The sequence below is a fragment of the Danio aesculapii genome, chromosome 16 (assembly GCF_903798145.1).
Source record: "Danio aesculapii chromosome 16, fDanAes4.1, whole genome shotgun sequence".
Lineage (NCBI taxonomy): Eukaryota > Metazoa > Chordata > Actinopteri > Cypriniformes > Danionidae > Danio > Danio aesculapii.
The window spans coordinates 47,211,087-47,499,444 of NC_079450.1; the positions used below are offsets into that span (position 1 = coordinate 47,211,087).

General features: G+C 36.4%; 8 protein-coding genes and 1 long non-coding RNA gene across 10 annotated transcripts in view; 8 read left to right on the plus strand and 1 right to left on the minus strand.

Moving 5' to 3' along the window:
• The window catches only part of macc1 (MET transcriptional regulator MACC1), a 5,189-nt gene extending 2,105 nt beyond the window's left edge, over positions 1–3,084 (plus strand). Inside the window, exons 3-5 of the mRNA XM_056475962.1 lie at positions 1–1,689; positions 1,765–1,953; positions 2,052–3,084. The exon at positions 1–1,689 is cut by the window's left edge and continues 362 nt beyond it. Of these exons, the coding sequence (XP_056331937.1) occupies positions 1–1,689; positions 1,765–1,953; positions 2,052–2,255 (2,082 nt within the window). The 3' untranslated portion in view covers positions 2,256–3,084. The remainder of the gene's footprint in view (positions 1,690–1,764; positions 1,954–2,051) is intronic.
• A 20,538-nt stretch (positions 3,085–23,622) lies between these two features.
• tmem196b (transmembrane protein 196b) lies at positions 23,623–29,219 on the plus strand. Its single transcript, XM_056476080.1, has 3 exons — positions 23,623–23,787; positions 25,781–25,837; positions 28,805–29,219. Exons 1-3 carry the CDS (start codon positions 23,623–23,625, stop codon positions 29,087–29,089), a joined length of 507 nt encoding a protein of 168 aa, XP_056332055.1. The 3' UTR covers positions 29,090–29,219.
• Positions 29,220–70,032: 40,813 nt separating this feature from the next.
• Positions 70,033–106,975, plus strand: c4b (complement 4B (Chido blood group)). Its single transcript, XM_056474965.1, has 41 exons — positions 70,033–70,180; positions 74,803–74,989; positions 75,170–75,341; positions 75,623–75,696; positions 77,158–77,246; positions 77,359–77,441; positions 77,549–77,636; positions 77,761–77,878; positions 78,413–78,542; positions 78,724–78,836; positions 79,026–79,187; positions 79,566–79,727; positions 80,266–80,451; positions 80,572–80,739; positions 80,826–80,958; positions 83,082–83,153; positions 83,572–83,781; positions 84,097–84,208; positions 84,888–84,958; positions 85,039–85,178; positions 85,961–86,176; positions 86,300–86,351; positions 86,520–86,609; positions 86,706–86,912; positions 90,027–90,102; positions 90,424–90,616; positions 90,717–90,818; positions 96,601–96,763; positions 96,868–97,082; positions 97,173–97,331; positions 98,399–98,458; positions 101,636–101,726; positions 101,848–102,019; positions 102,100–102,190; positions 104,414–104,488; positions 104,572–104,674; positions 104,943–105,032; positions 105,168–105,260; positions 105,406–105,489; positions 106,416–106,548; positions 106,681–106,975. Exons 1-41 carry the CDS (start codon positions 70,104–70,106, stop codon positions 106,820–106,822), a joined length of 5,154 nt encoding a protein of 1,717 aa, XP_056330940.1. The 5' UTR covers positions 70,033–70,103; the 3' UTR covers positions 106,823–106,975.
• A 10,134-nt stretch (positions 106,976–117,109) lies between these two features.
• tnxba (tenascin XBa) lies at positions 117,110–136,667 on the plus strand. The gene is made up of 15 exons (XM_056475733.1): positions 117,110–117,216; positions 118,159–122,119; positions 123,933–124,136; positions 124,692–125,741; positions 126,167–126,289; positions 126,809–126,952; positions 128,329–128,448; positions 129,080–129,235; positions 130,878–131,002; positions 131,080–131,212; positions 131,315–131,466; positions 133,085–133,181; positions 133,331–133,492; positions 133,568–133,731; positions 136,155–136,667. Exons 2-15 carry the CDS (start codon positions 118,270–118,272, stop codon positions 136,269–136,271), a joined length of 6,597 nt encoding a protein of 2,198 aa, XP_056331708.1. The 5' UTR covers positions 117,110–117,216; positions 118,159–118,269; the 3' UTR covers positions 136,272–136,667.
• A 1,564-nt stretch (positions 136,668–138,231) lies between these two features.
• Positions 138,232–157,689, plus strand: LOC130243406 (steroid 21-hydroxylase). Its single transcript, XM_056475568.1, has 12 exons — positions 138,232–138,369; positions 139,402–139,593; positions 148,148–148,237; positions 148,324–148,478; positions 150,543–150,638; positions 150,728–150,838; positions 150,942–151,028; positions 151,111–151,194; positions 152,383–152,496; positions 154,383–154,549; positions 156,229–156,332; positions 156,438–157,689. The coding sequence occupies exons 1-12, from the start codon at positions 138,246–138,248 to the stop codon at positions 156,680–156,682; spliced, it is 1,569 nt and encodes a 522-aa protein (XP_056331543.1). The 5' UTR covers positions 138,232–138,245; the 3' UTR covers positions 156,683–157,689.
• Positions 157,690–159,601: 1,912 nt separating this feature from the next.
• Positions 159,602–166,961, plus strand: LOC130243321 (uncharacterized). The gene is made up of 3 exons (XR_008839131.1): positions 159,602–159,801; positions 160,282–160,375; positions 165,156–166,961. It is a non-coding gene; the product is annotated as an uncharacterized LOC130243321 (long non-coding RNA).
• A 12,497-nt stretch (positions 166,962–179,458) lies between these two features.
• si:ch211-257p13.3 (kinesin-like protein KIFC3) lies at positions 179,459–221,893 on the plus strand. The gene is made up of 20 exons (XM_056475424.1): positions 179,459–179,697; positions 179,810–179,996; positions 180,614–180,710; positions 180,823–180,986; positions 186,201–186,453; positions 199,033–199,205; positions 202,240–202,305; positions 202,433–202,570; positions 205,410–205,607; positions 207,411–207,584; positions 207,713–207,860; positions 209,754–209,884; positions 210,000–210,111; positions 210,189–210,370; positions 211,717–211,821; positions 211,945–212,075; positions 213,486–213,606; positions 213,692–213,821; positions 214,583–214,812; positions 219,700–221,893. The coding sequence occupies exons 2-20, from the start codon at positions 179,892–179,894 to the stop codon at positions 219,829–219,831; spliced, it is 2,790 nt and encodes a 929-aa protein (XP_056331399.1). The 5' UTR covers positions 179,459–179,697; positions 179,810–179,891; the 3' UTR covers positions 219,832–221,893.
• Positions 221,894–222,175: 282 nt separating this feature from the next.
• Positions 222,176–237,697, minus strand: ccdc12 (coiled-coil domain containing 12). Its single transcript, XM_056475425.1, has 7 exons — positions 237,560–237,697; positions 236,670–236,743; positions 226,231–226,310; positions 226,001–226,062; positions 225,393–225,427; positions 225,194–225,270; positions 222,176–222,477 (listed from the first exon to the last, which is right to left on the minus strand). Exons 1-7 carry the CDS (start codon positions 237,641–237,643, stop codon positions 222,398–222,400), a joined length of 492 nt encoding a protein of 163 aa, XP_056331400.1. The 5' UTR covers positions 237,644–237,697; the 3' UTR covers positions 222,176–222,397.
• A 9,407-nt stretch (positions 237,698–247,104) lies between these two features.
• Positions 247,105–288,358, plus strand: part of nbeal2 (neurobeachin-like 2) — a 173,153-nt gene continuing 131,899 nt past the window's right edge. For both annotated transcript variants that reach the window (XM_056474718.1, XM_056474719.1), the window contains exon 1: positions 247,105–247,543. In XM_056474718.1, coding sequence (XP_056330693.1) covers positions 247,493–247,543 — 51 coding nt within the window. In that variant the 5' untranslated portion in view covers positions 247,105–247,492. The remainder of the gene's footprint in view (positions 247,544–288,358) is intronic.

A 288,358-nucleotide genomic window follows, 5' to 3' on the forward strand; every position in this document is an offset into this window, starting at 1 on the left:
TCTAAAGAATCCTTCTTGAATCCTGATTTTGAGTGGTTGAAGAATGACCGGGAAGCTTATAAAATGGCTTGGTTGAGTCATAGGCAACTAACCAGGTCCTGTTTGGACCTGAGCCTAATGAAGCAAAGTCCTGGATGGGCCCAGACTCAGGCCACAGACATTCAAATCTTCTGCAAGATTGACCACAACGGAGGCTCTGTGCAGTTGCCAGAATCTGACATCACTGCTCATGTTCCCCATGGACATGTCCCACCAGGTGAGGTCCAGGATATTGCCCTGAAAGTTCACCTTGATCCTCCTCCTGGAATAAACAACAACTACACCACAACTCTGAGTCCTCTTTTAGAGGTCAACCTTAGTAACCGCAATATTTCAGGGGGCATTTCAGTAGAGATGAGAATGGCTGCTAAAGTAAAAAATGACCCTACAAGCCATGTCTTGACTTCATTCATGGGTCTAGTCTCTCAAAGAAAAGAGGGACCTTATCAGAAGATAAAAGACTGTTACATATACAACGACATGTTACAGATGAAACTATTTGATTTAAAGCCACACATGTATGTTATAACTGCTGCAGAGGCCACTGTTTTGGAGTCACCTGCAGTGTCAGTATGGGATTACTTGGATCGCCAAATCACAGTGGCCGTCTATGGTCCCAAGCACATTCACCCTTCACTCAAAGTGGTGCTGGTAATCATGAGCCATAATAATATTGCCCCCAGGCTCCCTTTCTCTGACATTCAAAGGGGTAACAGGAACCTGCCCCCTGTTGTCTTAGAGCTTTGGGGAACGCATCAATTTAATCCACAAGGTCTAAAGGATCTTCACATTGTTTCTAGAGTGTTGGATTCAAACTTTGAAGTGAAACCAGAGGATCAGAATAAAGAGATTAAGCAGAAACAGCTTGAAGCTGGAAAAGTCCTTCATCTGCCATTGGATGTGGTTAAGGTGGATGGAGGTGAAATGAGTGCCTTCAAACTCAGCATTGAAGTGAAAGATTCAAACAGCCTCACTTTGGGAGACTTCTATGTTGCGTCTCCTGAGGCTGCTCCTTTGAGGTCAGAAAAGTACAACCACCGACGGGTAGATTGGCAGAGGGAAGCAAGTCGTTCCTCCCCAATCCCTGAGGAATCAGTTCCAGAAATCTTTAGTCAGAAGTTTCAAGACAGACCTGTAGATTTACATTGGTATGGGGTAGCAATGAAATCGGTTCTCAGACAACCCAGAGTGGAATATCTTCTGGAGTACTTTAAAGGTGATACAATTGCTTTGCTTTCAAAGGAAACTGTTAGATCTGTAGGTCACATGAAGGTTAAGGAATGGTACATTGGTTTTCTTCGAGGAAGAGTTGGCTTGGTACACTGCAAGAACCTGAAAATCATAACCAAGGACCAAGTCATCGACTTTACTGGAATACATCTCACCACACCAGTGCTCTTGGACAATATGACAGTTCCTTTTAAAAAACTCACTTACATGTACTCTGCTATTCAGACCCTGGTCACAGAGCATGTCAAAAGCTGGAGAAATTTTGCTGAGGCTCTTGGTTACTCTGAGGTCTCGGTTGATGCCATCTCAAGGAGGCACGCTGAAACAGAAGCAGAAAAAGTGGCCTGTGTTTTAGAAAAGCTCAAGGAAGACTGTCATGCAGAGAAGAACAAGAAAAAGTTCCAGCATGAACTTATCATTGTACGTATTTTTTATTCTGATATGCAATTTTGTGATAAACAAGTGTTTTATCAATTTTATATATTCTCTCCACAGGGTCTGTTAAAGATGGACGCTCAAGGGCTAGTAGCTCATCTCATCCAGGATATAGTGATTTTGTCCACAGCTGTTGAGCTGGGAGTGCGATGGCGGGAACTTGCTGAGCGACTTGGGAAGATCTCCAGTGCCCAAATAGCTGTTTATGAGGCACCACACAGAGGGAAAAATGGAGAAGTTAGCACTCAGGTGAGCCAAAATCATATGGTGTTCATCAACTGCACAGAATGGGATCTTGCCCAGTCATGGTCACAGCATTTATCATCTCATTTTATTTTGTTTAATAGTCAATGTGGAAGCCTGCATATGACTTCCTGTTTGCCTGGAGTAAGCGGTACGGGGACGGCTACAGGGATATGATCCAGGACCTTCACCTGGCATTGGATAAAATGAAAAGCCCAGTGACCAAGCAGTGGAGACAGATTACTGGAGCTCTCATCACTATTAACTCCATGGAGGTACTACGAGCATGTGCCTTCAACAGGGGTTAGTGGATGACTCTTGGAGCACCTACATTAACTAAGGTAAACCTGCTGAGTTTATGCTTTTAGCTGTGCCATAATTTTAGACAGCGATGTATCTTATAATGTTGGCATCTACCATTGATAGCATCCCTTCTAACTGTTCCTTTGTTACTGTGTACCTGTCTGTGTATTGTATTTTATAAACACTGCTGGTTAGTGCTGAATTCACTGTGACAATGAAATTGCAAGAAACTTGTTTGATTCTAAAAAGACTCGGAGACCTTTATTCAATATTAATGCTTATAAGGATTGTTGGTGGAAAAAGAAATGGGAAGTTTAATTGTGATAAAGATTAGATCTGAAAAACATTTTCATTCGGGATGTACTGCATATAGATAATCAGATTTCTTCTGCTTAATCATATTTAAATGAACTGCAAGTGTGTGTTTCAGTATGTTTTAATATTTGAAGCTGTATGTGGAACGTCCGATATAAGTGTTACATGAATGTTTGCCCTCTTGGAATGTGACTCGTTTTGAATTGTCTCTGTGTACTAATATTTGTACAATACCAAGATGTACCACTATACTAGGTTTACCATCTAATGTTATATCTCTGTTATACTCCAGTATAGTACATGATACTGGTAAATTTTATTTATCTATTTTTGTATTTTTTTGTTTTTCTAGTTGTCATTTTAAATATACTAACTACAGTGTTTAAGGGCCCTTACAATTGCAGAATGTGTTAGAACCGTCTTTTAAATTTTGTATTGCTGTATTTTTTAATGCTAATACACCTTTAAGAGTTGTTAATAAAAATATAACCATTTATGTTATGCAGGAGCTCTATCATAATTGGCAAAAATAATAATAATAAACATGTTTTTACTGATTTTAATGTCATTTCTTTTCTTTAGTAAGTATTGTTTTTGTAGTTTGATTAAATGGGCAATACACAGACAAATCGATCGTTTAGGTTTGTAAAAATGTACAGCAGCCAGTATGTATTTGCCATGCATTCTGGGTAAGTTAGCAATGTGCAGCTCGGCTTCAAATCTGTCACGTCCTTTTGCCGATTTAAAAATGATGACATTATTTGGACACCAATGGGTTCTCGACCTCATTTACAGTACATGGTGATGAGACTCATTAGCCTTTATGCTGGACTCTCTAAACTATTTAAAAGGTACGGTCCGTTGCTCAGGCACAGCTCTTAGCTCTTTAAAGTCCCAACCTTTCCTAACACGTTAGCATGCTGGAATGTCCTTCACCTCTTTTTACCATACATTATCTGTTACTTATTTAACTTGTGTGTTTACCTAGGCCCTGTCCTGCTAAGAGTTTCATTGTTTAGCTTCACCCTCTGAGAGTTCTGTTCAGCTGAGCTGTATTGCCCGTATACCAAGGTGTGATTACAGAACAAATAAAACCCCTATGACTTTCTTCTGTGGAACAGAAATGACTTTAAATGTCATGCAATGGAGCTCAGTGTGCTTCAATGTTGTTTTGATGCATAAAAATTCTCTTTGTGTATGCAAAAAACATTAATTTCTTAATTTTGTTCTGCAGAAGAAAGGAATTAATACAAGTTTGGATCAACATGGAGCATAATGATTGACAGTATTTTCATTTTTGGATGGACTATCCCTGTCTTTGATTTATGAATGGTCAATTAGAAACCATCTCACATGTCTTACTAAATTTAACGTGATATGATATCCAAAACTCTGAATTTAATTGAGCGGTCTTTTGCTCTGCTGCCCGCAGGGGCTGTTAGCGTGTGATTTTTTTTTTTTTTTTTTTTTTTTTTTTAGATAACACTGACTCAATTCAAGCCTCAGCATGCGATAAGGAGGGACTGTCACTCTCTGATTGGTTACCAAGAGAGAAGTTTGCAAACTGAAGGCCAAATTAAAGTCCAAGTAGCAGTGACCCAAATAAAAGACAGAGGTTTCTTGATGTTCTGTGCATAAATGTTCAACTATCTTTGCCCTAGCCCTATTTTATGACATTTTAAAGGTTCCTCGTTATTGATTTGGAGGTCTACACCAATTGGTTAATGCGCATGCATCTATGGTCAGTTTCTCAGAATGTATATGTCTATTTACCTCATTTCTCAAGGAGACATTAAAATTTGTTGATTCTAAACCCCTCCTTTCCAAAAACGTACTTTGCTCCCATTGGTCTTTCAGTCCAGTTGCTGGTCTACTGCTTGCAGTGTGTGTCAGAAAACAATTGACCAAAATTATATCCGAAGGCTTCCCCAATCATTAGTGATCACTGTAGGACTGAAACGATGGCGTCGGTTTTACCTCACCAATTTGAGCTCTCAACTAATGATGAAACATTAGAAGAACCAGTGGATCAACTCGATCCTCCATCAAAGGCAGGACTTGCCAAGGATGTTTCAGATTGGTGAGTTTAGAGACTATTAACCAATCGTGCACCTTTCTTACAAATGCAATAGCCAATCAGATTTTTAAATTAGTGTGAGCTCCCTGACTAAAACTGTAGTGACAAATCTTTCAAGAAAATGTATCGCAAATCTCTCTTGAATCGTATGTGAGCTTAGTTTTTAACAGATGGTGATCTAGGCTAGTTTTTAACTTTACAGTAGAATGCTTACAAGGAAGAATGCTTCGGCGTTTGTAAAAAAAAAAAAAAAAATTGCATCCTTGTTTCCTTTCTTGCATTCCCTCTGGATTCAAAGGAAGTAGACAAGGAAAAGATGCGGAGAAATTGAATCGAGTAAATTTAAATCCTTGCTGCTTCAGCATCAACCTGAAATCTAAGACTTCAAAGCATCATCATTTAATGAATACTGTACACTGCTGAATTTGCCTGCACATCAGGATTCTTGAATATTAGCAATATTATAATAGTTTCAACCTCCAAAAAACACATTTGTCTGTATTATTTTATTTTTTCTTATTATTATTTTTAACAGTGAATTACTAACAGTTATTAACAGCTTTTACTTTGTACTGAAATGTATGTTCAAAATGAAAGGATCAGTAAAAACATCTCATTTAAAATAACTTAATGCTTAACATTCATTTTAATGTGTTTGAATTTCCTGCTGTAGCAAGCGATTTACTGCCGCAGATATGAACGGGAGAAGAGTTTACATTGTCAATATAACACTTCCGCAGGGGGTCAACCTCATGACACTTTATAATTAAATTTAAATAACTTTAGTCATGATTATTTTAGGTTCAAGTGGCACTGGTAAGGAAATGGATGAAAGCAGAGTACAGCTGTTTGTAAAGCATACAGTGCCATCTGTTAAAAACTAATCTTAGAATCGACACGAGAGAATAACGATGCATTTCTAAAATAGCAGATTTGATTACTCGAACTACCTCAAACAGATCTGATGACAGAAATCGCTGAATACATTTTTAATCAGTTCAGAAACAATTCTTCCCTTTAGCAAATAGTAACTTTTCTTTAATACTTTTGCTGACTTTTACAAACAGCTTCATACTGTGTGAAAGGAAATGCAAAATGGTAAGGTTAAAAAAAAGCAAAATAAGGGCACTTTTAAATTACACTGAAACCACAACAGTGTTTCATATTTAGCTGAATAATAAACAAACATGCTTAGTTCGCATATTCAGTAACTGTCATTTAACATCTCATTATTTGTCATACCAGAAGGTTTATGGGTTTAATTCAGATTTAGATTCAAATCCTATTTGGATCATTTTGAGATGTAACATAAATTATTTGCGTTTGATTTTGTTCACTCTTGCTAGAACTCCATGGGAATTGTAAAAGAGTTATTATATTCAATGGCATAAGTGTAAAATATATATATTTATTTATTTTGCTGTACTGAAAAAACATGCAGTGGTGCAGTGGGTAGAGCTGTCACCTTACAGCAAGAAGGTCGCTGGTTCGAGCCTTAGCTGGGTCAGTTGGCATTTCTGTGTGGAATTTGCATGTTCTCCCCGTGTTCGTGTGGGTTTTCTCCAGGTGCTACGATTTCCCCCACAAGACCAAAGACATGCGCTATAGGTGAATTGGGTAAGCTAAAATGTCTGTAGTGTATAAGTGAATGGGAGTATGGGTGTTTCCAAGTGATGGGTTGCAGCTGGAAGGGCATCCGAGCATAAAACATATGCAGGATAAGTTGACGATTAATTCTGTTGTGGCGACCTCTGATTAATAAAGTGACTAAGCTGAAAATGAATGACTGAATGAAGAAACATGCCTTGACATAAGGGGTATTGCACAAAAGTACAGTAAGATAAGGGACTAAAGCTGGGAAGTTTGATGCTATATCCTGGCTGAATATAGCCTTGATTCAGTCGCATGAAAGCAGACTAGATTAAGTTACTATGGAGATTTATTTTTTGCTAATTGTATTAGCAATTATTTTATATATGTTCATATGTATCCAGATTTTAATATAGGGGAGATTTAGATAAGTGAGAAAAAATAGATGAATGATAGCATAGATGAGTGCAGCCCCTTTAATAAATAATATTTTTATCAGTTTCTCAGTGAATATAGACAAATTTTGGTGCATTTAAACCAAACTGTTATATTAAACAGCTATATTCATTACATTAAGACTTTGTTCACCTAACATCTTTAGGTATAGAAAGATAATGCATTTAAACTCAAATGAGATATTGCAAAAAATAGAAAGTGTCATCAATTTTATATTTTTTTATGTTATGTTTATATATATATATATATATATATATATATATATATATATATATATATATATATATATATATATATATATATATATATATATATATATATATATATATATAATTTTTTTACTTGTTTTTTGGATAAAACATCATATAATATATTAAATAGACTCAATTTTAAATAAAAATATATATATAAATGTTGAAGATTAAATAAACTTGATAAAACTAAACAGATAAAGTTGATCTGTCATATTGGGTAGGTGTTTGCAATAATCTTGACGATGAATTCATTAGTATCAAGAATGTCCACTGGTCACATTGAAGACAAAGTGAACGATTTAATTTGTTAAAACATCTCACCTCATATGATTCTGTTAATTCTCTGAATGAAAGGAATGGGAGTTCTCAGATTGATGTACGAAAGAGGCATTTTTCAACCGGCTACCTTATTGGCTCACATCAATTTTTATCAACATGTGCATCATTGATCAACATCAGGCTTGACATAGCGGCTCATTCTGGATTAGCAAACGTGCAATGGCCTAAGCCAGGAGGATCCAAGTAAACTACAGTGGCAGTTGGTCAAATATTTGTAACCTAGCCTATAATAAATAATGATTATTGATAAAGCAAGTAATACAGCAATCAGGTGATGTGCTCCATCAGGCACGATAATCTTAATATCATTTTGTAGTGTGTGCTGTGCCGCCATTTTCTTATCTTAAAGTGTGCTCACGTTTAAGATTTGGAGTAATAACATCGCCATGATGGTCAAAGCATGGTCAAACTAAGTTCTTTCAGTATTAAATGTCAATCTTGCATACACATCACATTAGCCTGCAGTGAAACAAATTAGACAGACTTTGAAAATGGTTACATTGTGCATGCTGAGTGAATAAAAAAGCCCTTTCCGTTATGAACGGATGAGATGTGTTTGATTAGCTTTTATTAACCACAACTTGTCCGGTGTTGTTTTAACAAATGCCATTACAATTTGTGTTTCATTTATTAATTTGTTTGCATATTTTGAGATTTTTTTTTTCATATTCTACATAAAACTAAAGGATATAGAAATTGGGCAACACTGTGACACAGTGGGTAGCACATTCACCTCACAGCAAGATGGTCGCTGGTTCGAGCCTCAGCTGGGTCAGTTGGCGTTTCTGTGTGGAGTTTGCATGTTCTCCCCATGTTTGCTTGCGTTTCCTCCGGGTGCTCCAGTTTCCCCCACAAGTTCAAAGAAATGCGGTACAGGTGAATTGGGTAAGCTAAATTGTCCGGAGTGTATGGTGGTTTCCCAGGGATGGGTTCCAGCTGGAAGGGCATCTGCTGCGTAAAACATACGCTGGATAAGTTGCCGGTTCATTCCACTGTGGCGATCCCAGATTAAGCCGAAAAGAAAATGAATGATTTAGTTTCTCAATAAATGTACTCTTTTTTTAACTTTAATGTTGATTTTCAACAATATTACTTTAGCAGATCTACTAAAACAGTGGGAGGCCTGGTTAATGGTTGAAAGGCTGTGGATAAAAGGATTGCTTTTAGATCAAATGCAATGGAAAAATGAAAAAGGGGGTAAAAAAGTTCCTGTTTCATGCCAAAACATCATTAACTGCTCTCTGAGTTTTTGGTGAGAAGCTTTAGCTGTTGTTTTCATACTGTATGGTGTTACGTCATGTCTGGTATGTGAGAAATTGTGCGTTTTACCTCACAAAGCAGCTAAGAAATCCTCAAGGACTGGTTTGTTCCATTCAGCTAACAGTTCACCTTTGGCATCTATTGAGCAATAGAGGAAAGCCAAGTCAGCTTTGAGAATTAGGCCATTACCTACAGTACAATGAAATGAGGTAGACAAATCTTTTTACTGAGTTTTTTCTCTATAGTTAGATGCTTGCTTTTTCATTATTTAGACCATTAATTGCTAATTTGAACATTATTTTGCAAGCACAAGTCATTTTATTATGTACAGTGCATGTGGAAAGTATTTATAGCACATCATTTTTTATGTTGCAGCCTTATTCCAAAATGGATTAAATTAATTTATTTCCTCAAAATTCTACACCCAATACCCCATAATGACAATGTGAAAAAGATCTCTCATTTCAGATCTCTCCAGAGATGTTCAATAGGATTTAGGTCTGGGCTCTGGCTGGGCCACTCAAGGACATTCACCGAGTTGTTGTGAATATTCAGTTGTTGATATTCATATTCAGGTGTATGCCTTTGCAAATCACGTCCAATCAACTGGATTTATGACAGGTGAACTCCAATTAAGCTGCTGAAACATCTCAAGAATGATCAGTGGAAACAGAACGTACTTGAGCTCAATTTAGAGCTTTACGGAAAGGCTGTGAATACTTGGAAAAACCTGTGATTTTTTTTTTCAGGTTTTTTATTTTTAATAAATTTGCAACAATTTCAAAAAAAAATATTTTTTTCATATTGTCATTATTGGGTTTTGTGTTTAGAACTTTGAGGAAATAAATTAATTTAATCCATTTTGGAATAAGGCTGTAACAAAAAAAAAAGTTAAAAAGTGAAGCACTATGAATGCTTTCGTATAGTCTGTATATGGCTTTAAGAATAAGAACGTTGAAAATAAGCATAATGCCTAAAACCTACTTGCCATCCAAAAATAACCCTCTTATGTAATCTACAGATTTTTTTTTCCTATTGACAAAACATTTGCAGGGATTTTGGGTTTGTCTTGAATTATAATATCTTTTGTAGTAAGACTAAACAGTGCATTCCAAATGGAATATCTTGCCTCCTGAAGAGCACTTTGGAGTGAAAAAATCCTGGTTGCCATATTGAAATGTTCAAAACTGGCCTCCTCGAAGGGCCCTTTGGAATAAAGGATTTTGAAACATACAACTGATGGACATTACAGGCCATGATCCTTTGAGCGGTGAAGTTGTTTGTTGTCATACACTGCACTTGACAAAATGCAGGAATGAGGAATAGGGATAACAGTGTAACTGTTTTTTCATACATCAAAATGATACTCTGAGACTATGGTAGAAATCTAACATACTTTTTCTACTAGTGGTAATTGGTGGCTAAAGTGTTACTGACTTCAGGAGTTCCCAGATCTTTTATCATACACTGTGGTAGTTTCCCCTTTTGGTTGAAGCCAGTGAAATGTCAACCGTGTCTGATACAGCACTTCAATACACTAGCCAGTTTGACAATTTATGATTCATAAATTATATGATTGGGTAAAAATAATGAAGCAGACATCTTACTAAAGTCATTTTTGGTCCCCCGTAATTTAACTTTAAATCTCAAGATAAAATTCTGTCTTATCGGTCGGTCGGTCGGTTTATCTCTATCCTGCTAAGATTGTCACGCCTCAGCAGAAATTCATCCTACAGTGGAGGCTTATAAGGGTTATATAAGGTTTAGGGTTATATAGTGTATATAGATTAGATAACACTAGCTGATCGTTTTATGTACTGTAAGCCTTTCCACTACTCTTCAATATTTATTATTAAACATTAAAGCTATATTTGGAAATTATATTGAAAGAAATGCTGCTAAATTGATATTTGTATCTGCAAACAAGGATTGAATATTGTAAAGCTCAAGCCCAAAGCTATTCGGGGACTCTGATTCAGATCTGGGTCTGATTAATCATAAATGTATTTATGTCTAAGCTGTGTCTTTGCTAATCTAATTATTTGGCCTAGTAAATATATTGAATGGCTAGTAACTTGTAATTTTAGTAACCAAATTGGCCAATTGGAGTGAAAATGTTTAATTTCAAACCCTGGTGGGAGCAAAGAGAAAAGGAAAACTGCTTTGTGTGTCTTTAAATTCACTTATTGAACTTATTCTTTCTCATAAGTACAGGCACAGCCATTGGAACCTTATTGGCTCGAGACTTCTGGTCTTATTTGCTTGCATTGATTTTTAGCCATAAAAAACAGCTTATTATAATGATTAGTGCTGTAAGCTAGTATTTTGTATTACAATATTGTTTTTACATACATAGTCATAAAAGTATAAAAATCTACTAGTTTATAGAGCAAGTATGACCATTTACTGCCGTTTCTTATTCTTAGTCATTTCGCCCATTGACAAATGAACATTAAGTCTTAAAAGAATTGCAGAAAAGAGCTTACTAACATTTTACAGAATAAGATGAATATTTGGGACTGATGAACGCTTCATTCTGATTGGCCGAGGAACACTCTAAGGCAGTGATGAGCAATGTCATTCCTAGAAAGGCACCGTCCTGCAGAGTTTAGTTTGAACTCTTATCAAACACACCTGCCCTGTAGCCTTTAGTGTTCTTGAAGACATGTGATTGTTCAAGTTTGTTTGATTATGGTTTGAGCAAAACTCTGCAGTACAATGGCCCTCAAGGCCTGAAGTTGCCCATCCCAGTTGTAGGCAATTATTTTCAGGGAACCACACAGCTAAAGTAGTTCCAAGCAGGTCTTGATCACATTACAATTCCATTTTACTATACGATGAAAGATTTCAGTTATTTCACAGCCAACAATTCAAAACCAAAAATCTCAACAAAACTAAGGCTTTGGATGAGATTGCTTAAGAAACTAGTACTACACATGGGTCTTGTCAGTTTATACTGTTAATACAGTATATAGTTTTGTAAGTACATAGATAAGTAAGTAGAGCACTGCACGGCTGTCACATTAGCATTAAAGCAAGTTGAGCTGTCCAATACACACAGTACATCAAAAACAGAAGTTCACGTAATATTGCAATATTGATATATGAAACCCACCGTCTGGTGATGTCTGTGCGGTCCAGACTTCAGGCTGTAATTGACTGCAAAGGATTTGCAAGCAAGTATTAAAAAGTGAAATTATTCTATCCAATTCATTTTGGACCCTTAACAAGTGGGAGGCACATATTCAAACTGTTATAATTCCTACACTGTTCACCTGATTTGGACGTAAATACACTCAAATTAAAGCTGACAGTCTGCAGTTAAAGCACATCTTGTTTGTTTCATTTCAAATTGATTGTGTTGGTGTATAGAGCCAAAGTGTTAGAATTGTGTCGATGTGCAAATATTTATAGACCTAACTGTATGAGCTGTTTTACTGCATATGTAGCCTAAATTCTGCATGCGTTCCTTATCTAGTTGATCACACACACTACAAATATAATAACAGAGTGATACAAGAAGATTCCAATACAAATACAAATGCATTGCTAAATTTAGTTTAGGCAAGATGTGCTGCATGTCTTCCCGGTTTAGTACTTGTAGGGCACATAGTGTTATAGTGACAGCACACGTTAATGAGAAAAAACAAGGGTAATGACCGGAAAGCATACTGGCTTCACACTTCAGGGGCACGAACAGAGCAAGCAGCAGGCTTCACTGCACTGTTTCAACAACAAGTGACCTTCACTGTACTGCACTTACTGTTTGTTCCCCTAAAGTGCAGTAAGCAGGTCACTAATAACAAAATAAAACATTTTTTTATATAGACATTTAAGATAAAGCTATTTGTCTGCAAGAGCATAAAGGTCACAGAGACATCACTTTTCTCTTCATCTTATCTCATCAATCTCACTTACCAGAATACTGAAACAGTAAGCATTTGTTTTGTTTTTTCATGTTTAAAAGAGGTCAAGACATTTTGGCTAAAACAAGGGTAAATTTAGGCTGTAAGTAAAAATCTAATAATAATATAACAATAGTCCAAAAAATAGACAGGACAAATAAATAATAAATGATTAAAGTCTATTTTTTTGGACAATGGTAATACGTCTATTAGATTTTCACTGTCAGCCCAAGTTAGTTTTCCCAAATATGTTTATGTTTAGATGTATATTAGATGTCTTTTATAAACATAAAATTGCCTGGTATGCTCCACCTGGTTCTAGTGTCTTTTAAAACAGTAAAGTATCAACTTCCAGTTAACTCAGCAAGGAAACTTGAATAAAACTTATATTTGGCTTTCCTCTGACAACAAATGACTTGCCTGTTTATTCCAGCTCAGAATCTCAATTGTCCGCTGCCGCATCTCTTTCATTGAGGTGCCATGTAAAGGCTTTGAGTTATATTTTACATATTCAGACTGTTTGCTTTTGTGCCGCTCTTTTGTCATTCCATTTACATGTTTTGCCCAGATATACTGCCAATAAACATAATTTTTTTCCCTTTGTGCCTCTATGAGACAGTGGTCACAATTGATCTGCAATAATTTGCAGGCCAGGTAGATTTTGGAACTGTTTGGAAGCATTAAAAGTGCCCAAAAAAGATGTTTAAAATCTTTACACACGATGACCCAGAGAGGGTATAGATGTATGTCACTGATAAGAAGGTGACAGATATTTACTGCATGATGGCCAAAATGGCCTTAAACACCCAGCAAGCACAAGACGACAACATGAGGTCAGATTGATGTTGTATCCCAAAGTTGTGGGGAGGTTGCATTTTGTACAGAAATAAAAATCAAGTTGATGCCAAAACCCAGCGCCAGGCCGACCTCAGTGTCCAACGTCCAACCTAAAATCAACCAAATATCTATGTTTAAAGAGCCCCTATTTTGCATTAAAAAAGAGTCATATTTTGGTTTTGGGGGTCTCCAACAACAGGCTGATATGTTTGCAAGGTCAAAAAATACTTTCATTGTCTTATAATATGCATTTATTTTTACCTAATTATCCCAGCGACTCCCATATGATTCGTTCAGCGATTCATTTGTTCCCAAACCCTTCCTAAGCACAAAGCTAATCTGCGCTGATTGGACTGATGACCCAGTCTATTAACCCTAACCCCAAGTAATAACAATGACACACATTCAGTATTAATCCACACAGTGGCAAAAGTTAAACTGTTTTGAAAACTGACTGTGCCGCGCGTGTGTATGAACAGCTGATGGTGGCCATAGCAAAGACAAACGGCAGAGGATCACGAGTTCAGAAATGCATTTAAATCGGTAAAGGAAGAAGCAGGCATCACAATTTTAACGTAGTTTTGGACGCGATATGTTAACAGGCTCATAAAGATTTAACCTGAGAGATGCAGTACAAGCACTGATCTATAATAGATATGTGATTACAAGCCACGCGGGGTGATTACAGCTTATAACTCACAATTTAACAAATATTTTGCAAACTAAACAAACGAGACAACAATTTTAATGAGACTCACATGTTATGATCCGGAAGAAGAAGAAACAGGTCCATTTAAACTGTAAAGTTTCTGACAAAATCTCTGTCAAAGTCTGACAAAGTCCCATAGTCTCTGCTGCTCCTTCAATAGCAAACAGCTGGCGAATGCCACGTTGCAGCATAGGTTATTGTATCAATCATCAGAAAAATGACAGGAACAAACACATTAACCCTTTATTCCCCGCAGCCGAATCTCCATCTGTCAGTGATCGTCATCTTCGCGCATGATCAGTTCCATGATCCCCCGCGCCTCCGCTAGTGTCTGAAGTGAAAGCACGTTCACATTTTACCAGTATTGGAACTACATATTTGGTTATGTACTGTGTCGACGTCGATGCAATTAAACAAAAGATCCGAACCCAACTCAATTCGTTTATTCCATTCTGAGTCTACTATTTCTTTAAAGAATCAATAGTTTTAAACACAGCGCACTTTCAGATTTAAACCTGGATGTTTTTATTCACTCTGTACCCATAATAGAGGCTCTTTAATGATGTTACAGCTTGATGTTGTGTGGACTTTGGTTGCCATACCTGACGAATAAAAGTCAGTATTTGACGTCAATATGTTGGTTGAAAATGTTGGCTCAACGTTGAATTTTGGTCACTTTCTAACACGACCTAAAATCAACCAAATATCAACATCTTTTGATGTCGTTATTGGACATCAAAATAATGTTGTCATTAGACGCTCGTCCGTCTAGAATTATAAAGTTCTATCTGACATTTTTGTCAAAATTTAGTTATTGACATATTCTTGTTAAATTACAATTTATTTACATTATGGGATGTTATTTTGTATAAGTTGTTTACATTTTATTAAAAATACTTTTTATTAAAAAAAACAAATGTTACACACACGTTGTTTGCTATATGGATTGCAAAAACTTTGAAGCTCAATATCTCAAAATCATTCAGAACGCAGATAGAACCTTATAATTCCAAGGTGACGCGTTGCCTAAATCTAAGCTAATATTAACGTCTTATGACGTTGTGTGTCTGCAGGGCAATAACTAAATGCACTACAGAATGTTGTTATGTTATGTTATGTTATGTTATGTTATGTTATGTTATGTTATGTTATGTTATGTTGTTATGTTACACACATCCACAAATTGCACATAAATGCATCGACCATTCACAGTGTAATACTCACAACTCACTACTCTTGAGAACTTTTGAAAGGGTTTTTTACTCATACTTTGAGTAATATTTACAACTGATACTTTTACTCTACTTGCAATACATTTTTAATCAAGTACTGGTACTTTAACTTACTGTAAGTATGATTTTACAGTAATCTTTCCAACATTGGTTGTCAGTGAGTAACGGTGACAATATATATATATATATATATATATATATATATATATATATATATATATATATATATATATATATATATATATATATATATATATATTAAACAAGTATGCTTAACATTGAACAATAGAATATAAAAAAAAAAAAAAAAAAAAAATTATGTGATATACATAAGGAATGAAGAGTTCCAGTATTTCAAAATACTACTCAGGATTGCATACACATTTTGCTAAACTTTATATACAGTTGAAGTCAAAATTATTAGCCCCCCTTTGAATTTTTTTCTTTTTTAAATATTTCCCAAATGATGATTAACAGAGCAAAGAAATGTCTGATAATATTTTTTCTTCTGGAGAAAGTCTTATTTATTTTATTTCAGATAGAATAAAAGCAGTTTTAATTTAAAAAAAAAAAACATAGTAAGGTCAAAATTATCAGCCCCTTTAAGCTAATTTTTTTCGATAGTCTACAGAACAAACCCCTGTTATACAATACGTTGCCTAATTATCCTAACCTGACTAGTTAACCTAATTAACCTAGTTAAGCCTTTAAATGTCACTTTAAGCTGTACAGAAGTGTCTTGAAAAATATCTAGTCAAATATTATTTTCTGTCATCATGGCAAAGATAAAATAAATCAGTTATTAGAAATGAGTTATTAAAACTATTATGTTTAAAAATGTACTGAAAAAAATGTTCTCTACATTAAACAGAAATTGGGGAAAAACTAAACCGGGGGGGTGTTGGGGGGTTGGTGTCTGATAATTCAGGGGGGCTAATAATTCTGACTTCAACTATATATATTAAAAATGTAACGCTTGATTGTTTGCCTTTAAATTACAGTTAAATGTTGAACACATTTCTGAAGGTTTCCGGCAAGAAATACTGCAGATCTCAGAGAGTGAGTGAGAAGTGCCTGGAGGAAGAGCAGCACATAGCAAGCACACTTGCCACTATCACAGCTCCTTTTTTCATGAGCGCTGAGGCACATCAACATGAGATAAATGCGATGTGACTGCTATTGTTGCAGGACTCTTTTCCCGGTTCACATGCAGAGGGTGGCAGAGCAGTGTCACACTCACTGAGGGGATTCTGAACACATCAGCGAAGATTGTGGGCCATGTATCTGGAGTTTACGTAATGACAAAAGATAAAAATAGATCTCTTTTACCCCCTCACTGAACTATTTCAGAGCCACAGCCATCATAATACATTTGTTAAACTACATTTATAGTATATTTGTCAGATAGAAATGGGGTGGGGATGGCAACTCCAGCAGTTGTGTTGTCATTTAAAGACTAAAAAGGTAAAGTTTAATAAAAGGTTACTGAGTTTTGACTTTTGCAAACAGCTAAAAGCACCAAATGTTGGAAGAGAAGTCAGGACAAATATATTTTAACAATGTTAAATAAAGGGCTATGGTTAAATCCAGTCAATATTAAAGTAATAGTTCACCCAAAACTGAAAATTTCGTCATCATTTACTCATTCTTCACTTGTTCCAAACCTGTTTGAGATATTTTTATTCTATTGAACACAAAATAATAAGAAATTTTAAAGAAAGCTGTAAGTGCGGTTCATTTATAAACTAATTTCGTGAGGATCACGTGCTTATGATCAACATGGCTGGCACCTCATTAGCTCTGTAATCTGCCCTATTAGATGATTACGGAGGCATTATAAATAACCAGAGTTTTTCACTCCACGTATCCTTGTCTCGAAGCTTCCCGCCTTCCACCCCCCCCCCCCTACTTCCCACCCTTTTTTCTATAGGGCAACATGGTGGCCCAGTGGCTAGCACTGTTACCTCACAGCAAGAACGCCGTTGGTCCAACCTCCTATCGGAGTTTCTGTGCGGAGTTTGCATGTTCTCCCCGTGTTTGTGTGGGTTTCCCCTGGGTTCCCTGGTTTCCTCCCACCGTCCAAAAACATGCACCATAGCCAATCGACTAAACCAAATTATCACTAAAGACAACTTTAGTTTACACTTCTCACACGGCGACAAACAGGGGAGAAGGAGACCTATCTGAGCTCGAACTTCCCTTTTGCCTTTCTAACGGGAGGGAGCCCCAGGCTCGAGGACATTAGGAGCTCAGATCTCTCTCCCGGGACAGCATGTCAATAACGCTTTATTTATTATCAGCTAGATGTGAACTTTTAAAAAAACAGTAATCATTGACTTCTTCAGTATGTTGTGTAAATTTTCAGTTTTGGGTGAAATATCCCGTTAAGATTGACTTTGTTGACTGGCCTAAACAAATCTATATTACTTCTTTATGAGGTGAAGGACCATTTATGGTAACTTCATTGTCATGGATTACAATATTACATTATTATTACAAGTCTTGTAATAACCCGGAGCACATTCAATTTTGGAATGGTATAGGGAGAAGCCCCTCAGAAAGACACCAAGCATCTTTCATGTGCAAAGGATCATGGGGACCCTGTGTCCATCAGTTATACCAGTTTGGATTGCACTGCCAATGAATATTTCATTGAGTCCCCAATCAAGACAGCTATAAAGACAAAGTCCATTTTTGGTCACCCACAATAAAATGTTGAAAAAAGTTAAATTGCATGTTTAAAGTCACAAGTAACAAGTGTAACATACACTTTTTCCTCAGAGATTTCCTCAGAAATTTTCCTCAGAGATTATGTTCCATACTGACATGACAGCATCACGCAGTTGCTGCAGGTTTATCAACTGCACATCCATGATGCGAATCTCCTGTTCCACCACATCCCAAAGGTGCTCTATTGGATTGACATCTGGTAACTGTGAAGGCCATTTGAGTACAGTGAACTCATTGTCATGTTCAAGAAACCAGTCTGAGATGATTCACGCTTTATGACATAGCACATTATCCTGCTTGAAGTAGCCATCAGAAGATGGGTACACTGTGGTCATAAAGAGATGGACATGGTCAGCAACAATACTCAGGTAGGCTGTGGCGTTGACACGATGCTCAATTGGTACTAATGGGCCTAAAGTGTGCCAAGAAATCTCCCACACATTACACCACCGCCACCAGTTTGAACCATTGATACAAGGCATTGTGGAATCATGCTTTAATGTTGTTGACGCCAAATTCTAACCCTACCATCTGAATGTTGCAGCAGAAATTGAGACTCATCACGCCAGGCAACATTTTTCCAATCTTCTATTGTCCAATTTTGGTGAGCCTGTGTGAATTGTAGCCTCAGTTTCCTGTTCTTAGCTGACAGGAGTGGCACACGGTGTGGTCTTCTGCTGCTGTAGCCATCCACCTCAAGGTTTAACGTGATGTGCTTTCAGAGATGCTCTTCTGCATACCTCAGTTATCAGCTCGAACCAGTCTGGCCATTCTCCTCTGACCTCTGGCATCAACTAGGCATTTGCACCCACAGAACTGCCTCTCACTGGATATTTTCTCTTTTTCGGGCCATTCTCTGTAAACCCCAGAGATGGTTGTGCGTGAAAATCCTAGTAGATCAGCAGTTTCTGAAATACTCAGTCCAGCCTGTCTTGCACCAACAATCATGCCACGTTCAAAGTCACTTAAATCACCTTTCTTCCCCATTCTGATGCTTGATTTCAGCTGCAGCAGATCGTCTTGACCATGTCTACATGCCTAAATGCATTAAGTCGCGGTCATGTGATTGACTGATTAGAAATTTGCGTTAACGAGCAGTTGGAGAGGTGCACCTAATGAATACATGCATTCCACATATTTAATGTATCTAAACATATTTTTTAAATATTTTAACGTGATTGTTTATGTGAAGTTCATGATTTTTTGGGAAAGATCTCAATTAGATTAGGAAATCTATAAGGGTCTGTTTGAAAATTCAGTTAGCTCAAGTTCAGTCTGATCAAAATAAGAGTTTACATTGAGGCTTTTCAATCTGATTGGGTTATCGGTCTGATTACTTATATTCTTTGGTTAGATGTAAAATTAAGGATTTAGAGAAGGGGTGACTAACCCTGTTCATGGAGATCTACCTTCCTGCAGATTTCAGTTTCAACCCATATCAAACACACCTGCCTGTAATTATCAAGTGCTGTTCCCATCCTAATCGGTTTGTGTGCGTTTGATCAGAGTTTGAGCTGAACTCTGCAGGAAAGTGGATATCCAAGAACAGGGTTGAGCAACCCTGATTTAGAGCTTTCAAGATCAAAGTAAGACTTCTAAATGACACACTCACTCACTGGGGTCAATGAATGCATCAGCATGCTCATTTGCATTTCCTGACAGCAGCAGGAAGATCTCAAGAAATATTCATGTTGCAAGTTGCATACTAGAACCTCTTCTTAGTCCACTTATGTTACTAACTTATTTTACATTATTATACTTATGTTACTGGCTTATTTGTCACACAAAATGGCAGATAACAAAGCTATCATGGCACTATGATTGGTCAGGTCACTACCTGTTGTTTTGTTTGCTGTGTGGTGTTCTTTACTCAGACAGAATAATATGCAGCTTTACATGTTATCAACGGTGATATAGTCATCCTTTTTGCTGTCTTATATCTGACACCTCATTGTTCCATCTCCATTATCACAAAACACACAATGAAAACTCAGCTTCAATCACAGAATCCTCCATCCCAGCTGTTGATTTTATTTTATGCAGTGCTTGATGTCACTGTCGTCTGGCTTATGTATTATATGATTAATAAAGGGACTAAGCTGAAAAGAAAATGAATATATGTATGTAAATGAATAAAATATAAATGCATATATTGCACTCTGAAATGCCATTTGAATGAAACATACAGTACATGCTCCCTTAAAACTGAAATCATGGTACAATTTAACATGGAGTGTCTTAAGTGAAAAAAAGAAAAATATAAAATGTGCAGTGGGGTGGGGCATGAGAACCGGGTATCGAGAGAAACACTGCCTTTAAAGCAACACTTCATAACATTTTTGCTCACTGCTCCACCCTGTGGTTGATAAGTGCAATTATCTGCTACCTGTGTCCTGAAAACTGTCCTTGAATAAGCATCCCAGTGGGGAGGGCAATACACAAGATTTTATTGACTATAATCTGATGGAACCAGTGAATGCAGAAACCTGTTTGCAAACCAGTTGGTACAGTAGCCCGTGTTACACATCATTTACTAAAAAGTTATAAGGACGTAATGTAAAATATTTCTACTTTAATAAACATTCAGACTTAAAGTAGATTGTGAGACTGTTATACTGATTCGTATTCGGGCTTGTGTCTGATCACTCTTACTTTACCTGCATTGGATTTGATATTAAACCATTTCGTCTTATAGTTAGCTCTTGGCTAACTCCACCCAGGCTAAGAGTAAACTATGGCTTCATCCAAAAGCTTTGGCTTGTGACTTGTTACCTCACTGCCCTATATAAGACAGTGACTCTAAAAACAGTTTTACTGTACAAAGGCACCTTGTAAAACTGATTTCAGACAGACTTCAGAGTACACATTACGCTTTAATCATGTACAACTAAATAGAAAGACATCTGGTGATAATTCCAGAGATATTTGCTAACTTAAACAATAACTTCTTACTAGAAGTGCCATCAAAAGTGGAACATGCTGGCTTTATCGGTGCTTCGAGATGCCAATGTTTATTTTTTCACTTTTCACTTTTTTTCTCTATGTTTTCAAAGATGAAATACACAGGACTCTGGGATATCAAAGACTTCATTTGATAGGATTGTGTAGGGGAGCACGGGGCATGAACGTGAGGTAAAATGTAACAGAGTTTTAAGGTATTTGTCTTCCTGCCAATTATTGAAAAATGAGAAACAGAAAAAATGAGAAAATTGAGAAACACTGGAGAAACTATTTTTGCAGCATAAAATATATTTTTTTTCATACTCTATATTTTTTTTCTGTGAAAGTCTGTACGTAAAATCTTATATTGTTGTGATTAAATGTTTCTAGGCTAAAAGATGGAACCATTTTGAAAGATGTAAAAGCACACAGTGACTGCCAGCCGGTTTTAAGGGAAATCAAGGCACAGCGAGGTTAGTTGTAACAGGATGTTACAAATAAGCCACACACTGTTGTCCAATTAAACTAACAAATTTTTTTAGAATTTTGCATGGTTTCCGCCACATTCATTCTTCCGTGGAGGGGCGCCACACCAAAACTCATCCCACCATGGCTACATTACAGCTTCTCATTCAAATCACTCAGTCGTTGTTTTTTTAAATAGCGGGTTATAATCGCACCAAAATGTATTAAAAGGTTAGTGAATTTTAACAGCACAAACTTTTATATAATTGTAGTACTGCTGTGCGCTATTTGTTTAACCCTTTAAGGTGACATGCTGACTGACTGACTGACTTACAGGTGCATGATACATGACTCTAGCAAACACGACGTAGCTTTCAGTTAAGATGAACACAGTTTATATAAATATACTTTATTTATAGATAAAGGTCTATGGTTTTGCTTGCAATGACTTTATCTTGCTAGACTTTATGGCTGTTTACTTTACTTAAAGACGCATTAACACTGCTCTGTAGGTCTATTGGAGACATTCATAAATAATCCTAGCAAATGTAATAAATGTTGGAGACATACCCATTTCATAAATGCACTAAATCGCACTTCAGCAGCTTTTATTTGAGAGCGCGCAGGAACATCTGCACTTGAGCAGCATATATTTGAGTGCGTGCAATAAGTTTTGTGCATGAACAGAGGAAATTGGCACGCAAGCACAGATCCCCATAAATGTAATCTTGACTTGTAATACTGCACTCACGACATTTGTGATTGAAATAACGCCATTGGTAGATGATGGATCTGTGTAAAAGGCTGCCGCCACAGCTAGAAAAAATCATAGAGGAAACACTGTTTTGAGTGCAATGTTCAGAACTTTTTACATTAAAAAAATGTTTTTTAATAGAAAATATTTTTTCATAGAAACAAAATACATTTTTATTGCTAATAATGCAAATAAATACATTGTATAATAATGCATAATAATGCAAATGAATCCAAATGTGTTTATCCAATAAATAAATAAATAAATAAATAAATAAATAAATAAATAATTAAATAAATAAATAAACATGCTGTGCCATGTAGAATAAAACAAATTGAGATAAGTACTGAAAAATACTATTTCAAATAAAGTGAATTAAAGCCTTTAAGTCCAAGTATGAGTCATTTGATTTTGAGTATCTACCGAAATCCGATCCGATACTTCTATAATACATAAAAAAAAAATAAAGAGCGAAGAAACTGATCCAGGATGTTCCTTTTTATCATTCATTCGTTCATTTTCTTTTCGATTTATTCATTTTCTTTATTAATCTGGGGTCACCACAGCAGAATGGACTGCCAACTGCCATCCAGCATATGTTTTATGCAGCGGATGCTCTTCAAGCTGCAACCCATCAATGGGAAACACCCATACACTCTCATTCACACACATACACTATGGACAATTTAGCTTACCAAATTCACCTGTACCGCATGTCTTTGGACTTGTGGGGGAAACCGGAGCAGATAGATAGATAGATAGATAGATAGATAGATAGATAGATAGATAGATAGATAGATAGATAGATAGATAGATAGATAGATAGATAGATAGATAGATAGATAGATAGATAGATAGATGGATGGATGGATGGATGGATGGATGGGTGGGTGGGTGGGTGGGTGGATGGATGGATGGATGGGTGAATGCATATATATATATATATATATATATATATATATATATATATATATATATATATATATATATATATATATATATATATATATATATATATATATATTCCAGTCCTAGTCAGGAAATAACGTCCGATTCCGATCGAATCTGAAACCACGTGATCGGGCCCGAGAACACTATTTTGTGTATATTGCATATATTTGTTGTTTGATTTTGGCATCTGAGCATTTGGAGCCAGTGATTAATACATTAACACTCCTTGTATTAAAATGCTTGCATTGATAATACATAGATTACTAAAGGCAGCATAGGTTTGTGTGTTAAAGGTTAGCTAGTCATGTGACCTGTATAACCACATCACAAACTGTCCTACTGCTTGTACAGTAAGTGGAATCAGAGAAACAAGCATTCGTGTGCAATGAGGAGCAGGAGCAGACTCATTTCTGCATTTGCTTCTAGCGGTTGCATTTGATATAATTCACAACAATGGATGCTGGAATGTGGGGATCTGTAATATATGGTTGGCGAAGTGAGAGAGGGATTTTCTCTCTGTGACTCTTTCTCAGTGTGAGGAATGATGCCCGCAAGAGCATGTGCACTAAGCGATCGCTTGTTTGGAGTTTGCTGGTCCTCTCTGTGTTTCATATGGGACTCGGGGTGTCCTGCGTCTCTCTGGGTGTGATTGGGGTCACACAAACCCTGTGGCAGCAGAAAAGCCAACACTCCTTCTCTACACCCATATGGAGCGGCGCTTGTGTAAGTAAGAGAGACTTCACGTTTCTTCTGCATGATATTTGTATACTGACTGCATTAATGTGTATTATATGTATTTGGCTATATGGCAAAATCAACAATATGTAAAATGCATTCAAAATGGAGAATTCTTATTTGCTGTGCTGAATTTACACTGTGTATTAAAGTGATGCTTATCATCTATATCAAATCTGAAATCAGTATTGTTATGGGAATTTTTTATAGGATAAGAAGTTTGGAGAATGGATGGAAAGATAGTGTTATTCAACCCTTTGCACTTAATAATTATGTCATGTTATATAGGACAGTAGGTTTGATAAATAAATGGCTTCCTATTTTGCTGTTATTGCTTTTTTGTTATACAGTTGATTAAATTATTTCTTTCCAATTTATGCACTTATTGTTAATCAATTATCTTAATTTGGTTAATAAGTTATAATCATACACATTACTCAAAATAACTAGAACAAAACTTAAAACTTATTAAGTTTTTTTAACGCATTTTTAGGTTTTATGCATTTTAATATAATGTTTTCTCTGTGATACGGTTTATAAATGTATTATATTATATTATATTATATTATATTATATTATATTATATTATATTATATTATATTATATTATATTATATTATATTATATTATATTATATTATAGGACAGTAGGTTTGAAGAATGTATGGTTTAATATTATTATATTATTGCTTGTCAATGTGAAACATTTAATGAAATGATTTATTTTCAATTTGTTCAATTACTGTGAATCAATTATTCAATTATAAAATTTTACATAACCTCTGTCTTAAATTATGTCTTATTTATTATGTCATTTCTGTCAAATACTTTGTTTAAATTATTACTGTTTCTTATTTTGGTTAATCAACTATAATCATGCACATTGCTCAAAATATTTAGTACAAAACGTAAAGTTTTTTACGCATTTTTATGTTTTATGCATTTTAATATTATGGTACTATTGCTTTTCTCTGTGATACGGTTAAAGAAATGATTTCTTTTCAATTTGTTCAATTACTGTTTGTCAATTATTCAGTTATATTATTTTACATAACCTCTGTCTTAAATCTAAATGTTTTATATAATATTTCTGACAAATTCTTTGTTTCAATTAATACTGTTTCGATTTGGTTAATCAATTATAATCATATATTATTAGAATTTTTAGTACAAAACTTAATACATTTTTAAAAACAAATGTATTAACAATTGAAGAATGAACGGTTTAATTTGTATTATTGCTTTTCAATGTGAAACATTTAATGGAATTATTTATTTTCAATTTGTTCAATTACTGTTAATCAATTATTGATTTTTTTTTTTCATATTAAATCTGTCAAATAAATTGTTTAAGCTATTACTGTTTATTAATTTGGTCAATCAATTATAATTACACATATTACTTGTAAAATTATAAGTACAAAACTTATTCATACAATAATTTTTTTGTTAAATGTTTTAACATTTGTATATTATATTATATTATATTATATTATATTATATTATATTATATTATATTATATTATATTATATTATATTATATTACAATAGGTTCGAAGAACCAATGGTTTAATAATATGGTATTATTATTTTTTTCTGTGATAGAGCTGATGAAATGATTTCTTTTCAATTGGTTCAATTACTGTAAATAAATTTTATTACATTATTTCTGTCAAATACTTTGTTTAAAATATTACTGTTTATTAATTTGATAAATCAACACTTACATTAATCATACATATTACTTTTAAAATTATTAGTTCAAAAATAATTTTGTTCAATTGATTAAAATTATATTATATTATATTATATTATATTATATTATATTATATTATATTATATTATATTATATTATATTATATTATATATTTTTTCTAAACAGTATTATTAGGGTAATTTTGACCTTCACAATGTCCAATATGCAAGTTCAATTTTAAAAATTGTTCTTTAATTTAGCTCCAGTGACAGATCTCTGCTTTTCAGTTTCTAGTCTGTGGACTAAGTGGGATCCTGTGTGCGAAGAAGAGAACTGGACTGACTGTAAGACATTATACTTACACAAAGCCCAGCAACACAAACCCTTCTTATCTAATCTACACGCATGTTTACAGAGATAACAGCCACTGTAAGCCACTGACACCAGCTTGTAAACATTTACAACAATCCCTGCTTTATCACCCCTGTGTGTAATTAGAAATGGTTTTATGTAGTTAACAACTGTGTGTAATTATGGTTATCTCACACACACACTGTATAGCCAAACAGTGGAAGTGAATTCAATTAAATATTGAGTTAATTTCACTTAAATATTAAAAACAAAACCATTGTATTTAAATTATTATAATTATTTAAAATAAGTTGCTTGAACTCAAAAAGTAATTCTATTAGGGTGAACTTAAATTCTGTTGGAAAACAATGTTTATTTTGCATGCTTACATACTCTCTGAAAGGTTTGTTTTGGCAATCTTCAATCAAACCTGACCATTTTCTTCTGCGTTTGGAGTGGCGGTGGTTCTCTGTCAACGTTAATTTGATGGCTTCAGTGACAATATTCTAAACCACGCCCCTCTTAGTTAGTTTGCCATGACTGAATGATGTGCAAGATTTCTAGTTACCAGAAACTAGGAACAAAATGCTTTTCACACTAACATTAAAATACCAAACATAACATTATTTTCATGACAGAAAAATAAAGCAAAAATTCAAGTGTGAAAACTCATTGAGTTATTTGTAGTGCAACCAATGTTATTTTATGTATTATGACTCATTTAATTTCCTCCCTGAGCAAGACCTACATCTCATAATTTGAAACCCAGTCATCACGTGGAAAAAAAGATTGATAGTCCATAATTCAAACTACATGCATACAAGTTAATCAAAATATTATATTTCATTGTTGCACATGCTTTTTATAACAAACACTTAAAGAGCCCCTATTATGGGTTGTTGAAAATGAACTTCCATGCAGTGTGTAACATGGCTCTAAGTGAAGTGAAATATCCAGCTAAGGCTTAAATCTGAAAGTGCACCATGTTTAAAACTGTTGATTCATTTATAAAAGAGTCGACTCACAGTGGTATAAATGAATCGTCGCGGTAACAAATCTTTAGCCGTGTAACAAACACAGTAGAAATAAAAAGAGGAAGATGAATACTGTAGCAGATCCCAGTTTAATCATGTCGCGAAGATGCTGTGCTCTGAAGTGTGAGGGAAAGTTAGTGTTATTTTCCCTACCCAAAGATGAAGCTGTGAACAGTTAGTGGTTGAAGTTTAATTTCACAGTTTATGAATCAGTTCCTTCCTCCATTTCACAAGTCTAAGTAACTTAAGTATAATTAAAATGGTTGCCTCCTTGTTTTCTATAGCTTGCAAATTATGTATTTAATTGTGTTTTGTTACTTGTAACCGCTTGTATTGTCCTGTGATACTCTTTATATTCTCATATCGCGTCTAAAACCACATTGAAAACGTGACGTGTGCTGCATTGTTTACGGATTTAAATGTATTTGTGAGCTCGCAATCCTCTGCCGTTTGTCATTGCTATGGCCACCGTCAGCTGTTCCTTCACACGTGCGGCGGTCAAGTTTCTAAAAAGTTCAGCTTTTGCCACTGTGTGGATTAATACTGAACGTGTGTCACTGTTTTTAACTCTTGGTTAAGAATAGAGCAATATGCTGATGTTAAACTGCATTGCTTTAATTCACTCTTGCATTGGGCTCACACATACACTCTGCACTCTGACTACCTCAAAATTGTTTATAAGCCATTGTGGGTGATTCTCTCTGTCTCACGCTGAACGCAGTCGACCAATCGCAACAGACTGGGTCATCGGACCAATCAGCGCAGATTAGCATCGAGCTAAGGAGGGGTTTGGGAACAATTGAATCCCTGAACGAATCATAAAGGAGTCGTTGAGATAATTAGGTAAAAATAAATGCATATTATAAGACAATGAAAGTATTTTTGATCTTGCAAACATATCAGCCTGTTGTTGGAGACCCCCAAAACCAAAATATGACTCTTTTTTAATGCATAATAGGGGCTCTTTAATTATAAAGATTAGAGTTGGATGACATTTTGCAATCAAATTGCAATTACAATTACAATAAATTACAATCAATTAAATTACTGTCATGATCACCAGCGATCGAGTTGCTGCAGATCACTTAAGGACTACAAATCCGCCATTTATGGACTACAAGACCCAGTCATACAACACACAACAACACACACAACCTGTTCCAGATCAAGACTGATTACAATCTCACAGCTGAAGCTGCTCAAGGACTGATTAATGCACTACATAAGGAGCACAAACACTGGGGCTGAGTCTTGTCTACAGTTTTAGTGACACTACAACGCGGTTTCCTTTGTCTTGTTTTGCCGTGTTTTGATCCTTGCCTTATTTATCTGTGTATTCCTGTCTGCTGCCTGCCTTGTGACCATCTGCCTGTTATTTTGATTACGACTCTCCATTGCCCTCATACATCTGTTTGCCCTTGTGTTGAGCATTGCTTACCTGACCTCGCTAATAAACCTGCATGTGGATCCACACCTCTGTTGTCAGTGACACATCCCTGGTTACAATTACAATAGAGACTCACAAATTGTTGTGGTAAAATTAGGTTAAAGTAAGAAATTAAGTTCTACACTGCAAAAAAAATGCTTTTCTTACTTAGTTTTTTTAGTCTTGTTTCTAGTCCCAATATCTAAAAACTTAAAGATTTTCAAGCGAAAAAAAAAAAAAAGGTTTGTTTTAAGAAATAATATGCCAAAATGAAGTGAATTTTTCCTTAAAAGAAGCAAAATAATTTGCCAATATTGTGAAAAAATACTTTTTTTGGATAAGATTATTTTGGTTTACCCAATTGTCAGATTATTTAGCTTATTTTCAGGAAAAAACTCACTTAATTTTGACATTATTTTCTTAAACAAGTCAGTTTTCCCATATGTTTTGATTTAAACATATTTTATAGTGTACCTGTTCTGTCCTACCTCGTTTCACAGATGATCCTGTTTTCTGCCTGTTGCATCTGTGGGCTTATCGGAGGGATTCTCAATGTCCAGTTTGTGAGGGCGATGATGAAACGGGCAAGCAGCCTGCACTCTTTTCATCTAGCCTTCATCTGCCTGGACAGCCTGGGCATCCTGGGCTGCACCATCTCCACCTGGCTGACCTGCAGACTCGCCAGCTCTGAACAGAAAAGACTGTTTCTGGAAAGAGATTTGTCCTTGCATCATTCTGTGGAGATGGGAGAGAAGGTGAAGGCGGCGTGTGTGGGAACTCTTTAAAGACTGTGAAATCTCTTTTGTTTTTATTAAAACTTGAAACATGTTGATTTGCTTTGTAGATATAAAGCACAGTTATTTGTCCAGAAGGGCTTTATATCAGCATTATTTAAGCTATAGAAAAATAAAAAAGTTTAAAGTAGGTGGATCCAAACTCAGTCCTAGGGTCGGTGTTCTTCATTTTTTAGTTCCAATGCCAATTAAACAAATCTGAACCATCAAGCTCTTTAAAGTTGGAGCTAAACTATGTATAACACTGCCCTTGCATGATAGATTTTGGGTACTTCTGGTTTAAAGGATTTGTTTTGTGCATAAATAAAAAAATTTATAAAATGTTTTGTAGCATCTATGGAGAGTGATGGTCAGAAATACTATTACTTAAATCTGACATATTATGTAAGTGATAAAGTAAATCCAAGAGATTTATTACAGAGCTGTCTTGCAAATACTTGCTTATGATTGGTCCGTCACAACATTTTAAGGGGCCGATCACACCGAACGCAATTTTTGCATTGAGAGGAGCCTTTTTTAAATGATTCACTAACAGCGACGAGCGTTGTGTGTGCTACTTATGCACCCTGCGTGCCTCGCGTTTTTGCCATTGCCCGCCTAGCGCTCGCAGTTGAAAAAAAAAAATCAACTCTGAGCGAAAAAAGTGTGTTTCATCAGTTGTCTCTTTTTCATTCTCCAATCGGGGCGGAGTTTCTGTTGAGCTGCCTGCAGTGTTTGTGTTGTCAAGACAACTAATGTTGCCGAGACTTTTGAAGATGGAGGAGAGACTAGTGGTTGCCGTTTAGAGTTATCCGGAGCTGTTTGACTACAAATTTTGAATACCAATATATTATTAAAATTTTTTATCATATTAATATCAACAGCAACACTTGCACACAATACACAGCTGATTCCGTCATTGCCTAGCGACCGCACTTCTCTTTTTTCTTGTTAACAAAAAGACATTGAGGTGTCTATGTCTATATATTATGTCGAATAAAGCAGACTCATCCGGGAACTTCAAATCACCTTGACTGACTATACTTACATCCACATTCATTTGTAGTTCCTCGCTGAGCCTGGTTATTTAGCAGTTGTTATCTCGAAATAACATGCATTGGAAGACAGTTATGTAAAAATTATATTATATTATATTATATTATATTATATTATATTATATTATATTATATTATATTATATTATATTATATTATATTATTCATTTTCTTTTCGGGTTAGCCACTTTATTAATCTGGGGTCGCCACAGCGGAATGAACGGCCAACTTATCCAGCACATGTTTTACGCAGCAGATGCCCTTCCATCTGCAACCCATCACTGGGAAACATTCACACACACTCATTCACACACATAAACTACAGACAATTTAGCCTACTCAATTCAAAATGTTTGGAGAATGGATGATGGATATTGTTTATTTTTCGTTTATTTATTTAAATATATATTTTGCAGTTATATTTATGTATACTTAATTTATTACGTTATCAATGCTCAGTTATTGTTCGTCAGTTATTTAATTATGCCATTGCACATGGTCTATGTTGAATATCTATCTTGGTGGTTTGCTGACATTACTCTGGATATTGTGGCTCTTGATACATTATGAAGACTTGCTGTCTTAGTCACAGATGTGAGACGCACACCAACAATATATCCTCTTTTGAACTCTGATATGTCATCATATGACAATGTTGTGCATTGCAATATTTTTAGCAAAACTGTGCTGTTACTCTGCAAATCAAAACTCTACACTCTGCTCTTTCTGGTGGTATGTAAAATCAATGAAGACTGGCCACCAGCTGCTCAAATTTAGACATGAAACCTCCAACACTAAATTGGTCAGTGTTTCAATGTAATTGTCCAACCACTGTACTTTTGCAATCCATATTAATTGTGTTTTGAAACCATGAATATCATTTCCACCACGCTGCCCACATGTGGTAAATGTAAATTTCTACAGTTTATTGTTAAAAACTTAGAGACAGCTTCACTGATTAGCTTTGAATTAATACTAGCCTTTTCATGTATACAAAATACACTGATCTACCTTAATTTTGTTTGGTTTTTAAAAACACCTTTGAAGGTACAGCATGTTTGGAAATGACATATTTCCTTATCAAGCAATATTTACCTTGATTTTTCTTCATGTGTTGTTGATGAAAATTTTAATTCCCACCATCTTGAACAAGTGCTCTGATGTCACTATTCATTTTCATAGAAACCACCAAAATAATCTTTCACACAAACTTTCACAAAACAGTGTTATGGTGGAAATGACACTTATACTGTGCGACAGCTATATTTTGTATAAAAAATAATATTGATAATAATCTCACATTAATAACTATTAAATATTTCAATTATTTCACTAGTGCTTCATTAAGATACAATAATAGATACCAGATAAAATCTTTTAAAATGTTATTTTCATTGTTTCATAAAACTCTGGGTTTTGCGACAACGCGAAAACATTGATTTTGACACCTAAAAGGAAGTTGAATAATATGAAAAAAATTGAATAGAAAGCTAGTAATTTTTTTAAAGTAAGTTTTATTGTTGGTTTAACAAAGAAAAAGGAATTTGATAAAAAATTTATATATTTCTGGATATATGATCAAAGGACTTAAAAGTGTCCAGTTAAAGAATTACCCATATGTGTGTTTGGGTGTTTCCTAGTACTGGTTTGCAGCTGGAAGGGCATCCGCTGTGTTAATTATGCTGAATAAGTTGGCGGTTCATTCCGCTGTGGTGACCCCTGATGAATAAAGGGACTAAGCCAAAGGAAAATGAATGAATTATTCTAGTCTTTTCTTTTAGGTCTTTGGAAATTAGTAAAACACCACATCATTACTGTTTCAGACACATTCTCTTTTTGGAATAAATGTAAATGCACTTACTGAGTAATTAGAAATTTTATATATTTACACTTTTACATACCTTTCTAGTATTAATTATTAATTGCTAATATTAATTGCATTAATTGTATTTATTTATTGTTAAAATGAGATACCAATAAGTTGTATGACATTTTTGTTTTATTTTCGTGCTTAAAGAATTAGTTCCCATATGATACAGAGCCCATATGACTTGTCAGTCGTATCCAATCTGGGGTATATTTAAACATTTCTTGACTTCAACACACCAAAATAAGTCAAATAAGCATATTCATGATTTAAATATGTACCTCACACGACTCCAGAGAGTAAATAAAGGTCTTAGTGAATAAAAGCATTTTTAAGAACGATATATCCTTATTTAAAACTTTAAAAACAGTTTTGTTTTCTCTGGCTTGTCAGGAATTTCCATTGAATATGCTTCACGCAGCAGAAGCAGTTCACTGTCATAAACCATCAGATCTGTATCCAGTTCTCCTCAAAGACTGTTGTAAATTCTGTTTCAACAATCAGGATGTGTCCAAAGCACCTCTCAGAAACGCTAACCCGGGATTTTTTGCTCTGTTATTATATAATCAAAGTCAAACAGCAAACGTATATGAAAGACAAAAACTGAACTCACGAATGACTATTTGCAATGTTATGAATTCATAGTTCAACAGCGACATCTGCTGGTGAACAGAGTCAGCACTAGAATGGTTCCTCAGGAGAAAGCAATCTTGGAACGAGGACAGACATTTACAGAAATATACAGGCAGTTCGAGTTATATAATGACTTATGTCTAACATTTTCTTCACATGACGACTGCGTATCAAATGTGGGTTTGACAACTTCCATTAAAAAACAACAACAACGAAATAAATCACTTCAATACACAGGTAGGCTTAATGTTTGCCCCGTGCTTTATTTTTTATTCGTTATGAAAGTGGAATTACTTGATATTTCAACGTGACATCCGTATCACACTTAAACTTGTGGCCAGAGCTCTTTTTAGTTTGAACACTGTTTTGTTCCTCCAAATTATTTTCTCTTTGTATTTCCTACCGTGGGCTACAGTAGGCTAATATTCAATTATCGCAACAATGTGTTTTTAGTTGTGCGAGTTATTCATCATTTGCTGAGGTAATTAACCACGCTCACTGTAGGCTACCTTCTTTTAAAATACCTACTTGTTTTATTTATTTTTATTTTATTTAATTTTTTTTTTAAATAAAATACTCCCACATATTATTTAAATCATCAAGGGGCAAAGGAAAAATGTGGATATGATGAGACCTCAGTGCAGTTGTTCACAGTTGAGGCTGAAGAAACTTGCATACTGTAGTTGAAATAACAAAGACAAATTAAAAACACTGAGGGCCGCTTTGGTCACCTATAATCTGAAACACCTCAAATTCACCGTCTTCAGTTATGCATTAAGGTTGAGTCTCCAACATCTAAGCTGCAACACTGAAAACCACAAAGCAATGAAGACAAAAGAAAAAAGCACATGCCTGCCTATAGCGAGAAAGGAAACCTCACCTCATTTGTGATCTTTAACGATGCATTTGAGAAGGTTTGCTCTCTGTTCAGATGCAATACTCAAGAACACTAAGCAGCAGAGGAAGTTGAGACAAAAGAAACCTTAGAGAGTACCAGTGGCTGCTTGGCTTGTGCTCACTGTGTCAAAAGGAAACCTGCAGAATCCCATTACTTTGCTAAAGCTTTTGCACTTGAAGAACCTATGTCTGTTAGGTCCAAAAAGCACCCCTTAACGTAAATGGATTAAGCTAGCAAACTTGAACGCTACAAAAATAAACATTTAGATTTCATGCACACTTTACCAGGAAGCTGTAACACCCACAGGCTGCGGACTAACTGCAGTTGCACTCTCAGACAATAAAGGATTTTAACATCTAAACCTTCCAACCCTGCCTTTAACCCTACCAGTCACAGTAAAGTAACTTGCTCTATTGAGTGCATGTGTCTAAAGGTGTATTACTCAATTGCAGTGGTTGAGAACACCAATTCGCCACAGGAAGCAGCAGTACCTTATGGCTCTGTGAAGGAATAAGCAGTTTAAAAGTGAAATCAGATAAAATTTTCTTAATTATTTTGTGTTTAGTTATAGGTTTCTGAAAGAGAGTTGAAAAGAAAACATGCAGCTAGTTTTTATTTATTTTTTTAGAAAATGAATTTGTGCTATAATTGACCTTTTTAAAAAGAATTTTGGTTATAAATAACCAGCTGATTCTTCAAATGAACCCACCTACAAAAAAAAAAACGTCCTCCTCTTTTTATAAACTGGTAGCAAAGTGGCTTATGATGGTGCCTTTCCTTTCTCTGAATTTTAATAAAGTAATCTTGACATCTAATCTGTTCTGTGTTCAGATAAAAAGCTAAAATATGTCCTTACAGAAAATCCCACCTTCAGAAGACCCTGCAGAGAAATTGATTAGTTTTATATATGAAGGGAATGTCCCAGAAAGCATGGGGCAAAAACTTGCTTGTGCGTGAAAAACATTTCTCGTCAGACTGCTTTAAGACCTTGGGCAATATGAAGTTTGGCTCACATCAAAATTGATTTTAAAGTATGTTGTTGTACCTGCAGCTGTAAAAATTGTATATGTAATAATTTATATAATTTGAAAAAATAATTTGTGTTTTGTTTAATTTGTTTAATTTGATCAAACACCAGCTTCAGTTTACTTGTGTTTAGAATCAGATTGGATTGTCATCCTTCATGTGAAGAGCTGTGTTTGTTAGTATGATGCTGTGGTGCTCATACGGACCAACTGACCATTTGTTAATACACCAATAACCCCTTTTCAGCCTGATCTCACAAGGAGACATAACTATTCTGTGTTTTGTCAGTTTAGTGGCTAATTCAGAAAATTCGTGAGTTTAGTCGTACAAAAATGTAAAATTTTAAAAAGGAGGCCCAGTACAATCTCATATTTTTTCATTATAATGTGGAAACAGCTTCAAATGCTTCTTTATGTCAGTCGTACAGACAAAATTATGTTATTAAAATTAATTATCAGCAGAAGCTTGAGACTTGGTTATGCAATCTGGGTGAGATCTGCTGGTTTATCTGCTTTTCTAAAACGGATCACTATTCTGGATCATTTGCAGCATTTAAAGATCATTAGCATTGATTTATTTACACTACCACTGAGAAATTTAACCAAAGTAAGTTATAGACTTTTCTTTAAGACCATAATGCAAGGGTGTCCAACTCAGCCTCCCAGGTGAAAAAGGTGTTCTTGAGTACACTAAATATATACAGAAAAACAATTAAGTGCATTGTAAGTATTTTTTTTTCTAAATGAAGTAAAATAAATATACACTATAAATATACTAATTAAAAGTACACTTTTACTTAGGTAGTACTTAAGTGAAACTGTGAAAGTATACTAAATACCACTGATATTTAAATAGATTTTTAGTATATAGCAACAAAGTGTACTACTTGAAAAATATGTTATAAATGTATTTCTTAAAAGTATAATCTGAATGCATTTGAAAAATAGTTCAAAGTTAGTACACTTTTGCATAGTTATTAAAAGTATAAATTAAATTGACCTTTTTAAAAATATATTTAAATAGAATTTTTAGTATATATAAATAAAATGTACTACTTCAAAAATATATTATAAGTGTAATTCTTAAAAGTATAATTTGAATGCTATAAAAAAGTTAAAAGTTAGTACAATTTTACATAGTTATTGTAAGTTATTGTGAGTATAAATTAAACTGAACTTTTAAAAAATATATTTAAATATAATTTGTAGTGTTGAAAATAAAGTGTACTACCTCAAAATATATTATAAGTGTAATAATTAAAAGTGTAATTTGAATGCTATAATTTATTTTAAAGTGGATTCAATTATTGGTGGGGACATTTCTATGGTCGGTGGATATTGGAGGGGATGAATCCCCTCCGACCACCCTAATCTATGCCCCTGGTTCAACTGATCTTTGGGATTTTTACACTGTTTCTGATTGTCCACTTTTAGGATTGTTCTATTAAGTAACTTTGCAGCCATGTCAAATAAATACATAAAAAAAAAAAAAAAAACAAGGTATGTTGCTTTTATTATTATTATTTACCTCAACAGGTAAAAAAAAGTTATTGGAAAGTTATTTAGAGTTTATGCAAATTCTACATACATTTTATGAACTATCAGCAATATGTCAATAGCATGTACCATTTTAACTGTGTAGCACTCTCTTCACTTGACACAGGAAGAGGGCTCTGGGTTCCCAGAGTAACTCTGTGAACTGGCAATTAGACAAATGACCAAAATGAAATTTAGTAAAACAGATCCTTTAATTCACATTTAAACCAGTTGTAATATATTGTTTAATTGAACGTAAATTGAGAGAAAAAAACTAATTAAATGGGATAAAAATTAAATAAATACCAAAATCACACCCAGTAGCTATAAATGTCTCTTATCTAACATGACAAGCATACAAAAAGAATAAAATAAAAATATATTTCTTCAAAAACATATGACTGTGCCTGTCTTCTTTCAATATAGAAAATGCACTAGTTCCTGTTTATCTAACCAAACTTCTGTCTCGCTACAATCCAACTCGCTCTTTAAGATCTCAAAACTCAGGGTTTCTGGTAGTACCTAGAATAGCAAAGTTGAGTAATGGAAGTTGAGCCTTCTCATTTATAGCTCCTAAACTCTGGAATAGCCTTCCTGATAACGTCCGAGGCTCAGACACACTCTCCCAATTCAAAACTAGATTAAAGACCTATCTGTTTAGTAAAGCATACACTCAGTGCACCACTTAGCGGGTTTCCACACAGGTTTCAGCATCTTGTTTATATACACTATGAACAGCAGCTACGCTAATTATTCTCTTTATTCTCCATTTCCACCTGAGGATACTCTTCCCGAGGCCCTCAGACTATGCAGAGTCACTGATTCGATCCAAGACCAATGACGAGATGATGCCAAGGTTTCCATATCCTGGACCAGGCTGTATCCTGAGCAGCTACTGTGGTGGTCATGGAGGAGTGGAGAATATGAGACTGATTCCTGTGATGCTCCAGGGACAAGACGAGTCTTCGCTGAGGCTAGCTTCCAGCCTTCACCGCTGAGACTGCAGCTCTGCACAAAACGTTTGGCCAGCGGAGAAATTGAAATGGTCGTGCCCAACTGAGTCTGGTTTCTCTCATGGTTTTTTTTCTTCACTTTCGCCAATTAGGGAAGTTTTTTTCCCTCTCCGCTGTCGCCACTGGCTTGCATGGTTTTGGATCTGTAGAGCTGCGCATTGTTGGATTTGCTCTTCAGTGTTTGGACTCTCAGTAGTGATTTTTTAACCTCACAGAACTGAGCTAAACTGAACTGAACTTAAACACTGAAAACTGAACTACACTGGTCCAATTTACTATGACCTTTTATGTGAAGCTGCTTTGACACAATCTACATTGTATAAGCGCTATACAAATAAAGGTGAATTGAATTGAACTTTATAGCGATACAATTTGTTTCTGAAATATCAAAATGAATAAAACAGACCATTTATGAGTATAAACAAAATAGCTTTGCAGAAAGTTCTAAAACAATAATAAATGGTTGTCCTTACAACCGAAACAAACCAAGAACCATTTAATTGCACTTATTAAAGTGCAAAATGTTCACCAATCTTTCCTTAATACTGAACAGTCAGAGACAAACGGTTTATTCCCTCTATTCAATATCACACAGCGTTCATTCAAAAGTAATACTGTTCACTGGGCCGAGACTCAATGTGTGTAAAACAAGGAAAAAATTTAAATTAACTTAACAAACACCCCTCGTTGTTGGCCTGCACGATGCTTGGGAGTGTTGTGGCACAAATCAAATGCCACTTCACTCTAACGAGTAAATACAAAGTACTCACAAATCAAAACGATTCTTCTGCTTGATCTAGATGATCCGCGAGACGCCGACAGCTCGAGCAGATGAAGCAACAGATGCAAACTCGTCCAACGCAGTCAGCAAAAGCAACGATTGTCTTGAAACCAATGTTTTTCTAGATGATACGATGATGCGTTTCTTTAAGCTCCTCTCTTCCTTTCGCTTTCACCTGTCACTCCAGTCCTGTCACTCAGGCATGTCCCTCAGTCAATCAGATTTCAAGCATTTCACAGGTTAAACATCAAGTTAGATAGACATAAGAGGAGCACATTTTAATATGTCCATTTCATCTAAACTATACAAAATTTAAATGACTTTATTTAAAGGGCACCTAGGTTACCCCTTTTTCAGATTTAATATGAGTCTTTTGTGTCTCCAGAAGGTGTGTGTAAAGTTTCAACTCAAAACACCCATCAGATTTTTTATTATACCTTTTATAAGATTCTATTTTATAGATTTTTGCACCAGAAGGCTGTTTTGTTGTACTGCACCTTTAAGGCTAGTCCTCCCCGCCTACCATTTCTACGTGCCTTTCAACGTGCGTTAATCTCCTCCCTCGGCTGCGTCAGACAACAAACAGACATAAAGGAAGCAGATCTCACATAGCATTTGTGAGAAATACTACAGTAAGAACTTAACCAATTGGTATTTGATGCATTTGTTGTGTTAAGATGAGTCAACTTAACAATGAGTCGCACACAATGTCGTTCACACGCACACACACAGATACACACACACACACAGAGCAGCAGACACACACACACACACACACAGACAGACAGACAGACAGAGCGCGCGTTAAGCTTTGCACTCTTTTTGCACGCAAATCTGACAGGCTACAGGTTAATCTCCACTGCTGTTTGAATATCTGTTATGTTAATGTACAAAATAAACCTGATATACCGTCCACAAACCGAGATTGAAGCATCTTCTTTTATAATTGTTCTGACACGCGGCTGTGCTGATGAAGTAAAGCTTAAGTAAATCGCTGTAATTCATTACAAACATGCACTGTTTTAAAACATTTTAAACTTGTAAAACTCACTCTTGATCACATTTGATGATGATTGATTATCCTAGCAAACTGAACAGACCTTTTATTCCCGGTTGCTTTTTGCTCATCCTCTCTTGTTGATATGATTATACACGGGACTACCGGGACATGTTAAAATGCGCAGCTGTCAATCAATTCAGTGGGCGGGGGGACCGCACTCCTACGCAAAGTTGCGGTCGGTCTGAAAACCGATCCAATTGGTCCACAATTTTATGTTGTTAAATTGAAAAAAAAAAGCACAGGGTGTGTTTATATCACCCCAATATGACGGTCTACACACTATACCTGCATATATGTCTGTCCAAACAGCTTGAAAAGTAGATTTTTCACCATAGGTGTCCTATTAAAGGACAAAAAATACATAAAATCCTTAAAATAAAACAAAATAAATCCAGTATTTGACACTTAGAGTAATGTTTAATTTTCCTGGGTTACACCCTCCCCTCCCCAAAGGTCTGGATGTCCCCATCAGACTTCAAACCTGTATCTCACACACATAATCTTTAGGAGATTAGTAAATTAGGTCACCCTAGTAAAATACCAAGTAATAAAACTCAAAAGTTACTCACTGATAAGTTATTTGAATTATCATACCCCTGTGTACTATTGGTATTGGTTGATCTGTTGGCCTTCCAGGTTTATCATAGCTAAGGTGGATGACAGGCTTTACTTTCCTCTGTGTTCTACGTTTACCAGTAGAGTACTTTTCTTCATCCATGGCACTAGAGAGTCTCCCTCCTCTAGTCCTGGGTCCACCCCAGGGTCATGGACAGACAAAGGATTCCCTGATATTTCTTCCTGTATCAACTCATATTGTCTTTCATCCTCCCTGGGTATGTCATGAACCAGGATGTCATCAGTCTGAACTGCCTCTTTTTGCACCGGTAGGTTATTACCAGGTTTAGACTTTAGTTTTACCAGGTTTAGTCTTTCCCTCAACTCTGATTGCTAAAAGTTAACTTGAGGTAAGGTACAATAATTCTTATCCTCAGATTCAGAGTCCCCAACCTCACAACTGGTTGGTCCACTCTCTACCTTACTATTTTCTTTTGACCTTGCCAATTTTCCAACCCCAGACGCTCGTGTCACTGGCTTTGAAGTCTTAGCTGGTGCCTGATTCACTACTGGCAACCTCACCATATAACCAACTCGTAGAAGATGGTCATGGTGCATGGTCTTTACAATTCCTGAACGTGTTCTGGTTTTACCCGATACACAGGTAAGTTGTGCAGTTTCCCTATCACCTGGTAAGGGGAAGGATTCCACCGGTCTTTTAGTTTGTGTTTACCCGTGACTCCTAGATTCCGTATCAACGCTCTATCTCCAACCTCAAGAGTTTGATTTCTGACCCTAGCATCATAAAATCTCTTGTTTCTCAGATGGTTCTTTGTAGCAGCTGCAATTGCAAATTTTTATGCACTCCTCAATTCATACTTCATCTGTTCCACATACTGAAGATGTTTTACCTCATCTTCCTTTTGTGAGAATATGCCAAAACACGGATCAATGGGCAACCTCACCTCCCTACCGAACATTAAGAAATAAGGGGGAAACCCAGTGGAGTCATTTTTAGTGCAAATATAAGCATCCAACAGCTGGCTTATATGTTGATTCCACTTTAATTTATTGTCTGGATCGAGGGTTTCCAACATGGACAACAATGTGCAGTTGAATCTTTCAGGTTTTGCAGGATGATAGGGCGACGTTCTTGACTTACGAATACAATCAAAATAAATGCGAGTTGGTAATGCGTAGTGTACAAAAAACTTCTCAAACAGTACTTTTGCGACTGTCAAAGCCTTTTGATCTTTTGTTGTAAAGGCTTGCGAACAATGCGTGAAATGATCTGTGACAATCAACACATTTAAAATTCCCTTGGCATCAGGCTCAATAGACAAAAAGTCTATACAAACCAAATCTAAAGAGCATTTACTCGTTATGTGATGTAATGGAGTAACTTTTGGGGGTAAGGTCTTTCTAACCACACATCTGCCACATGTTTTGACATACTGAGTGATCTCAGAGACCATTCGAGGCCAATAATTAATGAGCTCTTTAATGAGCTCCATGGTACGCTAAGGTCCGACATGACCTATGTCATCATGCATAGCACTTAAGACCACAGATCTGTACTTGGCAGATAAGATTAACTGACATATCTTTTTTCCTGATTTCTGTACCATTCGAAATAATAGTCTATTCTTTTGTTGAATCTTCGGACTCCCTCTGAAGTATAGCAACCTCCGAGTCCTTAGATTTCACATTTGAAAGGGGCATCTCAGTCTCCATCACTTTTATGATAATACCAATAGCAGGGTTGGATCTCTGAGCCTCAATTAAATCACTCTGAGTCAGCTGTTCCAGAGGACCCATTTCAAGATGAGAGGCAAAAGAAAAAATATCAGGGATTGCATCAGGAGGTGCACCCAACTGATCAATACACCTGGGAGAATCATTAGCCTTGACTACACTAACCTGATGACAGAGGACCTTTATACCAGAGGGTGGTATATTCTCCCATTCTTCCTGAGGTTCTTGTGCATTCCAAGATAACAAGTCTGCATCAACATTGTTCTTGCCAGGTTTATACTAAACATTGAAGTCATAGGTACTTAAAGCTGCTAACCACCTGTGGCCAGAAGCATTGAGTTTTGCTGATGTCAACACGTACGTGAGGGGATTATTATTGGTTCTCACTGTAAATTTGGTGCCATATAGATAATCATGAAACTTATCTACTATGGCCCATTTCAAGGCAAGAAACATAAGTTGATGAATAGGATAATTATGCTCAGAGCAACTCAATTTACGGCTCGCAAATGCAACAGGACATAATCCTCCCAAACCATTCAAACTTGCATCTACATGCAGCACATACGGTTTGCTTGGGTCTGCAAATGCTAACACTGGAGCGTTTGTAAGACAGTGTATGATCCTAGTGAAGGACTCATCACAAGTGTGATCCCAATGATTACCAAAAGAATCTGACTCCCTGAAATAATAATCCTTTCCAAGAACACCAATTTTCCCTTTCTTTTGGGCAGGAGGGTAATCTTTTGTCAACTCAGTGAAGGTTCTAACAATAAAGGAATAGTTGGCAATGAAGCGGCCATAATATCCACAGAAACCAACAAATGATCACAAAGACTTGAGATCAGTAGGTTTTTGGCCAATTGAAAACTGCCCTGACCTTCTTGGAATCGGTCGAAATCCCTTCAGCCGACACAATGTGACCCACATATTTTACTTATGCCTAACAAAACTGATACTTCTTAAGTGATAATTTGAGTCCACTCTCCTCCAGTCTCCCCAAAACTTTGAGAAGGTGCTCTTCGTGCTCCTTAAGTGTTCTCCCAAACACAATGAGTTCGTCCAGGTACCGGGACACTACAACAAGTTCATATCTCCTACTGTGGCCTCCATTAATCACTGAAATGTCGCAGGAGCTCCAGATACACCCTGCGGCATTTGCTCAAACTGGAAAAAGCAAAGTGGATAAATGAATGTGTTTTTTTCCTTATCCGCTGACATAGCAAATTGAAAATATCCACTCCTCAGATTAAGAACCATGAACTATTTGCTTCCTGTCAGACAATCAAGAACATCATCGATGGATGTGTATTGATCTGGAATGGTTCTGGAGTTTAACATACAATAATCAATACACATACGAAATCGACCATTTTTCTTTCAAACAATGATGACTGGCGAAGCATAAGGGCTACGGGATTCTTTAATTATGCCTGCCAATAAAAGCATGAAGGTAAATCAGTAGCAAAACTCAAGAGCTTGCAAATCTAAATGTGACAACTTGTGATAATAATATGTATGTGTGTGTGTAGGTTGAAATGTACACTCAAAGTTCTTATGTGAACAGCTGAATCTCTAGATTTGCACACACAGAAAACAATCCAAACACCTGTGTTTTGAATTCGAAGTTGCAGATTAATAGTTGTGTACTTGTAAAATGTCATTCACAAATACAAAATGATAGACACACATGTGTGCTGCAAATTTGATTGCAGCTTTGCTGTACAGCCACAAGTCGGCACTCACAACCTCTCAGAGTTGCCAGTTCAACTACACATCTCTTGCGCTCTGACTTTTGCTACACATTTTGCGCGATTCCTGTAGCAGAACTCATTTGTGCACTCGTAGATGCAGAGGCGCGAACAGCGCTGGGCGAGAGAGGGGCAGGTTGAGGCTAAACCTGTTTTATTGGCCGATGCCTGACCAATGAACAATGCCGGCAGCCAGTAGGACTAGGGTAAAAAAGAACAATTTCTATGATTATTTTATTATTTAGGAGTTTTTAAAGGAGTTCTGGTAGTTCTCTTCTAAAGAAGATTTTTGTTAAATATCATTAATTCTACTGAAATGTATATACCATTAAAAGAGCAGCAAAGTTGGTTTATTGGCTAGAGACAACACCTAGGGTCAACACACAGGGCAGCTCACGTTGTTGGAGGCATCGAGCAATCAGAAGGTAAGTTATTCATTTTAATAATTATCTTGGTTCAATATTGTTAGCTGAGTTAAGTTCTGTAGTTTTTATAGGAAACAGTTATGTATAAAAGTTATGTAAGAGCGGATTTCTGATTTTATATGGTTTTAAAGGTACGATATGAAATATATACTAGATATGATTTAACCCACATGAATTAAGCAGTTGTAATAGTATTTTACAGTATTTAATATTAAGCTTTTGAACCATACTATAATGAGTTGTATTATACTGTTTATTTTGTAGTATTTACAACTTTCTATTAATGAATGCAACAGCACACTGTAGTATTAACTTTCTTGAACTTTAATAAATTGCAATATATGTTTATATATATTCAGTCATTCATTTTCTTTTCGTCTTAGTCCTTTTATTAAACCGGGGTCGCCACAGCGGAATGAACCGCCAACTTATCCAACACGTTTTACGCAGCGGATGCCCTTCCAGTCGCAACCCATCTCTGAGAAACGTTTATATATATATATATATATATATATATATATATATATATATATTAGAGCTGCACAATTAATCGTTAAAAGATCTCGATTCAACCCCCCTCACGATCTTAGTCCAGCATTTATACGATTCAACAACAAATATATTTTCAACACGCAATCACTCACAGCGGGCGTGATGACGCCTGACGTCACATGCGGTTTTGCGCGGGCAGCGACCAGATGTGCTTGTTACCTGCACCAGAACAGTGGATGCGAGCAAAGCGACATTGGAGTTTGAAACAAACATAAGTGTTTTGAATTAATCAGAGGAATGAGTGAGGCAGAGCAATGTACAAGTAAGTCTGTTAACAACCCGGACACTTTAGTACATAAAAAGGGCGCTTATTCCGAAGGGTGGGCTTACTTCGGTTTTAAATCAGATGATGATGCTCAGCAAACCATATACTGCAAGGAATGTTCAGCGATTGTTTCTGCACCAAAGGGCAACACCACAAATTTGTTTAATCACCTAAAACATAATCATTTGCAACAGTATGAAATGGTAAGGAAAAACAAAGTTGCTCAATCTCAAAGTACCTGCTGCCAGAAAAGACAAACGTCAATTCAAGCAACATTATTCAATGCAACATCGTACCCAACAGCCTCCCCCAGACACAAAGAAATAACGGACGCAAACGCATTTTACCAGGCTAAAGATATGGCTCCCGTGACCACTGTTGCAAAACACAGGTTTAAAAAGCTCATCCAAAACCTTGTTAAGCGCTATTGTGTGCCCTCTCGTAATTATTTCTCACACGTTGCAATCCCTGCTCTGTACAACAAATGTGAAACTGTTGAGAAGGAATTGCGAAACGTACACAACTTTGCAGCAACTTCTGATTTATGGACCAGTAGAGCAATGGAACCATACATAAGCATGACGATTAACTTCATTACTGATGATTTTGAGATGAAAAGTCACTGCCTACAAACTGGGTTTTTCCCAGAGGATTACACCGGTAGGATTAAAGGATGCTCTCATAAACTGGAAGTTAGAGGAGGAGAATCTTGTGTGCATCACTACAGACAACGGAACCAACATTGTAAAGGCAACATCCCTAAATGACTGGACACGACTGCAGTGTTATGGCCATAGGCTTCATCTTGCATTAGGTGAGTTCAACAAAGAAAATGAAAAGAGTCTTTTGTAATTCTTTATTAAATTTTATTTTTTAGCCATTTCAAAAAACAGTAGTAAGGCATTTGTACTATTTTTATAATGCTTAAACATGCTACTTTAAAAACATTTAGCACTTTATAATAAGCATCTTATAGTTAATGTAAGAATGTATTTACTAACACGAAAAAAACAATGAAAACATTACAAAATGTATTCATGTTTTTAGCGTTAGTGAATGAAAATGCATTCAAATGTTAACAAGCACAATTTTGAATTTGAATAATGAATTAGTAAATGTTTAACTATTAATAATAATGCTGTACAAATATGGTTCTTACGCAGTAATTTTATTAAACACTTTAACTACCATTGACCTTTATTTTAAAGTGTTGCCAAAAAATACCTTATTCAAAAAAAAAAAAGCTATTAAAACTTAAACTTTGTGTTGAACTATTAATATTGTCATTTTATTCAAGTCTTACTGGGAGTTGAAGAATGCAACAATTTTGGTCTGCATTGTTTTTTTAACTTGAAATTTGACAACATTCTGTCAAATCAAATCAAATTTGATTAACATTCTGAATTAATGAAATGAAAATGTTATGCCACCTAGTGGCATTTTTTTAATAGCAGTCTATCATTAAATTGAACATTTACTGGGTAGATTCAAAATACTTGAATGTGAAACTAACAAAAGTAAGCTACAATATATACTATTTCTCCAGCTAAGTTTAAAAGTTTATGTAGTAAAGTCTATTTATAATTTTGTATCTAATATCTAATCTATCAAATAGCCCCGATACTATTGGATTCTTTATTTACATTACAAAATATATACCATTTACAAATGTGTGTTTAAGACTTCAGACTTGTTAACTGATTTTTTTTTCTTCTTCTAGAGAATGCAATAAAGGACCCACGAATTGAACGTGCTATGGGCTTGTGCAAAAATGTTGTAGCTACACTTGGAAGAAGAGGGATCTTTCTGAGGCACAAAAACAACTCTGTTTACCAGACCACAAGCTCAAGACGGAGTTTTCGACAAGGTGGGGATCTAGGCAGGCTATGGTGAGGAGTGTACTTGAGCAGCAAGCTGCTATCACCCATGTCCTGTCCTCTGACCGGAAGACTAGGCACCTCTTGCTGACATGGCAAGACCTGGAGGTCCTGGGATACCATCTCCAACTCATTTTGAACAAGGAAAAACCCTGGAATATTTTAATTTAAGTAACTAGACATTTGCACTGCAGTTATGTAAATATAAATACTTTGACAAATTAATGTTAAACATTTCCTTTCCAGTGATGTGTAAAAATACTATATTAAACGATTATCAAATTAAAAGTTGTGTGAGTGTGTTTTGTTCAAATCTGTAGTCATCTTGGCAGAAATGGTCATCTTGGCAGAAATGGTCAGCTTCCTCTCGAATGGTCTGAAACATTTTGATGTCTTTGTAGATGAGCTGGATCATCATGTCATTTTAAGCATAAATAACATCTACTCAAGCTATGCAGCTTAACTGAGTTTCTCATCGACCTGCTGATAATGCTAATGATCTCTCCTGTCACTCCATCCTTACAGGAAACAGAGAAATAACCTACTGTATAGTTATTAACGTTCATAGTTAAAGATGGATATAAAGGACACAATGTACACAAACATGTAAACAGATAGACGGATGGACGGATAGATAGAAATTATGCAGATAATTTAAATATAACAAAAACTGGTATGAACTATATATATACATACATACACCTACATATATAGCTTAGCTAACAGCATTGAACCAAGATAATAATTAAAAATAATAACTTACCCTCTGATTGCTTGATGCCTCCAACAACGTGAGCTGCCCTGTGTGTTGACGTACAAAAACGTCCCATCTCATTGGCTGTCTCTCACCAATAAACTGACTTAGCTGCTCTTTTACTGGTATATACATTTCAGTAGAATTAATAATATTTAACAAAAATCTTCTTTAGAAAATAGGCTTTAAAAACCCCGGCATTGTTCATTGGTCAGGCATCGGCAAATAAAACAGCTTTAGCCTAGCCCCGCTGCTCGCGCCTCTGCATCTACGAGTGCAAAAATGAGTTCTGCTACAGGAATCGTACAAAATGTGTAGCAAAAGTCAGAGCGCAAGAGATGTGTAGTTGAACTGGCAAATCTAAGAGGTTGTTAGTGCCGACTTGTGGCTGTACAGCTAAGCTGCAATCAAATTTGCCGCACACACGTGTGTCTATCATTTTGTATTTGTGAATGACATTTTACAAGTACACAACTATTAATCTGTAACTTCGAATTAAAACACAGGTGTTTGGATTGTTGTCTGTGTGTGCAAATTGAAAGATTCAGCTGTTCACAATAGAGCTGTGAGTGTACATTTCAACCTACACACACACACACACACACATTATTATCACAAGTTGTCACATTTAGATTTGCAAGCTCTCGAGTTTTGCTACTGATTTACCTTCATTTAAAAGCTCCTGCAGGTGACGACGAACATCGTCAATGTCAGCAGGAGCAATACACCTAGAGCTCTCTCAGAAGGGCTTAGAGTCACTAAGTCTTATGTTATGTTCTACATTCCTAGTTAACCCCACATCCCATTCATCGACTGAGAAAACACTGGCTCTCTCTGACATTTTTTTATTAGGCGTGCCTTCCATGGTTCTGGGATAGGCAAGTCTCCAAAATTGAGTAGCTGAGGATCTACAAATTTCTGTGGAAATTTTGATGTCAGTGGCACTGTAGCTACTGTAGCTAGTTTCTTTTCGGGAGTCGTTGTGCAACGGTAGTGTAAAGTTCTTCACATCTAAGTTGGAGGGAGTCATGACCAAAGAAGGGACCAGCACACCAGCGAGAAGCTTTCCATCTTCCGTATTCTTCACAACTAGAATTTCCTTGCCTAATGACTGGACTTGTTTTACCTGACAAACGGCATAGCCAGTGCTACGAGGGGGGGATGGATAATGGCCCAGGACCTAACCCCATCACATGTCCTACTGTGTCTTCCTTAGCTAAGGAACCAGTTGGCAAAATCTGTTCACAAGTTTAACACATAAGGTGATATTCTTAGAGATCGAACCCCACCATCATTGTCTAACTCTTCACACTGAGCCAGAAAAGCTCGGAATTTGGGTGTATTGGTACCAAGAATTACTGACACTGGGTCAGGGTTCATTGGATCTAGGCACACAAGCCAAAAGTGAGAGTTTTTCTTTTTTTTCTCCCTCAGGGGTGAAGAATGCTACATCCACAGACACAAACCCTCTATAAGGATAATTGGAATCACTAAGACCCCATAAAGCCAGGTAAGTAAGTGGCTGCATCTGAATGTGAGGAATGTGTTTGTTATACCAACTCTCAAACACAATTGTAGAAGCTTTTCTTTCTGATTCTTTGTCACCTTTACTTTTATGAAGTGCACGGATAAGTTTCTGAATGACTTATGACTGAGACCTACGATTTTGATTGGAATGGGTTTCACTCTCCAGATTTCTCCCTTCTTTTGATGAGGAAGTAGACATTCATTACTTTGACTTGTTCTTGAAGTTGGAGCACCGGTTTCCGTAAAGCTTCAACCTCACTGTCCTGCACCATACTAAACCTGCTTAAAGCTCCATCCAGTTGCTCATTCCCTATTTCTTGCTTTTTAGTCAACTCCCCTAACCGAGAGTGCAAAGCTTTTACGTCTGCTTTTAACTCCTGCATTTCAGTGGGTTGCTTTTTTTTCTCTCTCTAGTCTGAACCTGTCTCAATTCAAGATTTAATTTGCATCTGGAAGCATCATACTCTTCCTTCTCTCTTATCTCATTTAATATCTGCAAATATGTTAGAAGTGTCTCTTTTCTTTCTCGTAGACGGAGGTGTACTAGAGTTAAGTCAGACTCAGACGAGCCTCACACAAGCTGTTCAAGTCTAACCTGGTCCATGCTTTGAGAAGATACACCTCCTCTCTTCACAACTTTTCTGAGAGCTCGTTCTAACCTCTGTACAAAATCTGAAAGTTTTTTACCTTTCTGTTGATGCATAGCCCGAAAGGCAAAATACAGGTCCTCTCCAGACTAAGAGGTCCCAAATGTGTTCTCCAAAGCTTCTAAATACTCTAAAGCATTTGCATCCTTGTTGTTTTTTAACCTCGTGGCCTGTATTATATCCAAAGTGGGTCTTTTCAAGCTTTCAACTATCCTGGCCCCCTTCTCCCGATTTGAACAATTACATTCTTTAACCATCAAATAAGCCTGTGCCAGCCAATGCTCTAAACTCTCTTCTCCAGGTGGGTTAGGAACCATACCAGAAAAGATCAGCAACCGTCTAAATGCATTAATGTCACTGTTTGGCTTCATTGTTTTTTCTAACAAATCTCCCACTGCTCTGATGATGCTATCAGGAGAACTGCTTTCTAAAGGCTCTTTATGGAAAAGGGCCACTACATCAGCCATAGTTTTACCTTCCTTCTGTATTAAGGTTTGTAGTTTGGAAAAAAATGACTGAGATGTACTCACCAAAGGGGTAAGTAGAACAATCTTCTAGGGCCCTTCCCCACCTGCAGATATTATCTCTGGAGGGGTGTGATCAGGATCTAGAAGTTGACTGCACTGACACAACACTAAATTAGAATTCAGCTCTGAGTGAAACTTTTCAGCTCTTACCCACACCCTCCCAAACGCTTTCACTGTCTCACCTGCCCGTTCCATGTCTGCTTCTTCAGTGTCCTTTGGAACATCCCTGATAACTAGAACAGAGCCAGCCCAAGGCATAAGCGAATTGGTTCAAATTTCTTATAACACAGCCATGTACTATGGATCATTGACAGTTGGTACATACACTGCAAAAATGATTTTCTTTGTTCTAGTTTTTGTCTTGTTTCTATTCTAATATCTAAAAATTCTTAAACCAATAAACATTTTATAGACAGATTTTTTGTCAAAATTATGTGGTTTTTTTTTTCATTAAAATAACTCAATAATCTGGCAATTAGGGTTTGTTTTTGGTTTTAAATAAGATTATTTTACTTATCTCATTGGCAGATAAATTTGTTTGTTTTACCGAAAAAAATCACTTAATTTAGAATCATTTCTGAAAACTGAATGTTTTTTTCTAGATTATTTAGTAATATAATACATGCGAATATCTCTAGAAAATGCTTGCTAATTTAATTTGATAGATACATTTTTTAAAGATATTTGAACTCCAAAATACATATTGTTTTCAGTGTTAACATTTATATAAATAAAAAAAAAAGATCTTTATTGTCATTATTTTTGACTGAATAATAATAATAATAATAATAATAATAAGCATGCTATTGTTAGAATTGTTTTTGTGACCGCTTTCTTAGTGAAAAGAGGGTTTTCTATGTTGGAGAAAAGTGTTTTCTTTGTAAACATTTTTGTGAGTTTTCTTCGTGAAAAAAGGTTTTTCTTTGTGAAAGGGTTTTCTTTTCTCTAGTGAAAAAATTTGGATTTTTCTTTGTGAAAACTTTTAGTTTTCTTTGTGAAAAATGTTTTTTTTTTTTAAAGGGGTTTCTCTTTGTGAGGGATTCCATGCAGTTGTGCTCTGCTACTGAAGCCACACCACTATCTGCAGGAACTCATCATGACTTGCCTGTGTTTCTCCCAACTCCTGGAAGAGAAATTTATCAGTTATCAACACAGGTACAAGGAAACTGGGATTATTTTTGTAATTGTCTAAAGCAGGATTAAGTGTCTTAAAAACACTTAATCAAGAAGTTGCAACAACCTCTTCCCAGTTTCAGACAAAATTTAGAACTTTGACCACCAAAATTGACTCCCACCATCAGCATCTTCAAACTGTATTCACTAGTCAGCATGAGCTGGAAGACATTGGACAGTTAATTAAAGCCTTGAAAGTGATGCTGGAGGGTAATCTGATGAAATGTGAACTTGCTTTAACAACTAAATTCAGATTCATGGTGGAGCAACTGCAGCTGAAGGCTTTCACAAGCCGTAAGTCAATGTAACAGCCAAGTAAATGCTCTAATTCATTCCGTCAAAAAGCTTAAGCTTGATGTTGTTAATATCAAACCCTCTGCACAACCAGTGACTGTTTTACATGTGATGACTCAAACACCTTTATTATCCACTGATTCAGAAGGTGACGCTGCTCTCCCTACCACAGAGACTTTACCTTTACACCTACCTCATCCTATACCAATGCCCAAAAGTGATAATTTGAACCTGACCTGTGCCAATTTTGGTAGATCTTCAGACGATGGTGATCCTCTGTCATATCTAAACCGCTGTCATGACTTTCTGGCTGTACATCCCCTTTTGTAGTGTTCTATATGGTACCGCAAGAGACTTGTGGGAAGTTGCCAGATCCAAAATTAAAACCTGGACTGAGTTTGAGACTGCGTTCCTATCAGCATTTCTTGCTGAAGATTACGAAGACGAGTTGGCTGAATGAGTCCGCACCAGAGTCCAAAGGACAAAGTAATCTAGCAGAGACTTCACTTTCTCCTATAGAGCCCTTTGTAAACGATGGAAATCTTCACTGAGAGTGAAGCTGTAAAAATTTGTTTAAAAAACATTAACCCTTACCTTGCCAGTCAACTGTTCAGCCAAAACTGTGGATGAATTGGTAAAACTTGGTCACCAACTTGAGAAAGACCATGCACAGCAGTTACTGTATAAGGAAGAACCTCAAGTAACCCTATAGAACCCAAACCTACCTCAAATCGTCCAGCAGAGAGACCTCCTGTTCAATGCTGGAGATGTAAAGGTCAGCATGCCCAAGGAAACTGTCCACAATATTTTTCTGCTTTTACTCAACACAGCAACCAACCTGTAAAAGATAAAATATACCCACACAGAATCAAAGGGCTGCACCTTCCCACAACAGCATTTCTGTTACAACTCCAATTACAGCAAAACCAAGTCATCCTCCTACCCTTGAGTTTATACCCCAACAACTAATTGTGCCAATCACCATTATAGTTTGGTCTGGAAAACCATAATCGACACTGGAGCCAGCTATGCCCTACTTAATGAAAGTTTGTGGTCAGAACTTGCCTCCCTTGATGTTCTTCATCAATGGCCCCATGGTCCCCTCTACTTGGCTAATGGTGAGGCCGCCATACATTTAGGATGGGCAAAAACAAATGTCATTCTTTACAATATGGTTTTTCCTATTCCTGTTGCTATCCTCCCTTCCACAGCCCTCACTTATTCAGTGGTCCTAGGACTGGATTTCATATTCACCAGTGGGCTACAGATCAATGTGGCTGGCGAAAATTACTCCTTCACATCAACCCCAAACCAAGTGTATCCTTTTCAGCCTGGGCAGGCCAGCATTCCAGAAAAAAAACATACCTTCACCAGAAGGAAAAAGTGCACAGAAAAAAAGTAAGTCAAGCTTATCATTGTTCACCTCAATTCCCCAACCACAAAGACTGTTCCAGTTACCAGATTATAGGGATGACAAGATGCTAATAAAAGCCTTAGTTGATCAATCTCACCTGCATCCAGAAGAAAAGTGCCAGTTACATCATCTACTTCAGCAGAATCCACAAGTCTGTACCTCCCAGCTTGGAAGAACAACTGTTCTCCAGCACTGCCTGTATACTGTCTACCCTCTGCCAATCAGACAACGTCCATACCATCGAACACCAGAGAATCAAGAGATTGTTGAAGAGCAAGTCAAAGAAATGCTGATGAATGGCCTCATAGAACCCTCACACACTGCGTGGGCCTCACCCATTGTCCTCGTCCCCAAAAAAGATGGCAGTATGAGGTTCTGTGTGGACTATTGTAAAGTGAATGCTATGACAGAGAGAGATGCCTACCCCTTACCCAACATCACAGAGATACTGGAATCTCTCTCCGGTGCTGTCAGCTTCTCCACCATTGATCTCAGTAGTGGGTACTGGCAGGTGACTATGGAACCATAAAGTGCATCCAAGACTGCCTTTATTGCTCCCTCTGGCCTTTACCACTTTAAAGTTATGCCCTTTGGACTTAAAAGTGCCCCAGCAACTTTCCAGCGATTAATGGAGTCTGTGCTAGGAGAGTTACGGGGAAAAATGTGTTTTGTGTATATTGACAATATCAATTGCACCGAGCTGGTCTGACAATTAACCTAAAGAAAAGTCAATTCTGCCAACATGAATTTTCATTTCTGGGACATGTGGTGAACACCGAGGGCATCTCTGCTGATTCCACGAAAGTGGAAGCGATAAAATCCTACCCGGTTCCCAAAAACATCAAAGACATTCAAAGATTCCTTGTATTGGCAGGATAATACCATAGGTTCATGTCAAACTTTTCTCAAATTGCAGAGCCTTTGAACTCATTGAAGAAAGAAGGGTGAATTTCTCAATGGACACCTCAATGTCAACACGCATTTGAGAAATTAAAGACTAGTTTCACCTCGCCTCCCATCCTTGGACATCCTGATCTTCGACTCCCCTTTGTGGTTTACACTGATGCCAGTGATTCAGGATTAGGTGCAGTGTTGACACAACGCAAGGCGCAAGGACGGGAGGAAATTATTGCCTATGAAAGTAGAACACTGACCAAACTGGAGGTTAATTATTCAGCTACAGAGAAGGAATGCTTAGCCATACTATGGGCTATCGAAAAGTGGAGACATTTCCTGGAGCCAAAACTCTTCACTATAGTCACCGATCATTCTGCTCTTCAGTGGGTCCTGAATGCCATGAAGACTACCTCCCGTTTAATCCGCTGAGCCCTCCGTCTTCAAAAATTTGACTTTGTGGTTGAGTACAGAAAGGGAAAACGGAATGAAGCACCAGATGCTTTTTCTAGCATTCATCCCCTACCTGGTTGTCATGTGTATTCAGCTTAAAAAGAACCAGCATTTCCCATCTCCTCTGCAGAAATCTTGGAAGAGCATCACAAAGACCCAGATATCATCAAGATATTCTACTATGCATGAGCAGTTTGAGGTAATGGATGACAAGTTATATCATCGTTCCCTGTTGAAAGATGGACACAAACACTACAGGATATATATACCATGCACATCCATTAGGTGGACACTTGGGTATCTTGGGTTGCTTTCTGGCCTGCAATGTGGACATCTGTAAAATTGTATGTGAAAAGGTGTGAGATTTCAAACGCTAAAAAAAGAGAGTAGAAAACCAGCAGGAAAACTTCAACAGACCATTACCACTCGCCCAAATGAAATGTTAGATGTTGACATCATGGGACCTTTCCCTTGCAGCCCTCACAGATCAGAATATCTGTTAGTTTTTGTGGATTATTATTCACGTTGGGTTGAATTATTTCCCATGTGAAATGCCACTGCCCAGACAGTAGCCAAATTCTTCAGAGAAGAAATACTCACCCGGTGGGGAGTACCAGATTACCAGGGAGTATGCGGTGTGCTAGGCAACTTTAAAGTGACTATTGTGTGCGAGGCGTCTCCTGGATCCTTGCTGGAGACAGTGGGGAGCTGGATCCTTTCCTGAAGTCAACGAATAAGTTAGTCTGGTGGAAAGAAGCCTCCCAAAGGGAAACCTATCAAGGGGGGGACCTGTACCAATTGACGCTGATAGGCCGGGTCAAGTCTTTGCATTCATTCTTTCATACACCCACACTGAAAATCTTCAACCACATTGCAACTCCATTTCTCATTCTATCGTGCTCCCTTTAAACAAGCCATAATTTATTATTGAACCGTTTTGTGTTTGTTGTTTGTTTATTTTATTGTTTGTTATACACGGGTTGATTTTGTTTAGAAATCTTTAAAAATGGAGTGATTTCATAGTGGTGTTGTATGGTTTTGTTAAATACATTACTGTTGAGTCAATTTGCAAATACTCTTGAGTGTGTGTGAGTTCTTATTTAAAGAAAATCTTAAATTTTTTTTTTTCTTTTTTGATTATGTAATGGTGGTAATTATTGCTTGCTGTGGCTATCCTGCGTTTATTTTATTAGTTGACAATATAAACTTGTATGGCGCCCAACGGTTATGGTGGTAGGGCGTTGAACTGCGGTGCTGGCGGCCCGAGTTCGTATCCCACGGGGGGCAGATTTAGAAATTAGATTTATTTTCTTTTTTTGCAAGACAAAAACAAGACTTATTTTAGCCAACAAAACCTTTACAAATGGGTCAAGCATACAGATTGTGATGTGCAAATTCTAACTTCGAGAAAAAGGAAAAACTCAGTGAAAGCGCTACACACAGCCAGTCAGCCAAGATGTTCCTACATCAGATCAACCAAAGACTGACTCTATTTGAAGATTAAAGAATCTCACAAGTGTAGTTCAGTCTGCAGTTCTACAGTACTATACACAAGAGCCAAAATGGATACAACACACCTAGTGGAGTGGGCTCTAACACCAAGAGGGGAAAGGAACCCCTCATATCTAGTTGTCTCTTATCTGTTTGAGATATTTTTCCCTCAGGTGTTCTCTGTGGTATTTCCCTCATGTATCATTAAGGAGGATTTGCAAGTTCATCACTTTACCCCTGAAGAGGGTTTTGGGAACCAAAACCACACAGGGTCTGCCAGTGAAAATTTTCAGCATGTCTCACTGACAGAGAAGGCTTGTAAGACCCCCACTGTCTTGACAGAGGTGAGTGCCAGATTTTGTCCTGGCCCAGAAGTCTTCCTTAGGGGAATACACGTAACTGGGGCTGACATCTTGAGTGGAAGGCCAGTTTGGCACAGCTATCAGAACTTGTCTAGAATATTGCATATTGCATAGATATTACAATGTCACTAACTTATTGAAGTACCCCAAAATACTGATCTTCCATGAAAGACAAATGTATGAGAGTATGTGGAGTATCTAAATGGTCTATCAGTTCAGTTGTAATTGTTTTTAAAATTCAGCAATGAACATAGCAAAGAACTGTCTATGTTTATGTCTATGATCTATGTTTAGAAATGTTTAACTGAAATCTCATTCTGCAATTACCAAACATCTCATCAGCAGAAAGAATCAAAAGGCCAGACTAGCCTTTGATGAGGACCATGTTGAATAGACAAAGAGATGATCCAAAGTTCACTTTAGTGATAAAAGCAGGTTTAAATAAATTGGGTTCAAGAGGAAACATTGTGTTCATCATCAAAAAGGGCCTTTTACCATTTGTTGTGCCCTGGTTCCTTCTGCGAGCATTTCACCTGTTTCTAGCTCTTCTACAGGTCCTTGCCCACCTTCACCATTCACAATCTTTCCTCCCTCAGTCTTTTCAGTAATTTAATGAAGGTACAAAGTTGAGCCTTCCTGGAAATGAGAATTCTGTCACATTCATTTTGAGTTTGTTTCATAGACATTTATCTTTTATTTTTTATTTTTTTATTAATTGTTTTCTTTTGTTTTATTTACCCATCAGTTTTTTTAGGCTATTGTTATTAGTTTACATATCACTTTCTTTGAGTTTCTTTGAATCGTCTTGGTGCATTAAATTTGTTCTGAATGAGTTGTTCATTGTACAATATTATTTGTGCCACACACTTACTGTTCTGCTGGTGTGTAAACCTGTTGGAGATTTATTTTACTGTTTTAGTAAACCATTTAGCGCTTCAACCAATTTTGGCATGACTTTCATTTTATTTATTTATTTTGCCTTTACATCATTTCTCAAAATGCATAACCTGTTATCCTGAGATTCTAATTGGTGCCACCAAATTTTCTGTGCAATGTTTACGTAAATAAATGTGTGCTTGTTTAGTTTACAGTGTTATAGTTTATTTAATTATATGACTAATATTTAAGCTCTGTAAAATAAGGGCAGGCTAAATTTAGCAGAAAACCAAGAAATGTAAACATTACAGGTAAAATGTGTTAAGAATAAAAAAAATATTTCAAGAACCAGAGGAATTGTTTATTAAAATGGATCAGTTGAACCGGTGTGCTAGAAAAAAGTGTTGTAAATAGAAGACAATGGCTGTTGCAACTACTGTAGATCCTACTTCATTCATCCAACCATGAAAGATGCATTCACAAGGGTTTTTAACTTTAATCATAAAATTTTTTATATTGTTCTGATCTCTTCTTATTCAGGTCTTCTGCCGGCATTTCCAGCGTCCCTTACAATCCATCCCGCCAGAAGTTTAGTGGCTTTTAAATCCCTTGGTGAAGGGTGCAGTTTGGATTGTGTATAGACGTTTTCATAGAAATCTGATTACTCTTAGACAATGCAAGTTCTCATGGAGGACATATGGGAATGTAAATCAGCGACCAAATGGACCATCCCAAAATTCATTTGCATATTGCCATTGTCCCCTTAGTTGCTCCTTTGGCAGATTCCCCTTGACCCCCAAGCACAAACCTCACAAGTAAGTTGACCTGACCTTAGCATGGCTGACCTCACCTTCACTCCTCCCTAAAAAGAAAGCAGCCTGGACGTGGATTGGTAATTCAGACCACATTCATCTCTACCAAGAACAGCACAATAAACCCTGCGATAATATTTTCACTCCCTTATCAATAAAAGTAGTTAGAGATTTTGGAATTATCAAAATTAAGTAAATAGTGTGTGTAAGTCAGAATTATTAGCCCCCCTGTGAATTTTTTTTTATAATTTTTAAGATTTTTTTTATATTTGCCAAATTATGTTTAACAGAGCAAAGAAATTTTCTTTTTTCTTCTGGAAAAAGTCTTATGTGTTTTATTTCGGCTAGAATAAAAGCAGTTTTTAATTTTTTTATGAACCATTTTAAGGTCAAAAGTATTAGCCCCTTTAAGCTAATTTTATTTCCGATAGTCTACAGAACAAACCATCCTTATACAATAACTTGCCTAATTACTCTTACCTGCCTAGTTAACCTAATTAACCCAGTTAAGCCTTTAAATGTCTCTTTAAGCTGTATAGAAGTGTCTTGAAAAATATCTAGTCAAATATTATTTAGTCATCAATGCAAAGATAAAATAGATCAAATATTAGAAATGAGTTATTAAAACTATTATGTTTAGACATGTGTTGAAAAAACTCTTCATTAAACAGAAATTGGGGGAAAAAATAAACGGGGGCTAATAATTCAGAGTAGGCAAATAATTCTGGCTTCAACTGTATATATATATATATATATATATATATATACATATATATGTATACATACATATATATACACACACATATATATATATATATATATACATATACATATATATATATACATGAAATGTATGGTGTGTTTTATATTTTAACGTAATATTTCTTTATTATGCCTCACTTTATAGCATTTTTAAAATGAATAAAGAGAAATTTTGTTATTACTTTTTAATATTTTCATTTATGCATCAGTTATTAATTTGTTCTTTTTCAATGAAGGTCCCAAAGAATAAAAATACATTTTGGAAATAATAAACAAATATATTTTTATTAATATTGTAATATATTTCTGATGTTTCAATAAGTGCCCTGAAATAATGTATATATGAAAAAGTTTCAGCATTTAAGTTGCCTTTGAATGTATTTATATTACATTGTGTATTGTCTGCTGGGATGCCCGGATGCAGATTTTGACGTTGTTTTTCTTGGGACATTTTGCAAGCCCTGGATCACACATAAATGACACGTAATACCAATATTGTTGGAAACAGATGTCACGAAATCACTCTTGTTAATAGGCATGGACCGTTACACATTAGTGGGTTTTCTGCCGATCTGGGCTTGTCAACTGAAGACCGGTCCATGGATTTTGCACAAACCCTCATCAATATCTTTTCTTGTTGCGCAGTTCAATGTTAATGTCTTGCTGAAGACCCTGTGTTAGCAGCTGCAGGCCCACCGCCCTCTGCTCCTTTCTCACCCTCGTCTCCTCTTGTGTGTTGTCCAGCTGCTGGTGATCCCTGACCTCCTGACCCTCACTCCTGACCTCAGCCAGTCTTTCCCACGACACACCCTTTTGTCTGAAGCCTACTATGGCAACACAGTGGTCAGTGGTAATATATGCGCTATCCTGCTAAAGGAGCATTTCATAAAGGAAGTGATTTGACTTAGCGTCACTAAGCCCAAAGAGTCAACACACACTTAGAGGTACTTAAGGATAAATTAAAGATATGAACAAAAAAAGAAAAATTGCTATTTTTATATATATATTTCAACCTACCAGTACTGATTAGGCATCATTATAATGTTGCTAAGGTCTTTGAGTGGTTATTAGGGCACCGCTAAGTTGGTTCAAATGAACTCATACATGTCTGATGTTTTGGTGCCTAATTATGGTATTGTGTGCTTTATATTAGAATAGATAAAAAATAAAATGTTCGATAGGTTTTTACATGTTAACCTCCCAGTGTTTGATAAGCCATTATTAAGGCATTGCCAAGGTCTTCGTGTGGTTATTAGGGCATTTCTAAGTGCTCCAAAAGAGCTCATATATATAATAATAATAAATGTAAAAAATAAAAGTCTTTTTCTGTTCATTTTATTGTATTCTAGGTTTAGCCTGTGTTCTTAAAAGTTTAAAAAACTAAAATTATGCCTCAGCAACTTCAGATGATTTAATCCAACATGTACTAAGTTGTCTATTACATCAGCTTTGGAAAAATATATGTAAAGGACCACTGCACAATTAGCAGTTTTTCATGATGCATTAAAGGTATATGTTTGGATAAAATTATATCTTTTTTTTATTACAACCTACTGAAAGCAATTCTTCCCCTTTCTTTATAAATATATTTATAGCGTTTTTATTTAGTTTTTTGGGGGACGGGGTATATGGGAAGGTATATACAGGTTTATGTATATACAAAAGTAATACTAATACATGTTAACTTTTGGTGGACTAACCCTGATTTCCAATTACAGCTTTTATGCATCCTGGCATGCTTCCAATCAAGCATTCACACTGTTATTTGCGTCATAATGCCACACCTGGGGACAAAATTCATGAAGTCTGGATTTATTTAATGGCAGGTGACCCTTTTATCTTACATTTCAGAGGTTTCCATTGGAATTCAGGTCTGGAGATTGTGATGGCCATGAAAGAGCCCTGATCTGCTGGTCCTCTGTCTACCTTAATGTGCTAGCTTTGGGGATTAAAGCATTGTCATAAGTTGGAGAAGATTTTCAGACCATAAGCTACCGGTTTGGTATTTTATTTTGGATGTCCCTTTAACACATTTTGTTGATAACATTGCAACTACATGCCAACTAATTCTCATTAGAATATTAGTATACTGTAAGGTCATTCTGTGATATTAGCTAGAGGTACTTTTCTTCTGCATGGTATGCTGTGGTTTGGTTTGGTTTGGTTTGGTTTCAACCCTGGCCTGAGCAAAACCTGTAATAGAGGGATAGTCAGTAACAACAATCAAGTACTCAAGTGGTACAAAGGGACTCAAAGCATGGCAAGAAAATATTCCTCACACCATTAGATCACCACCACCATCCTGTACCTGTAACCAGGGATGTGACACTGACAACAAGGGTGCAGATCCAAATGCAGGTTTATTGGAATGGTCAGGCAAGCAGAGGTCAAACAGGAACAAACAGATGTATATGGGCAATCCAGAGTCGTAGTCATAATAGCAGGCAAGTGGTCAAAATGCAGGCAGCATAAAGGAAGGATCAAACAAAACAAAGCGAAGGTTCACAACACAGAAGGCAAGGCAAGGAAAACGTGTTGTAATGTCACTAAAACAGATAACAAGACTCAGCAACAACTGTGTGTTTGAGAGGTGTATATATAGGTGAGGAGAGGGAATGAGCCGCAGCTGTGAATGTCTAATCAGTGGTGACTTGGATTTGTAGTCCATTATGAGGCAAGATTGTAATTCATGTGAATGTGAATGTTTACGAGCGATCTTTGGTTGTTAGATCACTGGTGATCGTGACAGTACCCCTGATGAAAAGCATGATGACTCCAGCCTGTGCAAACTGTAGACTGTACTTAACACTTTAGGTCAGGTAATAATTTACACTTTTGACTACTGGCTTATTACCTAACATATTCACTGTGTATTAGTACTTATAAAGTATAAGAAAAAGTATGAATAAAGTATAAGAATAAAGTATGATTTAATTCTACATCCCTAATATTACCCAATACCTAAATCCTATCTGCTTCCTTAATATTAATAAGCAGCTAATTAGTAGTTTATTGAGCAAATAGTCTCAGTTAATGGTTTGTTAATAGCACAAACTGTACATTAAAATAAAGTGTTTACTGTTCTTAGCTGATGAGGGTTAACAAGTTTCATCTCCTGCTGAAGCCAATTTGGTTAGAGATGTGACTTCTGTGTGTGGTTATTTGAGTCATGTCCTCATGTCCTTCTATTAACTTAATCTCTGCCAATTGTCTTCTGACTAACATGACATTGTTTGCCTACATAACTGATGCTCAATTAATATTTTTTCATGTTCTTTAAACCATAGAGGTGTTTGTACTTGGAAACTCTGGTAGATAAGCTGTTTCTAAAATAATTTTGCAAATAACCCCATCTGGTAGCAACAACCATGCCACGTAGGTAAAGCCAAGTCACTAAAACCACATTTGTTCCTCATTATGTTGCTCGATTTTATTATAGCAGATCATATTGACAAGGTGCACTTAATAAAGCAGCCAGCAAGAATAAATATATTCAGTATATTTACTGAATATTCAATATTCATTCTTTAGCAGGATAGCGCTCCTTCTCATACTTCAGCCTCCACATCAAAGTTCCTGAAAGCAAAGAAGCTCAAGGTGCTCCAGGATTGGCCAGCCCAAGATGATGGAGGAGGCATTGAAGATTCGTAATTTACATTTTTATCATAAAATACCTCCTCATTCGCTAAATATTTATCTCTCCTACCTGGGGTGAACAATCCCCTAACACACTCTTACAAACAAATCTACTTTTAAACGTTCTGTCTCTCGAGCATCCGCTTGGTGTTTGTAGCTTTAGCCTGCTAGCACCGCTGGTCAGCTAAAGCTACCGACCTCTTTCACTCACTCATTTTCTCACTTTCTGACTTTGCTCTTCACCTTGTACAATGTCGCTTGCGTGTCTGTCCTTGAGTGCAGGAGAGGCATCGATGGAGGCGCTGGAGCTGGAGCTGGAAGCGGTGGAGTCCCAGATTCGCTCGCTGGAGACGAAGCGAGAGGGCATCAGGGCTCTGCTCTTAACCCGTACTCGCTCGTCTGAGGTAAGTGTTCGATACAACGACAATCTCCCAGTTTCATCAACCCCGTGTGCTTCTCTGTCCAGGCCCAGCGCACCGAGGACGCGGTTCGCCCAGGCGTCGTTCACGCCGACACCCGACTACCACGGCCCCTGGGTGCAGCCGCGTAAGGTGCTTACCCGGTCCCGGGGCAGAACGTCTCCTCCTCCGGTGTTCGAGATCCCCACGGAGAACCGCTTCGCCCCTCTCCGCGAGACTGGTCGCGATGTTGCCATCATTGGCGACTCAATCGTGCGCCACGTCCGCTCCACTTCCTCCAAAGGTAACAAAGTACGCACTTTCTGCTTCCCTGGTGCCCGAGTTAAGAATATTTCTGCACAGATACCTACTATCCTGAGCGCTGCCGAGAGCCTCGGTGCCGTCGTCCTCCACGTGGGGACGAACGACACCGGGCTCCGGCAGACGGAGATCCTGAAGAAGGACTTCAGGAGCCTGATCGAGACGGTTCGACGCTCCTCGCCCGCCACGCAGATCATCGTTTCTGGACCGCTTCCTACCTACCGCCGAGGAAATGAAAGGTTCAGTAGACTCTTTGCTCTGAATGAATGGCTATTAACATGGTGTGAAGAACAGAAATTGCTCTTTGCCAATAACTGGAATCTTTTCTGGGAGCGTCCTAGGCTTTTCCGCGCTGACGGGCTGCACCCCAGTCGAGCTGGAGCTGAACTCCTGTCGGACAACATCTCCAGAACACTTCGCTCTATCTGACTAGTAAGTAAAAATTCACAAAATTCGCAATTTAGCCACATAGACTCCTATTCCTCCCACATAAATATCAGTAATGCATACCTAGCTAACCACATAGAGACTGTGTCTGTTCCTCGTATTATTAGATCAAGAAACAAACGTACTGTGTGCTCCAGAAATAATCTATTAAGAATTAAACCAGAAAAAACACTAAAAAGTGAAAATACAAATTTCATGAAGCTTGGTCTCCTAAACATCAGGTCACTAGCACCTAAAGCACTTATCATAAATGAAATAATAACAGATAACAATCTTAATGCACTCTGTCTCACTGAAACCTGGCTGAAACAAAATGACTATATTAGTTTAAATGAGGCAACTCCTCCAGGATTCTTATATAAGCATGAGGCTCGTCAAACTGGTCGTGGTGGTGGAGTCGCGTCAATCTTTAGTGATATTCTTAATGTTAATCAGAGAAACGGACTTATATTTAGCTCCTTTGAAGTACTAGCACTTAATGTTGTCCTTCCAAACACTATGCAAAAACCTTTGTTATCTCTCGCTCTAATCACCATATATAGACCCCCAGGACCCTATGTCAATTTTCTAAAAGAATTTTCTGATTTTATCTCTGACTTACTAGTTAAAACTGATAAAATACTAATTGTAGGAGACTTTAACATCCACATAGATGACGCTAACGACACATTAGGGCTCGCGTTTACGGACTTGCTGGTCTCACTAGGAATAAAGCAAAATGTTATTGGTCCAACCCATCGCCTAAAGCATACATTAGATCTAATTCTGTCTTATGGAATTGAGGTCATTGATGTAGACATTATACCACAAAGTGATGATATTACAGACCACTACCTCTTACTATATAAGCTGTGTTTACCTGAAATTAGCAGATCTGCTCCGATATATCGCCCTAGTAGAACTATTGTTCCATCCACCAAAGATGAATTTATAAATAACTTACCTGATCTTTCTCTACTTCGAAATGCACCCGCAAACGCAAATGGCCTTGATGTAGTAACCAGCAGTATGGATGCCATCTTTACTAGCACTTTAAATACTGTGGCACCCATCAAACTAAAAAAGGCTAGAGAGAATAAAACTACACCGTGGTATAATAGTCAAACCCGCGCTCTCAAAACAGCAACCCGTGCCCTGGAACGTAAATGGAAAAAAACTAATTTAGAAGTTTTTAGAATTGCATACAAAGACAGTATGTCCAGCTATAGGAGGGCTTTAAAATCTGCCAGGGCTGAGCACCTCCGCAAACTGATAGAAAATAATCATAACAATCCTAGATTCTTATTTAACACCATTGCTAAATTAACAAATAATCGGTCATCTTTGGAACAAAACGTTCCACCGCAAATTAGTAGTGATGACTTCATGAATTTTTTCAGTGATAAAATAGAAGGCTTTAGACAGAAAATAGGAGATATTAAACTTTCTGCACCGCCTTATACTTCAGATCCAGTAAACACGTCTCTGAATCTAAATAACCTACAGTGCTTTAAAATCATAAAACAGGAAGAGCTAGACAAAATTATAAATAGCTCTAAATCAGCTACGTGTATATTGGACCCAATTCCAACAAAGTTACTTAAAGAATTGCTACCTGTTATAGGAGAACCTCTTCTTAACATTATCAACTCTTCATTATCTTTAGGCCATGTTCCAAATCCTTACAAGTTAGCTGTTATTAAACCTATTATTAAGAAACCACAACTGGAACCCAGCAACTTAGCTAATTATAGGCCTATTTCAAACCTTCCATTTATATCTAAAATACTAGAAAAAGTTGTTTCTGCTCAATTATGCTCCTTTCTGCAGACCAACAATGTTTTTGAAGTGTTTCAGTCAGGTTTCAGAGCTCATCACAGTACAGAAACTGCATTAGTGAAAATAACCAACGATTTACTCTTAGCTGCTGACCAAGGGTGCATCTCGCTATTAGTTTTACTCGATCTTAGTGCGGCATTTGACACCATTGACCATGGTATCCTTATTAATCGCTTAAAGTCTACAGGTGTCCAGGGACATGCCCTACAATGGTTTAAGTCATACTTATCTGACCGTTACCAGTTTGTGAATATTAATGGACAGCCTTCACAAATCAGCCCAGTAAAATACGGGGTGCCTCAAGGATCAGTTTTAGGCCCTTTGCTGTTTACAATATACATGCTACCCCTGGGAGACATTATTAGAAGACATGGGATCAGCTTTCACTGCTATGCAGATGATACTCAATTATATATTTCAACTAAACCTGACGAGATGTCTGAACTGTCTAAGCTAACTGAGTGTATTAAAGATGTTAAAGACTGGATGACCAACAATTATCTTCTCTTAAACTCAGACAAAACAGAATTATTACTTATTGGGCCTAAATCCTGTACACAGCAGATCTCACAACTCGACCTACAATTAGAGGGATACAAAGTTAGCGTTAGCTCTACTATAAAAGATCTGGGTGTCATATTAGACAGCAATTTAACTTTTAAAAATCATATTTCCCATGTCACAAAAACTGCTTTCTTTCATCTGAGAAATATAGCTAAGTTACGAAGTATGCTATCCATCTCAGATGCAGAAAAGCTAGTCCATGCTTTTATGACTTCTAGGCTGGACTACTGTAATGCACTGTTTGCTGGCTGTCCAGCATCCTCTATTAACAAACTTCAATTAGTACAAAATGCAGCTGCCAGAGTTCTTACCAGGTCTAGAAAATTTGATCACATCACCCCAATTTTATCCTCCTTACACTGGCTGCCTGTTAAGTTTCGTATTGAATTTAAAATATTGCTTCTTACATATAAAGCTTTAAATAATCTAGCTCCTGTTTATCTAACCAATCTTCTGTCTCGCTACAATCCAACTCGCTCTTTAAGGTCTCAAAACTCAGGGCTTCTGGTAGTACCTAGAATAGCAAAGTCGAGTAAAGGAGGTCGAGCCTTCTCATTTATAGCTCCTAAACTCTGGAATAGCCTTCCTGATAACGTCCGAGGCTCAGACACACTCTCCCAATTCAAAACTAGATTAAAGACCTATCTGTTCAGTAAAGCATACACTTGTTGATATACACTGTGAACATCAGCTACGCTAATTATTTTCTTTATTCTCCATTTCCACCTGGGGATGCTCTTCCCGAGGCCCTCAGACTATGCAGAGTCACTGATTCGATCCAAGACCAACGACGAGATGATCCCAAGGTTTTTTATATCCTGGACCTGGCCGAATCCTGAGCAGCTACTGTGATGGTCATGGAGGAGTGGAGAACATGAGACTGATTCCTGTGACGCTCCAGAGACAGACGAGTCTTCGCTGAGGCCAGCTTCCAGCCTCCGCCACTGAGACTACAGCTCTGCACAAAAGTTTGGCCAGCGGAGAAATTAAAATGGTTGTGCCCAACTGAGCCTGGTTTCTCTCAAGGTTTTTTTTCTTCACTTCCGCCTTTGGTGAAGTTTTTTTTCCCTCTCCGCTGTCGCCACTGGCTTGCATGTTTCGGGATCTATAGAGCTGCGCATCGTTGGATTTGCTCTTCAGTATTTGGACTCTCAGTAGTGATTATTAAACCACACTGAACTGAGCTAAACTGAACTGAACTTAAACACTACAAACTGAACTACACTGTTCCTATTTACTGTGACCTTTTATGTGAAGCTGCTTTGACACAATCTACATTGTATAAGCGCTATACAAATAAAGGTGAATTGAATTGAATTGAATATATATATATATATATATATATATATATATATATATATATATATATATATATATATATATATATATATATATATATATATATATGTGTGTGTGTGTGTGTGTGTGTGTGTGTGTGTATGTGTGTGTACATAAAGGATTTAATGTTAAACAAGTGCAAAGTAAAACATTATCAAGTGTTCAATTTATGGTAATTTTATTATATGTATATAAGTTAGTTTATAGTACTCATGACACTATAATGTGGCTACAAACCTTTTAACCAGTGAAGTGACAACTTAAAAAAAAGGTCCAGTTTGCTCTGCATATCATCCAGCAATATTTTATTAGCTAAACTCAATGGCTTGAGACACTCTCTCCAACAGATTGACTATCCGGCAGCATAGTCACACAAGCCAATGCAGTTATTCTTGCATCCATCCACCTGTCATCTATACTTCTTCCTCACTCTTTCTCTCTCTCTCTCTCCGTCTCTCAACCCCCCACATCCCCCAATCCTATGTCACTTTCTCCTTGCATTGTAGTACAAGAGATGTTCTCTTTTCAGGCCTGGTCTCTTAGGCAACCCCACTGCTGCATGTAATGAGATGGATAGAAGGAAAGGCAGAGAAAGATGTGGACACACACAGATACCGACAGAGACAGAACAGGACGCTGACCAAGACGCTCACTGACCACAGAACTCTTGTATGGATTTATCAACTGCATTTGAAGTTCCTGAAGGATGAAAGTGGACAATTCAACTAAAGGTAAGATAGGAAAGATTAACATTGCCATAGGGTTGGCAGTAAATTAAAAATAAAAGCTGGATTTATTTCATGGTTTACCATCAGGGAGATGAAGATGTAGAGTAAACTATTCATTTAGTTGTTTTAAAGAATATTATATTATATTATATTATGTTATTTTAAATTATATTATATTATATTATATTATATTATATTATATTATATTATATTATATTATATTATATTAACATCATATTACCTTTTTATTGATTTTATATGGTTTACGTGTGTGATTTAATCTGTTTCAGAAGGTGTCGTCCTGTTACCTCTGTTTTGGGTTTGATTTTTGTGGTCATTCTCCAGTGTCTTCTGGCAGTCAGAGACTGATTGTCCAAACGCAATTCTTGCGTCTTCCTGATTATTGTGCAGGAGTTGTGGATGGACATCATGCCTCTGGCAGGCCACTCTCAGCAATCTGGATTACAGTCCTAAAAGGAGGGAAAAAGACATTGGAAAAGTATTGGATGTTAGTGAACGCTTGTGAAAATGACATTTTTTGGAATTGGAAAAATTCTTATGGAAATGCTGAGTTGCCTACAGTAGTTCTCCAGCTGGGTATTATGTCATTTTTTAAATGAACCTGAACCCTTTGACTGTTTTCCCACCAGAATTATGATTGCAGATTTAGATTAGTTTAGATTAGTTTAGTTTAGTTTAGTTTAGTTTAGTTTAGTTTAGATTAGTTTAGTTTAGTTTAGTTAAGTTTAGTTTAGTTTAGTTGAAGATAATAACTTTTGCAAAAATGCGTTATTGGTAACACTTTAAAATAATGGTCCATCATTAAATGTTAATTAATGTATTTATGAACAAAAACTATTATTAAAACTATTATTAATACATTTATATTATACATTTATATTTACATTAATATGGTATGTATTTATCTTTATTAATGTCAGTTAATGTTATAATGTTAGTTCATATTAACCCACAGTGCATTAACTAATGTTAAAAAGCACAACTTTAGATTTTAATAAAGAATTAGTTAATGTTGAACTATGATTAATAGATGTTATACAAGATTATTCATACTTAATGTTAGTAAATACATTTACTAATGGACCATTATTTTAAAGTGTGGCCCTGTTATTTAATAAAAGCAAATAGTGACATTAATTATGTGGGGTGATTTTCTCTCTAAATGGGAAAGACAGTTTGTGTAAAATATTTAAAATAGAAGATCAAGAGGATCAAGAAATTCGAAAAAGCAATGCAAGCGACCAGGTCAAGGCACAGCAGGCCCACTGACCAGGCTAATTACATTTAGGGAGAGGGAGGGAGAGAGAGAGAGAGAGAGAGAGAGAGAGAGAGAGAGAGAGAGAGAGAGAGAGAGAGAGAGAGAGAGAGAGAGAGAGAAATTAATTCTCAAGAAGTAGTGAAAAATAAATGAAGTAGTAATACTAATAATCTAGAGATAATAAAATATGAACCAAAAATATTTTATTCATATTTACTCCGGACTGAGTTAATAAGAAGATGAAAGAAACTCATTATGTAAGTTCTACAATAATACTGAATAATGTCCTCTGTGATAAAACCACTAATATCATCTAAAAAATATTAGATGATATAATAAATGTGCAAAATATCAGATATTAAATAAACAATATTTATATTTTTGTTTGTCTGTTTGTTTGTACACTACTGTATGAATAAGCAATTCCATTTGATAGATTGTTTGATTGTGTGTTTTTTTTACACTGTACTAAATGAACTTAAGCAAAGGCTTGATGATCATGTTTACCAGCATAACAGTTTAGACTGATCCAACCATCTTGTGCTTCAAGGAACATGCACATCTTTTCTTCAAGTAAGATTGTCTTTTATTATTATTAGTAGTAGTAGTAGTAGTAGTAGTAGTAGTAGTAATAGTAGTAGTAGTAGTAGTAGTAGTAGTAGTAGTAGTATTACTGAAAATGAAGAGATCAGATGCAAAAGATGTTTTGCATTTTTATCAGGCTCCTGTGTGTGGCTTTTCATTGTATTTAAAACAAAATAACTGATCATAAACATGGGAGGCTGAGAAAAATGCTATTTTTTTAACAAAAAAAAATCAAAAGACAATTAGATGTAGTGCATCTGAAAATATATTTAATTTTTATTTTATTTAAAAAAAAACATTTTTATACAATCGTACTACTAGAACATTGTAGAAAACTATGTAACAAAAATTCATTACAACAAATGTTTTTATATTATTTTAATTGTAATCAGTTTTCAACTGAATATTTTTAGTTTCACAAAGTTGAGATGACTGAAAATGTTCACTTGATTTAAGAATTTTAGGCAAGATTTTTTTTACAGTGTACTACTACTATTACTAATAATAATAATAATAATAATAATAATAATAATAATAATAATAATAATAATAATAATAATAATAATAACAGTTAAATATGACAACTGAATTTAATTTATTTTGAACCATTTTATTGTTTTTTTGTACCACATTCTCAAAATTATTCCTATTCCAACATATTAGAACCAAATTATTGATTTTTTTGCCATATTTGTTTGAGTTTCTTTCAAATCACATGACTTAGGGGAAAGCACTGGTTGTGCAATGACAGCTGAAAAATATGATAACCCCATTAAACCCCAAATAACTCAGTTGCTCTTGTGCAACATTTGCACAGCAGAGCTGAGAGAACAAAATCAGTCTGAAATCATCTGCAAACACAAGACCTAAACGTTCACTATGGAGGAGCGAATTCGTTCTCTTCTCTATCTGCTGCTTTGCATGAGCTGTGCTGTTCAGGGAAATAGCAATCAGAGGTAAGAATTGTACAGTGCAAATAAATATTATCAATGTTGCTGTTGTTACTATTGATAAGTTCATCCAAAAATGAAAATGATAATTTATTCTCCCTCACTTGCTTTTAAACCTTTATGAATTTCTTTGTTGAGGACAAAATAATATATTTTAAAGAATGCTGGTTGCTGGGATCCATCAACTTTCATTGTAGGAAAAATATATATTAAAGTCAATAGGTCCCAGCAACCAGCATTTTTCAAAATATCTGCCTTTGTGTTCAACAGAAAAAAAAGAAACTCAAATAGGTTTTGAACTAGTGAAGGTTGTGTAAATGATGACAGAATATGTATTTTGGGTGAACTATCACTTTAATGTTAGTTAATGTTTTCACTAGCATGAAATAAAAAGGAACGTTACTTGTACAACCTTTATAATAGTCATCATCAAAGTCAAAGTTTCATCATTTTTTATCATTATTTACTAATGTTTTAAATTTAAAATTTAAAGTTTAACATTAGTCAAAAAAGCACTGCAAGTTAACAAGAACTAACATAAAACAATGTTATTGTTTATTATAATAACTTTATTAGTGGTAAATGAATTATATTTAATAATGCTATAACAAAGATAAATAAGTACTGTAATAAATGTTTGTACATTGGTTGTTGATGTTAGTAAATACATGAACTATAACATTAACTAATGAAACTGTATTGTAAAGTGTTACTAGTAATATTTGTAATAATGAATAGGCGGGTGGTTATATTTTTTAGGTAAAACAACACCAAAAAGAAAAAAAATATATTATGACGTAACAAACATATTATTTTAATGGCTCTCTTAATTTTCCCTTCATTTTTATTTTAAAGTCAAATTAATAAAATTAAAATAGATTGAACTGATTTAAAACAGCTTTGAAATTGTTGAAACCTTATTAACTCATTAACTTATTAAGTTAACAAAATCTTTTGTCATGTTTTGTCTTATTTATCATAATATTGTTCAGTGAATAATATTTAGTCCTTCACAATTGACCACGTTCATTTAATTTCACATTCAGATCCAGCTCAAGTTATTCCACGAAATTAAATTATTATTTATGTAGTTTACACTGAAGATAAAATGTCTGGATTAATTAAGCCATACACTATATTCTTCAAAAATTGGAAACATTAATGAATTAAAGAACTCATGTTATTGTTTTAAAATGAGCTAATATTTCTCAACAATTCAGCATTCATTTGAGCAAAAATACAGTAAAAACTGTTTTCATTTTAAATATAGTAGTTTAACATAGGAGTTACATTTAATTTATTCCTGTGATTCAAAGCTAAATTTTCCTTGTTGCTTCAGTGTTACACGATCCTTCAGAAATCATTATAATATGATGATTTGCTGTTCTATTATGATCAGTTATTATTGCCATATAAATCGCTCATCAAAATCATTTAAGGTTGATAAATAAAGCAAGTTAAAGAAATTGGTGAGAGATTTTAATAGAGAACAACCTCTATTAATAGAAAAGACCCTTCCCATTTGCTATATGTTTTTTTCTTCATCTACTTTCATCTGGAAGATGGTCTAAAGTTGCTTTAGCGAAAAAGGCCAAGTACAAGAAGACATTTGTTTCCACTGCTATTGGCCTTTTATGTAGGATCTTAAAATAAAATGTGTATTTCTGAATGTACAGTATTTGTGATTGCAAATTTTTATTTATTGCATTTGTATTGTTGTGTGTGAGCCTCTGACTGAGGACAATTTTTTAACCCCTTTTGCGGATATTGAATAGAAAGTAATTATAATTCTTACAATTATCATTCATTCTTTAATTTTCTTTTCGGCTTAGTCCTTTCATTCATCAGGGGTCACCACAGCTGCAACCCATCACTGGGAAATACCCATACACTCATTCACACACATACACTATGGCCAATTTAGTTTATTCAATTCACCTGTACCGCATGTCTTTGGACTGTAGGGGAAACCGGAGCACCCGAAGGAAACCCACGCAAACATGGGTAGAACATGCAAACTCCACACAGAAATGCCAATTGACCCAGCTGGGGCTCGAACAAGTGAACTCCTTGCTGTGAGGTGATCATGCCACCCACTGTGCCACCGTATCACCCTCTTACAATTATCAATGCTTAAAAAAAACTTTTTTTTCTTGCTTCATAGTATTGTGGACGCTGCGATATATTTTACTTTTAGAATTTTGTCGTTTGAATTGTCTCATGGATTGTGTCTTCAAATTCGGAGCTCCTATTACAAGGGTGCTCAACCCTGTTCCTTGAGATCTACCTTCCTGCAGATTTCAGTTGCAACCCTTATCAAACACACCTGTATGTAATTATCAAGTGCTGTTCAGGTCCTAATTAATTGGTTCAGGTGTATTTGATCAGGGTTGGAGCTGAACTTTGTAGGAAGGTAAGTCTCCAGGAACAGGGTTGAGCACCCCGTCCCATTGGTTCTTGGATTGACGCTCATCACAGCTATTGTCACAGTGCAGGAAAGTATGTGAAATCTTCTGACTCTGCCAGAACTTCATCAGAGGGAAAATCTGATCACAACGGTAAACATGTCAAACCAACGATCAAAGATCATGTTTTTTAGCCTAGGATTTTAGGAATCTTTTAGGATTTCCCAAATTTGTCTCAGATAAAAAAAAAATCATGGCTGAAATCGCACTGTGTGAGCAGTGCTTTAGATGAAATTAGATTAAATAAGCAACTCTACAAACAGCAGCTTTACTTATTACCAACCTGTTTGGATTTATTTCTGCTAGACTCTACAACATTTCATATTAGCTGAAGTCTAGGCTTGAGAACACCGGACGTCCGTCGTGGAGAAAATACAGGTCTGTGCAGGCCACCGGCAGGTGTTAAATAAATGTTCTCCACAATGGTGACATAAAAAAAAAATCCTAATGTTGATTTTTTGCAAAACATAACTAAAACAGTTCATTCTCAGTAAATCTCATGTGGACTTTTGTGGACATCTGACAGAAATAAAACTTTGTTTAAAGTCAGTTGTAGTTTTGTGTTTTTCTACTGTGATTCTGCTTGTTAACAGCAGGTGTTCATTATCAGTGTTCAATAATCACTTTATTAATTGTCTCATTAACTTTAACTTTGCTGCTGAGTAATTTTAACTCACTTTAGAGAGGGCCAAAATACACTCTATTTATATAGAGCTATTTGTATGTTATAAAAAAAAATGGAAATGAAAGCTTTTATAGATGCAAATAAATTTAGCTTAAGTTATCAGAAAAGACTTCTGTCAAATACATAACAACTAATAATTATATTGATCACCAATGTACACAATAATTATCTTGTATGTTGTAAACCCTAATAAGTTGAGACTACTCAAATGATTTAAGGAAAGTGATTCCCTCAGTTCGTTTGAGTAATGGGAAATTGACAACTCAATTAGTCGATTTGACCAAATGTGGTCTCTTCATTAAATTAACTTAAATGTTTAATTTCAGATAACTTAAATGTTTAAGTACAGATCATTTGAAATGGCTAATAGACTAAACTTCCAAATTTTTCAGCTTTTATATTTTTTACTTACTCCCAGGGCTGTTTATATCAAAGTCGATATTTAGCCGCACCATGTTAAAGTTTCGTAACATAAAATTTTTACGAGGTAGGTTGTTAGCCCAATGCTCAACCCCCAAACAGGAGGACCAGGACATACACAGACAATTTAGCTTACCTAGTTTACCTATAGTGAATGTCTTTGGACCTGTGGGGGAAACTCGGGAGAACATGCAAACTCCACACAGAAATGCCAACTGACCCAGCCGAGACTCGAACCAGCAACCTTCTTGCTGTGAGGTGACAGTGCTACCCACTGTGCCACCATGTCGCCCCTGCATGTATATCAATTAAGAAAAAAGGTATATAAGCATTTAAATATCTACTTACTAATTTCACTTTTCTCTTTCGGTAGTGCCTTTGTCCTGCAGAATGAGCAAATGACCACCTTATGTCAAATAACATATCATCACCTTAGAATTATAAGGTTCTATCTGACATTTTGGTCAAAATTTAGTTATTGATATATTCTTATTAAATGACAGCTTATTTATATTATAGGATGTTTTTTATAAGTTATTTACATGTTAAGACTTCTTTAAAAAACAAAAACAAATGTTGCACACATACTGTTATACTTATACATACTGTGCTATATGGATTGCAAAAACTTTGAAGCCCAATACCTCAAAATCATTCAGAACGCAGATAGAACCTTATAATTCCAAGGTGACGATACATTGACCAATCAGTGTGGTTGTCAATGCAGAATTTCAAGTGCAACCAATCATTTTAAACAGAAACATGGTGAATCGTTCAAAGAAATTAAAATGTTAAGTTCAGAGAACTCAAAATATTACTTAAATGTTTTTTGCTGCCTAATGAGTAAGTTAAACACACTTGTTTGACTTGGTATTTTAAGTAATGTCAAGTTAAAATAACTTAATATCTTTAGTAATGACAACAGCTGGGTTTAGAGTGTAGATGTTCAGAATTTTCTAAAATGTGTTGTCAAAAACTAACTATTTTTAACTAAACAAAATGAGTTAAACTAAAAAGTTATTGACACTTTTTTCTTTTTCTTTCCATCTGTGTGCCAGATTCCTAATTACTGCTCCGAGTGTGTTTCATGTTGGTGTAAAAGAACCTATAATGATTCAGGTCGGGGAGGCACTGCTCGGCAAACCGGTGTCCTGTCAGTTAGAAACGGAGACACGCGTTCCCATGTCCATAAAGGAAACCAAAACAATAAACCAAAAAGGAAAGTTTGAGAATATGAATCTTGAGGTAATACATATCTAAGTAAAGAGACACATTACAAGCAAATTAAAACCAAGAGCAGAAGTGTATTTTATCTGTGTGTGTGTGTTTTCAGATTACTTAATGAAAGTGTAGCTGTTACTATATTCCTGATATAAGCATTCACATTCCCATCAGAACTTGTATATTATGTATTTTCTCTTCAAGATATTAGCTAATACAGTTTCAAACCTGAAGTCAATCAATGGAGAGCCTCCCTATCTAAACCTGGCATGTGAGGTTAATGGTCAGAGACAGCAAACGCGTGTTCTGGTCTCCAAACACAATGGCTACATCTTTATTCAGACGGACCAACCCATATACAACCCCACACAGAAAGGTACAATAAACACACTTTTAGTTTTCAACCAACAACTAAAATGTTGTTACCTGAAATATATGATATCCATGAATTGTGGATGACAGTTAATATTAGTTTTGGTTCTTCATTGCATTCACCTCTCTTGGATCGATTTATACCATGCTATAGAGTAACTCTGCATATGGAATTATCTACAAGAGTATGGCAATGATATATTTCATAAGTTTTAATGTAATCTATTATGTAATGAATGTAGCATGTCTTAATTAAGATTGTACTTACTGTGTTTCCTGTTACAGTTCGATTCAGAATCTTCACTCTCGATCACTCCATGCGACCAAAATTGGAGATGTATGTTTATGTCTCTATATTTGTAAGTAATATTTATTTATTTTGCACGAATAACATGCTTTTTGCATCTCACATTAAAGAGCCTCTATTTTGCATTAAAAAGGGTTATACTTTGATTTTGGGGGTCTCTAACAACATGCTGATTTGCGTGCAAGGTCAAAAAACACTTTCATGGTTTTATAATATGCATTTATTTTTACCTATTATCCCAGTGACTCCTATATGATTTGTTCAGCGATTCATTTGTTCCCAAACCCCTCCTTAGCGTGTAGCTAATCTGCCCTGATTGGACCGATGACCCAGTCTATTGCAATTGGTCGACTGAGTTCAGCACTAGACAGAAAGAGATGCCCACCACGGCTACAGTGGCTACAGAGCCCACTGCAGGAATGCAATAAAGCAATGCAGTCAAACACCAGCATATACTCTACTCTTAAACCTAACCCCAAGTAATAACAACGACACACATTCAGTATTAATCCACACAGTGGCAAAAGTTGAACTGTTTTGAAAATTGACTGTGCCACATGTGAGGAACAGTCGATGGTGGCCATAGCAAAGGCAAACAGCAAAGGATCGCCAGTTTAGAAACGCATTTAAATCGTTAAAGGAAGAAGCAGGCATCACGTTTTTAACGTAGTTTTGGACGGGATATGTTAACAGCCCCATAAAGATTTAAACTGAGAGATACAGTACAAGCACTGATCTATAATAGATATGTGATTACAAGCCATCCGGGGCGATTACAACTTATAACTCACAATTAAACACATATTTTGCAAACTACACAAAACGAGGCAACAATTTTAATTACACTTACATGTTATGATCCAGAGGAAGAAGAAACTGGTCCATTTGAACTGTAAAAGTTACTGACAAAGTCCCTGTCAAAGTCTGACAAAGTCCCATAGTCTCTGCTGCTCCTTCAATAGCAGACGGCCGACGAATCCCGCGTTGCAGCATAGGTTATTGTATCAATCATTAGAAAAATGACAGGAACAAACACAGCTCTAGGTTGGCTATACTGAGGTACTGTTATAAAAATGAACTTTAACCCTTTATTCCCCTCAGCCGAATCTCCATCTGTCAGTGATTGTCATCTTCACATCATGATCAGTCCCGTGATCCCCGCACCTCCAATAGTGTGTGGAGGGAAAGCGCGTGCACATTTTACTGGAACTGGAAGTACATATTTGGTGATGTACCGCGTTGTCGTCGATGCGATCAAACAAAAGATCCGAACCGAACTCGATTCGTTTATTCAAATCAGAGTCAACTATTTTGCTAAAGAATCAATAGTTTTAAACAAGGTGGACTTTTAGATTCAAACCTCAGCTGGATGTTTTTAATCATTTAGAGCTGTGTTACACACTGCATGGAAGGTCATTTTCAAAAACCCATAGTAAGGGCTCTTTAAAGGAAAATACATTTTAGTTAATTGAGATACTTGAAATTGGTAAACCTCATCTTCATCTGTCCTTAGAATGCTGATGGGAACAAGGTCAAGAAGTCAAAGTACAGAGTGTTGGATGGCATTCTGTCAAAAGACTACAAAATTCCTGATGTTTCCAAGTACAGTTGATCTCATTTTATAACACAGCAAAAGGAAACTATAATGCTCACTGAAATGTATATTAGCAGACTTTTAAAGAAATTAATTAATATATTTAATTAATCTCTATAGACCTGGTGTGTGGAAGATTACAGCACATTATGAAGGTGATGTGGATAATGCAGCAGTGCGCGAATTCAAAGTCCAGAAGTTTGGTAAGTGAAAAGAAACTACACTAAGACATAAATGTCAGTAAGAATTACTTTACTTGCATAAATTGTATTTCATCTACTGCAATTCAAATACAATGCATTTCTGTAAGTTCTTCCCAGCTTTGGTGTTTCAGTTCACTCAGAGAAAGCCTTTCTGCAAGCAAATGCTAAGACATTAACATTCACTATTCAGGCCTCGTAAGTTCAAATTCAGATTAATGAATGATTTTTTTTTTTTTTAGAATTAGCACTAAAATTGAGAAACTAGATTTAAAACAAAATTGTTTGTTTTTTGTTTTTTTTTGTCTTTGTAAACTGAAAGATATTCATATGGTAAGACCATTGATGGTGGTTTCCACTGTCGGTTTGGGATTAAAAAAGACAAGCCAGAGAATAACCCTGAAACTGAATTCATCAAGGGATTGGAGAAAACTGGATCTGTAAGTAAATAAATAATAATACGTCTGAAAATAAAACACCTATGTGTCTCTAAGCCAAATAACCTCATAACACAAGAGTTTCAGCTTTAATTGCATGTTTTATTGCATATTTAAATGACTTTAATGGAACATTTTTAAACAATGAAGACACTTTTCTAGGTGAAAAGTGTCTTCATTGTTTAAAAATGTTCCATTAAAATCATTTACATACACTATTGACATTTTTCAATTATTTATAAGACCAACACGAAACCAAACGTAAAATGTTTGTGTCATTTTGGGCTCAACTTTATTGAGTACCATTAGGCCTCAGAAAAAAGAAAAATATAGTAATATATTAAACATAAATTATAATTTGTCAAATATATTTGACATATCCTGCATATATTGCACATTTTAAGTGAAATGTGTTTATAAACATGAATTTGAATATAGTGTATGTTGATGAACTATTTTTTGGGTCCAAACAAGCCTTGGATGTGAAAATCGCAGATTATATCTTGTTGATTGCTAATGGTGTTTTCTCTTTGGTAGGTGAAAGAAGGCCTTGCAAAGATAACAGTTAACATTTCAGACATCACCCAAAAACTGGACACAACATTAGAAGAACTGGCTACAGCTCGGACCCAATTCTACATTTCTGCCACAGTGACAGATATTTTAAGTAAACACTCATGCAATCAGTTTTGTCAGTGTTATTTAAACTTTAAGGCACTAAAAGTGCAACAAGTATAACATGAACATACTTTTTATGATCACATTTTATAATGAAAAAGGTAATATTTTTATTGGATATATGAACACAATCAATTCTTCACCTAATATGACTGTACACATCTCAAAAGGTGGTGAGGTACAGGAATCTGAAACCTTCCTTCCTGTTGTTTTGAGTCCGTACAATGTGGATCTGTCTCGGACAAGACTGTTTTACACACCTGCATTTCCTTTACAAGCAGTGGTAAAGAAAACATATATATCTATAATGTTTATAATCACAATACAATGATCATATAATACTGCCAGTCAGAGAGTATTGTAATTCACTACTAATCAATTATTAGAATTCATCAAGGCAGCTTTCACAAATTTGATAATATTTTGCTAATGGTTTCATTCTTTAATGTCAGTTAATTATGTTTTTGTCTAGGTCACAGTCCGTCACCCAAATGGTTCTCCTGCTGAAGGCGTTCAAGTGAAATTAGATGTCTCAAACACTAAAGAAAAGTCTACAATTGTTGCTACTAATAAAGAAGGAATCGCATTTTACAGTTTCAACTTAGAAGGAAAGCCACCTTCAGTTTTAGTGCAGGTTAATACACCCAAATACATAATGCTTGCAAGAAAAAAAACTCACTCCGACGTTGTTCCAAACCTTGAACAAAACCAAAGACATTTTGAAGAATGGTGGTAGATGAAAGCCATTCATTGTTTAATCAATCAATCAATCAATCCATCAATCCTCTTCTTTTGCATTCGAAAACAGAAAGAAGCTCATAAAGGTCTGGGACAACTTGAGGTTGAGTAAATGATGGCAGAAATGCCAGCTGTTGGTTGAAATATCCCTTTAAGCTAGAGCACCGAATTATTGAGTTTGCTGTGTTAATTTCTTTCAAAATTCAAACATACTTTCAAAATTCAAATTCCCTGTTATGTAAGGTGTATTTTCCTGATTGAGTATTTTCTACAGGCAACTGTGGATAATGCCAAGTCAACAAGAAAAGTGCATCCGATGAAATCCACAAGCTTTCTTTATATGAGTGTCACAAATCAGGTCTTATCATCAGGAAACTTTCTGAAAGTCACATTTTACCCCAAAGGTAATCCAGAAGATGGGCAAATATATTATATGGTAAGTACTATATTAAAATGTATCATGAAATTAAAGTGAAGTTATATTAGAAGTTCTAATTAAATATGTTCTATTAAAATATGTTAATTTAAGAAATGTATTGTATCATTTGTATTATTAGGGGCCAAGCAGTAAACCTGCGGAGGCACCTATTGTTTCCGTTAGCATTCCTATTATTATTATTATTATTATTATTATTCCGCTTCTTCTTCCGCCGAATTGGAATGGAAGCCCATATAACCATATTGGGAAAGTTGTGTAATTTGGCACAATGATAGAGGGCAGTGTCAACATGAACCACAGCAAAGCTGAAGTCTCTAACTCAAACTCTCTAGCGCCACCTCTGGTCTTAAATTTCACTTATGTTTATCATTATAACTTTTGAACTGAAAATACTTTGGAAGTCAATGTTTCAAAGTTTCTAACATTTTTGAAAAAAAAATCTTCTTTTGCACTTAACAGAAGAAAGAAAGGTGAGTAATTGATTTTCGTTTGTATGTGTGAACTATCCCTTTAAGAAAAGCATGTGTCTCTTCAGATTGTCAGCAGAGGTATGTTGAGATCAGCAGGCTCTGTTGAATCAAGCTCTGAAGTAAAAAAATCCATCCAAATCAACCCAAACATGACCCCATCCTTCAGATTGATTGCTTTTTACTATGTCAAAGAGGGTGAAATCATCGCTGATTCTGTATGGGTAGACATAGAGGACACTTGTGAGGGAGAGGTAAACAATAAAAAAAAAAACATTTACATTAATTTTAAATGGTCAAAAGGTTACTGTTATTTTTTTCAATAACAAACAAATACTCCACTTTAATATTCTGCTCTCTTACCTCCCATTTAGTTTGAGGTAAAACTGCATCATAAATATGGCAATCATAATTATGAACCTGAAAGCACAGCTGAGCTTGACATTGATGTAGGAAAACAGAATAATGCAAAAGTAGCCTTACAAGTTGTGGACAAAGCCATTTACGCCTTGGGGGCTCAAAACAAACTCACTCAGAAACAGGTGTGTACTTTCATTTTTGTACCAGATAGACAATCGATGTTGGATTTTTTAGAGTTTTTTTATGATTCTTATTTTCCTGTGCAAAGGTGTTTGCCTCTATGAGGTCTTATGATCTGGGGTGTTCTTATGGCGGTGGAGAGAATACAGCAGCTGTTTTTAATGACGCTGGCCTGGCCTTCATCTCTCATTCCACCACAATTCGTTCAATGATGAGAAAAGGTGTGAAATCAGACCAAAATTTTCTTTGGTCAGGGGTGTCCAAACATAGACAGTATCAGAAATCAGCCCCTATACCCTTAAATCCTAATATTTGTGGGAGCAGCCATTTATCGTTGTGAGTGAAACCACAGTTATGGTGGCCGAGAGAGCTTAACGTAACACCTTCATTTTAGCGGTTGAATAAGTGCATCATCCGGGTAATTAAAGTGCACTTATTATTTTTAGAGTTTTGAGTGTGAACACACTACCTGCACTATTTATACTACAAAATGGCATAGAATAGTGCATAAGTATGTGATTTGCAACCCTAAAACTTGACGGGCCCAGCTATTTAGGTTATTAAGGCTAACAAATACTAAAGACACAAGAATTGGCATATTAAAATAAACAAACAAAAAACTCACCTTTCAAAGATCACCTACAACTTCACTGAACAATAAGCTGCATCCCAAATCGCATACTTATGCACTATTCTACGCCATTTTGTAGTATAAATAGTGTAAGTAGTGTGTTCACATTGAAAACTTAAAAAAATGCACTAAACTCTAATAAGTGCACTTTAATTACCAGGATAATGCACTCATTCAGCTGGTAAAATGAAGTGTGGAATGATGGACACTTCTTGCACTCAACGACCACAAGATTGCTCACGTAGTGGAAGGGACAGAGCTATCGGGTGCACATGTTGGATAACTTTATTTATTTTGGATGGTGAAAGCAAAATTCTCCTACAAGAGTGATTATAGCGCCTCCCGATGGTGAATGCGGTTAAACTCATGGCAGGTATCACTTGATAGTTTGCCCTGCTGAAAAATCCATCTTAAAGGAATCCATCTGGCCATTTCCACGCTGGTTTCCAGCCATTTCCAGCCTGGTTTTGGCTGGGCTCCCAGCCTGTCTAGGCTGGTCAAGCTGGTTTTAGCTGGCCATTTTCCAGCCTGACCAGCTAGGAAATGGCTGGAAACTAGCCTGGAAATGGCCAAAACCCCTCTAAAACCAGGTTGGTCAACCAGCTAAAACCAGCCAACAGCCAAATGTGCAGCCAACTAGCCTTTAAGCTGTTTTTTTCAGTAGGGTGGGCATTAATTTTACTGATTTGGCAACTGCCAAACGTCATCAAGGAAACAGTTTGAATTTCCGATTAGTAAAAAAACATTAGTGCTCCATTTGGGACAACACTACCTACATATACTATGCTGCTGAGTGTGTAAGTGCATAAGTATATAGTGCATAGTGTATAGTGTACCATTTGAGATGCAGCTATAGTCATGGCACAGTGGCGTTCGTCACGTTTTTGGGTCTCCTTGAAACATTTTCGTTGTGTTCTGTTCTTTTTGTGTTGTGAGAAAACGCGTTCGTAAAATGTTTGCCTTATGAGAAAATGCAGCACATTTTATTAATTGTTGGCATTTTGTGAAAATGCAGCGTGTCTGTCAAAGGAATGAAGATCTTTTCTTAATTTGCTGGAGATTTTTGTAATTGCACGTGTTTTCTTAAATTGCATTACGTTAAGCTCTCTCGGCCACCTTACACAGTGGATGTTCTGAACTGCATTAATCCCACAATAACAAGCACCACAATACCAGATGTACAACCCATGTACACACAACAGCTATACCCATAATACACAGCGAGAGTTCATGTGCCTAACGAATTTCTACATCTGACCACAAGAGGGCATCCACTGTGTAATCCTACTGTAAGTTTCAAAATAAAATAGTTTAATCACAGTAACATATGTATACATGACGGAAATCAAAATACTTTCATTACTAATAAACATCTAGCTTTATGGGTCTGACCAAGACATGTAATTCATCTGAAGGCTTTATCAATTAGAAAAACACAAACAAAATGGCATCCCTTCCAGTGCACTCCACTCACTCCTTTGAGTAGACTATACTAGTGGTCTAGTGTAGGGAGTAGTGATTGTAGGTTAGTGGGCGATTTCAGATACAGATATCTTGGAGAGGAACTGTTAACCGAGTGTAGAGTTTACCCAAACTTAGTTTAAGGACAGTGTTTGGACTCCCCTGCCCTAGAAAGAAACAAACACTGTGCTTATTGTCTGTGCTTAAAAAAATCTGCAACATTTATATAATATTTTTCTGTTGATCATCTAGGTTTCAGCTGCGAGTCTGGTTTTAGACGCAACAAACGTGATATTGATGTTCAAGCAGAAATGGCTAGAAAAGGTGTAGTATTGTCAGTTGAATATTATATTTTATGTTTTATTTAACAAAATGGCAGTCACTTTGTACTTAGATGCACCCAGGGGTATTACTTCGAAGTTTAAAAAAAAATGGTTCTGTTAAAGTGAAGACAATGAGTGATTACATTAAAAGTTTAATTTTAATTAAAAAAATTTTGCCAAAAATATGCTTGAGTAAAAGTTAAATTATATTTTTTATTTAAACTAAAGTAATTCAAATATTAAAGTAATAATAAAAACAAGGGATGGTAATTAGTTTGAATCTTCTAATGCAAAGTGAAATAAGTAGCATGTCTAAATGGCATGCAAATGTTGGGACAAAAAAATGGATACAAAACAGATACTTTATTTGGTTTTGCTTCACTTGTTGTAAACTTCTGCTTATTTCTTTTGACCTGCAGAGGCTGCGTTTAAGAAAGCAGAATTACAGAAATGCTGTCGCCATGGATTCACCCTGATTCCTATGAAGTTCACTTGCGAGGAACGAGCAAAAAGAGTGAGCAAAACCGAAAGCAAAGACTGTATGGATGCCTTCAGAGAGTGCTGTGAGTTTGCAACAAAGCTGAGAGACAAAAAGAGGAGAGAAGACCTGAGGAAAGGACATGGTAGAAGTGAGTATAACATCATACACACAACACAATTTTCAACTAACTCTGAAATATTGGATTTGTTTTTATCATTTGTTTACATAACATACAATGCTTTTGGCTCTTAAAAACACACAATTGGTGACTCAGACATGTGTGAGTGCCAAAACAATGGTGAAATACACGGCCAATTGTGCACAGATGCCTGTTATCTGTAGCATCTGTACAAAAAATGTCATAAACAAAGATTTTTTTCTTTCTTTTTGTATTATTGTTGTCACTATGAATTTAAAGGAAATCTGTAAATACATTTTAATTTACATAATTTAATTTTCACAGCTGTTATTTCTAATGATGTCGAGGAATTTTTTGACTTTGAAATACAAAACATTCGTCATTATTTCCCTCCAAGCTTTGAGTTTAAACAGATTGATGTGAAAGGAAAGGTTAGGTGAGTAAAGTAACTTTTCGTAATTGTACATTGTTACATGTTCTATTAATCAATACTTGCTTAGTTTATGATTCACAGGTGTTTCTGTTTATTTACACTTTTGAATTTCATTATGGGGACAATATTAATTAAGAAATATGAGTCCCCATGATAAGATATCAATATTATTGCAATTTTGTTTTATACATTGTGATATTGTGCAAGGAAAACTTTGTCAACATCAGTTTTAACTAAATAGAAAAGTTGGTTTGTCGCACATCAATTTTATTGCTATAGTGTAAAATGGAATTTTGAAGCAGACAAACTGACCAACACTTTAATGTAAACAGGTCATAAATGTATGCACTTTTCTGTGATGCTTCCATCTATATTTTACTAACTTGCTGTATGCGGAGGGTGACCCCACTGACCAGAAAAAAAAATTGAGTTCAACACCACCACCTAGTACTAAACTTATTTACATGAAAATCTGAGTAGAGATCAACCTGTACCCTAATGCAGTTCATAAGCATAATTAAATAGAAAACACCAATGAATCACAAAATATGAAAAAACTGTTATTTAACTGCTTTCACAATAAAGGTATTAACTATTGCAATACTTAAGTGCTTAAGATGTGAGAATCTAAGAGAAAATGTGGAATTGCATCATAAAATGTCTTTATTAAATATTCTTTCAGGCACAAAATCCATTTACCCCATTCTATCACAACATGGGAGATCCAAGCTCTCAGCTTATCTCCATCTCATGGTAATTTTTTCCTCTCTCTGCTTTCAAAATGAATTTTAGTCCACAATTTAGCTAAACTTTAGATTTTTTTTCACCTACAGGTTTCTGTGTGGCAGAGCCTGTTGACCTCACTGCATTTAAGCCAGTGTTTATTTCTCTGAGGCTTCCCTATTCAGTCAAACGTTATGAGCAACTGTCTATTGTTGCAGTGATCTTTAATTATGGCAAAATGGAAATGGAGGTTCGTTTAAGATATTTATTTATTTGTTTCTTTTTTTGTTTGCCATCAATAATTCGTTAATTTATTTAAACTCTGAGTGGCCAATTAACTCCATGAAGAACCTGTACAGTGTAAATACGCAACAAAGTTCACACCAAAATAAAATGTAACATGAAATATATAATCACAATTATATTTTTTGTAAAAAAAAATAGTCCTGCACTATGAAAAATTATTTTTTATTTTTTTAAAGAACTGTTCACTTAAAGTTTATATGTCTGTGTGTATGGACAAGAAACTGATTGCAACAAACCATTTAAATTCAAAAACTAATCCTAATAAGTACTGTGAACCTAATCCATTTGAGTAAATGAAGCAATTGAGCACAGTAAAAACGATAAATGAAGAGAAATCGAACCAACTGAGTACTGTAAAACCCTATAAGTTAAGGCAACTCAAATCATTTGAGGAAACCTATTGCAACAAGCCATTTGATTAAAAAAACTAATCTATGAGTATTGTGAACTTACCTAATTTAAGTTGAAGTAATGAGGTATTTAATTAACTCATTACCTTCAACAGAGTTCAAAACTCTTTTCAAATAAATAGAATTAACTTTCAGTAAATTTTGAGTTGACAACACTCATTTCATTTCATAAAGTTAACTGTTTTGCAGTGTACTATATATATATATATATATATTATATATAATATAATTAATTTATAACTCTACTATAAAAATGGCTTGTAGCACATTAGTAGATTATTGATTACCAATACAATCTTCTAAATAATTTTTTCAGCTTGTTGTGCGCATGCGACAAGTGGATGGTCTTTGTTCACCCGGGTCATCAACGTCATCATCTTCTGTCAGATTCAGTCTGAAACCAGCATCTTCTCAAACTGTTACTTTCCCTGCTGTCCCCATGGTAACAGGCGAAATCCCTATCACTATTGCAATTTATGATATTGAAGAAAAAATTGAAGTGGATGCTATTCAAAAGATACTCTTGGTCAAGGTAAGAGGAAGTAGTATGGAGATATACACAACTTTTTCCATATACTTTGTTGTTGTTGAAGTTGTAATGGTGTCATTTCAGTTACTATAATATCACTTATTCTTCTTTTTCTTTATGTCTCAGAACGAGGGAGTGGAAATGAGAGAAGAGCTGACTTATTTGATTAATCTGGATGGTAATGTTCTTGAATCATTGTTTACGTCATTTCAATTCTCATCACAGACACTTGGGTTTTATAAAAATATATTAGCTAATGAAAAAAAAGTGTATCTTGTAAAAGCTCTGACAAAGTTTTTAACATTGTAACTTCACCATGTGTAAAATCTGAACTTTGCTTCATCAGGTAGAAGTGATCGCCGCTTATCTATCGATGGATTTTTCCCAAACAACACTGTTCCTGAAACGGATGTTAATCTATTTGTCAAACTAGAAGGTCCAGAACAACAATGTGTTGTGGTACTTTCAATTTTCAAAGTCTAATTTATACTCAATTAAAAAAACTAATTGAGCTCAAATTTTGTCCGTGCAGAGGAAATATTTGCCCAGTCCACTGCGGTTCCATTACTTTCATCATCCAAAGTAGAAAATCTGATCCGAGAACCTAAAGGCTGTGGAGAGCAGACTATGATCTTTATGTCTCCCACTGCCTTGTCAATCCGTTACCTGGACAAAAGTCAGCGCTGGCTGGAACTAGAAGCAGGATCCAGAGACAAAGCACTGGATTTCATTGAGCAAGGTTTAGTATATCTGTATTTTTTTCACAGTCCACACACTATAAAATCTAACAGTCAAATTTATCAAGTGAAGTGAGTGTATAGTTAACTCAAAATTTACTGGAAGTTAATTCTAATCATTTGAAAAGAGTTTTGAACTCCGTGTTGAAGTTAATGAGTTAAGTGATTAAGTAAGTGTTGATTGAGCATTAATGATGAACACCTGCTGTTAACAAGCAGAATTACTGAAGAGAATTGCAAAACTACAGCTAACTTCAGTCACAGCCTGAAGCTACGGTCACACTGGGCTTTGTGTGTGCGAAATTCTGTCGTACGGCACTGCGAAAAGGGGCGGGATTAAACAAGATGATCAGACGTTTAAAAAAGCGAGCGATTGCTCCATATTTTAAATTTTCTGTCCAGAGAGGTCATGTTTTGATCCTTGATTGGTCTCACGCAGTCAAGTGATGCGATTTCGCAGGTCAGAGTTCACCAAGCTTGAACTTTGCACCGCACCAACTTGCGAAACTTGACGCATGACCCCGCGTTTCCGGTCTGACGCATTCACGTGCGTATGAATGGAAGTCTATGGGAAGAAAAGTCAAGTGTGACCGTAGCTTTAAAAGAAATAAAACACATTCAATCTCTTCTATTTAAATCTCAGCAGAACATCATTAAACAACTCAAGAAACAGTATCAACAGCTTATCTTATAACTAATGTACTTGACTTTGTTTCTGTCAGACGTCTACAAAAGCCTGTTACAAGATTCACTGAAAGTAATCTTGTTAGACGTCACCATTGACGAGAACAGTGGTTGCTTTACTAGTGCTCTTTGACTTCATTTCTCATGTTAGTTTCTCTTTGAATGTTTAATAATATATAACATTTAATATATTATAATGTAATTAATGATTATATGTTGTGGTAAGGGAAAGGAGGAAGAATGTTATGACATTAAATAGCCAAATTGCAGAATCACAATTAAAGTTGCCATATTAAATTAATTTCTAATCAAGTTGATGATGGTATTGGCTGTGAAGTACTGAAAAAAGTAGATGATTGATTTAACTATACTTTAATAAGGGCTTCATAACAAACATACATGAATGTTTTCTTCACATCTGAACTAATTAAAAGACACAGACATCAAGAATCAGAGTATGAGTCTCACATTTCATGCTGCAGTGCTTGCTGGGAGAATCATTCAATACTCATCCATGGCTCCCAGCATGCACTGCAGCAAGACGTGTTTAAGGTGGTTCAGATGTTCAATGCGTTTCAAAGCTCTGCTGGGTTATCTTTTGTAAAACAGCCGACAGTAAAGTGAAAAGCAGAACCACTGCAATATTTATAATATGAAGTCACGACTAACATCAATCATTGAACCACTGGATGATGCCATAATCATATGTAGAACATATAATCTTTTTAATACGCTTACCATAACACACAGCAGGTGTTAACAGCAGGTGTTCATCATTAATGCTCATTCTTTTCAGCTTAGTCCCTTTATTAATCCGGGGTCACCACAGCGGAAAGAACCGCTAACTTATCCAGCACATGTTTTATGCAGCGCATGCCCTTCCAGCTGCAACCCATCTCTGGGAAATCATTAATGCTCAATCAACACTTACTTAATCACTTAATTTACTCATTACTTCAACTTAAATGGATTAAGTTCGCAGTACTCATATAGATTAGTTTTTGAACTCGAGTAGTTTGTAGCAATTGATTTCCTCAAACAATTTGAACTGCCTTAACCTATTGAGATTTTCAGTACTCAGTTAGTTTGAGTTCTCTTCATTTATTTAGTTTTACTGTTCTCAAATTGTTTTGTGTACTCAAATGGATTTAGTTCACTGTAGTCATAAGGATTAGTTTTTGAACTTAAGTGGTTTGTTGCAATTGGTTTCCTCAAATGGTTTGAGTTACCTTAACTTATTGGTTTTTACAGTACACATTTTTGACCAATATTAGAAACTATTACAGAAATAAAATAAGTTTGGCAACACAGTATCGCAATAGGTAGTGCTGTCGTCTCACAGCAAGAAGGTTGCTGGTTCGAGCCCCGGCTGGCGTTTCTCTGTGGAGTTTGCATGTTCTTCCTGCATTTGCGTGGGTTTCCTCTGGTTGCTCCGTTTTCCCCCACAGTCCAAAGACATGTGGTACAGGTGAATTGGGTAGGCTAAATTGTTCGTAGTGTATGTGTGTGAATGAGTGTGTATGGATGTTTCCCAGAGATATGTTCTAGCTGGAAGGGCATCCGCTGCGTAAAACATGTGCTGGATAGGTTGGCGGTTCATTCTGCTGTGGCGACACCAGATTAATAAAGGGACTAAGCCGAAAAAGAAAGTGAATAAATGAATGAAAATGGGTTTGTAATTAAGATAAGAGTTGCAACACAGGTTCACTGAAACCTACTCCCTACATTTTTGAGAAATACATTTTTGACTGCAATTTGTAGGTAAATTGAACACTACACCACTAACGTTTGTTCCTTTTTACACTAATGATATTCACAGGGACATACCATCACTGAGTAAAGGATTGTTTACTGCAGTTCTTTGCACAAAACCAAATAAATCCAACAAAACTACTTAACAGTGTCTATGATTTGTAAATTGTAATTGAATACATTTGCCTCACATTTTTATCTCCATATGTACAACTTTTCTGGCGTAGGCAGTTTGCCCAGTAGCTCACTTTGTATGGTGTTGACCTTGTGATGGAAAGCTTTTATATTTGAGTCCAGTGAAGTACAGTTCCTCAAAGGATGTAAAGGTAATCTATAGGTTTAATATTAGGTCAGTGGTTTGATGGTTGATCTGTATGTCAAACCTGCATTCTCATGGATGTGTACAAACAGGACATATATCTGAAATGTACTATAAAACAAAACATACCATAAGTAAGGTATTTTAGATGTATGACAGTGCCCTCTTGTGGATTCGTCATCTTAAATGTACAACAAAATGTACCCGGAAGCGTATTTTTTCACAAAAATAGTCCCTCACAGCCTTGTTTGCATTTACAAACAAATAAATAAATAAAATAGATGAATGATTACATGCATTAACTCAATTAGATTGTGTCATACTGCTCTAAAAGTTTAATTCTCACTTTTTATTCTCACAGCTTATGAACGAATTTTAACATTTAAAAAGACTGATGGATCCTATGGAGCTTGGATACAAACTCCGACAAGCACCTGGTAAATTTGATGTGGATTTTTGATGGGTTCTGACTCTTTGGGGTCCCCTGACACATTTCTTTCTTTATTTATTTTGGTGGTCTGCACTGTTTGTAGTGGGTTTCTGTATTTGGATGCGCTTTGAGAATCTGCATGCATGTGTCAAATGAATTCATTAATTGTCAATCAGTTTGTTAGTGTCTTTTCTATTTTCATGTGTTTTCTTAACTTGCAGCTCATTTGAGCTCTTTCAGCTATCCTTTTATTCTTTGCCCAATATTTTTTTATATATTTTAAATCTCAAAATATGTAAATGATTATATGGTTTTCAACTTTTCACAGGTTGACTGCACTAGTGGTGAAAGTATTGTCTCTTGTGGCTGAACGACAAATAGAGACTCGTCAACAACATGGAACAACAGAAAGGATGATTTCACAGGAGGACATCCGTCAAGCAGTCACATATTTAATTAAGACACAGAGATCAGATGGATCCTTCACTGATGCTCATCCAGTCTATCACAGAGAAATGCAGGTCTGCATGCCAGCTGACCAAAGAGTTCAAACAAACATGTCAAAATAGTATAAACATGAATTGCATTACATTGTGCTGATATTCAGTATTTCTGTTGTAGGGGGGAATTGGAGGAGTTGAGCAAGATGCTTCTTTAACAGCTTTCATCACGATAGCTCTCTGTCGTTCCGTGCCTTTCTTGGACCAAGAAGAAACTGCTGTGGTAAGAACCAGTGATAAAATTATTTATACCAGCTTCAAAAAGTGTGTGTAGACTTAAACACAGATTAATTCACAGAGCCACAAACAATACATGGAGGAAAAAATGTATTTGCATTAATATTTTACAAAAAATGTCAAAATCAGGACAAAAAGTCTTGGAAACTTTCTAGCTGACAAACTTTGCAGATGTTTATTGTTAAATTAATGAAACAAAATGGCTCAAAGTATGTGTCAGAAAAAAAAAGTCTACTATGGAGTTACTGTAATACATATCAAGAAGGTCTACTCAAATGCAAGGTAATGATTTCATGGAAAAAAATCTTGGCAAAGATAAAATAAATCAGTTATTAGAAATGAGTTATTAAAACTATTATGTTTAGAAACGTGTTGAAAAAAATATTTTCTCCATTAAACAGAAAATGCTTTATATATATATATATATATATATATATATATATATATATATATATATATATATATATATATATATATATATATATATATATATATATATATATATATATATATATATGTGTGCAGATGCAAAAACCGCTAAACGCCACTTCTGCCAAGGGCAATTCTTCAACTACGGGCACTTTTAGCCTTGTGAAGTTGAGTAAAAAGAACTTTTTCAAAAGTAATATAACATAGTCCATAAGTTTAAACAATTTGTCTAGTTTTAAGGTCTGTAAGAGGACAAACTTAGAAATGAAGAGAAATTGTTCATATTTAACATTGTTTCCATCATGAACTGAACAAATGTCATTTCCACCACATCTCAATATACAGCTTTAATTTCAAAATGAAATAAATTATGGCAGTCAAACATTGTCCAAGATCATTTTTGTATGTAGTTTAACCAATCTTTCCACAATATATACAATAATTATACAATTGTCAATTAAATAAATTAGCCCATTAGGACCAAATGCTGAATTGTACACCTGTCACACTCTAAAATGTAGTATTATTTGGTTAAAAATCTTGAATAAAATTCTATGCTGGATAAGCTGGCGGTTTATTCTGCTGTGGCGACCCCAGATAAATAAATGGACTAAGACGAAAAGAAAACGAACGAATGAATAATTCATTAGTATGGTGTAAAACCTCCTTTTGTAGACAATATACCATCAATTCATCTCGGTAATGACAGATACAGGTCCTGCACAGTGGCCAGAAGGATTTTGAGCCATCCTTCTAGCAGAATAGTGTTTAGGTCACCATGTGATGCTGCTGGAGGAAAACATTTCCTGACTCATTTCCCCAAATTGATCAATAATATTTAGTACTGGTGACTGTGCAGGCCATGGGAGATGATCAGCTTCATTTTCATGTTCATCAAACCACTCTGTCACCAGTCTTGCTGTGTGTATTTGTGAATTATTATCTTGATACATGCCACTGCCCTCAGGATGCAATGTTTGAACCACTGGGTACATATAGTACTTAATAACGCTTTGGTAGTCTTTGGCAGTAATGCTCCATCTAGCACCAGTATTGGGTTTAGGGAATGGTATGATATTGCAGCCCAAACCTTTACTGATTCCCCCATGCTTCACTCTGGGCATCAATGCTCTGGGCAGGACGCTTCTTTGGGGCTTCTCCACACCGTAACTCTCCCGGATGTGGGAAAGACAGTAAAGGTGGACTCATCAGAGAACAATACATCTTTCACACTGTCCACAGCCCAAGATTTTTGCTGCTGGCACCATTGAAACAGGTATTTAGCATTGGCACGAGTGAGCAAAGGTTTGGCTATAGCAGTCAGCCATGTATATTGACCCTGTGGAGGTCCTGATGAACAGTTTTTATATTCAATTCTGCTGTGAGTTGGGCTGCTGTGGTTATGTTTTTTGGATACAGTCAGTGTTAGCAACCTGACATCCCTTTCAGAGAGCTTTCTCTTGCATCAATAGTTACTTCTGTTGGATGTGTTTTTTCTTCTTGGTGGTATGCTGACATTACTCTGGATCCTGCGGCTCTTGATGCATTACAAAGACTTGCTGTCTTAGTCACAGATGTGCCAGCAAGACGCACACCAACAATTTATCCTCTTTGGAACTCTGATATGTCAATATATGACATAATGTTGTGTGCATTGCAATATTTTAAGCAAAACTGTGTAGTTAATCTGCTAATTAAACCTTCACACTCTGCTCTTACTGGTGGTATATAAAATCAATGAAGACTGGCCACCAGCTGCTCAAATTTAGCCATGAAACCTCCAACACTAAATTGGGCAGTGGTTCAGTGTCATTGTCTAACCCCTGTACTTTTGCAATCCATATTCAGTGTGTTTTAAAACCATAAATATCATTTCCACCACATGCTGTATGATGGCGGTTGTGAAAATGACATTTCTACAGTTTATTGTGAAAAAATTTAAGATAGCTTCACTGATTAGCTTTAAAAGGATACTAGCATTTCATGTATACAAAATACACTTATTTACCTTAATCATGTTTTTTTTTAAAAAAACACCTTTGAAGGTACAGCATATTTGGAAATGACATAGAATAAATGTATTTCCCTATCAAGCAATATTTAGCTTGATTTTTCTTCATGTGTTGTTGATAATTTAAATTTCCTCCATCTTGAACATGTGCTCAGATGTTACTTTTAATTTTCATAATTTTCAAACCACCAAAATCTTTCACACAAACTTTTTGAAGTGACCTTTCAGGGTTGCTGATACTGTGCGACAGCTATTCTGTATAAAAATGTATATTGATAATAGTCTCACATTATTAACTATAAAATATTTAACATGTTTCCCTAGTGCTTAATTAAAATACATTAATAGTTACCAGATAAATAATATTTTAAAATGTTATTTTCATTGTTGAAGTTTAAAACGCTGGGTGTGCGACAAGGCGAAAACAGTGATTTTGACACCTAAAAGGAGGTTGAATAATAAAAAATATAATAGAAAGCTAGTATTTTTTTAAAAGTAAGTTTTATTATAAGTTTGACAAAGAAAAAGGAATTTGAACAAAATTATATTTTTGGATGTATGATCAAAGGACTTAAAAGTGCCCATAGGTGCAGAATTACCCGATAATGACATTATGTAGATTTGACACAAATAGATTTGCTTGTAATCATCCAAATCCCAGCGTCAGCGCATTTAGAAATAACAGTTTGTTGGCAAAAGCAGCTAAACGCCACTTGCCTTTGACAGCAAAAGTGACATACCCTGAAAACCAATCAGAAGGCGTAAATTGAATCGTATGTTTTTAATGTAGCAGCGCGCTGATACGCCTGCTTTAATGAGGAGACAGTTTTATTCCACTTTCGATTTCGTTTTTTACAAGACGGAGTTTGATCAACTGGATAAGCCTGTCTGACTGTCAGTAAATGGCAAATGAAAACGTCTCTTACCTTAGAACTCTGTGCATTATGGGTAAAAGAAAACACAATGCATTGTCCTAAGTGTGGATTCATAACTCTTTTTTTTTGCGCAGCGACGCTACTTCGAATGAGTCCAATTTACTATACATTAAAGGGCACCTATGGTGAAAAATCTACTTTTCAAGCTGTTTGGACAGACATATGTGTAGATGTAGTGTATAGACCGTCATATTGGGGTGATATAAACACACCCAGTGCTTTTTTTTCAATTTAGCAACATAAAAAACGGTGGACCAATTAGAGCGGTTTTCCGACCAACTGCAACTTGACTTAGGAGTGTGGTCCCCCCACCTACCAAATTGATTGACAGCAGCGCGTATTAACATGTCCCGATAGTCACGTGTATAATCATATCAACAAGACCAGACATGCGAGAAGCAACCGGGAATAAAAGGTCTGTTCAGTTCGCTAGGATCATCAATCATCATCAAATGTGATCAAGAGTGAGTTTCACATGTTTAAAATCTTTTAAAACAGAGCATGTGTGTAATGAATTACAGCGATTTACTTCAGCTTTACTTCATCAACACAGCCACGTGTCAGAACAATTATAAAGGAAGACGCTTCAATCCCGGTTTGTGGACGTTATATCAGGTTTATTTTGTACATTTCCATAACAGATATCCATACAGCAGTGGAGGTTAGCCTGTATCCTGTCACATTTGCCTGCAAAAAGAGTGCAAAGCTAAACGCGCGCTCTGTCTGTCTGTGTGTGTGTGTGTGTGTGTGCGTGCGTGCGTGCGTGTGTGTCATAAACTTTGTAACGACATTGTGTGTGACTCATGGATGCAACTGCACAACAAATACTCGTTGGTTCTTACTGTAGTATTTCTCACAAACGCTACATGAGATCTGCTTCCTTTAAGTCTGTCTGTTGTCTGACGCAGCCGAGGGAGGAGATTAAGGCACGCAGAAAGGCACGTAGAAACGGTGGGCGGGGAGGACTAGCCTTAAAGGTGCTGTACGACAAAACAGCCCCCTAGTGCAAAAATGTATAAAATAGAATCTTGCAAAAAGTATAATGAAAAATCTGATGGGTGATTTGAGCTGAAACTTTACAGACACATTCTGGAGACGCAAAACACTTATATTAAATCTGAAAAAAAGAGCTAACCTAGGTGCCCTTTAACCGTTCTTTTATCCCACATGGATGCTATGAGGATAAACAAGAGATCAGTGAGGTGAGCATGAATGAATGACAGCATCTAAAATTGTCTGAGAGGCATCCCCTTTTTGCCCAGTGGGCACCTTGTGTTTTATTTACTAATTTAAGCTATTTTTTAAAAGATAAAATACAAAATAAAAGATAAAATATAAAATATAACGTGTAAAACTACATTATTTGTATTACTTCATAATACCTATACGTCTATACAATATAGCCTATACGATAAGCTTTTTATATTAATGGACAATGCACAAATATTGATGTTTCACAATGTTTTTACACTACATTATTTGAATCTACCAAGCTTAGCTTACAATGTTTGCAATGTTTACATTGCTCTGCTTGCATTAAATCTAAATCCCAAATATCAGAAATCACAATTATTAAGATTTAATTAATGTCAGTTTTAATGTTTAATGCACTTACTTGACCATATTCGTTTATTCATTTTTCTTCTGCTTTTTCTCTGGATTATCACAGTGCAAAGAATCGACACTTACTTGACAGATTTATATATTTTTTTATTGTAGGTGGTTTGCGTATGAGTTTATGTTCAGTAAAATAATTTCTAATTGCATCTTTAGTGATTTTCAACTAAGTACACTGTCCTGTCCCAATAGGTTAGAGCAGGGGTGGGCAAACTCGGTCCTGGAGGGCCAGTGTCCTGAACAGTTTAGCTCCAACACTAATCAAACACACCTGAACATGCTAATCAGTGTCTTCAAGATCACTAGAAATCTATAAGCAGATGTGTTTGATTAGAGTTGGAGCTAAACTGTGCACGACACCGGCCCTCCAGGACCGAGTTTGCCCACCCCTGGGTTAGAGGTAGAAAATCTACCTTCTTAAAAACTAAAGAATTTTCTGAAGTGACATTTTTAAAAAAGGGGTATTTTATTTACTAGCTTATAACCTAATCATTACATATAAAATGAAACTTCTGAGCCTAATTATAGGAGCCTGATAGAAAATGCTCATTTACAAGTAAAGAGGTCTGATGGATTTTGAGAGTTTTGCATCTATGTATATATATATATATATATATATATATATATATATATATATATATATATATATATATATATATATATATATATAGATATATATAGATATATATAGATATATATAGATATATAGATGCAAAACTCTCAAAATCCAATTATTATTATTATTTTGTTTCAAACTGTCTTTTATTGGTTATTAGAGGCAAAGCATCGTTCGTGCCACCAACTTCCTGCTAAAACGAGTTGATGATCTTAAAAGACCTTATGCATTAGCCATTACAGCATACTGTTTGTCCACCTGCCTCACTGAACGAACTCAAGCACTGTCAGCCTGGAAGAAACTCCAAAGTCTCGGAAAAACAGGTATACCATCACACTGACATTTTGGAAGTGTTGGAGATTTAAATATTTATATCTATTTGTCATTGTTCATTCATTCATTCATTTACATTTATCAATCTGATTAGAGGGAGACTGTCTTGTGTGGCAAGATGATGATGATATGCGACTGGTAAATGAAGGGAAATCTAACCGTGTGCCGCCTAGAGTGGCATTAAAAGTAGAGACCACCGCATATGCTCTCCTGACTGCACTGGCACACAATGACTTAAAAACAGCACAGTCTGCAGTCTGCTTCTTGTCTTCTCAAGAGAACTATGAAGGAGGTTTCAAATCAACACAGGTGAGAATCAATGATGTTTTATTTACTCTAAATCCAATTTTGCAAAGGAAATATGAAATGTCAACACTAAACAATCCAATAACACTTCAGGACACTATCGTAGCTTTGGAAGCTCTCTCAGAGTATGCATTGAGTTTACCAGAAACCCCCATCACCACAATCAATGCACAGTTCACAGTTACCGGGAGGTCTGAGATGGAGAAGATGAATTTGGATAAGAGTGAAAATAAAGTGGAAGCAGAATTAAAAGTAAGTGGTCTGAATTGAAAACTGACTAATACGGTCACATTAGTAATTGCTGCTTTAATGTTTGTGAACCCCACAAGAACAGCCTTCACTGTAAAATATTCAGGGTTCCACACAATTCATTCATGTTGTCCCAAGACAAATTGATTAAGTTAACTTTACATTTTAATAAATTTATGTGGATTGAACATAAAAAAAATTAAGTGGCCCCAAGGAAATTGCAAGAATTTTGTTGTTTTAGCTCATTTTAAATAATTAGTTTGAACAAGCGAAAAAAAATATTCATTTGAGTGTTTGTTGCTGTTTATATAAATTGTAAAAGAAAGAATATATACATATTACAGAAAGAATGTAATATGAGCTATAAACTATCCCTAAAAAAGTCCTGAAAAGATTTGAAATTGTTGGAATTCTTGTCTTATTTGAGTCCCTTAACAACTTACAAACACACACACAAACACACTTGTAAAACTATCTTCATGGTCTCTTCCCTTAGACCTAATGATTTTTATACAGTATATTCTTTACCCGTACTCCAATCCCAACTCTCACAGAAAACAATAAGACAGTCAAAATACTTCATTCTGAGTGATTTATGAGCAAAAAATGTCCCATGAGGTCAAAATTTACTGGTGTTGCTATACTTGTGGGAACATTTGCAATGCATACATACATATGGTTCTTTATATTAGAAAATTCAAGAGGTCTTTTAGATCTTTCATCCTCCAGGTGTCACTGTAAGTTCACATGTTCTTTTCAACAAAGCTGTTTATGAATTGGCTTTATCTGAAAGGTATAGTTCTTCCAAAAATGAATTTTCTGTATTTACTCACCCTACACTTGTTCTACACCAGTTTCAGTTTCTTTCCTCTGTTAAACCCAAAAGATGACATTTTAAAGAATGTTGGAAATTATTTGCCACTGATTTTAAGTTGTAATTTTTAATTTTTTTTTTTACCAGAAAATGGACAGGTAATTTTTAATGGCTCACAGTATTGATGATCCATGATACCATGATGCACTTGTTCGTTTTTGTTCTGTTTATCACGGTATCACCTTTGTCTTTCTAGAGACTAGTGGGTAAGGAAATAAATGTCAAACTATCTGGAAAAGGAAGAGCTAAAATGAAGGTAATGGGTTTATATTAATATTTATGTGTGTGTGTGTATGTGGGGGGGGGGGGGGGTCAGTAGAGCTGGGAAACATTAAATAAAATATATATATATATATATATATATATATATATATATATATATATATATATATATATATATATATATATATATATATATATATATATATATATATATATATATATATAACTTGCTTATCCTTATGTGAATAGTTTTCACTCTTTATTTGGGGGAAATAATTGATTAATATAAAATAAATATTAATGAAATATAAAACCCTTTAAAAAATAATGATTACAGGCCCAAAACAAAATATTGTTAAATAATTTGCAAAATGCAAACAATATACTATCAACCTTGCAACCTTCTCACCATTCTTTAATTAAGGATTCTGCCAAATACTAAAAAAAAAGTATTACAGTAAATAATGTGTTTTGTGAAAGCACAAAATAAGAGATCAAGCATGTTATGAAATTATATGATTGTTATTATGAAATTATAGACTTTTTAATAATTTCAGCTATAGCGTCTCTCCAAGTACCACCATAATGACCAGTATTCAAATACAGTAACGTAGTAGGCCTAATTAAGCAGCTACAGCACAGTTCAAAAACAAGGCAGATGAATTCCTATTATTAACAACATGTATTATTGTCAGCCACTTTAAACATTATAAATAGCTCCACAGTTTAAATGAAAAGTTAATTAAAAATGACACTGTTCTTAAAATAACAAATAAAACTGCTGTACTTTTAAAGTATTAATCTATAGTAACTTGTTCATCAAAACCTGTAAATGTTGCTTAATAAATATAGGCTGTATGTCATACATATATATATATATAAGTTGCATGTACATATGACATTTTTGTATATCTTTGAAATCTAAATATTAACTTGTATTTCAAATATATCATTTGAAATTACATATTTAAATTACATTTACATTTACATTTAGTCATTTAGCAGACGCTTTTATCCAAAGCGACTTACAAATGAGGACAAGGAAGCAATTCACACAACTATAAGAGCAGCAGTGAACAAGTGCTATAGACAAGTTTCAGGTGTGTAAAGTCTACGAAGCAAAGCATTAGTAAATTTTTTTTTTTTTTTTGAGAGAGAGAGAGAGAGAGAGAGAGAGAGAGAGAGAGAGAGGGCACAGTTAGTGGTATAGCCAGAGAGGCAGTTGCAGATTAGGAAGGAAAGTGGAGACTAAACAGTTGCGTTTTTAGTCGTTTCTTGAAGACAGCAAGGGACTCTGCTGTTCTGATGTAGTTAGGGAGTTCATTCCACCAACTGGGCAGATTGAATGTGAGAGTTCGGGAACGTGATTTCTTCCCTCTTTGGGATGGAACAACGAGGCGACGTTCATTCACAGAACGCAAGTTTCTGGAGGGCACATATATCTGCAGAAGTGAGAAATTAGAAATTAGATCTGCTGCTCATCATTTAAGGTATGCCTATGTGTGTCAGAACAGCAAGTGATTAAATGCATAGATACACTGCTTGACCAATTCATAAGTGCTGTATTTCCGTGATTTGGTGCGAATGAGATCACAAGTGAATCGTGAAGTTCGCATTAACCTCGCACCCACCACTGTTTTCAAACAGACTTGGGTACAGTCCGCGGTCCCTCTGTCTGTGCACATGGAGACTAACTTTAATTATATTCTACCTCTAAACTTCAAGCATGGCAAAGTTGCTTGAGTCTATGTTTCGTGTCTTGCGCCATTTAAATCACATCCAAATTAATAAGTCTAAACTGGTAACAAACTAAAGCGAAAGCCACACAAATCAAATAACTTTATATATTGAAAACACATATTATTTTACACAACTAGGAGCACACATTTTAACACATAATAATTATTTTACCAATGATGCAGCGTGGGGAAGTTCATGAGTTTGTAGTAACTGAAATGCCAACACAACAAGACTGGTCTGCCAAAGTGCTTCTCTATCTAATGACTCGATGCACTAAAGAAAACATTCTAAGCACACTGGTGTAATTGTACGCTTCAGGGAACAGCCAATGCTGTCTGATCACATAAGTGTCAGTGTTATCATATGAGTCAAAGGGTTAAAAGTGGGTTCAGTTTGTAGGATTGGGTTTTAAAACCACAGCGGTTCGAACTGTAGTTCTGCCGAATGACTAAAAGGTTATCAGTATTGATGGTAAAAAACTGTACATTCTAGTCAAACCATTCTTCTGCAATCTTATATCAGTAATAATAGCTATAAATGTGGGAGAGCGTTGATATTATGTGATTGTATTGTATTGCAATATGGAACAGTTAAGTGTTGATGTTAAATCAAAAGTAATTCACAAATACTTGATAATGAAATGATTTAATGACAATAAATCTCTATGGTTACAACTGAATTAATTACAAAATAACTGTATAAAATGATCAAATATGAAATGATAAAACATATGATATAAATTGTACCCAGCTTAAATGTAAAATTAAAGTTACCAGAGGTAGAAGGAGAGACACAGGGGGAGGGAGAGAGGGACAAAGAGAGCAGGCCCAGAAGTTAGCCTGATTGCAGTAGAGTCAAAGAAGATTCAGAGGAGGAGAGAAGCAGAGGAGGAAAGCAGACTAGGAAAGACAGGCCAGGAAAAGAAAAGAGACAGAGCAGCGTTTTACCACCTATTTTGTATCTTTCTTGACCATGTGACTAAAGCCCAAATGTTAAGACATTCAAACTGACCAATCAACATGTGACCACATCGTAAAACCCCCAAAGTCCACATACCAGGCCCTGATCTTACCAGTATCTGCCTTTGGAGTCAGTATGGACCTTCTTGAGTCAAAAATACATGTTTTGTCATGTAAACAAACGTATATAATAATTTAGCCTCTTACAAGTTTATTCTTTTATTATTCAGTGATTCCCGCGTACCACAGTTTGAGAACCACTGAGCTATAGGATATATATCGCCATAGTGCACACCCCTTGAACTCAGTACCAAACATTGCATCAGTTAAAACATAACAAGAAAATATGTTTACACTGTTATAGGTTAGTGGGACTTAAATAAACATAAGAGGGACTTCTTTTAAAGACATAAAAAAATGTGACTGACCCCAAAACAACAAAACTGTACTACATGTATATATTTATATAGCTCAATAAAATGAATTTCATGAGGATTATTCTGTTACTGCAGGTGGCAAAGGCTTATTATACTCTCAAGGAAGACACCAACTGTGCTGATTTGTCAATAAATGTGACTGTAGTAGGAAAAGTGGAATACACATGTAAGTCCAGGCACACTTTTTATGTTAATCACTTTGTTAATATTTGCAACTGTACAACAGTTCTGCCTTTTTTTTCTTGTTCTTTTTTGGGGGGGTTTGGGGTGCAAAAATCTGATTTTAGCTGTAGTACAAGAAGATTATAATTACTATGAAGACTATGGGCAGGCCGAAGAGAGAAAGGAGGAGGAAGATCTCCCTCGGTCAGCCATCGAGTGGTTTGATGCTCGCAGCAGACAAAGAAGAGACACTTCAAATAACATGCAAGATGATGTGGTCTATACAGTGTGTGTCAGGTAAAAGAAACACCATTGATAAACATCATTTAAATCACAGTCTGATGGAGGTTATTAACATCATTTGTCTCACCTCACAGTCACACACAGGGGAGGAAGCTGTCTGGAATGGCCATTGCTGATATTACTCTACTTAGTGGTTTTGAGGCAATCAATACAGATCTGGAAAAGGTCAGCCATAACCTTAGCCAATCACGTTTGACATTAAAAGCTTGTTTACACCAAGGACAGTTACTATAACAATAAATATATTGAGAGCTCAAATGTGCAACGTTAAGAAAAAAAATAGATGTAGAAAAACAAATCGAGTAAACATCTTCATCACATTGACAACACATGTACGTGTTAATTCTTATAAACCCTTTTAAAGTTCTTCCAAATGTTATATAACACTTGCAAATACAGAAATGTTCTGCAAATAGGGCCACACTTTATTTTGAAGGTTTGTTTCTTGAATTTAAGTCACATTGCATCTACATGTTAACTAATTCTCATTAGATTATAAGTAGACTCTTGGGTAAAAGAGAATAAAAGTTTTTTATAGTCAGTTAAATGTCTGTTGAAGGAGCATATCAACAGATATTGAGCAGACCATCAAAATAAAGTGTTACTGCAAATAGTGCAGACCACAATGGAAATGTGTCGTGGGACCCCAAAAAGTCACAAACCTGGCTGCTTTAGAGTCAGCTGTGTGTAATGTGAATTTATTGTTTATTTTAATGTCTTGATTGCGTGGTTCCTTGTTGTTTGTATACTTTTGTAATAATAATTTGAGGAATTGCTAAATTAATGTTCAATGAAATGTCATTTTATAAATAACTAAAGAGGAAGCAAACAGATTTGTCACTTTTTAGGATCCCTGAAACATTTCTGTTATGCTATTTGCAGCATGATGTTTCTCAGTTTGTTAATGTTTTTTCTATTTGAATGTTTTCTTAACTTGAGGCGTCTATTCAGCCATCGTATAAATGAAGAGTCCACAACTTTAACAATGCTATAATTCAATCACAACCCATCCTGTTTTGGAGCTCAAACATTAAAGGGTTATGGATTTAATGCATAAATGTTTGGTCACAATTTATTTTGATGGTCCGTTGAATTTAAGTTACACTGTGTCTACATGCCAGCTAATTCTCATTAAGTTATAGTAGGCCCACACGGAATCTGCACATGCAGATATTCCGCAGATTTTTAGCCCATCATTAAATCTGTTTATTTACTTGAGTAAATGTGTGTAAATCTATATTTATTCAGTTTTTAAGGTAATTTCAGTAATATTATTGACTAATATGAAAATGTTCATCTGATTTGTGTACAATGCAGTTTGTAAAGTAATATTTTCTGTCTTTCAGTAGAGATATTAAATGAGAGACTTGCTTTGTTTTTCCAAATAAAGTGAATCTAATTGGATTTGCATTTTAAACATTAAATACAAGTTAAAAAGATATTATTTTTTTATTTCACAAATTAAGGTTTTAGTTATGATACTCCCAAAATAATTCAGCAGAAATCCGCAGATTTTTTTCAAAATTCTCAGCGGAAATAACAAAAAACGTCCGCAGATTCTGTCTAGCCCTAGTTATAAGTAGACTGTTAGGTTGGGGTTATTGTTGGGGTTAGAGTTAGTGTAAATTGACATGTACTTGCAAGTTTCTTATAATCAGTTAAATGACTGCTGAAGGAGCAGAATAAACATACTAAGTAGTCTACTAATACTCAAATGGACCATCAAAATAAAGTGTTACCTAATGTTTTAATAAATAGAGTATTTTTAATAAAATATGATGCATCTGTAATACATTTTAAAGCCTATTTTTGATGTTAATCAGTTACAATAAAGAAAAGTAAAAACAGTTTGCACTAATAAAGTTAATGGATTGCTTTTGTGTCCAAGACTTACGGTCTTTTCACTTAAAGATAAAAATCCATTCATCTCCGAAACACAAATTACTAAGATAATCTAAGTGAAATCTGTAAGCTTCCTCATCCTCAAAAGACAGAAATGGTCCCCAGACACTCAAAGTGCAGAAAGGTACCAAAAACATCCTCAAAACAGTCAATCTGTCTTGAAGTTAGATGACTTTTTTTAAAAATGTCCCCGACATTAGAAAAAATTACAAATTTTCTACTTTCATGACGCCTGTACACACATACTACACAACAGTTGTCTTAGATGACAATTTTGACAAGCTAGTTTTAAGTTATAATAAAAATACAGTTATTCATTTTTATCACCAGGCAGCAGATGACAAAACTGAACCATGTGCTTATGTTATGTTTGTATATGCTGGTATAATAAATATAATTTAAGTGTATAATATTTTTTATTCTTTTGTCCGTTTTGTTTTAACTTCCTCTGTTGTTTCTCCTTTTCCCTGATTTCCTCTGCAACAGCTGAAAGACCTGGTGGACAGATATATTTCTCACTATGAGATCACACGTGGAAGAGTGCTGTTGTATTTCAATGAGGTGACATGAGCACAAAAAAGGCATACAATCATATCTTTGCATGCTGGATAGACTTTGTTAAACCTGTCTCTGTCACCCCTCAGATAGATGGAGGTGAAGCCTGTATTGCATTTGGGGCTAAGCAAAGTGTGCCCATTGGTTTAGTTCAACCTGCGCCTGCTTTGTTTTATGATTACTATGAACCAGGCAAGCTGTTTCTTCATTTCAAGTGAGATGTACCATAACAATATTACTTGTTAATGAGTTGTTAATTTCCCATATTGTATTCAAAATTATATACCAATATAAAGTGCAACTTAAGAAGGTTATGTTGTACAGGGAGGTATATATTCTATTGATATTTACAGTTGTACACTGGAGTACTTCACACTAGCATACTTTTCTTTAAAATGGTACACAATTTTTTGTGGTACACAAAGGTTTTTCTGATTTATCCTTGCCATGCTGTCCACAGACAGGAGATGTTCAGTGTTGTACAGCGCCCCCAAGAGGAGCAAGATGGTTTCCGTCCTGTGCTCAGATGACGTGTGCCAATGTGCAGAACGTAGGTGCTCAATTATCTTTTTACCAACCAAACAAACATAAGTTAGCAATTATACATCACTCTGACAACTGTTAAACATAGAAGGGATTTTTATTTAATGCCATTATAAAAGCCTAATGGTCTCCATCTCACCAGGAGGTTGTTTCACGGAGAAGAAAACCATTGAGATGCAAATCAACAAAACTGACAGATATGATTATGCTTGTTATCATTCAAACACTGACTATGGTTTGTGATTTATATTTATACAAGTAAACACCAATGAAACAAGTACAAAAAAACTGAAGTATATTTAATATAATAGATTAAGTGGAAAAAAACTGTGGCTGATGCAGAACTGATTATTATTTTTCTATATTAATTTTCCCAACAGCATTTGAAGTCACTGTGAATTCAGTAACTGAGGAAAGCAATTTTATATTGTATTCAACATCTGTGAATGTGGTTCTCCGAAACAGTAAGTTCTTTCTTTCTTTCTTTCTTTCTTTCTTTCTTTCTTTCTTTCTTTCTTTCTTTCTTTCTTTCTCTCTCTCTCTCTCTCTCTCTCTCTCTCTCTCTCTCTCTCTCTCTCTCTCTCTCTCTCTCTCTCTCTCTCTCTCTCTCTCTCTCTCTCTCTCTCTCTGTGAAGTTTATTTATAAACTAATTTCAAGAGGATCACGTGCTTACGATTGCTTGGATAGCTGGTCCCGCATTATCCAATTTATGATTCACCATTCAGACGATTCCTAATCGATTAATAATACCTTAAGTTACATATAACAGCCATCATAGTTTTAAAAAATCCCCCCTTCCACCCCTAATCCTCCTCCTTTCCTAGATGGGTTACACGATGGCCCAGTGGTTAGCACTGTTGCCTCACAGCAAGAACGTCACTGGTTCTAGTCCTTACCAAGCCAGTCGATGTTTCTGTGCGGAGTTTACATGTTCTCCCCGTGCTCACGTGGGTTTCCCCAGGGTTCCCCTGTGTCCTCCCATCCAAAAACATGCAACTTAAGTTAATTGACTTATCCAAATTGGCACTATAGACATGCACCTAGTAAGTAATTATCTCTTAAGAGCAATCACTATATGTTCAATAACTACTACAGCAGAGGAGTTCTCGAGATCTACCTGAGCTCAAACTCCCCTCTCGCCTTGCAAACGGGAGGGAGCCCCAGGCTTGAGGATCTTATGAGCTCAGGGCTCTCTCCCGGGACAGCATGCCAAACCAGCTTTATAATCAGTCATGAGCTAAGTGTGAACTCTTGAACACAAACTTTCGATACAGTTATTAGCGATAATGTAAAAAGAATTCTGGAAATAGCTAAAGAAATGACACACTCTGCTGAACTATTTCAATGTACCTGCTGAGATAAATTGAGTGTGTGACCTTTTAACCCCAGCGGGAGACTTGAGTGTGAGTCCAGAAAACACACGAGTGTTTGCCAAGAGAAAGCACTGCAAGGGTGAGCTGAAACAGGGTGGGAGGTACCTCATCATGGGCAATGATGGCCCCACCAAAGACTCAAGTGGAAAGTAAGTGCATTTACATTTATAGGTTTACTCACTTTTAAGTAGTCAACTTTGCCCTTTACGCCAGATAAAACTCTAAAAACGGCTGGATTTTATACAGGATGACTTTAATAGACATTAACTCTTTTTTCCCAGCATGCAGTACCTGCTGGATTCAAAGACATGGGTTGAACAGAAGCTGTCAAAATCAGTATGCCAAGCCTCAGTCAACAGGAAGTACTGCAAAGAACTGAATGACTTTTTGAAAGAGTACCAAGTTGATGGATGCAATCTGTAGGCAGTACTGCAAATTGTAATGTCTACAATATCTCCACATTATTACAGCAGAAATCTACATTTATCTTGAATTGTAAAGCAGCTTGCTGTGGATTTCAATAACACATACTGTTCTGTCTGTCATGATTTCCTCAAATAAATGTGCTTAATAATAGTGTTTTTAAAGTCTATCTTATTACTGACTTTGCATAGTGTAAAGGGTTACTTCACCCAAAAATTACAATTCTGTTAATAATTACTCACCCTCATGTCATTCCAAATTTCCTGGGAGCTTCGTTTACAACAAATTTACACAAATTTAGATATTTTAGATGAAATTCGAGAGCTCTCTGAGCCTGAGATTAAAACTGTCCCAAAACGTTCAAAGTTCAGAAAGGCCACATTCAGCGGTGGTTGGGCTGGGTCTTCTCTCCTATCCCTGGTTGCTTTACTGGCCATTAAAAGAGCAGTCTTCTAATAGAGCAGCATCCACTAAGAGAGGAGCTTTCTCTAAGAGAGCAACACGGTTGGCAAATGTGTCTTTTTAAAGACGTTGTACTGACTGTGCATTTCTAGATGTAGTAGATTCCTGTCACTGGATAACAGTCATGGTCACTCCTATAGCCTCCAGTTCATAATTTGGACTAACTAGATGGGTGCTATGTGGGGCGAAGAAAATAAGTAGCCCTCAGGTCTTTACATTGGCTCCCAGTTACATTCAGAATAGATTTTAAAGTATTACTAGTCTATAAATCACTAAATGGCCTAGGATCACAATACATTACAGATATTCTCACTGAATCCAAACCTAACAGATCCCTCAGATCATTAGGATCAAGTAAATTGGAAATTCCAAGAGTTCATTCAAAGCATGGTAGATCTGCCTTCAGCTATTATGCCCCCCGCTTCTGAATCGACTTCCAGATATGATCAGATATGCTCCAACATCAGGCACATTCAAATCAAGACTTAAAACATATCTGTTTAGCTGTGCCTTTACTGAATGAGCACTGTGCTATGTCTGACAGATCACACTATTATGTATTTCTTTTCTTTTTATTCCTCATACACATTTTAATCTGTTTTTAGTCATTTTAAATTATTTTAATCATTTTTATTTTGTTTCTATTATTCTTGTTTATGTAAAGCACTTTGACCATTACCATTGTGTATGAAATGTGCAATATAAATAAACTTGCCTTGCCCTGCAGTGCCTTACCTTGCATAAATCCCTTAAGACCCTCCATCTTCCCGAAGGTGTATTGATAGCTTGAACAGGCATGGAGAGTGCTTTATTCACCCGGTCCTCAAGCTCTTCCATCACCACAGTCCTCAATGGGTTATGAAGCTATCCCACTGGTGGAGTGAAACATTGTCCACAAACCACCACCACCTGGTGGGGTAAGCTGAAGCTCCCCATACAAAACATGTAGCTTCTTTGTGTCCCACAAGGCCAGCGCTTACAGTGCTGTGGGCTTGGCCACCTCTGGCCTACATGCCATGGACATGTACCACAACCTCCTCCAGGCTCACCTGCTCATACCGTATCATGCTGGGGAGGGTGATGGCAATCTGTGTAGTCCAGGAACACCCCTCTTTTAGCATACTATGGTTGATATACTGGATGTAGACATGGCTCACCTTCTGGACACCCTGTATCCTTGGAGTTCTTGTCAGTAAAAAGGGTGAAAACATTGAAACAGCAGAAAACATTCTAGCAGCAGTCTTAGAAGACTGCTCAGCTGCCGGCATTCCCTGTGCTGGCTGCTCCTTGCTAAAAGCGGCCACCTGTGGCTTCCAAATCTGCTCTACCACCGCAGCTTATTGCCCTGGGTCAGTGTCCGCATTGAGCATATCCACAGGAAGATGATGCCCCTACCTTAGGACACCACTAAGTTCGGTAAATGGACTGTGAAGAGTTCCTGAGATGGGCCTTCCAGAGAAAAAAGGGACTGCTACTTCCCTGCTGGAGGGCTGAGGATTCCATCTGCGACTATTCTGCCGCACAACATCAGACTGCTGGCCAACCGGCATCAGGACTCAAAGTATAAGGTGTGGTTCCCCCTCTCTTTCAGTGTGAGAGATCGAGAATTGCCAGTCTGGAACGTGCTCCAGAGGACAAGCTTCCTTCTCTTGCATCTCCAGAGCTACTCTCTCACTTTCATCTGCTTTCCAAGGGCTGCTCTCCCACCCCGAACTGCCCTACCGCTGGTGCATCAGTGAGAGCATCAGTGGCATCAGTGGCGTGCTCAGCACGCTGTAGACCTGAAGGACACACACTGTCATATCTCAATGTTCAATTGTCAGAGAATCCTCAGTGGTTTGATGTGATTGATAGACAGGCATGGGAGTAAAAGCTTTTTTTTCTCTTTTTTTTTTTTTGCTCTGTGCTTTTCTGATCAAACCTAGAATGAAAACATGTGCTGATCATGATGGACAGCATAGCTGCAGTGTTCTATATAAACCGGAAGTACTGTATACATTCCCCCATGTCACAGCTCACTTGCAATCTGCTCCTCTACAGTCACATGCAGTTGAAATGGCTGCTTGTTATTTGCTTCTCAGGTGAGCTGAGGGCTCACATGGCAGCTCTCGTTCCCAGGAGAATGGAGACTCCACTCCAGTGCAGTCCAGTTGATATGGTCACCCTGTTTCTTCTCCCAAATTCACCCATTGAAAGCCTCCCCAGAGCCTGTGCAAATATGTTTCTTCCAGTGAGCCTACTCGCATAGACCCTGTGCAAGTTAAGGGAGGACAAGGAGCAGATCTTGTTAGTTGCACCACTATGATCCAACTGGACCTCAGTTTTCAAACTCACACCCCCTTTTTCTCCGTTTTGAGTCCAGGTAGTGAACTTGCAAGCACTGCCCACGGAGGAGTCAGGGCTGTCATGTTTGTGTTCTTTATGTGAACCACACTCAGAGTAAGATTCACTAAGCAGCTCTTCATCTGTTATGGTGGTAGGCAAAAGGGAAGTGCTATATGAAAGCAGAGGTTGGCTCAGTGGATTGTGAATACCATAACCTTCATGTGTCGCCTATTCTTGGAGATCTCTCTAACAGACATCTGTAGAGCTGAGGGCTGGGTGACACTTAACACATTTGCGAGTTTCTACAATCTTCAAGTTTATTGGGTTTCCTCCCAATTTCTGAGTAACACTGACCTGCCCGAAGGACTTATATCCATGTCAAAAACATATGCTACACCATTCTCCCTAACCTGGAGATGAGTGCAGCTTATTTTCACTCTGATAGTAAGTTTCCCATCAGACAAACTCTAGAGAGTTCCTACGAGGCCTCCAACACCCAATTCGACACAAGAGTTAGGTGCTTGGTACATTACATTGTGTGGTGTGCCCTCTTGATGAACCCACAATTTGGTGCCAGCAAAGTGTGATCCCTGCTCTGTAATCCCATATGTATCAATCAGCTGCATGGAGTTCCCCTTCTGAGACGTACCCTTGTCTTCTGTACCAGCTAACCATCTTACTCATAAGTAATGTTCCCCCGGTCAGGGCTATCCCATATTACATATTGTCACAGTGTCTCCCCATTTGGGTAAATAATGGCCTCCACAGCGTCCTTCCCTTTGGTACTGGCTTACTTTCCCAATGTAGTGTTATGGCATAACAATCCCTAGCCTACAGTTAGCTAAGTTACATCTGCTAAAGACTACCCCTAAGTTCTAAATATTCCCATATTCTGATAATTAAGGGCCTGAGGACTTTAGAAATTTGTGCCTTTGTTGACATTTCTGCACTCGCGCTATTTTCTTGTCAAACACCAAACATATAATCAGAGTACCGGTCTGAAGCGGAACATCTCAGTTACTGTTGTAACCCTCGTTCCCTTAAGGAGGGAATGGAGATATTGGTGTCTTGTTGCCACAGTGGCTGAATCACCAGCTGAATGCTAGCTGCGCTTGGCTCCTCAGCATTAAAGCCTGGCTTGCTCACCCTTAAGGGGCAGTATCATTCCATTTTTTTGAAAGTAGTACTCATTTTACAACTCCCCTAGAGTTAAACATTTGAGTTTTACTACTTTTGAATGCCAATCTCTGGGTCTGGCAGGAGAACATTTGGCTTAGCATTAATTATTGAATCACATTAGAACATTAGCATCTTGCTTAAAAATGACCAAAGTGTTTTGATCATTTTCCTATTTCAATCTATTCTGCAGTTACATAATGTACTAAGACTGACATAAAATAAAAAGTTATTTTCTAGGCTAACATGGCTAGAATCTACATTCCAACACAATTAGAAAATTATCGGAACTCTTTGGTCAATTTTGAGCGAGATTCACTTTCATGTATGAGTTTCATGCAAGTGCAGTTTTTAAGACTTGAGTTATAGTGGGGTGATTCAGCTTCCCAGCATACGCATATTTATTTTTTTGAAGACTCATTTCACTTGGCAGTTGAGAGTGTGAGAGGGGCTTCTGTGCTCACAGTAAACTCTGTAACATCTGCGAGGACGTCTACAACAGCATACACACTCCAATGAAGAGGAGACTGAAAGGCCAACACGTCACTGAACACGTATGGGCTGCATAAAAAATGTGAAGTGAAAAGCAATTTGTCATCTTGGCTTTTTTGTCAACGCAAAAAAGCCAAGATGCTACTGAAAAAGCTAAATATGTGTCAAGAAAGCTAAGAGTTAAACTGTGATTGCAGTTATAGATTGACAGGTAAAACAAGAAGTAAACATCAAATGTCAAATTAAGGCTCTGGAATCAACAATCAAATACTTTCTGGTTACATTTGCATAATTATTAGACAAAATTGAAAAATATTTGTTTCTTTTTTTGCTATTTTTTTCATTGAGAGATTAAAAAAAAATTATATTAAAAATTCTTACAATGTTAGAGTGAACTGCAGCATACATTTTCATGAATTTATAGTCATGGACAAAGACAAATGGCCAAGATCAAAATTTTCATAAATAATTCAATTCAGTTTAGGTTAGTTTTCATCATAACCTATTATATACCTTAAGAACACTTAGAACATATGGCATGTGTTGCAAATACTTAAAAAAAAATCTCCATTTGTAGTATGAAAAGAAAAAAGTTTAGACAACATTGCAAAAACATCAGAGTTATTAAATAAGGAGATTTTTTCCTATTTTCTTTCCTAAACTTCTCTTACCCCTCAGCGAAATTTGTATCCAATAAATCATAATTGATTTCAAACAGCGTCAATTATGGCAAAAATATTTAGTGAAATTGTAATATAATACCTTCACTTTCTTTTTCTTCACTAAATCTTTTTTATTCTTATTACAAAAACAGTTACTCTCAAGACCTTAAGGAGAAATAATTGTTTTATGTATCTGATGTAATAAATAAAGAAAAATAATAATGTATCAAATCTTCTGCCAGGCTTCTGATGGTGCAAATCTACTGGACACTTCTGTCTCATGAGGCAACATGGAGGAGTGCAATTTCACAATATACACATTCACACTAGAATATATATGTTCAATGGTCACAAAAAATATCCAAAATAGTAATTTTTTAGTTTGAACTGTCTCTTTAAATGACAGATCCAAATGGAATTAAAACAAGTGAAATCCAAACTGACATATCCTTTAATATATTCATTTTCTTTTCGGCTTTGTTCCTTTTTAAACAGGGGTCACCACAGAGGAATGAACCACCAACTTATCCAGAATATGTTTTACGCAGCGGATGCCCTTCCAGCCGCAACTCATCACTGGGAACCACCCATACACTCATGCACACACTCACATACACTACGGGCAATTTAGCTTATTCAGTTCACCTGCACTGGATGTCTTTGGACTTGTGGGGGAAACCGGAGCACCCGGAGGAAACCCACGCCAACACGGGGAGAACATGCAAACTCCACACAGAAATGCCAACTGACCCAGCCGGGGCTCGAATCAGTGACCTTCTTGCTGTGAGGTGAATGTGCTACTCACTGCGCCACCGTGCTGCCTTCCTTTAATATAATAAAAATTAAATAAGGTCAATAGATGTCTAATACAATCTCTAGTGGAAGCCATGAGTGTTTCTGTTCTTATATTCGTGTTTATTAATGCTTGGCAGTCTAAACTTTTGTTTATTATGGTAGTAAAGCTGCTTTGAATCATTTGGGGAAGGGAAGACATAAATAGGGGAGACTGCTAAGAGTTGAGGTGGAGAGAAACAGACCCAGGCTTTATGCTCTCATATTATTCTAATCTCTGAGAGCCGGTCCAACATAAGCAACACGGGGGGATTGGCCATCACATCAATGGGGCTCAGGTCAATGCTAGCCTTGTTTGTGCTGTCACCATTAAATTTCTCGTTATGTTTGAATCAGTAAAAGCTGAACAAATATGCAAAGTCAGAAATGCACATGTTTTGATTTGGAAAAAGCTCAAATGGTTTCCTCTATGGTTAATGCCTCTGAATCTGTTAACATCCCCTTCATTTACTTGTTATGCATATCTTTATTTATTTATTTATTTATTTATTTATTCTTCTATTTCTGCCATGGACTTTTTATACTTATAGATGTTAAAGTATATTAAAGAATTTAGATGACAACAAGATTTGATTCTCACATCCTTGCTAGAAACCCAACTTGGATAGTTCGACCAAAAATATAAATTGAGTCATGTTTTACCCCAGTGTTCTAGTGCACTTGCTTGTGTCACATAGTCCAGCCTGATCTCACGAGAAAACGTAAGTATTTAACATTTTGTCAGTTTAGTGGCTAATTCTGATTTGAGTTGTACGAAATTGTACGATTTTAAAAAGGAGGCATGGCACCTAACCCCACCCCTAAACCCAACCGTTATTGGGGATGAGCAAATCGTACTAAACTGTACCAATTAGATCATACGAATTCATACGAATTAGCCACTAAATCAAAAAGTTACGAATTGCCATGAGATTGTGTTGCATAGTCATATGCTAAGTGGGTAACACTTTACAATAAGGTTTATTAGTTAATGCATTTACTAACATGAACTAATCATGAACAACGCTTGTACAGCATTTATTAATCATAATTGAACATTTACTAATGCATTATTAACATCCAAGTCCATGCTTGTTAACATTAGTTAATGCACCGTGAGTTAACATGAACTAACAATGAACAACTGTATTTTCATTAACTAATGTTAACTAGCATGAACAAATACTGTAGTAAATGTATTGTTCATTGTTTGTTCATGTTAGTAAATGCAATAATAAACATTAACTAATGAACCTTATTGTAAAGTGTGACCGTTAAGGGTTATCTATTTATATTACAAGACTTGATTCTGATTTGTCGTGAGATTCCAAAGTATGTTATTTGAAGATAACCACTGAAAATAATAACATAGGCTCATCTAGATATTTCATAAATATTTAATATTTATATACTTGTCTGTCCAATAATATCCAGCTGCAGACCCGTAGACCCACACACGTTCCAGGCACACACAATAGCACACACGATCTAGGCAAACCATATATTATTACGACGGATGTTAATGTTAATAATGTCTTCTCGGATATCGTCATCAATACACGTTTATATATAGTTAATAAATAGTGTACACAATAAACCATAGTGTATTCTGTTTCACAAATATGGCGATCGAGACTGTGGTTTCTGATCGTGATTTATTATAATAGACTGAACAGTTTTTTATCAGTCATCATAGATGATCAGTCATTTTTCATCTGACAGAGTCAGTATAGCAGATACTCGTTTGTTGGCTTTGCTGACAGTTGTACAGGTTTGATTTATATAATGGATTCATTATAATGAAGGCAATAATAGGAAGAAAATAAAATTGGTGAAAGTGAAAAAAACTGTGTGGGAGAAAAAAAACAAAGTGATAGGAAAAGATATTTTAAAGTTTTTTGCGTTCTCTCGCAAAGATGTTTTCTGTTCCTGTTCACTTCATTCATGTAAACCCTCCCGTTTTTGCAGAAATTCTCCCATATTTTACCATTCTATCCCACTTTCTTTCCGTTAAAGCTGTGCGTCGATTGTTGCCTTTTATATGCAACCTCTGAATCAGTGAATGCATGTATAAGCGCTGACTGACAGACGAGCTCCGTACAATAAACCAATCCCAGATCAGCTTCTGTACACGCCATTTAAATATGGATGATAGTGGGATAGAATGGTACATGAATGAAGTGAACAGGAAGTGTTAGTGGAGATACAGTTTTGCGAGATAACGCAAAACATCTTTGTGAGGGAATGCAAAACCTTTGTGAGGGAACGCAAAAACCTTAGAAATATGTTTTCCTATCACTCACTTTTTTTTTTCTTCCACCAATTTTTTTCCCCACCATCACGTCCCTTCCGGGTCTCTGTACTCTAAATTGTTCACAGTCTAATGAATGGCCATCGCAGCATAGACGGTCTCCATCGCCATATTTGTGAAATTCGAAAAAAGAAAAAATAGAGAAAGATTGATCCGTCATTAACCATATACAGTTCACATCTGCCTAGATCGTGTGTGCTAGATTTTGTGTGCCTGAAACGTGTGTGGATCTGCAGCTGGATATATCTCTGATTGTGACACTGCTGTTATTTTACAGTTTGGTGCCATCTTGTGACTGAATAATATGTAGGTTAGTGTATGCTCCATTCAGCCATTTTCAGTTCTGTCAGCTTTCTGAGCTATCTATCTGATCTTTATATATAAGATATGTAATGGAATATATAATTATCTATTATAGATCAGCCATACCACCATGTTTCTCACAGACATGCTATTAACTCAGAAACTCTGAGGCTAACGAAATGTTTAAGCTTCCCATTAATAATGACTTTGTGGTGACGTTCGTGTGCATTCAATGTGTAAATACGATTTATCGCATATGACTTGAATGCACGATAAATCCTGGTCCCCTCGCTGCATATTTTGCATGTATCATTTGCATGTATTCTCTTGGTTTACATGCCTGATTTAGATAGTCAGCTTCTTATAAGAGCGATCCACAAAAGAACTGTATTCCGATTGACATTTTCCCTACAGATGTTTACTGCTCTCTACTTCCTGGCTCATTTGAAAACAAAGATTTGCATTACACTGTTTTCAGCATCATAGCAGAATACGTTGTGATGTCCATTTCACATGGCACACAAAGAATATACCAACATAACATACAAAATCTGTGTGTGTGTGTGTGTGAGGGGGTCATTACCAGGATTGGACACTGCCACCATTTCTCGTTAATAGCAAAATTACAAGCAAACACAAATATAACCAGAGTGTGTGAAAATATTTTCCACAGAAGTGAATATCTAATGTTCTATACAGTCAAGTGATGGCTCATAAATTCCCAGAAGTGCTTGTAAGTACACATTTGTTTTGTTAGGTGTGGATACAGCTCAATGCTTGGCACCGATTTGACTAAGAGGGTAAGATCAGGTCAGCTTCAGAACGGTGGTCTCTCTGATGTGGGATGGCTTTCGTGTGATATAGATATCCTACAGGAGAGGGCGCTAGTAAGCAGAGGCCACCCATCATGTACCATCACCTGACATGACAGGCTCCCTGTGTTCCACTGAATGATGTATTTAGCTGACGCTGAAACTTTCATCAGGTGCTAAAAGGAAAAGTACAAGCTTCTGTGGAATGTGTGTACATGGAGTTTAAACATTTCTTGAGTATTTAAAAATGAGCGGTAAAGGAAGTAATTAAAAGGTAGGAAAGGATTATTGTGTCAACAATTACTGAGTACTGGGGCTATAAACAGGTTACAAAAATGGAAAATAAATGTATATGTATAGGAAATATTTTATATAAATATGCTGAGTATTTGGTATGTACAGAATTTTTGGGGTTTTTTATTTATAATTTTTTTTCTTTATACACATTGACATAACCAGACTTTATTATCAATCCCATGTTTTTCCCAAAGATATTGTTTACATTAAATTTTTTTCCTTTGAAGTATATCAGTGACTTCTCTTTAGCATAAATAACACTATGCTAAATATATGTAACATCAAAGAAAAAACATAAATGACATCAAAGAAAAAAAGTTCATGTTTTATAAATCAAAATCTGATTCTTACAATTTTTACAAAAGTATGCCAATAATACCATAATATTTGGGTGAACTGTCTCTCTAAGTCAGTTGGAGTGTTAAAGATGTCTCTCTTGAAAGACCTCTAAAGAATTTAACATCAGGAGAGACCAATTTTGGAAAGCACCAATAAAACATTCAGAAGCATTAAGAGAATATGTTCAATGTAAACTGGCAAGGAGGCGGAGTGTGGAAAAACTTTAAGTATGGGGGCATTTGATTGCCCCGAGTCCTCTTGGCTACTGGAGCTCATGTTCACCATTGCTCCTTCTCCATTAATCTCAGTCAGTTACAGGACGTTCTCAATGCTGATGGAAGGAGCTTTTTTCAACACAGAACAGGACAGCAGCTCCAAACAAAGGTGAGAAAAATTCTACTACAAATTATTGTTGTTCAGTTTTTGTCAGGAAGCATTACATTTATTTTAAGCTGGCTGAGCGTTTTGCTTCATAAAGAAACTCAATGTAAGATTACATCAATTTATACATGATTAAAATATCAATGTATAAAAATATATAGTATATGTGTAGTAGAGAGATAAATAGATTGCTTAATAGCTAGACAGCTAGATAGATACACTGAAAAAAATATTCAAAGATGATTCCTTGGATTTACTAAAAAATGTTTATGTTAAGTGGTTGTAAACAATTTATTTGGGCTGAATTTAAATAAACAAATTAAGTTGAACATTATTAAATTTAATTTGTTTGTTTAAATTCAACACAAGAAAATTGTTTGCAACAGTTTTGCATGCAACACTTTTTTCAGTGTAGATAGATAGATAGATAGATAGATAGATAGATAGATAGATAGATAGATAGATAGATAGATAGATAGATAGATAGATAGATAGATAGATAGATAGATAGATAGATAGATAGATAGATAGATAGATAGATGTAACTTCACCTCCGGTTATTACAACATTTTTTAGATGCTTCTGTGGTGAGCATGTGGTGAGTTTTTTTTTTAAACTGGAGACTAGTCCTGGCTGTATTCATTGGCCTAAGCAAAGATTATGTAAGGGTTGAGTGAAAGACATACAGTCCCTGTAAGAGGTGGACAGTGCAGCTCTGTTGCTGTGGTACAGTCCCACTGCTGATAGGGGTTTTGAGGGATTTTTTTTATTCAAAAATGTAGTCTTGAGCCCAGCCCAGCTCATCTCAGCCTGATATATATTTAAAAGGTGTGTAATTTTAAACTTTTGCAAAAACTGAGGAGTAAATCAATTGGTGAATAAACAAGAACTGCAATGCAAAGACAAACTAATGGCAAATTAACTTTTTGTTTGTTTGTTTTTTAGGAATCAAATCCCTTATATCCCAAATACCAGTAGAATAGTTGGGGAAAACAACTTTTAAAATTTGAAATTTGGATTTAGGCTTTACATTATCAGTCCAGATCATTCATTTGTATGAATAAACTGGGCACATCAATCCAGTATAAAATGTTAATCTCATTAGTTTTTCTCATCATCATAAATGTGTCCTTTCTTCAAGGCACACTTAGTGAGAATAAAAATGACACTAGCAAAACCATAGACCATACCATTAGTCATAATATTTCCGAGCTAGTAACTACAACATTAACCACCAAAGTAAAACACCAAACTCATGCTTCTTCCTCAAAAACAAGCAACATCAATCAGACTATTCCATCCACTCCGAAGCCTGTTGTGGATGATGTCCAGAAATCTGTGCCTCTTCTTCAAGATACACTTAGTGCCAAGGAAAACGCTACTTCGAAATTAAGACTGAATGCACATGATGTGCATAAACCCTTAACCAGATTATCAAACACCAGAATAAAAAACCAAACTCAATCTACTTCATCAATAAGTAGCGGCATCAGTCAGACTCTCCCATCTCATACAAAACCTGCTGTAAATGGCAAACTTAATGAGAAGAAACATTCTACTGTAAGGTCAACAGCACACCCAGGTCGTGACATTCCAAAACTGACTCATTCTACGTGGACAAAATCGAGCAGCATTAACCAGACTCTTCCATCCACTAAAAAACTTGTTGCAGATGAAAGTACAATTACCGAGAAGAAAAATTCCACTGTAAAGTCACTTACCCAAACTATTTCTGTTCCAAAGACAGTGACTGACAAGAAAACCAAAAACCATACTCAGTTCACTTTCTCAAAAACTAGCAACATCAATCAACATCAAGACATTGTCCAGAAACATCCACCGTCTCTGCAGGACCCACATAGTCAAAAGAAAAACTCTACCATGAAGTCTCCAACCCAAACTATTAAAGCTGTGACTACTTCATTAGATAGCAAAATTAAGGACCAAACTCAATCTACTTCCTTTACATCTAGCAAAGTGAATCAGACTCTTTCGTCCTCTACAAAGCCGGATATTCATACCAGCCAAAAGCCCATGCAAGGTGTTCAAAACAAAATTAGTGAGAAGACAAATTCTACTAATAAGACAACAGTCAGTAATATTAATATTCAGAAACCAAAAACTTCTTTATTGAAGACCAAACTGAAAGAACAAACTCAATCTACTTCTTCAACAAGTCAAGTAAATCAGACTCTCACAACCTCTACAAAGCCCAAGGTGGACTCCATACACCAACCTGTCCAAAATGTACAAAACACAATTGGTGACAAGACAAATTTGACCACTAAGTCAACAGTCAACACTATTAAAGTTCAGAAAGCAGCTACTAAATCAAACACCAAACTGAAAGTACAAACTCAATCTACTTCTTCAACAACAACTCAGGTAAATCTGACTCTCCCATCATCTACAATGCCTGAGGTGGACTCCACACAGAAACCTGTCCAAAGTGTACAAAACACAATTGGTGGCAAGAAAAATTCTACTACTAAGTCAACAGTCAACACTATTTATGTTCAGAAAGCAGCTACTAAATTAAACACCAAACTGAAAGCACAAACTCAATCTACTTCTTTGATAACAACTCAGGTAAATCTGACTCTCCCATCATCTACAAAGCCTGAGGTGGACTCCACACAGAAACCTGTCCAAAGTGTACAAAACACAATTGGTGACAAGAAAAATTTTACTACTAAGTCAACTGTCAATACTATTAATGTTCAGAAACCAGTAACTTCTTTATTGAAGACAAAACTAAAAGAACAAGCTCAATCTACTCCTTCAACAAGTCAAGTAAATCAGACTCTCACTACCTCTAAAAAGCCTGAGGTGGACTCCATACAGAAACCAGTCCAAAGTGTTCAAAACACAATTGGTGACAAGATAAATTCTACTACTAAGTCAGCAGTCAACACTATTTATGTTCAGAAAGTAGCTACTAAATTAAACACCAAACTGAAAGCACAAACTCAATCTACTTCTTCGACAACAACTCAGGTAAATCTGACTCTCCCATCATCTACAATGCCTGAGGTGGACTCCACACAGAAACCTGTCCAAAGTGTACAAAACACAATTGGTGCCAGGAAAAATTCTACTACTAAGTCAACTGTCAATACTATTAATGTTCAGAAACCAGTAACTTCTTTATTGAAGACAAAACTAAAAGAACAAACTCAATCTACTCCTTCAACAAGTCAAGTAAATCAAACTCTCGCAACCTCTACAAAGCCCGAGGTGGACTCCACACAGAAATCTGTCCAAAGTGTACAAAACACAATTGGTGACAAGACAAATTCTACCACCAAGTCAACAGTCAACACTATTAATGTTCAGAAACCAGTTACTAAATTAAACATCAAACTTAAAGACCAAACTCAGTCTACTTCTTCAACAACTAGCCAAGTAAATCAGACTCTCACAACCTCTACAAAGTCTGAGGTGGACTCCACGCAGAAACCTGTCCAAAGTGTACAAAACACAATTGGTGACAAGAAAAATCATACTACTAAATCAACAGTCAACACTATTAATGTTAAGAAACCAGTAAAGTCTTTATTGAAGACAAAACTGAAAGAACAAAGTCAATCTACTCCTTCAACAAGTCAAGTAAATCAAACTCTCCAAACCTCTACACAATCTGAGGTGGACTCCACACAGAAACCTGTCCAAAGTGTACAAAACACAATCAGTGACAAGAAAAATTCTACTACTAAGTTAACAGACAATCTTATTAATGTTCAGAAACCAGAAGGTACATTATTAAAAAGCAAAATGAAATTCCAAACTCTCTCTAATTCTTCGAAAAACAGCATTATAGATCAAACTCCTCCACTCTCCCCTAAACCTGCTGTAGATGTTGTGCAAAAACCTGTGTCTCCTTCTCCAACAACATTTGGTGAAAAGAAAAACACTACTACCAAGTCAGTGAGCCACAATATTAATGTTAATGCTTCAAAGCCTGAAAACACTGAAGTTCAAACTCATTCAGCTTCTTCAAAACCTACTCGCATTAATCAGACTCTCTCATCCACACCAAAGCCTGCTGTAGATGTTAAGACACCTGGGTCTGCTCTAAAAGACACATTTGGTGCAAAGAAAAATTCCACATCCAAGTCAACAGCTCAAACTATTAGGCATAATGTTCCAACACTAACTACATTGTTAAATGTTAAACTGAAAAAACAGACTCATCCTACTTCTTCAAAAATGAGCCATGTCAATCAGACGCTCCCATTCACCACAAAACTTGTGGATGAAATCACACATAGAATGAAGAAAAATTCCACTGTCAAGGCAAGATTACAAACAATTAATATCAACGCTTCAAAGCCAGTAACTACATCATTACACACCAAAACGATAAACCAAACTCAATCAACATCTTTGAAAATAAGCAACGTCAATCAGACTCCCCCATCTACCGCTAAGCCTGTTGTGGATGAAATCAGCCTTGGCAAGAAAATAAATGTTACTGTCAAGTCAGCTTCTCAATCTATTGTTGTTAATGCATCAAAGCCAATAACTACACCACCAAACACCAAAACGAAAAACCAAACTAAGTCTAGTTCATCAAAAAATAATAGCATTAATCAGGCTGTCACATACACAAACCCAGCGATGGATGGCATACACAATCCAGATATAGACAAACTTGCTGAGGGTTCACCAATTAAAATAGTTATAACCGAGGGTTGCGTTCAGAGGAAGTCTCAGGGAGATGTAGGTAACATAACTAAAATACGAGAAACAGAGCTTAGTTTGAGTCCTGGATCTCCTCTGGTTATGACTCATCGAATTAACCTGGTACAAGGAACCTGCACTGGAGGCTGTGAGACGGACATGGCTGCACTGAGGGAAAGAATTGAGCTTCTTGAAAAGGAGATGTCAGCTATTAAACAAATGTGTAAGTACAAGCATAAATGATTTTTTTTTTGATGCCAGCAAAATATGTAAACGGCCAGTGAGCAATGCATTTTTTAAAGGTGCAATATGTAAGTTTGACACCCAGTGGTTGAACTAGGTATTGCACTCTTGGTTCAAAACACACGCAAGCGCAGGTTGCCAAGCCTAAAGGCCAATTTAAGGCTGATACAAGTCATGTTCTAAATAGCAACAGCACGCAATAGAAGGAATATTTTACATATAAAAGAGTTTTTGTTAAAACCAAAACCTAAAATTTGTATTTTTAGAAATGGCTTCTATTTTTTGCAGCTGACAATGATCACCTCAGGTACACCTCATGTGCTTTATTCAGGTTAAATGCTAATATTGTGAGTTTGAATGGCATTTTACTAGACATTTATTGCCATCTACTGAAAGCAGCAGCATAGTTCTCCTCAGATTTTGAAAATAAAATAAATTAATTAAAATTAAACTTAAAAACTGTGCAAGCCAACACATATCATTGTTTAATATGTACTAATTAGATTAGAAACCTTACCATTTTTGATAGAATGCAGTAAGTGCACTATTCTGTGCTTCTAAATGTCTGTATTTAAATTTCTGTCGTGTTTTGTCTGGTGCAAACAGCCAAATTGCTTATCACTGCAAATCTCATCATGTAGCGTGTTGTTAGGACACAGGGTGACAATGTAACCTGCTCACCTGATGTGTATGTTCATAATATTTATATTATTTGCTAATTAATAACCACCTCATGTAGAACTCTGAATCTGCATCTCATTTCGGAGTCTGCTACTTTGGGAGACTTCCAGACTGAATGAATGAAATATGCTGTTTCCATCAAGGCTGAAATTTAATTGGCTAAACTGGCATTGGGCAGGTTAAAGGTACCAAAGACAGACGCACATTTTCAAAGCAGAATATCTGACTTTAGCATTGTTTTTCAGATAAACAAGAATGTTCACATAGCATGTTTCCTAAATATCTGCAAACATATGATATTTTTATGCTATAGAAGAGTCAAAAACTTACATACAACACCTTTAAAACAAAAATGCACTAATGTAAATAGCAACTTACTCACTTACCCCAATTTGATGATTTGCTACAAGACTGTTGTAATGCTTAGTCTGATAGCTGTGACTTGTGTTTGTCAAGATAAAAAATTATGAGAATTTACTTACTCCACCTTTATTGGAAATGTTAAAAAATATTATAAATCAACAATGTGTTATGACAATGTACAGTTGAGGTCAGAATTATTAGCCTTCCTTTAATTTTTTTTTTCTTTTTTAAATATTTCTTAAATGATGTTTAACAGAGCAAGGAAATTTTCACAGTATGTCTGATAATATTTTTTCTTCTGGAGAAAGTCTTATTTGTTTTATTTTAGATAGAATAAAAGCAGTTTTTAATAAAAAAAATCATTTTAAGGTAAAAATTATTAGCCCCTTTAAGCTATATATTTTTTTATAGTCTACAGAACAAACCATCATTATACAATAACTTGCCTAATTACCCTATCCTGCCTAGTTAACCTAATTAAACTAGTTAAGCCTTAAATGTCACTTTAAGCTGAATAGAAGTGTCTTAAAAATATCTAGTAAAATATTATTGGCAAAGATAAAAGAAATCAGTTCTTAGAAATGAGTTATTAAAACTATTATCTTTTAGAAACGTGTTGAAAAAAATCTTCTCTCCGTTAAACAGAAATTTGGGAAAAAATAAACAGGGGGGCTAATAATTCAGGTGGGTTTCAACTGTATATACATTAGAACTGAATGAACTGGTAATTTCGCTGTATCTGTCTTCAGGTGTTCCGTGCTCAGGACAGCAGTGCCCTAAAGACTGTAGTGGCCAGGGCAAGTGTGAAGAAGGAAAGTGTGTTTGTTTCCAGGGCTTTAGTGGCCCAGACTGCAGTGGTAAAGCATGCCCCTCTAACTGCAACAAAAAAGGGAAGTGTGTGAAGGGAAAGTGTGTGTGCCAGACTGGCTATACAGGCATAGGCTGCAGTAAAGGTAAGTCCGCATTATACACATATAAGAATCCATCACATTTTCATTTCACAGTTAAAAGTTTGGAAATTGTGTTGATGTTGTATATTTCACGAATAGAAAATGAAAGGGGGAAATTTAACTCATATTCATGCAACAGTTTTTCACACAATGAAAAACAATTGCTAACCGAGACAGTCAAACCTACCTCCAAAACCACAGGAAATTGCTATAAATACAGTCAATGTGATCAGTCTCAGTGTGAGGAAACAACAGAATGTTGTATATACTGTATGTTAAACAGCTTTTTCATGATGTTTTGTTGTTGTTGTTGTTGTTGTTGTTGTTTTTAAAGTTGTATAGCTTAACAGTTCATGGTTCCATACTATTTTAATTGTAAGGAAAAGAGAAAGATGTACGTAGATACAACGATAAACATAATTGATGCTGTAATATTTCATTTGACATGGAGGAAAGGAAATCATAATTTTGTAATCATAGGATGGTGTGATACATTTTAATTACAGGTTGAACTATTCATTTAAGAATGTAAGTCTCACTTTAAATGGTTTTTCTTAGCTATTGACGAGAAGATCACAGTAACCGTTGAAACTGTGACTATGAAGATGTCCAGTGCCATGCCAGACACTAAAATTGTGAAGACAAGGCCAGACAAGGCAATTTTGGTGAAAGAGACAGTTACAAAGGTCACGAAGAAGCACACTACAGCCAAGCCAACAGGAAAGCCAAGTCCCACCGTCTCCACAGATAAAGTCCTGTCCCATCCCACAGAGAAAGACAAGATAATTAAGACCATTGTGCAACAGTCCGAAGGCATGAAACTTCAAGAACAAACAAAGGGTAAAACAAAAGTCATAAAGTTGGGTTCAGACAAGCAAGCACAAACTGATCTAAGCAACAAGAACCATAATGCTAAAGATGAGCCTACCTATCAGAATGTGACTCAAAGATCTGTAAAGAAGAGTAACGGAACTTCCAAAATTCTGGATAATTTGTTTAAAGGATCAATGAATGTAACTCAGTCCAAGACAAAGATCACTACAAGAACTGCAGGAGATCAAGGGGGAGAAAGCAAGACCAATGTTGTCTCTACTGAAAAAGACAAGAAGTTGTTTTATGGCAATGTAACAAAAGTTCAAGCTGAAAAGAAGTCTGATAAGCATGAAATTGATGCAAGTGTTGAATCCAAAACTCATATGAAGCATTTCAATAAAACTAGCAGCAGATTATCTGTCATTGGGTCAGTTGAGGTTCATAACATCACTTCTACTGGCTTCATTATGTCTTGGGAAGCACCTCGAGACAAGTTCAAGAACTTCACTGTCACAAGAAGGGAAATCAAAGCAGGAAATGAAGATTCTGAGAAAATCCATGAAGCAGTAGAAAATGTAACAGATGCTGAAAGGCCTGGATCCAACAGAACCTTGACTAAAATACACAGTAGCAAATCTGAAGGAAACACCGTGAAAAAGTTTTCGCAAATTCTAGCTGGTACAGCTCGATCGTATCATTTCAAAGGCCTTCAACCTCAAACTCAGTACTCAATTTCCTTGTTTGGCTCTGGTCCTGGCATGCGATCCAAGATTCACCGCATTACATTATCCACAGGTAGGTTCCCATAATTCCTGCTTTGGTTTACACCAATTTATTCCAGCAAAGAGCATTTACTCTCTAGTGGTGCATTGGCAGTATTTGAGCATGCTCCAACCTCTCATGAATGCATGGAATAAAGTACCTTAAACATTTAAAATATTGATGTTGGCAAGACTTGCTTACTCTATTTAAGTCATAAATTCGAGGCACAAGTATAAAACGGTCTTTGAATATCTTTGACTCTGGTCTTTGAATTTTGAATTTCCAGTGCTAAAATTAATGATGTGTGCTGTGTATTGGTGAATGGTGATGCTTAACGTTAAATAATTTTAGAAGTAAATGCACCAATTCATTACTAGGGTAATATGGTATATTTATATGAGAATATAAACGTTTCAGAACTCTAAAATATATCATTGCTATTTTTCACCCTTTTTTAGGCCCTGAGCCGCCCACTGACCTGGTGTTCAGCAACATAACAGAGACTTCCTTTTCACTGTCCTGGGCAAAACCTAAAAGCATCGTAGCAGAATTTAAAGTCAAATACATCAACACTGTGACTGGTACTGTAAATCTATTTAAATGAATCATTTTCATAAGATGGTGATAACACGTTTAACAGTCATGAGTTTCAAATCTTTGAAAGTTTTGATATTTGCATTTAAAATATATGTACATTTACAAAGCTATAGTTTGTATTATACCATATTTGCTTTAAACTACAAATAAACTAGTTAAAGCTTATGTGAGGGGTTTCTAATGGATGGGACAGTAAATTTGACATTGTTCTCTCTTCTGGCTGCCAAAATTCTCTCTATTTAATTTTCTCTATTTCTTTTTCTTTTTCTGAAAGTCATTATGACATTATTGTGGAGTTTTTCTTCAGTTATTTGAGCAAGTTGGAATGCAAAAAAATATTTGTAATATTCTACCATTCACTGCACTCTTCCCACTTATGATGACTTCCGCTGCTGAGAAACTGAAAAATGTTTTATGGGTGTATTATACAATCAATATACGTGAGTACACTCATGCAGATATGTCACAATGTCATTTTAAAATGCCTTATCATTTCCCTGCAGGCGAAAGTGGCTCCATGTCTGTTGACTCCCAGCTGTCTCATGTTCTCCTGTCTAAGCTCGCTGCTGGCACCACTTATGACATTACTGTGAGCTCAGTCCTGGAGACACTCGAGAGCGAGCCAGTCATAGCTTCAATCACCACAGGTTTGTATAATAATGAATCAAAGAGCTACAAACAGAAACATTACAAAATTTTATTTGATACAAAACATCCTGAAAGTAAAGTTGAACAATAAGACAAAGGTACAAGATTGTGTACTTAATTACTTAATATGGAAAGAATTTCACAGCTTGAGTCAATGTATTAATTAGCACAACAGTCAAAAAACTGCTGGATGTGAGATGTTATTACCTTATATGATAATAAATAATGGTACATTGGGATATAGAAGGTACTTGTATTTCATTCTTTTCACATTTCATGTTGCAGCCTTGTGTTAATCAGCTTTAAATGATTTATTATATCTCAGCAATCTACACTGCATGTATACACAGCATATAATGACTAAGCAAAAATTACATTCATGAGAACTATTTGTTAAAAGGGAAAGACTAAAATAATTGCATTTCATAAGTATTCATTTACTGTACTTGAAGGGTTAGTTCACCCAAAAAAAAATCATTAGGATTCTGTTATTAATTACCCTCATGTAGGGCACATAAAAGTTTTTGGATCTTTGTATGATTACAGTGGAACTATGGAATGTTTTTTGGGGATTATTGTGTCCTGTGACTGTTTCTGTCTATAGAGTATGAGGGAGCTCTCTGATTCATTTAAAATAATTTAAGTTGTGTTCTGAATGAAATGTCAAAACAAAATTAATAACAAAATCCTATTTTTTGGTGAACTAATTATTTAAATTACCACTTATTTAAAGCACCATTAAATAAACTTTGTATGTCTGCATTTGAGGGTTTTCTGCCCTTATTCTCTGTAGATACACATATATCAGGTTGGATGGGGATTGTTGCAAATGGATGATTTTGGACTTCTCCAGAGATAATTGACTAGGTCCAAGTTTGACCAATGGCTGGTCCACTAGAGGACGTTAGAGCTGTCCCTATTCCACTCTTGCTTAGTGTGATTGTCCTGCTAAACTATGCACTTTCAGCCAGTCTGAATTTCATTCACCTTTCCTTCTTCCCTGCCACTATGCCTTATATTTTAGACTGTATTATGCAGGTGTTGAACAGGGCCTTGTTTGACTCATGAACCTTCATCGGGCTAGAGAATCCTGTTCTTCTTTGCTTAATGTTCATGACAAGGTTTTAATATTTTTACTAAGGAAAAGCTTGAGTATGGCCACAGATCTGTAATGTTGCACTGATTTTTGTCCTTCTATAAGTTGTGCTGATTGCTCAGATTGGCCAGGAGACAAGCTATAAGAAGAGTTCTAGTTTTTTCAAATGTCTTTCGTCTATCCAAATTGAAGATAAAGAAACATCTTTGATGATTTTCATTATGCAAACTATTTGTTTTACACTTACTGATTACTATTTCATTTTTCTCTTAATCCTAGTGCCAGATTCTCCTACTGAACTAAAGGTAGTGAACATCACAGACACTAAAGCTTTGTTGGTATGGAAACCGTCTAAATCAAAAGTGGACAGCTATATCCTAAGTTATGGGACTACAAAGTGTAAGTGAAGTTGAACGTTTTCTTAAATTCTCAACTGAACTGTCCAACATAGGATCATTCTGAAAACTTAGCCCATATACGTTTCTGGAGACGCTAATTCTGTAATATTTCTGTAATAATTCTGTAGTATTGCTGCATTTCATTTTTTAAATGATTGTTACAGGGCGGTATGACGCCATTCCTTTTCGCGCTTACCAGCTGACCGCTTACCTCCGTATGGACAGCTTTTTATACTTAGCCCACCATGTACGTCGGCGGACTCGAGACGCAGAGAGAGGAGAGGAGTTGACCACGACGACAGGGTTTGAGTCAATCAATAAAATTGGTTGGGTTTAGGGAAGGAGGAGTGTGGGTCACTCGACCGGCTAGTCAAAGAGTCAGTTAACAGCGGTCTCTGGTGGATTTACGCGAGAACAGCAGGCGCGATTGGCATTTGCGAGAGAAATTCGAGATCTCAAAAAGCGCACACAGCAGCCTCTCATGGATTCATGAAAACAAAAATCTTCAAAAAAACATACCCCCTGGACTGTCTTCAGAAATGTATATAGAGGTACGTTTTCAGAATGAGCCTGGGTTGGAACTGTCTTGACTTATTAAATCTGCTTTTCTTTTCTTTTTTCTTGCTTTCTAGCTCCCAATGTAACTATTACAGTTACTTTATCGGGCAGTTCTGTGGAGCACCAGCTTAGAGCACTTCAAAGATCTTCTTTATACATGGTGAAAATGACAAGTCAAGTCAACAGGCTCCAGAGTAGCTCGGTCTCTACAGCTTTCACAACAGGAAGTGGTGAGTAAACAGTCATGGTGGTATGTAAAAGCATTTTATTGGTACACTTTAAAAATAAGTATTCATTAGTTAGTGTATTTGCTAACATGAACGAACAATGAACAATTCTTGTACAGCATTGAAGAATCCTAAATAACATTAGTTAAGGCACTGTATGTTAACTAGTACTAACAGTGAGTCATTTTATTTTCATTAGCTAACATTAACAAGGATGAATACTGTAATAATGGTATTGCTCATTATGTTTAAGTTAGTAAATACATTGACTAATATTATTACGGCTGTCAGGAGTAGGTGATTCTGATTGGTTATTTTCAAGGTTAGACATTCCAAAGTATGTTATTACATATAACAACCTCTGAAACTAATAGCAGGTTCCTTCCAGAACTTTGAATCATCTTGACCATCAGTGAATACATTCACATCGATATACATACATACATACATGCTTGTCTGTCACACCACAGTTTTAAACTGTTTGGTGCCATCTTGTGAGTGAATAATATGTAGGTTATCGTATGCTCCATTCAGCCATTTCTGTTGTTTAACGTAACAATGTTTATTGTCAAATTTGTACATTTTATGGCAATTATTAATTCATTAATTCATTTTTTTTCAGCTTAGTCCCTTTATTAATCCGGGGTCGCCACAGTAGAATGAACCACCAACTTATCCAGCATAAGTTTTTACGCAGCGGATGCCCTTCCAGCCGCAACCCATCACTGGGAAACATCCATACACAATCACACACACACACACATACACACACACACACACACACACACACACACACACACTCATACACTACGGTTAATTTTAGCTTACCCAATTCACCTGGATCACATGTCTTTGGACTGTGGGGGAAACCGGAGCACTCGGAGGAAACCCATGTGAACACAGGGAGAACATGCAAACTCCACACAGAAATGTCCACTAAAAGTGTAAAGTGGCCACTAAATGGCCAATATTAAAATCTAATGTAATTTTGTTAATAGTATTGGAAACTATTAACTAATAATCTATTAACTCTATTGTTTCAAAACCTAAAAATTACATGCAATAAAAATTTGAAATCGTCGTCACAGTGGCACAGTAGGTAGCACAATCGCCTCACAGCAAGAAGGTTGCTGGTTGGGTCAGTTGGCATTTCTGTGTGGAGTTTGTATGTTCTCCCTTTGTTCGTGTGGGTATCCTCTGTGTGATCCAGTTTCTCCTACAAGTCCAAAGACATGCGGTACAGGTGAATTGGGTAGGCTAAATTGTCCGTAGTGTATGTGTGTGAGTGAGTGTGTATGAGTGTTTCCCAGTGATGGGTTGCGGCTGGAAGAGTATCCGCTGCATTAAACAAATGCTGGATAAGTTGGTTGTTTATTCACTGTGGCGACCCATGATTAATAAAGGGACTAAGCTGAAAAGAAAATGAATGAATGAATGAATGAATGAATGAATGAATGAATGAATGAATGAATGAATGAATGAATGAATGAATGAAAATGCCAAAGCATTCTATTCTGATATATTACAAAACTTTGCAAAATCACCTGATATCTATAGTTTTACACATTGATTAAGAAGTCAAAACAGATTTTTTGTCAAAGAAAGTCCTCCTGTCCACCATTCCATGCATGTATTTTTTTTCCAGGGGTGAAGCTTCAGGTTGTGACTCCTGATGAGGTGACCTTTCACTCAGCTGTGATTTCATGGAAGGCTCCCCGTGTAGCTTTCAAAAGCTATAGGCTCACATACCAGCTCAGCGAGGAAGTCAAGGTGAATACATCAGTAACACCTGAGACAAATTTAGCAGCCTTCCCACAGCTTACCGGACCCCTGTTTTGAATTAACAGGAGCTGATTTTAAATCCATCTGTGACTCATTATGAGCTGACTGGACTGGCGGCTTTCTCAAACTATACTCTGAAAATAGACGGAGAAAGAGATGGGCAGTACATCAGTTTTGTCTCTTCTGACTTTACAACTGGTATGTAAAGTTGCTTTTTCAACTTTTTCAACTACTTTAACTCCAGGTCTGACGGTGTTGTATTTTTCAGAGATTTAACTTTCTTTCCTCTTCCCACTGTAGCCCAGCTTCCACACCCATATCCCACAGACTGCTCAGAGGTGCAGATCAATGGGATGAAGGAGTCAGGAGAGGCTGAGATCTACCCTGAAGGGAGGAATGGAGAGCCAGTCAGGGTGTACTGTGACATGGAGACAGATGGAGGAGGCTGGACAGTAAGAAACAAAAGCCTGGATTGCGCAATTTAAAAAAATGGTGCTAAATTAGGTGGCTCATCATTGGGGAACCACTTAAAGTTTTGCACACCTATATCTTTAAAGATGGTGCTATGCATCATCTTAACCATCACAAATAACCACTAAAGTACCATTACTGATACTGTATAGCACTGAAATTGTTTCCTCTATAGCCGTGTTAAATAGCATATCAACTACCACAAAGAACCGCTGAAGAAACATTTTTTTTGTAATTTAGTCATTGCTCTCCAGATTAAATTTACATTGGAGCATGTATTAAATGTCTGGATCCTTTAAAATGCCAAAAGTGTTTTCATTCATTCATTCATTTGTTTTGTTTTGGTCCCTTTATTAATCTGGGGTTGCCACAATGGAATAAACCGCCCTAAAGTGTTTTTATTAACTATTTAAATGCAGGTTTATTATAGGGTACAGTGTCTCATTTAGACCTACTTTTTTATAGTACACTAAATTATATACAATATAATAAAAATGGTACTAAATAGCACTAGAAGTGGTTCCTTCGAAGAACTGAAGAACTAATACTGGTACTATATAGCACTTAATGTGGTTCTCCTATATGATTATGAGCCAAAGTACCAAATTGCAACTGAGTAGCATCTCAACCACTATAAAATAATTGTGGAAGAACCCATTTTTGTGTGTATTTTATTTAAAGTGAGAGAGCTGCTGTGGAAAAAAATATATACTTATTATCTAACACTGGTTGATTTCTAATTGCTGCAATAGCGTCAAACTCTCCTGATATTTTTAAATCAATTACAAAAGAATAAAATAAAGCTTATTTCTTTTGGTACTTTGAGCAGATTACCATACAATAGGGTATATGCTGAAGTATGCAGAAGGAATTTAAATTTTTTAGTAACCTGGGTCAAGTGCTTCTGGAGAATTGTGTGCCATTGCAAAATCACCAAGTTTAAGGTCTGTTTTCTTTAAAAATTAACACTCTTCACTGCCCCATTCCTATATGATTTTAAGTGGGTCTCAGAATGTACATGAAACACTGCATTAAATTACATTTTTCTGTGCCATGTCTTTAAAATATTACAATTTATTTTACCCCAAATATTTTTAATTGAGTTTCTGTGCTCGCCTGCTGATCCTGACAGCTTGTGCATGTAAACGGCATTTTATCTGTTTTTACGCTTGAACAACTAAATGAATGCTAAAGTCTATTTAACTGATTCTATTTTAATTACATTACAACATCGATGCTGTAAAAGAAACTGTATAAAATTTTTAAAGTCACATTAATCGTTCACCGGAAGTTTATCGGTATGGGAAGAAACACTAGCTCTGCATATACCCTATTGTGTCCTCTTCATGCTCTCAGTTGTTTCCAATGTTTTGATTACTGAGTTTATTTACCAATTCCACTATAAAGTGACTGTCACACAATATATTTATATAATTTTTACCAAAAAATGTAATCGTTTTAATATGTTGATTTAAATGAGAAGAGTCACATAAGTTTGTACGTATATCATGTCTATGTAAAAATGTTTTTGTGACATATCATGTACATGTGTATTACATGTTCAGATGGATTTGAGTAAGACTTGTTTTGCAAATTCAGGTTTTCCAGAGAAGAATGGATGGATCCACCGATTTCTTTAGGAGCTGGAGAGACTATAGTAAAGGCTTTGGTCTCCTAAGCGGAGAATTCTGGCTTGGTGAGATTCTCCACTGAGATTGTATTTTATTTTTTAAAAACACAACACTAATTTTTTTTTTTTAAATACCCGAGGTAGTCTCACCTAAAAAGATATCAGCTTAACTCCTTGAGCATTTAATTAAATTACACCTCTTCCCCTCTCCTCAGGAAATGATGTCCTTCACACTCTCACCAATCTTGCAGCAATGAGCTTGCGGATTGACCTGCGTTCAGGAAATGACACAGCCTTTGCTCATTATGCAAACTTCAGCATTAGCTCGGAGGCTAATCACTATGCAATTGACCTGTCTGGATACTCTGGCACTGCTGGTAAGAGAGAAAAAAAATCTAAAGTTTTAGGAAAAACTGTTTTTAAGATTTTTATAAGATGTTGTCTTTTTCTAGGTGATTCCATGAAATATCACAAAGGCCGGCCATTCTCTACGAGAGACAAAGACCCAGACAAGCTTAGCATCCACTGCGCTAAGGCCTACATGGGAGGATGGTGGTATAAAAACTGCTACAAGGCTAATCTCAACGGCCTCTACGCCTCTTACTCAGACAACAAGGTACTGCAGCAGCAAACTGGAGCATTTCTGTAGCTTGAACATGGAAGTGTGACTTTTCAGACACACATTTCCCATGACCACTTAACTTCAAAATGAAAATCAAAAGCATCTGCTAAATGACTAAAGGTAAAAGTCATTTATCTTAGATTTAGAACAATAATAATGGCCCAATTTTGGCATCATCCAACCTTCACAGAAAAACCATGTGAGCTTAATTTGTGCAGTCATGTAAAATACACATGTGAAGTTTCTAAAACACATGTTAAATGTGTGATTTGGGAATTTTTTTATGTAAAACCCAATATCTGTTTTATGTGACTCATGTGTAATTTCACACGCAAAGCTTATTTATATTGTTTTTAAGGGATTTGACTGTTGTTGTGATTTGAACAATGGGTGGAAGGATGCAAAAATTAGTCACTTTATTAAACTCATCTTTATTTCTAGAGCGCTTTTTACAATGTATATTATTTCAAAGCTTTCCCAGTGATGGGTTGCAGCTGGAAGGGCATCCGCTGCGTAAAACATATGCTGGATAAGTTTCCGGTTCATTCCGCTGTGGCGACCCCAGATTAAAAAAGGGACTAAGCCAAAAAGAAAGTGAATGAATTATGTCAAAGCACATACTGTACATGAACATACTGTAAATGAAGTAAAGACAATATTTCAAATCGTTAAATTAAAAAACTGCTTTCAGTTCAGTTTAGTATAAATGTCACTGCTGTAGATCAGTTCACTTTAATTCAGATCAGTATAATGCAAATGTCACTGCTGAAGGCCGATCCACCAAAGAGCAACCCCACCAGTTTATCTCATAGAGTGTGTCATAGAAAATGACAACCAACATCCCAATTGAAAGAAGCAAGTTTAATTTTTTATTAATTTTTTTTTATATCTGTGATGCTGACCACTAGAAGCTCAGAAGTTCTACTATACACATCATTCTGCATGATGAAACGAAAGAGAGATATTGGTGATGCTAAGGGGAATTATTCAGTTGAGGTTTGTGAAGCATATCGTATGTGATGGGTTTTTCTGACAACAGGACGTTGTGCAGTATATCTACACAATTGTTTCTGAAAGTCAAAACAAAAATTTAGGAGTCAAAATCACATAATCTGACAAGAGTTTCCTTATTTTCAAAACTACCAAATAGGTTGTTTGTGCAAGCATTTTTTTATTTAAAATAATGACAGTGCATGTGTTGTCATAAAATTGCATATGACTGGTGTAACCAATGAAAATTTGGCACATGATTTAGACTTCATTCTCCATTAAAGACGAAAACCTCTTAGCGTCCACTGTGCTGAGGCATACATGGGAGGATGGTGGTATAAAAACTGCTAAAAGAGAAATCTCCAAGCCTCTTATTACACTTACATTTATTCAATTAGCAGATGCTTTTGTCCAAAGTGACTTACAATTGAGGAGGCATTCAGCAAATCAATAAGAAGAGGTAATACACACAATCAGTGCTTATTATACAAAGAAACTCTTAGTGCTCAGAGAATTAAGTGCTAGAGAGAAGAATGTTTCTACAGGTGGTTTGTCAAACCCACTCACCTGTGTGAAGCACATTTGTATGCACAAGTTATTTTCATTATGTTGTTGTTTTCTAAGAGATATGGAGGGATTGTAAGAAAGTGTGTTGTGCAAATGTGCAAAAACTGGTGCAAGTGTCGGTTAAAGTATCAGACAAATGAAAGAGTGTGTTTTATACAGGTGGTTTGTCAAACCTACTCACCTTTGTGAGGCACACATTTTGATCATGCATAAATGATCTGTGATTGAAACGATGATTGTTGTGCTACTATGACACAATGCTCTACCATTTGAGCTACATAAATCACACATTTTAGCATTGATGAAATCACATATTTGATTTATGGCTTACAGATTAGAGAACTAATTAGAAACTCTCTTACTGTATATGTCATATTTCAGGTCACAAACAACCTATATAGTCCTACAACATAAGTTGAAGGATATGGGGAATCTGACAAACTGACTATCATCTCAGTGTAAAAATATCCAACACAATCAAACTTTTTGATTTAGTGGCTAATTCGTATAAATTGGTACAATCTCATTCATACAATTCAGTACGATTTGCTCATCCCACAATAACGGTTCAGATTAGGTGTCATGCGTCCTTTTTAAAATCGTACATTTTCATACGACTGAATTAGCCACTAAACTGACAAAACCTGAGATCAGGCTGAAATATCATGTAGTCTGAATGGCCACTGTCCTTGCTTTAGGACACAGTTACCTAGAAGCTTCTAGTGCACTTGTAACTGTCTTTGTTTGAGCCAAAGTCTTCAGGACAATGACCCTCCAGTATAGAATCTGCACACCCCCGGTATGGGTGGAGTCTCAAGTTGTCCACCAATTTTTCATTTTTGTTTCGTCTTGTTTTTCAGGGAGTAGTGTGGATTGACTGGAAAGGCAAAGATGCATCCCTGCCATTTGCTGAAATGAAGCTTCGACCTTCCAATTTTAGTCAAACAACCTCAACAACTCCAACAGCCCAAGGTTAAACCTGCAGAGTGAATAATGCACAAAGTGCAAATACACTGTACAAACTTCTACACTGCTACTTCATTGTATATAAGTTGACAACATGCATACAGTTTTTAAATAACTTTATTGTGTAGCTTTGCAAATCGCATTCTTCACCATATAACACTTCAAGTTTCTTAGAAATGTTATGTAGACTTATGCATGTGTCAATGTTCTTGTGTTCAATTATCTATCACTGATCTTACCATTCCTCCTACTGAAATAACTGCACTGTTTTGGTCTGTTGTTACTTTTTTGGATACTTCATGTTATTTCACGTCTCTTTATATTACTATTACTCCTGTCTACTAATTTGTTTTACTTTTATTGTTTCAAGATGTGTAGAGAAAATGAATAAAACAATGTAGTAATCAGTCCTTGGTTCACAAAATGAGTATTTGCTTTCTATTATTATTATTATTATTATCATTAGTAGTAGTAGAAGTAGTGGAAGAAGTAGTAATAGTATTACATAATAAAAAAATGTTGGGTGTTTTAACCCAATGTTTGATCAAACCCAACAGTTAAAAAAAAAGTATAATTAAAATTTAATGGAAAACGTAATCCAATGTTGGGATTAGCAGCACTGAGTTGCTAGTTAAAAATTAGATGCATTTAGTACCCAGCATTTTTATTTTTTTTTTTTGAGTGTATTAATTTGCCATATTTATTATGTATGTGTGCTGTTATTAATATGATTTCTATAATATACTGTAATATTATACAGCCCAAAATAATTTTGCATAAACAGAAGTGATATCTTTTTTAATGATTCAAATAACTTGTGTGTAAATGTCAAAAAATAAAATGACAAAATATGAGTTCAATAATGTTATGCTATCATTTAGGTTAACAGCTTATGTAAAACTGAAACCATGTACTTTCTCTGGCCAAATGATAATAGTAAATTTATATTTTAAATTATTACAAACTTCTTGTTGTTAAATGGGTAAAACGTAGTTGTTTAAAAATGCTGGCAAAGCATCCATTTTTTTAACTATGGTATTTTAATAAGTCATAAGATGATTACATTTTAATATTCTTGACAAAAATAATAATGGTAAAAAAAATATTTATTAGTTTATTTTTATTTATTCATTCATTCATTCATTTTCTTTTCGGCTTAGTGCCTTTATTAATCCGGGGTCGCCACAGCGGAATGAACCACCAACTTATCCAGCACGTTTTTACGCAGCGGATGCCCTTCCAGCCGCAACCCATCTCTGGGAAATAGTTTATTTTTATTTAAATCTTTATGCTTAAAATCTACTCTTTGCTTTGTCAAACATCTGTATAAAGATTCAACAGATCAGCACAATTGAACCATGAGTGAATTATCACACTGAAACTTCTGTTTACAGGCAAATTCTCTTCCAAATGTCTACGTAGAGCTAAAATGCCAGCTGAAGCAGACTGGTTAAACAGTAACTCCATTCCTGTCACAGGGCTGAAGGATTAAGACTGTGGTTTGGCTATAGACTAGATTCCGCCATACCTGACACTATACTTCTTTGACTGGCTTTGCCGGGTGGTAGCTGTATTTCTCTATATTCCTGAGCTAATGCTGAATCACTGCTTTATTTCCAATGAATGAGGTCTTTCCATCCAACGGCTTGTGGCAATATATCAGCATGGAGCTCGGCAGTAAAGGTTATACAATAGCACTCACAGTAACTTAGTGTTAGGCTCCACTAAATATATATACGCACTTTCTTTTTTGACTAAATAGAATCTTTGTTGGTCAAATGGTGATTTGGTATCCTGTAATGTCATTCATCAAATCGTGATGTTAGTGGTTCATACTTCTTGGTTTGAGAGTAACATTGAGATAAAGGTCAAGAAAATATTTACCTATCCTTGATGAGAAGATTCATGAAGGTGGAAGATGATAAAAGGGGTCAGAATAAAAGAAAGGCATTCAGAAAGCTTTAGCTTCAGAAAGAACCAACGGCATGTATTTCTCTGTGGTCAGTGTTGTGCTATTGCTGTTCATTTTGTGGATGCTTGTGGTCCAGTTTTGTGGACAGAGCAACAGACGAACTGATGGCGATGCCAAAGAAAACAACAAACCAGAAGGTAGGAGGTTTGATTTTACCGAGAGCTGTGGGGGCATATAGATTGAAGAATAGTTTCATTGATAACAACAGTTCTGCTTTGTTTTAATGGAACACTCCACTTTTTTCTTTTGCAACTCCAGTTTGAATACATTTAGCCAATCTCCTGGAACCCTTTTAGCTTAGCATGAATCATTGAATCACACCATTAGACCATTAGCATCTTGCTCAAGAAATACCAAGGAGTTTTGTAAAGCTTGACTCAGTTGTAGTTTTGTAGTTCACTGTGCACTAAGACCAACAGAATATAAGCATTTTCTATTTTCAAGGTCGCCATGGCTAGGAACTATACTCTCATTCTAGCTTAATAAATTCCTGCACCATGGCTTCAGCAAATGCTATTATGTAGCACTGTTTTCTGCAACCATGAAATGGAAGCAAAGTTTCTTTATTATTACGACAGAATGAAAGTATAATCCCAAATAACACACGCACGTCACAGAGACATCTTTGAAAAATCGTAACATCTGCTAAACATCGCATTCGATTGAACATTTTTATTTGTTAATTAGCCATCTTCTTTACCTCTATACGCCGTCTATATGATGAATCTTGGACTCCTGAAATTACTGAGGCATGAAAGCAAACAGGTAAACAGACGCGACCATTGCAGCTTGAATAAGAATGAGGAACTCATTGTACTGTCAGAGATGGGTCGACACATGCTAGCCATATCTGCCTAGAAAATAGCAACTCATTTTCCATTGGTTTTAAAACATAATGTATAAAGTCAAATAGTCAAACTTTAAAATATGAAAATTATTGAAACTCTTTTTAAAGTATTTTTGAGTGAGATGCTAATGGTTTAATCTGATTCAATGATTTATGCTAAGCTAATTTAAAAAAAAGGGCTGCTGAAAGACCCGGTGATCAGATAAATAGATTTAAAAAATGGTAAAACAAGTCTTGTGGACTAAACGAGCCTATTTACAAAAAACAAACAAACAAAAAAAGAGTGTTGTTTTAATATGTGTTTCTTTTCAATGCCCTATAGCTGCTTTTCCCAAACTCTTGCATTCACTCTATAAGCTCTTCTTTAGTACTGTTTCTCCTACTATTTCTGGTCCTCGCTCTCTCCCTTTGCTGGGAAACATGCTGGATCTCGCTCAAGATCATCTGCCCATCCACTTCACTGCATTGGCACAACGCTATGGAAATATCTATCGGCTCAACTGTGGCAGCACAAGTAAATTTCTTTTTTTATTCCAAATCTATTTCAGAAAAAGTCAAATCGCAAATGGTCGGTACATGTAGAATTAAGAATTAATGTTCACTGAAAACACTCTTAAAATAAAAGTTTTTGTTGTGATGCCAAAGAACCATTTCTTGCTTCCTCAAATAACCTTTTATTAAACAGTTCTTTACAGAACACATCTTCCTTTGAAGAGCATTTTAAAAATCTAAAGAATCTTTTTTCACTATGAAGAACCTTTTAGGAATGGAAACATTCTTTGGTTGCTCTTTATGGAAGTTCTTTATAAAATCTTCAATGTCAATATATTATAAGAGTCAATCAATCAATAGACACACACCTTTTATAAATTTGTACACACATTTGCATTATCCATAAAGGATCAATTTCAGCATCTTTATATGTGCAATAGCACCTAGAGTATATTAAATAGTAAAAAACTATACCTCTTTACATCTTAAAGAACTAATATGTACTTTAGAGGTACCAATGTGCACCTTTTAAGGCACAAATATACTTGAACATTTAAAAATTAGATGCATTTAGCAATTACATTTAATATTATTATATATTTTTATTCTTTTACTTTTTTATATGTTTGCATGAATGTATGTATGTACCTTTGTGTACTATATTAAAACAATTTAAAATTAAAACAATTATGTTGGTTTTATTTGTAGTTTTTTTTAAGTTTGCAATTTCACAGTCCTTGTCACCTGTTGATTAAGTTTTGTTTGTAGCTGTTTTTAGGCGATCAAAAGTGAAAGCAACAAGGCACTTGGGAGTAATTTACATGGCACTCTTTTTATTTAAAACACAAAACGTTGATCCATTTGACTTTTTTATTGACATGAAAGTGAGGTTTTAAGGGGTTGTAAAACATTTAAAAGTACATGTTTTTTTGAAAACAGTAGAATCAATGTCTACATGTAAATTACAAATATAATTTTTTGTACATTTTTTGTACATTTGTCACTTTTGTACATTTCTCACATCTCAGTAAATGCATTTCCCAAAACAACTCGTACAAATTACAAAACACCATGGAGTACTGCAAAAGCCAGTCTCTTGCTCAAAATCCTTAGTTCATCTCTCAGAAATACAATTCTGTGTCAATGAACATATCAGTGCCATCAAAATGACAAGTCCTTGTGTCATTGTGTGCGCATAAGACAGTCAAATTACTTTGTCATGCTGTCAATATAACAGTGTACTATGGAGAGGGGGTTCTGTTTTTTGTTGTTGTTGTTGTTTTGCTCTTTGTACTGTAAGTTTTTGACAGATCATGTCATCATGATAAAAAAAGGAAAAGACAGCAATGCATAACACAAAAAAACAAGAAACAAAAGTAGAAATGTGAACATAGGGCAATCTGCTTTGAGATGCACCTTCATTAGAAAAAGTCAAGATTCACCTGGGGAACAAAGTACCAATTTTACACAGGAACTATCTAATAGAAATGTATAGAAAAATGCATTATGACAAAATATTATGACAACTTCTTAAGCCATTTTGCATGTGTGTGTGTGTGGGGGGGGGGGGGGGGGGGGGGGGGGGGGACTATTGAACAGATGAACAGAGACCAAAATAATACACGTTGACCAACATGACATAAGCAACTGATAATGTAGGAAACAGCAGAGAACTGCACATAATCATTTGCATGGATGAACCAAAGCATTTGCATCTTGTTCAAAGGAATGAGAAACTGCATTTCTGATATGCACAAGTGACATGATGTGAAGATTGAACAGGAAGTTTTGAGAATTTCAATCCTAATCTGAGAACTGTACGAAAGTGACTTACATGAAATGTAAATTAACTTAGGTAGGCTACTTGGGTACAGGGGCGTAATTTGTTGGTAGTATACCGAGGAATGCTTAGATAGTGAATATTGTCATCATTATTTAAAAAAATTATAAATAAATAAATAAATAAATAAATAAATAAATAAATAAATAAATAAATAAATAAAACATCTTACGGAAAGGATGAAATAAAGGATAAGCATGCTCTTAATCATTCTTCATAATCTGATTCGTAGCTATACATGCAATAAACTTATATTGCGCCGACAAGAACAAGCTCTAAAATGTAAAGTCTAAAGCGAGAGGAGTTATTGATATTAATGTTAGTTGTTAATATGATCGTAAACACTGCGTTGTATAATTAACGCCGTCATTGTGTCGTGTCTGCGATTTTTTTTTTCTCGTTGAAGAACAGAAAATTCATGTTATCGCCGTCTTCCCAGCCAGGTTTTCATGCACAGTTTCCGTTTTTGTTTCTTCTCAAACAATAAAGTTTCGCTATAGCAGGCCCGGCGGCAGGATATCATAAATGAGGGCGCAAGGGCGATGTTTTTATATGACGTGCTAAAATTGAAAAATGAAATTTACATGAAGAGCTTTATTAGTGAAAAGCTGCCGAGCGCAACGAAATGGGTTATAAGCTATATTTGCTATTATGTGCTGAAATACTTAACACTTTTCTTAAGACCACAGAATAATATGCACCATCTAAATGTCATATAGCCAATAAGGAAAAATTAACATGTTTCAGGTCTCTCCAGTGCATTTGGACTGAATATTTGACTGTCTTACTGGATGTCTCCAGTAACTAACAAACATAGAGGCACAAGCAGACTGTAGAATTCATTCATTAATTCTTTCTTTTATTTATTTATTGTCAACCAAATATATATATAAATTAATATGTGTGTGTGTGTGTGTGTGTGTGTGTGTGTGTGTGTGTGTGTGTGTGTGTGTGTGTGTGTGTGTGTGTGTGTGTGTGTGTGTGTGTGTGTGTGTGATGGCAGCAGACTGAAGAAGTTGTGCATTGGGTGGGTGGCATCTGCTGTTATGCAGAGGGCTCTACGGGTAAGACGTGTGCTGTAAATGTCCTGAAGGGAGGGGAGAGAGACACCAACGATCTTCTCAGCTGTTCTCACTATGCATTGAAGTGTTTTCCTGCAGAAAATCCAAGGTTCCATACCACACAGTGATGCAGCTGGTCAGGATGCTCTCAATAGTGCCTCTGTAGAAGGTGTACATGATTGGGGCTGGTGCTCTTGCTCTTTTGAGTGGCAGCCTGTTTGAACATATCCCAGTCTGTGGTATTGAAGCAGTCTTGTAAAGCCTCTGAAGAACCTTCTGGCCACACTTGTATCTCCTTGCAAACCGGTTTGGTGACTTTAACTATCGGTCTGTAAGCAGGCATTAGCATGACAGTTAAGTGGTCCACCAAGGTGGGGGAGGGGGAAGGCTTTGTAAGCTCCTCTCTGTGTGGTGTAAACAAAGTCCATTGTGTTATTGCCCCGTGTTGGAAAGTCTATGTGTTGTTGTATTTTTGGAAACACACTCTTTAGGTCTGCATGGTTAAAGTCCCCTGCCAGGATGAGAAAAGCATCGGGGTGGGCTGTCTGCTGCTCACTAATGTGCAGTTTCCGAAAACACAAAAGCACAACAGTCCTTTACAGTCCTATGTGATGAACGAAGTAGACGGATGTAGTCCAGTTTGTTGTCTAGCGAGCGTACGTTCGCTAGAATGATGGAGGGGATTGCGGGTTTGTGGGGGTTAGCCGCTAGCCTTGTTCGGATACCCCCGCGCTTACCCCTCTTCTGCTTCCTCTCGCGCCGCTTGAAGCGCCTCCATTGTGGGCGAGGTGGTGAGGTGGGGGTCGGAGGATGGGTACGCATCCGGAGCAAGCCGAAATCTTGCAGCTCATCAGTGTCCGCGGAGTTTAACTTGTGAAGTTTGTTTCTACAGATGTCGAGCAGAAATGTTCGACTATATGCTCGCTTAAGGACAGATAAACGTGACGTTGACGCACAATAACACGGCGACGTACAAGACGAGGAACACAAAAACACATTAATAACATATTAATAAATAATACCAAGTTTTAACACATCTGCTACATTCCAGTGGAGCCTCCGTTGCGCTCTACCACAGCTGGCAAAACTTTCTGAAGGTGGTTTAAGCACCAAATAAGTGTTTTAAATTATGTTAGTCTCCTTATTTCTTTCCGTTTTATTTTAAATATTATAAATGTTTAAAGTTTTAGGTAAAGACGTCAAAATATGCCCACACATGCAAGCTAAACTAGATCATATCTGAGTCATCATGCTTTATTACCCAACCAAAATCAGCGAGGAAAAAATAAATGTTTTAAATTAAATTATATTTAAATGTTAAATTAAATAAAAAAATTAATTTAAAATTTAAATGCCATTTAAAAATAGCCATTTCTAAAATTAATGTGTTACTTACTTACATTTTTAGGCATTAGCCAAACAGAAAGCCTGTCTACGGTAAATCCACACGCACTAAATAGCCTACCTTTTTCTTTTATAACACTGTAAACATAACTTCGCAGGTCGATCATCTTCAAACGCAAAAGGCATTTTTAAGTGTCCTAACTTGACTGCTGCTGTAGAATGGGATGTTTTTTTACATAACTTTAAACGTGTGCTTTAGCTATGTCAAAATGAAAGCAAATTTTTTAAGGGCTCTGCGTTTTGTCAATTGTATAGCTTTAATAATAATAATAATAATAATAATGGATATAACAAATTATAATATTATAGTATAGACATTTTTACTAGGCTACATTAATATTAATCCCTAACTGAAAAACGAATGTGAAAATGACTGGCAGCTGTGCTAAAATTAATATAATGGCAAATTTCTTCTGCGTTTTTTTCCCTTTATAGCTCAATAGTTTTATTCAAAGAATATAGTTCTCTCTTCAACTTTCAGGTTTGAGGTGGGGGAAGAAATGGCAGAGGCAATTCAAATGTACCATCTCTAAATTAAAAAAGGCCACTTACGTGGCATCTGTGTGTAAAGATTATTACCTTATTTTTATTTTATTATTATTATTTATTTATTCATTCATTCATTCGTCATTCATTTTCTTTTTGGCTTAGTCCCTTTATTAGTCTGTAATTGCCACAGCGGAATGAACCGTCAACTTATCCAGCATATGTTTTACGCAGAGGATGCCAGGAGGGCCAGCTGGGGCTTCGGGACGGAGTGAAAGGAGAGGCAGGACTTTGCCCCGAGTCTGGGAAAGATGGCTTGCCGTCATTACACTAGTTTTCCGATGGCACACGAGTTACATGCGCCAAACACATGAACAAATAAATTAATAAATAAGGGAAAGAAAACATCTAGCCTTATAGGCTGAGTTCTTTTTGATTATAATCGCCGTTAAGTTTCCATTTTAAATGTAAGGCTGTTGCAAAAAATAATAAAATTGCTTAAAATAATACAATTTTAATTTATAAGTGACTTTGCTGCGTCCCCCTTGATGTTTCAATAACGCATAATAATCTACACCATATTAAAGACACTTAAATAGACATGATTTCGGCCTCACTGATGCCCATTAACTCCTGACAGACAAGCTTTTGGTTATGAGAAGGGGGAAGGGGTCTCCACTATTAAGTGTTTTTCACAAACATGAATACACAAAATCCAAAACTCCTATAGGACGGATGGCGTAACAAAACCTATGCGTTTAAAAACGAAACCGCATTAAATATGGGGCCTTATGAAAATGAATGTTTCTATCTTTTGAACGGTGACGGCATAATATCATGGAATTACTTTCAATAGCAAAATAATAGACATCTCAAGGAAGAACGGACAAAAGAAAGTCTCGCTTCTATCGCTCTTTAAAAGTTTTGGTTTGGGTCATTTTAAATGCTCAGTCTCGTTATGAACTGATCTTCATTTCTCTGTGTTGGTGGAATAAAGCAGGCGAGTCAGCCGCACCAATTTATGAGCAGACAGAGCAGGATTCTCATGATGACCACCGGCGCAATTCCGCTCTTTGTTATGAGCCGTAGTTTCAGTGTAAACTTAGTAAAGGTGAGTTTCTTTGGCGATGATGTGTACAGTGTTAGATTTTATATTTAGCGGACATTTGCGCTGAACACGCGGTGAATGCAACGCATCAAGATTCGTGCACCTTCTCCGAAAACCCTCGATTGATCTCAGCTGGCGGATCAACATTTACCTCATGTCATGATCGCTGTCATCTGCGCCATTATTATTATTATAACTTTAGGGGAGGTTTGCAAACCTGTGCACTTTTCACTCTTCAGCCGTTTGTATTTCCTGCAGTAACAAAAGCTCCCTGTTCATTATATTCAGACACACAAATGCTCCCAAATATATTATGAGGGCGCATAGATTAAATTTCGGGCGCTCATGCGACCAAAATGGTTGCAATTTCGAGCCCTGTAGTATAAGGACATGTATTCAGACCACAACTGAACGTTTGAAGAAAATTGAATGCCTTATTATTTAGAATTAGCTATTATTGATGTAAATGCAGCCGTTCAAGGCGCATAATTGATTTATTACGGTATTGACGGTATTAGAAAATCCATGTCGTGGCGCAATGTCACACCGGTGATGACTATGACACCGGTGTACCGCCCACCCCTACTACCTGTTATTTAAAATATCTATATTACGCTCCAAGCATTCGCCAAAAAGAAAATATTTCTAAGTAAAAACACAAAACATAGCTGAATAGAGTGTTGCCTGCTTTAGAGGATGGGTTAGTAATTATATTATAACTGGTTATGTTCAGGTCAATGAAATAATACCTTTAATAAATAAAATATGTTCGTAAGAACGTGGTGGGCCAGTGATTCCGTCGCTGTCATCAGTGGTTTAATGAGCTCAGGAGAATTCTGCTTTGCATTTTTCTATGCATTACTAACATCACTAAACCAGACATTTGTTTTATAAGTTAACCAAATATTCGCAGAGATTCAGCAGTTTTTTTTCTGACGCGTTTGCCAGTCATGCCAGTCAGTGAAAAAAAAGTAACCGTGGCCCTGTTTGCAGGTATTAATATTCGTTTTTTCGTCAATCTGATGCAATTTTTATTATTTATACAGGACGTTAAAATGCAATTAAAAGTTTCAAATCAATTAAACTCAATTTATAAAAAGGCTAGCCTATTTTATGCATTAAATATAACTAATTTCCTTTATTTCTGATTAGACCATGCATTTTAGACTATTTTACAATTGTAATATGTGCATATGCTTTTTTTTTTTTAAATAACATTCGTTTAACAAATATTTTAGCACATCGAAAGTAATTAAGTGACCTGTTTTTTTTTTTTTATTAAAACCTTTATGCAAAAGGATCAGAGGATAAATTATCGTAGGATAAACGTATCTTATGGAAAAACACCAATTGACGGGCTCTGCTTTCGGTTTTAAAAGAATCAAGCAGCTTTAAAAAATATAATTTGCTGAAGAGAAATGACAGGAAAAAAAGAAAGAAAAAGATAAAATATATAGGGACTGTTAAAAGAACATTTTTCTTTAATATATTCTTTCGACTCCGAAACATCAGCTAAGAAAGATTATGATGAATGACGGAGTTTCTCTATTGCCTGCTTCAGCAGTTGTCCCGGTCCCGCTGGTTATGAACGAGGAGGCGGAGAGAATGCGCTGTTTAGTTTCGGCTTGATATATTTAAATAAAAACTAACACCGAACTGCTTTTAACGCTCAAAAAGTTAAACTAAAATGCACAATTCTTGTTGGTTGCACCCGCGGGATGCACAATGAACCAAACGCGGCATTATTTTAATTCTATATTCGTGAAGAATGAGCCATGAGATTGAGATTTTTGAAGGTGCTCTCTAGCGGCGAAGTTCCTGGCAGAGTAGCGAGTGAAAAAATGTGCATAAAGAAATTGGACAGGAGGATTAACATTTTAAATTATATAACAAGCATCATATTCTTTCTAATCCTCGCCCAGTTTTAATACAAGTTGTGTTTTTTTAATATTTGTGGCTGGGAAGTTTATTAAGAATATATTTATAATTATATATAATTAAATAAATACATAATTATATATATATATATATATATATATATATATAGAGAGAGAGAGAGAGAGAGAGAGAGAGAGGAGAGAGAGAGAGAGAGAGAGAGAGAGAGCTGCTGTAAAGGCTATTTCTTTCCGTTCGCATCCCGTCCCTTTGCGCCCCCTGGCGGCTTTTTCACAAACTGCGGTCTTATACTAAAAACAGAGCAGCATTTATTTCAAACGGCGGCGGTATAAGCCACGGCGGTAATAGCCACTTTGAACTCTCACCTACTGTAAAACTGTAAGAAAACACCCCTTGGTGTTTTTACAACTACTTTTCCATAAAATCAGGTCAGGTCAAGTTTGTAGGACACTTTACCCAGATTACATTTGTTTTGTCTTACATTAATATATATATATATATATATATATATATATATATATATATATATATATATATATATATATATATATATATATATATATATATATAATTTTTTTTTTCATTCATTTTCTTTTCAGCTTAGTCCCTAAGATATATCTTCATATCCGTTCTCTTTTTTTTTAGACTATACTTACTAAAGTTTTTTGAGCATTAAGTTTTACTGTTAAATTTTGTATGTTCTTTAAAAAGAATCATTTTATTATTACACATTTTCATTTATTCATGTCATTTACTGTTTTGTTTGTCTGCTTGTTTGTAGCTATGGTGGTATTAAACAACAGTGAAATTATCCGTGAGGCTCTTGTTAAGAAATGGTCTGACTTTGCTGGGAGGCCTCATTCATACACCGGTATTTCCAACTGGCCCAGTCATTATTTTCAAGAATGCCTATATTACTATATATCATTATATCTGTTTCTTGTTCCTCAATCCTAGGTGATATCGTGTCTAGTGGAGGACGAACCATTTCTTTGGGAGATTTCAGTGAGGAATGGAAAGCTCATAGACGTGTGACCCACAGTGCTCTGCAGCGCTGCACCACTGACTCCTTGCACTCTGTCATAGAAAAGCAAGCACAACATCTCTGTCAGGTAAAGGACACACACTGACACACACAGATACATCCTTCATTGTGACAGACATTGATTGATGTCCAGGTCACAGGCTCAAGGACAGTAGAAAGAAAATAAATAAAGAGAGAACGGGAACAAGGGTATTTAAGCATGATTATAGTCAATCAAAAATAAAAACAATAAACAGTTCAAATAAAATGCTAAAGAGTACACTTGTTTTATTTCAGCTAAAAGTTAACTACTGAATAAATAAAAATACTAAATAAAACAAAATAAAAAAACAAACATATTAATAACCAATGCTATCTCACAGCAATTCATAACCTTTTGATTTTATGGCTAATTCGTATAAATTCGTACAATATCATTTATACAATTTAGTATGGTTTGCTTATCCCCCAAAGTTGGGTTTAGGGGTGTGTGCCATGCCTCCTTTTAAAAATTGTACATTTTCATATGACTGAACTTCATATGACTGAGTTTATTTATGAACTAATTTACGATCGCATGCTTATGATTGTTCATGACTGGTCCCTCATTAGCTAACGCTTGATTCACGAATCAGACGATTCCTAACTCACTATAAATAAAGCTATGGTCACACTAGGCTTTGCATGTGCGAAATTCTCTTGTACGGTGCTGCAAAAAGGGGCGGGATTAAACAAGATGATTAGACATTAAAAAAGCGATTGCACCATGTTTTAAATTTCTGTCCAGAGAGGTCCTGTTTTGATCCTCGATTGGTCTCACACAGTCAAGTGATGCGATTTCGCAGGTCAGAGTTCACCAAGCTTGAACTGTGCACCGCAGCAACATGCGAAACTTGACACATGACCTTGCGTTTCCGGTCTGACGCATTCGCGTGCATATGAATGGAAGTCTATGGGAGGAAAAGCCCAGTGTGACCGCAGCTTGACCAGAGTTTATCTCACACAGTAAAAAAATGCACGGTTCCACACAATTCATTCATGGTGTCCCAACACAAATTGATTGAGTTATCTAAACACTTTTACAAATTTATGTGGATTTAACATAAAAAATTAATGAAATTCCCAATGAAATCTCAAGAATTGTGTTGTTTCAGCTCATTTTAAATAAGTAGTGTCTTGAAGAATCTCCCTCTCCCACCTCTACTCCCTCTCCTTTCTAGATGGGCAACACGGCAGTGCAGTGATTAGCACTGTTGCCTCACAGCAAGAATGTCTCTGGCAAAAGTCATTACTAAACCAGTTGACATTTCTGTGCGGAGTTTGCTCGTTCTCCTCGTGCTGGCATGGGTTTTCCCTGGGGTCTCTTTCCTCCCACAGTCTAAAAAACATGCAACCTAGTAAATTGAACATATGAAATTGGCATCATAGTCAAGCTCTTAGCAAGCCAGATATCTCCTTAGCCATCTTATATTTGCCTTTAGCCAGAAATAAATCGGGGGAGTTCATTGAGATCTACCTGAGCTCAAACTCCCCTCTCGCCCTGCTTACGGGAGGGAGCCCAGGGCTCGAGGATCTTATAAGTTCAGGGCTTTCTCTTGGGACAGCATGCTAAACAAGCTTATTACCAATCTTCAGCTAAGTGTGAACTCTTGAAACTGACAAAATGTAAAATACTTACTTATTTCCTTGTGAGATCAGGCTGTAATAAGTAATTTTAATTATTTAAAGCAATGATGAATTTTAATTATTTAAAGCAATAGCCTAGTGGTTAGCGCGTCGACATATGGTGCAGTAGCACGTCAGGGCGTTGCGAGTTCGAATCCTGGCTCGACGACATTTCCCTACCCTACCCCCCTCTCTCTCTCTCCAACTTCGCTTCCTGTCTAAATACTGTCCTATCTAATAATGGCCAAAAATAAATCTTTAAATAGAAATTCATTTATAGAAAATAGAACACACAAATGTATGAAACTATAGATAGATAGATAGACAGACAGACAGACAGACAGACAGATAGATAGATAGATAGATAGAGACTAATTAAACAAACACATTAACTAAATGAACAAACAAATGATCAAATGAAATAAAGAATAACAGATTGAAAGACAGGCAGACAGACCAATAGTTTTTGCTTTCTGCTTTTAAACAGGTGTTACGAGACTACAATGAAAAGGCTGTGGATTTATCTGAGGATTTTACTGTGGCTTCGAGTAATGTCATCACAACACTGACCTTCAGCAAAGCTGTAAAACTTTTAAAGCTATTCACCACAATAAACTCAAAAGTGTTCCCAGTTTTACTCGTTGTCAGACTTCCAATGTCTTATTGTGACAGTATGATAAAAGTTCAGCGGAGCTGCAGAAGCTGCAGGAGTGTCTGAATAAAATTGTTTCTCTCTGGGGTTCACCCTGGATCTCAGCCCTGGACTCCTTCCCTCTGCTCCGGGTAACATGTTTGATTTTATCTAGTATTTAGAATACTTTTGATCCATACATTGTGGATGTATTATATTTGTACCCACCTTTTTTTTTAAATGGATACTTTACAGAAATTTCCCAACCCCCCATTCTCTCATCTAATGAAGGAGGTGGCCAGACGCGATGAGCTAATAGGGAAACACATAGAGGAGTTTAAGGTAAGACAAATAGTGCAAATAATAAGCACAGAGAGTTGTCTAAAACTTTCAAGTAGCATCTAATCAAGTAACATGTGTGCAGAAAAGTGAGCATAAAGAAGGTGGCACACTGACTTCTTCACTCCTGAAGTGTCTTGAACCACAACAAGGGGCAGCCAATCACACGGTGAGCAGTGGAACCTTTGTTTGGATATAACAACTTTTTGACTAAAGTTTCCAAAAGTAGAGACCCAAAATGCTATAAAACAGAAATAAATTAATACTTACATAGCAAAATATCTCTGGCCCTGTTCTGGCCCACACAATCAGCTTTTGCTTGGCCCACATGCCGCAGTGTATTATGGTACATGACTGGACCAAGTCTGGCTTCCAGACAAAGGCCAAACGTGGACCATATCTGGGCCAAATCTCAGCCAAGTTAATACCATAACTGAGCCAGAACTGGGCCAGATAGGTTGGTGTGTCAAAACTGCAATGAAATTGATAAACCCATGAATCATTGCACTTTAGGCATGCTATGGGCATGCTTTTTCTCAAAGCGACCTGATTGGTAGAATTTTCTTTTCTTTATTTGAAAATAATCAAAAATTATTTTAAATGTGGGTCAAGGTAGGTCAAACTTACATGGCCCAAATATCAGTTATTAATATCTAGGACAAATGCATTTTACATCTGGCCCAAATATTGTGTGCCGCCTTAAAGACGGTGCCAACTCTGCCAAACCAGGTCCATGTTTGGCCAACATGCTGTATGCCAGTGCCGAATGAATGCCTGCTGTGCCAGATTAATGCCAAATCTGCGCCAGAATTCTTTGCTACCTAGGTTAGCATATATTAGTCCATGGAGGCACAGTGGCTCAGTGGTTAGCACTGTCGCCTCACAGCAAAAAGGTCACTGGTTCAAGTTCCACACATTTCTGTATGGAGTTTGCATGTTCTCCCCTTTTTGGTGTGGGTTTCCTCCGGGTGGATTGAATTATTTACACTGTGGCGACCTCTGATGAATCAGAGACTAAGCCGAAGGTATATGAATAAATGAAATCCAGTCCTTTCAAAGAGTCAATCAGGAACAAGTTCCCCATCAAGATTTCATTTATGCTCAGAGGTGTATTCCAGAAAGCAAGTTTAACTTACCTTCACATTAATCCTGAACTCTGCATACTCTGTTCTGCTTTACTGAAGAATTTTTGATGTGATGGTGCTGTGATTCTTGTGGTCTCTGTCAAAAACGATACGTTACCTTAAGAAAAAAGATATTGACTTACATACCGATGGTCACCTGTTCATAAACTCAGAATGTGGTATTAGGCAAAAATCGAATCCATAAAGCGTTTGTGCTGTTGTTTTCTATACAGACTCTGACAGACACTCATGTGCACATGACCACGGTGGATCTGCTAATTGGAGGGACAGAAACTATTGCTGCTTTGCTTAACTGGACTGTGGCCTTCCTTTTACACAGGCCAGAGGTAACTTTATATATTCCTATAATACATATATTCCTATAATAAATAGGTACCATCTACAAGCAAGGATGTCCAGACTTAGTCCTGGAGGGTCAGCATCCTGCAGAGTTATAGTTGCTAAAAGGCCTGTCCCTAAGTGTTTGCAGAGTTGCAATGGCTACAATGTACAGTATTTGTGTCTGTTGAGGCTACATTTTAGGTTTTGACAAGCTGTAAAAATTTCATGCTGCACAAAACTGCTCCTCTGGGGTTGATCACATTAAATGCGTTTTTTGCAGTTAGAGATGCCATTTTTAATGTTTTTCTAATGGCTGTGAGCTACTTATGTTTCCTGCGTGTCTTGTTTTATAACCCCCTGTTGCGTCTCGTGTTTGCTGTTGCACTGTGTGTGCCTGCAATTGAAAAACAAAGTCAACTTTGAGCAAAAAAGTGCTATGTCAGTCGCGTCTTTTTTCATTGTCCAATCAAAAGAATGCAGAAGTGGGGTTTCCGTTGAGGTGACAGCAGTGTTTGTGTTGCCAATACGACTTCTGAGACTTTTAAAGATGGAGGAGAGACTAGTGGTGCTGTTTTGAGTTATTCAGAGCTGTATGAGTCAAATTGTTTTAATGGTTGTCTAGCAACATAAAAATTGCAGCTCACTTTTTTCTTGTCAACAAAAGAAGGCAGTGTGGTGCGCCTCGTGTTCTCAGAACAGGAAAGCGCATTCGGTGTAATCAGCTCCTTACTCTTTCTGTTTTCAAAATAAGAGTAACACATGCATGGAAGGCATGATACAAGCTTGGATAAACTTAAAAATTAGTGGGAAATTCATCACCTTAGAATTATAAGGTTCTATCCGCGTTCTGAATGATTTTGAGATATTGAGCTTCAAAGTTTTTGCATTTTATAGCAAACAGTATGTGTGTAGTTTTTTTTAAATAAAAAGACTTAAAATGTAAAAAACTTATTTAAAAAAAAAACATCCCATAATGTAAATAAGTTTTCATTTAATAAGAATATGTCAAACACTTTTTGATAAAAATGTCAGATAGAACCTTCTAAGGTGACGAATTGTCATTGTAATCTCACAAGGAAATGTTGTGACCAATCAAACGCTTCCAGGGCATGTATAACAGGTTAATGATTCAGTGTAAAAATCACATTTGTTGTTTTTATCTGATTGGCCTGTTCTTCATGGAACATTGTGTCTGTGATCCATAATCAAACTAATTTGCACATGAACGGCTTTACTGGAGCAGTCAGTTTGCTTAGTAACTCACCTCTTACGGTGTTGTACTTGGGATGTGGAGCAGACCTGGTTTGAATCAGGTGAAGCATGGTTCCAAAAGCCAGATAAAAAAGCAATTTTTGCAAAAAATAAAAATAAAAAAGGTTAGGAAAAAAATTTAATCCTGGGCATATTTTTACAATGAGTCTGGTTTTGAATATCCAGATTTTCCTTATATGGCCTCTTAAATGCATACCATGCTGAGCTTCACACCAGACTTGAACCTGACAAAGTCAAAGCAGCATTACATCACAAAAGTGTGCAAGAAAGGTTACGAATTTTTTTTTCCAGGTTCTGCTGGTTGCAAGTCCTGAATTTTAATGACAATTTAAGCCAATTGTAATTGTTTGTTTTGATTCAATTTCAAATTCCACCAACCATTGCAGAGCCTGGGGCACCAGAGTAAGTGCTCCAGCTTGGATTCCCCTGGTCCAAGGCTGTGAATTCTTAGGGGGACATTAGGCTAGGATGATATGTTCCTGATTATCTTGGTTCAACTGTGTTTTAGACTAATTTTAAATAAACTATGAAAAGAATTAGACACCCTGAATTAAAAAATCTATGTACAAACATTCAGCTCAAACTAAGCTTATTACATTCCCATTCTCTCGTCATTCAGGTTCAGGATAGAGTGTATGAGGAGCTGTGCTGTGTGCTGGATGTGCGATACCCTCAGTACAGTGACCGACACAAACTGCCATATCTGTGTGCTCTGATCAGTGAGATGTTACGACTGCGACCTGTAGCTCCCCTCGCTGTGCCACACAGAGCCATACGAAACAGCAGGTGAGCATCAAGTGAAATTACAGTGCTCTGATTACTCATAATTGGAATCAGTTAAGCTCATCATTGTTAAAGTTAAAAGTGGAATAATAACACCTATTTGAGAGTTTGTAAATCCAACAATTCATTTTGGTTTTCATCTTTATACTGAAAATGATTCAAATGTTTGGAGTACATATTAGATTTAAAAAAGATTTACTTTTCAAGATAACTAATTAATCTATTCAACCAGTGTTTTCCAATCTCTCAAACACTTAGGCCCAATCTCAATTCAATTTATTTCCCTACACCTTTCCTTTGAAAGGGGTATGGATGAAAATATTTCCCTAATAAGACCCTGCTACTATATCCCCACATGTCATCCAATGTCATCACTAGCTTATTCGTCATATGAGATGTCCTCTGCGGTTATCATTCCAAAAGGTACAAATATGTTTAACAGATAACAAAGCATTGTTTTTTAAGCTCAAAAACCTATGAGTGGAAGGACTAGGGGTTAGAAATTCGGTTTAGCAAAAGTATTTGTTTAACACATTTATCCCCAATTCTTCTATAGTTTTGTTGTCACTTGGTAACATGTGGGAGGAAATTTGATCACTTCATAGAGGGTTCAAACTTGGAGCTCAAGCTGAGCTTTGGGTTTTAAGTCAAGTTTGTTGTCAAGATTTATCGCCATTACATTGTAATTTATAAGACCAGCTCATAATATAGTATCAGTATATATATATATATATATATATATATATATATATATATATATATACAAAACGCGTTAAATTATTCTTTAAAATTGTATTCCTTTGTAATTGTAATTATTTTAAAATGATCTTGAGTAATACAATTAACTTGCTAAATATATTTTGTAAAACAAATATTTGCTTCTCTGAATTGATTCATATAGAGCTGTTGAATTTATTTACAGTATTTAAGGAAAGTATGTTGTAAGTAACTATGATTAAATTACCTGAAAATTAAAATTATTCCCTTACTTTTTTATATTGGAAAAGTAATATAATTAGTGCAGTTACTTTGTAGGGTGACACAGTGGCAAAGTAGGTAATGCTGTCGCCTGACAGCAAGAGGGTCGCAGGTTTGAGCCTCGACTTGGTCAGTTGGCATTTCTGTGTAGTTTGCATGTTCTCCCTGCATTCGCATGGGTTTCCTCCAGGTGCTCCGGTTTCCCCCACATATCCGTATAGGTGAATTGGGTAAGCTAAAACTGTCCATAGTACTGAATGAGAGTGTATGGGTGTTTCCCAGTTAGGGGTTGCAGCTGGAAGGGCATCCACTGCGTAAAACATAGGCAGGATAAGTTGGTGGTTCATACCACTGTGGCGACCTCAGATTATTAAAGGGACTAAGCCGAAAAGAAAATGAATGAATGAATGAATGAGTTACTTTGTAACTAATTACACCCAATACTGGTTTCAATCTAATAAAAATGTCAATGCTTTTCAACATCAAGAATCATTAGAGCAAAGATCAGTCTCCCATAATGCAATTCAAAAGCATGAATTAACTTAACAAAAACAATGAATCATAAATTATGCAGAGTGGTTAATTAATCATTGTTGTTGTTGTTGTTGTTGTTTACATAGTTTTTTTCTTCTGCTTTTTATGCATGATGTCTCAACATTGAAGCCTAACTACATTGCTCTGTAAATTTACAAATTTCTGTTTAGCATTGCAGGGCATTTCATTGCCAAGAATACAATAATCATCCCCAATCTGTATGGTGCTCACCATGATCCAGAAGTCTGGGATGATCCATATAGCTTTAAACCAGGTAGGCCTACAAAACATGTTGTCTGACTTTCAGTTTGGTTGTTTACATGTTGTTCGCATGCAAACAGTGCTCATTAACTGCGACAGTCAATCTGGTTTATTGCAGAACGCTTTTTGGAAGGTGGTGGCGGGTCCCTTCGTTCTCTGATAGCATTTGGAGGAGGTGCCCGACTTTGTTTGGGAGAGGCGGTAGCCAAAATGGAGATGTTTCTCTTCACTGCGTACCTCCTGCGAGAGTTCAAGTTCCTGCCTGCCAGTAAAGAAGATCCACTGCCTGAACTGCGAGGTGTCGCCAGCGTGGTTCTTAAAATTAAACCATATACAGTTATAGCACACCCCAGAGAACAGTAGATGCTTATGAGGAGAGAGTTGCAGTAATTGCTGATTTCACCACTCTAATGTCAATTCATTTTTTTCAATGGGTTGTTGGTTAAATGTCTGGCTAGGTTTATGGATAATATTAGTTCAACATTTATTCTACAGCATAAAATACATCAGTTGCATGTACAGTAACTCACCATTTTTCAATGCAGTCTCATGGCATATCTTAACTTTTTTTGTATTCATATCTCATTTATAGATTTAATACAATTCATGTATTCATGTATTCATTAAAGGTGGGGTTTAGGGGTGCAACTCCTAGTGAAATTGTTTGAATTTGTATGATTTAGCCACTTTCTAATATAAATACAAAAATTTATTTAGTTTCCATCTGAGATTGAGCTGTTTTTTTCATGTGTCTTGAAAAAGGCAGTTTCTAACAAGCAGCTACATGAGACTACAGAAGTTAAAAACGGGCAAGTAATCTACTCGTGAGTTTACTTTTAAGACTTTAACTGTTGTTTATACTCATAATCTTGCAACATATTCAAACTCAGACTTTAGAAGGTTTTGAATGGAGATTGAAAATGTCAGAAATGCTGGCCATGTTGAAGTTATGGTGTAGTTCATTTATAGCTCAAATGTAGCGCTTTACTTTGGCTCTTGAGCAAGCTTCAAAATTGACATACTAGTTGTGTTCATAAACTTAAAATATTGGTTATAAAGTCAATGAACAAATATAATTTGTATTAAGGGAATTCTTGGGTGTTGTTAACATCCGAACTGGCACATAAAAATGGGTCATCCTTGTGGCATATGGCTAAAAACACTGTGCTGCTTTTGTAATAGACAGAGACCATCATAATTTAGGATTTTTGGGGGTAAATTAACAACAAGTTATTGTACTGGTCTACAATTCACAGATGTTGTTTTATTGTCTGTACCAAGCATTTAATTTTCAGAGAAAATGCTAACTTTTAAAATTTGACTATTGGTTAATATGTTTAGCTAGACTGTGATTTATATATTAAAGATATTCTCTGAGTGATTTTCTTTGTGGTGGGGGGGGGGGGGGGGGGGGGGGGGGGGCTGAATTGTTAAAACTTCAGTATTTAACTTTTTCCTCTCTATTAAATTCTTTGTTTGAAATGTTTTTCATTCATTCATTCATTCATTTTTCCTTTGGCTTAATCCCTTTATTTATCATGGGTCGCCACAGCGGAAGGAACCGCCCACTGATCCAGCATATGTTTTATGCAGCAGATGCCCTTCCAGCCGAAACATCCATACAGTCTTGCATTCACACACATACACTACGGCCAATTTAGCTTATTCTATTCACTTATAGCGCATAACTATGGACTGTGGGGGAAACCGGAGCACCTGGAGGAAACCCACCCGGAGGAGCACAGGCTCCTCATAAAATACCAACTGAAAACTCCACACAGAAATACCAACTGATCCAGCCAGGGCTCGAACCAGCAACCTTCTTGTTGTGATATGACAGTGCTAACCTCTGAGCCACTGTTCCACCAAAATGTTTTTGAATTTCAAAAGATTTTCCATTTCATTTACTTGAGAAGTTATTAACATACCTGACACTTTAGTTCTGACTGAATGATTTCTTAAAAATAAATATCAAATGAGAATAAAAAAATAAAACATGAAATATCTTCCCCATCTGAATCAAACTGACTGTGGTGCTAACGTACAAAAATCACATTATAGCTGCCAAGACTGCACAGTCGAGACCTCTTACAATTTGATTGAAAATATTATAATTTGCAAATTGTCCTCAACAGGGTCCACTGACAAGAAAAAAAAAATCACACGGCTTATTCGTCCAGTTAAAAACCTGCATGCAGAGATCTGTAAAAATAAAATCAAATCTTATATGTCCACTGGCACATAGCAAATATTGGCAGAATACAAAATATGCAGAACACAAATATGCACCAATTATAAAAATCTAATTCTGGTAGCGTTTAATACTCAGTGACCATACAATCATACATTCCTGCAATACCAAGAGCTAAGCAATGAGAGCAAGCCCTATTGCCATATGATCCAGAACTTCAGTCCTGATGTTTTTAGTCCAGGACAACATTGTAAAAATGCCACTGCATGACATTGTGAAATTTTGAGTTCACAATTGAAAATTATAGGTGATAAATGCATATTTTTACTTAGTTGGTCAAGATACGTTATTGAAAAATATAGTAAAAAATGTCTTGAATATGGTCTTTATGCTCTTCTGTTTTATAGCACTACTGTTATGCTAAGTGATTCAATTCTAATTGCTTCTACTTGTGAATCTGATATTGTAAAAGCTAATTAGATGAGTTTAAATTACTGTCTTCCCTACAGAAAAAACAGCTTAAACCAGCCTAGGCTGGTTAGCTGGTTTTAGCTGGTTGACCAGCCTGGTTTAAGAGGGGTTTTGGCCATTTCCAGGCTGGTTTCCAGCCATTTAAAGCCTGTTCTTAGCTGGTCAGGCTGGAAAATGACCAGCTAAAACCAGCTATGTCCAGCTTAAACCAGGCTGGTCAAGCTGGTTTTAGCTGGATTTAGCTGGTCATTTTCCAGCCTGACCAGCTAAGACCAGGCTGGAAATGGCTAAAATCCCTCTAAAACCAGGCTGGTCAACCAGCTAAAACCAGCCAACCAGCCTAAGCTGGTTTAAGCTGGATTTTTCAGCAGGGAATTGTTACTGGTCTTCAATTTGTTGTTTAACAATACTGTCAGTTTTTACTTAAGCAATAAACGCACAACATATTTGACATAGCACTTATGCTAGGAAACTAAGAGAAAGAGAGATTTTTATATAAGTATAATAGCAAGTGTACATCATTTTAGTTTATCGAAATATTGGTCACCACACTCTGGAACCATTGGTGCTGTTCCTTTCTCGTCCTCTAGAGGGCAGAACACACTCCACCACCGGCTAAACGCAGAGCTGCACACACTTCCTGTGCTCGCCCGAGTTGTTGATAAACAGCAGCGAGCATATGAGAAAAACAGTTTCTGGCATTTTGTCTTTGAACAGACTGACTGACACTTTTATTTATCTCCTAAACCAGTAGTGTGACGATCCGTAGTCTGCCATGTCTCTGCAATTACACGCTGAACAATGAGACTTCTCTACTCAGGTAGGGTGTGACAGTCAGTCCTGTCCGCTACAGTTATCTTAGTTCAGCTTCCAGACATAAACTAGTAGATTAGTTTTACTGGCAAGTTTGTTGCAATAATTGCAGACCTATTTTATTCTTTCATTGTAATTTCTTGCTTTGTATTTTAGTAACACTTATGCATTAGTTAATATATTTAATAGCATGTTTAAACAATGAACAATATATTATTGGAGTATTAATTCATCATTCTCAGTGTTAGTTCATGGAAATAAAGGTGTTATTGTTAGTTCTTGCATAAACTAAAGTTAACAAGCACAACTTTTCATTTTAGCAATGCATTATAATTCATGCCATAGAAGTATTGTTCTTCAATAAGTAGTACTGATAGTACTAAATATCCTTTTTGTAAAGTGTGGCCTGCATGGTTAATATTATTTATGACATATAAATGTAAATGCACTTTTTTTACTGATTCAACAATCTGTTTTATGTATTTAGGGCACTGATGGATTTTGTAAAAGTGTTTGCTACAGCTGTGACACACATCATTTTGTCTGTCTCATCACTTCATGCTGCTTATTGGCTGTTCAAGGTAAATATTATTTCAATATCTTTAATGCATTACAAAGAGCACGGAACAGCAAAAGAAACAAAACAGGGGGAAACTCAAGAAAGGAAAGGTCTGTTTTGAGCAAAGATTTTGCTTAAGAATTTAACACTATATGGAAAGTTTACCCAAAACTGAAACTTGTCATCATTTGCTCAACATTCTCTTGTCTTAAACCTTTTTGAGTTTCTTTTTTTCTGTTGAAAACAAAATAAGTTATTTTAAAAAATTCTGGAAACCTGTAACATTGAGTATGTTTATATGGACTCCAGTAATCCGATTTTAATACGATTTAGACAGTATTCTGATTAAGAGTCTACTGTGTAAACAGCGATTTTTAAATAATTTTATCAGATTAAAGGTCGTAATCGAACTAAACGGAAATCAAATTAAGACATGTGGAGTGTGTCGATTTTAGTCGCATTATTGAAGTGCAGTACAGACATGTAAACACCTTAAACTATTACTATGATGTAGGGTTTTTCGCTGCATTTAGTGACAGGAAATTTCGTACACACTGGGGTTGCAACGATCCCGATACTTGGATCGGATATCGGTTCAATATATTTTTATGGATCGGGTATCGGCCAGCTGGTACCAATCCAAATCCGATCTTGCGCATGCGCTATATTCCGTGCCATTTATAAGCCAACAAAAGCCATGAAGGTAGACTACTATTAGAAAGTTGTCATGTAGGCCTACTATATCCTAAATGTTCTGAAGCCGTTCTATAGTTTAATGTGAAGCACAGATGAATATTCAAGTACTGAAATTCATGTTCAATTCAGCGCTTCCCGCTGCCACGTCTGTCAGTCATTCTCCATTCATTCACAATTCAAACTGCGTGCCGCATTAATGACAACACGAAAAAATTTCTCCAAGACTATTTATTCCAGTTAATATACGGCACTGATTTCTTCCCTTTCTGCTGCTCAGTTTTGAAAAAGTCCGCAGATACCGGAGGGCTGCGCGCTGTGTCTCAGTGATGCATCGAGCGCATCATTCACACACTGGCTGTGCAGAAGCGACATGCGCCGCTCCATAAAATTATTTTGTAATATTAAAAGTTTCTGTTCTCTCATCCTTCCGACTGAGTTTATTCTTGCGAGGGGAATACTTTCAGTGCTGCGAATAGTTTGTAAAGCCTGGCTCATTGTGGCCAAAGTAGTTGATTAAATTAATAAAAAGTCAAACTGACAGGCACAATATGGATTGTCAGTAACAGAAAATTATTTAGGCCAATATAGGCTACTCTGAGACTGTGAATCTTTCACAGTAATTTTATTTATATTAATATTTTATTTAACAGACCAGTTTCTGTTTTCAAAGAAAGATTTTAATATTAAAAAAAGGAAACAAGCTTGACCACAACAGATCTTATCAATGTCGTAATGAATGCTCAAATAATGTAGCCTAGTTTACAGCAAGCATCATGTTTTTAGTTAGATTGTGTCGTCTGTCATTTACAGTAGGCCTATTGTCTTTTATTTTTACTAAAGAAGATATATTATTTGAGTTTATCACCAGAACTATAGAAACTGTGCCTTAAAAAAAAAAAAGGCACAGTATCAGGGTTAGATCTGTATCGGTCTATACTCAGAATTTTGGTATTGGATCGGTTCGATAAAATGGTATCGGTGCATCCCTAGTAAACACATGGCTGTTTGACACTATTCTTTGCACCTACTGAGTCAGCAAAGGACCACAGACACCTGCATCATGAAATGCTGAGGTTTGCTGAGGTTTTTGTTTTCCCATACTGCGTGCTGTATCAAATTCCATTCTAACAACACTCTTCCAGCGGTTCATACTCGCATCCAATATCTTGTCAGGAGGGGCATGCATGAAATGTTGCTGAATGTAAGTGAAAGTGCCAAACTGCAGTTAAAGTCGATAAAAATTAAAAATTAAACTCTGGAGGAAACGTGGATGGCGAGGTAACGCAGTGGTGTAAATCAAATTATGTGCTAAAACATGTAAAGTGGGATCATGAAAGGAACATTCAAAAAGCAAGTAATGTAAACACCTTGATCATATTATTGTCTTATTCAGATAAAGGCAAATAATTTGATTGCTGATGTCCATGTAAACGTAGTCATTGACTCCCATAGTTTGTTTTTCCTATGATGGAAGTCAGTGGTTACAAGTTTGTAACGTTTTTCAGAATCTTCTTTTGTGTAAAAGGAATCTCACAAAGGTTTAAAACCACTTGAAGGAGAGTAAATGGTGATTAAAGTTTTATTTTTGGGTGAATTATCACTTTTACTGTCACCTCATTTGTTGAGTTCACAGTTATTGAATATGAGATATGCATATGATGTACAGTTTGTTTAAATAAGTTCAGGTTTAAAATGTAGTAGTTAAAATGTAGTATCATTATTATTGTATATGTATTGAAAAACCTGTGGTTACAATGAAGGGGTTAATTCTCCATCATAGTGTTGCAGCAGGAGCTGTTTTGGCTCGTTTTGCTGTATAGCATTATGGGTAATGTAGTCTTTTACTACAGATTACACAATTTAAAAAATCTATTTTATCAATTTTAGAAATATAAATTTTAAAAAAGAAAAACTTTGAAAACATGCTTTGAAATAGGGCTGCACGATTAATCGAAAAAAGATCGCAATCTCAATTCGACCCTCCACACGATTCCATGATTTAGCCAATTATATTTTCAAGAACAGACAGAAGCATAATGGCAGTCGCACAAGTCTTCACATTGTTTTATATACATTGCTCGGCTACATGGCCACCTCCAAATGGTATTTAAAGTTTCACATACTATATTTATAAGACGTAATTCACCCAAAAATGTCATTTCTGTCTTAATGTTATGATGTATTCACGGCGGCGAAATCGCACATGAGCTGACGCAGTTTGTTTAACACCGAGAGGATGCGCGCGTACCCTTGAATGATGACTTTAGTGAACAGAACCTGCATATGCTGTGAATAACAGGTAATAAAGTTGTAAATAATGTTCAGTTTGTGGCACAGAGCGAGCGTTTGAGAGCCACACGGGAAGTATGATATGCGTGTGTGTTTTTTTTCCTCAGTGTGACGACAGTCATGACATGAGCCGCACTCTGCAGTAAAATTGAAACCGGTGCGCAAGTCATTTACATGATCAAATCACATTTTAGAGTTATGATTATGGCAAGCATTTGATATGTTTTTTTTTTTTCTTTCTTAGCGAACACAAAGTGTTGTGCATGCAAATTAGGGGTGTAACAATATAACAACCCGAACCAAAATATGGCGATACACCACCATATTGTTGTTTACTCAGGTATCCTGACTGTACTAAAAATGTGATGGCAAAGTTAATGAAGAAAAAGTTTAGTTGTTCTTGTTATTAAGTGAATCTTTTGTTCCTTAGCATTGCTGTTAAGATGACATCAACCCTAACCCCACAACAAACAGAAACCGAACCGAGCCATGGCTCCAAAACCGTGAACCGAACAGAATCGTGCCTTTGGTGTATCGTTACACCCCAAATGCAAATAAATGTTTACTCAGTATGACTACTCTAGCCTATATAACATTGAATATAATGAAACAGGGAATCTGATGATGACAGATATTCTCGTTTTACCAATGATAAAAATGGTCTAATAATGTTGTCAATGACAAATGACAAGAATATGTCTGAAACATAATAATTCAACTTTAGAATTATGAGTAGTTGTATTCTGATTTAATCACTTTACTGTGAATAAAAAACCAGGACATTTTTAAAGTCATTTAAAGTCCACTATTCAAAGCCTAAACAAAATTTAGCATTTTAACCAACAGTAGACTTACACACAGGCCTACTATTATTATTGTTTTTTTTACCATATGTTTGAGAATTAACCAACCCAGGCTCATTCTGAGAACGTAGTCCCGTGGACGTTTCTGGAGACCACGAAATACGTCCCGGGGGGTACGTATTTTTGCAGTTTTTGTTTTCACGAATCCGCGAGAGGCCACTGTATGCGCTTTTTCCCGCGCCGTTCTTGCGTAAACCCGCTAGAGGCCGCTGTCGAACGACCTTCCGCCTGTCTGCCTGGATGACAAAATGATTGACCGTGCGACCGGCCAATCAGCTGACCCACCCTCCTCCGTCCCTAAACCCAACCAACGACGATTCACAAAAGCAGTCCAGAAAAAGAAAAGCCCTCGTCTAATTTTTACCACGTTTTCGGATTTTGACCACATTCTCACCCTGTGACAAACTTGTTTGCTTAATTTTTTGGATTTTGTTTTTGTTTTCTTACCCGATTTCTGGAACCGCTCTTCCCCGGACTCGAACTCGGTCGTCGTCGTGGTCAGCCCCTCTTTGCGCCTCGAGTCCGCCAAAGTACACGAAGAGCTAACCGGACAAACTGGTTGCAGTGGGAAAGCCCTCCACACGGAGGCGAGTGGCCGGCCGGCAAGCGCCGAAAGGAACGGCGTCACACCGCCGCATCGTTCGCTTAAAAAAATGAAATGCAGCCGTACGTACCCCTGGCTATATATTTCGCAGTCTCCAGAAATGTCCACGGGACTATGTTTTCAGAATGAGCCTGGGTTGGAATTAACAACAACAACAACAATAATAATAATAATAATAGGCTACTCATATTAACCTTTATTTTACATCTACAGAATCATGAGAAAATTGTGATCTTGATTTTATGCAAAAATAAATCATTTTCATATCAGCCCTACTTTAAAATAACAGCACCATGAATTTAAAAAGAGCACTACTCCATAGTAAGATTTAAGATGTTTTCTATTTGCAGAACCACAGAGCATCCTCATTGGGCTTCATCCTGATTGGCTGTTCCTCCATTCTTTCATTCTTTTCTCCCAGTAACCATAACATCACGAATGATCTGGAATGGGCAGGTGAATCACTTGGACCTGTGTTTTTTACATTTGACCTTCTGTGGCTTAGTGACGACCACATCACAGCCCGCATCCTCCTGATTGGCTCCAGTTTTTTCATAATACTGTCCGATTGGCTGTCGTCAGATGGATTGGTCATTATGTCCCGCTGCCTGGCCTTCTCTACGCTTTCCTGTTCGCTGACAGTGTGTGCTTTTGCCGAAAATGTTGCAGGGGCAGTGGGAAGTGTTGCCCTCAGTCTCCCTTTATTAGTTTCCCCAAGGAGCAAATCTGGAGCTTTGGGTTTCCTTATGTTGCCTACAGAAGGACTCCTCAGAGGGATGCTTAATGTCATAATGGCATTAGGTTGCTGGACTACCAGGAAAGCCCTTAATAAATTTCTGATTGATTTGAAAAGCTGGGACTGACTTGGGAGGGAAGCAACGATTTCCAAAGTCAACCATTTCTTCATTGTTCTCATGTTATTAGCATATATACACACTGCTAATGTGATATTGTTGTATGTAAAGGCCTTCTGTCATAAGCTAATGTTGCAGTACTGTATGTTTCACTACACAAAGTAGAGTTTGCTTGAAATCCATTACAGTGACACTAAAGGCTTGTAAAAACCCTTAGCAATGAATAAATAGTTCAGCATCATGAACAATACAGCCCTTTGTAAAGAAAGAATGGGACTCTGTTTAAACCAGGGTTGTCATGACTTCATATTATAATCAGGTTGCCCATGGCAAATTTACATACTGCTTTAAATTCAATCATTTCTCTAAATGTCAAATTGCAACATAACCCTGTTTATGCAGTTTTGGATTGATGGTTCATAAAAATAAATACATCTTGGGTACACTCTTAAAAATAAAGGTTCTTTATTGGTATTTATATTTCGATGGAAAATCTTTAACATTCAAGAAAGATTTCCATTGCATAAAAAGGTTATTTTTAGGGAATGTTATTTTTGATACAAAACTAAACCATTTTTGTATCAAAAATAACATTCCCTATAAAGAACCTTTTTTGTTACGTTTCTGTTACGTTTTGTCGTTACGTTTCTGTTACGTTTCGAACACAGGTATGCAACAGAATGTTAGTGGTGTTTGTGAGTCCCCATGAGGCAAACTCTAAAAAGATTTATTCAGTAATTAAGGGAGGGTTTCAAGAGAGACTTCAAAAAGTTCTCTAACTCATAGAAAGGGGGAACTAAATAATCTATCAAAGAAAAGAAAAGAAAAGAAAAAATACATCAAAATACCCTCACTCTCTTACTAACATAAACAGGAGAAAAAACTATTACAAAAAGAAAAATGGCACCCCCTCTCTACTAACCCGATCCCAAATTAACAAAACAGAGTCAATAACAAAGTAGTATTGAAACATCAAAAGTAATCTCTTAAGCAAAAGAGTTTCTGAAGCAAAATCGACATAAGATTGACAACAGCATTAACAGAAGTTAAACTAATTAAAGCTTCTAGTCAACAGATAATGCTTTAAAGGATCAAAAATGTAAAGCCTCACAAAAGAGCCTCCGCACACACAAAACACACTGTTCTAGTAGAGACAATATTTCTAGTCAATATTTTGACAAATTTGACATTTTATATACAGTATGTCAAATCCAAATGTATTTTGCATGTTATATATCATGCCATAGGTCAGCTTTTCGAAATGGGGATGTGCAGTGAGAAATACTTTTGTTAACTTAACTTTTTTTTTTTTTTTACTTACGTCATGATTGAATGAATAAAACTTTAGTTTTGTCTGTACTGTTCCCTCTACACTTGTGTATAAACAACAATGAAACTTGTATCGTAAATTATAAACAAATTTTAATGATTGTTAAAGATTGTTTATTGAAATTGTGCGTGTGCGTGTGTGTGTGTGTGTGTGTGTGCGTGCGTGTGCGTGTGATCAAAAGTTGTGTGTGATCAAAAGTTGTTCCTGTAGTATTTGTATCATAAAAGGATTATGTGAACCAATGATCCTGCAAATGCAAGACTTCTCCAAACGAATGAACACAACATGCAATGTTTTGAACACTGCATGTTGTAGTGACTGTTTAGAGTTTTGTGGCTAGAGCCTTACAAATTGATATCAGGGTTCTGAAGTTTGTGGCAAAACAATAAAAAAAAAAAACTGGAAATGACCTAACCACTAGAACACCCTAGGTCTAGCAAACACCTAGCTTTTAGCAACCAATCAGAAACCTCTAGCAAACTCATAGTCCCGATAGCAACCATCCAGAACATTCCAGATGACAACTGTGCTGTATCTAAAATCATCTCTATGCCCTCATTGACTATTCCCTTCAGCACGTCCTGATATTACAGAGTTCTAAGTGTTCCAGGGTAAACAAGGGTGAAGCTTATGATGCAATGTTTCAACCAATCGATACAATGTTTCAACCAATGAGATGTGCGTGCGTGCGGTAGCTGGTCATGTGATGCGACAGTGCAAATTTAGGTGCCAGTTTTTGAGTCCCATCCTAACCGCATCATCGCGATTTGTGAAGGTTAGTTAATTTCCTCAGTATTTGCATGTAAGACTGTTCATTACTCAACGTAGGATATTGGTTGTAATCAGTGCCGCCGCTCTCTATTGGCCTGTTTCCACTGATTGGTACGGTTCGGTTTGGTACGCTTTTATGGCCGTTTCCACTGTCAAAAAGCGTACAGAACCGAACTGTACTGTACCACTTTTTCGGCACCCTTTCGAAAGGGTACCAAACACGAGAAAGGGTACCAAAAGGCGGAGCCACACGCGCAGCTGAACGCTATTGGTTTACAGAGATACGTCATTCGCTTGCGCAACAAGCCAGAATGAAACAAAAAACCCGCCATGTTTGAAATACACAGCCGAGAGATTACAGCAGAATTAGAAATACATATAATAACGAGCCATGGTCGATCTGGGCTCAAACAAACCTTGTCGTCGTCTGGATGAACAGCCACAAAGCCAAGAAGAAGAGCAGATTTACCCTGTGCCCCGTAGTTTTTTATGAGCCAGTCTGAGGCGCGAGCGGTTTTGCTTTCTTGCTAGCGCACGTCTAACATTATATCTGAATAACAAACTTTTTGAGCTGATGATAATAACCTGCGCTTGATTATTGACGTGCTTTTAAACCCCGATCCTGTCAGACACTGACAAACGCAAGAGTGAAGCGTGAAGAAACAAAGGAGAAGCCGGAAAAAAAGGAGCACATTATTTTTCAGCAAACATGAACAAAATGCCATTATTAACTAACTTATTATCTTCACATTTTGGACTAATATGAACTGGGAATGATGGAATTACTCTCTAACAGAGGCTACATGTTCTGCTGAAGATTACAGACACAGATGAGAGGTTTTCACTGACTGTGGGCTATATTTTGTGTTGTTTTGAACCTAAATACGGACGAAATTTCTGTTGTGTGTGTTCTTCTGTAGTTGGTAACATATCCGAGACTGTAAGGAGCTGTATGTGTATATATGTGTTCATTTATTTAGTTATTTACTATAATTGCAGATGTTACAGTAGGCTGTTTCGCATTGTCATTGATCTGCAGTTATAATCAACTCATGTTCATAGAAAAAATAGTAATAAACATTTCTACACAAGTATTTATGTGTATAAAGCATCTGTTTTGTGAGAAGTGCTTCTCATATGATATGTAAGTGACTCGTACAGCTTTATTGTAGACATTTCCTCGAGTGAGAATGACGTAGACTGAAACTTTGTCATACACCACGCCCACCAAAAGGGTACCCTTTTGCCTGATAAAGGTTACCCGTAACAAACCGAACCGCATCGTAATAGTTAAACAAGGCAGTTTGTTCACGTTTGCTGAAAAATAATGTGCTCCTTTTTTTCCGACTTCTCCCTTTTTTTCTCCCATTTTTTTCCGTGTTTGTCAGTGTCTGACAGGATCGGGTTTCAAAAGCACGTCAATAATCAAGCGCAGGTTATTATCATCAGCTCAAGAAGTTTGTTATTTCAGATACAGACGCGCGGCGAACGCAAGCAAGAAAGAGAAAGCGCTCGCGACTCAGACTGGCTCTTAAAAAACTACGGGGCACAGGGTAAATCTGCTCTTCTTCTTGGCTTTGTGGCTGTTCATCATGACAACGACAATGTTTGTTTGAGCCCAGGTCAACCATGGCTCGTTATTATATGTATAAATAATTCCGCTGTAATGTCTCGGCTTGTCGGCTGTGTATTTCAACCATGGCGGGTTTTTTGTTTTCATTCTGGCTTGTTGTGTAAGCGAATGACGCCTCTCTGTAAACCAATAGCGTTCAGCTGCACGTCTAGCTCCGCCTTTTGGTACCCTTTCTCGTGTTTGGTACCCTTTCGAAAGGATGCCAAAATAAGTGGTACGGTACGGTTTGGTTCGGTACGCCTTTTGACAGTGCAAAGACAGAGAACATACGCGATCAAGGCAGGCAGGGTCATACACAGGATAGCAGTCATGAAATTCACTTGGTGAATGTCCAATGGTGAGGGTCAGCCTCCGGGTGGACCAGTTTAAGCAGGGATACATGGAAGGAAGGAGATATACAGTAGTTAGCAGAAAGCTTTAACTGGTAAGTCACTTCATTGATTTGTTTAATGATCTTAAACGAACCCACATACCTTGGACTGAGTATCCTGCTGGGTAGCCGTAGCTTGACGTCCCTCGTAGAGAGCCAGACCCGCTCTCCTGGTTGGTAGGGAGGGTGTGAACAATGTCGGCAATTGGCCTGGAACTCTTGTGTTCTTACAGCCTGCTGAAGACGAACATGGGCACTGTCCCACACCCTCTCACTACGCCGAAACCATTCATCGACCGCTGGGACTGCTCACCAGACCACGGGAACAATGGAGGCTGAAATCCTAAGACGCACTAAAAGGGGGTAAGTTCTGATGAGTGAGTTAATGAGTTTTGTGCATATTCAGCCCATGGGAGAAACTCAGACCAGCGATGTTGTTCTCTGCTGCAGTAAGTCATGAGGTATCGACCTATTTCTTGGAGTGTTCATTTTAACTCTAAGGTAGTTAAATTTACTATCTAAAATTTGCAGCGTACTTTTTACTCATAGTTTGAGTAATATTTACAACAGATACTTTTACTCTCCTTGCACTACATTTCTAGGCAAGTAAATTTGCACGATTTAGAAAAATGATCTACAACAACAAGAATGGTGGTATATCCTTGTGACAGAGGTAAATCCCCGATGCCATAGTTTTGTTCCGCTGGTGATCATTTCCGTGAATAGTACGCACACGGATGGAGGATTCAGGGTTCACCAGGCCACTGAGAGAGGATGGCACCAACTCCGGCATCAGCCGTGTCGACTTTAACAATGAAGGGCTGTGTGGGATCCGGATGACAGAGGACAGGTGCAGTAGTGAACACTCCCTTAAGGTGTTCGAAGGCTTGGCATGCTTCAGGGGTCCAGGCAAGCGACCGCCATCTATAATACTATAGTTCTTGATGAACCGTCGGTAAAAGTTGGCGAACCCCAGAAATCTCTTTCAGTGTCTTCGGTTCTCTTCCATGCTGACGCCCTCAGCAAAGATCATGTACCCAAGGAAGAAGATCGAGGGTTGGTGGACCTCACATTTTTCGGCTTTCAAAAAGAGATGGTTCTCTTTGAGACGCTGGAGGATTTTTTGGACATGAGATTGGTGTTCTGCTAGATTACAGGAGTAAATTAGGATGTCATCAATGTAAATTATGGCAAAACGATGGAGGAAGTCTCTGAAGATCTCATTTATAAAACTTTGAAATATGAAGGGACTGTTAGCTAGGCCACATTGATGTAATCTTCCATCGCCTCGTGCGCAGGACGGGATAGGGGATAAATCCTACCATGCATAATTTGGCGTTAGGCAGCAGGTCGATACTACAATTCCAGGGCCAATGTGGGGGTAGTTGTGTGGCTCGTTCCTTGCTGAAAACCTCGAGGTAGGGTGTGTAGATGGATGGAATTGAGGTTTTTGAAGAATGAGGTGAGTCCTCTATGGTGGTGGAGTAAACAGAAAGAAAGGGCCGATGCAGAGGGTGAACAGCAGGGCCTTTGGTGGTACATGCTGTATTCAATTCTAGGATATCACCGGTGCTCCAATTTATGTTGGGCTGATATTCTGCTAGCCACGGCCTGCCTAGAATGACATCAACATTGGCTCGGGAAAGAATGAGTAGGATTAATTTTTCTTGATGATGATGAGGGGACTGAATGATGACTTCTTTGGTATGCCGTGAGATTTTGCCATTGCCCAATGTTGAGTCCTGAATGATAGTTATTTTGTATTGAGTTTCATTACGTACTGTAGGGATACGATCTTGGGCGATGAAATTTGAAGAGATTAAGTTACCAGCCGCTCCAGGATCCACCAGGACATGTATGGGGATGATATGAGAATTCACGAGCTTGTATATGTGGTATATGGGACACAGATGGAGTTAGAGTGACTTTACTCACCATCGTCGCGAGGAGGGAGAGTTCTGATATCCAGGTCCGGTTGGGCCAGGGGGCGCAACTAGCAAGACCTGCTCCTCGTCCTCTCTGACCTTGCACAGAAACTGCGCGAGTAGGCTCACTGGGGGAAACGCATACTTATGCATGCCCCGAGACTCGGGGTGGAGTCACCATTCACCCGGGGACAGAGCTGCCGTGAGAGCCCGTTGGCCGCGCGGTTGAGCCCATCTGGGGTGTGAATAGCAAGCAGCGACTTCAGCCACGTATGACTCCAGAGGAGCAGACGGCGAGCGAACTGAGACATGGGGCAGGAGCGTATACCCCAAATACGGATGGCATACGCTACCGCAGCTGTGCTGTCCATCCTGACCAGCAGGTGTTGCCCCCTCAGCACCGGTAAAAAGCGGCGCAGAGCGAGAAACACTGCCAACAGCTCTAGGCAGTTGATATGCCAATGCAGCTGGGTTCCCCTCCACAGGCACGCAGCAGCATGCCCGCTACGCTCGGCCCCCCAACCCGTACTGGAGGCATCTGCCGAAACGACAACATGCCTGGACACCCGACCTAGGGGCACACTGGCCCGTAGGAAGGAGGGGTCCTTCCAGGGGGTGAGGGTGCGGCGACACAGCACAGTGACAATCACTCGGTGTGTGCCCGCATGCCATGCGCGTCTGGGGACCCGATCGTGATGCCAACGCTTTAGTGGTCTCATATGAAGCAATCCGAGCGGCGTGGCCGCAGCTGCGGATGCCATATGCCCCAGGAGCCTCTGAAAAGATTTCAGGGGGACCACCTTTTTTCTGTCGAACTCTCTCAGACAGTTCAGCATTAACTTGGCATGGTGATCGAGACCAGCTCCAACCCAAGAAAGCAGATGCTCTGCACGGGGGCGAGCTTGCTCTATTCTTGGTTGACCTGAAACCCCAATGGGCGGAGTTGCCGGAGCACCTTGTCTCTGTGCATAATCAATTGCTCCCGGGAGTGGGCTAAAATCAGCCAGTCATCGAGATAAATGAGCATGCGGATGCCCGCGAGCCGAAGGGGCTTGGGGGCACCCTCCATGAGCTTGGTGAAAACCCGCGGAGACAGAGAAAGCCCGAAGGGGAGGACCCGTACTGCCATGCTCGACCTTACAACGCAAACCGCAGTTTTGTGGCGTGGAAGTATGGAGACATGGAATACGTGTCCTTCAGGTCTATTGCTGCAAACCAATCCCAAGGACGAATGCATCGGGTGATGCGCATCTGCGTAAGCATTCTGAAGCGCAGCCTGTGAATCAGAATCAGAATCAGTTTTATTGCCATGTGTGCTTCACACACACAAGGAATTTGTTTTGGCTACAGAAGCTTCCAGTGTACATAAAGTGACAAGTGACAACACAAAATAAATATGAAAAAAAAAAAGATAAACATTAAACAGATGCGGTTAGTCAAGAAACCTGGATGTTGAGTTGTATGTACAGATTGTTATAAATATACAGGTTATAAGGTGCTGTGTACAAGTGCGAATGTAGAAGGTATTGCATTGTATATTGATATAAGGTGCTGTGTACAAGTGCGTATGAGAAAGTATTGCACATATTTATTGCACAGTAGGGGAATATTTTACTGTTCATAAGGTAGACAGCCTGAGGAAAGAAACTTTTCCTGTGTCTGGCTGTTTTTGTGCTTGGTGCTCTGAAACGCCGACCAGACGTTAACAGTTCGAACAGGTAGTGTGCTGGGTGTGAGGGGTCCAGAGTGATGGTGGTGCCCAGGAACCTGAATGACTCTACTGCAGCCACAGTGCTGTTCATGATGGTGAGTGGGGGGAGTGCAGGGGGGTTTCTCCTGAAGTCCACTATCATCTCCACTGTTTTAAACGTGTTCAGCTCCAGGTTGTTTTATCTGCACCATAACGCCAGCCGCTCCACCTCCTGTCTGTATGCAGACTCGTCACCGTTCTGGATGAGGCCGATAACAGTAGTGTCGTCTGCAAACTTAATGAGTTTGATGGAGGGGTCTTTTGCAGTGCAGTCGTTGGTGTACAGGGAGAAGAGCAGTGGGGAGAGAACACATCCCTGGGGGGCACCAGTGCTGATGGTGCGGCTGTCGGATGTGATTTTGCCCATTCTGACTAGCTGCTGTCTATCTGTCAGAAAGCTGGTGATCCATTGACAGACAGAGCTAGGAACAGAGAGCTGGGCCAGTTTGTACTCAAGCAGTGATGGGACGATGGTGTTAAAGGCAGAACTGAAGTCTACAAACAGAATCCTTGCGTAGTTCCCTGGATTGTCTAGATGTTGTAGGGTATAATGCAGTCCCATGTTGACTGCATCATCCACAGACCAGTTTGCTCTATAGGCGAACTGCAGGGGGTCCAGCAGGGGTCCAGTGATGTCCTTCAGATATGCTAGCACCAGTCTTTCGAATGACTTCATGGCCCCAGATGTTAAGGCCACAGGTCTGTAGTCATTGAGTCCTGTGATCTTTGGCTTCTTCGGGATTGGGATGATAGTGGAGCGCTTAAAGCAGGATGGAACTTTGCGCTGTTCCAGTGATCTATTGAAGATATGTAAGAAAATGGGAGTCAGCTGGTCAGCGCAGGTTCTCAGACAGGCTGGTGAGACACCATCTGGCCCTGGTGCTTTCCTTCTCTTCTGTTTACTGAAGATCTGACGCACATTATCCTCACTGATCTGAAGTGCAGGGGGGGAGAGGAAGATGGCTGGAGGTGTTGATGGTTGTGTAGGGAGATGGTCTGGGCTGTGTTGATGTGGTATTGATGGCCGTGTAGGGAGATGGTCCAGGCTGTGTTGATGTGGTGTTGATGGCTGTGTAGGGAGATGGTCCAGCCTGTGTTGATGTGGTGTTGATGGCTGTGTAGGGAGATGGTCCAGGCGGGTGTGAGGTGTCTGGTCAAAGGTGTCAAATCTACAGTAGAACATATTCAGCTCGTTTGCAATATGTTTATTGCTGTCGATACTGGGGGACGGTGTCTTGTTATTAGTGAAATCTTTTAAGCCTCTCCACACTGATGCAGGGTCGTTAGCTGAAAACTGGTTTTGCAGCTTTTTGGCATAGCTTTTCTTAGCCACACCAATCTCCTTTGTCAATGTGTTCCTGGCCTGATTGTACAAGATCTTGTCACCACTCCTGTAAGCATCCTCGTTGGCCTGACAAAGGTGTCTGAGTTTTGGTGTGAACCATGGTTTATCATTGTTAAATGACAAGTAGGTCCTGGTAGGGATGCATAACTCCTCACAGAAACTGATGTATGATGTTACAGTCTCTGTGAGCTCGTCCAGATCTGTGGCTGCAGCTTCAAAAACATTCCAGTCAGTGCATTCAAAACAGGCTTGTAAGACCTGCTCTGTGTCGTTGGTCCATCTCTTGACTCCTTAATACTGGCTTCGTAGTTTTAAGTTTTTGCCTGTAAGTTGGTATAAGATGAACCAGGCAGTGATCGGAGAGTCCTAGAGCTGCTCTGGCGACGGAGTGATATGCATCCTTTATTGTGGTGTAGCAATGGTCCAAAATGTTATTTCCTCTGGTGGGGCATGTAATGTGCTGTTTGAATTTAGGCAACTCATGTGTGAGTTTTGCCTGATTAAAGTCCCCAAGTATGATAAAAACAGAGTCCGGGTGTTGTTCTGTCTCTGTGATCAGATCAGCCAGCTGTTGCAGCGCAGTACTCACGTGTGCTTGCGGTGGAATGTAAACACAGACGAGAATGAACGAGGAAAACTCTCTTGGTGAATAAAACGGCTTACAGTTAATGAAAAGCACTTCCACATCAGGACAGCACATCTTCTTTAACACAGTTACATCCGTACACCACCTTCTGTTGATGTAAAAGCATGTCCCACCACCACGCGTTTTGCCCGTTGACTCCATATCGCGATCTGCTCTGTACAGCTGAAAGTCCGGTAGGTTTAATGCACTGTCCGGAATGGCTTCGTTTAGCCAGGTTTCCGTAAATCACAGGACAGCAGAGTTGTTAAAGTTCTTGTTTTTGCATGTGAGCAGAAGTAGTTCGTCCATTTTGTTAGGAGGAGAGCGGAGATTCGCCAGATGGATGCTGGGCAGCGCCGTTCTGAAGCCGCGCTGTCTTAGCCTGACGAGCGCGCCGGCTCGCTTCCCACGCTTGCGCGTCTTGTAGCGTTTCCACAATACGGCTGATCCGCCGACTACAATGTTCCGCAAAATGCCACAAAAATCAAAATCCAGTTTTTGATTAGTTGGTGTGCACTGCCGAATGTCCAGCAGCTCGTCCCTGGTGTAACTGATCGTGTTTGATAAACATTAAACAGGACAGACTAACAAAAACAGTGCAAACACTGAAGAGCTCCACACCGAAGCGGCCATCCACGGCGCCATCTTGATGAGGTTCAGCGGTTCAAAACGTGCAGATCTAGGATTGGCCATAGCCCACCGCTCTTTTTGGGCACGATGAAGTACGGGCTGTAAAACCCGCGCTCCATCTTGGCTGGAGGGACTGGCTCGATTGCATCCTTCGCCAGGAGGACAGCAATCTCCTCTCGCAAGACAGGGGTGGATGCAGGGCTGACCCTGGTGAAATACACGCCCGTGAACCTGAGAGGCCGTTTCGCGAACTGAATCGCATAGCCGAGTCTGATCGTATGGATGAGCCATTGCGATGGGCTGGCCCGCACTAACCAGGCAGGCAGAGCCCCCGCAAGTGGTCCCACCCGCACGATTGCTGATGTGCCAGTGGCCCGTCTCAGGGACGCTTCGCGGTCCGTTTACCGAACTTAGCGGCGCCCTGGGTGGGGGACGCTGGTTGCCTGCGCGATGCTCGGCGCAGCCGCGTGGCCGGAGGCGCAGGCGGATGCAGCAGGGCAAAGCTGCAGGCAGGCATCCTCGGTGAAAAAGCAGTGGATGTGGATGGTGGCGGGGGGGGAGTGGTCATACAATCCCGCCGATAGAGACATCGCCCATCGCCTCCGAATGCTCTATCACCGGCGTGAATTCCTGGGCAAATTTACCGACGGTGTCGCCGAACAGGCCAGCCTGGAATATGGGTAAATTAAGAAAGCGAACTTTGTCAACGCCACGCACACATCGCCAGGTTTAGTCTGAGGTGGCGTTCCTGAATCACGCATGTGATCATCGTCCTTCCCAGGGCACACACAGCCGACTTTTTTTTATTTATTTATTTTTTTTATTTATTTTTTTATTTTATAATTTTTTTTTTAAGAGCAAAGTCGGTTGCGGTATAGAGCTCATGCTCAGTCTTGGGTCGGAACCATCCTCGTGCAGCCGGGCCAGCGCCTGCGCTTAGTAGCGCTGGTAGGTGGCCATAGCTGCAAGGTGACGGCGAAGGCGCACGCAGCACACTGTGCCCATCCAGGAAGAAGGGGATGGGGAGGCTTAGAAGGTCTTGCCTTCATCCTCCACATCACACCCCTCTAATCGGTCCGGCCGCGGGGCTGGGGGATAAACCATCTCCAGAGCCACGGCTGAAGCAGCCTGGGGAAGCACAGCCTCAAAGTCTGCTTCTAGATTCGACACCGCGCTCATCATCCCGGAGGGAGCGAGCGGGTTCGAATCTTCATCAGACCTTGACAGCCCACCCTCCAAGGATGGAGAGGATGGAAGCGCACGCAGATCGGGCAGAAAAAAGTGCCCTTAAGACTGCGTAAGTTTACTGTGCACTTCTGGGAAGAAGGGGACGGGAGGCTTTAAAGGTCTTGTCTCCTTATATCCTCAGCATAACACCCACCTAGTCGGTCCGGCCGCGGGGCTGGGGGATAAACCATCACCAGACCCACGGCCGAAGCAGCCCGAGAAAGCACGGCCATCATGTCTGCTTTTTAGATGGCAACGCCGCGCTCTCCACCCCGGAGGGAGGGAGCGAGCGGGCTCGCATCCTCATCAGACAATGACAGCGCATCCTCCGATGCAGCGATGGACATCTGACCCCCGGTGTCATCATGTGAGAGAGCGACCATCCAAGGACGGAGCGCTTCTCTTCACCTGAAGCTTGGATGGAGCGCGTGGAGGAGCGAGAGGTCCGCAGCCCGAGGGCGGCGAATTTACTCCCACTGAAACCCTCAGATCTGCCCGAGTGCCAACCGCAGTGCGGGTGAGAACTGGGGTGGGTGGCTCTTTTGCAAGAGGGAGCTGCGATCTTTACTGCGCAACAGACATGACATCACAGTGATGGCATGTACTGCCCACGAGCACCACATTAACATGCTGGACCTCCAGACATGAAACGCTGTGCTCGTGCCCATCATCCGGGGATAGGAAACCACCGCATCCAGAAATGTGTCGGAGTGACGTCTTGAAAAAGACGCGCTGCACGACCGTGTTGCTCTTTAAGGAAAGCTACAAACCGCTCTTGGAGGGCCGGACCCAAAGGATGCCAGGCAAGGGAGAAAAACCCAGCTCGACCATCTGCCACTGTGTATACGCGCTCTGGACCGGGAGAAGCTGCTTCTCGATCTCTCTCTGTAGACACAGGTTGGAGATACCCTCAAAGACTCTCAGAAGCTTTGTGAAAGGCTCTGAAAGCGAAAGGATGTCGAGCATGGCACTGGCTGCGTCTTTATAGCGTGACTGATTGTCATTGACGCCAGCTGTGCACGCTGACGCTGCCAACTCATTGGCATATTATTGGCCCGTTTTTATACTCTTTCAGATGATTGGTTTCTGACGAAATCCCCATAGTGGAAGTTTCCACATAGCATTGGAGTTCCCCATCCGAAGGGGAACATTTTAATATTATTTTAGCCTAGAGTAAACATTTTAATTATTTTATTATTGATAATAATAGATCACAGGAAAAAAAAGCAACTCTATCTCATCACGTGACCAGCACACATGCACGACTGATTGGTTGAACCATTGTATCATAAGCTCCACCTTAGTTGACCCTGGAACACTTGGAACTCAGGACGTGCAATATCATTGCAAGAACACTGCAATATCAGGATGTGCATTTCCTTCATTAGTTCACTATTATAGACCACTTAAAGTGACAATGAGTGAGCTTTTATAGCCTTTTCTGTACCAAATGATTAATAACTACTGCCCAACCTGCTGAAAAAAGAGCTTAAACCAGCCTAAAATGGTTGGCTGGTTTTAGCTGGTCAAACAGCTGGTTTTAGAGGGGTTTTGGCCATTTTCAGACTGGTTTCCAGCCTGGTCTTAGCTGGAAATGACTAGCTAAAACCATCTTGACCAGCCTGGTTTAAGCTGGACATAGCTGGTTTTGGCTGGCCTAGTAAGCTGGTTTTAGCTGGTCATCTCCCAGCCTGACCAGCTAAGACCAGCTTGGAAATGGCTGAAAACCAGCCTGGAATGGCTAAAACCCCTTTAAAAACCAGCCAACCAGCCTAGCCTGGTTTAAGCTGTTTTAATTTGTTTTTTCAGCAGGGCAAAACACATTATTGACGAATAATCAACCAAGAATAATCAACCACACAATAACATGCTAAAATAGTCCAGCAACCTTCCACATAACCTTAAATACCAGTTTTTGCACCTCTGAAAAACCATATCAAAAATCTAATTATTTTCAACACAGTCTAAAAGATCATCATCAGACTTGATCTGAGTTTGTGTTAATTCCCAGTCATGCAGTGGTAGAATCTATGAAATAAATTCTATAGATTCCAGCCTGCTCTGTGTTATTCTTCATCATAAAATGGACGTCACTTAGTGATATCATATATGACTTCCTGTTCTTCCTCTTTTATCAACCTCCTTCAGTTTCACCTCACCACCACTGCAGTGCACAACAGAGAGAGAGAGAGAGAGAGAGAGGAAGGGGGAGGAGAGAGATGATATTAGGAGAGAAGAAAGAGGAGGAGAAAAAGAAGGAGGAGGGGAAAAGAAAGCCAGGAATAGCAGCTTGGACAGATGTGCAGAATCAAGAGCTGGTGTTGCCATCCAAACCCCCAGAACACTGGCGAACAGACACAAACACTCCTGCGGTATCACCATGTAGTTCTGAAAAAAGCAGAATGCGGGGACTGCAGGGTCCACCTCAGATGGTAAGGCTGGAATAGCATCGTTTTGTGGAGCATGGCAACAATGGGAATGTCATCCGTGCTGGATTTGCATCTGGAGTAGGGGTTTAATAACACTTGTCTGATTGTGTTTCAGAGTGAGAAGAGCAGAGGGATGCTGTGAAGCCAAAGCGTGTAATTCCAGCCGCTGTCTTTGGAACATCCGCACATAAGGAAACATGTATGCCTTCTATTCTCTGCTGGTCTACATCTTTTACACCGTCTTTAAAAAAGAGGAGGAGGAGGAGGCAGCGCTCGAGGGGGCGTCTGGAGAATCCCCTGAGGTATGTGTGGCCGCAGTGAGTGCTAATATATGCATTGCCTGTTGTTTGCTTAAAATACATGCAAACAGATCTTGGACCAGAACTGTGAGAAAGAAAAAAAGGAAAAATAAAGAAAAGTGTTATTTTTCAGTGTATTGAAAAAAAAATTATGTAAATATTTATATGTAAATATTTTTAAATTAATATTATTTGCTAATAATTATTGTAAAATATTTATTGATAAAATGAAATAAAATAATATATATATATATATATATATATATATATATATATATATATATATATATATATATATATATATATATATGTGTGTGTGTGTGTGTGTGTGTGTGTGTGTGTGTGTGTGTGTGTGTGTGTGTGTGTAACTTATTAGATATATATATGCATAATCCAGTCATCATCTGAATAAAAACACTCTTGTTATCATACATATTGTTCACTATAATAAATATACATATATTAGTGTGTAAAAATATTATAGTCAACATATAAACAAGAATGTTTTCATTCAGCTGACGACTGGAATATGCACGCATGCACAGTCACGTATTTCATGTCCTCACTGGTGCCTTTAACACCTTCCAATAATCACATTCATCACCCTTTATAACTGACAGGAGCCTGGCCATGTTTCCATGGAAACAGTGAGGAAGGGGAAGGGTAGTCACACACCCAGGTTGGGCAAAAGGGGGTTTGCAAGACTGGCTGATTCAAGTAAGAATGTTTCCATACAGTAATGTTATTCTCTTACATGATGATTTTAAACATGAAATGCTTTGTGTAATTGGCATAGACTGTACAGCTTAAACTCGCTTTTTAATTGCAGGCAGCAGCAGTGATAGTGATGGTGCATCTGTAAGTGATGAAGATGATGAGTTCAATGAAGGTCATGGATTACCTGCTAAAACACCATTAACAGCTTTTCTGTCATTCAAGCAAGAGGCGGAAAAGCGAAGAGTCACTACTTCTCCTGCAGAACCAAGTGAAAAGGTGAAGACCTAAAGTACATCCACATTTGCTATAAGTTTGATGGTGGTGGGGGTTTGGTGAAGGGGTAGATTGTGATATTTGAAGAAAAAAAAAACACGAGCTCTGCATTTTTAACTTTGTGCTTTTTTGTTATATAGTTTTGAAGGTTACCTCTATCTTTGCAGTTTGGGGAGATGCACGATGTGCTATTTTCAAACACTGCAGCAAAAAAGAGAGGCTTTGTCTTGTTTTTAGTCCAGTACCTTAATCTTAGCAGGAAATATTGTGGCGGATTATTTTGTTTGTTTTAATGAAAAACTGATCTAACTTTGACTTATTTTTCTGAAAACAAGGCAATATTTTTTTTTGATTCCTGTTTTTTTCTCCCTTTTTTACTTAAAGAAATAGTTTATCCAAAAATGAAAATTTACTCACCCTTAAGTGGTTTCAAACCTTAAGTTTCTTAATTCTATTGAACACTTATATATATATAACACAACACAATATATATATATATATATATATATATATATATATATATATATATATATATATATATATATATATATATATATATATATATATATATATATATATATAAATATATATATATATATATATATATATATATATATATATAAATATATATATATATATATATATATATATAAATATATATATATATATATATATATATATATATATATATATATATATATATATATATATATATATATATATATATATATATGGCGACGCAGTGGCACAGTAGGTAGTGCTGTCACCTCACAGCAAGAAGGTCACTGGTTCGAGCCTCGGCTGGTTCAGTTGGTGTTTCTGTGTGGAGTTGCATGTTCTCCCTGCATTCGTGTGGGTTTCCACCGGGTGCTTTGTTTTCCCCCACAGTCCAAAGACATGTGGTACAGGTGCATTGGAAAGGCTAAATTGTCAGTAGTTTATGGGTATGAATGAGTATGTATGGATGTTACCCAGTCATGGGTTGCAGCTGGAAGGGCATCCGCTGCATAAAACAAAGTTTGCGGTTCATTCCGCTGTGGTGACCTTGGATTAATAAAGGGACTAAGCTGAAAAGAAAATGAATGAATATATATATATATATATATATATATATATATATATATATATATATATATATATATATATATATATATATATGTATGTATATATATGTATATATATATATATATATATATATATATATATATATATATATATATATATATATATATATATATATATATATATATATATATATATATCAGCTGTCTCTTTATTAATCTAGGGTCGCCACAGCAGAATGAACCACTGTGATGAACCAACGCCAAGTCCATACACACTCATTCACACACATACACTACAGACAAATTAGCTTACCTGATTCACCTATACCACATGTTTTTGGACTGTGGGGGAGACCGGAGTACCCAGAGGAAACCCACGCAAACGCAGGGAGAATATGTAAACTCCACACAGTAATGACAACTGACCCAGCCGGGGCTCGAACCAGCAACATTCTTGCTGTCAAGCGATTGTGCTACCCACTGCGCCACTATGCTGCCTGAGTGTTTATTTGAACTTAAAATAGAACAAAACTTTAAGTAACTTTGAGTAAAATAGATGTAGACTCGTAATGAAAGATGAACCAAGTCAGACTTTTAAGAACCTTATTAGACCTTGGCCAGAGTATGAGAGAGATGCCTTATTTAATTTTTCATGCATTAAAAGGAGTCTGGATGTAAAAGCAGTTGCTACTAACGCTGCAGTACAACCTAATGAACATTTAGAACTGGAGTTTATAGCCTCATATTCATCATTCAGAATTTTCATATGGTTTCTTTATTTCTTATCTCATCTAAAAACTTGGCAGTTGGAATGAGCACTTCAATATTGCAGCACTGATCTATCAGAAATATTGAGATTTAATCAAAACGTGGATTTTTGCATCACTTTCAAACATTTTCAGTACTTTTGTCGAATATTTATCCTGACCTGAACTTCCAGTGACCATACGTGCATCCAAGCACAGTTGCACAGAGACACAGCCTTTTCTTTTCTATTTTATTCTTTCCTTTTTTCCAACTACATTTTGATTTAGATTTTTAGTGCAAAGACAATTTTATAATTATGTAACAAAACCACATACAACATACATTGTGACCAAGGACAACAAAACCAATCATGTTGCAGATATATTTTTGGTAAAAGCCACAAATACATTTTATTTAGTATTTTGAGTCAAAATTATACATTTTTTATTGAACGGCACCTATGATGAAAATCATCTTTTGGAAGCTTGTAGGTATAGTGTGTCCACAGTCATATTGGGGTGATATAAAGACAATAAGTCTCTTTTTTTTATTCCCTGATGTTAAAATAGCATCCAAATACCTCCCATTTTGAGGCATGGGAGTACAGTTTTCCCCGCCCACCGAATTGATTGACAGCCACATATTAACATGTCTCCATAGAAATACATATAATTATATCAATAAGACAAAACGTTCACAAAGCAACTGGGATTAAAAGATCTGTTCAGCTAGCTGTGATCGACAATCATCATCAGATGTGATCAAGAATCAGTTTTACAAATTTAGAATAGAATTTTATTGTCACTGTACACGTATACAACGTACATTATATACAGGGGCGCAACTGCAATTTTAGTGAGGGGTATGCGGGTTCAAGTTTTGCGCCCCCCCCCCCCCCCCCCTTCCTTAACATGCTTTAAACAAATACATTTAGAAGTTCTAAACACAACTTAAAATATATGAAGTAGTAAAAGTATAATTACACTAAGCATGTGATGAGTCAAAGAATTACATCTCATCCCACCCCAAATGATTTCATTTTCCTCACTAAATGAGTATAGCACCTTGACATGCCTTGCTTTTGTATGACATTTGTCAAAACAAAATTATAGATCTGTGAGTCCTAAAGGGCAACATAACTTAAACATGCAATCACTTCTCAAATGCTTACTGTGAGAGGTGTAAGATTTGTCTTTGCATGAATTATTGACTGAAACTGCTATTACACCTTTCACAAAGTTAAATAAAAAAAGACTGTTAAATGTTTAGTGTAAAAAAATAAACAAAGACAAACTGCCCTGAGATGTTCTATTTTATCGCCAAACTTTTTTGTAACTAAAATTAAAATAGTTTTGAGCAAAAAACATTACCAAAGGGGCCGATGTATCTATATGATACATACACTGTAAAAAAAAATCCGTAATTTTACGGTTTATTTCCAGCAGCTGGGGTGCCGGAAAAAGAGTAAAATAATAGCCCTTAAATTACAGAAATGTACCGTAAAATAACAGATATTAAATTACAGAAATGTACCAAAAATTTTAACTTAAGCAAATTTCTGTAATTTAATATTCGTTATTTTATGGTATATTTCTGTAATTTAACGGCTATTATTTTACTTTTTTTCTGGCACCCCAGCTGCCGGAAATAAACGGTAAAATTACCCATTTTTTTTATATATATGGGAATATAATATAATATATAATTTATATAGGTTTTACATTTATATAGTTTACATTTTTTTATCCAGCTGCAATGAATCAATCAAATGGTCAACAGAGGGGGAGGGGAAGTATGATTTTCTTTATTTAATAAAATACAATTATATACTTGTATAAAACGAACGCAAAATAAATATTTTAAACAAAAAAAATATTTATTTATTTTGATTATTTGAAACTTTTAGTAAGGATAATTTCAAAAATAGTTTTGACACAATGGCGCCCCCCCATGTGTGGCGCCCCTATGCGCCGCATATACTGCATACCCCCTTTTTGCGCCTCTGATTATATACATATGCATGCAAATATGTAAATATATTCTTTCATTACAAATCACACTAAACAACAAGTTAGCATACAAATAATTGTAGATGATAAACATTTGTGCAAAAATAGGGGATCAGAGGGATGAGGTGAAGTAAACAGTTCTGGGGTAGATTGAGAGATATATACAAGATATACTATGTAAATGTAAGATGATAAATAAATAGTAGTGCAAAACAGGCGATTAGAAGTGTGAGATGGAGTAAACAATTCTGAAGTAGAACAAGAGACATAAACAATATGTATATATTTAGATGTGTTTTGCAGTGTCCAGTCCATGTGTGTGCATGTATGGGGTCTGTGCATGTGTGAGTTGAACGTTTTTAAAACGACAGTAAAATTGCTGTAATTCATCATCACAGCCACATATCAGCACAATTATAAAAGAAGACACTTCAATCCCGGTTTGTGGACGTTAAATCAGGTTTATTCTGTACATTAACATAACGGTAATCCATACAGCAGTGGATATTATCATGTATCCTGTCACATTTGTTGTGCAAAACCAGTGCAAAGTTAAATGTGTGTGACTCGTCGTTGCAGAAAGGCTTGAATTAATTCCACAACAAATACATCAAATAATCATGTAAAGTTCTTATTGTAGTGTTTCTCACAAACGTTACGTGAGATCTGCTTCCTTCATGTCTGTCACTGTGCTGTTTATCTGATGATGAAGATGCAGACATGCTCTGACAGGCACACACGAATGCTGGGCAGGGAGAAGCAGCTCATTTGCATTAAAGGCACAGGCAACATAACAGCTACAAGGTGCTCAGAGCTGAAAATTCTAACAAATAATCTGATGGGTTTTTTGAGCTGAGACTTTACAGACACATTCTGGAGACACAAAAGACTTATCTTAAATCTGGAAAAAGGGGTAAAATATGTATATAATATATAATATTTTTAATCATTAACCATAGTTGTCCCAAGAAATCGTTAGAATATTCATCAATGATTAATATATTTTGTAAATTTCTTACTTGAAATATATAAAAACCTCATTTTTGATTAATAATAAGCATTGCTTAGAACTTAAATTGGACAAATTTAAACGTTTTTTTTTTCTCAATAATTTTTTTGCACCATCAGATTCCAGATTCAAATAGTCATGTCTCAAGTGAATATTGCACTATCCTTACAAACAATAAAAACTTACTGTATCTATTCAAAAGTAACCCTTATTACTGGTTTTGAGGTCCAGCGTCACATTTGTAGTAGACAAGTGTGAAATAATTTTGGAGTTCACCCATGTGAAATTAGACAACACGAGAAGTTCGAAACTGATTAGTAATCCAGTTAGACGTTTTTATAATTCAATTTTTTTTCTAATTTTGTAACATCTCAAATGTATTTTGCAGGTGTCTGAGTCTCCATTGCTGTCTGTGATGTCACACCTCCTGAGCTTCCTGGAGCAGTATTCGCACCTGCAACAGCTGCAGCAGCAGGCGGATCAGTACCGCCTGCAGCTGCGCAGACACCGAGCGCAGCACCGGAGGAAGATGAAGGCCCTGCGTGCCTCCTACCGACAGCGTCTCCGAGACAAGAACAGTGTGATCAACAGCCTGGAGGAAGTCCTCGCTCAGCAGCAGAGCCCGTCACCTGAATCTGAAGGTGAGATCTTTTGAACATCAATAAATAACTAAAGCTCATTGTGGAGATTTAATCTGACCATATCGATGAGTTTCATTTTAGATGTCACTTTATGTCTATTTATATTTATTGGTAGCACTTTAATTAAAGGGGGTGTTCATAAGACTGACATACTGTAATTATGACATGAATTTTATAACAACATCATTAGACTCAACTACAGTGGTACAAAATTAATTTGTCATTAAAGGGCACCTATGATGCAAAATTAAATTTTGGAAGCTGCTTAGACAGACTTGTGTGTAGGTATAGTGTGTCCACTCTCATATTAGAGTCATATAAACACAAGTGTTTTTGAAAAATTCCTGACAATAAATTAGATCCAAATCTCAGTGATTTTGAGGCCCAAATGATGTATGGTGGTTTCCCCACCCACCGAATTGATTAACAGGCACATATTAATATGTCTCAGTAGTAAAGCATATAAACATGTCCACAGAACAGGATTTGCAAAGAAACTGGGATTAAAATATCTATTCCCACTCTCTGTGATCAGATGTACCTCAATAATAAGTTTTGAAAGTTTAAAACAAACCAGTTTTGGAGTCTGATGAGAAGCAGCTCATTTGCACTTAAAGGTACTGGCTACAAAAACAGGTACACTGTCCTTACACAGGTACACTGTCCCTAAAATGGGCATATTCTGCATTGTATAATAAATAATCTGATACATATTTTGAGTGGAAACTTTACAGACATTCTGGATCTTTTAAAAGGGGTACAATAGGAGCCTTTTAAAATGCCATTAAATATTAATGATTCTGAACAGATTTCGACACATTTACTGAGAAATTGGAATTAGAAATTAATTTTGTTCCAAAAAGTGGTCAGAAAAATATTCATACGTCATAGTGGCCCCATGACAATCATGTTAACATGGTTATGACAGATTTATGGCACATTTTGTTGTCTTGGTAATGTCAAGTTGTCATGACAAAGACAGGTTGTGATGTATTTGGTTATGCTGTCATAACAGAGACATCTCAAAGTCACCTTTGTTTAACAGAGCAAATGACAATTAATGACATAAGCATGACAGAAGCATGCATAAATTCCATATGTCAAAATGTTAATGGTATAACGCCAGTCTTATGAACACCAAGTTCAATAGATTTTGGTGTGTTAATCTTGTGAAGAGAATTTCACATTTTTCTGGAAATATAACCATAAACGTTTGGCTCAATGATGACACACTGAGGTAGACAATGAGGCGAAGTGGCTGGTAGTTTCAGTAATTAAATTATTGACATCGTTGACATGTCTATCTGATGTAAACTGCAATGAGTCAAAGACCATATTTCTAACCATTACAAAAAAGTAACCAGTCCCATCAACTTTCTTGACTGAAAGGGCTTTATATATCATAATCTCCTCTGCCTTTGTATGATATTCAAAGCATGTCTACCTAAATATTTTGTATAATATTAGCAACACATTGTTGCCATTTGATAAAGTAGTTAAGTAAAAGGCTAATGACATTGTTTACCAGTACCATCAGTTGAAGTCAGAATATTAGATATTAGAAATTATTTGCCAAGCGCTTTGTGTTCTAGAGAGCTCAATTGGTTTGTATTTACATGTTTTTGCAGCATTTGGCCATGTAACCACATACAGGTGAATAAATTGATTTATCATATTAGGTGTTTATGGTAGAATCCACTCAATAAAATTCCCGAGTTTATGTTTAGAATTTGGTTCTGCATGCTCACTAATCCTCTCTTCATAACAAAGAAAGTGTAAATGCGATGTAAAGAAACAAATCGTGCAGTGCAGAGTATTCAGTTCAGTGATTATAACCTTGTGAGATGGCGATGAACTGCGAGCGAAAACATTGTAGTGATTATAGAGGCATTACTGTACTGTAATTAATTTAAATTCTTAATACAATAAATGTATTTAGACAAATTTACTTACAGATTTACTCTTGAAATTGCAATAGCCATGTTTCCAATAAAATGGGTTAAGATAATGCATACAAATGTTTACACTTTTTCTTTGTTTGTTGTTGTTTTTTTTTAGTAGTACATAGATCCTGTCCTTAGGACATACTAGAGCCCAGCATGGGCCTTAAATCTAAGCCCTAGCCTGGCCCTGGCCCGAGACACACAAGCTGTAGCCCTGCCCTTGTCCAACAACTTATCAAAATTTTAGGCCCAAGTCCGTCTTTTTTTCCACCAAAAAGCTAATACCGTTACAGCCATTAAAATAGACCAGATTTGTGTTTAATAGAAAGTTGATGTTTTTTATCCAAATAATTTAGGAAAATGTTTGAGTTTTTATTGTTTGATTTTTGAAATGTTTTTTAAAAAGTTTTAGTTTAAGTGACATTGAAATCCAAGCGGTATGTAGTCCACAGTGAGTTTACTCAACTTACAAGTTGTGCATTGTGCATAGCCCGTTGGCTCATCATTTAAAGTTGTCACTATTTGAAAAGTTGACCAGAAGTTTGCCATTTCTCTAGTGATTTTCAGTTTTAAGTTCACCATTGGCAATTTTTCTCTTTATGTTCTTCGTTGCACGTGGCTGGAAATCTGGTGTCACTGGCGCTTCCGGACCGCATGCATTAGATCTCATTAAACTTTTTGTGTTTCTTTTTCTGTTGTTTCTAAAGCAGGCCCAAAGCTTGATTTGTGTGCTAGTTATGATTTGAAAATTGGCCTGAAGCCCGGCCCTAGGGGCATAAAAAGTTGTGCTCTGACGGGCCCGGGCTCAAATGCAGGGTTCTAGGACATACTGTTATTTCTTGTTTTTGTAGTTTTGCGTCAGACATAGTGACCACTTTATCTCACGTGGACAGCCTAAGATTTAATGAGAGCACTGGGAAATAGTGGCTAAAAATAGCAGACTGATGGTTTTAGAAAGTGTGTCTGTCAGTGACCTCAGAGCTGCGGAGGGCATCTGGACTGTCTGGCGGTCTGTTTCTCGTCAGACATCAGCAGGTGTTCCCCTTTCAACTGTTACTCAACTGTCAAGCAGACTCACTTTTAGCCAAGATGTGGGTTAAAAGTGCACGTCTCCTGCAGTAATTCAATGTTATGTACTTGGCTTTGTAGTGCAGTGGATGCACATGATTCTGCCTTCAGGATTTACTGCGCTATATTAAGCTCCAAGGTGTTTTAAAAGAGGTCTGTGATGGCTCCATTACGGTTCATCTAAATGGCAGTTTTGTGTCTGGCATCAGTCCTCATTGAAGTAATCATTTAAAATCAGTCAATCCCATTAACATATGCACTATTCTTGTTTGTCTTTTGAAAGCTGTCAACGCTAAGTGATGGTGAATGGGATTGACTGATTTTAAATGTTTACTTCAATGAGGACACAAAACTGCCATTTATATATTAACTGGAATTGATTATACTTCATAGTTTTTACAGTTTTATACTTCATTTTTGGTGTGAAAGGGTATTTTGTAAGAATTTGTATAGTCATATTTGTACATTTTCACACAATCTGCTTATGGTCCATTAAAGATTAGGTTTTCAGGACAGGACTTTCATGCTTGCTTCTATTACTATTCATTATGTCATCGTTATGACTACTATATTAATCAAGGCAAGGGGAAATAAAGGTGTTATATTGTATATTGGAGCATGTCAGCATTCACACTGTTCTTTGCATACTGATTAGTCAAGTCAAGTTGTCCTACTGTAAGTTTTGCAGGACTAAAAGATCTGCGAAGTGTTGCATAATGTTCTGATGCAGTTGTGTTTGAGTCAGCCATCTTTCTGCAGTCATTTTCTCTGCAGTAGCATTCACATTGTGCATAATTACAAACCCTTCAATAGCAATTATCCTCAGCTGTGACTTGAAAGGGGGCAAGGGGATTCAAGTCTATTTCATGGTTTTAAGATTCCTCCTAAAAATAATCAGGGATTGGTAAAATGTCTATTATTATTTAACTGACTTCAGAAATCCTGACCTGAATATTTTATTTAAAGATAGATTGTGTAAAGTTTAAAGTTGTTCTAATTTGGATACAAAGTAGCTTGAAAAGCTTGAAATTAAAAATGTACGCTTCAATTAAATGTCATGCTGTAAATCAGACAGACAGATACATGTAATAGATAGAAGATACTGTAGTAGAAGTGGTTAAGATTTTCAAATAAATTGCTTCAGTATGATTGGTAATATGCTATGATAGTATGACTTAACATGTAGCTAACATCTTTTATTATTTTGCTAACAAGAATTCAAATATCTAGATCTTTGGCTCGATACGGAATTGTCCTTTAAACCTCTCCGAGGTTCTCTTTATCATTCTATTAACTGTTTTTCATTACAAGTACACTGAAAAAAATTATTTAAAGATGATTCCTTGGATTTACTAAATGATTTTAAGTTAAGTAATTGTAAACAGTTTATTTAAGCTGAATTTAAACCAACAAATTAAGTTGAACATTCCTAAATTGAATTTGTTTGCTTAAATTCAACACGAATAAATAGTTTGCAACAATTTTGCAGACATCATTTTTTTTCAGTGTAGGAAAATGACTTATTTTCTCAATTAATTTTTCCTATTATTGATTATGCTGATATTATTTCAAGTTCAAGTTCATTTATTATAGAAATAAGACTAGAGAAACGACTGAAAAAAATGTAAAAATGTAGGGAAGCGCGGGGCACAAAGTAACGCGGGGTTAAATGTAACACAGAGTTTGAAGGTATTTGCTCAGGGTTAACTATGGCATGCTTCCGAGGTTTTCACCACAGTGTCAGCAGACGTCTTCCTGCCAATTATGAAAAAATTTCTGCAAAATTTGAATGAGAAACACCAGCCTGATATCACGAGAAAACGTACGTTTTTTACGTTTGGTCAGTTGAGTGGCGACTTCGTACGAGTTCAGTCGTACGAAATTGTACGATTTTAAAAAGGAGGCATGGCTACTAACCCCACCCCTAAACCCAACCGTCTTTGGGGGATAAGCAAATTGTACTAAATTGTATGAATTAGATCGTATGAATTCGTACGAATTAGCCACTAAATCAAAAGGTTACGAATTGCCGTGAGATTGTGTTGGAAACACAGGAGAAACCATTTTTGCAGCATAAAAGTATTTTTTATTACACTCGATATATTTTTATTTTTAAAAAATCTGTGAAAGTATGTATGTAAAATCGTAAATTATTGTGATCACCGCCTTCTAGGCTAAAAGATGAAACCATTGTCAAAGATGTAAGAAACACACAGTGACTGCTAGCCAGTTTTGAGGAAAATATGACAGTGGGGTTAGTTGTAACATGGTGTTAGAATTAGGCCATATACTGTTGGACATCAATTAAACAAACAAAATAATTTTTTGAATTTTGAGTGTAATGTTGAGAACTTTTTAAATAAAAATGTTTTTTAATTTTAAATATTGTTTTAATAGAAAAAAATATTTTATTGCTAATAATGTTAATAAATGCATTTTATAATAATGGATAAATGAATAATAATGCAAATAGATTAAAATGTGTTTATCCAATAAACAAATAACTACATAAACATACTGTGCTATGTAGAATAAAAAAGAAATGAGCCAGTTACTGAGGAAATCTAGCTCCTATTTAAAGTAAACAGAAATTAAATTAACTGTGTGAAATCTGCCTTTGTAAGCATGTTTTACAACCAACCCCCTGTCTGTTACAACTTGCCCCGCAGGTAAATAGTAACATTTTTACTACTGGCACTTTTGGCAGTACTGCACAGAAACCATAGGTCCGGCGATCAGAATTTCAGAGCTCATTTGTAGGGGAGGCTTGTGTTTTGTTGGTAAAAAAAAAATTACTTTGTTCATTGTTTGACCAAAACCAAAAAGTGTTACTTTGTGCCCCGCTCTCCCCTAGCAGTAGAAAGGACTATTAAAATAATATTAAAAGGCCAAGCTAAAAAGGTATGTTTTAAAGAGTGATTTAAAAATAAATAGTGATGGAGCCATTCTAATCTCAAGGGGCAAGGTGTTCCATAACCGAGGACCCACCACAGAAAAAGCTCTGTCCCCTCTACATTTCAGTCTGGACTGAGGATCTAAAAGAAGATTTTGATCACTTGATTTAAGAGTTCTCATGGGAGTGTGAAAGTGCAACAACTTTGAGAGATGGGGCTAGATTATGAAGGGATTTATACATCAGTAAAATAACTTTAAAATCAATTCTGAATTAGACGGGCAGCCAATGGAGGTGCCTTAAAAGAGTGGTAATGTGGTCATATTTTCTGCTATTACAGATAACAATACATCTGATATTAATTTAAAACCTTTAAATACTGTCTTCAACTCATTATGTAGGTTTGTTTTAAGATGTCTGCATAGAACCCATCATTGTATATTATATGAATCTCTTGGTTTGCTTCAACTTAAGTTCCCGTCTTTCTTTAGATCAATTAAGACATTTGGTCTGTTCAGGACCAAATTATTATTTATTTGAATATCAAATTGTTTGTACTTTTGATTATATGTTTTTGTTTGCTTAGGCTTTAGACTGTGGGAAGTGTTTCAAGTGAAGTGTGCTGCATGTTTGTTTGTTTTGTTTAGCTGTATGTTTGTTATGATGTGGAATCAGAATTATTAAACCCCTTTGAATTTTTTTTTCCCAAATATTTCCCAAATGATGTTTAACAGAGCAATGAAATTTTCACAGTATGTCTGATAATATTTTTTCTTCTGGAGAAAGTCTTGTTTGTTTTATTTAGGCTTGAATAAAAGCAGTTTTTTATTTTTTAAAAACCATTTTAAGGTCAAAATTATCAGCCCCTTTAAGCTATATTTCTTTCGATAGTCTACAGAACAAACAATCGTTATACAATAACTTGCCTAATTACCCTAACCCCCCTAGTTAACCTAACTAACCTAGTTAAGCCTTTAAATGTCACTTTAAGCTGTATAGAAGTGTCTTGAAAAATATCTAGTCAAATATTATTTACTGTCATCAAGGCAAAGATAAAAGAAAACAGTTACTAGAAATTAGTTATTAAAACTATTATGTTTATAAATCATATGTGTTTTTAATGTGTTGAAAAAATCTCTGTTAAACAGAAATTGAAAAAAAAAACGGGGCTAATAATTCAGGCGGTTTAATAATTCTGACTTCAACTGTACTTCTTAGGGACCCTCTCGAAAATGAGATGGTTCATCTCAAGGGGCTATCCCATTTAATAAATTCAAATTCTAACAAGTCCAAAGCTACCTCTTAAGCTTGATAGATAGATAGACAGACACACAGATATTATTTTGAAAACATGTACCCTCATGACACCCACATGTCTCCTGAAATGAACATTCATCCATTAGCTAACTGAAATACATGTTAATCAGAGGATCAGATGGCTAAATGACATGCGTTTGTTGATCCTGAGACATAAAAATATCCGTCTGCTCGGCTGGCACATGCCTACAGGACTTGGCTTGTTCTGTGCGGCTCTCAGAGATGAATAAAACATTGTGAGAGCTGCCCCTCTTACAAATGCAAGTGCGCTTACAAGTACTAGCAGTGCTCAGCCTCACGTGCACCACAGTTTGAAGCATTGATAGTTTTGGGGCAAATGTTCAGCTCGCTAACTAAAAACTGAATCTACAATGCATGCAACAAATAAGTGATTACCTTTACCCCCACACATCATTTACAATATCAAGTAAAGCAATGTTGATGTATAACTTGAATGCGAATCATTTACGTTTTTAAGTGAAGCACATAACAAATAACTGTTGTATTTTTAAATTTAATTCTTTCTGGTTTTCAAATCTGATTGCCTGACAGCCGTGCAAGATTCTGATAGTATCAGAACTGTTCCAGGGGGGTTGGAAATGATCATTGTTGTAATTTCATTAGAAAACATTGTGGCCAATCAAATGCAGCCTGGGGGAGGCATCTTAATAATCCCCCGTGTTTTGTCCTGATAGGCCTGTTTTTCACCTTAATTGGTGTTTTTAACCGGGATGGTGTTTGAGGCACATGGTATGCCATTACCATGTACTGAATTCTTATTCAGCTACGCTCTGTATCCATAGCACTTCACTTTTTCCACATTTTTTTATGTTACAGCCTTATTCCAAAATGGATTAAATTCATTTATTTCCTCAACAATGTACACACAATACCCCATAATGACAATGTGAAAAAAGATTTTTTGAAATTGTTGCAAGTTTATTAAAAATAAAAAACCTGAAAAATCACATCTACATAAGTATTCACAGCCTTTGCTCAATATTTTGTTGATGCACCTTTGGCAGCAATTACAACCTCGAGTCTTTTTGAATATGATGCCACAAGCTTGGCACACCTGTCTTTGGGACTTTTTGCCCATTCTTCTTTGCAGTACCTCTCAAGCTCTATCAGGTTGGATGGGAAGCGACGGTGTACTGCCTTTTTCAGATCTCTCCAGAGATGTTCAATAGGATATAGGTCTGGGCTCTGGCTTGGCCACTCAAAGACATTCACTGAATTGTTGTGAAGCCACTCCATTGATATTTTGGCGGTGTGCTTTGGGTCACTGTCATGCCGGAAGATGAACCGTTGCCCCAGTCTGAGGTCAAGAGCACTCTGAAGCAGGTTTTCATTCAGGATGTCTCTGTACAATGCTGCATTTATCTTTCCCTCTATCCTGACTAGTCTTCCAGTTCCTGCTGCTGAAAAACATCCCCACGGCATGATGTTGCCACCACCATGCTTCACTGTAGGGATGTTATTAGTGAGATGATGAGCGGTGCTGGGGAGTGGCTTCAGTCTGGCCACTCTACCATACAGACCTGATTGTTGGATTGCTGCACAGATGGTTGTCCTTCTGTAAGGTTCTCCTCTCTCCACAGAAGAACGCTGGAGCTCAGACAGAGTGACCATCGGGTTATTGATCACCTCCCTGACTAAGGCCCTTCTCCTCCGATCACTCAGCATAGATGGCCAGGCAGGTCTAGGAAGAGTCCTGGTGGTTCCAAACATCTTCCACTTACGGATGATAGAGGCCACTGTGCTCATCGGAACATTCAGAGCAGCAGAAATGTTTCTCTAACCTTCCCCAGCCTTGTGCCTCGAGACAATCCTGTCTCAGAGGTCTACAGACAATTCCTTTGTCTTCATGCTTGGTTTGTGCTTTAACATGCACTGTCAACCCTGGGACCTTTATATAGACAGATGTATGCCTTTTCAAATCATGTCCAATCAACTGAATTTACCACAGGTGAACTCCAATTAAGCTGCTGAAACATCTCAAGAGTGATCAGTGGAAACAGAATGTACCTGAGCTGATTTAGAGCGTCACGTCAAAGGCTGTGAGTACTTATGTACATGTGATTTTTCAGGTTTTTCATAAATTTGCAACAGTTTCAAAAAATCTTTTATTCACATTGTCATTATGGGGTATTGTGTGGAGAATTTGGAGGAAATAAATTAATTTTGGAAGCACTATGAATACTTTTCGGATGCACTGTATGGGACCTTTAAATATTGGTGCCGGGATGCAGCAAGTCCAGAGACTGTAGTTTACACCATGATTTGTTTTTAAGATTTGCTTTAAAGTATGAGAGGACTAATCAGTGGTCATAAATGACTATTGAGTTTTCTCAATTTAAATGAGGCTTGGACCTGGAAATAGTATTTCCATCATTAAAAGCATTCAAATCATCTTTACACAATAAAAATAATTAAGAAGTGTGCGGTGACCAAACAGTTGCACAGCTAGGATACTGGTTCTCAGTTACGTTTGTTTGCTGACAATTATTTCCCCATGGGCGATGCAGTGGCGCAGTAGATAGCACGATCACCTCACAGCAAGAAGGTCACTGGTTCGAGCCTCGGCTGGGTCAGTTGGCAGTTATGTGTGGAGTCCAAAGACATGTCCTATAGGTTAAATGGGTAAGCTTAATTGTCCGTAGTTTGTATGTGTGAATGAGTGTGTATGGATGTTTCCCAGTGATGGGTTCCAGCTCGAAGGGCATCCACTGCGTAAAACATATGCTGGATAATTTGGTGGTTCATTCCACTGTGGCGACTCCAGATTAATAAAGGGACTAAGCTGGAAAAAATGATTGTATTTCCCCATGAATATCAATCAGATATCACAGAAAGCTGTTACAAATTTTGATAGTTTTTCTTTTCTTTGCATTTGGACCCGTTTCTCCATCACGTTTGTTCCACATCACGTTTCCTGTGGCGTCCCCGTGAGCAAGGCTCCATTCATCCATCCCAGCAATCCCCTCGCTCCCCCTAAGAGACTGATGGAGCAGATCGGAAAGCGCCTGCCTCAGTAATTAGTGTACGGCACAGGAAAAGACAGCATCTCTGACTCGACATATCAATAATTAATGATGGGAATCTAAATAAAATGTTGCAGAGCAGTTTAGCTGCCAGGCACGTTGCCTGGGTGTTTGAGTTCAGAGCTTGAGTCTTGAGTTCTTTCAGAGTCTTGAGATGGAGCAAAGCTGGTTCTGAAGCTGTTAATAGAGCTTTCATTATGAGAAATAAAAAAAGTGCAACACCTTAAAAATAATGCAAATGAATCTGATGAGTTCTGATTGGAATTATATTGAAACTCTGCACATTGATCTTGAACACAGTTTGAGACATTGGCGAATTTGGAGATTTTTCCTAAAGAATGGACAAAGTATCCAGTTTTTCCTTGATTTAATACAGTTGACATTTTAAAAAGTATTTTATTAGTGTTGCTGTTAATAAAATGGATAGGTGATCTAAGTGAACTATCATTTTGAAAATAACATGCATAATATAACAGACGGTAACACTTTATTTTGATGGTCCATTTGGGTATTAGTAGACTGTCTGCTTAATATCTGTTGATACCGCTGCTGCTAAACAAACATTTAACTGACTATAAGTAACTTTACAATTACATGTCAATTTACACTAATCCTAACCCCAACCTAACAGCCTACTTATAATCTAATGAGAATTAGTTAACATGTAGATACAATGTAACTTAACTTCAACAAACGGACCATCAAAATAAAGTGTGACCTAACAGACATCAACAGAAATTAACATACCAGTTCAGTAACCAGATGTGCATCAATGGATTTGCTGTGCATCGATGGATTTGCTCTTCATTGTTTGAACCCTCAGTAGTGATTATTAAACCACACTGAACTGAGCTAAACTGAACATAAACTTTGAAAAATAAACTACACTCTTTCAATTTACCATGATCTTTAATGGGAAGCGGCTTTGCCACAATCTACATTGTAAAAGCGCTATACAAATAAAGGTGAATTGAATTGAATTGAATGTTAAAATAAATTAAATGACTATCTGCAGTTTATCAATAAGATGTCAATTTAAAGCAATAGTAAGTAATTAACTTGGGGAAAAAATATATTTTTAGCAAATAATATTAAACATGTATAAATATTTAACATTAATTTACACGTTTTTATTTAACTGTTGCTATTTTTGTTTACTTGTAACACTTTTGTTGATGTGATCATTCAGTTGAAGTTTTTATTTTAAAATTTTTGATATATTCAAACTGACTTAATGTAAAAAATGTAAAAAATACACACTGTAAGACATTATAAGACAAAAAGTCAAGACAATAAATGTGTTTATGTTGTTTGGACTTATTTTAACAAGTTAATCAGGTTTCAACGTTTTTTTAAGTTATACAATGTTTATCTTAATATTGTGTTTAGTTTAGTTAATTTAAGTTGATATGAAAAGTTAATATGATTCAACACAAAAAAAAATAAGGCAGCAAGATTTTTTACAGTGTTGCATTCAGAGTACATGTTTACTATTAATACTATTACTATTATCAGTTCTTCAAAGTTAGTATGAACTTTCAATTCTTTGTTTATCTATTTAATGTAGGGTGAATTCGGGTCAACTGGGACGTTTTGTCATTGAAACCTGAATTCATACTAAAGTATCATTCAAACTTAACAACAGTATAATTTTCTGACTCCTATCATCACATTGTATTTCATTAATTTATTCATTCATTCATTTTCTTTTCGGCTTAGTCCCATTATTAATCTGGGATCGCCTCAGCGGAATGAACTGCCAACTTGTCCAGCATATGTTTTACACAGTGGAACCCTTTCAGCTGCAACCCATCACTGGGAAACACCCATACACTTTCATTCACACACATACACTACGGACAATTTACCCAATTCACCTGTAGTGCATGTCTTTGGACTTGTGGGGGAAACCGGAGCACCCAGAGGAAACCCACGCGAAAACAGGGAGTACGTGCAAACTCCAAGAGAAATGGCAACTAATCCAGTCAGGGCTCGAACCAGCGACCTTCTTTATGTGAGGCAACAGCGCTACCCACTGCTCCACCGCACCGCCCAAATTGTATTTCCTTTAGCTATTCATTTGTCAATGTGTTTTGATATCTCAAACTGTTCACTTGGTCCAGCTGATTTTATTTATGACTAATTGAGAGGCAGAATATTTTGATAATGCAGCAACTGAGATATCCAGACAGTCATTTTTTAGCATTTATATTTCAGAACGATAAATGAAATGCAAATATAGTCTAATTAAACAAATGCTGTTAACTAAAGTTCAGTTTATACTCCACACTAAATGTTGTTGATGTGTGTGTAGGTGACTGCGTGCTTCCTGCAGTGTCTCCGGTTGGCCTGCATAAGCTGGTTCAGTCTCTCTGCGGACTGCAGGGAGAGAAAAGTCAGCTGAGAGGAGAACTGCGCTCGCTTCATTCCCAGCTCGAGCAGAGAGAACAAGATCGACACACTAAAGTACAGGCCTTCCAGCAGCAGGTGCCAAGCGCTACCCTACACTTTCTCTCTACTCATTCAATTACTGAGTACAATCATTCATCCACTCATTAAACTCAATGCATGTATGATCACTAATCCACTGACTTGTTCAGTTTCCTCATTTTGTTCCTTATCAATAATACTCAAAGCATTCTGGGTTCCTGAAACAAGTATTATAGAGAATGCAGTCATCATTTGCTCTTCTTTTTTATTTATTTGTTGTTTTTATTATTATTTTTTAAAGGCAAAATAAGACATTTTCATTTTTGGGTGAACTATTACTTTAACCCTTTATAGGGGTTATACTCATCTGTAAAATCCCTGGACTGTTATTGGGGATTCTTAATTACTTTTTTATGAATTAAAAAAATATAGATTTATTTATTTATTTGAAATTATATAAATATTGTAATCAATGTCAATGAAATTACCATGTGTAACCCTGGACCACCGTGAATATTTGTGTGAAAAGCCATACATTGTGTAAGTACACAGCCATATCACCCTGCGGGCACTCACTGAAGCTAAGCAGGGCTGAGCCTGGCCAGTATCTGGATGGGAGACCACCTGGGAAAACTAGGCTGCTGTTGGAAGTGGTGTTAGAGAGCCCAGTAGGGGTGCTCAACCTGTGGTCTTTGTGAGTCTTAATGCCCCATAGTGAAGGGGAAACTATACTCTCAGTGGGTGCCATCTTTCAGTCATGACTCTTTGTGGTCATTAAAAATCCCATGGCACTTCATGTAAAGAGTAGGGGTGTAGCCCCAGTATCCTGGCCAAATTCTCTCCATCTGCCCTTACCATCATGGCCTCCCAATCAACCCCATCCACTAAAATGGCCCTATCACTATCTCTCCACTCCACCAATAGCTGGTGTGTGGTGAGCGCAACAGTGCTGTTGTCCTGTGGCTGCCATCACATCATCCAAGTGGATGCTGCACACTGGTGGTGGTGTGGAGAGACCCCCCCTCATGATTGTGAAGCGCTTTGGGTATATGGCCATACACAATAAATTTGCTATGTAACGAAGGCCAGCTAGTAAGTGCTGTGCAGGTAAAACCTCACTCCTCTGACCTCTAAAGGTGCTCTAGCGACAGACGCTAGAGGCCATGGTCTTTAGCCTCCTTGGTAGAGCAACTGACTCTCATGCGGAAGGTTGCCGGTTCGAAAAATTATATTTGAATTCTATTTAAAGAGCCCCTATTATACATGAAATAGGGTCATATTTTGATTGTAAGGGTTTCCAACAACAGTCTAATATGCATGCAAGTTCAAAAAACACTTTCATGGACTTATAATCTGCATTTATTTTTATCTAATTATCCCAGCAACTTCCATATGATTCGTTCAGCGATTCATTTGTTCCCAAACCCCTCCTTAGCGCGAAGCTAATCTGCGCTAATTGGACCGATGAGAGCCTGCTGCGATTGGTCAACACTGACAGCCTTCAGCGCGAGACAGAGTGAAATGCCCAGCTGCTAATCAACAATATAAACGTAGTCACAGTGCATACACGCTTCAAGGCGTGGATTTTGGCTGCCAGTGGGTGAATGTAAATACAGACGATGGACTTGAAAATACAGACGACTAAATATTTTATCGAGCAAAAACTCCAAGAACTGGGGAGGAGATCAACACAAGTCTCCTAGCCCATCACACTCTACCTGCTCTTTTTTCTCACACACACACACACACACACACACACACACACACACACGCACACACACACACACACACACACACACACACACACACACACACACACACACACACACACACACACACACAATTAAATACATAATTTGCAAGCTAGAGTAAAATGAGGCAACAATTTTAATCACACGTACTTACACTTGTGAAATGGAGGAAGAAACGGATCCATGTTCTGACATAGTCCCTTAAATCAGTAGTCTTTTCATTTTTGCAAAAATAAACCTCAACCACTGACTCTTCACAGTTTCATCTTTGGGTAAAGACTTTAAATAATATCCATCTGAGCACAGCGTGACTTCATTCAACCGGCATCTGCTAAGTTACAGTGTGTGTCTAACCTTTTTTTCTATGTTAGTGGGCGGGGCCGCAGGTTTCAAATCTCCCTGTTTCGTAGCCGCGTCACCGCGAAACACCTAATGACTCGTTATCAAAACTCGTTTAAACCACTATGAGTCGACTCTTTTATATATGAATCAACAGTTTTAAACACTGTACACTTACAGATTTAAGCCTTAGCTGGATATTTCACTTCACTTAGAGCTGTGTTACACACTACATGAAAGGTCATTTTCAAAAACCCATAATAGGGGCTCTTTAAGGCTATAAACATTAGAATAGTCTTCCATGAGTTCTATGATCCTGTATTAAAACTTAATTTGGACAAATGTAAAGTTTTTAAATGAAAGTCTTTAACTATAAATGATATATATATATATATATATATATATATATATATATATATATATATATATATATATATATATATATATATATATATATATATATATTATTATTATTATTATTTTTATTTTTTTTTTTTTTAACAATCTTTAAACTAAAGTCTTTAAATATTCTAGATTTGATTTTCTATTGCATAACTTCTATTTCTCCATAATTTTGATTATTATTGTTATTATTATTTATTTTGTATATGTTGTTATTATTTTTAAGGTCACAAGTAGTTGAACATTTCACTGCATATCATACCGTGTATGACTGTGTATGTGACAAATACAATTTGAATTTGAATTTAACAGAGATGTTCTTAATATGCTAAAAATGATCTGAAAATTGTCCTTTATTAAAAAAAACATATATAACGTAAAGCTTGTTTATGAGTTTTTGACAGATTTTGTGGTCCAGGCTCACATATATATGGTTCCTCACCCGATTAATGCTCAAACCCTTTTATCTTTATGCATAATTTGTTGGTTTGCACATTTCATTTTCTCCAGATGAAATGTTCACTCAATTTCATTCCTTCCCTTGAGTCATTTTTCTTTCCAGACTTGCTAAGCTGACAGAATTGATTTTCTCCCTGTAGATTGATGAGCTGAAGAGCTGCATTGAGGAAAGGGAAGAGGAGCTGTCCAGACTCAGAGCTGCGTCGGTAAGCTTTTAAAATGCTTAAACCAGGCCAGACTGAATCGTGATTCAGCGTATATGGGTTATTCAATCACACGCTTTTTTCCAGGTCAATTGTAACTTTTTTGGTGATGTTTATTTTTTTCCACCAGGGAGTAACAGACTCCGAGAAACGAGTGCTTTGCTTGTCAGCAGAGAATGAGAGTTTAAAACACAGCCTCACAGTAACGCAGGGTCTTCTGCAGCAGCTCTCAGTCATTCCATCCCAGTCCAGCTCAGTGCTCATCAAGGTGAGACTAGCTCTAATGCAAGCATATATTGTAAATGTGATGACGTGTTTATTACACCTCATCATTGTGTCCCATATACACTGGCTCTTAACCCTTGTGTACTGTTTAAATTGACTACACTTTTGTTTTGTTTGTGCCCCATAGACTTGCATGATAAGGACATTGTTTGATTGCAAAGTCATGACATCATATACTGTAATCATGCATTTTTTATTGCTGGTGGTTATTCCTCTTAAGGTAAAATATGTAATTTTACTGTTTATTATCAGTGGTGGTAAGAGTACAAAAAAAATCATACTCAAGTAACCATTACTTGCCTAAAAATGTAGTGGGAGAAGGAAGAGTAAAAGTATCTGTTGTAAATATATACTTAAAGTATGAGTAAAAAATAGCCCCTCTAAAACTACTCAAGAGTAGTGAGTAGTATTACACTGTAAAATGCTGATGCATTTACATGTAATTTGTGGATGTGTGTAAACGTAACATTCTGTAGTGCATAAGACAATTATATTAGGTTAGATTTAGATTGTGATGTCAGGTGACCAAAATTCAATGTCTAGCCAGTATCGTTGTACAACGTTGAACAGTATCATTGGACGATGCTGTTTTGATGTCCAATAACGACAGCAAATGATGTTGATATTTGGTTGATTTTAGGTTGTGTTAGAAAGTGCCAAAAATCCAACGTCGAGTCAACATCTTAAACCAATGTTATATTGACGTCAAATACTGACATTTATTTGTCAGGTATGGCAACCAAAAACCAACATCTGATAGACGTCATAGTGGTAACGTGCACACAATTTCAAGCTGTAACAGTAGACGTTGATATTTGGTTGATTTTAGATTGGATGTTGGACATTGATGTCCGCCTGACATTGGGTACTGACATCAACCCATTTTTTTATTTCCAAACAAAATGCAATGTCCCCACGACGTTGTGGTACAATGTCAATCTGATGTCATGTTGACGTCTTGTGCCTACTGGGTGTTTAAGGCCATTTTGGTCATCACACAGTAAACATCCGTCATCTTTTCATCAGTGACATGCATCTTAACAATCTCTGGGTCAATGCATGTAAAGATTTCGGACATCTTCTTGGACATTTTAATGCTTCCAAACAGTTTGCTGCAATTATAAATCACTCATGTCTTGATGTAGTTCAGTATGATGCGATTTACCATCTATGTGCGATTTGATTGCAATTAACTGTGGAATCACAGGACTGATGTTTCTAATCCCATAAACAAAAAATAAATAAAGTAGTGGCTGCAGGTTGAAGGAAAGTAGTGGAGTAAAAATACCAATACTGCACTAAAAATGTACTCAAGGTAAAGTAAAAGTAGATATTTATAAAACTACTAAGTAAATTACAATTCCTGAGAAAAACTACTCAATTACAGTGGTTTGAGTATTTGTAAATTGTTACTTTACACCACTGTTGATCATCAGTTGGTAGCATTAGCCATTTAGATAGGCTTGTGCAAAAAAAATGTGAGGCTTTTATATGGAGTTCTATGGAGTAAAACAGCAGATTATTCACCTTATTCTCTGTGTATGAGCGGGCGCAGCCATTTGAAATTTTTTGGCTCGAAACTACCGGTCTCATTCACGTCCATTCATTTTTAGAGGTTAAAAACAGCTCATAATGCTGCTTTATGTTGCAAACTGATATTTTCTTATTATATTATTCTCTACTTTTTATGTATAGTCATGCAAACACTTGTCACTTGTCATTTTTCCCATAGAATCGAAAGTCCTAAAACAATCGCAAAAACGAGCGCACTTTCACATTGTAGAATAAGGTCAATAGAGTGTGTGTGCATAAATACAGCTGCTTATTTTGATTTTCTCAGACATATCAAGATATATGTGCAAAGGTCTCTCTCTCTCTCTCTTTCACACTATTCACCACATAGAAGGCAGAAACTGAGCTTTGTTTTTGCACTACATCTGATAATTAACAGGTAAAATTACAAATTTTACCTCTTCCCAACAGGGAAATCCTGAAACAGTCAAGAATGCATGATTATATTTTATCATGGCTTTGCAATCAATCATTGTAATGGAAGTCAATGGGGCAAAAAAACAACCATGAACATAACGAAAGGGCAGTACATTTGCCCAGAGTGTATTGCTGATTTTTTGTATTTTCCCAAAATATGTCAAAACAAAACTTGTCACTAAAAATCATTCCATTTGGGCGATGCACAGAGGGTAGCGCTGTTGCCTCACAGAAAGAAAGTTGCTGGTTCGAGCCCTGACTGGGTCAGTTGGCATTTCAGTTTGCATGTTCTCCCTGTGTTCGCGTTGGTTTCCTCCAGGTGCTCCGGTTTCCCAAACAGTCCAAAGACTTGTGATATAGGTGAATTGTGTTAGCTATTGTCCGTAGTGTATGAATGTGTATGGGTGTTTTCCAGTGATGGGTTGCAGCTGGAAGGGCATTCGTTGCGTAAAACATATGCTGGATAAGTTGGCGGTTTATTTCGCTGTGGCGATCCCTAATTAATAAAAGGACTAAGCCGAAAAGAAAATGAATGAATGAATGAATCCTTCTATTTGCTGAAACCTAGTGAAAGTTGTGGCCAAATTAGGACTTAAAATCACCCCATAAAAACATCCCCAACAGCACACATGGTTTAATGGATTACCACAACTGGCTCTAAGATTGTGTGTCGAACTTGTAAATGGACATGCCTTAAACATGTTGTTTTCATGTTGCCTCATTTACTGTACAGCAAATCGAATTCTTCAACTCTCAAAATGTGTGTGAACGTGTTGCGTCGTGAGCCCAGCTATTAGTACACCAAATTATGACTTTGCTACTGCACCTTGTAGGAAAATGAGAACCTGCGCAGTCGTGTTCTGCAGCTGGAGAGTTCATTGCAGCAGCGGGCAGAGCAGATGTCCCGTCTGGAGCACCAGAGAGAGCAGAGCGAGTGGACGAGGGCAGAAGATATCAGGAGACGAGAGGAAAGAGTGAGAGAGCTGCAGCTTCAGTTGGACAAAGAACGCAACAAGGAGCCTGTGGTTAAAGTAAGAAAAATGCAACTCAAAACTAAGTTTTAGCAACAATATTTTACATTCTCTGTAAAGATTCAAGATTCTTTATTGTCACTGTATTATGAGTAATTGAGTACAGTGAAATTAGAGCAATCCTAACAGTGCAAAGGATAAAATATTGCACAGTAATTGGCTAGTGAGTTTACATCTACAAAAGATTAATATAACACAAAATTTGAAATATGAATGGAGTATTGATACAATAAAACACAGAAAAACACAGAGAAAGTGTTAAATACACTATTGCACATAGGATGGATAAGTGTTAGATGGATGGGATGTGAGCTCCCTGAAGACATGGACGCTTTATAAAGGCAGCAAACAATTTGGAAACATTTCAAGTGTCCAAGAAGATGTCCAAAATCTTTAACCGCAATAGACTGTTTAGATTGCATTTCAGTGATGAGAAGATGAAGAATGTTTGATGATATGATGAAACCGCCAAATAGTTTTATTGCCACAATTACTGACACCCCTATTTATTCAAATGAGAAGTCTTTTATTAGAGGTAGAGTTTCCTTTAATTGCAATTACTAAATGCACTACAGAATTTTACAGAATGCAATACAGATTTTTCAGTAATCATTCTACCTCTGCTATAATATAATATATTAAATATATTTAAATTTATTTGCATTTAATTTATCTTTCTGAAATATAAATGCTTAAAAATTACAGAGTCCAGAAAGCTCAGTTGCGGCATTATGAAAATATTCTGCCTCTCAGTTAGTCATTTTGTGTAATAAAATCAGCTGGACCAAGTAAACAGTTCGAGATATCAAAACACATCGACAAATAAAAAGCTAAAGGAAATCAAATTTGGGTGGTGCGGTGGCGCAGTGGGTAGCGCTGTTGCCTCACAGAAAGAAGGTCGCTGGTTTGAGCCCTGACTGGGTCAGTTGCCATTTCTGTGTGGAGTTTGCATGTTCTCCCTGTGTTCGCGTTGGTTTCCACCCGGTGCTCCGGTTTTCCCCACAAGTCCAAAGACATGTTGTATAGGTGAATTGGATAAGCTAAATTGTCCGTAGTGTATGTGTGTGAATGAGTATGAATGTTTCCCAGTGATTGGTTGCAGCTGGAAGGGCATCCGCTGCGTAAAAATATGCTGGATAAGTAAGCGGTTTGTTCCACTGTGGCGATCCCAGATTAATAAAGGGACTAAGCCAACAAGAAAATGAATGAAAGAATAATATATTATAGGCGTCACGGTGGCGCAGTGGGTAGCACAATTGCCTCACAGCAAAAAGGTCGCTGGTTCAGTTGGCATTTCTGTGTGGAGTTTGCATGTTCTCCCCGTGTTCATGTGGGTTTCCTCTGGGTGCTCTGGTTTCCCCCACATTCCAAAAACATGCGGTATCCTGTAGGTGAATTGAATAAGCTAAATTGGCAGTAGCGCATCTGTGTGAATGCAAGTGTGTATGGGTGTTTCCCAGTGATGGGTTGCAGCTAGAAGGGCATCTGTTGTGTAAAACATATGCTGGATAAGTTGGTGAATCATTTCACTGTGGTGACCCTAGATAAATAAAGGGACTAAGTGAAAAGAAAATGAATGCGTAAAATGTTCAGCGAAATGTTAACATGAATTACCCACAAAAGAATGTAAACATAAGTAGTGTGGTGTACTCCTAAATAAAAACAGCAGAATTGTGACAAGTGTAAAAAAAATCTAAAAATATAAAAGTGCAGTAATGTTAACTCTGTAACTGAGTATTTGGCAAAGCATAAACATGAAATTAATTACTTCTGTAATTTGTATATCTTTTTTCTACCTTCTAGTATGTTACCCAAACTGTAGAAGTCGAGTCACCTTCAACTCTTCGCCAACTCTCTGAAGCCAAACAACAGAATGAACGACTTTCTGAGAAGCTGAGCAGTCAGAGAGATCGATGCCGGCAGCTGGAGGAGAACATCAGACGTTCGGATGAAGTCAGCTGCAATTTGCAACACAAGGTTTCTAATCATTATTCATTTCTCTTTATGAACGCACATACGGTATAAATGACAAAACTCATGAATTAAACAGTGCATGTCAGAACGGCAGAAAACCTCAGCTTTTCTAAAAAGTATCAGCTCTGCAGATTGCTGCGTATGAAAAGGAGATGGGGACGCTGCGGGAGGAGCTGCTGAAGGAGATCGGACATCTTGAGGAAAAGAAAGAGGCAGCTGTGAAAGCAGCAGCTAACTGTTCTGAGGAGCATCTGCAGAGCCTGCAGGACCAGTTCACAAGTGAGTTCACTGTATCTATACACTACAAATACTGTTGAATTTTACAATTTTTAAATTCATGAGATTGAATCCATTTGAATCCAGCCAAAGGTTCGATCCCCGGTCTCAGCAGAAACTGAAAATCAGGCAATGAATCAACTGCACTCTTAGCAAGGCACCTAGCCCCTTATTGCTCCCCGAATAGCTGTCCAATGCTCCAGGTGTATGATCACTGTGTGTGTTTGTGTGTGCTCTCACTCCTCATACAAAAAATGAGTGTGCACTTAGATGGTGTTAAAAGCAGAGGACCAGTTATGGTATGGGTAAAACCATAGGCCTACTTTCACTTTTATCTTAGCTTAGCATAGATTATTGAATTGGATTAATAATAATAATATTAATAATAATAATATTAATAATCATAATAATAATTCCATTCATCTATATAGCGCATTTCTGGACACTCAAAGCGCTTTACACATTGGGGAAATCTTGTCATCCACCACCAGTGTGCAGCATTCACCTGGATGACACGACGGCAGCCATATTGTGCCAGACCGCACACCACACACCAGCTGATTGGTGAAGAGGAGACACAGCGATGAAGCTAATTATGATGCACAGATTGACCGAGGCCTGTGGGCAATTTTGGCCAGGATGCCGGGGTTAAACCCCAACTCTTTGTCGAAGGACATCCTGGGATTATTAACGACCACAGAAAGTCAGGACCTCGGTTTTTAACGTCTTATCCAAAAGACTGCGCTCACTGAGCAGTATAGAGTCCCCTAACTATACTGGGGCGTTAAGCACCCCCTGCTGGTCTTACTAACACCACTTCCGGCAGCAACCTAGTCTTCCCATGTGGTCTCCCATCCAGGTACTGACTGGGCGCAGTCCTGCTTAGCTTCAGTGAGCAACCATGTGAGAGTTGCAGAGAGCTAGCTGCCAGTATTAGATAATTAGACAATAAGCATCTCGCAAAAATATTAAAAGACAGTTTTGCTAACTTTCCTATTTAAAGTAATGGATATTACGCATCAATGTTAATAGCTGGGAACTATTTCAAGCACTGTATACTATCATAGCGCCTGCTGCAGTAATGGTACAGCAGCAAAATGGCATGATTATTACGCTGGAATGAAGGTATAGTTCCTAGCAGTGGTGTAGTCCTAAAAAAAAAGGTGGTGTACTATTACCCACCCAACCCCCCCCCCACCCCCCCCCCCCCCCCCCCCCCATGCTGTTTTATAATATTACCTGAACGTTTCAGCGAGACATCATTCAGTTGACTTCGAAAAACTCACAAAATTTTCTGACAGCTGTTGTGGTGGTCAGGGGGCAGAAAATGGCATAAAATATAAACAAAAATGCACCAATTGCAGCAAATTAAGATGAGAGTTAAAAAACACATTTGGTATACAGTTAAGGGATACGAACACACGTAAATTAGGGAAGTCTATTCAGCAAAACAAGTGAGTATACCGAGGGTATACGCAATTACTGATCCTCAGAAGTCGTAATACCCAAACAGCTGGTGGAAAAAAGTAGGCATACTGAGTATGCGTGCGTATAGCCCCGACTACACCACTGGTTCCTAGCCTTATCAGCCTAGAAAATAGCAACTTTTCATTTTCTGTCAGTCTTAGTACACAATGTAAGTACAGAAGAGTCAAGCTTTAAATAAGACAATTATGATGTGAAATGCTATTGGTCTAATCTGATTCAATGGTCTATGCTAAGCTAAGCTAAAAGTGCTCCCGGCAGACCTAGAGATAGACTGAATGGATTCAAAAATAAAACTCAACTGTTTAACGCTAGATGACTTGTAAAAAGGGCATATTTCCAAAAAAGTGGAGTGTTCCTTTAAATGAACAATGTATTGAGTCAGTGCATGTTTATGTGTGTAATTTTCAGCCCTCCAGAAACGCTTGACTGCTCTTCCTCCTACATTGCGGTCCATGAAGACTGACTATGCCAGTCTTCGCAGTCAGGTCCGCAACTTTTCAGATTTCTATGGATCAGCTATCAAAGAAGCCAAGAAACAGGTGAGTAAACATCTAATACTGTGCAAAGCCATACAACTTGTAAGATGTACAAGTTCAGGGGTCATTATAACCATGTTATTGAGGTGTTTTCTGATATTACAATGTTATTCTCTAGATTGTGGCAGCTATAAATGAGATGTCAGAGGCCAACAAAGACCTTCTGGAAAAATACAGGAAGGAGGTTGCTCTCCGCAGGAAGTACCATGAGCAACTGGTTGAACTTAAAGGTGGGCATTGTTTACCATTTTTGTGCATATATTGTATCTCAAGCACAATGCAAATCAAGAGTATTTTTTTTCACCAGGTAATATCCGTGTGCTGTGCCGTGTAAAGCCAGTACTGAAGGAAGATCAGCATGAAGAAGGCCAAGCAGTAGTTGTGACAACAGACCCCAATAATGAATCTGCACTCATAGTTTTAAGCAAAGGAAAAGCCAAAAACTTTGAGCTAGATAAAGTATTTCACCCTCAGGCCACTCAAGAAGAGGTAAGCAGAGACATATTCACATAAAAAAACATATTAAATCATTATATATAGGTTTTATTTTTATATTATATTATATTATATATTATTATTATATATATTTATATATTATATTAGCCTATATCAGGGGTCAGAAACTTTTTTTCAGCAAAGAGCCATTTCAAATTTTTAAAGAGCCATTAGGGATATATATATATATATATAAAGCATCACATGTTGAGCAAGTCCATGTATTAATAAAGGACAATTTGTAAAATTTCTTTCTTTTCACCACTCATGAACATTGTTTGAATTTTATGGTGCAAGGTTACCATCGAAATGTAAATGGCATGCCCTTTATTGGTGTCACGATTCAAGATAGTCCACAGCACCGCACACGAGCATTGGTTAAAATGTCCTTTTGTTCTTATTCATTTTGCTGTGAAAAATATACAATAAAAAGGTAAATTTAATTGTATTTTCAAAAGGAAACTTATTTTTAGTGACAGTTTTAATTTTTTATTGAAGGGAGACAGCTGGAGGGCCACATATTTTTGGTCAAAGAGCCACATGTAGGTTCCCTACCCCTGGTCTATATAGTAGGTATTGAAGAATACACTAATGGGGTTGTTAAATTATTTAGAAACATTAAGTGCAGCATTAAGGCAGTTAATTCAAAAGCATATCCAGTAGTGAAGTGAACTGATTCATTTAGATATGTCTCTATTATGAGGCAGTTATAATGCCATAGATCATGCATTCATGCATTTCACCAGTGTGAAAAATAAGAGCTGTTTGAAGAGAATTGTGAAAAATAACAGGGATAAAATAGATGACCAAGGCTCAGTTATACAATAGGCAAGTTTTGGGTAAAGCTGATTCTGATTCTAATCCTATGCAACATCAGTTTTACCTTCTCCCCTCTGGTATTCAATGCAGAGCTCCTATTAGTAAAACAAATCAGTTCAAACTTTTATTTATCCCCTTAGCTGTTGTTGTTTTTTTTATTTAGGGCATATTTATATTATACGATGTGTTTTGTGCATTATGTATGATATTCTTGTTTGCTGCAACCAAATTGCCTTCGGGAAATTAATCAAGACTATAAATAGTCTTAGAATAAATAATAAATAACATTCCTATAGTGTTTCTGGCTAATTAATTAGGAAATCGTTTGCATTTGCACAACAAAACAACAATTTACACACAAAATATGCATATAATATGTAGTTTACATAGAAATGTTTTCAAATTATTGCATTTTCTGCCTCTCAAACCACGTTGGCATGTACTTGAATGAACAAAATTCATAAAATGTTCTCCATTTTAGGTTTAAATCAAATTCTATGAATGTACCATTAATTTTTCAGGTGTTCCAGGAAATTGAGCCACTTATCACTTCCTGTATAGACGGATATCATGTTTGCATCTTTGCTTACGGTCAGACAGGATCCGGCAAGACATATACTATGGAGGTAACATATAAGCATCTGTAACTATATACCCACCATAACTTCATGGTCTTCACCCAGATGATCTGTTTCCATCAATTATTCAATATAACTGTCAGGTCTCATTAACCATCCGTGTCCTGTCAGGGTACTGTTGAAAACCCCGGCATCAACCAACGGGCCCTGAAACACCTGTTCAATGAGATTGAGGAAAGAAAGGACATGTGGACATACACCGTCAGTGTCAGTTCAGTGGAAATTTACAACGAGGTCCTGAGGTATTCCACTTTTTGTATATATTTTTGCCATTTTAATTAAAGAATGTTATAAGACTATACAAGTTGTTACTAAAGCTAAACAATCATTAAAATACAATCATTTGTGTAATGTAAAAAAGCATGTATGTTGGTGCAAACAGAATACATTTACTACAATGCAAAGCATATTCACAAATTTTGAATAGTTGTGTCTCCTACTGTATGTGGTATACTATATCCCATTCACCAAATAGCAAATTACTATAGTTTGATGAGCAGGTATGACAACAGGAAAGCAAAGCCAAATTTAGAAATCCTATCCAGGATGTGTCCCATGAAAATGTCAAGTATGGACACCCTATTGTTTTACCAAATTATGATCTTTGCAACTGCATAATGCCTATTTGTAGTGTAAGGCGAGAGATGCTTCAGATTATAGAAAGCATTTGATTGAGCAGAAAATACCATGATAAGCTGAAGTGCAGAGTGATGTCATCAAAATATTAAACCATATTGTGAAAAATGAGAATGTGTTTCACAAAAGGTAGCTCCACACTAATCTCGCTTTTATGTTTCTTGAGGGCCAACATAAAGCAGAGTTAAGGTCCAACCAGCTCTAATATTCTAACTGCTTTTAATTTTCTAGTGAGCCTGAAGACCTCAATTGGCTGGTTCGGGTATTTTTGATGACACCCTTGCTTTAAAAGATTTTTTTCCCTAATTTCTGTTTAAGGGAGAGAAGATTCAACACATTTCTAAACATAATAGTTTATCATCATTTCTAATAACTGATTTATTTTATCTTTGCCATGATGACAGTAAATAATATTTGACTAGATCAGGCATGGGCAAACTCGATCCTCGAGGGCCGGTGTCCCTGCAGAGTTTTGCTCCAACACTAATCAAACACACCTGAACACCCTAATTAGTGTCTTCAAGATCACTAGAAAGCTACAAGCAGGTGTATTGGATTAGGGTTGGTGCAAAACTATGCAGGGACACCGGCCCTCCAGGATCGAGTTTGCCCATCCCTGGACTAGATATTTTAAGACACTTCTATACAACTTAAAGCGACATTCAAGGACTTAACTAGGTAAATTAGGTTAACTAGGCAGGTTAGGGTAATTAGGCAAGTTATTGTATAACGATGGTTTGTTCTGTAGACTATCGAAAAAATATAGCTTACAGGGGCTAATAATTTTGACCTTAAAAAAATAAAAACTGTTTTTATTCTAGCCGAAATAAAATAAACAAGACTTTCTCCAGAAGAAAAAAAATATTATCAGACATACTGTGAAAATGTCCTTGCTCTTTTAAACATCACTTGAGAAATATTTAAAAAAGAAGAAAAAAATCCAAGGGGGGGCTAATAATTTTGACTTCAACTGTATATTGTTATACGAGTAATATATTTGTGGTTGCTTACATCAGAGATCTACTTAGTAAGGACGGAGAGAAGCTTGATATCAAGATCAACCCTGATGGGACTGGTCAGCTCCATGTTCCAGGACTCAGGGTCTTAGAGGTCAAAAACTTCCAGCATATCAAAAAAGTGAGTCCCAAGGTGACATCTGTCAAGAAACCGCTGACTCTTGAAAATCCATTCTCTCTAATCATATGTTTGTTCTTTCTTTCAGATTTTGGCCATAGCTCGAAAAAACAGGATCACATTTGGAACGCAGATGAACCAGCATAGCTCTCGATCTCATGCCTTGCTCACTGTGACTGTGCTGGGCACAGACCTCGCCAGTGGTGCCAAAACCACCGGTCAGTTCCAATGATTCTTGATCTTCAGGTTGCCTAAAGCCCAACTCAGACCACATGATTTGTAATAATCCTATACGAGTGTAGCTTGTCAGGGTGTACGAACATGATTCCCATGTCAGATTGTAATGTCCTACTGAACAATAATTATTACATAGGAAACACAGACATGGAAGAAAACTCATCTGGAGTTTGACATCATCCATCCATGACATGTGAACAGTGTCGATGAACATGTCAAACCAATGATCAAAGATCACAGATTTCAGCCAAGGATTACAGGAATCCTTTAGGATCTTTAGGAATTTGTCTCAGGTGGCTTAGCAGGTTGCTCAGTCGCCTCACAGCAACAAGGTCACTGGTTTGAATCTCAGACTGGGCCAAGTGGCATTTCTGTTCTCGTATTTGCATGGGTTCCTTCCGGTGCTCCAGTTTCCCTCAAAGCCTAAATACATGCGGTATAGGTGAACTAGATAAACTAAATTAGCCGTAGTGCATGAGTGTATGACTGAAGAGAGTGTGAGTGATTCCCAGCCCTGGGGCTTCACAAGTTAATGTACGCTGGAAGTGCATCCATCGGGTGGAACATATGCCAAATAATTGGTGGTTCATTCCACTGTGGTGAGCCTTGATAAATCAAGGAAAGAGAGTGAGGAACTTGTCTGCGATTTCAGCCAAGATTTGGTCATCTAGGGCGTCAGCAGGGCTTTAGTTTTTCAAATTCAAGAGTTCATTTATGACAATTCTTGACTTCTTTTCTGCAGGCAAGCTGAATCTGGTGGATCTGGCTGGTTCTGAGAGGGTATGGAAGTCTGGAGCAGAGGGTGAGAGACTGAAGGAAGCCCAGAATATCAATCGCTCACTGCTGGCTCTAGGAGATGTGATCCAGGCCTTGAAGGCCCACCAGACTCACATACCATTCAGGAACTCACGACTCACCTACCTGCTACAGGACTCGCTGGGAAAAGGCAACAAAACCGCCATGGTTGTTCAGGTAACAAAGATTTAGAAAGACTCAGCTAACCCTGTTGTGCTAAGCCCCGTTCAAAATGACAAACATGAAATGCTGCCCAGGGTTTGAGTCAAGGTACATTTGATCAGAATATTCATTCATTTTCTTTTAGACTTAGTCCCTTTATTAATCTGGGGTCGTCACAGCGGAACAAACCGCCAACCCATCCAGCACGTTTTACGCAGCGGACGCCCCCTTCCAACACATCACTGGAAAAACACTCATACACTCTCATTCACACTCATACACTATGGACAATTTTAGCTTTCCCAATTCACCTATACCGCATGTCTTTGGACTGTAGGGGAAACCGGAGCACCCGGATGAAACCCACGCGAACATGGGGAGAACATTCAAACTCCACACAGAAACTGGATCAGAATATACTCACAGTAAAGGTCATTGCACACTGAATCAGAAATCTTTGCATGTTAAAAAAAAATACACTTTATTTCTGCCACGCACCTTTCCCATGCAGCAGTTTGGCCATTGTGTGTGTGTGTTTGTGCATACCGATAACTGCCAGTCTCTGTTCTGGATGAATTTGTTCATAGAAATTTGTGTCATGTGACTGCAGTATCCCAAGCAAAGTATCAAAATGTCACAGATTTTCTCTAATAAACAATTCCTAAAATTTAATTGGCGTCACTGTGGCTCAGTGGTTAACACTGTCGTCTCACAGCAAGAATGTCCCTGGTTCGAGTCTCGGCTGGTCCAGTTGGCATTTCTGTGTGGAGTTCGCATGTTCACCCAGTGTTCATGTGGGTTTCCTCCGCATGCTCCGGTTTCCCCCAATTCAAAGATTTGAATAAAATAAATTGGCCTGTTTCCAATGGGTTGCGGCTGGAATGGCATCCGCTGCTTAAACATATGCCTGAATAGTTGGTGGTTGGTTCCGCTGTGGCCCCTGATAAGTAAGGGACTACTTAAGGGACCGAAAGATAATCCTGCACAGCTCTGATAAGGTCTTAACTCTTCTTCCTATCTGTGCAAGGGATTGGATAAACACAATGTTTCCTTTTTCTTTTTTAAAGAGCCCATATTATACATGAAATAGGGTCATATTTAGGTTGTAAGGGTCTCCAACAACAGTCTAATATGCATGCAAGGTCACAAAACACTTTGATGGTCTTATAACCTGCATTTATTTTTACCTAATTATCCCAACGACTCCCATATGAATCGTTCAGCGATTCATTTGTTCCCAACCCCCTCCTCAGCGCGAAGCTAATCTGCGCTGATTGGACCGATGACAGCCTGCTGCGATTGGTCGACAGTGACAGGCTTCAGCGCGAGACAGAGTGAAATGCCCAGCTGGTAATCAACTATATAAAAGTAGTCACAGTGCACACGCGCTTCATAGTGTAAGGCTTTTTTCACACACACACACAACCCTCCTCAGAAGAACTGGGGAGATCGACGCGAGTCTCTCTCTCTCCCTCTCCCTCTCTCACACACACACACAACGCTCCTCAGAAGAACTAGGGAAAGCGACGCGAGTCTTTCTCTCTCTCTCTCTCTCTCTCTCTCTCTCTTACACACACACACACACACAACGCTCCTCAGAAAAACTAGGGAAAGCGACGCGAGTCTCTCTCTCTCTCTCTCTCTCTCTCTCACACACACACACACACACACAACGCTCCTCAGAAAAACTAGGGAAAGCAACGCGAGTCTCTCTCTCTCTCTCTCTCTCTCTCTCCTCTCTCTCTCTCTCTCTCTCTCTCTCTCTCTCTCTCTCACACACACACACACAACGCTCCTCAGGAGAACTAGGGAAAACGACGCGAGTCTCTCTCTCTCTCTCTCACACACACACACACACACACACACACACACACACACACACACACACACACAACGCTCCTCAGAAGAACTAGGGAAAGTGACACAAGTCTCCTGTCTCCTAGCTTACGATCGATCGCCATAGCAACGACAAACGGCAGTGGAACGCGAGCTCACAAAAGCCTTTAACGTTAAATCCGTAAACAAAGCGGCACGCGTCGCGTTTTTAACGTGGCTTACATGTGATAAGAGAATATAAAGAGTAACCGCGTGTACTGTACCAGGTTAACAACTCATCTTTGGGTAGAGACTGTCAATATTATCCATCTGAGCACAGCGTGACTTCATTCGACCGGCGGCGTCTGTGTGTGTGTGTCTAGTGTTTTTTCTGTGTTAGTGGGCGGGGCCGCAGGTTTCAAATCTCCCTGGTTTGCGCGCGTAACTACTGGCGAGGCTTGTGTTTCGTGGCTGCGTCATCGCGAAACACCTGATGACTCGTTATCAAGGCGACTCGTTTGAAGCACTATGAGTCGACTCTTTTATAGATGAATCAATAGTTTTAAACACTGTACACTTACAGATTTAAGCCTTAGCTGGATATTTCACTTCACTTAGAGCTGTGTTACACACTACATGGAAGGGCATTTTCAAAAACCCATAATATGGGCTCTTTAAAGAAGAGAAAGGAGAACAATATCACAGCTTGAACCGATTCTGAATTTTGTGATTTTATTTATTTTTCAGACTCAGTGTGCAATGTTTTTGTGTATGACAGATTTTTCAAATATGAATGCAAAAATAAGTATATGAAAATGTTTGATGTGCAAAGACCTTAATACTTCACTGCCCATTTATTTTGATATGATGCCTACAGAGTGCATATATCCCATCTTGTAATAGCTAAATTCAGGACGTTAGCACCCCTTTAACCCTCTGCTTAAGTTATGTAGTTTGACAAAAAAGAGGGTTAGTGTCAGTCCATTCAGAATGCTTAATAAAGGATTACTGCACTTCCAAAATATAAATGTCCTCATTTCCTCTGTCAATTACTGACCTCCTTGTCATCATCAAATATGTTGATTTCTTTCTTTGCAGACAATAGCTGTTTCCATTGACCTATTTATTTGTGTATTTTGGAATATCGCATTAAAATGCTTAATGCAAACACCAAGATGCACATAAAATTTGAAAATGCCCATAAGTAGAAAAACGTTTTTACAATAACAAAAATTGTGCATAAACCATCATGAAAACACATTTACCAAATAGTGCATGAGATTTTAGATATTTTATTATAGGTGGGCATAGTTTGATTTTTTTTAATCTAGATTAGTTTCGAAATTAATCTAGATTAAATTGGCTCATTTGAATTCTGCCGAAGGCATTTAGAATATGTGTGCTACCCAAATATTAAATCTTTGAGAACGGGTTTCTCGAGCCAGGTGGCGCATTAGACCAGGGGCTCATCTCCTAGTTCCCAAATGCATCACAAATGGCTTGAGAAACTGTTCTACTATGATAATTGGTGATGAAAATAAATAATGTTCAATAAGATGTACTTGTGTTTACTAACTGTTTATTCAGTTAAACATGAATTTCGAACTGTAGGCCTACATCAGCTCCAAACAGCGATTTCATACTTGCTTTTGATGTACATACAGAAAATGCTGCTTCTCAATGCCAAGTTCACAGAGCCCTGACGGTGTGTCAAACATTGACTATGTTTACATGGGCAACAATACTTTAATACGATTTTATTATGATTAAAACAATACTCTGGTTAAGAGTCTACCATGTAAACAGCGATTTTTGATTACCTTAAAAAAAAGTCTTAACTGAACTAAACAGAAATGGAATTAAGACATGTGGAGTATGCCTATATTAGTGGCATTACTGAAGTAAACACTGCAATCAAACTATTATCGTCATGTAGGACTTTTCGCCATATTTTCCGACAAGATCCACACAGGCGGCTGTCAGTACAGGACCGCACACACAAAACACGTGCACACAAACACAGCGAAATGCGGAAGTTTTCTTCTTTACGTTTGCAGAGCGTTATTACATTCTATAACACTCTCACCAGTCCTTGCTCCTTATTTGCGTCTAATACCCCAGTTTGAATAAAATGAATGAAACGGCATGAATGAAATAATCATGAGTTAAAGTGAAACTGCCGAACTGCAGCTAAAGTCAGGCATCCTGCTGATTTGATTCAGAAGGGCACTTTTTTGCCAGACGGCTCACCGGTCAGGTATACATCCGTGCTAAAATATCAAGGTGAAAGTCATCATAGCTTGCGTAGAATAAACCCAGCTCCCAACCCAACTTTGTGAATAGATTAACGGCGATTTTCTTTTTATCGTGGGACAAGAGTCTCGTGTTAACGCCGATAATGGCCCAGCACTAATTTTTATATATAATAACAAACATGTGTGCAATGCGATGCCATTAATGAACAAACCAGCAGTCTGACCACATACAACAGGATCTGAATTCTTGATTTGGATATTGTGAAATCCCTTAGTCTGTCATCAAAGTAGTATCATATTATCACCTCCCAGAATTTTCTTGAACAGCTGTGCACTCATTGCATTTCATTTTTGTCTACTGAACTAATAACATAAGAAAAAAGACCCACAAAGACTACTACTGCAGTAAATCCCATTTTCCTTTTTGATATTTGGCACCAGCTTATTACGAAGTAATAGTTCTGTTCTCTTTAACTCATTGGTGCTTATTTAGAGATGTTTAATGTGATATTTCAGTTTTGTGCATAAGTTGAATTCGCATCTTTAGATGGAAGCTAGTATTTGATTAGAACTTAATGATTGCAAATGATTAGATATTTAGCAAGAGGATTGTGCACTCATGTATTCACCAAAGCTTTGTTTCTCTGTGTACTAATAAAACAAATGTGATCTTGAGTTTGGTGGAACCAGCCATTTTAACTGGATTTTTCCATGTTATGTAAAATATCTGTTTTGAATATCTTTTCAAAGTAAACCTCTTAACCTCCATATAAATGTTAATCTTTCTATAAAGCCAATGAAAAACAACGCTCATGCCATTTATCTTCTTTAGGTTTCGTCTCTTGAAAGCAATGTTGGAGAGACCCTGTGCTCACTCAAATTTGCCCAGCGAGTATGCAAGGTGGAGCTTGGTCCTGCTGCACGGAAAATCGAGACAGGAGGTCACAATGAAAACAAAAGTTAATGCAAACCATCAACCCTCACAAGGATCCACAGGACCAGTCGATGGACAAGCCTTGCACTTTTCAGCCTGTGGTCAAAGCTTCCAATCCAACTCAAGGGCTACATTTCTGGAAATGTCTATGACTCCACATGAGTTCCAGTTTCTTCCTGCTACATAGCAATGGCATTTCTCCACCAGCAGAAATGCATGTCAAAGTCTCACCTACATCAGTATCAAGACAAGCTGTCCGTCAGTTAAAAATATGACTGACTGAAAAATCTTCACAAGGAAGGAGTGGTGAGGATATTTCAGATAATCTTACATAAAACAATGTTTTGGAGTCACAACACAAGAGACCACAGTATCCAAATTGTGTAAAACGCTTGAAATTTATACCGATATTCACTCAAAGAAAAGTTATTTGGTATAATATATAGTCTAGGAGGTAATGGCCAAGTGTTACTGTGTATGACTGGTGTGGACATCCATAATTATGTTGTGTTACGTGTAGAACCAGCCAATATATCTTTGTTCACTGCACAAGGTGGTGGTATTTAAAATACAGGCTAATAACCAGAAGGTCACACTTTCATGGTGATTCACGAATGGTAAAGGAAGTCAGGATTTGGAAAAGCAAGCATCTGCTATAGATGAGAATGAATGTAACTACAGCTCATGATACTATGTGCAATAGCACCTCTTAGTGGTGGACTTCTTATGTTTTGGGTTTGGAAGTAACCACATTGGGGAAAATGTTACTATTAACAATAATATACATTCATCATTAATTCTAAATTACCAACCATACAACTATCAAGATATTTAAAATGTAAAAAGTATTAACTTTGAGATGTTTAGGATACATTTAAGTTTAATGTAAATTGTCATTGTTGTTTAGTCATGTTAGTTATAGCCATGTTACAGTGGGAGGATGAGGAATGCACTTTAACGCTGAAGACTTGTGCTGCCCATACAACTTGTCTTTTAACCAAAATCAGAGTAGGTCTATTAGTTTGTTTCTGAAAGTTAGAAACTATTAAAAGGGATAGTTTACCCAAAAATGAAAATTCTGTATCACTTATGAAATCACTGTTCACTTATGAAAAAAGCTGAAAACCTGTAACCATTGGCTTCCATACTAGGATAAACAAATAATATAGAAGTCAAAGGTTTCAGGTTGTCAGCTTTCTTCAAAATACCTTTGTTTGTGTTTAGCAGAAGAAAGAAACTCGAAAAGGTTTGGAATGTACACTACCAGTCAAACGTTTGGAATCAGAAAGATCATGTTTGATTACCAATGCTGCATTTTTATATGATCAGTAAAAACTGCTCAATTGTGAAATAATACAATTTTAAGTAAAAAAAATTTGATATTGAATGTTATTTCAAATTTTATTTATTCCTGTGATTTAAAGCTGAATTTGATCATCACTACTCCAGTCTTCAGTGTCACATGATCATTCAGAAATCATAATAATATGCCGATTTGCTGCAGATATTTCTTGCTATGATAATTGTTCTATTATGATCAGTTATTTCTGGTACTGAAACTTTTCAGAAATTTTACAATGCTGAAAAACTTTTATCTTGCTTCTTAGTATCATAGAAATTGTAATACATTTTACTTTTAAGATTCGTTGACAAAAGTTACAAATAATAGAACTTATTTGCATTTTGTTTTTACATTATAAATACATTTACTTTCCCTCTTAAGCAATTTATTGTGATAATTAATGCATTCTTAATGGTACATTTGAAAGTTATAGTATCAGCAGTTATTGTATCACCAACTACAATAATTATAATAAGGGAGGCGTCTTCTTAAACAGATCATAATAATTTAAAAAATGATGTGACACTGAAGTGTAACCATGCTTAAAATTCAGATTTAACCCACAAAAATCAATTACATGTTAGCTACATTCAATAACAGCTATATATCATACTGCAATAACATTTCATATTCTTGATTTTATAAATGCAGCCTTTGTGAGCAGAATAAGCTTAATATAGAACATTTTAAAAGTCTTAATGATTCCACGCTCATCACTAGTGGTGTACATCATCACAAAAAGGTTAATGTTGAATTAAATTCAACTTTAAGCAAAAATGTGTTTGATTGTATTGAGTATTTGGGGAAAAAAATAGACAAGCAAGTTTAGCAGTACGCTTCTCTTGAATTATGATGCTGTATTCTTCTTAAATCTCCAATTGAATGCACATTACATAAGAAAGGAGAGAAATACAACATGAATGACAACGTGAATCTATCCCTTTGTTCCATTTCTGATTTGAAAGAAACAAGCTTACTGACATCAGATAACATTTTTATCACACGGCTCAGAGAGGAAATAGACAGAATCCATTTAGAAAAGAAGGATTGTTTACTTATAAACAACAAAATAATAAAATGTGAAAAACAAAAACTCGATCTCTCAGTCGTTCTTTCCCTCTCTCATTCTCTCTAATACACTCACACTTCCTAATCACCTGATCTGGAGGCACGTAAGCTGGCCTCTGCATAAGAAGTCCGTTTCAAACACATTCTGCTATATAATGGGCTGAAACTGCCATTCTTGAAGTAGATTCAATCCGAGTCTCCCTCCTCCACGCCAACAGCTCCGACCGCTCCTGCCAGCTCTTCCTCGCTGCCCTTGAGCCGTTCACCTGCAGAATCACACATGTCCAGACATAAACATCATATGAACACAAGGAATGAGCTTCAAAGACTTGTGAGTGCTATAGTTCTGAGGCCTGTTGCATGAAGCTGGTATGAGTTTTCAATGCAGGTAATTCTTGTAAAGTTTGAGCAATATTAACTCTGAGTTTTTTAGGCTCAATAAGGTGGGTTGGTTTTGATTGGGTTTCGTTGCTATGGTAACTTTTTGCGAAAAAACATTTAGTGACTGTAAAACATAAATTTCTAGAAGCATTGACAGCAAAACTAACAAGATTAATCTTAGTCTGGTTGTTAGCCTGGAGCAGGCTAGCTGAAAAGACTAAGGGCTCTATATTAACGATTTAATCGCATGGTCTTAAACACATGACGCAGTTTCACTAATGATGTGTCCGAATCCACACAGGTGTGTATTAGGGAATGAGTACGCACATTTTGGACCCGCATAGGTGTATAAAACTAACATGCTCTTAACAACAAATAAAAACTTTGGTTGTGATCCACATAATTACAAACTTTTCATTTTAATTGCAAGTCTAGCAGGTAAAACTACAGTATAGTACTGGATGAGGGATGAGGGAGATCTAGTCTATGCCAGACAAGCATAGAGAGACTGGAAATCCATACATGATGTCATTATGAGACTTTATGAGACCTCTGGGGATTATTAATCCTCAAAGCAATTGGCCTTACATGAAGCCCTGGCGGAGCTCATTATAAAAGGCTCCATGACTACATTTTGAATGTATTACTGATAAAAGAAATGATGTAGTGGTGGATTAGTGCTTCAGAGCAACATTGATGTTAACTATTAGCACCCACAACTAAATGACAATAACATTCCATTATTTTAAGCATGTTGCAGTTCAAAGGCCTGTTTAGTTTGAACTTGATCAGGTTTCTTCACCATGGTAACCTGCGTCACATGGCTTACCTGCTCCAAAGCAGGTTTTATTCTGGGTTAGAGGTCACAAAGCCAAACTGTGAGAAGTGACATTCATATGTGATGCAACAAAGCCACTCCCAGTGCATTGTTTTTGCTCCAAATGAAAACATTTTAAACTAAAAGCATTGAGTCAAAATGTTTTGCTAACAATTTACATTATTTGAATGAATGATTTATATAATATTGAATATTATACATTTATATTAAACCCTGAATTAACAGAGAACATTTACATCACATGCTGTAAAACTCCTTAAACCAGGCTGGATTTTTATTTTTAGGTTTTGCTCTCTGAAAACCTGTCATCTCTGATGCCTGCAGTTTATTGTTGTTATTGTTATTTATTGTTCATCAGCTCAAAATCATTCTGAAATCGATTCCAAATTAATCAGTACCACATGTTAAGTCTGATGTTAAATGTCACCTTTTCCAGGTCTTAATCAGATGAGATCAATTAAAAACTAGTGGTAATAAATACTATATAGTCTTGGCATACTTTAATACGTCTTTGTATGGACATCTAAGACATCAATGAGTCACTGTTCATGAATCATGGAATGCTATAAGTCCTGAGACTGTAGCAAACTCAGAAGATCTTAAAAGATTAGCTTTAATGAATGTTAAGAATATTTATTGTTCATAAAAGGTTATCGAAAGCAGTTTTACAGCTGTTATTCAGATTAAAAACAAAAGACCAAAACTGAATTAATTACCTCACAACATAAGCAGATAGCCATGCTCTGATCTCGTAGAGTTAGAATGATTATTTAAATGAATCTTAATAGTTAGTAGTAATACTGCGTCACAGTCTGGTATGGAAGCTGCTCTGTTGCTGAGTGTAAGGCACTGCAGCAGGTGGTGAAAACTGCCCAACGCATCACAGGGACCACACTGCCAGTCATAGAGGACATACAGAAGAAACACTGCCTGCGCCGAACGGGCAGTATTCTTAAGGACACCTCTCACCCTGCTCACAGACTGGTTTCTCTCCTGCCTTCCGGCAGGCGCTTCAGGCTCCCCCAGACAAAAACCAGCAGACCAGCAGGAACAGCTTTTTCCCCAGAGCTGTCTCCCTTTTGAACTGCCCCTCACATGACTCAATACATCCCCCACTCTCCTCTAACTTATACTCCTCACAATCCCTGCACTATTTAACATTTGCACATGTTAAATATTAATAGCATCCTGTACATATATTCATTTATTGTAAATCTCTGTTCATAGCTAATACAACCTGTATATAATGTTTATAGTACATCCATCTGTAAATATTACCATAGTTTTTCTATAACTGCACTTTATAACTTATACCTGTATCCTGCACTTGCTGCTATTGCACTGCTGGTTAGACCTAAACTGCATTTTGTTACCTTGTACTTGTACATGTGTAATGACAATAAAGTTGAATCTAATCTAATCTAACCTAGTGATTGTCATTGGTGCAAAAGAACCTTAAAATGATGGTTCATATTAAAAATACAATTATATTTACAGTTTACACTCAAGTGGCTCCAAACCTTTTAAAAATTTATTTTTGCTGTTAAACACAAAAGATATTTTGAAGAATGGAAATCTAAGGGTACTGGTTTTCAACATTCTTGAAAATATCTTCTTTGTGCTCAACACAAAAATACTCAGAGGTTTTGGAACAAAAAGTTGGCGATTAACGATGACAGTTCTTTTTTGTTTGTTTGTTTTTTTTTGGTTCAACTAACTCAATAAGAAATTGAATCTCAGCCAGAGTGTCGTGCCATACTCACGGATAAGTTCAGCAATGGCTTTCTGTGTTCTCCTCTCTAGTTTCTCAAGCTTCTTTGCAACGTCCCTCTTTAAATCCCTAAATCACAAAACAAAAAAATAAAGCATTAGATTAATATATAAAAAAATTATAATATTTGCATTTGATAACAGTGAATATAATGCAAAGCTGTTGTATGAGTAAAAAGTTTGGGTTTGTACCAGTCTGGTTTTCTGGGGGCAAGATTGGCCAGATCCTAAAACACATGAGTGCAAAAGAAAAGATTAGTTTTATTCAAGTGAAACTTGCACACTGTATACATTCATTTCTACACAGACTGCTACATTTCAAGTGTTTATTTCTTTTTAATTTGATGATTTTGATTACAACTAATGAAAACCTCAAATTTCAGTATCTCAGAAATTGAGAATATTGTAAAAAGGGTCAGTACTGAAGACACCTGGTACCATGCTCTAATCAGCTAAAGAACTCAAAACACCTGCAAAAGCCTTTAAATGCTCTCTCAGTCTAGTTCTGTAGGCTACACAATTATGAGGAAGATGAATACAAGATATAGTTCTATAATTATATATTTAATTTCCAACTCATAAGCAAACTACTATTTTGAGCTGGTTCTTTCAATGAATTCTTCAAAACAATAACTTCACTAGTATTTATTATTACTCTCATACTCACACAAGTTTAAATGATGTTTTTATTATTATTATTATTATTATTATTATTATTATCATCATCATCATCATCAAATATCACCATTTTTCATGTTTGGATTAAAATGAGACTTTGGATTAAAGAAAACCTCACTCACCACTTCCTCGATCACAGGCTCAGGGTTCGCAGCTTCCAGCTGATCCTTGACCTTGTCATCCACTAAAGGAACATCAAACAAGACCAGTCAGACAACCTGTAACTCAACACCAGCTCACCCGCTGTAACTTAATCACCCAAAACCGAGGTCAGCATAATTAGCCAGCACAAACATCTGAAGAAGTGCAGCCAGTAATATTTCTATTGCAGCTAAAGCAGACGTCCTCTCACCTGATGCAGGCTTTGCTTTGGGAACCTGCCTCTCCTTCAGCTCCTCGTCCTCTGGGGTGTAATTCCGCAGCTTTAGCTCTCTGCAAACACAAAGGCAGAACTATGTAATTCACTCAATCACATTCAAATGTTTTGTCACTGCCCTTTTTACACCATATTATTAACTCGAGATATTAAACAGATAAGTTCACCAACAAAATTTAGCAGAGAACGCAGTAACCAGCCGGCGGCAGTGCAGATAAGTGTTTATTTTGGATATGGATCAGCAGGTGCGAGTTGAGCACTGATTCCGGCCTGTGACGGCATCCAGAGAGTACAGTCTCTCACCATGCGCACAAAGCCTCCCTTCATCTTTGTAGCAGCTAGCTAATTAGCATGTAGCACCTGACAGTGTCTAGGGAGCGCTAGCTAAGAGGGGTTGAAACGAGCCCAATTACGCCAGCGCTCAGCCGGCGGGTCTGTTAACATCTTTGCAAGTCACAGTAAAATCTGCTGCTGGATCTCCAGGGAAGCACAGAGTTCTTAACTGCATAATCAACACAAAATGAACATAAAAAATTGTGTTTTAAAAGACACTGAGAATTCATTTTCATTAAACTGTTAACTGGTTGGTTTTTTTTAGATGCTCATTTTGTTTTTAGAAAAAAGACTAAAGCAGGCTCCAACTCGTCACCATTTTATGAATAAGTCATACTACAGAAACAGATAATATAACAATATAATAATTCTTTAAAGCATTTACATACTCTCATTAATACTGGTCAAATCAGATAATGATATATCCATTTCATTATAAGGAAAGGTTAGTTCAAATGTCAAGTGGTGCGAATACATTTGCTAAAATAAACAATTTGGTTTTTCAAAATAATTTGAACCCAACATAGCCTATACAAAAGTAGCATTTACAGCAAAAAGTCGACAAGATTTTAAAAAGATTTGTCTTCTTAATAGCAGATATGTTTATCTGGCATTTACCAGCAGCAGGCCAACATTCATTACCTCTTGATCTAACACAGTGGCTGCGTCTGAAAATGTATACTTCCATACTATATTGTACATTAAAAACAGTATGCGAGAAGTACCAGGATGGCCTACTACTTCTGGCAAGATTCTGAAGTATGCATCCAATGGACGCTGTGCTATCCCATGTTGCCATACGAAAGAATTCATGAATGGAAGTGAAGCGACGCAACTGCAGGGTTCAACGCTTTTTCAAAGATTTTTTGGACTGGCCAGATCAGGTCAGTCGTTCAGATTTTTACTTGCCCTGCCAAAATTTGCACTGGTCCCACCAAAAAAATTAAAAAAGTTAACTATTTCTTAGTCAAATATTTATAAATAATGTGTCAAAAATAACGTCTGTAAATTTAGAATTTAAATATTTTTAAAATGTTACATTTTAAGCAAAATTCCAATTGTTCTGCAAACAAAATAGCAGTATGGAAAATGTGCAGGTATTTTATTGCAGTTCTAAATGTATATGTAGTTCTAGTGTTTACGATATCACAGAGAAGGTAGCATTTAAAAGGCTTAAAAGCACAAACTGTTTCTCGATTCAAGGACTGTATTGGCATGCAATTGACAAATAGTCGCAGTGTTGCAGGAAAATCAAACTTTAGTAACAAGGATGCCCGATCGGGCCAGTAACGATCCTGTCTACTGTCCCAAGCTTCTCTCATGCTAGCCCCGGGCCATCGGGCAGTCCTTATTGCTGAGCCTTGAACTGACACAGGTAGGTCACATTATAAAGGTAGATGTAGTTTATCCAAGCTCCATACATACTACTCACATTCATAATAATGAATTTAGTATGAATGCGAGTAAGTTTAAATGTAGTACCTAGTTAAGTAGTAGACAATTTCAGACGCAGCCTGTGACTACACCAAACCTAATCCATGTCACTCTTGTCACAGCAGACAGAAGTGTCTTCACTGGACACAAAAAACATTGTTTAATCCCAAATGCATCTCTCGTTTCTGTCAGAAGTAGTGCAGTCTCACAGCGTAAATCAGAAATACTATGGGTTTCAGTTTACTGTTGGAGGTTTTTTAAGCACTGATTTTTAAGACTACATCTACACTGGTAATGGACACATAAAAACAACAACTGTGTTTTCATTTATGGACTCTTTCCAAGCACACTATAGTATTTGAGCATTTTCCTAAAGCTTGCATGTCTGCAAATTCCCAGTACTGTGCATGAATAAAAAAAAGTGCCCTCATGTTCTTCTGATGCCAAACAACACTCATGTAAATAATCCTTCTCCTTTGAAGAAACGCAATCTGAAGCATGTCAAAACTGACATTAATCTTTTATGCCATCAAACTAGACAGCAAATGCAGCATCTGTGGTACAACATCATCCGCCATCTTGCATTGGGCTGAATGATTCACATGAGTGGCTCACTTTTTAAAACTCACATTTTTGGTCCTCGCTACAACAGGAAAACTGCATTTGATCCACTTTTGGAGAGTTTTTCAAAAGCCAAAGTTTTAATAATAAAAAAAAAAAGTTCAAATCTTCATGTGGAAGGAAAGCTGAAACAGAGAGTGTATTAAGTGTAGACAAGGCATGCATGAGTCAAAAAGAATGCACATCAGTCTCTAATCATTGCTTTACCAAAATAAATAAATAAAAGTACAAAAAAGCAAATGTAAAGGCAGAAAACACTCCAAAGCTCCAAACGTATCTACAATTATTAAAAGATTATGACATGAGATTATGATTTAACATGATATGACATAATTATAACATGATAGACTTTTAAAAATTTGATATGTTTGGAGCTTTAGTGTTGCTGCCTTTACATTTGCTTTATTGCATTAGTGTCAAACCATGCAATTAGATGGGCTGCGACCAAAGGAATCAAGAACCCTTAATCTTTAGAGTGCACTTCAATGTGGGTGTAGAGTTAATGAAAATAAGATTAATAAAATGGATGGAACCAAACAAAGCATTTATATATTTATATATATAGAAGTTGAAGTCATAATTATTAATCCCCATTTGAATTTTTTTTATATTTCCAAAAATGATGTTTAACAGAGCAAGGAAATTTTCACCGCATGTCTGATAATATTTTTTTCTTCTGGAGAAAGACTAATTTGCTTTATTTTGTCTAGAATAAAATCAGTTTTTAATATTTAAAACTCATTTTAAGGTCAAAATTATTAGCCCCTTTAAGCTATATATTTTCTCGATAGTCTACAGAACAATCCATCGTTATACAATAACTTGCCTAATTACCCTTACCTGCCTAGTTAACCTAATTAACCTAGTTAAGCCTTTAAATATCACTTCAAGCTGTATAGAAGTGTCTTGAAAAATATCTAGTCAAATATTATTTACTGTCATTATGGCAACGATAAAATAAATCAGTTATTAGAAATGTGTTGAAAAAAAATCTTCTCTCTGTTAAACAGAAATTGCGGAAAAAATAAACGGGGGCTAATAATTCTGACATCAACTGTATATGAAAGAGCATTGCAGGATTTTGCAGAAACACTCAAAACAAGACTGAAACAAAGAGCAGGGAACGCCTCCCTGCCCTCAGCTTTCCTGAAAAGACTTCCTGACCACCTGCTGGAACAATACAGGACCACTGGCTTTCCTCATCTACATCAGAGCAGCCAAACAATCCAACGCTTTCTGTATGTCAACAGCAGTTTGTCAAAGTCTAAGTGAGCATTTCGAACATCCTGAAGTCCTGAATAACTTGTGGCCGAGGGTTGAGGCAAACTGGCCAGAGCAGTATCCTGTTTTCTAAATTAATCACATACAGAAGGGCTGGATTTAATGCGCATGGGAAAAGCTGTTCTGTTCTTGAAGTGCTCAGAGGGATGGAGCTGAATTGAGGGCCTTGACAGTTTGGTGGAAGGTCTCTCGTTTCTCAGAGCCTGCAAAACAACCGAGGGGACCATCGTTGGGCTTCCTTTACTCTAAAATAGGCAGCAGTGGCACAATGAATCTTCACTGCTGACGAAACATATTTACGAATGACAGAAATAACTAATGCAATGTGGGAAGATGGGTTCCTCCAATGCCTAGGGAACAAAATCAATTTGAAATGTTTACAGGGTTTTTTCCTGCATAGAGAACTACAAGGTGGCCGTCACATTTTGTAGCGATGCACTGATCCTGAAACTTGGATCGGTTATCGGTTCAATACCACCGCATATTTTTGCTGGATCGGGTATCGGCCAAATTGTACCGATACAAATCCGATCTTGAGCATGCGCTATATTTTGTGTAATTTATAAGCCATAAAAAGGTGGCCTATATAGCACTAGAATGTTGTCATGTAGGCCTACTATATCCCAAATGTTCTGAAGCCATTCTATAGTTTAATGTGAAGCACAAATGAATATTCAAGTGGTTAAATTCATGTTCAATTCAGCGCTTCCCTCTGCTGCGCCTGTTAATCATTCTCCATTCACAGATCGCATTCGCAACACTGGGGTAGAGAGGGTTATTACCTGCTCTTCACACACGAAGTAGGCCTACCTGAAATTATCATTTAGAAAAGGCTAAATAAAAAAGGCTGAGTTTATTCTTGCGAGGGGAATACTTTCTGTGCTGCGAATAGTTTGTAAAGCCTGGCTCACTGTGGCCAAAGTAGTTGATTAAAACAGTGAAACTGACAGGCACGATATGGATTGTCATTAACAGAAAATTAAACAGCCTAATACAGGATACTCTAAAACTGTGAATATGTCACTGTAATTTTTATTTATATTAATATTTTACCTAACAGACGAGTTTGTATGTTTGTGCGCTGAAGTACTGTGGACCTTGTTTTGAACTCCACCTCAAATCTTCTTGTTTATTTTGTAGTTAACTGACCAACAAAAAAATACAATAAAATTAAGATACAAATTACACCAAACTAAATTCTTTCCAAGAAGATATTTTTTTCAGACAATAATAGATAAACAATGAACACAACTATGCGGGTGGATCATTTGCTTTTAGCCATGGAAAATTAGGATATAATTAATGCTCCACTGTAATTGTTGTATCACAAACCTGTCATATGTTTGCTACATGGTTAATTTAAGTCATTATTTTAAAGATTATGTCTTGAGCATCTGATTTTTTTTCTCTGAGCTGATGTGTTTTCTTTTTCTCCATGTCCCTCACGTTAAGGCGAGGGAATGTTTAAGTAAAGATGGCCTCAGTTTAGTTTAATCATCAAATCTACAGGAAAATATCAGGTTTGCTAAAAGGCTGGTTATTTTACCAACTATTAAGGTCAATGGGTAGCCTATCACAGATTTCAAAGAAAAATCTTAATATTAAAAAAGGAAACATAAGCTGGACCACAACAGATCATATCAATGTCGTAATGAAGGCTCAAATAATGTAGCCTAGTTTACAGCAAGCATCATGTTTTTAGTTAGATTGTGTCGTCTGTCATATACAGTAGGCCTATAGGTCTGTTATTGTTACTGAAGAATACATATTATTTGAGTTCATCGCCAGAACTATAGAAACTGTATTATGTTAAAAAAAAAAAAAAAAAGACACAGTATTGGGATCGGATCTGTATCGGTCAATTCTCAGAATTTTGGTATCAGGATTGGATCTGTTGCAAAAAGATGGTATTGGTGCATCCCTAAATATCATTAACCACCTTCGCCTGAAGTTTAAGCACTGGTCATGAATTACTGGTCACATTTAATGTTGGCCTCATTTAAATAAGGTATTGTTTTACTAAAATTACAATAATATAATCTGTGCAAAATGTCATGGTCGGGATACCGCCTCCACCTCATTTTGCGCTAATAAAAACCCTGTTTGACATTTCTCCTACTGCTTAAGTTGTGACAAAATACTGACAAGCTCAGGTGAAAGGTTGAGCTTCATTCAGAATCTGAGAAAATATTAATTATATGCCTCACCTTGCTTCAAAATTTTGACAGCTTAAACAAAAAGGCCAAGCTATTGCCCAACAAGCAGATATTTCCTAAGGCCCCAAAATACAGACAAGCTCCTTTAAACTTTGTCTAGAAATAGGGCTGCACAATTATATCGCAAAGAGATGCATTAATTAACTTCTTTAGACATGCACGAAATAAACATTCTGGGCTGAAAAAGAAAACTATGGATGCACTTGGCCAAAAAGCGGGGAAAAGTTTTGTATTATATATTTATTTATGAGTAAAACCAGTAAGTATACAAAATTGTATCCGTCAGAGATCATTCTAACATGCAGATAGTGCATGTTAACAGCTGTGCTCCATAGAATTTTACTTTCTTCAAAAGAACAGAATTAACTTGAAATATTTAACATCACTGTTTAATACTTATTGCAATCTTTATCAATGTATATGTCCTTGATAAATATAAGTGACCTTTTTGTAACATTAAAAAGAACGCCCTCAATCACCACTAAATCATTTTTTTATGTTTATAACAATAGAAACTGTCATTGTTTTTGTTTTTTTCAAAAGACTAGACATTTATGTCAGGCATGGGCAGCAAAGGAAGCATAAAAATAACAAGTGAGCAAGGTGACAAATTACATCTCATTGTTTTCAAGATGCGTTACCGTTTTAATAATGCACGTTTAAAGAGACACACCTCAAGCCATTCTCTCTCAGACCACCTCCAACATCACCTTCATTTCAAAAACCTTCACACTAACTAACAGACCAACAAAATTACAGCTCAAGGGTCTCATTTGTGAAACATTTAAAAACATTGGAAATGCAGGAGTAAATGTTGCATAACCCAGACCTTCCTCTACTTTGGATTCACAAATCTGTTTGTCAATATCCGATTTGTTTGTTCATCATGCATACCAATAATTCATAAATAAAGCACAAGCACAGGCTCATTTACAAATAGCATAATCCCATCTATAAATTACAACTAAGTTTGACTCCAGTATATTTCATAAATATAAGAAATGACTAATAGCTATGGTTATGATGGCTCATATAATGATTTATGAAGTCAATATTAAACTTAATTATGTTTATTTGAAGGCTCACAAAACACCAAAACACATTTTTTAAAGATATTGACAGTCATATGTATGTCCCACGTCGCTAAAAACACTATTAGGACACATTTATTTCACTAAAAAGTGAGAATTGGTTGATTTTTCGTTATTTTGCACAAATTCGTTCTTCCGGTTTGAAAAAAAAAAATTTGAAGCTGCGTCACAGCCATGAGATCCTTTTGTAAATTCCAGCATGGAGACTGGACGGCTGTACTGGCCGGTACAACGTGACATCTTTGGGTTTTCATCATTAATTCATGCGAAAAAATTGGTTCGAACCAATCAGTGCGCTCTATTGTGAATGAGGTGCAACTTTAATAATATGCATGATAGCTTCGAAGACTGTTTTTACCTGTTACAGTGTTCGGACGACAGAGAGGAACGTCACATTGTGTTACAAACTGTAATTTAAACAAGTAGAAGAACAATTGTTTGGAGACAGTATTGGGTTGTCAGTGTTGTGTTCATAAATGTGCCGCAACAAAGGTTTTGTGGAGCTGGAGCTGACGTGTGGACCCAGCAGTTGGATGACAGTGGTCTGCTAACACGCGACAAAAATATTGTAAGGAACATTTTTTATCCAAGAGCTTTTTGCATCTGGAATTGGTAAAATCCGGATTTGCCACTCATCTCCTTTTAAAAAAAAGACGCGGTTCCAGTTGGTGTTAATTACCCTGTCTTTACAGATTTACGCTTTCAGCTTTTAAAGACATACCTTAGTCAAAACAATTTAGTTACTAAGTTTACAGTACGTTAATATCACTACAATATTATGGACTAAAAGATCTGCTGTAAATGCAGCTCTCCGAATGTAAACATGTAAACACCTTAACCAAACTATTACCGTCGTGTGGGATTTTCACCGCATTTTGAGACCGAATAGTCTATACAGACACGGCTGTTTGACACTATTCTGTGCACCTACCGAGCCTCTGCATCTACTGAGAAATGCGGAGGTTTTTTTTTTAATCAAATTTTTTATCAAATTTTTTTTATCAAATTTTATCAAAACAACAATCGTCCAGTAGTTCCTCACATGCAATATCTTGTTTGTCACGGAGGGCATGCATGAAATGTTCCTGAATGAAAGTGAAAGTGTCAAACTGCAGTTAAAGTTGACAAATTAAGAATGAAACACCCAAACTTTGGAGGAAATGTGGATAGCGTGGTGATACGATGATGTTAATCAGATTATGTGCTATAACATGTAAAACATAATCATGAAAGGAACATTCAAAAAGCAGCTCATGTAAACACCTTAATCATATTATTGTCTTATTCAGATTAAGGCAAATAATTTGATGACTGATGTCCATGTAAACGTAGTCACTGTCTATCTCCCCTGCGCCTGTGTTTGTGTTGCTGCTGTGAAAATCAGAGCGTGCACGTTCTGAAACTCCCTTTTTCATGCAAACACTTCCTTCTTTCGCAACTCGACACTCTCACCTAAATAAAGCTGAACTCACCCACTTTCCTGACTTTTTTTTAAACTAGAGGTATGAAAACACCCTGCTGAGACAGGCCTTTCATGGCCCTTTAAAGTTTACTTACAGCTGTGCATTGTCCCGTCAAATTAACTTTTTATAGATCACAACATTTGAGTAGGAAGTTGCATATAGGGCTGCACGATTAATCGAAAAAAGATCCTACACACGATACTAATTCAGCTTTTTCTACGATTCAGCCAATTATATTTTCAAGGTGAGGAGGGAAGAAAGTCTTCGCAGAAGTCTTCACAGCAACATTGACACCTTCAAACGGCGTTAAAAGTGTCACATACTGTATTTATAAGGTATAATTCATGAATGTCATTTCTGTCTTCATGTAATGATGTATTCACGGTCGTAAATCGTGATGTAAATCGCACGTGAGCTGACGCACTGCTTTTTTACTGCTGAGAATGCACGCGTGCACGCAAATGACGCCTACTTTAGTGAACACAACCTGCATATGCTGTGAATAACAGGTAATAAATTTGTAAATAATGTTCAGTTTGTTTACTAGCGATCGTTTGAGAGCCGTCCGGGAGGTTTGATTTGCATGTATGTGTGTTTTTCTCACAGTGACAGCAGCTATGAGCCGCACTAGGAAGTGAAAGTGAAACCTGTGCGCACATCGTTTAAATGATCATGTCGCATTTTAGAGTTATGATTACGACAAACATTTGATGTGTTTTTTCTTTCATAGCGAACACAAAGTGTTGTGCATGAAAATAAATGTTTCAGTATAACAACCCTAGCCTATATATAATTATAAATATAATGGTCTAATAATGTTGTCAATGACAGATGACAAGCACATGTCTTAAACATAATAAATCAACTTCAGAATTATTTTACTGTGAATTAATAAACAGGACATATTTAAAATCTGTTCAAGTCCACCATAATACAACATTTTGCATTTTAAGCAACAGTAGACCTACACACAGGGCTAATATAATTATTGTTGTTTTACCATATGCTTGAGAATTAACAATAATAATAGGCTAATCATATTAAAATTTATTTTACATTTACATAATCGTGATCTTGATTTTAGGCAAAAAAAATTATAAATTAGAAAAAAAAAAAAAAAAGAAAAATCGGAATTTTTATTTTTGCCAGAATCGTGCAGCCCTAGTTGCATACACACATTTCCACCCCGGTTTTGTTTATAAATGAAACCCCAGATTTACGCTCCTTTCTTACCAATTGGAAAAATGCATAAATGAGCACAGAACAGCTTTACTAATGATTTACACATTTTTTTGCTCATGTTTCATGAATGAGACCCCAAGAGATTAAATAAGTAAATAAGTAAACTCATTTACTATCCCTTGCCTCAAAATGTAAGTTGAATGTAACAGTCAAATGTAAGTTTTTGATCCATAAAGTTGAAGTAAAAACTGGTTGACAACATTCATCCACCGATGAAAAATAATCCATAAAGGTTTGGAATGATAAAATTAGTAAAAAAAAAAAAAATTCTTTTGTATCAAGTACTAAGGGAGATACTCTTCAGACATTGAGTGATGACTGTTTGGAAACCTTTGCTAACTGTCAATGCCAAACACCCCTTGAGCTCAGGGAGGAAAGCACAAGGGTTCTGTGAATCTGAAAGTAAACAATGGAAAAAAAAAGAGAGAGAGAGAGAGAGAGAGAGAGAGGGAGAGAGAGAGAGAGAGAGAGAGAGAGAGAGAGAGAGAGAGAGAGAGAGAGAGCGCAGCAAGCTCAAGGCCTTGAATTGAGCCTGAAATAGAGCTGTGAACGAGAGAGACCTTTACCTCACAGCGCTTCTTGAGCTCATATCAACAGAGCACAGCTTTGTTATTTATTGTCCATTTTGAACAGGCCGCCTATTCAACAAGGTCCTTTCTGTTTTTAAAACATTGGAGAGCCTCAGTTTAATTCTTCATAGTGTTCCTGTGTATAGATGTCTGTTTGGTTTTTACCTGTGTCTGTCCTCTGCCTCAGAGTCTTCCAGAGCTCTTTTCCTCTCAGGCTCTCCATCTGCAGGTGCATGGCCCTGGAAATGATCAAAAATAGGGTGCCTTATGATTATTTAATAATAACTAATTACGATCAAAGAGATGAAAAGCAAATAATGATATAAATACTTGAAAACAAACTTGGAAATGCAACAAAACTGTGATACACAATGAATCACAACCAAACCTCTACTGTGCACATTTTGGGAAGCAAAACATTTAATATTTAAACAGGGTTTAAAGGAACTTGCTTCATTTAAAGTTAAACTCTAACAACATAAATTGGCATGATGATTACGACTGATAATAATAATTAACTTTTCCTGTATTTATTAATGGCGGAACTTGAAGTGAAAAACAGTCAAATAATCAAGTTATGCGTTACTGTAAACAGAAAAAACAAATCCTCAATTCATTTGTTTTGATTGTTGAATATTACGCTGTTTATTTTCTGGTTAAAATATTTAACCAAACTAAACGGTGGTTGCTTGACTTTTCTACACTGTAACAAAACAGAGGCCTCACTGAACTAAAAGAGACCTTTTAAATGCAGCCTTTTCTTAGTTACACATTGTTGTAATTCAGCCATGGCTGAACAAAACATATTTCCTTAATATCACGCAAATGAGGTGAATTAGCGTATCTATGTAAACAAACATGTCAAAGACCAAGTTTTCTAAAAGCAAAATGCATCCGAATGACTCTTTGTGGTAAACGACACCAAATCGCTTATAAAACAATGTGAAACGCTTTACGTTAACTGTTTTGCTAACTCGCTAGCTAATGTCAGTTAGCCCGTATGCGCCAATTTTGCCCAATGTCTTCATGAAAACAACAATTAATACTTTACTCACTTGCAGCTGTCGATCTCGTAGTGCTTTTAATCTCTCCTTTCTTTTCAAAGCTTGCTCTTGTAGAGAACTGGCAGGCTTCTCCATGATGAAAATAAAGCATGGACAGTAGGATCGATGAATCTGTACTTGATTACGTCTGCTTAGAGGTTGCTAGTTGAGCACCGAAAACATCGACTTTGCATGTCAACTGGTTAGTAAAAATTATTGTTTACCCGAGTAATGTAATATCATAATGCTAACAATGGATTGCTAAATCTTATTAAAATCATAGTCATAGTTCTCAGTTGAATAAGAAAACTGTATCAAGATAATGATGTTATTTGAACAAATCATTGTTTAAAAATCGGTATATAGATATAATAAGTAAATTTGCACATTTTATATAGGCCTAAATGCAAATAAAGTGCCTTCATTTATCAAATAACTTTTGTAAAAATATTATGACATCAGATAAGTCTTGTTCTTTCTGTACTTGTTAACTTTATTGTTGTTGGATGACAGTGAATTTTTTTAAAGACTTCAAACAATTACATTAAAGTATGTATGATGGATGACTAGCATGCTGTTATGTCTGTCCAAATAAGAAAGAAAAGTTTTATCAAGTGATTGACAAACTATTGTTAAAAGCATTTTTATTCATAAAATACGACACAAGCAAAATTACTCAAAGAATTCATAACTCATTTGAATAGAAAAATGGCCCACACAAGTTCTCCAAACATGCAAACAAACACCCCGAACGTGACATGGCATGGAATGTAGGGCATTGCCATGGCAATACAGCTGCCTCAAGGTCCATCCTCTTCCAAACAGTTGGCCAAACAGTCACAAAGATGCACTATGACGATATATATCATATCAAAATAAAAAGTTCATAGTTTCATATTATACTCTATTTATTTTTATGGGGGTCACAAAATATACTATTTACTGTAATGATTTTTAGATAATCATTTTTTAAATGTTGTATCTGTAATTGCAAGCTTTTAAAAAGTTTTATATTGTTTTATATTGTATTCATATTTATTTTATATTCCTAAAATTTTACTCAAACCATTGCCGTGAAGGTGTATAATAAAGTGAGAAAAACGATCACATGGTTAAGTATATTACTGAGTATATATTTTAAAATGTAAAAAAAGGAAGTCTTACATGTGGTTAAAATGTATAAATAAGTAATTAATTGAATTTACAGAAATTTTACTATCGTGATATGAATCTATCTATCTATCTATCTATCTATCTATCTATCTATCTATCTATCTATCTATCTATCTATCTATCTATCTATCTATCTATCTATCTATCTATGTATCTATCTATCTATCTATCTATCTATCTATCTATATATATATATATATATATATATATATATATATATATATATATATATATACATACAGTCAAGGTCAGAATTTTTAGCCCCCTGTTTATTTTTTTCCCCAATTTTAACGGAGAGAAGATTTTTTTTTTCAACACATTTCTAAACATAATAGTTTTAATAACTCATTTCTAATAACTGTTTTATTTTATCTTTGCTATGATGATAGTAAATAATATTTGACTAGATATTTTTCAAGACACTTCTATACAGCTGAAAGTGACATTTAAAGGCTTAACTAGGTTAATTAGGTTAACTAGGCAGGTTAGGGTAATTAGGCAAGTTATTGTATAACAATGGCTTGTTCTGTAGACTATGGAGAAAATATATAGCTTAATGGGGCTAATAATTTTGACCTTAAAATATATTTTTTTTTAAATCAAAACTGCTTTTATTCTAGCCGAAATAAAACAAATAAGACTTTCTCTAGAAGAAAAAATATTATCAGACATAATGTGAAAATTTCCTTGCTCTGTTAAACATAATTTGTGAAATATTTAAAAAAGAAAGAAAAAAATTCAAAGGGGGCTAATAATTCTGACTTTAACTGTATATCATCACCTTGGAATTATTAGGTTCTAATTTATTATAAGGTCATTTTCAGCTTGGAATTATATGGTTCTGTCTGGCAGATCAATGATTGAAGCATTAATTTTCAAGAAATACAAGCAGTCTGCTTAATAGTTTAATAAAAAAGTTTAATTTTTGCTTTCTATAACAATATTTTTATGTTTTAGGATGAATATTTTTTTCTTGTTCAAATTAAGCATACAAGGTTGTGCTAAGTATTTTGTCCAGTTCAGTTGTTAATAAAATCTGTCATAAACATAAATGCTTTATTATACTGTAACTGACTTTTATTTTGAGCTTTTTCCTGAAAAAAGTGAATACTTTTTCAAACATTATTAAAAAATAGATTATCCAAAGCATGTTCAGTTAGTACTGAAGTACTTGATTGAGGCTAATTGTGAACAATTTACTGCTGTAATGTTGCATGGCATAGATGCATCTACCTGTATATTTACCATTGTGTATGAAATGTGCGGTCTCTATTGTTTGGTCCGATGTTTGTTGTCTCTCTCTTGACAATACCTCTTATATCCTCCATGGGGTTCAGGTCAGGCAAGTTGGCTGGTAAATCAGGCACTAAAATATCATGTTCACCAAGCCAGTTAGAAGTAGTTTTTGCAGTGTGGGCAGGTGCGAACTCCTGCTGCGAAAGGAAATTGGCATCTACAAAAAGCATAAAAACACCAGGTAGACGCTGCATTGACTTTGAGCTTAATAAAACAAAGTGGACCAACACCACCACATGCACCCCAAATCATCACAGGTTCAAGTAACTTGGATTCAGTGCTTCTTTGGTCCTTTCAGTGATTATCATCCATGTGGAGGGTGTTGATGATTGTTTTTTGGGCAACTGTGAAGTCAGTTTTGTATGTTTGAACAGAGCAATGTTGAAAGAAAAAAGCCATATATGTGGCACGTGGTATTTATACACACAATCAAACCAATCAAGCTCAAAATCGAACATTCTAATGTTTCCAGATACTGAATTGTCATATTCCTTTGCTGCAAACGAAAATAAACTATTGAAGTGATTCAATTAAGAAAGTTAGCTTTTTAAAAAAAAATTAATTGCCAAAATTGTATTAAATTCAATTAAAAATGAAGATGTCTGTATATCTGCTTTTGCTTTGAATGGATGCATTGTTTAGGTTTGTGCCATCTTTTAATTAATTCATAGTCTTTCTGTCCAAAGCATATTGTTGTTCCAGTACAGAATTAAAAACAGTGTACCGTTTATAACTCCAAAATTGTGTTACAAATGGCCATGAATTGCACATACGGTAAAAGCTGATGTGTAAAATGACAATTGACAAGACATTAAACGACCTCATTCTGACTGTCTACCAACACCAGTTTATTTGCCTTGGGTTTGCATAGGCCCTACTAAGATCCAATAGTCACTGTGTGAATAAAATCCTGAATGATTTTGAAAGTAAAATGGTGGTATTTTACTTTCAAAAGTGTGGGCTGTGAAAAAATTTAACAGAGCTACTTCATTCTGGTGATAGGTTTTATATCCTCAATAAATAAAGACAAAAAAATGAATATTAAAGGGATAATTCACCCCAAAATTTACTAAACACTTACGAAGACATCAGACATCTTAAATAATGTTGTGAAAGCAGTCGTTTACTTTCAAAGTAGAAACAAACTAACACAAACTAATTTGAAAACTTTTCCAACGTTCTTCAAAATATCAACTTTTGTTTTCAAGGGAAGAAAGAAACTCAAATAGGATTGGAAAATGTGAAGGATGAGTGAATGATGGCAGAATTTTCATTTTAGTGTGTTTTACTCCAACCGGACCCTATAGTTTCTAAATGGTGCAGTAGGTGTTTTCTGAAATGTGATTAATACTGCAGTGTGTTGTTTAGAATAATGACGACGCAAGTTTGCATATGTTTTGCTTTACTTGTGCCTCATAGAGGATACAATTAGATGCAATACGGTCAGCAGTATGGAGGACGAAACCTGCAAAAACAATAAATAAATAAATAAATGAGTAAATGCATCCATAAATCCCTGCATAAATAAAATAAATAAATAAATACGCAAATAAATAGTTATGTATATATAAAAATACAGAAATTCACGCATAAATAAATGCATAATTAATTAATAGTGCAGGCTGATAAATAATTTAAAAAATTACATGAACATTGGGGGAATAAGAAAATGTTAATTATTAACTGTTAATTAACTATTAATTATTTATATATTTATTTATGCAGGAATTTGTGAATTTTATATATTTATTTGCGTATTCATTTATTTATTGTTTTATTTATGCAGGAATTAGTGAATTTAATATATTTATTTGCATATTTATTTATTTATTGTTTGATTTATGCAGGAATTTGTGAACTTTCTATATTTATTTGCATATTAATTTATTTATTGTTTTATTTATGCAGGAATTTGTGAATTTTATATATTTATTTGCGTATTCATTTATTTATTGTTTTATTTATGCAGGAATTAGTGAATTTAATATATTTATTTGCATATTTATTTATTTATTGTTTGATTTATGCAGGAATTTGTGAACTTTCTATATTTATTTGCATATTAATTTATTTATTGTTTTATTTATGCAGGAATTTGTGAATTTTATATATTTATTTGCGTATTCATTTATTTATTGTTTTATTTATGCAGGAATTAGTGAATTTAATATATTTATTTGCATATTTATTTATTTATTGTTTGATTTATGCAGGAATTTGTGAACTTTATATATTTATTTGCATATTAATTTATTTATTGTTTTATTTATGCAGGAATTTGTGAACTTTATATATTTATTTGCATATTCATTTATTTATTGTTTTATTTATGCAGGGATTTGTGAATTGTATATACTTAATTGGGTATTCATTTATTTATTGTTTTATTTATGCAGGAATTTGTGGAATTATTCATTCATTCATTTATTTATGTGCATATATATTTATTGTTTTTGCAGGTTTCGTCCTTCATACAACAGAAAGTTGTCTCGCTACTTCCTACGCCAGTTCCTCCAAACAAATCATCACATAAAATAAAGAAAATGGAAGTGATAACTCGTGAACCCATGACAACCAATAGTCAATAAGAAATTCAACCAATTAATGCTCCTATAGGACTCCTGAGGAAAAAAATACTGGAACCACTGCTATTGTACATTGTCTTGTATGTTTAGCATGAATGTAATCTTGCTGTATTGCATTCTCTATGTTGCCATCGTCACGTGACTCTTTCATGCTCCTCAACCTCAGGTGATCATAGTTAAAAATAATAACTAATTTATTTGAACAATGAGACAAATTCCAATTATGATACAAAAACACATCAAAAAAACTAAAAATATACACAGAATAAACGCCAATGTCCTGATATATGTATACACCACTTTCTCAAGCACAGGACAAATCAGTCAGGACAAATAACACTCATTTCAGAACAAGATTCAATTCAATCAGGCATTCCGACGAAAAGCAGACAGACCACAGGAGGCCTGAGACAAAATATTGCCTTTTGTATTATTGTCAAATTGATTTTTCACTGTATTCTATTTATCTGTTTTTTATTGGAACAATAAGAAATGCCATACAAAAGAGACCGTTGTTTGAATCCAGCATAACTGCACTTTCATTTCTATTAAACTACTGATGTTGGTACTCTGTCCTTGGATGACATTGTTTTTTGGCCACCAAGAGCAAAATATTAGATTTTGAATTGTGGAAGAAAGAAAGAAAGAAAGAAAGAAAGAAAGAAAGAAAGGCATGGAGATTTGAAATTACATGGGGCTGAGTAAATCATTTGTGAGGTGGAACCAAGTTTTGTTCTGGAAGTTACTGTTTTGCAAGTCAAAATTTAGTTTTAAAGGCTTATAGTTCACGCAAAAAATGAAATTCTGTTATTAATTACTCACCCTCATTTCATTTCAGTCCCCTGAGACCTTCGTTCATCTGCAGAACACAAATTAAGATATTTTAGATGAAATTTGTGAGCTCCCTCGTCCTCCATAAATGCATTTAAAGTCCAGAAAAGGAACCAAAAGTGTTTTCAAAACCTTAAATGTGGCTTCAGTAGTTCAACTGTAATCATACAAAGCTCAATAGTGTAATGTGAAGTGACAAGGGAAGTGAGGATCCCAACGCAGGGTTTATTATACAGAAATGGTCAGGCAAGCAACGGTCAACACAGGGGCAAACCGATGTATACAGGGAATTGACGTGGTCAAAACACAGGCGAATAGTCAGCAAGCAGGCAGCAAGCAACGTAAACAAACAAAACAACAAGGCAAATGTCTAACACAGAAAGACAAGGAAACCATGTCTTAACGTTCACAAACAGTATAACAAAACTCAGCAAATTCTGTGTTTGTGTGCTGTATAAATAGTCCTGTAATCAGTCCATGAGCAGCTTCAGCTGTGAGTGTTTGCAATCAGACAGGATTAGGAACTGGTGTGTGTGTGCAGTGCATGACTGGATCTTGTAGTTCAATTGCAGGCATATTTGTAGTTCTCCAGCGATCTGCATAGGCTAGATTTACCCGATTTTTACAGTTTTTTAGTGCACAAAAAAGTTGGAGCGTCCTATGATTATATTTAAATCACTGAATAATATCACATATAATAATGTTTTGGTTTCTATTCTGGAATTCTGCTGTTTATGTAGAGATGAGTAAAGTTGGTTTTATATTCGCAAATTCTGCTTTTAATATAATATCATAAAACTGTGATTTCCAAATTCTAAATTGCAAAATCATACTAGCAGCCAACGAATATGAAAGTACAACATTGTTCATGGTTTATTAAATAGTGCTAATATTGTTTTAAAGTGTTACTTTACATACATGCAATTTCACAAGATACCATTGGAGATTTCATACCGGATGTTAATGTAGCATGGTAAACAACAAAAGCCCTCTCGGATTTCATACAAAATATCTTAATTTGTGTTATGAAAAATTAAGCAAGAGATTTGAAACAACATAAGAGTAAGCTATAAATAAAATCATAAATTACAGCTTTCTGTATTTTGTGATTCATGCCCCCAACCCCACCCCACTCCATTTATTTATGCTTTTGAATTGCATTATGGGATCTTGATCTTCTCAAAAAAATGTGTAATGTTGAAAAGCATTAAAAAGACCTTTTTAATAGTTTGAAGTGATATATTGTCTGGATTGGTGTTAGAAATTACGTTACAAAACATGGTCTCTATATATCAAAACATCCTCTCTATATATTATTTCTTATACTATGTATTGTTTAAAACTACTAAAAGGTAAATAAAAGTCAATTTGTAAACCGCACAGTTGATTGTTCAGCATCAAAAGACAACATAGCAGAAATCAATGTCCTATAATGCAATTCATAACTGTAAATAAACAGAAAAAAAACTGAACTGTAAATCACAACATACGGACCCTGTTAATTAACAGGCACTTTTTACAGTGTAATTGATACCATAATTTAAATTTTGGGGGGAACTAACCCTTTAATTCTGCATTCAAGTCTCAAGTTAAGTTAAATTGTGTGCTGTCAAGACTCCAGTCTATGTCCAGCTGTACAATATAGGGTGAATTCAGGTTATCTGGGACACTTTTTGCAATTTTGACTTCAGCTCTCTATTTAAACGTGTATCTAACTAATTAGAACATTATATTAGACTTTTCTGAAATCTCCTAGATGTTTTAGAAAACATAATCTAGATATTACTGAGAAGAGCCTTGCCACACCTATAAGTAGTTTTGTCCCCCCAAAATAATTCTGCCTGAATTTGATCATCTGGGACAGGTCACTTCGTAATCTGGGCATATGTATTTGGGCTGAAAAAAGTATATATTAATGCATGCCAAACACAATTTTAGCTATTTTTAAAATGTGTGTGTGTGTGCGTGTGTGTGTGTGTTTGAGTGTGTGCATTTGTCTCTACCAAATAAATAAAATCAAGACTATTACACGATTTGTTTTGTTTAGTGTTACATTAGGCATGGGCCAGTATAAGGTTGTGACGGTATGATAACCTAGGATAAAAATATCACGGTTTCACAGTATCACGGTATTGTGCTCACTGTTCTAAAGTATATTCTTTTTAAATGTCTGGGTAAAAAACTAAAACTTTTTTCCCCTTTGAAAACAATATTTTCTGTTTTTTTAAAGATTTATGATATTTTGGAGCACATCAGGCTATCTAACTGATAACAAATCATTGACTTTTGCTGTCTTCAATAGTTTCAAAAACACAGATTTCTTTACAATTTAAAACGGCATCTTTGGATATTTTTTCTGCTGGAGATACTGTTGTCCTAAGAAAAAAAAAAAAAATGCAAATAAAAATCTAACACATAGGGAAAAGCAGGGCACAAAGTAACACTTTTTGGTTTCTGGTCAAATAATAAACAAAGTAATAATGTTAGACAAACAATTTGTTTTTTACCAACAAAACACAAGCCTCTCCTAAAAATGAGCACTGAAAGTATGATCGCCGGACCTATGGTTTCTGTGCGGTGTTGCCAAAAGTGCCAGGAGTAAAAATGTTACTATTTACCCCACCTGCGGGGCAAGTTGTAACAGACAGAGGGTTAGTTGTAACACATGCTTAAAAAGGCAGATTACACACAGTTAATTTACATTTAGTTTAATTTCAACATTAGCTATATTTTCTCTGTACATAGCTCAATTTAGTTTTTATTCTACATAGCACAGTGTGTTTATTTATTTATTGGATAAACACATTGAATTTATTTGGATTATTATCCATTATTATACAATGCATTTATTTGTAGTTTTAGCAATAATTTTTTTTTTGTCTATCAAAAAAAATTCTATTAAAAATCATTTTATTTAAAAAAGTTTTCAACATTACACTCAAAATTAAAAAATATTGTGTCAGTTTAATTGGTGTTCAACAGTGTGCGGCTTAATTGTAACACCCTGATACAACTAACCCCGCTGTGTCGTGTTTTCTTCAAAACTGGCTGGCAGTCACAGTGTGTTTTTTACATCTTTTAGCCTAGAAGACGGTGATCACAACAATAAAAGATTTCACGTTCATACTTTCACAGATTTTTTTTTAATTAAAAAAAATTTACTATAATAAAAAAAAAATTATGCAGCAAAAATGGTTTCTCATCCAAATTTCGACGAACTTTTTCAATAATTGGCAGGAAGACATCTGCGACACTGTGGTGAAAACCTCTGAAGCATGCCAAGGTTAACCCTGAGCAAATACCTTAAAACTGTGTTAACCCCGCGTTACTTTGTGCCCCGCGTTCGTCTACCTTAGAAGTGGAATATTTTGGCGGCTTTAAAACCTTGACTTTTCCAAACCGCGGTATACCTTGAAAACGGTTATCGTCCCAGGCCTAGGCTACATGTTTGTAAATACATAAAATAGCCTAAAATAACATGTTTAAAAATAAGTACATTATAATCTCAGTCCACCACGAGGATCCCCGTGCACAAGTGTCAGTCTATGAACACTGTCTAATCGTCCCAATCATCGGTGACAGTGTTTCTCAGAGGCTTTCCTTCATGTGTGGAGCTCTTGAGTCTGAACTCCTCCCGGCTATTCCTCGCTGTGCTCTCTACTGCCACTGTATTAGTGCTCAGAAGAGGAGCGGAGAGAGAGAGAGAGAGCGAAGGGTTATGCGTGCACAGACAAGTGCGTCTAAAACTCCCATTAAATTCCTCCAGCAGAGATGCACGAACATCGCAGGATCGTCAATATTTCTACATGTTGCTCTCTACATTCTCTTGTTTCTTTGCTCGGAATTGCCATTTGTTTTGACGCACCCTCCATCTGAAAGACATGCAACTTTGGAAGAGCTTGGCAACCAGGTAGTGGACAGCTGTACAGCAACACCATGCCGTTTCTAGCAAACAATATTCCCTGGATTTTCGCCGATTCAGTCCACGTTCACTTGGTTTGTGGATGTGTATGGTCTGACTGACGCCCGAGTGGAGGAAACCGCAGAAGGGCGAGGGAGAATGGCTTCGAAAGAGCGTCTGTACGAGCTCTGGATGTTATATTACACTAAGGTGAGTCACGAACGCGCGAGCCGCTCGACACCTGTTGGCTTCGGAGTTTAAACTTGCCGCTGTCAATTATTTCATGTCGCATCCTTAATTTATTTATAGGGCAAGCGTATTCGCTGTAATTCCTTGTCCCTTTTGTGCCGAAACAGTTTCAGGAAGTGCGCCTTTGGTTATTCTTTTTTTTTTCTTTGGGAAGGTTGCGCGTGCACGTTCGCAGTGAAAACATTTGACGCTCGCTCAATATTTTATTTATCAGCATGTTGTTCTGAAGCGATTGGCAGTTGTGATGACAGGGACTGATTATGTTTTAGATACGCTTAGCAGTTTATCATAACATGTCAATTGGAGGTTGTTTACTGTCATACTGTGGAGTTGTAGTCAGTGTTTACCTGTGTGAGTCAGGTAATGTCATGCCTCTTCCTGTTCACTGATGTTATTCTTCGTATGTTCTCTTTCAAATGAAACATGGTTTACGAGGTCTGCTTTGTGAATTTGACTTAAATGAATAGGAATTAATGATCCTTAAAGTTTTAATTAAAAAAACATTTAAAGTACTTTACTTGTTTTGTTTATATATTATTTAAATTACTCGTTATGTATGCTGAAAATTGTCTTAATCACTTTTTTTTAGCTATGATGACTAATTCGCGAACGAATCGCTCTTTTGAGTTGAATCTTTTCAGTGAATCGGTTCACTTGTGGCATTTTGTTCATTTGGTCTGGTCACGAAGAGTTCTGAGCAGATCTGTGTCAGAAATTGACTCATCGAATGGGGAATTATCTGTTTACAGTTTAATAGTTGTTTTATTACCAGTTTTATTACTTTGTTTTTATCAGCTCAATACATGAATGATGCAAACTGATCTGGGTGTTGTTGAATGAACAATAAAAGTATGTAAAATTGAGCTTAATAGATTAATAGAATGTGTTAAAAGAAGTAGGCTACAAGGTAAACTGTTTTGGAGAGTCAAAATACAAAGTAGCTACTGACAATGTTTGGTTCCCAGAATGTTCCGTTTTGTTCAGCCAGAAAATTCTTCCTAATGTAAAAAAAAACAAACATTTTAGTTTAAATTCCCCAAGAAATCAAAATTAACCATATCATTTTGTTAGCTCACATTGCTAGTTTTGTGGTGAACAATTCATCTGTGTCATTAAGAAAAAAAATTGTTTGCCCTTCTAATCTTTCATTGAAATCTGAAAATGGACTCCATGTTTTTTTTTCCAGTTAAATTGTCAGATTATTTCTTAGCAAATGGGCGTGGCTAACATATTTAATCACACTGCTCCAATTGTCAATTTTGACAACAAACAGAAATGGTAAGGAGGAGGAGTCTGTTGGGTTGTAATAACTCTGCCCAAACACTTTCCCTGATCTTTCTGAATGAAATGAGTACTTTACTACATTCATTCAGCTCGCAGTAGAAAAACAAGCCACACCCACTGTTTTCTGGTTTATATTCCGTTTCTCTAGGAACTGCATCACAAAATGAAAAAAAATAACAGTCATAGCTTCCGGTTCATGGGGACTTTAGGTTGTTTCAAAAACAATATGAATGATGTGACTTTCTGGGAAGGTTAGTTTGTGGTTCACAAAAATAAAACAAAACAAAAACGAATGAATAAATATTAGCATGAACAAAAACTACGGTGAATGTCCCTGGAATGTTTTTTTTATTTGATTTCTCATAATAACAAAATCATGTTAATGGAATGTTCTGTGTTAGCTAGGTGGCTCTTGGGGATACAGTGAGATCTTATGATGGTTTTACTTGTGGACAACCTCTCACATGATGGGCCTATGTTTTGTTTACAGCGGCTTGGGAGAACACGCTTTGCGTTGTTCATCAGAATAGTACTTCATAATGATGCTTATGCTGTGTTACAAAAAGCAAACAAACAAGAAAAATCTGCTAATGTGAGAGTTACTGTGCGTGCATATGGAAAACTTGCGCTCCACTCTGTATTAAAAGACTTGTTTATTGAGGCAGTTATACTAATATTGTTCAAAGTATTGTTCGGTTTCTTGCACAGATTAATTGTTTCACTTAATAACACCTCAATATATTATCAGACGCTGGTATATTAATTTTGTTTTACCTGTATATATTTTTTTGTTTTACCTTCAAATTGCCTGAAGCAATTGGCTTGTATTGTATGACCACAGACCATAATTTCAGCTAAAATACTCTTTGATATTCTACCAAACAACAAATCAGAAGATTAGTCACCTTTATACATTTTCATTTTGCATGAGCCATCTCTTTAATATTGCAAAAATATAATTGGTTAATGTAATTGTTAAAAAATGTTTTATAGAGGACAACATAGTGGCTCAGTCGTTAGCACTGTCGCTTCACAGCAAGAAGGTTGCTGGTTTGAGTCCCAGCTGGGTCAGTTGGCGTTTCTGTGTGGAGTTTGCATGTTCTCCCCATGTTCGTGTTGGATTTCCTCAGGGTGCTCCAGTTTCCCCCACACTCTCAGAAATAAAGGTACATGAGCTGTCACTGGGGTGGTACCTTTTCAAAAGGTACACATTTGCACTTGAAGGGTCCATATTGGTACCTCAAAAGTATATATTAGTGCCTAAAAATTTTAAAGAGGAACATTTTATCATTTTTAGGTACTAATATGTTCCCTTGAGGTATTAATATGGACCTTTTAGGGAAAAATTTGTACCTTTTCAAAAGGTACCACCCCAGTGACTGCTTGCGTACCTTTATTTTTGAGAGTGCACAGTCCAAAGACATGCGCTATGCTATAGGTGAATTGATTAAACTAAATTGGCAATAGTGTATGTGAGTGAATGAGTGTGTATGGATGTTTACCGGGTATCCGCTGTGTAAAACATATGTTGGATAAGTTGGCAGTTCATTCCACTGTGGCGACCCCTGATGAATAATGGGGCTAAGTCGAAGGAAAATAAATGAAAATGTTTTATAGGTGTTTTGCCTGTCCTACTTTAAATATGCATTTCATTCATTCATTTGTTGTGTTTTAGTGTAATGTAAAGTGTTTAAAAATGACCAGTATAAATTTTTAATACAGCAAAATTGCTGTCAATATGTGCATCCATGTCATTTTTATGTATCTAGGATGTCAGTGGGCATAAGATTAATATGGAATAAAATAATTGTTGATTTTGTTTCTCTCTTTGAAGCAAACTATTCTGGTAATGAGTAGGGCTTCCCTTCCCTATGCTATGAATAAGAAATGGACATGTCCTACCAGAACAATGGTTATGTTGACAACACCCTCTGGTGGTGCGTACAAAGACCGTATTGCGCTCCTGTACACTTTTAAGATCATTGTGAATTATTAAAGTAAATATTTTCCATCTGAGGCTCTGTCATGCTGGCCACTTTGCTGGTCGGCAGCTGAAGTCAGCTGTTCTCACTATAGCAAGTGTTCTCTATGAATGGCTGCCATGGCAACCAAAACAGCAGGTGCAGGACACAAGAAGCACCAGGGGTCACCGTAGAGAAACGCATACTTCCAGATCACTCTTTTAATTCAGTGCTATATTATACTATAATAGCAGATTGCATGGAATAGCGGCGTTATGAATTATGCAATCGTGTTCCAGTCTGGTCTTGCTGCTGGCACCAAGTACTCCTGATAGCTGGGGGTGTTTCTCAAGATCTCATTCATGATTAAGCCAAAAACAAACCTTTTGTCATTAGATTCCCATATTTAGTAATAACTTCACACATACAGCCAATTGATATTAGGCTTGTCATCAATTGTTTTGCAGTATTATCACGATATTGACCTAATCTGCAAAAAAAAAAGGTTATTAAACAGGTATAATACGGAGAGGAGATAATTTTAACACATTTCTAAATATAATAGTTTTGATAACTAATTTCTATTAACTGATTTCTTAGGGAGAACTCCTAGTAAACACAATAATTGGGAAACTGTAACCTTCTGTTTATGTATTATGGAGAGTTTGTCACAAACATAATTCTAAAACTCAGCAATCGAAGGACATTCCCAAAGACAATGAAAGAATGTGCCGATACTATTATAGTATTTTGGACATTGAGGTGAAAGGGTGTTATTTATTTTACTATATTTATTTGGGGATATATAAGCTCTATGTACAATATAAAATTGCATTTCTTTAAATCTGTTGCAGACTGAAATATTCAGTTGTAATCTGATAATATCATCCCACAGATTTTCGTCAATGCCATATTTTAAGTTCTTACTCCATGTGTTCTGTAATGAAATCAGATTGTCTGCTTTATACTGTTTTTTCATAGAGTAAAATTTGAAAATAAAGTGCGTAACTTCAATATTCTTAAGAAAGAATCTATCCAAAAAGAAATCGTAGCAATACAAGGTAAGACTTCCATGTTTAGTATGAACGAAATGTCTTATCTGCAGATATTTAAAGAAATCATTTTTATGGATATGATGCTTTAAATGTACAGTAACTCCTCAAATGACATAAAATATCCTTATGGAAGAGATCATATATCCTGTATATTCCCAAATTAAGCTACCAAATTGAGAGGCCACATAAATATGGTAAAAATTTGTATTTAACTGATTTCCTTTATCTTTGCTATGATGACAGTATATTTTACTAGATATTTTTCAAGATACTAGTATTTAGCTTAAAGTGCTATTTCTGCTAAGTGCTAAGTCTTCAGCATCGCAATGTGATCATTCGCAAGAGTCACATCACAGGAGATGCAATGTTGAGTTTGTATTATAATTCGTCATTTGCATGTGTTTTTGATGTTTGTGATTGTATAATGATTTTAAAACCATTCAGGTATTAGAAATTGTACCATTTGTGACCTTAACTACCATTTATTTTATTGAATACTTTTATCATTCAGTTACTGTACTTGAATACTGTTAGACTCTGTCTCTAAACACTTTATTTCAATTGTATCTTTTTCTTGACTGTATTTATAGATAATAATACATAAAAAATACTCACAACACATGCAAATACAGAAATGAACTGCAAATAGCACAGACCACAATGAAAACATGTTGAGGGACCCCAAAAGGTTTATAGATTGTTTATTAGATTTTGTGGAGTTGCAAATAGTAAACGTTAATTCATCAATCTCTGACTAAACACTTGCACGAAAATCCTCACAACACATGCAAATACAGAAACGCACTGCAAATAACACAGACAACAACAAAAACGGATCAGGGGACCCTAAAAAGTTTATAGATTGTTTAATAGATTCTATGGAAATGCACTCCCACTGCGTAATCATCCCAATTGAGCTACCATTACAAATTGGTTCCAAATAGAGATCTTAAATCTTCAGGTGAAATTGTATTAATATCGCAATATATATCACAAAATAAAACATATATATATATATTGCAATGTTAGATTTTTCCCAATACCATGCAGTCCTAGTAATTAGGCAAGTCATTGTATAACTAAACTATGATTTTTCTGTAGACCAGTGGTTCCAAAAAGGGGGTTCCCGGCCCACAAGGGGGCCTTAGCGAGCTCTGTGGGGGGTCGAGTCATATTTAAAAACTATTTTTGCAGTGGACAATTAGGAGAACAATCATGTTACCTTAGTTCGATTTATCCCGTGGCTGACCAAAAAAAATGAATAAATTTGTAATTCGTCCTCCACAAAAAAAGAGTCTCACTAATTTGCATTAAGCAGCTAATACTAATGGCCCAAGCATACTAAACCCAGGTGATGAAGCTACAAACATTTCGGGTTGCAGCGCTTGCAACACTGGAAACACAAAATGCAGGAAATACCAAGATGGTTACCTGAACTATGGTTTTATTCCATTTTCTCGAAGCAAAGAGTCCCTGACCCAGCCACAGTGTATTATCTGCGCCACAGTTCTTTCTAACGAATGCATAAGGCCATCCAAATTAATAAGACATTTGCAGACGACTCATCCTCGGCTATTATTTGTGCATAAACATATCTAGATATAGTAATAAACATACCATTTGTTTGAAAACCACATTTTTTGTCATCCTAACTGCAAACTTATATAAGCAATAATATCATTAATTGTTGAGGGGCCGTCTCAGGCAAAAAAAAGATTGGGATCCACTGCTGTAGACAATAAAAAAAAAAAAAAAAAGATTGCTTAAGGGGACTTATAATATTGACCTTAAAATGGTTATTCTATCTGAAAAAAAAAAAACAGATCAGGCTTTCTCCAGAAGAATAAAAACATATATAGAATAGAAAACAGAAAATTTCCTTGCTCTGTTAAACAGCGTTTGGGAAATAGTTAAAAAAAGAAAAACTCACAAAAGGGCTAATAATATAACTTTATATTCAGAGTAAACAAATGTTTTAACCAAATGTAATAGCAAAAGTACACTGTTAACAATTTCTGTAAATTACACAGTATTTAATTGTAAAATTAACTGTATTTTACTGTAGAACAGTTAAACAGTATAGTACAGTATTTTAAAGTTGCATTATTGGAAATATCCCCTTGGTGCCATTAAAATACAGTATTTTTTATTTGCTGTAAATGGAAATACAGTATTTATACTGTACTTTGATGTACAGTAAGTTGCTGGCGAACTGCTGCCAGTAAGTTACTGTAAATTCTTCAGGAAATTTTTTACAGTGTATTATAAAGTACAACAATTTACAATAAAGTGTCATTAGTAAACGTTAGTTCGTTAGTTAATGCATTCAAATTTATCCGTGAGAAACAAAATCTGATTTATTACGGTTGCTATGTTAATTAGCTACAAGAATAAATCTTTATATTTTTATTATTAGCTCTATTTAAAACTATTACAATTTGTAATCTGTTTACGACTGTGATATTACTGTGTTATTAGTCATTAAAAGAAATTGACATTGCTTTAAATTAATAAAAGCTTTTGTAGTTTTCATCATTAGTTAAATTAACTAATGTTAGCAATTGGAGCCTTATTGCTTAGTGTTAACATACAATAGTACTCTATAAATAGATTCAGTTAATATTTTAGCATGTAGTAGTAGGCCAGAATAACATTTATTCATTCATTCATTTTCTTTTCGGCTTAGTCCCTTTATTAATCAGGGGTCGCCACAGCGGAATGAACCACTAACTTATCCAGCATATGTTTCACGCAGCGGATGCCCTTCCAGCTGCAACCCAACACTGGGAAACACCCATACACTCTTACATTCACACACATACACTATAGCCAATTTAGTTTATTCAATTCACCTATAGCGCATGTCTTTGGACTGTTGGGGAAACCGGAGCACCCAGAGGAAATACACGCCAACACGGGGAGAACATGCCAACTGCACACAGAAATGCCAACTGACCCAGCTAGGGGTCGAACCTGTGACCTTCTTGCTGTGATGTGATTGTGCTACCCACTGCGTCACCATGATGCCTGCCAGAATAACATGACCGCTGTTATGAATGGCACTTCCAACGTGAAAACTCTTAAAAAAACACTCTAAAAGATTAAATGATAAATAATTATTCACTGAAGCGGCCACTTTATCAATATTTGTGCATGCTCATAATCACAATATACTGAATTTATTGAATATTGGCATGTGTTTGACAGAGATCCACACTAGACATGCAAAATAGATGGACTTGTTTTGCTGACTTGTTGCAGCAGGCATACGGGTCTGTCTTTTTTTCCACAATGGCGCATCCAAAAAAATGATATAAATATGATTTTCTGTGAAACATGGATAAAAGGCGTAGTGTATGTGATTTTTGCACACCCATATTTATGAGTTAGTTTCCCCCCTCGCGGTTAGCTGCACAATGCATTCCAATGTTTTAAAACTTGTCTGAAACACCCATTTTAATGCCTCTGCTGGCTACTGTCTGCCGAGATCTTCACTAGATAAAGGCCATAGTTGAAATGTGCTTGTTTTTCTCTGGACTCATGAGGCTTTGCTCGATTTTTAAATGCATTTAAAATCTAATAATCACCTAATCACCTATTAATGCAAGTCGTTTGACCGTAGAATGAGTCCTGTGTCCTCCCGATGTAATGAGGTCTCATGGGAAGCTTGGGAAGCTGCTTAAAGTAATTTTTTATTTGATATAATTTAAAATTGCAATTATTAAAATAAAATTGCAGGCCTTGCATTTTTGCTATAGATGATTGATTAATTGGCCCAAAATTAACATTTAATCTCTTTTTTTAAGTGCATTTTAATAATGTTATACATTAAATTATATATATATATATATATATATATATATATATATATATATATATATATATATATATATATATATATATATATATATATATATATATATATATATATATATATAAAATTTGCTGCTTTTTCAAACTACTTATTTAAAATGACAATTTCTGAGATTTTCTCGGGGACAACTTGTTTTATGTTCAATACACTTACATTTGTTAACTAAATCGATTTGTGCTGGCACAATATGAATGAATTATGTAACCCGGCTCATTTTTTACATTTTAGTGAATGATTGTTTATTTATATATGCATTTTTGTTGTACATTTACTTCACAGCAGTGTTCCTAAAAATATTTCAGAATTTATTAAACAGTTCAGTTCAGTTTTAACCCTGCATCGGACACTCATTGAAATACTCATTGGAAACACCACATCTTCTGCCCCACCCCCATCGCAAACCTGTTTGCAAAAAATACACACTTAGGCCCTGTTTACACTAATCTGTCTTAGTTTCAAAATGCCATTTTAGAATGAAAATGATCCACGTCCAAACTGGTGTTTCATCTAGCATTTCTGAACAGCTCTCCATCCACACTATACTGCTGAAACCGCACATCACATGACCACACACACACACACACTCTCTCCTGCACTCATCTGAGCTTCAGGCAGTCAGCAGGTGCTTTGAGCACAAAACCCCAGAGAGCAGTGCACGTCGGACAGTTTATCAAGGATGTACCGCTGGTTTGTGTATCACTATAGTTGTTAAAGGTGATATTTAATTAATCTTGTCTCTATCTAAGGACTCTTCTGTCTTTTGAATCTATTATATCAGGTAATGTTTAAATTTAATCTTTTGCTTTCACGCGTGTATTTAGTAATTTTAGCAAAAACCTTAGATACTGTTGGTTGGTTCCTGTTGGAAGTGCACCTTTTTTTACCAACCAAGTTTGTCAATGTCATTATAACGACACAGATCACTCTGCCTATTCATGCCAGAGTCCCGCGGAAAAAGTGATTGACAGGTGGCAATTTGTGTGTAACTTATCTTTATTTATTTATGAGTTGGTTATGGGTAAAACAAAGACCATGCGGGTCAGGTATTTGAAACGGTAGGCTACACATATTTAGTTATGAATTAATTAGCTATTAATAAATAATTAATTCACCGCCTCCTATAGTCATATATAATGACGATGCCATCGTCTATCGCAATGTTTCACATTAGACATCGTATGATGCCAAATTGGTCGACATCGCCCAACCTCTTATTAATACAGTGATTATTTTATTTGATTAAGCATGTCAGCATTACAGAGTAACAAACAACAAAAAACATTGTACTACACAGTAACAGTGTTACAATTCTTGGCAATATCACCCAGCCCTACTGAAACTACTGTTGTCACAGACAATTTTTATAATTCAATTCTTTTCAAAGGTTGTCTGCTTCACTTAAGTCTCAACAACAGTAAAAGCTTGCATTCATAACCTATTTGTTTTTAATACCACACCCATATCTCTAGATGTAATCAGCTTGGTTATATATCAGAATTAAAATCAGAGACAGCTTTATTGCCCAATATGTTTACACACACTCTAAGAATTTGATGTGTTAATGCAGAGCAGCTTCTAGTACAAAGAGATGGCAATATGAAGTGTCTTCTGAAATGTTCATTCATATATACGTATATACACAAACAGACAGACAGATAAGTAAACCTAATGTGCATTTAAACAAGTCCCTGCAATTATTATTATTTTTTTTTAAATAATTGTGTTTAATTCCCAGAAAAACATACAAAATGCATAAAAGATTTGCTGCTATGTGAGTCATCTGGGATTTACTGACACCTGTAGGTGTGGATGAAGCATTTCGCAAGCAAATGCTTGCACTTGTGCATAACTTGTAGTCAGACGTGACTAATGTGTTCTGTGAGGAAACACACTCTGTCTATAAAGTGAATAGTGTTGGGGTGGTCATGTGATCGCCATGTAGAGTAAACAAGCTTTTAGTCTATAGGAGCTAAACATATTTGTCATTAATCTCTCATTAATTTCTTTATAACATATTTTTTCAATTCAATTTCAATTCATAGCGCTTTTACAATGTAGATTGTGTGAAAGCAGCTTAACACAGATGAAGTTCATGTAAATTGAAACTGCTTCAGTCCAGTTTTCACAGTTGAAGTTCAGTTCAGTGTATTGTAAATGTCATGAAAACCAAAACACTGAAGAGCAAATCCAATGATGCGCATATTTTTCATTCATTTCTTTATGCTTTTAACCTGGAGTATATCCAGATAAATATTACAGAGTGCACTATTACACTCACTTTAAAAGGCGCAGTGTTTTTATAACTATGCATGCCTGGCTTTCCATCTGAGGTGGCATTGCACAGAAGAGCAACTAGGTTTTAGTTTATATTATTGCATTGTGTATTATAATGTGCCAGCCCTTTTCACTTGGCTGTGAGAGCAGTGCTGCCGCTCTTGTCACACCACTTCCTCTTGAGTGTGCTGTTTAGAGGACAACACTGATGTGATAAAAACCACTTCCTGCTACCATTGGTAACCTCCCAGAACAACCTGTTTTTGAGTTGACAAACAGAAGGTGCACATCATTAGCCCAGTGCAGCTGAAGCACCATTCAGGAAGAGGTTTCGGTATATTACAAGTTTGTGTTTGTTTGTTGTGATTTTGGTGAATCTGAGAGTTGACACTGCACATTTTGTGAGCCACTGATAAGTGAAAGGCCTTCACACCGGAGGATGAGCTTGAGTTAGCAGTAGGGCTACATGATACTGGGAAAATATGTTATATGCAATGCTGCTCTTGGGTATTGCAATATTTTTTGCAATGTAACATTTCCCTACAGAAATTCTATTTTTATGGACTATTTTTGGTTAGACTTTAGTTCATGCTATTAACCACTGACTTATCACCTGCCTATTGTTAAGATATTAACAGTTCATTAGTAGTTATACAGTTTGATCTTATTCCACAGCTCTAATCCTACCAAATACCTAAATCCAAACATCTACCTCACTAACTATTAATAAATAGCTAATTAGTATTTATTAAGCTATAATGTTAGTTAGGCATGGGCCGGTATAAGATTCTGACAATATGATAACCTTGGATAAAAATATTATGGTTTCACGGTATCACAGTGTTGTGATTACTGCTCTAAAATATATAGTTTTTTAATTGTCTGGGTTAAAACAACAACTTTTTTCTCAATTGAACACAATATATTTAATTTTAAGAAACATTTAAAATATTTTGGAACAGTAGATTTTGATGTAAATGTATCTTTTCAGCTGGAAATACTGTTGCCCTAAAAAACTAAATAAAATAGCTATAACAAAAAACACTTAAAAAAACTAAACTTACATATACCGTAGGAATGGTATTGACCTTATTCTTCAATGCGGAAGTGCGCTCGTTTTTGCGATTGTTTTAGAACTTCCGATTCAGCTGCCAATGGGAGAAATGACTATGAATAATAAACGGCAGAAAACGGTTGAACTACTTTCTCTACAAACAAGTATTTGCATGAAAATACAGACAAAATAGAATAATATAAGAAGAAAATATCAGTTTGCAACATCAAGCAGCAAAACGAGCTGTTTTTAATGTCTAAAAATGAATGGAAGTGAATGAGACTGTAAGTCTCGTGCCACAATGATTCAAATGGCTGCGCCCACTCGTACGCAGAGAATAAGGTGAATAGTTTCGGCAATTTTTAAAAACTTGACTTTTCCAAACCACGGTAAACCTTGAAAACGGTTGTTATCCCATTGGCCTAAACTATACTGTTAATCAATTTTTTTTTTATAACAAAGGAATATTTTTGTAATGATCATACTTAAATAAACAGGTATTTGATATTTTCTAATCTAAATCAATTAATTCAGGAAAAAAATGGCAAATTTTTGACTTGACAGACATTTTATTCATTATGAAGGAATGAAAACCGCATCAAATATTCAGATTCTTATCCGCGGTTGTTATTTTTCCTTGCTTGTTTCTACTCCTACCATTAGCTTTTATATTTAGCTGTCTGAGGTGCCATATACACTAGTGAGTTTTAGTTTTAAAACAATGTTTTAGAATGATCATGCTCGTCGTACAGACTGGCATTTCAATTGTGTTTCAGGAAAACAATCTCCATCCTCACTATACTGGCTAAAATGCATGGTACGCTGAGGTGCTGCTTATCAATAGGCAAGGTAAAAGTAATTTGTCATTTTTACGGTATACTACCGTTTTTTATTAATTTATATAGGTAATATGTCTGTATTTTGAATTACCAATATTTAAACATCTTTTGTTACACAGTTAGACACGTTAGCACACCCATATGCAGCTGGTGATGAGAAAGTTACATAATAAAACAATCCTCATCACAATCAACTTTTCCCACAAGCAGAAAAGTGTATCAATATATAGAGGGAGCCCAGTGTCATTTACATAGCTACTAAACACCAGAATGGTAACACGCATAAAATTAAAGTCAGAAAATATTTTTTTTTTTATCAACATTAGATGTAACATAAATCTCTAATGTACATAACTGATAGGGAAACAATTAAAAAGATGCATAGTAATGTCAACAAAAAGCATAAAAAGTGATGTGCCATGCAGGGAATTCTGGGAAAGTCAATTTACGGTTATTCGCCGTATATATTAAGGAAAAATACTGTTAACTAGGTTACGGATTTGTACTGTAGCATTTTTACAGTTTTGTACCATTGAAATCACAGCCATTTTTTACAGTGGATGCTGGAATAGTTGGTGGTTCATTCTGCAATGGCGACCCCTGATAAATTAGAGACTAAACTGAAGGAAAATGAGTGAATGTATATTTATAAACTGTAATATTTTGTTGTTGTTATTATTTATACTGAGGCAACTTTGTTCATGGTTAACAGTGATTTATATTGAGTATAACACAATTAAAAAAATGGATTGGTCTTTTGTTTATATTATTTATTTGTTTTTTGTTTGAATTTTTTTAGTTTTTGGAATGAAGTCTTTAGTTTTTATTATCTAATATAAAAACTATACTGTGCAGTGTGCACATTTGAAATACAATCTCATATTATTCTCATAGTTTTTGATTATTTATTACACAAGTATAAGGGTAATGCATACTGTTTGGGGGGCCCACTATAAACTTTTGCCTGCGGCCCCAAAAGACGTTAGGATCATCTCTGATGAAACTTAACCAATCACGCTCACTAGGCATACACATATATTGCTTCCATACTTGCAATGAGCCGCTTGAATAACGGACATGTGAAAGGGGCTTGACAAATCAGGCAATGATACATTAGTTAAGAAGACCAATCAGAGAGTCAACGTAGATAGGCACGCATCCATTTTAAAAGTCTGCAATTCAGTCTGCCTGTACTGAAATAGAACACCAGGGTTTCCTTCTACAACCCTTTTTAAATCGCACTGTTTTCACAAGTCAAAGGTGTCAGAATAGTGTGTAAAAAACAGTTTGTAATGAAATAACATTACATAGCATGCCATGATTGTAACAAATTAATGCATTTTAAAACAAAAACGCTCTAAACAGCACCTGAGGCTCTATGTTTACTTTTGTTCCTGGTCTAGCAGAACAGCACCTATTGGGGATAGGGTTTTAAAGATGGTAAAGCCCCATTTAATTGGTCAAATTTGGATAATCTATGGGTGCAACACAAATGCTACATAGGCATATAAAATAACAAAAATAATCTTTGCCATATACTATTATTGAGATAACAAATATTTTGACAATATATTGTGCAGAGATATAGTTAGTTGAGTTAAGATCATTATTTTAGTTTTCCTGAAAAACAAAAGTGTTCCATAAAACAAAAATGTTCTATAAAGTCTCCAATTTAGTGAGGACTGGGAAATAATTTCAGGCTGGGACATTTCAAACCCAACCAGGCCATATTTTTGTAAATGAACCAATGGCTGAGATTTTGGCAGGTGGTACAGCATAAAGAGTGTGACTCTTCACAGTATGCTTCCCATTTCTTATACTGAAGAAGATATGAAGGGCTTGATCCTTAATTAAAATATTTAAAGGCTTTCCCTTTAACCCTACGCTCTCTTCCCCTTTCCACCTCTTCAACTTCCCTAATATCTCTCTAATACCTTAATTGGTTTACTCAATAGCAAAAACTGTCCCATTCATTCTTCATGATGTAGTGTTACAATCAGAACTCTCTCCAACTTGTTCGAAACAAGCAACCACTTTTAAATTTGCAATACATTTATTCGTTTAGTAGATGCTTTTATCCAAAGTGACTTACAAAGTGTAATTAGATTGTTCAAAATCTAAACAACTGTGTATTTATGTGTGTAATATTTACTTGTTTATTATTACTTTGTTATTACTTATTTATATAATGTAGGATCACTAAAATATCCTAGCTAGGGTGTAATTTGTAAGAGGAAAACTGTTTTAAACCTCACAAATTGGTAGAAATAATTTTTTAAAACATTAAAATTGCGTTCAAAAATTAGTTAAAAAATATTACGCTTCTATGACATATTTATGTTTGCCCTATTACTCCAGTCTTATTACTTTCCTACCAATAATGTAAATACATGTCTGCCAAAATCTTCATGTAGGCCTAACTCTTCAATAAATAATATCAACAAATAGTTATCTATGTGATGATAGTAGGGACGCTACTGCTAATATTTGCTCCAAGTTCAACACTTCTAGCAAAAAATAGTGGTAAAGGAAAATCTACAGCCTATTTGCAGATTTAAAAAAGATATCTTAAGGACCTGAACAGTTGAGAAATGTTTTAACAATTCACTGCTGCGTCTTCTTGAAGTGCTTTTTTGGGGGCCTTTACCTTACATGTGAGCATGGAGAGATGATGTAATTGAACCATATCGCAATATTGCAGGTCAGAACCAACAGATTTAGATACATTTGTTATTGATCATTCATTGAAATTGAACTTTGAATGTACAATGTTGTAACATAATATAATAATATAAAACAAATAATAATAGAACTGATATGGCACGGTGATGACAGCACGGTGGCTCAGTGGTTAGCACTGTCACGTTCGAGTCCTGTCTGGCCCAGTTGGCATTTTTGTGTGGGGTTTGCATGTTCTCCCTGTGTTTGCTTGGGTTTCCTCCGGGTGCTCTGGTTTCCCCCACAAGTCCAAAGACATGCGCTATAGGTGAATTGAATAAACTAAATTCTCTGTAGTAAATGAGTGTTTGTGGGTGTTTCTAAATATTGGGTTGTGGCTGGAAGGGCATCCGCTACGTAAAACAAAAGCTGGAATAGTTGGTGGTTCATTCCGCTGTGATGACCTCAGAAGTAGAGACTAAGCCTGAGGAAAATGAATGAAAAAAATATAGTAAAATAAAATAAAAATTAGTTGCCTGGCCATCAGGCATCAGGAAAGTTTCCTTTATGTGAGTAACAAACATTACTGACAAATGATGTCAGTATTGATTATTTGATTATGTTACAGTGCTTGTGTATTGCGCTTAGTAACCTCACACACTGATGTCATTTCCAAGGAAAATAAGACATTGGCAAATACATTTATGTATTTATTTATTGGCATATAAATGTGTTCTTGAAGTGTTGTATAATCACAGTTAATCACTGAAGTCAGATTGAATGTTTCAACAAGGATTTTGGTTCATGTTCTGGACCGTTGCTGTCAATGGAGGATGAGGAAGCTCTCAAATTTAAAATCTAAAATACTTTAATTTGTGTTCCTAAGATTATAAAATTATTTCAGGGGATTGGAAGGACATGAGGAAGAGTTATAATAACCTTTTTTGAATTGAACCTCCCACAAGGTTCAATTCTGGCACCTCTCCTGTTCAACCGTTATATGCTCCCACTGAGCCAAATAATGAGAAGGAACCAAATCTCCTACCCCAGTTATGCTGATGACAGTCAGATCTACTCATTGCCTAATGACTACAGCCCCATTGACACTCTCTGCCAATGCATTGATGAAATTAACAGTTGGATGTGCCAAAACTTTCTTAGTCAGTTAAACAAAGAGAAAACTGAAGTCACTGCATTTGGGAACAGAGATCAAGGTGAATGCATACCTTGGCTCTGAGGGTTAAACAACAAAAAATAAGGTCAAGAATCTTGGTGTGATTCTGGAGTCAGATCTGAGTTTCAATAGTCATGTCAAAGCAGTAACAAAATCAGCATACTATAATCTCAAAAGAAAATTGCAAGAATTAGATGCTTTGTTTCCAGTGAAGAAACTTGTTCATGCTTTTATCAGCAGCAACGTGGATTACTGTAATGGAGTTATCACTGGCCTTCTGAAAAAGACATTTGCAACTCATCCAGAATGCTGCGGCCAGGATTCTGACCAGAACCAGGAAATCAGAGCACATCACACCTATCCTCAGGTCTTCACTGGCTCCCAGTTACATTTAGAATAGATTTTAAAGTATTACTACTTGTCTATAAATCACTAAATGGCCTAGAACCTCAATACATTACAGATATGCTCACTGAATACAAACCTAACAGATCATTCAGATCTTTAGGATCATTTAAACCTGAAATTACAAGAGTTCAGTCAAAGCAGGGTGAATCAGCTTTCAGCTATTACGCCCCTACTGCTGGAATCAGCTTCCAGAAATGATCAGATGTGCTCCAACATTAGCTACATTCAAATCAAGTCTAAAAACACATCTGTTTAGCTGTGCCTTTACTGAATGAGCACTGTGCTACGTCTGACAGATCACACTGTTATGTCTTTCTTTTCTTTTTCATTCTTTTATAAACTATTTTAACATATTTTAATCTGTTTTTATCTGCTTTTAATCACTTTTATTATTTGTTTTTTATTTTCTTATTCTTGTCTCTTTTATTCCTGTTTATGTAAAGCACTTTGAATCACCACTGTGTATGAAATGTGCTATACAAATAAACTTGCCTTGCCTTGCCATGCCTTTTTTGGGGTGAACTCACCCTTTAAAATCAGGATGAGGGTGCAGCGACATTGATAGAATATCATATCACTTTTCCACTAAAAGGGAGCCACCCTGATCATAACGTCATGCCTATTGCATTGTATCGCAACAATGTTTCAGTTGCTGGTTGCTCCTCACACGTGCTCCTCCTAGGAGGAGACTGACTTGACAGGTGTGTATGTTTTTATAGACGACAAACCTGCTTGTTAATCTGAATAGACCTCAGTGTATTTCCACAATAGGCTCAGAGCTGTTGTGTAGGCAGGGGTGGAAAGACATCAGCATCATCAGTTCATTGAACACCCTTTGTTATGTACCAGTAAGTCAAGTTTTTGAGATTTGCGTCACGTTTAAGACAAATGTTTGCATACGAGCACCATTATTTGACCTTAATCTGGCGTGAATGCCAGGGTTGCATATTTGAGGCTTTCAGCTCTCTTTTTATCTTTCCCCTGACATTCCTGTGAGCAGTTAGAAACGGATAAGCCCTCAGATTTCCGTTGGTGAAGCTACACAGAGCAGTGCATAGATTATCAATATGAAAACACTTTGTGCTGGAGAGTTCAATACTTTAATAGATACTTAATGCTATTCAGCCAAGTTTTGCCTTTTCAACGCATTAGTCTCTTTTTCAGAACTAATTAAACATTTTTAAAAACGTCTTGAAAATAATACTTTGATGTCTGCCGTTTACTCACACTTATGTTCTTCTAAATCCATACGTAATTTGTTAATGTTCTAATTATGTTCACTGAACAATATTCATCCATAATTTAAAGTCAAAATGAAATCTGTTCATCATATTAATCAATTGTTCATGTTAAATCAGAGTTTTGGATAAATAGACTTTCAATGATCTTGATTTTTGCTCTGAAGATAAACAAAGGTCTTATGTGTTTGGAAAAACAGGTTGAGTATAAGTGATGACAGAATTGTTATGTTGGGGGGAACTTTTTTCTTTTAGCATCCTTATAGCCTTCGCATGTTCGATTTCAACTTATTTAAATGTTCTTCACAAATTTAAAGCTATCATTGTGAAAGCCCACTTTTGAGAATGTTGTGATATATCCACTTGGATATATGCTGTCTATTTATGTAGAGACATCAGATTGATTATTGTAACTATAGTAGTTTGTATAGATATTAGATTATATATACTGGATTGCCAGTGTTTTTCCATATATGAATCTCTGATACTGGGTGTTCGCGGGGTCTTAAAAAGTATTAAAAGTTAATAAATCTATGTAGAGAATTTTTAAGGCCCTTAAAAAGTATTTAAAAGTCTTAAATGCTATTTTGCAAGATATTACATTTGATATAATTTTTGATGATGCAATGTATGGTTGTATGCTAAAGTTTGCCTGAATTAAATCTGCAAATATCAGGATGCCGTGTAGTTTATGATATCGATAAAATCCTGCTAGATTTGACATCATGCTGCTTTGTTTACTGCAGTTACCAAGGCAGCACCATGATTTCTGCACTTCTAAAGGCATCAACCTGCCTAATTAGCTAGATTGAACAGATTTTTATTCAGTATATGCATAATGTTTTAGTTTTGGATTAGTTTCTTACATTAATATCTAGTAAATATACTGTAAGTTAAAATCTCGCCAGTGTTTCCGATTGAAAAGTGGTTATAAGGTCTTAAAATGAAAAGAGTCTTAAAAAAAGGTCTTAAAAGGTATTGAATTTTACTCTCCAATTCCTGTATGTACTCTGTGATATATGACATGTCTATTGTGCCCTATTAGAATAATGCTAGACAAAATTTTAGCTGTGGATAAATATTTAGTATGGTTGATAAAATACGTATTTTAACTGTGATTAATAACACTTTTTGTTTGATTAATTGCATACTTATTGTTAAAATTTAGTTTACACCATTTACCTTTAATATGTTTATTTAGTCTTTAGTATATTCTATTTGGAGCTGTTTGCATTAAATGTTTTAACATGCTAGAAATTAAAAACACGTACAGCCATAATATTATTACTTCAGTGTCTTAGCAGTTGATGAATATCTAGTCATCCATTCATCCATCCAAGTCACGCAGATATAAAAGACCAACTGGTCACTATGGTTAAATTAGTACATATTAACACTACATATTTTCATCTCTTTTTAAGTAGGAAAATGAAGTTATAAGTAGGCCCACACGGAATTAGAGCTCGCAGAATTCTGCAGATTTTTAGCCCATCATTAATTCTGTTTATTTACTTGAGTAAATGTGTGTAAATCTAAATTTATTCAGTTTTTAAATTAATTTCAGTAATATTATTGACTAATATGAAAATGTTCATCTGATTTGTGTACAATGCAGTTTGTACAGTAATATTTTCTGTCTTTTAGTAGAGATATTATATGAGAGATTTGCTTTGTTTACCAAATAAAGTGAATCTAATTGGATTTGCGTTTTAAACATTAAATAAAAGTTAAAAAGCTTTTTTTTTCATATATTAAGTTTTTAGTTATGATACTCCCAAAATAATTCCACAGAAATCCACAGATTTTCACCAAAATTCTCAGCAGAAATAGCAAAAAACGTTCGCAGATTCCATCTGGCCTTAATTATAATTCATGCTTTAACCTGTTGAATTTTTAAAAATATCTTTGTTTGACTGAAATTTGGACTGAAATCTTGGGTGTTTACAAACTGCATACTTATCACTTTTCAAAGGCCAAAAGTCAATCGCTGCGCAGTTTAGAAGAATGAACCCTCTTCATGAATAGAGCATTTAAATGGTAGCTTGTACTTCTCACTGTAAGTTATGTAATTGTGCATACTAGATATTTCTAATGATATATGTGTTGTTGACATGTTGCATGTTCACTGTCACCATATGACAAAAAAATATATAATTATTAGTATTGACAGTAAGTGATTAAACATTTCTTTCTCTTTAATGGACACCTTTGTTATAAAATTGCTGTGTTATTAAATTTTGTTTTACATTTTTGAGACAAATGTCAAAACTCCTCTATGGTGTGACCATCTCAAGCGTAGTTCAATAACTCTTATGAATGAAACAGAAAACTACCTCAGACCCATTTTTACAAGTAGCTATTTTAGAAATTTTAGTTTTTCATCAATATATTTCTAAAAACATAGAAACTTGGTACATTTTGTCACATTTCTTGTTTGACACTTTCAATTCAATTCAATTCACCTTTATTTGTATAGCGCTTATACAATGTAGATTGTGTCAAAGCAGCTTCACATAAAAGGTCACAGTAAATAGAAACAGTGTAGTTCAGTTTGTAGTGTTTAAGTTCAGTTCAGTTGAGCTCAGTTCAGTGTGGTTTAATAATCACTACTGAGAGTCCAAATATTGAAGGGCAAATACAACGATGCGCAGCTCTACAGATCCCGAACCATGCAAGCCAGTGGCGACAGCGGAGAGGGAAAAAAAAACTTCACTAAAGGCGGAAGTGAAGAAAAAAAACCTTGAGAGAAACCAGGCTCAGTTGGGCACGACCATTTCAATTTCTCCGCTAGCCAAACGTCTTGTGCAGAGCTGCAGTCTCTACACTATGCGCTAATGTTAAATCGAGCAATTTCACTGAAGATTTAATTAGTTGAAGGACCACATTCTTGATCATGTGGCTGAAGCTCCCTGTTAGTCCCATGATGTGCAAGTTTTTGTCTCAGAATTTTTCACATATTTAACTTTTTTTGGAACCCCTATACCAGGGGTCACCAATCTCGTTCCTGGAGGGCCGGTGTCCCTGCAGGGTTTAGCTCCAACTTGCCTCAACACACCTGCCTGGGTGTTTCAAGTATACCTATTAAGATCTTGATTAGCTCATTCAGGTGTGTTTGATTAGGGTTGGAGCTAAAATCTGCAGGACACCGGCCCTCCAGGAACAAGTTTGGTGACCCCTGCCCTATACTATTAAGTTTGGTTGCCCTTATGTGTGACACCCCTATTTATTGAAAATGTACTACAAATTCAATAGTTTAAAAATGTTATATAAAAAATAGTACTATATGAAGATAAGTGTCCAAGAAGGAAGATAAATCCCTATCAAATTTGTTTTTTTTTTAATTAATTGTTGAATATTTGCTACTCTATATCGCACCACAGGACATATTTATGATACAGTTCAATAAAAACAGTAAAATAATTGGTAAACTTGTCTTTAAACTACAAAAATATATCTACTTGCTCTTTAAAAATAGTGTTTTACCCACCAAAAAATTTTACTACCTATTTCTACCCATATGCAGATTTGTATTTTGATTTTGTGTTTAATGGAATATTCCACTTATGTCCAATAATACTTAAGTTCTTATTACCTGAAAAAAGATCTCTCTTGACAATGGACTATTATAGGCACCAAAATTACTTCATCATGGTCTGATTGAGTAACATTTAGTTAAAAAAAAAACATTTACTACTTCCTGATTTTGTAATGTGGGTTTATGACGTGTACATTTGGAGTGATTGAGTCACTGACGCAGCTGCTTACTTCATCACCCAGGCAGAGGAAATGTGCACAGACATGCTGTCTGAATGAACCAGAAGGCTGTGATCTCAGCTTGGGGTTTCAATGCTATTGTTTTTACACAGTAGCTTAGTTTCTATGTTGTTTGATGGTTTTGATTACTCAACTGCTTGATGTTTATCAGGAGATCACATAGAATTTAGGATTTATGTAAGTAAACCTAAATACACAAACTTTTAGGCTTTTGCTGCCCTCAACAAAATACATTGCCAATGCTATTGTGAACATGCATTCATATTCAAAAGTACTGATAAAAATTGTACCAGGACTGCACAATATATTATTTCAGAATTGAAATTGCAATGTACACATCCGCAATGTCCAGTCAGGATTGTAGTTGATCATGTACACTAGTTTGTCATTGTGAAAGTTTATCGTGTGCATGTAGTTTTAAGACCAGGAAGCATTTCAAGAGAGTTTAAAAGCACAAAAAAAGTATGTTTGTCTTTTCTAACAAACATTATTTATATTTAATTATTTATCCATTGATTATTCCATTGAAGTTCTGTATCTGAATACTCACTCAAAAAATACTTTTGTTGTTTGTTCAAACTACTTTTAAAACAACATATTTCTTGAGGTTTTTTTCTTGGGGACAACTTAATTATTTTATGTTCAAGCCGCTTGAATTTGTAAAATATAATAAGTTAACTTAATTCCTTCATGTTGTCCTAACACAAATCGATTGTGTGGAACCCAGCGTTTTTACAGTGCTGCCCTACTCCTCAGAAAATCAGAAAAGCACAGTTTTTTTAAAGGGTACATATTTGACCCCTTTTTCAAGATTTAGCCCTCTACTGCATGCATTATGATAGATCTATAAAATAAAAATATTTGACTGTTTTTCTTTTCCTAAAATTAACTTGAAGTGCTGTAAAAATTTGGAAAAATTCTTTTTTAAAGTACTTTATGATATGTTGCCATATGGTAACAATGTCCAACAGTGGATCTAACTTACAAATTTCTAATTTAGAATTTTCCTTGTAATTATTAAGTTTGTTGTTTGTTTTTATTTAATTGGTGTTGCAGTGTTATTCTTTAACACAGAACTTATTAATATACACACTTTCCAACAACTCATATTCCAACAGCTTACATTTATTCCATTCATTTTTGCTGAATATTATTGAAAACAATCATAATATTGTATTATCATGTATACAACATACTGTAAATATAAATATTTTCTCCAGTAAATATTATAACAAATATATACTGTAACAAGTCTAGTATATCCAAATGCATCAGAATGATGTAGCTACTAGCTAACAATGTTTAAATATTTTACTATATACTATACTATGCCTGTCTTATCTGCCTCTAAGCTAATGTACTTGAACTGTCACCATCACTGCTCTTATCAAATGTCTAATCTGCATCATTCTCATGGTCACCAAAACCCATCTCATCCTCACTTTAATCTGCAGGAAGAGCCAGTTCTGTCTTTTTTTCTTTCACTTACCATAGAACATGGTGGTACTCGCTGATAAACTGGTCCCTGTATATCTATTCAAAAGTTGTAATGCCATTAAAACTAGATTTTATCCATAATGCAAATGCCAATAACATACAACTAATCAACATTATATTACTAGCACATCATTGGCTACACTAAGGTCTTCTCTTTCCAACTAAAAAAAAAATCAATGTTGGTCTTAAAGAAACAGTGGCAGGCAACACCATGCGGTAGAGGGTTAATATAAGTCTTTTGAGTCTCCAGAATGTGTCTGTAAAGTTTCAGCTCTAAACACCCATCTGATTTTTTATAATACCTTTCACAATATTGGATTTTATGCTCTGAACAACCATGTTGCTGCTTTTGTTGATTGTGCCTTTAATGCTAGATCTCCCCCCGCCCATCGTTCCCACATGCCTATCAGAGTGTGCCTCAATCTCCGCCTTGGCTGCGTCAGATAAACAGCACAGTGACACATGAAGGAAGCCGATCTCACGTAACGTCTGCGAGAAATACTACAGTAAAAACTTTCTCGATGATTATTATTTGATGTATTTGTTGTGGCGTTAATTCAAGTCTTTCTGCGACGATGAGTCACACAATGTTGTTACGAAGTTCACGCATATACACGCAGACACAGAGCGTGTGTTTAACTTTGCACTGTTTTTGCATGGCAAATGTGACAGGATAAATGATAATATCCACTGCTGTATGGATATCTGTTATGTTAATGTACAAAATAAACCTGATTTAAGGTCCACAAACCGGGATTGAAGCGTCTTCTTTTATAACTGACATGCGACTGTGGTGATGAAGTAAAGGTGGTAAAATCGCTGTAATTCATAACAAACATGTACTGTTTTAAACTTGTAAAACTCATTCTTGATCACGTTTGATGATGATTGATGATCACAGCGTGCTGAACAGATCTTTTAATTTCAGTTGCTTTGTGCACTTCTTGTCTTGTTGATATGATTATACACATTACTACGGAGACATGTTAATGCATGGCTGTCAATCAATTCGGTGGGCAGGGAAACCGCACTCCTATGTCACATTGCGGTCAGCCTCAAAATGAGAGGGATTTGGATCCTATTTTAACATCAGGAAATTAAAAAAAAGAGACTTATTGTCTTTATATTACCCCAATATGACTGTGGACACACTATACCTACACACAGTTCTGTCCAAACAGTTTTCAAAAGATGATTTTCATCATAGGTGCCCTTTATTCAGATCTTTGCTCTGTTGTTTTCTCTATGCTTGTAATTTTTTATTTTTGTATTTTGTGCATCCTAATCAATGTAAAGTTACTAAATATTTCAAAATAGAGCTATTTTAAGTAATTTGGTGAAATTGTATTTATGTTGCAAAACATATTGCAGAAAAACCTAAAATGTTTTTTTTTTCCAGTGTCGTGCAGCCCGAAATTGCACCAAACATTTTTGTGTGATATTGTATGTATGCTTTTCTGTGCAGTTAGCTTAGCCATGCTAATTTAAAATGGACTAAACCCAATAGCAAGATGTTAGAATATGCTAGAAGCATGCTAGCAGTCAATATATCAATTTGTCTGTCATCTTTGAATGCTGAGCTGAGCATGACACTGTTCATCACTCACAATGACAAATCAATGAATATCCATCAAAATGCCACAGTAAAAAGTACAGAGCTATACATTTGAAGCATAATTGCCTGTCCTTTCACAGCTGAGAATGTTTGTGTGTCTTAATGTAGCTATAATTCAATATGCAATATCCACACCAGAAGGATCTGACATTAATGATAAACTAAAGCGTGTGAGCATCATCAGCTAAAGTCTCTTGCAGGTTTGGATAATAATACTTGGGAATGACTGTGGTTGCAATAATGCAGACACTTATTATTCATCCTTCATGGACATGTTTAATTTGTTTCACTTGCATATGCAATAGAAATATATCGAAAATGCTGCCAATCTCTTTATTTATAATTGATCCATGGTTTTGCCACAAATAACATGTAAAATGTGGTTAGACTGTTGTAATTAAGCCATGGTAACCACAAATAAATCACATTTTAACTGTGGTATTTGTAATCGAACTGTGGTTGTTAATCGATGCACCAAAACCCATGGTTACTATGCTTTAAATGACTATAGCATAGGTATGCACAGTTGAAGTCAGAATTATTAGCCACTTTTGATTTTTTTTTTTATATTATATTACCCAAATGATGTTTAATAGAGCAAGGAAATTTCCACAATATGTCTGATAATATTTTTTCTTCTGGAGAAAGTCTTTTCTTCTGCATAAGTCATTTTTAATTTTTTTAAAATCCATTTTAAGGTCAAAATTATTAGCCCTTTTAAGATATATTTTTTGATAGTCTACAGAACAGTATTGTATCCTGCCTAGTTAACCTAATTAACCTAGTTAAGTCTTTAAATGTCACTTTAAACTGTATAGAAGTGTCTTGAAAAATATCTAGTCAAATATTATTTACTGTCATCATGGCAAAGATAAAATGAATCAGTTATTAGAAATGAGTTATTAAAACTATTGTTTACAAATGTGTTGAAAAAAATCTTCTCTCCCTTAAACAGAAATTGGGGAAAAAATAAACGGGGGGCTAATAATTCTGACTTCAACTGTATATGTATGTATGTGTCCGAAAGGCTAAACATGCTAAGCAACCATTTAATACTGGCAATGTCCTAAAACATGATTGAACATGATGACAACTTTTAAACCTAGATAGCAGATGTACACAAGGTGTATTTTAAAGAACATTTAGAGGTCTGATAAACATCTTTAACATGTCTGTTTCACAAACAGTCTAAATTATAAACATCCCAAGGATATATTCTGGACGTCCAACAGCACACACAACAGCTCATATAGATGTCTATGCGATGTACCAGCCTGATCTCATGAGAAAGCGTTAGTATTTTACGTTTTGTCAGTTTAGTGGCTAATTTGTATGAATTTGTACGAGTTCAGTCGTACGAAATTGTATGATTTTAAAAAGGAGGCGTGACACCTAACCCCAGCCCTAAACCCAACCGTCATTGGAGGATGAGCAAATCGTACTAAATTGTACGAATTAGATTGTGCGAATTCATACTAATTAGCCAGTAAATGAAAAAGTTACGAATTGCTGTGAGATTGTGTTGGATGTACATACTATCAAAGAATAAATGCTAAACTGTGCAAGCTACATAGCAATCAATGCTAGGAATGCGCTAATATATTCTAACTACATTATGAAACATAAAACATTAAACATCTTAAAACACAACTAAAAACTGTACTGACAAAAACAACTAAGCTGGACAGACATAGCTCAGCCAGTGTTTTGGTTTGCTAGCTTGCTTGATTTTACATGGTTTCTAAATCGTCCTGGCTGTCTGGTGTTCATCTGGACTTATCTGGTGTCCCATTTGCCGAAACCAGCTAAGAATTTCCTGACCAAATGGAACCAGCTATGACCATGCTGGAAGACCAGCTAAAACCAACCTGTCCAGCTTAAGCAGCGGCTAGACTAGAGTTTAAGCCTGCAAAATTCTGTCATACAGCACTGCAAAAAGGGGTGAGATGAAACTCAAAAAATGATAAGACACTGATAAAACAAACGATTGCTTCATATTTAAACATTTTGATCTTCTATTGGTCTCATGCATTTCCGTGATGCTAAATCGCAGATCAGAGTTCACCAAAAGTAAAATTTTGAATGCAGCAACATGCATGACTAGTCGCACAAGCTTGCATTTCTGATCTGCCTAGCCTGATCTCACAAGAAAATTTAACAATTTTACATGTTGTCAGTTTAGTGGCTAATTCATACAAATCCACACCTAAAATTGGGGATTGGGGATAAGCAAATCATTTTAAATTGTACAAATGAGATTGTAGGAGCTCAAAAGAATTAGCCAGTAAATCAAAAAATTACAAATTGCCATGAGATAGCGTTGGTCTGCCGCATTCCCATGTGCATGAATAGAAGTCTGTAGGGTGAAAAGTACAATGTGACCAAGGCTTTAGGCTGGTGTTAGTTTTTTTTATTTCCATCTTTAAATCTGGTCACCTTAATAAGCACACAAAATGTACCACACTTGATTCATTAAAGATTAAAGTGTGAGTGAATTTAAATTGACAGTGTTTATTTTTCTAGCACACATTGTTATTCTTTAGGTGAACAATTCATCCATGCAAGTTAACCCACTGGAAATAAACATTGTCCTGGTAATCTTTAATCAAAGACTGACCGTTTGCCTTCACAATTGGAGTTGTGGTCCTCCATTGACGTCTCTTTGATGGCTTCAGCCACAATATACTTAACCATGCCCCTCTTAGTTCACAATGAGGGAATGATATGCAATAAGAAAGCCTCGCAACCCTACTCAATATTACGTTTCAGTCGGAAGTACATCAACATTTTTTGGGTTTACATGGACTTTAAAATAACCCAGCTATTTTACTTTTTGCACAAGGTTTATGTGACTGATTTTGGAAGTGATACAATAACCATTCTCTTACTGAACTGAAGCCAAGATGCTTAGGTCAAATCGTTTTTTTTTCTGCCAATTTGTATAGCATGTTATTTCTGTTCATTACATATGCAATCATTTCAATATTTAACTTGTAGTAGCCTATATGATTATTCCTAATTTATTTTGGTTCGCCATGCTTTTTATACTAACTTAGAGACTAAACAAAGGTTTGCAGACTTATATGTAGGCGATGTAACATTTTCAGTGCCACAGGGATATCCAAACCTCTTGAAGACTGTAAAAAGCCCCAGGTGTAGGAATAAGTCCAGGCCACATGCTGTCAAGGAGCTCCAGTACTTTCCGAGACTTCCCCATGAGACCGTTAAACTATATTTAGCCCACTTTGACTCATTTAGTGGCTTAATTTGTCTGGAAGAAGACTAATCAGGACCGGTAATTCAGCTACACCACTTTGTTCAATGGTTTGTTATGAAGCTATTTATTCTATTAGAATCTTGACCGACCCTCATGACCTATTTAAGAGGAAGTTATCATTTCCTTATTTTACGCTGGTGTTTGCTTGTATAGTGGGTGAGGCTAGTGGCCGTTGGTGGCCATGAGGACTGTTTGAAGAAGCCAAACAGTAAAAGATGCAGCTGAGGAAACAGGTTGAGTCTTTAAGTTTGGCTTGGTGTTCATTTGTCTTATCATAAATGTTGTATTATCATAAATATGGTTGAATATTATATCTGAACTGCCTCTTGAACTTTGTAAATTTTTCACATGTATTCTGATACCTTTGTTCACTGAGATTGATAATAATTAATAGAAACCTGGAGAATTATTTATTTATTCTTTTATTCCCTCTTATTCTTCCACATGTTCTTTCTCACTTTCTTTTTTCTCCTTATAATCTTTGCTATATACACACTTCTTCCTCAACTAACTATCATTTACTCATATATTATTGTTATTTTTTCCTTCTCTTCTCAATCCACCCTTTTCAAACTGAAAGCATATACACCAGTATGTACATTCACCCGTAACAATTACACACTTACACCTCACCTAATTACATATATTTAATCTCAGTTTGTGCTTTCTTTGTTTTATTTTAAACCTGCTGTATGCACTTTGTCTTCGTTGAAAAGCAAATAAAAAAAGAAGAAGAAACCCAGAGAAAACCTCTCTTTGTGTCCGCTGAGCAGCTGCGGGTGCTCGGAGCCGCCAGGAAAGTCAAACAGAATGGCTCATCTGTGATTTACCATCTTCACTGAACACCATCAGACTCAAATAACATTCTAGAGCTGACCTGAATTTAGCAAACTCCTCTTTAAATTATCATGAGATAATTATCATATTAATGCAAAAGGGAAATTACTAGCAATTAGTTTCCATGAATAGGGTTCAAATTGGTATGTCATTAGAGAGACCAATTTGATGCAATACTGTGAAAGCTAGCATGAAAATTAGTTTATAAAAAAAAAAAACATAAATCTAGGGAATTTTCAAGTGGTCTCTTAAGTTTTCATAACTGTGTATGTACCAAAAATGATAGGATTTTACCATGGTCAAAAAAAATGAGATATTAAAGAAGCAATAGGAGATGATAGCAATGCAAGATGACATGAACGCACACTAGACAACATCACTACAATAAATCACATAATATTTACCAGAGAGAAAACTTTATAGCACAGTTAGTTAGCAATTGCAATACCAAACTTACTAAACAAAACGAAGGCAAGTTGTTGATGTTTGCCATAATTCTCTATCTGAGTTGCATCTGTGATTCATACGTAATCCTTTATGCGTGAACACATATACAATTGCACGTTTTGACAGGCAGCTAAACTGTAAAAAAGTCGGGTTTCCACACAATCGATTTGTGTTGGGACAACTTGAAGAATTTAAGTTAACTTGTTAGGTTTTTTTATAATTTGAAGTGGATTGAACGTCAAACCATTAAGTTGTCAACCCAAAAAAACTCAAGAATTATGTTGTTTCAGCTTATTTTAAAATAGTAGTTTGAACCGAATGTTATAGTTGGACTAACTTTTGTGAAGAGACTTTCAACCAGAATAACTTTTTTTTTCTGAAGACAATCACCTGTTCCACCTTTAAATAAAATTGTGACTTTCAACCAAAACTAGTGTTAGAGACGTAATCACTGACTTGATAATAAAATAATCACATATGTTTTTCTTCTTTTAAATAAGTTCAATATCATTTTAAAATAATTCTATTAGTTTTAATTTAAAATGTTTTTTGATTGTAAATCCCTCCCAAAAACCATACGGTATTGTTTAAAATGTAAAAACCTTATTCATTAAACAGTGTTTAAATGTTATGTGGAAAGTATTTACTTTGTATAGCGCATCTTTTGCCACGTGTGGATGCAACAATGATTCTACAAGAGTTTCACAATATCTGTTTCAGTTCTGAATCATTTTTCGATTCCCATTATCAAATTAAGAATTTCACAGAGTTGGCTGTCACTGTTATTTTTGTCTGTTTGTTTGAGGAAGTGCAATTTAAATTCGGTTAAAATGAAGCAACCCTGACAGATCATCTATTAGTGTGACGGAGGTTGTGAGTCCACCCACTTTCTGAGCAGACAAAGTACAATAACACAGTTATCCTCACATAAATTATCCCACTAGTTCTGTCAGATACAATTAAAGGTGTAGTTCACCTTAACCAAAAATTCTGTCATAATTTACTCACCCTTTACTTGTTATAAACCTGCCTGACTTTCTTTCCTCTGTTAAACACTAAAGAAAGTATTCTGAAGAAAGCTGGAAACCTGTAACCATTGACGTCCATATTTGTATTTCCTACTAAGGAAGTCAAAGGTTTTTAGCTTTCTTCAGAATATTTCCTTTAGTGTTTAGCAGATGAAAGAAAGCTACGTGAAACCACTTAAGGGTGAGTATTTTAATTTGGAGTGAACTATCCCTTTAAGAGTGTTTTGTGTCAAAAATGGGAGAGCATCGTCTCGTAAATCTGGTATTCTCGATAAATGAAATCTGTGTCAAGTTCAAAACCCAATTTACTGGATTCAGCTGTGCCAGAGCTTAAAATGGAAAACTCATTAAGGCTGATGATATAAACAGTAGGCAACACTGTGCCCACAGAGACACACTGTTGGCATTTCCCCCTGTTAAGCTCAGCACTTAGTTAAGATCAAGTGATCAATCAGTCTGTAAACCAGTTCCGCGTCATTGCTTAAAAAGCTTAATTTTAGCCTTCCCTTTCCAATGCTGCTGTCAATCTGTGTATGTATCTGGTCAAGTCAGGGCATGCTAGTTCCACCTGACTACTGAGTCATCATACCAATGACTGAATCAAAATATATATATCATTCCTCGATCTACAGGTTTTCTTCCAGCTGTTATTTGAAAGCAGCACTAAAAGCTTTTGCCTTTTGTGTGATGTGTGATGCCATTTCATGGCTCTCAAGAATCGTTGATGTACAAAAATGAGATGATTTACTGTCGCACTACTGGGCTTTAAGATCTGTCATGGACTGTAGAAAGAAATCAGTTACAGGGTCATCATCACATATTTGTCATTCAGTCTTAGAGAGCATGATGATTAGAACGAGTTGTTGCTGTGAATCAAGAATGTTTTCATTCATTCATTCGTTTTCCTTTGGCTTACTCCCTTTATTCATCAGGGGTTGCCACAGCGGAATGAACCACCAACTTATCCAGCAAATGTTTTACACAGCTAATGCTCTTCCAGCTGCAACCCAGTAATGGGAAACATCTATACACACTCATTCACACAAATACACTATGGTCAATTTACCTATACCACATGTCTTTGGACTGTGGGGGAAACCGAAGCACCCGGAGGAAAACTCACGCCAACACAGGGAGAACATGCAAACTCCACATAGAAACGCCAGCTGACCCAGCCGGGGCTTGAAGCAGCGACCTTCTTGCTGTGAGGTGACAGTGCTAACCACTGAGCCAACGTGTCAAATATGCTCTTTTTATATAAAGTATTGGATGAAGAATTCACAAATGGGACCATGGACCCCAAAACCAGTCATAAGTGTATTATTTGATAACTTTAAACCACTGTCATAACATTATTTATCAATATGTGGACCATTTGGGATTCTCGGAATCTATAATAAATAAAAATCTAAAACAGGAAACAGGTTAGGACCCTTACATTTACATTTACATTTAGTCATTTAGCAGACGCTTTTATCCAAAGCGACTTACAAATGAGGACAAATGAGGACCCTTGTTATTGTTTACATACCTCAAAATGGTCTATAATGTTTGTTAGGATAGGACAATATTTAGACAAGATATTAGAAAATCTGAAATTTGAGGGTTTTTAAAAAATCTGAATATTGAGAAAATTACCTTTGAAGTTGTCTAAAATAAGTGTTTAGCAATGTGTATTACTAATCGAAGTTGTTACAGTTTCCTATTTAGAGTAGGAAATTTACTAAATATCTTCAAGGAACGTGATCTTTACTTAATTTTTAAAGGTTTTTTTGGCATAAAAAATCAAATGATTTTCTGTCGCACAACTGGACTTTCAATTCTGTCATGGCCTATAAAAAGAGATCAGTTCTCATATTTGTCAGCCAGTATTCAGAATGATTTGGTCATCTGAGACAAATTTAAGAAATCCTAAAAGATTCTTGTAATCCTAGGCTAAAATCTGTGGTCTTTGATTGTTGGTTTGACTTGTTCACCAACTGCTGCTAAATGGCTATTGCAATCAAATTTTCCTCAGAAGGTTTCAAACACTTTGTAGCTTCAGCTGTGATGAGCATCAAACCAAGAATCCTTGACTGGCTGAAAAATATGTGATGACCTTGTAACTGATCTCTTTCTATAGACCATTTTGAGGGAGGTAAACAATAACAATGGTCCTAACCTATTTCGTGTTTTACATTTTTAATTTCCATAGCTTCCAAGAAAATGTCCACATATTGATAAATGATGTTATGACAGCTGTTTTAACATTAAGATATGATTAAGTTGCCTCGTGTTACAGTTATGAAATAGTTTGAAAACAAGCAGGAAATGTTTATGGACTAGTGATAAATTTGAAAACTCAATAGTTTGACAGAAACTCATTTTATTTTTTATTAAAAATTTTCAAATAGTTGTATCAAGGTCTTATAAAGTGAAACGATCGGTCTGTGTAAGAAATGGAAGATTATTTGCAGTAATATTAACTTTAAAGCCTGGTTAAACAGATATTCGCAAATATGTGAATGTTGTCCGATTATAGTCCTGATGACAAAATTTTGAGGCACGCTTTGACGGTAGGTCAGGTGGTATAGATTGTTGAGCCCTCATGCTTTTGTCATCAGATATTGTACATACTGTTCAATTTAGATTGATTTGGACTCATTTGTATATGTGATTATTTTTAATTTCAAATCACATCTTGGATGACCTGTGGCTGAGTAAATTAACAGGAAATTTTAATTTTTGAACGAACTAATCCTCCATTTTTGCATATTACAAAAAGATCCTTACTTAATAGCAACGTCCCTTTAAGGCAAGTCATTTCACTTGGTGGCCATCTTTGAAGTTTGTTCAGCTATTCTGTTTGAGTGGGGAAACATCAAATTCTCCAAAATTGCATGCAAAGCTTACGATTAAATTTCATATTAATCACCAATAAAATTAAACCATGACTGACTCTTTAGTTTTATTTCTAAACATTCGAATCACTCAAAATCTGCAGAAACATATGTCTGAACTGAGCCCCTCCCCCAGAGAATCGTATTCTACAGTCTTTGTTTATAATCTTATCATATCTGTTTGATTACCATGGTAATTTCAGTTAGGACCACGTTTAAGGCAAAAGCTATTGCAAAACACAATTTCATAAGTGCATCATCTTATCTCAGCTGCAAGATAGGAAGGAGGTATTACAAAAAATATCCTAATTGTTGGCTGTTTCTCAATATGCATTCTCTAGCGATCTTGCGTCTTCGTGTTTTCATGTAACGTTATCATCAACCGTCTAAGTTCAGTTACAAAACTCAAGACTGCAAGAACAGGCGATGGCGTGAAAGTTCCCGGACGTGTTCTTGGTATCAAGGATGCACCAGTGATGACTTGAGCGCAAAACTCGTTTGAGAAGTCCAGAAGTCATTGCGACTGAATACAGGAGGTGGGAGGCACAGCATTTTATATAGATTTATTATTTATAAGTTCAGAGATATAACTTATTTCTCTAAGGAGTTTCCCTAAATGAGACGATGAAAGTAAACATTACCATGAAAATCTTAATAAATGCATAAACACATTAAGGGTGTTTTAATTGCTGAAATTCATATTAAAATTCGTTTTATTTGTACTGTGCAAAGTATATTTGTAAAGTTTTTGTGCATGTTATATTTGTTGAAATTAAAAAAAAAAACTATATATCATTGTATGAATGCTGTAATGTTTAAATAATTTTCTGTTAAAAACATGTGAAGGTCATGTGACCATCACGAAGAACGCAGCATATCATTTTTCACAGGGCGTGTTCTCTGTTCTTGCGGTCTCCCGAGTTTGTTTTTCCGAGGTGACCTGGCAAGAGCGGTCTCCACAAGAACGCAAGTCCGCTTTCATTCTTAGAATTGAGAAACAGCCACTTGTCTTAACCTAAGGGGAAACCAACAGGTGTTCAAAATGATTGAAATGCTAACAGAAAAAAGCTGGTATATTTGTGCTGCCCAATAACAGCATTGCATTTATTGATGATTAAAAATAGAAAACGAAGATGATTAGTTAATAGTAGAAGGAATCTCTGAAGATGGTTCATTTTGATGACAAAACACTTAAAAGTAATTAAAGAACCCATAGTACCTTAAAGATACGCATTTGCACCTGTAAGGTACAAAAGTGTACTTTTTTGATAAGCCACCTTTGATTTGGCCCACCATCCCATAGGGAGAATGTTGGGGAGGTGGTTGGGGCATAGAGTATATGCCGAAGCATGCTAATAGGACTTTTAATTTGCCAGTAACCTGGGTTAAGCGCTTCCGGTGAACTGTATGCAATTGCAAAATGGGTGCGTTTAAGGTCTGTTTTCTTTAAAAAATCAGCCATCTCGACTGGCTGAGTGATATCCGATATAAAGGGGGTCTCAAAATGTACAAGAAACACTGCATTAAATGACATTTTCCACACCATGTCTTTATAATATGAGCATTTATTGTACTCCAGTATATTCAATGGAGCTTCTGTGCTAGCCTGCCGATCCTGATGGATGTGTACGAGTAAACGGCTTTTTGTTTCGTTTTACGCTTCAGCAACTGAATGAATGCCAAAGTCTATTTAACTGATTCTATTTTAATTACATTACAACATTGATGCTGTAAAAGGAATCGTATAAAATGGAAAAAAACTCACAATAACTGGTCACCAGAAGTATAGGAACAACACTAGCTGGACATATACCCTATTGTCTTTGACAGAGATCGTCATTTTGAATTTAATGTAACCTTTTGTTTGTTTGTTTTGTAATTTCTTTGGTTGTGTAAATGACTTTTAAAAAATAAATACTGTTTAAATACCATTGGTGAGCAGATCAAGGCAAAGGCAGGTGCAGCTTATTGTATTCCGCATTGAACTTCATTATATTAGTAAGTAAGTAAGTAATGTGTATTAGCGAATTTATTGTGTATACACCCAAAGCACTTCACAATCATGGGGGGGGGTCTCTCTACACCACCACCAGTGTGCAGCATCCACTTGGATGGTGCGACGGCAGTCACAGGAGAACGGCGCCAGTGTGCTAACCACACACCAGCTATAGGTGGAGTGGAGAGACAGTGATACAGCCAATTCGGTGGATGGGGATGATTGGGAGGCCATGATGGGTAAGGGCCAATGAAGGGAATTTGGCCAGGACACTGGGGTTACATCCCTACTCTTTTCGAGAAGTGCCATTGGATTTTTTTAATGACCATAGAGAGTCAGGACCTCAGTTTAACATCTCATCCGAAAGACGGCGCCCATTGACAGTATAGTATCCCCTTCACTATACTGGGGCATTAGGACTCACACAGACCACAGGTTGAGTGCCCCCTGCTGGCCTCTCTAACACCACTTCCAACAGCAACCTAGTTTTCCCATGTGGTCTCTCATCCAGGTACTGACCAGGCTCAGCCCTGCTTAGCTTCAGGGAGTAACCGATCTTGGGTTTATTAATGGGTTTGTTTATGTTTTAGTTCATTATGCATTTTTTAAAACATATACTGCGTTAGTTAATATAATTTAAAAAATAGTTTTCTAGTTTTTTGTAAATATTAGGAAACAAATTAGGAAATTACTCATGCAAACTTTGGTGTAATACAGTTTGGTTTATTTACCTTTGGCCCTCATCCTTCAATCAAGTTTGATTTGTGGCCCGTCATAAGAAAAAGTTTGGGTACCCCTGATCTATATAAAGAAAATGCATGGTACTTTTTGTTCAAAATTTCCCTATTATGTGTTCATTGAACAAAAGAATACATGCACTTTTCGAATGACATGAAAGCGAATAAAGCAGGCTCTGCATAGAGATTCTGCAGAAGTTTTCATCATGTTGATCACAGTGTGGTAAAGATATGCTCTACAAATTAAGCTGTGGTAGCAGCAAAGAAGGAAGAAAGTGATGGTGACGACAAGCCCAGCTGAGAGAAGACAGGAAATGTGGCTCAGCTAAAGTGACTTGCCATTTCCTGGTTGCTTGACAGAAGTACAAACAGCAAGAGAGCAGAAAAGAGCCGAGCAGTGATCCTCACAATGGTTCCTGAATGATTCAGAGGCTTACAGCGTAGACACATTGTGGACATTTACAACCAGCTTGGTGGGGGCTCAGCAGAGACGGGGGTAACAGGAGCCCCTCCACCCAATCACCTGCCATGAGACATGGACTTGCCCCTAAATGAACAGCAATTGGTAAAGTTATTTTTCATTTCCACCGATTTTGTTATTTTACTGTTGTTGTTTTTTCTGCTGGAGTGCACATTGCTCTAGTAGTCCAGAAGCTCTTGCGTTTGCTCTCAGTGTTTGTGTGTGTGTACATTTTAGAGAGTGTTTAATGAAGCTGCTGACAGCCCAACTTCCCCTATAGGAGTGGGCGGATCAAGCCGCATCATTTAAGCTAAGCATAGCTGCTCGCTCTTTGAAATGTTTTCCACCAGCCTCTTTCCAGTGACAGTCACATGTGCAGGTTTGTTCATGATGCACATGTTCTTGCTTGTGACTCATTTTTAGCAGAACTTAAAATAAAGGTTATTGTGATCTCTTTATCAGAAATCACAATATGATTCACAAGTTGCAATTTTTCTCCATACTTTGCATGCATTCAAGGTGCATTTGATTTGATCAGTTTAAGCATTTCTTGGAATCACATGAGGCGTTGTTAATGCTATGTAACGATTTATCATTGAATTAGCTAGAAAGTCTATGTGATCTGTTTAATTAGACCACCTGTTTCAGTTATTATGAGTTAATGAGTCTTGTAGTATGCTGTCATGTATGGCTGGTGGTTTAAGAACCTTTGAGAAGTCCAGATGTGCATTCAAGTTTTTTTTCTTCACTCACAGCTAGTGTTGTCGAAAGTATTGATATAATGATAAAAATCAATACTGAAATATTTTAAATAGTGCAATCTTGCTATTGGTTAGTATTAATACTGGCTTTTCTCTCTTGTGCACTCTCTTCTCACCATACCTGTCAACATTGGGATGTGAAAATAAGTGATATGCCATAAAAAATAAGGGATATGCCACCATAATAAGGGATAAGCCCTTGGAGCTGTTTCATTGTAAATAAACAGTTAAATGGTCAGTAATATGTTTTATTATTTTTATTATTTACAAAAGAAAAATTAAATGGTATACATTAGCAGCAAATACATTAGTAAACAGTTCAGCTTATTAAAATTAAACGCTGTTATAATTAAATAGATTCAAGCTATCAAATCTCTTTACTGTATAACTTACACATTCTGATTAAAGAGCAACGAATGAATCTCTTATTTATTTAGATTTTTTTCTTTTCATTACATTAAATAACAGGTGTCACTTTAAAAATACACAGATTGAACATTATAATGAAAGCTTTCGATTGCTTTCCTAACTTTTTATGCTCATTTAGGATGAAATTAGTTGTGTTTGAAAAAACCTACCAAGATCGACATCTTTAGATATTATTGTTATTAATTATGTGTATGTCTGTTTGAACATGCACCCAAAACCCAGACTTTCACTCCGCTTCAATTCGCGTGTACAGAATCCGTCTATTTATCACTATGGAGCGCATCAGCTGACAGTCATGCACCACTATATGACTGTTTTGAGGATTGCATATGAAAGGGAGACGGCACCTGTAATGAAAAGGAAAGGGAATCCCACCATAAACAAAGCGAAAGCACAGAACAGACTCACATTTAAGAGCAAGGGGCGGTACCCATTTAGATATGCTTAGCATTTAAAGCAGGTTTGGCATGCTGTCCCGGGAGAGAACCCTGAACTCGGAGATATTTGAGCCCAGGGCTCCTGCCCGGTCAATAAGCATATCAGGAGATCCGAGATCAGGTAGGTCTCGAGAGCTCCCCTTTTAGAAAAGGGAGGAAAAGGAGGAGATGGGGTGGAAGGGGGGATTCTTCCAAAACTAGGATAGAGCAGTAGGAAGAAAATGATCCATTTATAGTAAACTAGGATCACTCTGATTGGATTATTACTGATTACAGATGAGTGGCCAGTCGTGCTTAATCATATCACGTGCTTCTCTTGAAATTAGTTTATGAAACTTCACATCGAATATCAAGGTATCATGTCAAAGTTCCAGTATCGTGATTGACAACAATACAACAGCCAAGCCTAAAAACGGATTTCTACACTGTAAAAAGTGCTACTTTACTTTAAAAAGTGAGTAAACAGATTGTAACTGTTAAGTTGACTACTTCATTTTTATAGTTATGCAGGCAGTTAAAGGTGCAGTTGGTGATTGTCTTCAGAAACATTTTTTGTTGTGCTGGTTGAAAGTCTCTTCAAGTTCTAATAGTAATGATTCAAGTAAATGATCTAAATGTATTTATATGTATTTTTATATTCTGCGTAAGGCATAAGACTAAAAAAATTTTATTCAATTTAATATTGTCGGGCTGACATTTCAATTCAATTCAATTCAATTCACCTTTATTTGTATAGCGCTTTTACAATGTAGATTGTGTCAAAGCCAAAAAAATCATAGTAAATTGGGAGTGTAGTTCAGTTTTTAGTGTTTAAGTTCAGTTCAGTTTAGCTCAGTTCAGTGTGGTTTAATAATCACTACTGAGAGTCAAAACACTGAAGAGCAAATCCATCGATGCGCAGCTCTACCGATCCCAAACCATGCAAGCTAGTGGCGACAACGGCGAGGAAAAAAATAAATAAAACTTCACCAGTTGGCAAAAGTGGAAAAAAAAAACCTAGAGAGAAACCAGACTCAGTTGGCCACGACCATTTAAATTTCTCCGCTGGCCAAACGTCTTGTGCAGAGCTGCAGTCTAAGCGGTGGAGGCTGGAAGCTGGCCTCAGCGAAGACTTGTCTGTCCCTGGAGCGTCACAGGAATCAGTCTCATGCTCTTCACTCCTCCATGACCACCACAGCAGCTGCTCAGGATACAGCCTGGTCCAGGATATGGAAACCAGATACTGCCCGAGAGGCGTTTCAGAGATTGCCGCCAAGTGAAATGAATTGCCTTAAAGAAACTTTGATTACACTTATATTATGATTTGTACTTATGGTATTATTATAATATTATACTTCTGCCAAGGCACATGTACAGTCCAGCGCAGCCTTCACATACCCACACAAAAAATTAACATGTCACAACGATCACAACAATACGTAGTGCAAGCTTTGTGATTGTTTGGTTTGGTAGCGGTGAAGACGCTGGGCAACGTAGAGAGACACGTTTTAGGCAATGCGTGTTTTAATTTCAGTTGTTCAGCATTGATGTTCAATAAATAATAATAGATAGTAGATAATGTATGTTTACTTCAATTATTTTAAAATCAAGTAATGCGCTCTTCATTCAAAAATCTCTCACATGTAATATTTACTGTACAAAACTTGTCAGTGAACTATGAGGGCAAAAACATAAAATAAATGAATCAAATAATTGTTCATTAATCAGAATCAAGTTAAAATGTTCAATTAATTTTTGATTTTGATTTTAGGCCAAATTGCCCAGCCCTACTAAGCATACAGTAGTGGCTTTAGGACAAAGCATGTAAAAGAGTGAGACCAGCAATCCTTGCATGCATGAAATAATGCACATTATGCACATTAAGTTTTGCTTGCTGCACAAGTGAAAACGTGCTAGATATAATACAGTTTTTTTTTATTCAGAATTGTAGTATTATAAAGTACTATAAAGTTTTCTAACTGGTTAATGACATGATCTGGAGGGTTGTCTACTGTCATCTTTAAGGTGTGCGTTCATGATATCCCGAGGTGTGGCTTTGGACTGTGTTTCAAAGATATTATGCTAAACTGTTAGCATTTTGGCAGATCACCTACTGCACCTTCAATTTACTTAATAATATTAAGGCTATAACTCTGTTTTTTGAGTAAAACCTTAAATCTCTTTTTACAGTGCAAGAGAAATTTATCAGAGAAACCAATAAAACTAAAATATAGAAATATAGAAACAAAAAAATATAGGATTGTGGGAAATATTGTGGCGTATGTCAGACAGTTTAGGGGAACTGTACCTGTGGCTGTGTGACTTTGGGTTTACTTTATACATTATTTAAGGTGCAAATTTGTACCTTGGAATAATTTGCAAACATAAATTAATACCATGACATTTTAATGCGTCAATAACATACAAAAATGGCACCTTGATAGAAATTTTAGCAAACCACATTTGTTCAGATTTACTCACTTATCAATGAAAGATATACGCAAGTGCTTCTTGTTTTAGTCTGTTTTTATGGGGAGTTTGCGCTGTATCCATTGTTAAACCTGCACAACTTTGCATGCTCTGTAGTTTCCTGTTGTGTTAACACCAGTGTGTGCATGCTCTGATTTTGAAGATAGCGTCCAGTCATGCTTTAGTTACTACACTTGCACAAAACGACATCGTTTTGAAGTTGACTAGTTTGTGGTGGGTTGCTTAAGGAACTATAGATTAGATAAATGCAGGGATGTCCAGTTCTGCTGCCGGAGGACCAACGTCCTATAGATATAAGTTCTTTTAAGCAAATT

Excerpts from the sequence above, each read along its gene's own strand:
- tmem196b (XM_056476080.1), top strand. The coding sequence starts at position 23,623 with ATGTGCACTAAGCGATCGCTTGTTTGGAGTTTGCTGGTCCTCTCTGTG. Across the intron at positions 23,788-25,780 it reads CCATATGGAGCGGCGCTTGT|TTTCTAGTCTGTGGACTAAG; the intron begins GTAAGTAAGAGA and ends TCTGCTTTTCAG. Across the intron at positions 25,838-28,804 it reads AGAAGAGAACTGGACTGACT|ATGATCCTGTTTTCTGCCTG; the intron begins GTAAGACATTAT and ends CTCGTTTCACAG.
- c4b (XM_056474965.1), top strand. The coding sequence starts at position 70,104 with ATGGAGGAGCGAATTCGTTCTCTTCTCTATCTGCTGCTTTGCATGAGC. Across the intron at positions 70,181-74,802 it reads CAGGGAAATAGCAATCAGAG|ATTCCTAATTACTGCTCCGA; the intron begins GTAAGAATTGTA and ends TCTGTGTGCCAG. Across the intron at positions 90,103-90,423 it reads CAAACTCCGACAAGCACCTG|GTTGACTGCACTAGTGGTGA; the intron begins GTAAATTTGATG and ends AACTTTTCACAG.
- tnxba (XM_056475733.1), top strand. The coding sequence starts at position 118,270 with ATGAATAAACTGGGCACATCAATCCAGTATAAAATGTTAATCTCATTA. Across the intron at positions 126,953-128,328 it reads CATAGCTTCAATCACCACAG|TGCCAGATTCTCCTACTGAA; the intron begins GTTTGTATAATA and ends TCTTAATCCTAG. Across the intron at positions 131,467-133,084 it reads CAGATGGAGGAGGCTGGACA|GTTTTCCAGAGAAGAATGGA; the intron begins GTAAGAAACAAA and ends TTGCAAATTCAG.
- LOC130243406 (XM_056475568.1), top strand. The coding sequence starts at position 138,246 with ATGTATTTCTCTGTGGTCAGTGTTGTGCTATTGCTGTTCATTTTGTGG. Across the intron at positions 138,370-139,401 it reads AGAAAACAACAAACCAGAAG|CTGCTTTTCCCAAACTCTTG; the intron begins GTAGGAGGTTTG and ends AATGCCCTATAG. Across the intron at positions 150,639-150,727 it reads CACTGACCTTCAGCAAAGCT|TATGATAAAAGTTCAGCGGA; the intron begins GTAAAACTTTTA and ends TTATTGTGACAG.
- si:ch211-257p13.3 (XM_056475424.1), top strand. The coding sequence starts at position 179,892 with ATGTATGCCTTCTATTCTCTGCTGGTCTACATCTTTTACACCGTCTTT. Across the intron at positions 202,571-205,409 it reads CCAGCTCAGTGCTCATCAAG|GAAAATGAGAACCTGCGCAG; the intron begins GTGAGACTAGCT and ends TGCACCTTGTAG. Across the intron at positions 214,813-219,699 it reads AAACCGCCATGGTTGTTCAG|GTTTCGTCTCTTGAAAGCAA; the intron begins GTAACAAAGATT and ends TATCTTCTTTAG.
- ccdc12 (XM_056475425.1), bottom strand. The coding sequence starts at position 237,643 with ATGGAGAAGCCTGCCAGTTCTCTACAAGAGCAAGCTTTGAAAAGAAAG. Across the intron at positions 226,311-236,669 it reads GAGGCAGAGGACAGACACAG|AGAGCTAAAGCTGCGGAATT; the intron begins GTAAAAACCAAA and ends TTGTGTTTGCAG. Across the intron at positions 225,271-225,392 it reads GCCCCCAGAAAACCAGACTG|GGATTTAAAGAGGGACGTTG; the intron begins GTACAAACCCAA and ends TTTGTGATTTAG.